At 48.7% G+C, this 245,880-nt stretch overlaps 3 protein-coding genes and 1 long non-coding RNA gene across 10 annotated transcripts; 1 reads left to right on the top strand and 3 right to left on the bottom strand.

Annotated features, from left to right (window-relative positions):
* Positions 1–18,359: 18,359 nt before the first annotated feature.
* Positions 18,360–49,884, bottom strand: LOC101802277 (gamma-aminobutyric acid receptor subunit gamma-4). 3 transcript variants are annotated; one of them, XM_038184582.2, is made up of 10 exons: positions 49,663–49,884; positions 45,215–45,298; positions 44,905–45,053; positions 44,638–44,705; positions 28,602–28,822; positions 27,909–27,991; positions 26,278–26,415; positions 24,747–24,899; positions 23,106–23,308; positions 18,360–22,457 (listed from the first exon to the last, which is right to left on the bottom strand). In XM_038184582.2, the coding sequence occupies exons 4-10, from the start codon at positions 44,638–44,640 to the stop codon at positions 22,164–22,166; spliced, it is 1,095 nt and encodes a 364-aa protein (XP_038040510.1). In that variant the 5' UTR covers positions 44,641–44,705; positions 44,905–45,053; positions 45,215–45,298; positions 49,663–49,884; the 3' UTR covers positions 18,360–22,163. The 3 variants fall into 3 exon arrangements, with proteins under 3 accessions (XP_038040510.1, XP_038040511.1, XP_027321003.2); XM_038184583.2 differs by lacking the exon at positions 49,663–49,884 and adding an exon at positions 45,571–45,670; XM_027465202.3 differs by lacking the exon at positions 45,215–45,298 and having other exon boundaries at positions 49,663–49,873.
* A 3,773-nt stretch (positions 49,885–53,657) lies between these two features.
* On the bottom strand, positions 53,658–64,622 carry LOC106016456 (uncharacterized). Its single transcript, XR_002401199.4, has 3 exons — positions 64,326–64,622; positions 63,818–63,964; positions 53,658–55,194 (listed from the first exon to the last, which is right to left on the bottom strand). It is a non-coding gene; the product is annotated as an uncharacterized lncRNA (long non-coding RNA).
* Positions 64,623–68,883: 4,261 nt separating this feature from the next.
* Positions 68,884–160,089, bottom strand: LOC101802458 (gamma-aminobutyric acid type A receptor subunit alpha3). 3 transcript variants are annotated; one of them, XM_027465377.3, is made up of 10 exons: positions 160,071–160,089; positions 126,644–126,765; positions 123,193–123,314; positions 103,032–103,099; positions 98,784–99,004; positions 89,473–89,555; positions 86,430–86,573; positions 85,018–85,170; positions 81,984–82,195; positions 68,884–75,699 (listed from the first exon to the last, which is right to left on the bottom strand). In XM_027465377.3, exons 2-10 carry the CDS (start codon positions 126,730–126,732, stop codon positions 75,370–75,372), a joined length of 1,422 nt encoding a protein of 473 aa, XP_027321178.2. In that variant the 5' UTR covers positions 126,733–126,765; positions 160,071–160,089; the 3' UTR covers positions 68,884–75,369. The 3 variants fall into 3 exon arrangements, with proteins under 3 accessions (XP_027321178.2, XP_071899029.1, XP_071899030.1); XM_072042928.1 differs by lacking the exon at positions 160,071–160,089 and adding an exon at positions 134,429–134,682; XM_072042929.1 differs by lacking the exon at positions 160,071–160,089 and adding an exon at positions 134,011–134,167.
* Positions 160,090–171,958: 11,869 nt separating this feature from the next.
* On the top strand, positions 171,959–245,269 carry LOC101802647 (gamma-aminobutyric acid receptor subunit beta-4). Of its 3 annotated transcripts, none has more exons than XM_027465158.2 (9): positions 171,959–172,275; positions 175,934–176,022; positions 195,954–196,021; positions 213,391–213,611; positions 224,732–224,814; positions 229,022–229,159; positions 230,729–230,881; positions 233,105–233,349; positions 233,906–245,269. In XM_027465158.2, the coding sequence occupies exons 1-9, from the start codon at positions 172,196–172,198 to the stop codon at positions 234,281–234,283; spliced, it is 1,455 nt and encodes a 484-aa protein (XP_027320959.1). In that variant the 5' UTR covers positions 171,959–172,195; the 3' UTR covers positions 234,284–245,269. The 3 variants fall into 3 exon arrangements, with proteins under 3 accessions (XP_027320959.1, XP_027320958.1, XP_027320960.1); XM_027465157.3 differs by having other exon boundaries at positions 233,105–233,361; XM_027465159.3 differs by lacking the exons at positions 171,959–172,275; positions 175,934–176,022 and adding an exon at positions 187,290–187,444 and having other exon boundaries at positions 233,105–233,361.
* Positions 245,270–245,880: the final 611 nt, after the last annotated feature.

Genomic DNA, 245,880 nt, shown 5'->3' with positions numbered 1-245,880 from the left:
GAGCTGCAGATGCTGTGGTTGCTGTGGCTTGCAGCTGGGTTAGGACATGTGCCTGGGTTTCACTGTGAGACCCTTGTAGGATGTGGAGAAAATCACTTGATGCTGAATTTTACATCTGGACAGGGACAGGCAAAGGGCGCCCTGGGCAGCTGAGTGCCACGTGTCTGTGCCACTGCTCACAGCAGGAACAGGAAAGTCACACTGGCTGCTGCTGGGAAAGGGGTTGGCAAACACATCTCTTCTTCTGGTGTGGAGAAAAAGAGCTGAACAAATGGAGATGTGCAGGTGATCTGCAGTTCAGGGACTTGCTTTCTGTCTTTTTTTTTTTTTTTTTTTTTTTTGGCTTGTTTTGTTTTTATTTTTTATTGGTGAGCTCTGAAGGGATTTGGATGGTTGACTCTCCCCAGCCTGCTGGCCTTGGCAAGAAAGAAGGCTTTAGCTTCTCAGGGCTGAATAAGATAACTGCGCAAGCTCGAGTGTTTCAGCCAGCTTGGACGCCGAGCTGATTTATTGCTCAATAGAGCCATTGAGGAACTGGAAATTGGATGTGATTTGTACTCAGGGCCAGCAGTGGCTTGCTGGGATGAATTCTGCTCAGGGAGTCACCTCTGTGACTGCTGCCTTCCCTCCCCTTCACTTCGAGAGTAATGGTACGGAAGGATTTCACAGCAGACCCTCCCCTTCCCCATGGTGGGTACAGCTGAGAGTGGGGTCCCCACTGCTGCCCCCATTTCCTGCCCACACAGGATTAGCCAGCCCAGATATAATCTCTTCATCCCCACTGAACTGCTGAGAGATCCTGCTCTGGCTGCTTTTGGGCAAAGAAAGTTCTTTGCAAATTCACAACGTTGTGAAAAAATAACAAAACAAAAAAAAAAAAAAGAAAAAAAGAAAAGAAACTAGGCAGAATAATTGGCTGATTCCCGGCATCCTCAATGGCTGCTCTTAAGCAATTACAGGGACTCAGCAACACCCGTACCACAGCACGTTCTCAGAGATTAACCGTCTGCTCAGCTGGCAATTAGAGCTGGTTAAATGGGAAGCTGCCACTTAGTTTTGACTTTGCAGCGGCTGTTTTCACTTCTCCAAGTCAGGCTCCAGGCTCTGAGGGGAGGGGTGTGAATACATGTGGGGAGGATTAAGTGTGAGCAGCCTTTCCTGTGCTGGGAGAGAAAGGCTTGTGGACGTGGTGGCTGGCAGGGAATTAAAGCAAGGCTCTGGTTGCTTTGTTAGCCCCTCCGCCCCTTTTCCACCAACCTGGGAAGCACAACCTGCTCCCCGCTCCCTTGTTTCTTCCCTAACTTCCCCTCATCTTTGTCTGGAACCTTGCAAAACGACCTAGCTTGCCGATGCCATCGGTGAAAGTGCCAGTGCTCTGTGTTTATGAGCAAAACTCACTCGGACAGGGAAACCACTGAGCTGAGATGTGGGCTCACCTCCCTGCCCAGGCCCCGGCCCTCCTGTGGGATCCTAGGGAGCACTGACACGGCTGCCTCGGCACCACAGCCTCTGGTGCCTGCCTCTGGTGCCGTGGTGCATCAGGGGGCCTGAGCGATAATAAATCCTCTAGCCCAAATTGTTTGGGTGACTGCTGGTGAATTGCTTCAATGCTTCACGCAGCCACACTGACCCTGGTGAGGGTGGTAAGCCTTCATCTCTGGCCTCTCTGGGGCTTTGTGGGGCTTAGTGCTGCACTGAGGTAGTACCAAGACACCACCCTACCTCCTTTGGAGGAGCCGAGTGTCTCAGATAATGACACTGCAAGGAAAGGGCTGGAGTACAGAAGCCACAAGACCCTGAAGCCCAATTTCGCCTTATTTGCTGGCATGCAGAGGCTTGGTACAGCCCAGATCCCTGAGCGTGCCCTGGGAGCACGTTGCCTGTCCAGCAGCCACCTCTGTCCCGCAGAGAAGGTCCCCTGCTCGTGAGGAAGGCCGTGCAGCCACCTGCTTCCCTTGGCTGCAAACCATGCTGACGTGAGGGGCTTCGGCAGCTGCCAGCCATGGCCAGGCACAGGCCATGGTTCCGCTGGGCAGCAGGGAGGCACAGCGGGAGCCTCTCTCCTGTGGGCTCAGCAGGAGCCTCGCACTACGGAATTAGCTTCGTTTTTTTTTTTTTTTTTTTTTTTTTTCTTGCCGATTTCTCTTTTGAGCTTTCTAGGCCAGCTGTCCTCCTTTATTATCCTCACAGTACCTATTTATCTCATCTGCCCCCTCTTCTCCCCGCTTTCCTGCCTCTGGTTGCCTGTCCGTTGCTGAGCTCCTGCCCGCCAGCAAAAACAAGGCTCGGCGGTGGAGCGTGACAGACCCCGCTGGAGACACATCGGGCCCGACAGCCGGGACCGAGTCAGCAAAGCCGGTCCCCGCTCACGCTCCCCCAGCACCCGGACGGGGCATGGGAGGGAGCTCCGAGGTGCCCGGCCCCTGCCAGCTCCTCGGACACATCAGATGTCCTGAAGGATTGAGGGGGCAGATCGCAGGGGGGTGCTGGCCGTGCTGGACACCATCAGGCTGCAGATCATCCTCCTGGAAGTCCTCAGTTGTGGCCCATGGGTCTCTAGACACAGCCTTGGTGGTGATGGTACAACCCGTTTGTACACAAACAGGAACATTTTGCATTTTTGTCTTCTGTGGTGGGCATCAGGGCTTTTGCCAGAGACTGGCCAAGGGGATGAGCTGGAGGAGTCTGAGGCCATGTGCAGATGAAATAGTCTTGGTTGTCAGACCCAGAGGGGCTGCGGATACAAGGCAGAGCCCAGGGGCCCATCATCTGGCCAGCCAAAAATAAGAATCACCTGTGGATGTAGCTGCCACAAACACAGCCTTTGCAGCTGTCTGCGTTGACTCGCCCCTTGCTTCCACATCTGCTGCACTCCAGCCACAATGCCCAGGCATGAGCTAAACTGCAGGGGCCATTAAGTCAAAGGATTTGTGGAAGTAGAAAGATTAAACCCTGCCCCAAAATATACTGCATTTAACTTTGCTCCCTTGTGTCCTGCAAGCCAGCGGTACCCCACAGCAGCTCTCATCTGTAATCAAAGATGCTCATCAGAAGTAGTCTGGTGCTTCTGCGATGTGCTTCCACTGAGGCTGGAGAGGAAAACAAGCCTTCATTGCCCACAGCTGTAGGACACAGCTGCTGATGCCTGGCCCTTTCCAAAGGCATTGTGCCTGTGTCAGAGCTCTGCTTCGGGGAAGCTTTGGGCTTGCTTATAGGTTGTCTGCAAAGAGAAACTTCAGCACCTACGGGATCTCAGGGGAAGGCCAGAGGGCTGACTCAGGTGAGACCTTGTATTACAGCTGACTTACAAGCTCCAGCCCTCTGGGACGAGGCTGTGTAAACACATAACCATGACGATGCCTCTGGATGTGCAGAACACCATCAACCCCTCTGGCGAGGGGAAAAACAATGAAATTGAGATTGAACTGAACTTTCCTGGTCACACTCCCTCCTTTATCTCTTTCTGTCACCGTCAGACTTTGTCAGGAACTTCCTGACAAGGTACTGGGGTGAAGGGAAGAGAAAGCAAGTAGTCAAATTCCTCTTAACTCCTGAAGGCAACAGGAAGGTGGCAGAGCCTTCAACGTCTTGGTCAGCTCAGCAGCCAGAGCTGTTCTGCACGGCTCTGACTGAACACAGCTGGAGCAGAGTATGGGCCACACCTGTAGTGCTCAGTGCAGCCCATGATGAAAAGCAAAAAGGTGTGCAACATCCTACCTGCATGGGGTTTTAGAGAAGTAGCTGAGGCTAAAACAGCATGTAACCCATTGGAAAAATAAATAAATAAATAAAATCATCAAAACCTGTGTGGCAAAGACCCTTCCTGGTGGCTTGAAAATGTGGGTGACTGCCTTGGACGGGGAGGGAGGGCTGGGAAGAACTCCCAAGGAATTTGGAGATATGAAGATATCTGGCAGGAAAAGGTTGGACCACACCAAAAACAGATGAAGGGAAACAGACCTCATTCTGCTGTACTTAAATTTGAAGGGCTACTAGAAGAAGAGGACACGGTAACTATCTTCCAACCTCCCAAACTGGAATTAAATTTGGGGTGTGGGTGTTCCTCTGGGGAAGGTTAGGGCTTAGGAAGGAGGATTTCCTGGCCCATGTAGGCTGGGCCTAGGAGCCCTCACCATTCCAGCCCTGAGAGCTCATCAGAGGCTTTGTCTTCTTAATGCTTGGGCTGGGAACCGCTCCAGTCCCCCAGCAAACACAACCAAAGCGCACGTGTGACTATAGGTATAGTAGGGTGCTTTTTGTAGAGACACTGATCAGACGTAGCTTTGTGGAAGTCATTATCAGCAAGTCTTTAGCTAAAAGGTTAGACTTGATGATCTTAGAGGTCTTTTCCAACCTACTTGATTTTATGAGTCTAAAATTGCTGTGTACCATTGCACTGGGCAAACTACACTGGGCAAACTGTCTGGCGCTCTGGTGGGATCTGCTCTTACCTTGGATGCTGCACAGCTAGGACTAAAGCTCAGGGGAAGAAAGTCAATAAAAGGTGCCTGATGCTATACAGAAGACAGGAGCTGGATCTTTCTTTTTCTTTCCTTTTTTTTTTTTTTTCTTTCCCTTTTCCTTTTTCCTTTTTTCTTTTTTCTTTTTTCTTTTTTCTTTTTTCTTTCTTTCCTTTTCCTTTTTTTTTTTTTCTTTTTTCTTCTTTTTTCCTTTTCCTTTTCCTTTTTTTTTCTTTTCTTTTTGTTGATGGAGGTGGTGCATTCATCTCTTTGCCCTCAGTGCCTTATCCCGTCACCAGAATGTGCGCTGAGTGCACCAACACACACATCTTTTTGCAGGCCACTTGTCCATGATGAGCTGGGGTACTTACGTGCCATTTTTTAAGACAGCTGAACTTCTGCAGAGATGGAGGGCAGATTTTACTGTAGCATGGGACTGTGGAGGCTGGGGATACTTGGGCTGCTTGGTGCCATTGAGCTGGGTTGGGAGCTGCAAGGGGGTGGTAACCTCCAGCAGGATCAAAGAGAACATGGAAATGAGAACCCCGAGTTTGGATTAAAGACATTTGAAAATCTCTTGTATCAGCAAGCTCTTTTCTCTGGAAGAGATTAGGCGTGCGGTTTCTCTCGCCGTGCTGTTAATCTGGTCCCCATGGAAACACGGTGATGTTAGCGGTGACGCGCTCCCCTGCACGGCTGCTTGGCAGCCCTCTGAGAGGGGGGAGCCTTGCTTTAGATTTTCACCCAAATCTGATTAGCTTGTCCCCTGTCAGCCCCTGACGGCTGCTGCCAGGGGAGCTTTTGCTGCCTGTTCTGTGCCGGTGACACCTGCACCAAGCTCCTGTGCTGCAGGTATTTTCCTGGTGAGTTCACAGAATCGGGTCTTCACACCTCGCTCAGGCAGCCCAGAAAAAAACTGCAGATGTTTACACAATCCCAGCTTTACTGAAAGGCACAGGCTGTGGCTCTCCAGAGCTGTGTGTCTCTCACCCTCCTACAGTTCCCAGGGTGACAGAGGTACCTTCTTATCCTGAGACCATATTCAGGAGATGCACTGGGTCTGCAGCAGTGGCCACTCTTGAATGAGTATTGCAATGCAGCCTATGGACAGTGCAGCCAGAAGTCACAACACTTGCTTTGTCTGGAGGCAAATCCAACCTTGCAATGCCCAGCAAACGCAGTTTGTGTGTCTTTGCTCTGTGCCAGCCTGGGCTGGGGAGAGGGGAAATGCCTGTCCCAGGGTCTCATCCCAAATGCTGGCCAGCCTGGCCTCTAAATGCAAACTGGAGGTGCTAATGTGGCCATCCAGGTTAAGGGTGAGGTAGTGGGTGGCTTGTAAACGTTCCCTGCGTTTTTCTAAATCCCTTTTCATCCTGATTCACACATGGAAGGCGTGTGGGTGAGTGTGAGTAGGCAGAGAGAGAGGGATGGGAGGGCTGCATGAATTTGGGTAAGCACATCAGCTATCAAACATTGTGCAAAATTGCTGTGAAAGCAAGGAGAAAAGATAAGTTTCATGTCACATTTTTTCAGATGATGAGCTACTGCTGTTAATATTTTCTCTGTTAGTGGAGTTGAAGTTATTGGCTTGGATATTGAGATGAACAAGGGGTCTTCTGCACCTTATATCTCCCTATCCTAACCCTTTCTTCTTTATTTCTTCCCACTGCTCCACAGTTATGTTTCCCTGGAACAAGTCCATGGGTTTTTCCTAAAGAACCCATTTCTTTTTCAGCCCTCAAGAAAGTTCTTATGGAAAACATGCCTAGTCCGAATATTCAGTTTTATTACATGAGAGAAGGCAGACAAACACCAGCTACAGCAGCACGTCCCAGCCAACCCCAGGGAGCTGATCAGAGAGGCCAGACCTGGTTTGGGAGATGGGGCTCCGCACACCCTGCCCCGGTGGCCCTGCCCCAGCTCTCAACCCTACAGAGGGGTCCTGCAGCCTCCTGTGTGGTTCAGAGTCATTCTGCTCTGAGAAGCAGGCACCAGCCTGCTAGTGTGGGCTATCCCTCAGCAATCTCTGTTCACCCCAGTTTACAAATAAGATATTTTTCCTTGACTGCTATGTCCCAGTGACATCTCCAAGTCAAGCTGTGATCTCCATGTCCTGTGAATCATCACCGATCACGGCGATCCTGTTGGCTGACTCCGACTTTTGCCAGCTGTACAGCACCAGAGATGGTGGATACACCTCACACCTACTTCTCCTCTAACTGGGGTCTGGATAACAGTTCTGGGGCTGTGGCAGGCGTCTGGAGAGCATTTACCTTCCTCTTTTAATATATGTAGGGCAGGCAAATAGTGGGAATATGGGCGTATGCTGCTACCAGCAGGAGCTGGGGATCCACCCATGCTTGTGCTGGGGGCACAGCTTCTGAAGAAGATGAGGCTGTTTTTACATGGATGCTGTGCTCCCTGTATGCTCAAGGCTGCAAGAACAGCCTGAGGAAGAGTGAGGCAGGGAGAGCTCCCTGGTGCTCAGGCAATGGAAAAGGTCTCTTCCTTGTGGAGCACAGATTGCTGGAGGGATGCTCTTATGGACAGCAGGGTGGTACAACTCCCTTTCCCTTCTTAAACATTCATGCTTTCTCCTGGTGCCAAGACCAGCTGATTTTTCTCCCCTCTTGCCTTCAGAAGTGTTCACTGCCTGGCCTAAGTGCAATTGTCTCAAGCAAAAAGTAGAAAACTTTGGCTGTTTTGGGGCTTCAGTATCTCCTTCTGCTTGTTCTTCTGCATCATCAACATCTTGGTCTCCATTCCTGTGGTTTTTCTCTGCTTGGTTCAGAGCTCATGTAAGTTCTCTGCTTGTTCTGTGTCCTCTTTTCCCTTGCTGCAAATACATTGCTCTTCATCAGAATGAAATTAATTTTAAAAACTGTGGGGCTTAGCTGCAGGAACTGGCACCAGCTAAATCTTGTGGTGTGAGAGACCAGAGCACAAGCATTTGCTGTGCATCACTCAGATGATGCTGCAAGGATTGGCTGGTCTGTCCTGGGTCTGCTGCCTGCCTCTGCTACACCTGTCTGATGTCTGACGGCGTGCCATTTAGTCGCACTGCATCTCTCTTACAGCCAGGATCACAACACCTTGTGGGGGTGAAAGTAGATGTTCATTGGCATTTGTCATCTACTCCGCTGCAAGCACCCAGGGGAGACCTATAAATAAGTGAGGGGCTGTGATTCAGCAGCCGCTGGAGAAGCAGCAGCTGCCACCATGTCCGTTTCATGATTACTTCAAAACCCTAAATGCTTTTTTTGATGTGGGGCAGGGAAGGCGGTCTGCTGTGGCTCCAGGGAGGATGGTGTGGAGGTAACCACAGACATAACGACGCAGCCCATGGGACTGATTGCAGGCTCACCACAGCACCCTCATTCCTTATTGATGTGCACCTGCTTTCATGTTTCTTTCTTCTTGTTTGCCAAGATGGGTTTTCCTGATGCCTCTGATCGCTGGGCAGAGAGAGGCACTAAAAGAAATTGTTTAGGTCAGGCTTGGGGAGAAGCAAACAGGTATCTGGATGGGCTTTGGAGGTAGCAGCACTGTTGTGTCTGCAATGACAAGGATGGGTTTAGTGCAAAAGCGAGTGATCTGAGCAAAAAGCAGAACTGTGTACACCTCAAGGCTCCAAGCAGCAAAATTGCAGCTTGGATTTAAGTTCAGATTGCTGAGTTCAGCTTTGCTTATCTAATTCACTCAGTGCTTTGGGACATTATTGACAGTCACGCTTTTGTAAAGCTGTACGGGCCTGTGTCTGCTGGGATGTGCTGAAGAAAAGGTCCTTTTCTGTGCTCACACTGGGGAGAAAAAGTGTCTGTGTGTGTATGACCTTCCGTCAGCTATAGCATCTCCATTTGGGAGGGAGGATATGTGTCCCTTCCTTATGTCAGAGTGTAAATACCCCCAGAGTCTGATGAGGTAAAGCTTGCCCAGCAGAGTTGTCTCTTTCCCCACTGATGAAGGTGGGAAGGTGTCTCATGGGACAGCAGGAAGGTAAATCAGTTGGTCCAGAGGGAACTGAACAGTAACCTTGAGAGCAGGCAAGAGACCTGCAATGCCCTAGATGATCCTGGTGATCTTCCACACGGATCCAACCGCAGCAGCACCAAGCTCCACCAGTGGCTCAGAAGAACCCTGGCCATCAGTCCCACGATGTTTGCACCTTGGTGAACGAAGATCTGCTCTGCACCCTAGGTGAGAACGTGGGGAAACAGCCACAGAAGCATCACACAGACTGCTTGCTGGAGCACAGCCAGCAGGGAGGGAAAAGCTCTCAGCCAGGTCATCCTGTGGCTCTCACCCTTACTAATGAACCCTTGTTCCTAATGGCCACTCAGCCCTTCTGCTTTCAATCCAACAAATTACAAAAGAGGTAAAAAGCAAAGAGGAGGAGAAAAAGACAGAATGATGTATTTTTGTGCACACTCTCCCTCTCCCTCTTCATTCCTTTGAGCCATTTTTAACCTAAGCTAATTCAGCTGGAAATATTAATAACCCTATAAGGACGCCACCTCCTTGTAATGAAGTGTAAAGGTCACTTCTGCTCAAATCACACAACTCTTTCATTTTGTTCTCTGCGAGGAACAGCTCCTCTCTTTAATTATTCAGTTTGCTTTTATATTGCAGTCGCTGCTCTCTTGTCTCTAATCTCTGACACTTTCCCATTACGCAAGTCCCGGGGAGGCTGGGCGAGGAGGCCTGTGGGCTCGCTCCGAGCACTGCGGGTGCTCTGAGCAGCAGCTGGGACCTGTCCTGGGGGAGGATGGAGAGGCTGGATGTGGAGAAAGAGAGGGGATTCTTGGTTTTCAGAGCTCTTTCTTTGATGCTGTGGGCCCACCAGTGTTTCTTCAGGGTGTGGGCGTTGTGAATTTTTTTAATTTTGTGTGGAGTTAAATCCGTACTTGTAGGGGCCAGTTAATGGAAGCTGGGCTGGAGGGAAGTTGGGGCATGAGGGGTTCACCCTCTGGGTGGGAGGTCTGGGGCTGGGACATGACCTCTGGCCCTTGGCTGCCCGCTGAGGAATACAGCTGCTGACAAGGCCCTGAGATGGTGCATAAACTCTCATCAGCACAATGCCCACAGGCGTTCCCTGGCCCATGGCTAGGGGGGGACAGAGCGAGAGCTCACAGCAACATGCTACTGATGTGAGCCCTCCTAGGACAGGCCATGGGAGCCACCAGCATAAAAATGGATGGTGGATTTGGGGAGAGCCACTCTCCAGGGATGATTTTGGGATCACAGGCAAGATCTTCTGGACAGGTGCCCAACAGAGGGCTGGGGGACAGGGCTGGCAGGACCAGGCTGCAGCTCCCCATTGCTCCCAGAGGGGCTTTGGTTTCGCAGTCCCTCAGGGTCCCTCTGTCCTGCATGGGAAATCTGTGAGTCCCTGTGAGATCTTCAGAGGCTATTTCAGTGGCTGAGAAGATTATTTTGTGCTTATTATTACTGTAGCATCCTAAATAATTAATGGCCATAGTTAATTGCATGGACACAAGAGGGGTGGAAACAATTTTTGTGGTGGCTGTCAGTCCTCCCTCCCCCAAGCACTGCTCCCTCCCTTCAGAACTTCTCCACGGTGTTTTATCTCCGTGAATGTCTAAATGATTTGAGCAATGTCGGGTTTCATCCATTTTCCTGTGGGACCCTTCATTCCCTGGTCTAATTGTAGCACCACGGCAGCTATTAATGCCCACAAACACACACAGGCCCTCGGTAGCTGGATGAGTTAAGGTTTATATAACCATGTGAAGAACTGAGAGCTGAAAAGCTTTCCTCTGTGCACCACATTAATCATTTAACAGGAGCTCAACTGATGGTTTTTACATGTGTGTGTGGTTATTTTCTTTTCTCCCCACTCCCCACGGAGCCCAGCTGTTGCTGGCTGTGTATGGCGCACTTAGCACCAGCCAAGTCATTGCTAAAGCCCAAACGATTTCTGCAGATTCGTGTTCACATTAAGCTGGTGAGTGCTGGCTAGAGAGCCAAATCATAGTCTGTGCTGGTAGTAAAGGAGCATACCGAGACCTCTGATGAGAACATGTAAAGGTTTTGCTTGCTGATGGTAAGATGTATTTCACAGCCTAAGAAGTTTGATACTGAAATGACAGAACTGGCATGGTTAACTCAAGCTGCCATTCCAAACTTTCTTCTCTCTTCTGTCAATCTGTCCTCTCAGATGTTGCCTGAACGCTAGGCTTCAGCAGCTCCCATCCTTGACACAACTAGTTGCAGAGAATAAATTTTGTACCAGCACCATCCCTCCCTCCACTTCTGTGATTGCTCCTGCAGGCCGTTAACAGCAGCATGACGTGCAGCAGCACAGACCAGACTGGGGCACAGTTTGCTCTGTTCGGGGTCCTACAAATGTAGCTTGGTTCCACCTGCATCTCTATAAAACCTGATCTTAAGCACCCTCCATTCATTCATTCAAAATCCCACAATGACATAAAATCCAGAGTTCAAGAGCCGTGACTTCCCAGAGACAGGAGAGGAAAAAACAGCTGTGATTTTGTAGGTGAAAAGCCAAAAACGTTTGACTGTGGTTTTGCAGGTGTGATTTCTGTGCTGCATCCAGGATGAGCACTGGAGGTTACAATGTGAAGTTTGACACCAAACTTGCAAGCATGGCTTGTGGTAACAACATTTGGGGATAGCAAAAAGTCCCAGAAGAGGTAAGGAAAGATAATTGTGGACAGTGTGCTGACACTCAGGGATGAGGCTGAAGGAGTGTGCAGGGACTATGCCCAGGATGGAGGAAGTGCCGCTTCCAGAGTCATCAATAAAGCAAATCCAGTCTTCCGACTGAAGATGTGAGCTGTTTTATAATGAAGACATTGGGATTAGAAACAGAAGCTGGGAAAGCAAGAGGACTTGCTCATGACTATAAGTAGCAATGCTCTGGGTAATTCGTGTCCTAAACCTGTTTGTTGGAAAGCAACTCTGCTGAAATTGATACGGCAGGTATTCCTACGGTAACCATATGTTATGGTGCCTTCTGGCCCCAGCCAGAGGCATTGCAATTAAGGAAACAAATGCTGTCTTTTTCTCCTGGTCTTCCTTAATGCTCCAGATGTCTGGTGCAGCCGTGTCTTGCTCTTTGGTAGATGGTCTGTGCTGCACAGTGACAGCCTTCGCCCCAGTGGAACTGCTAAGCTCCGGCATGCAGGGGCTGGTGTAGCTGTCTGTAACCTGAGGGAACAGATGGCATGGCCTGACAAATGCAGACTGTCCCCCCCTCTTCCCTGCTCCTTTCTGCTGCAAATTGAGGCCTTAAAAAGGATTGATGGGGCTAACAACAACCTCATCTAGGATGACTCTTTGGGGGATTAATGACTAGTCGCTGGGGAAAGGTTTAATGGTCCAAAGAGATCAGCAGTCTCAAGCCAGTTTATTAATCAGCTGGGGCTAAGGCCATTATAGCTTAATGGCTCAGCTTGCAAAGGGGCAGAGGGGCAGCAGTGATCCATCTCCACACAGAAACAAACCAAACAAAGCAAGGAGATCCCTGCAATCCACTGAAGACTCACGGGTGGGAAGGCTGGCTACCCAGCCAGCTTTGCCCCTAGCCATAGCCACTAACAGTGGCTAGTGAGGCAGCACCCCGTGCAGTGGCCTGGGCAGTTGGGAACTACTACTGGGAGAGGAATTTTCTTTAATTTCTTTCTAACATGTTGTTCAGAGATCAGGTTTTTGCCCTGCAGCATGAACACTGAGGTTCTTATTATTTTTATCACAGCAAGTCAAAGTACAGAAGCTATTCTTATTCATACAAATGTCTAATCCTACTCTGATTCCTCCTGAGCTGTTGCATTTGCTTTGATTACTTTTTCCCAGTTATAGCTAAAATAAATTTTGCAATATAATAATCTGCCTTTACGATGCAGCAGTCACTGGGATGAGGAGAGAAGGCACTGAGCAAGTCCTGCTAAGGACCATGTCCCACCTCTGGCTGCCCCGCAGAAGTTAGATGCTATTTGTATGGAGGAGGGGGAAGTACTATGCCTGGATGACCTAACGCAGGGTCTCAAAGCCCAAATCTAATATTTTCTCTTCGATCTAGACCCTTTGCAGACAATCTAATTGTTTTGGGTCAGGTTGCCTGAATACAGTGTACAGATTAAGAGATTTGCCCTGGAGCACAGTGTGGACCTGTGCTACTATTGCTGGGGAAAAAAAAAACAAAACAAAACACCTGCTCTGAGGTGCTTGTGGTCTCTGGAACAAATTTAAATTGCCTGTGTGCAGTGGGATGGGGTAGGATTTGCTGCCTTCTTCTGGCCAGGTGTCCAGGAACTATCACAGCATGCTAGTATGTGCAACCTAGGGTCAGCAGGCTCTTTACTTGCTTGAAAGTGAGTAACTTTCTTCACACTCACAAGTCTGTTTTAAGAAGCCTACAAAGAGTTTGATCTTCCAAAGAGAGGCCTGAATTTGCCCTAGAATCTGATCACAGTGAGAAATTGCTTCTCTTCTGACATGTTTTTAGATGGTTAAAATTTACATTATTTTGGGGTATTTTTTTTTCTCCATGGGCTTCACCCAAAGTCATAAACTACCTGCAAGAGCAGATTCTTTAACTGCTTTTACCAGAGGCCTTTTGGGGTAAAACTTCTGCTCATATTTTGCTCTTCCTGTAAATTATTGTATAACTTATATACATTTCTGCTCCCTTGAGAAAGAAGACAGGCACTAGGGTCAGGCTGAATTTATGGGCTTCCTTATCTGGAATGCTGTGCGTGGAACCTGTTGCTTTTTCCTATCTTTTCACTAGAGGGACAGTGTATGTGGACCCAGTTTTCTGTACATTTGGAAGCCAAGACTTTCAAACTAGTTGTGTCTATTGCTTGAGCTAATGAAGAAAAGGGATCACTGTGTGTCACACCTGGAGCTGTGATCCTACAAAGTCAATAAAAGTTTGGTTATGAGACTTTATAACATAAAGTGGCAGGGCTTTATACCGCTAGCTCAGCTTACAAGGTGACAGTTCATGATCTTGCTTTTTATGGCTGTGGAAACTCATGCTATTGAGTCTGATAATGATGTTGGCACACAGACCTATCACTGAAATTAATCCAATATAAAATCTGTTTTTTTTTTCTGATTCTTGAATACCAACACCTATAATGACTTGGGGAGCTGTAGGAGCCACCAAGTAATTCCTTAACATGGGCCTGAAGTCTCTGTGCACTCAGTGGAAGTGGAATAGCAGAACTTCCTCAGATGAGGTACATTCATCCTGCCCTTAGACCAAAGTCGGAGGTTTCCTGGGAGACAACAAACCTAGTGAGGAAACCATGTCAGAAATATGCTGAACTGTATTTCAGCTTGCCAAGTTTTCCCCTAATATAAACACATGGACAGGTGCTGAATTTAAATTCAACTCCTAAGCACTGAAAAAATATTGGCTATGTATAGTCCACATAGAATGGTGACTCTGTAACCCCTGAAACCAGCAACATGAATTAATGACTTATCTGCAGTCTCCGTGGCAAACAATTCAGTCTCTTCAGCCAGAGAGAAGTGGGCTACTTTGTGAATATCAATGCAGATCAAATAAAACTTACCTCAAGGACAAATGTGTTTGTTCCAAAAACTTGGCTAAAGAAATCAGAAATATTTCTTTAAAATGTATCAGCCCAGAGTAAGTTTTTATCTTCCTTTTTGATCAGTAAAACATGGTGACCAAGCCAAAATTTGAAATATATTATAGGGTATAGTAAAATCAATGCTGCAGAAAATGCCTTGCAGTTTAGACACATGGATCTGAAGTTCTGACAAAAGCATGCTGTCTGTTCTGCAGATATTGCACTGTTCTTCATTTGACTTCTTATATATGTAGCCACCCTGGCTTGCTTTGCACTGCTGACAACTGCTTTTGTATTCTCTTTGCTGTATTAACTTGTGTGGTGTCTGTTTAACACTGGGCACAACAGCAAATGTTTAGGGAAAGGGATAGTTATTTTAATTCATGCACTTGGCATAAGTGGGCCATCAAACTCAGAAGAGCATATACAAGGTGGATAAGTAGAGAGATACAAGTATGCAATTGCTCTTTTCTTCTGTTACTTACAGAAAATGAAAGTAAATTCTAACTGTTTTTTGGTTTGTTTTTTTTTTTTTTTTTTTAAATCTCTTTTCTCCTCTGGAATGAAATGGCTTGTGCCTGCAGCAGAAATAGGTACCTTCTGGCTCTAGGCTGCACACAAGAGTCCTGGGGCTATCAGCAGTGTTGGAATGGGAGAGGGAAAGGAAAGCTGATGACTCACAAAGGTTTCCCTGTCTAATTTTGTTTTGTTGTTTTGTGTTCTCTGGATGGTTTAGGGAGAGATGCTTTTCCCTCATCTATAATTTGTTGCTAGATGAATATATTGAAAACAGAATATCGAGAGATCTTGGGAAACTAATGGGAAATACCTGAATAAACTTAGCATGTTTTTCCACTGGGCTGTAGGCTTTTGTATCACAATGTCAGAGGGAGCACGCAGGGACTTTGAGATGGTTCCACAAGAGCTATGTGGTTTGTTTTGCTTTGTGGTTTAGTACCTGCTTGGCCAAAGCACTCACACCTGGTCTGACTCACAGATATAGTCACCTAGCATTGTACATGTTCCTTTTTTAAGGTGTGATAGTTCTAGCTCACAAAATTCCTCCTGCAGCTTTTTGTTCTTACACCTTGCCTTGGCTTTCTTCCCTGAGCTGTTGATCTCTGTTGGATGCTGCTGGGGGCTGGCTGGAACTGTGATAAAATGATTGGTGAAGGACATTTACATGAGAGGAACAACAGAAGATCTCCATTATGGCAAGGACAGGTTGCAGTGTTAATGCCTGACTTGGTGCCATGGGTATGTCTTTGACCAGACCTCATGTATTTCTCTGGGAAGAGTGACGTATGCAGGGCAGCTGGTACTGCTCTCCCGATTGGGAAGTTTTGTCTCCAGCTAAGCTCTGACTTAGGTAGTGATTTACCCTGCAGGGGATGTAAACACCAAGAAAAGCAGAATAATGTGAGGGAAATGTCTGTGTTTCACCTTGCATCTGGAAAGAGGAAGTGTCAGAACAGAATGCCTTAGGATGTTTGTCAGGGCCAGTAACACATAAGAGGCACAAACCAGCCCAGCGACAGCCTGAGAATGGCTCGCTTTCCCCACAACCTGTTTTACTCGTGTGTGTGATGTGTGACAGAAGCTATTGCAAAGCTGGCTTTCTGTGTTATCGTTGCACATAAGGCACGTATCACCTTCCTTGGGCCTTTCCTGGTGCAGATTGATGAAGAGCAGGAAGCTTATGGAAAAAAAAAAAAAAAAGACATTTTCCAGCAGTTGTGAAACACAAGTCACTACCTGGTTTCTCCCTGGAGTCTGTGCCTGGGCTTGAAAGAGCATGCTGACAACCATGGGTGCACTCTCTTGTCCACAGTGGTTGCTTTCTCTTGGAGCCCTACAGACCTGTTATGACATATGCATCATCTAGAAACTTCATTTGGGGTTACCCACCATATGCCCTGTGGATTTCACACCATGTGCAATATGCATTGATAAGAGCCCGTGCTTTTTCCCCTGCCCCTGTACAGCTAGCTGGAACATCTTAGACCTGATGGCCTTCAGCAAAATTATCTGATTGCAGATGTGCTGCAGTGTCATTCAGGAGCCAAGGTAGGAACCTTCTGCTGTGGTTAACCAGATGGCTCTGCCATTTCATGCCAAAGTTGTCTGCCTTGACACGTGGTGTCCTGTGCCTTGATTTAGAAGGCACTCAAGAGGCCTTAGTCCTCTCAGATAAATGGCTCAGCTTGGAGCACTGTGGCTTGATGTTCCTGAAGCTGCTAATCCTAATTAACAGCTTTTCTGAGTCCATTTTATACCACTCTAGCAGCCCAAGTGGGCTTTAAAGTGAATGGAAATGACCCCATGGAGAGCTCTCTCTGGAGATGTTGCTATGCCGACCTGCTTACAGCGACTATTAAGGTTTCGGTTGCTCTCTCCCATCCTGGAGTGTTGTTACTGTCATATGGGCTCAGATGATGCCAGAAGTGTGGCTGGGATGGATGAGACCTGGCCTTTGTTATTTACTTTTTTTTTTTGGAAGATGTGGGGAGAAAGTGGGACAAAAAAAGTAAGAGGGGTAAAGTCATGGCAGACAATGAGATAAAGAATCTGCAACAGGAGGAGAAAAAAAAAAGAAAAAAGAAAAAAGAAAAAAGAAAAAAAAGCTGCATAGAACTGAGATTCCTCTGGAAAAAAATGGGTCAATTTTCTCATGCACAAGTTTTTCAAAAAAAAGGTTTGTTTTTTTTTTTTCCTAAATGCACATCTTCACTGAAGGTATGCAGGCAATAAAGCGTTCCTCCTGGTTTCTTCACCCAGTGTGATGGGAACACTGGGAGCTTAGACATGTTCCCTGCAACTTCAGAGTGCACCTCCTGCTCCTAATGGGCTGGTGTAGGTTGTGCGGTGCTGTCAGGCAATGAATGCCATTTCTCCAAGAGGAGTTCCTCTTGCTGGGAAGAAGAGGTCATGCCACCTCTCTCCACTGACACATAGCAGCAGAGAAAACCAATATAATGCTGTGGTGTAACAGTCATCTGGACACAGGTCTGGGTTGGCAGCACCCATCCCAAACCCTGCTGGGATTGCAGAGGTGGAATTGTTTCTGTCTGCCTTCTTGCCCTGCAGTACAGAGCTTGAAAAATTTTGGCTGTGCTCATTCTCCTAAATCCAATCTTCCCAGAGCCCATAAATCTGAGATATTAAGAGGAAGACATTACGAATATATTTTAGCAATATAAAAAGTAACGACTTAATATAGATTCCCCCCCATAATCTCATGTTTTTAACATTTAAAGAACTGTCAAAGCTTGAAGTTCTGAAGTCATGTAATGTGTACCAGAGTGAGAGAAAGGAGGTTTTCCCCTTCTGGGATGGTGAGAACTGAGGTTGCAGAGAGTTTCTCCCCTTCTTCTCAGTCCTGCTAGATCATGAACAGACGTAACTAAAGACCACTGGCAAGTAAGGACCATGTGCTCTGCCTACTCTACTTTTTCTAGGGTTGGGCAGAGAAATGGTGTATTTCAGCAGAAAGGGAAGAACATCTTGTTTTATCATTGACCTCCCTTTGTATGAGGCACCGTCTGTGCAGCCCTGCCATGCTGGCCTGGCATTAAGGAGAAAAAGAAATTCACTTGAGAAGTGGCCAAGAGCTGTGGGACCCTTTGTCCTACGTGAGCCTGGCTGGGGCAAGCAGGCCGCTGGCAAGTGCCAGGGCATGTGGGCAGCCCGGCCTTGCTCAGAGACTCAGCACTCCCTTGCTGCAATTCAAGTAAAAATAACAACACCTCCTGTTAGCACTCAAAAGGTGGAAAAAAAAAAAGAATGAAAAAAACCACGTTAGAAACACAATGATTTTATAGTTTGAGCACTGGCAGCAGCTCCTGGGCCTAATGGTTTCCATGACGATGGGGAGGCCCTGCCGCGGCCCTGCTCCGCGCGTGGGAGAAATTGTCCTGGGGATGGCAAAATGCACACTGACGTACCGGGAAAACTCCGGGCAGCCCGGGAGCGGTGTGGGGCAGGAAGGAAGCCAGAAAACAAGACTCATCCCTAGAAAGGCCCCATGTGATGCTTTCTGTATTAGGATGATTTTACTGTAGTGTTTTGGGGGGAGAGCTTTTCGATTAGCATCAACACTCCCTTTCTTTCAAAATTCCCCCAACAACCAACATTTTTCCCCAATTTAGAGTAAGAACTTTTTTCTTTAATTATTATTTTTTTATCCCCCACACCCCCACACCCGGGGAAATTAAAATATTAATCAGCTCCTGTAATCACAATGGGAGGGAATGGGGAACAACCTGTAGTCTTCTTGCACCATGTGGATAGACAGTATTCTTGGAGACAGATAGTCCATACTGTTGTTTATTATCTATAATAAATATCATCCCAAAAACTCAGTTAAGGATCAAGCCCTAGAGTACTAGGCCCTGTACAAACATACAATAAGAGAGTCCCTGCCCTGAAGAGCTTACAGTCTAAAAATGGTCCCTTATCTGGTATAATTTGGAGGGAAGGATAGGAATTGAAGACAGAGATGTGAGAAATCAACTTTTTTTTTTTTTTTTTTTTTTTTTTCCTGACTTATTTCTTCTTCTAAACAAAAGCCATAAAACATAAATGCTGAGATAATCATTTCCAGTTCCCCTCATCCCCTCATTAGCCAGATGTTCTCAGGCTGTGTCCCCTGGAGCGAGCTAGTCAGACTCTGGTAAAAAGGCAACATCTGTCCCGGTCTGAAAGATGCTACAATACCACAACCCACCCCACTGTGATGGCAGAAGCTACAGCATGCAGGGAAAGGCAGGTGGCTGATGCAGTTTTGGGAAGGGAGCAGTGGAGCTCGGCTCCCCCTGCCTGGCTGAGCAGGGTCATGTGTGGCTGCTGAGTGTCTCTGTGCCCTGAATTCCCTACACCTGTTTTCAGAAGACTGGAGCTTTGCAAAGTAATTTCAAAAAATGGTGGATTTTTCTTTCTGTCTTTTCTTGGCTTTCCTTTTTTGAGATATTGTTAAAACTTAACAACATGCCTGAATTCGTGCATGCCTTTATTTATTGAGCTATTTATGATGGGCACAGATTTCCCTAAGCCAAAAAGCCCCCTCCCTCCTCCTTCCCCAGCCTTAGTAATCAGCTTCCTTGTGCTTCAGCCCACGCTAGGCTATTTTCCTCTGTCAAAGCCTCCATCATTGGTTAAATTACCTAGGTGTGTGTTGGCTTTATCTTTTTTTTGGGTGAAATCTTATAATCTTTCAAGTCTACTTTGCCCAAGTCCCTGTCATCCTCTTAGGCTGCTTGTACACTGTGCTTCTCTCCTGACTCATTTTGTTAAAGGTCTAATTTCAACGTGCTGCTGCTCTCAAGGCTGAAGTCTTTCCTCTGGTGTCCATGATGATCATCTCTATCCATCAAGGCTCCCAAGTGCTCTGAGGCTCCAACGAATTGGAGATGTTTGGACTCTTTTGGACATGTACATTGAATTTCCCCTACAGCAGTCCCTTCTTGCATGTTACCTTTCCAGATTTTGCTGTCTGCGTTCACTGCAGCCTACATTGCCTGCACACCTTTAATGCCATAGTACTGTTAATGAGCATACTTGGCACAGGCCCTGGTTTACCGCCAGGGCGTCCCCTCCCACACACACACCAGCAGCTGCCTTCTGACATGCGGAGACACGCTTCACTCAGAGGCTGTCACGTGAGCCAATTTTAATCTAGGATGCTCTTTCCTTTTGGCTCCCCATAGAGATCACAGGTCCCTGTCTAATCCAGCTCCCTGTCAGTGTACAGTTGAGTCATAGGAGGCTTTTCTATTGCCACATCTAATAGCACTTTGCTATCAGGAGCAGAACATCAACCCGCCTGGCTGGGAGTCGGCACTGTCACCCAGCAGCCCTCCTTGTCTGGAAGTTGTTTTGATTCTTTTCTTAGACTTCTCCCTCTCTGTGTCTCTCTCTCTAAAACATTAATTTCCTCTAATTAGAACCTCCTTAACAATTCTTTTTCCCCCTCTCCTCAGTTAATTTCCTGTAATTAGAACCTCCTTAATAATTCTTTTGCTAAATCAATTTCCTCAGTTAGAACCACCCGCCATAATTTCTTTCCATCCTTTCAAAAGCTGTCGGAGTAGCTAAGCAAATTATGCTTCTGGGTAACCTTTATCTCTTACTTGGTATTTTAAAAGAACTGTAACAGGTTAGACAGGCACAATTTCCCTTTCCAGAGCTATGCTGGTCTGACCCCATTAGGTTATACTTAGCTGAGTGTTGTACTATTGTATACTTAATTAGGCGCTCTAGCTGTTCCTCTGCAACCAAGGTAAGGCTGTATTTATGAATGAATTAAACATGACACTTCATTATTCAGATCAGATTTAACAGTGTCAAAATCCATCTTTAAAACAGATCAAATTGCTGTCTAAGAATACATAAAACCTCCTGCCCCTGTTAGATGTCCTGCAAGCGAGCCACTCCTAACTTTTCTCTGCAGCCATGCCTGCTTTCTTCTCACGACAAGCTTTTTAAGTAGCAATTGTTTCTAATACGTGTGTTTTAAAAAGAATGTTTTTGTTTGCAATTTACACAGTAAGTAAATATTAATGTCACATTGCTTTTCACAATCATGCTGCGGGCCACATCAGCAGTTGGTATCAATAGGGAGGCAGCTGATGTACACATTATGGACCTTGGACCTTGATTTGCCTTTCCACATTATACAGCTTCAAAATACAGTTGAGTCAGTATTTTGCATTTTTCTAGCCCTTTTCCTCAGGGTTGCTGATGAATCCTATTGCAGTGGACAGGGTCCTGACAAGCAAACGAGACCACTAGGAACCATCTCTTTCTGTCTGACCTTCCTGAGAACTACACACTTGCTCCCCTTCCTGACGTTGGGAAAAAAAGGTGTAGGAATTGGTAACCCTCCAAGTGGAAGGAGCCATACAGTTTTATTGAAGTCTATCTTTTCTTTTAAATATATATATATTAAAAAAAAAAAGAGAGAGAGAGAGAAAAAAGAAGAAATCTGAGCTGCAGGAACTCTCTCTCCCCACCACTAGTAGGTGCAGCACTGCTGATACCGTTCCCTTCTCTAGTACCACTTTCTCAGGTTAGCACCTATTATCATGCACAGATCTGATGGTTTCAACAAGTGTCCTTGTGAAAGAGAGCACTGCCTCTCTGTGATGCATGGTAGAATAGGGCCCTGCTCACACGAGACAGGCCAAAGACAGCTACCACTCAATGGACTTATGAGACTGCTTCTGGTCTTCATAGCATAAGGAATTTTCTACATGTTTTGGCTACGCTGAACGTAAGTGGCACACCCCATGCTCAAAGTCCTGATCACAAAGCAGAATACCACCACGGACCCTGTAAAAGTCTGCTCCAGTATGGCAGATAGGCACTCCAAACTTACGAGGTGCTTTTCACCACTGTCTAAAGAAAAATGCCTCACCGAGTGGATGCCTTGGTTGCCACTTGGCACAAATGAAGCAATCCACAAGCAGTGCTCCACAGATATCCTCTGGGGAGCTGGTGGAGGCTTTCAGCTACTCCATTCTTGTCTGTGCCACTGGCAGCTTTATGGGCAGGTTCAAAACATTTTCACCAAGCCCAGCTACTGTGGGAAAGCTGTATTGCCACCCTTGTTCACCCTGCTCTCCTTCTGACCTAGAAGCCCCCAGGCAAGCCTCTAACACAAAGTCTATTCTGGTCGAGATGGTTCAGAAGTTGTAAAATCTGCTTTATTTCCTTTGCAGACTTAGCTATGCAGAAAACTCCATTTATAATCATTTCCCATGAATTTTTGCAGTGGGAGTGGATGAAAAAAATAAACATTAAGGATTTAGTTCTTGACAAAATCCCTAATGTTTTGGAGAATAGAACTTTCTGGGCAATCCTACAAGGAGTAAAATGCTGGTGGTGCTGGAGAGAGGGTTTTGGGGAAGGGAAGATTATCTAAAAAGATAGAATCGGGGGCTAAAAAAAAAAGCCATCTGGTTCTTCTCAGAAGAGATGAGAGAGCAGGATGAAGGAATTCACCAGGCTGGATTGTTCAGAATGACAATCGACTAAATGGAAGAGACACTGTCCTCTATGCTCCTTGAAAAGCCTGTCTTCTGGCTTCCAGTCCGTTCCAGCTGAGAAGAAAGGACAGCTAGAGATAGAGATACGCAATCCAGTAGACAATGTTGAAGAGCAGGAAGGCGGTGGGGAAGAAGACACGGGAATAGGAGTCCAGGCGGGAGATATGGATGCGGACCCTCCCCTCCCGCCACATCCCTGTCTGACAGTCCTCAATGCAGCAGAAGAACCTCTCACATTCCTTCCCTTCCAGGCACGGGGAGCCAGGGTCTTCATCTTCATCATCCTCTATCTCCGGGGGCCAGTGCATGATGTTGTTGATGTTGATGGCAGTGAAGGATGGCATCACCTGTGCTCCAGCAGGTGGCTGTAATGAAGAGAAATAAGTGGGTTAAAGAAAAAGGCAAGAGATCACATTTTAGACACCCAAATTTATCCAACTGGCAATTAGGCAGTTCATAACATAGGCACAGTTCAATGGAGGGAGGTGACTGATTACCCCCTATCTCTGCACCTGGTTGCAGAGAACCACCTTGGCATGCTGTGAAGACTTGGCAGCTCCCTGCATGAACAGGAGTTTCTTTTCTGGCATCCTAGAGCATGGCTTTAGACAGCAAAGAGCTACTTGCTCTGATTCCCCAGCTCTGCCACTGCTAGTCAGCAAAGGGGCTGTTTGTTTTCAGCTGTGCTAGCCTCCTCCTTCATTCCTCTGATCTCAGCGATCTCTGAAGGCAGAGCACACAGTGCAGATGTCTTCTGGTTGCTCTCACCTGCTTGGGGGCACCTCCTTGTTTTCTGGGAGCCTCGGTGTTGTTTTGGTGTTGCTTTTTGTTGTTGTTGTGTCTCACTTTCAGGGGCTCTGACCCCACACACAGCTTGGTCTGAGGACTCTATGAACACAGCAGAGCCCACGCACTAAACAACTTCAGCAGTTTCCAGCACAGGCTCAGGAGGGATATTGCTAAATGGCTTGGGGTTGTAACAATAAGCAGCTCTGCTAGCCCCTTCAACCTACCAGCCTGGCTTTCCTGCTGTTGTGCTCCAGTGGTTTCTTGTTTCCCACCAAGTAGTTGAGTGTAGCGTACTCCATGAGAGCTGCGAAGACGAAGATGAAGCACACAGAGACAAAGAGGTCCATGGCTGTGATGTAGGAAACACGGGGAAGGTGCTTGCGGGAGATGGTGCTCAGAGTGGTCATCGTTAGCACAGTGGTAATACCTAAGAGGAAAAACGAGCTGGTTTGGGTAATGAAGAAGGGCACTTCTGTCTTCTGCATGCACCCAGTCCCCAGGACACCTCTGTTTCCCTTCTCCTGGGGGAGAGAAATGCTTCTGGTTATCTTGTCCCCTTTTTTTTGCTCTGCTTAGCCAGACTGTGGTCCTGCAGTGACCTCTGACCATGCTCCTGTGTTTTTAGGATGTGGAGGAGCAGCAGTAACTCTTCCTGCACTCTAGCACTCCTCTAAATCCATCTGCCACCCATTTCTGTGCTCACCCCAATGGCTCTGGGTCGGAGCACAGCAAGAGCTTTCTGTGTTTTCCTGAGGTATTTGCATTAGCAGCTGCGATGTGACTTCCCATACATTTGAAATGCCAATGGAACTGGTCCGGTTTATGTCTCCCTAATGCAGGCTGACGGGCTTCAAATGTGCTGGGGATCATTTATATAAAGTACAACAGGGGCTGCTGAGAGAATACATTACTCTTGATGTGTGGAGGTCACTTCCCACTGAGAGGGCCTGCCTTCTGGGGGAGCCTGCCTCTGATTTTTGAGACGGGCACCACAGTGGTGTCTTTTTGCCTCTTGCTGTTCATTCCTTCCCCAGCCAAGCACCATGGCATACCCTCACCTCCATTGGAAACAACACCCCAGATCGTCTCCTGCCCTATTCATGGACACAAAATGAATTGGTTTTGATGGGGAGGTGGGGAGGGCTGGTCAGAATGGATGGACTCTGAATAGCCCTGCCTGATGCTGACAGCCCCTCTGCCTCCCTGCAGAAGCCTGCAGGCGGGATGGGAATACAACCTCCAATTAAAGGGAAAGTCAGCAGGGCTGGTGGGAAGGGCAGCGCTGGGAAGCAGAGCTTGCTGCAAAATTCAGATACAGCCAAAGAGCTTTAAAGATTTGTAAAGCCCTCTCTAGCTCCTATCAGAGCAGGATTCAATCAACTTTATTCTACCTCAAAGAGCAGATTGCAGAGCAGATTTAAGCAATAGGTAGATCTTCCTACCAGGCTTGCAGCTCATGCCAGAGCTTGGGACTCTGTGGATATGGCAGAGCAGCTTTGCTCATTACCCTACAACCTTCATGTCACTGGACCTACTGAGCCCTGGGGAAGTCACGAGGAGACACAGAACACATGCATGTGTCAGGGGCCAGCATTGTAATGCCACAGCGCACTCCTTCCCTCTCCCTTTTGGAGCATGAGAACACCACATTGTCAGCTTGGAAAAAGCTGTGTTCAGGTCTCAGATCAAGAAATGGGAGTCGTTATTTAATATATAATTAGAGGACATTGCTACAAACAGAAAGATGCAGGAGCGGTACCCTTTATTAAGCTGAATAACGCTCAAGTGTTTTAGGAGTTTCCGTACTCCAACACTGTCAGTCTGCTGGCCTTGCAGCAGTCAGCATGCAAAAGTCTGTCTCTTACCCAGAGATGTCCTGGCTGGTGTAGAGTCTCTCTTGATCCAGAAGGAAACCCAGGAGAGAACAACAGTCAGGATGCAGGGAATATAGGTCTGAATGGCAAAATAACCCATACGTCTACTTAGGTCAAAAGAAACTGTCATCACCATGTACTCCCCTAGGAAAAAAGTGACAGAGACATTGGAGTCACACCACGTGGCTTCCTAAAACACAGGAATAAGAACACTTCAGAATTTGCAGTGTTTCTGTGGCCACCTGTCTGGCAGGCTGGCTCTGTGCCTGCCTGACTTTCTGGCTTTGTGACCAGTTTAAGACTGGATTTTGTACTTGCCTAACTGGCTGGTTAAGTGGCCACAAGGCTGCATTTGTACTGGCCTTGCTGTGTATCCAAGCACACTGAACAGCACACCGTCTGGGAAAGTTTCAGGGAAGAAATTGAAGAGAGTACTCAACCTCAGCTGATCGCTGCAAGGGCTTCTTTTTTTATAGAAAGCTATTTAGCTGTAGCAGACTACATGGCCTGACTTGTCAACTAACTACCTGAGCCGCGACAAAGGAGACGTCCTTCAATCACTTCCACTGACTCTGGTTCTACCCTTGGAAAAGACATATGGTGCTACACATCCTAATTGCTCATTTGGCAACTTACAGCTGAGGTTCTTCCTCTTTTTCAGAGGCTCATAGTGTGTATTGAAAGAAAGCAACCCGACAGCTCTGGAGTTAAGATGGAGCTTGCAAGCAATTACCAAGAAAGAGAATTACAAACATCAGACAAACACTAATGCATTCAAGACACTTTCACTGCACCACTCCTATTCTCAGTTTGTGCTGCCCAAGTTAAATTCTGGCTGCCAGTGTTGGCAATAGCAACATTCTCTGGATGGGAGAAGCACTGCTTGAAGTTGCTCCTTCAGAAGGCTGAAAAATGTAAGCCAAAATACGACCCCACCTGAAGGAACCCAAAGAGGCTTTCCTCAGTTGTCTGTGGGAAGGAAAGGGGATGTGAGCTACTGTGAGGAGGAGCTGAAGAGCCCCCATCCCCTCATTTCTTAACCCACACAACACTGTTTCTGGCTCTTAAATTAAAATTCAGGTATTCATCAGCCCCACACCACTTTACATAAGGAAAGACTGAGACAGGATTAAGGCCTGCAAGTTCTGATTTCTCCATCCATGTTCCAGTTACAGTCACCCAGGGATCTACACAGCATGCCCATACTCCAGCTAGAGGGGACCTGAACTCCATCTCCTCTCCATTCTGACCCTTTGATTAGGGATTCATTCACATCAGCATTGCCACCCTACAGTTCACAGATGTCTGTAGTTCCGACCTACACTTGCTTCAGCTTCCCCTCACCTTTCATCTCCATTACTTCTGCTCCTTCTAGCAAAGGTCCATCTTTTCATTCCCACGTTCCTCTAACTGTGCTCTTGTGACCTCTCTTCCCACCCACGGAGCTGTCTGGTGACTCCTCTGCATCCCGCGAGGTCCCCGACACACTGCTGTTTCTGTGGGCTGTCTCCCTTTGCCTCACCTGCCCCAGTCCGGAGAACTTCCGAGGTGTTCCTCAGCCCCGTGAAGTCAAACTGGTAGAGCCTCCAGGTGCGCTGGTCAGAGACCTCAATGGAATAGCGCCGCCAGCGATAGACAATCTCCTCTCGTGGGTAGCCGTCTGGGAAAAGGGGCAAGGACACAGAGTGCATTATAGAACCATAGAATTGAATCACGTAGGTTGGAAAAGACCTCTGAGATCTTCGAGTCCAACCATAGAAGTTCAAAATTCGAGTCAAACCCTGATTACACAAGCACTTGCATCTCATTCCAGGTGCTTTGCTAACATGAAGTTTTCATACAGGTGTTTCTTTGGTGAGATTACCTTAGGCATCCCCATGTGCAATGGGAGCAGGGACTGCAGCTCCCTTTGGGGGCCACTTCGAGTCCTAGGTTACTTCTAAGAGTAAAGCAATGCTAGAAACTGAGCCTTTCTAAGGACTGCAGTGGTGGGAAGTAGACTCGGGCTGTGTAAAAGGACTCCCAGCCTGAGATCTTTTAGGGTTTCAGCATCCTGAGGCAGCAATGGGCTGCCAGTCCTCATGGCTAGCCTTTCTTCCCAGGCATGAGCACACCAAGCATGGCTGGGTCTGCTCCAATAGTTTCTGCACCTCTCACCCTGGGAGCTGATCTTTGTAAGGTGAAGAAGAGGTAATGCACCCTGGGTTTGCTCCATGGGGAAAGAGACCTGGCTCCTGTGGGCTGGAGCTTGGCTTCTCCTAGCTTTGGCTTTCTTGGCAAAGACACGAGCCTACTGTCAGGCAGGGACCTCAACACCTACAAGCAAGCTCCTCCGAGGAGGGAAGGAGCAAAGCTTGGCAGCTAACTAAAAGTGTGCTTCTAATTATCAAGAATGGATGGCATGCACTGTTAATTAGCAAAGGATGAGGGGTGGCGGGAGATGCGGTGGTGTTATCTCCTCAGCATGCTGCCTCCCTCTGAAGCACCTCAGTGCCATGTGAGCTACATCGCTTCGGTGGCAGGGGAAGTGGGAGCGGCCAAAACAGGGCCACCGTGACTAAATCAGATTTCCAGCCAACGCACGAAGGCAGGAATCTCTTGGTGCAGAAAGGCAAAATTACCAGTGGAGATGCGCCAACATCAGCAGCCCTGTCTACTGATGAGAACGTACAAATGGGGACTGAGGGGGTGTGTGTGTGTGTGTGAGCTCTCCTCCTTTTAATTGCCTTTGGTACAGCAAGTGGGCTTCTCTCTGAGGGTGGTGTCTCCCTTGGTCTGGAAAGCCAAGCTGTTCCCTTAGGGAGCAGAGGAGTGATGATGCAATGTAGCACTTGTGTTGTTGGTCTGCCAGCTGAAGGGATACATCATGTCTAGGAGGTCAGAGTGACCAGAAGGTCAGTGAAATAAACACCTCCAACTGTCTGCCCTAATTAAGAAGAAACTCAGAGGTCTGTGAATCTGCACCTGAATAACTGCTGGCCCAGGACTGTGGGGATGCTCCAGGGAAAGGTGGGCAATGGCCTAGGAAGAGGGACATAGAGATCAGGTGAAAACGTAGCTAAAAGGGAAGATGGTTTCCTCTGACAAGAGTTTTACTCTACTCAAATTTCTCTACTTGCCTTCTAAAACTATTTCTGAAATATGGATACTCACAACTAGAGAAAACCAAAGGGCAGGAGTGAGTGTCCATTGGGAAATTCTGCAGCTGCAGCAGGCATTCAGCCTCGATCGTCAGCCTGAGAGGGAAAAGAAGGAGAGAGAGGGAGAGGAAGGCTGAGATTTCGTGCTGGTGAAGGTGGTTTGATTTCAACACCATAATGTGACAAAGGGATTCTCGCTTCCTTGAAAGAGAGACACTAATTTGTTGAAGATCAGTCTGTTTGCAGGAACATTTCAAAACAGCAGCAAAACCAAGCATATGTTTGGATATTTTCAAAGTGAGGAAAAACATCCAATTTTCACATTCAAAAAGGCTTTTTGTTTAGTGAGCTTTTCAGATTCATTTACGAGAGTGGAAAATTATGGGAACTAAAGCCAAAAGTTTATCATCAAACCAAAATAGCTGGAGTGACCAACACAAACATTTAAAAGATTTTGGTTTGGGAAACCTGTAATACTTTTGACCTCTTTATTAGTACGATACAGAAAAATAGTTTGTTTTTTGGGGGGAGATCCTTTGTCTTGGAAGAGGAGGCCCATTCTGTGAGCAGTGCTAAATGTATGAGAACATCAGCCCTGGGAGGCATCTCCACTACTCTGCCCCAGGACAGCTGGATCTCTCCTCTGCCCTGATCATGTCCCTGGTCCCTCATCTCCGCAGGCAGATGAGGTGCCTGCTGCACCTACCTGAGTGTGTAGAGCACTTTGCCATCATTCCAAATGCGGAGGAGCTGATTAGGAGTGGTTATCCAGTGGGAATCAGCCCGCTTGGAGTTCCTAAAAAAGGTGTCTGGGATCCAGATGCGGCTCACCATGTTGGTGTTCAGCGTGAGGGCCTTCAAGGTGCTGTTGAAACGGAGACGCCGGTCGTACCACGTCTGAGCAAAGAATATATCAATGGTGTATTCCTGTGGAAGAGAAGGAAAAAAACACATTTCTGAGAGGGATGCAGGCAAAGCTGAGCCCTGTCCCCTGGTCTGGAGGCCACCGGTTTGGAGTCACAGCCAGAGCATTTGCCTCTTGAATTTGGGAGCTGGTGTTGGCAACCACCGACAGCTTTCCTAGCTCACCTCTACCTCAGGGTTAGGACACGCACAGCACACTTAGGCAGGCCCAAGCACTCTGTTGGCTGGTGGGCTGAGCTGTAACGTGTTTGGTCTGACCCACGGATAGCCCAGACAATATGAGCAAGGGTTTGGGTTTCCTCTTGCTAGATAACACAAGGAGAACACTCCTGAGCACAGGCACGGAGGGGCAGGGTGCACAGTGGCTGAACCCAGTCCTAAATTAGGCTACACATCTCACGCATAGGCAAGGAAAGCTGCTTGCCAGCTTATCCAAGATAAGATACAAAAATTATTTGTTAGTAGCTCAGCAGTTCTCCGTACATGTAGCAATAGTACTGGTGTACATAAACCTGCTGAAAATCAAACCTTTGAATACAGAACTTATAGTGTAAATCATTTATATAAAAACTTACAGAGTTTATAGTGTAAATCATTTTTATATAAATCTGAAGCACTAAGGGTTCCTGGGCAGATACCCCTTGCTGAAGATTAGAAAAGAAAGGTGGGGAGGAGCTGCTATGGACCCAGCTCTTTTTTTTTTTTTGGTGCAACCAGTTTAAAATTTGCTTGAGTATTTTGCAGGCAGAAAAGAGAGTTTCCACCAGACTGAGAACCTTTGGTTTTGGTGAGAGGCAGGGTGTCCGAGCTCACCTAGCTAGCACTGGCTCACTAGTTCCCGTCTGGATTGGACTGGCACTGGTCCACATCATTAGCCCACTGTTCTGCTGCTTGCGGCCGCTGCGAGTCAATTTGCTCCTTCCCCTCTTTTCCAGCCTGCCTGAGAAGGTGCTAATTAGTGCCGTGCAGGAGCACGTCTGGCACTCAGTGGCTGTCTGAACCAGACCCCCAAATCCAGGTCCACCAGCCCATACTGAAGGTTTTCACCTGCTTCTGCCAGCTCCTCTCTGACTTGGACTTTGCTCCCTTTCACCCCTGTTAAACAACCACGACCACAGAGGCATCATTTCCCCCTCTCCTGTGTGCAAAGACGAACAAAGCCTGACTTGCCATCTCCCTCCCACTCTCCTCGACCCTCTATTGATTTCTCTCCGTGGAATTTTTATGACCGCAGCATGTCCTCCCTCTGCTGCCCTCACTGCTGGTTCGGAGCTGGCTTTCTCAAACCGTGCCATTAAAATAGATGTGGTGCTCTTAGGACGCTCCCCTGGACATCGTGTCCTGCTTGGGGGAGGCAGAGCAGGGCAGCGCACGACTCCTGCTTCATTTTCCTTGCCCTCGTTCCACTGTCAGCCAACCGGTGATGAGTGATTGCTACCAAAAACGTCCCTTGCATAGAAATGAGATCATGAGAAAATAATATTTGCCATCAGGCGGTCAATTCACTCTCTAGGGTGATACTTCACCCTGGTTAGACATAGGGATGAGCCAAGGTGATGGGGATGAGGTCCTAATGTAGCTCTAAACAGGGACAGATGCTGCGCATTAAGCTAAAGCATAATAAAAGTGACGGCATTGTCTCCACAAATGATTCAAAACAGACGTGAGGAGGCACAGCACTCCCTTTCTGAGGCACAGAACTAGGATAACGGCAGCCCTCAAAGCCAGGCACACATCCACCCTCCGAACACAGGAGGTGGGGAGAGCCCACTCCTGCTTTTGAGTGCTCTGGCTTGTCCTGGGTGCTACTTGGAGGCACGTCTTAAGATGTGAAACAGTGAGATAGAGCCCAAAGGTGGGCAAAGAAACACTGGAACAGCAGGGACAAGATCGCATAGTAGGAGCCCAAGAGCATGACACTGAAGGTGAAACCTGACTTCATTCTGCTTATGGGCGTTTTCTTTTTCTTGCCAGCTGTTGGGGCCAAAATAACACAACACCTGACATATTCTCCCCTACCTTGGCAAACCCTGCTTGAGCCAGTATAAGCTTACACCGCTCCTCCTCAGGAACACCTCTGGTGTAGGAGAAAGCATCGAAAACTGCAACGATAAATCCAGGTTAGACGCCACCATCATTTTCACCTCTTAACTGGAACAACCTGTGAGAGCTCAATTCAGAGCTGGCTGCTCAGGTCAGAGGCCCTGCTGTGAAATTCAGTAGTCAGGTCCAGGATAACCAGTGCTAAAGTCCTGGGAGAGCTGAGGGTCAGATATCCCAGGGTTTTAGCACTTGCTGTCAAGCCCAGGCTTTCAGAAGGGATCAGCATTAAAGAGCTCCTCTTGTGCCATTGATAGCCCGCCTTTGCAAAAAGCACAGCACACAAGTCATTCAGCTCCTCTGTAAAATCTGAGCTGTTATTGTCACTGTCCTGTCGTTTGATCTAATTTTGGTGGCTATTATAAGCACAGTTATACACGAGGAAGAAGTTATTGGCTGAGGTAGGTGCCTTGCCTTTATGCGAGGAATCCTTTGGGAGATGTTGGTATTTAGAAATGGATTTTCATTCAGAATTAGCCGAGGCAAAATTTATACATGCATGCCCTGGCTTTTGGCAGTAATTCCTTCTAGCTATTATTATTCATAATTCATTGCCTTCCCTGGATGGCCAGATCTCTGACCCACGGATAACATGCTTACCATATTCCTCCTCCTTCCGAGGAGGCCTCCGTGGACACCTTGGCTAGTGAGGGGGGCACTCTGCGGTCGTGTGAGGACCTTCTGACTTTATCTCCGTGTTATCAGAAGGCTATCACTTACATGGCTGGCTGCAAACTGCCCAAAGCACCAGCCCTGGGCAACAAAAACAGTTTGGAGAGATGCTTTTCCTTTGCACAGATCCTGCCTCAGAGATCTCGCACACTGTTTCGGTGAGATGCACTCCACAGAGCTATGCACCCAGAAAGCAACCTGCTGCTCTTCTAGGGACTCGAGGGCAGGATGAGCTCAGCCCTAAAACTTACAGAGGTGCTGTTTGTTGAACTCCTGCACCTGTGTGTTCTCTGTGGCACTGCTTCATGCTCAGGCATCAGAAGGACACTTCTCTATGCCTCAATTTCCCCATGTGGAAAAAGGTTATTGTCAAATACGCCCCCAACATTACCATACCATCTGCTGTGTGGCACACGGAGGCTGTTAACTTCTCTGTAACAGCACGGGCTTTTTAGTTCTTTCAACAGAAGGAACTAGAGAAAGAAGAGGGATCATTTTTGGAGTTAGGCTGTGCCATATGGATCACGTGTTTAGTAGCATGCACATGTTGGCATGCACGCCATCTTACACCAAACTTCAGTCATAAAATAACACAAATTGCCAGTAAGGCAAACACTGAAGACTGTCTACCCTGAATACTATCACGTGAGTTTATCTGAAGCCAAGGAACACCCTGCAGCATCAGCATTGCTGGCTGTGCGGGCCTGGATCCAGCTCAGCCTTACAGCATGTCCCTGCTGGCTCTTGGGCACCCTCATCACCTGGCACTGCCACACATCACTGATCAGTCCTCGTTTTCCTCATGTGGATGGCACAGATGCTGATGGAAGCCCAGTTTCAAAACTAAAAGGTAAAATTTCAAAAACATTCAACAGAAAAAATCAGTCCTGAAAAAGAGCATTTGGGGACATAAGGGGGTGTCACATAAATACAGGAATATTTAATCTGGGAAAGAAAAAAAAAGTCTAAGTGAAAAGCTATGGAATTTAATTGTGAAAAGCCATTTTAGAGAAAAACCTGACATTTTCATTCCCAGCAGTTCTACTTAGTCCCACCCTGCGTTCAGGGATGATGTGAGTTAAGGCCATCCAGTTTCAGACTAAGAGCTTCAACTCACAGGGTTAGCATGACACAACCTGAAATCCGTGTTTTGTTTTTTGAGGTTACCTCGTACACCAAATAAACAGAGCTGCACAGTGCCAGAAGATCCCTGTGTTGTGTAATTTGCAAATGGCTCAAAGGAAGTTTGTGTGTGTACTCCAGCTGCCACCCCTCAAGGGTGCAATTAATGGGGTACAGAGAAATTGGCACCCCAAAGTCCCCCTGTATTCATTTATGAGATTCTTCTGTTTTCTTTAAGAGCTCAACTTTATGACAAATGCCAAAGAGAACAGGAAAGCCACAAGATGAAGATGTCTTCCTAAATAAGGATAAAGTTAAGGATTTAAAGATTTATTTTTTTTCTACTGCACTTTCATTTAATAGCAACAAGAAAACCTCCAAATAGAGGAGACAGAAATCTGGAAACAGGTTCTTTCATTTTCCTCTACTTGAGAGAAACCTTGAAAAAATCCTAAATAACAGCCAGGATGAGAGATTAATACCCTAGCCAGTCTCACTCTAGCTTTTATTGTTCTGATATTTTTCTCTGTTCGTGGCACCCAGTTCCCTCTGCACCTCCAAGCAAATCCCTGGTTGCAGTGCAATAAAGCAGGCTGCTTGCCTGGGAAGCACAGCGAGTGTTTCGGTGGGCTGATGTGAACCTGGTGGGTCCGTGCTGTCACTTGATAAAACACTTGCTAAACAAAGCAACTATTTCATGTAAACCCCTCGGGATGCTGCAGTTCAGTGATATCTCAGGAGTTCCTGGAGGAGACCCAGGAACGGGATATATTTCCCTCAAGGGCTGGTGGGTGTCCCTGAGCAGCTCAAGGCAAGCGAGGAAGCTTCTCTTTTGGGCCGAACCGCACTGAGCAGCTCCCCACCCACACAGCCTTGTGCAGGCGAGCGTTTTCCTCTCCACGACATCCCACGCATCCCTCCCTGCCTGCAAACAGATCTAACGGCACCTGGGCTGCTCGCCGCAGCCAGCTCCACGTCACGGGGAACACTCAAATGGTCTAGAGAAACTCTCCACGCCTTGAGAACTAAATAAAATAACCTTATTTCAGAAAACTCTTCGAATCTGGTGCACAACTTCTTGTCCATGCAGGGTGTGGGCAGACATGTGCTTCTGGCATGACACATGCAAGCACTGGTAAAAGGCAGTGAGCACAAAGTACATCTGCTAACAGCACAGGGAATGCCTGCCAGTGAGCTCTTCAGCAAGAGGCAGTGTCAGGCTTCTCTCAGTCCTGCCACGGACCCACCAGAGATGTAGGACACTGCTCCTCAATGCAGGGTGTGCTGGGAAGGAAGGAATCAGCCTCCGGGGCAACAGGGCTGTACAAACCTCAGCGTGCAGGGAGGCTGAGTTTTGTCTTCCCAACACAAAGAGCAAAAGAACGAGAGTCGAAGTTCCATTATGCCTGCAAGATCCTCCTCCCTCCAAGTGACACCCTAGAGAGCTTTCTGACCGTGACGCCGTGGTGACTGGGGGAGCTCACAAGGACAAAAGGAGCAGAGCTCTGCCGGTCTGTGTTTTCAAGGTGACACGCTGAACTTCCCATCTGTTTCACTTCTGCAGCAACACCGGCAGTGCTGTCCTTGTCTGAATGTCTTTCGCCTCTGCCCAGGGAATCTCAGTTGAGACACTGTTCTTTTTATAATACCAACTTGCTGTTAAAAAAACATCACCATGTCCTGCGCTCTTGCCAGGAGCCTTCAAACAGGGCTTGCTGCACATGCTATGCTGCCGACTGCATACTCCCTGGTCATGGCTTGCTCACCCTTGGAGTCTCTGCAGATGGGAACCGGACCGGGCTCTCACATCCAAGGGCTGCCCTCTGAGATTTCTGCCTGCCAGGCCCCCCACACCTCTGCTCGTGCTGCTCCCACACACGTGCAGGCAGGGACAGCATTCCCAGTCACTGCTTGATACAGAGAGATCTACACGTTGAGACACCCTTTCCATGGCACAGCTCCCTGTCTTGTTAAAGCTTCCTTCACATAAAACTGGCAAAGAAGGTGAGGATGAACCACAGAGGTACCAACTCCACAATGCGTAACTGGGGTTCTGACATTCCCAGGTGCTATAGGGCATCCAGGGCTGGCAGATTAATCGTTTCCCTGGCACAGAGTGCTCTGAGCATGTTTGAACGCTAGCTGCTTGCTGGCCATCCCGCTTTGGAGTGCTAACCAGCAAAAGCAGGCTTTTGTACCGATAACAGCCAACGACCCCAGAGTTTTTCTTTCCCCTAAACCCTTCCTCCTGAGCTGTTCCCCTGTAACACCATTTACTGTCCTTCAGCGATGCTGTCTCCTCATGTGAAACCCCCGAGACAGCTGCTGATCTCCGTGGTGCCTGTTCCTCTTTTTGTGGGAGCACAGCCTGGCACATGGAGCCCGGCACCGTGAGCCCCAGGGGCGTGTGACCTAGACGTGTGCGTTTTAGCATCTGATTAACAGTCATTACCCAAAGGATCAAGGAAAGTCCTTGAGTCGAGACATGACATCAGCCAGACTCGGGTTTATAGAAGCACGGTCTGTCTGCACTGTCCCTGACGAGGTTATTATTGAAAAGGCAGAGGCACAGACACGGGATGCTGTATGCAGATGGGGCAGAATTAATTACAGGGGAAGATACTGAACACTTCAGTGAAGTATTATGCAAAGCACCACAGGGAAGGAGCTGCCTCCTTTCAATTTTTTCCCACCACCCTCAGGACAGAACATGGTCTGGGTGAACACCTCCTGATGCACACCAGGATGCAGTCCAGTTACTGTGATCTCCAGAAAATGCCTGGGCTGCTTGCAAAGCAATGCCACACATACCCAAAGTCTTGTCTGCCCGTCAAACCTTGCTGATAAACGCTGAAATGCTCCCCACAATGCAGGGCTTGAGGCAACTGCGTGCCAGAGAAGAAAGCAGGTGTGGAGGGAGAGGAGGTGAGGACAGAAGCAGGCAGGATAATGGGAAGAGAATACCTAGCACTTTGAGCAAGTGCTCCTGGTTATTTGTCCTTTATGCTGATGAGGTGTTTGACAAGACAAAAACGTTTCCTTTGAAAGGGCTAGAAGAGAAACCTCACTGCATGCTATCGACACCCCAAGGCTGCTCCTTCAGCACAGCTTGGCAAAATTCAGCGGAGAAGCTGGAATTCCTTTAACAGCACCTCCCATCCTCAGGCTACCTACCATGATAAAAAAGAAACACCCAACCAGTTGCCTGGTACTGCCCAGGACGGGGGAGCAGCTGCTGCAGCGCTGCCTCCCCAAGCCGAGGAAGGAGGGAGGTCCTGTGAATCCCCAGGGGTGTCCTGTCTTAAAAATTTATAGAGGTAGAGAAGTCCACTATAGACCTCTGTAAAGGTCCAAGCACCTTTCCCACGTCTGGTCAGAGACTTAGCAGCCCAAACCTGCTGCCCAGTTCCCTTTGCTGTTATTTCATCTTCCCAGGGCTTCTTTGACTTTCTCTCTTTTCCCTTTATGCCCCATCCTACTCTTCCTCCTTCCTCCTCTCCAGGCTCCCCTCAGCCTGTAGCTCACCACCCTGCCTCAGCAAGAGGCATTTCCACCCTGCCCGTGCTCCACCATGAACAGAAACAGCACACATTATAACGGTCCTATTCAAGCATCACACAGTTTCCCACCCCCTTCCTATCTTCTTATAGGACTTTGCTTCATCTCGTAAGGCTGCAGGCTCTCCAGAGCAGGGACAGCTCTCTCTGTGGACTGAAACGTGCCTAATGATCTCAGCTGGATGCCAATTGTCATGCAAAGAGAGCAGTCCCTCCCACTCCAGGCTTAGTGATGAGAAATCCCTTCAGAAGCCCTGCTTTGAGGCCAAGACAGAAGGAAAGGGTGGCAGGGAAAGGGAGCTGTAAGGGCTTTGTGGATCAGAGCTGGGATCAAGCTCTGTGGATCAGAGCTGGGAGCGTTCTCCCAGCACAGGAGTCGCATGGCACGGCACAGTAGGGTGCAAAACCAGAGGGGGTAAGGATGGGTGGGCAATGTCAGGCACCCAAGAGAGAGGTGCATGTCCCAAACCCTGATGCTGCACTGTCCTCTCACCAGAAGAGGTCTTGGAGAGCACCGTGCACCCCTGCTGCCCACGTCCCTGGGATGCTGCTCTTTGTACAGAAACGCCTGTGCTGGCCAGGAGGAAAAACAGTGTTGGCCTGTAAAAATCCCTTCCTACCCCTCACCCTCCAGGTAAAAATAAATAAATCAAAAAAAATATCTGTGGAAGTTCTGCTTTCACAAAACGGGAGGGGTTGTGCCCTCTGCACAGAGCGTCACTCCTGGCGCTGTTCTCTGCTGGCCCAGGATGAAGAGGCAGCGTGTTCTGCTCCACTGACTCTTTCAAGGAAACCTGTTTCATGTTGTCTCTCATGCCCCCTTGCTGTGCTTGCCAGCTTTCTCTTCTGGCCCTGCCAGTTCCTCGATTTAGCTCCTTCTCCCTGCTTCATTTAGTTTGTCCTTTCTCAGTTCTTCTTTTCAAGCTACCGCAGAATCACGGCCCTTCCTGCGCATGGAGATGGGATGTAACAGGCACAATATTCAGAGTTTGGCACCAAGGCACAGAGAGGTTCTTGATGCGTGTTGCCTCTGGTCACCCACAGACACTGAATCCTGAGGAACAGCCTCTCCTGCACGTTTCTTGCAGGCAGATTTCACACCAGCCTTTTAGGGGAGATGGTAGGACGGCTTCATCTACTGAAAAAAGTTTTGCTGAAAATAAACTAAAAGTGTCAAAACCTAAAATGAATTACCTCAACCGTACCATTTCATTTAGAAGCTTTTTTTTTTTTCCCTTACTTAAACTAATATTTTGCCCTTACCTGGTTCATGTCAACTTCTATTTTCGAACACTCATTTAGATGCTTTAGTTAGAGGACACCATTTATCAATATATGGAGATCAAATCAGAATAATCTGAGGATACGACGTAAATGTTTTGATTGTCCATAAACCCATTTTCCCTCAGAAATGCTGAGGAACTTTGGTCATTTGTCCCAACTGGGGGAAGAAAGCAAGTGATGCTCCCCAGATGGTGGCTGTGCATCCCCGACCAGAAACCCCGGCCTCTCAGCAGCACACTGACTTTGCTCTTACCTCCTACACCTTAAATATCCAGAGCTCTCCTGTGCGGAGATCTAAAGCCTTCAGCTCAGATAAATCAACCCTGCCTTAAAAATAATTCAGCCCACCAAGTGACAACTATCGGTACAGCTCAGAGCCTATATCTTTCAGATTTGACGCAGTAGCACTTTCCCTTTGACTTGGAGGAATCAATTTAATGAGGTTCAGAGCACAGACCAGTACCAGAATCAAACACATCCTTCCTGGCCTGGCCACAAATACACGTCTCGGTGCTGAGATGCTGAAGAGCAACTCCATCAGCTGACACTGATGTGTTTGCAATGATGACGGCTGCATCCGTGCTCTCCTCCACGAGCTGCGGCTGCGTGGCTGCCCTGAGCCCATGTCCCCCAGGCACATGCAGGTGGCATTCCCACCTCCCAGACATGGGGGCCATTGCCATTGCCTGTGCAGCCTGGCAAAGCCTCTTCTGATGTTCTGGCAGAGGGCAAAGCTCCTACAGAACCGAGAGACAGGTCACACTGCAGCTCAGGTGCCAGCACAGGGGATGTCCCTGCAGCCCCCTGCCCCGGCTACGGTAAGAAGAGAAACCAAAGTGCGGGTGGGGACCTCTGGAAAAGAAGACCCAGATGCAGCTGCTGCAGTCACAACCTCAGTTAGGAAGGTTTTCTGGGGGAAAGGGTGAGGAATCACACATCACAACACTCCCAGGTCATGCCTGCGAGCACTCAGGCTGACCGCAGCGAGCATCCTTGAGGGCTCCAGGCAAAAAAAAACTTATATTAAGACTGGCTGAAGAAATGGGAGTTTCATCCAGAGGCTGGCACTGAATAAATGTGGAATTGAGCCATTGCTGCCAGCAGAAGGCCAAAAATAATATCTGTGGAAGACTTTACAGAAGCCACTCACTTAATTACATGTGTTGAGTTACCCCACATTGCCCGAGGTCCAGAGGCCACTGGAGAGAGGGGCTGTGCGAGGCACCTTTTGCCAGGGCTGATGCTGCAGTGCAAGGAACCTGGCTGAGAACAGCCACCATCCCCATTTAGCACCTGCCTGGGGAGCACAGATGTTAATTAACTTTAGGGCTTTGCTCTCCAGAAACGCCTCTGAAGAACAGCACTTTTCCCCCCAGGAGCAAGCGGTCCACATTTTCTTATTTTATTTTGCTCCAAATTTTAGAAGGGAAAAAAAATAGCTTTTTGTTCATCTTCCCTGATAACAGACTCCTTGTGTCTTCTGCACAATAAACAGCCTATAAATAAAATACCAACATGGATGTCACACAGAAAATATCTGGAGGGGATTAGTGTATGTTCTGGATAATAAATGGAGCCAGTTGAATTATTCATAGTGAATAAATCAGCCCTTCTCTGGTTTGGGAGCAGACCCTGAAACTTGTGGAAGCTCTTGGGGTACATTCAGGATGGGAGAAACTCATTTATTTCATTAGACCTTCTGTATGGCTCTCGGTTTGTCCCACAAGTCATACATGATCAGTGCTATTCCTCACTGGCCTCATGGTTGTTGTTTTTTTTTCTGAAGGCTATGCCAAACGCTGGCTACAGGAGGGATGCTGCCCTTCTCTGCATGCCTGGCCTCACCACGTGAATACGAGCAGCTACATGGGCAATGGTCCCTTCTCCTGACACCTGGGCATGCAGGACTGGGCTCAGGTGACCATTCCCAAATGTCAAGGAGTCAAGAGAGACGAGCCCTCTCCAAGCACACGAGTATTTGTGGAGCTGCTATAAATGTTCCTCCAGCTCTGGCTGGGAGCTGCGCGGGGCCATCACTCAGGCGTGGAAACCAATGGCCAGAAAAAGCCCCGGGGCCCTTCACAGCCATTTCCCACCACTTTAAATTTCCGTGATATACATCTTCATCACGGACCAAAACCCGACCTTGCTCATTACACGAGTGCACATCCCGTGCGACTCCGGGGGATTTATGCTGACACCCGGCCCTCGCTGTGTGCTGGGCAGGCTGAGGGGAGCGCACAGCCTTCACCACAACACTGCTGCGTGCTTCAGGCATTGCCATCCATCCCAGACGTGGGCGCTTCTGGGCTATTGCCTCCTAAACAGATGAATTGCGAAGCGTGTTTAAGTCCTTTCAGTTGAGAAGTGCTGTGCAACTGCTGGAGTCTATTATTATCGAGGAAGGAGGGGGGAGGTAACAAATTTCCTTTACCTATAGGCTTATCTCGTGCTCCAGAGCAACACATTCAAGCATCTTAAAAAGTGAGCCATTTTCATTTCATTTCCTCCCTACTTATTCCAAAGCAGCCGAAGCTAAGTATAATCAAGACTTAAGTGTTCCTCAGAGCCAGACAATTATTACCGGTCTCGGTTTCCCCATCTATTAAGAAGAAATGAAGATATTAACCCAAGCCTTGCAGCGGGACAGCAGGGCTGTAACCCGGGGCTTCCCACAGCAGCTCCAACCCTCACTGCCTTCCAACAAAGCCCGGCTGCCACTCCTCGGGATGCGGCTCTGCTTTGGCGTGGAGCTGCTGCTAAGTGCCTAAAGGCTCTCAGCGAGGGTGGCTTAGCCCTGCAGAGCCCAGCTCCCCTCTCGGAGATCTTTGCTGGGACAGCTCAGCCGCTCACAGGCAGCTGCCAACGTGCCGCACGCTCCGATAACGCGGCACCGCCGGGGATTTTGCTCAAAGAGCCGCGAGCCAGCCTCTCAACCACCCGCAGCTCCAAGCGGGGAGGGAGCCGTCCTTGGAAGGGGTTGTGTGGACAGCCCCAGCCTTCCCACTCCACTAAGGCAGCCCTGCACGGAAAGCACCTCAACAAAGAGCCCCGGGTCCCCAGGGAGGCGCGGTGGCAGCAGCCCCCCGCACAGCGCTGCCCCTCGCCGGCTCCTCGGGATTTACATGAAAGCAGTCAGTGGGGAGCTCTCCTCATTCACGCTGTGCTTACACTTCTAAATTATAAAGTGTGTCAAACGAGGGTTTAATTTATATTTAACAAGACAACGTTTGTAAATTAATTATTCATCAGCTGATAACGAATAAACATTCCCCCCTTTCCTCGCCCCCTCCTCGCCCTTATTTCCCAGGGTTTTCACAACTGCACCACACATGCACATCTATTAAATCTACCCTGTGATACTTCAGTCACAGGAAAATACGTTCTTCGTTCTCGATTTCGTTAGCGTGTTGCATGGTAACTACTGCAGCCAGGCTCAGCAGCATGAATTTAGCAGTGCGCAGCTTCTCCTTCCCGGGGAAGGAAGGGGGGGGGATGTTCAACACGTGCACTTGGACGTCTCGCCCTCCTTGGGCTCCAGGCACCCCCTCGAAGGGGGGGCTGTGAAGGTCGTTTGCTGCAGTAGTGGGGACAGGAGCTTAGTCTAACCCCGTGGAAATCACAGGGCAACAGAACCTGGCCCTTGGTGAATGCCAGAGACCTTTCTGTCTTTGGGTCACAAAGTAATGGGATTGGGGTGGTGCACAACCCCAGCAGAGGGGCTGTCATCAAGTCTGGCTACAGGATTTGGCACACTAGGGCATCTCCTCTGCTTCTAACACCCTCACACGTACCACGGAGGAGTCTCCAGCCCCAAAACTACCTCTGATCCTGGACACTTGAAGCAGTGACAAAGGCCAGTCCCTAGCTGAGAAGCACGTGTCCCTTCACGTGGACCAGGAGGCACCACGCTATCTTGCAGTCCTTGAGCCTCACGCTTGGATTTATGCAAGAAAGGAAGAAAAGGACAACTGCAGTCAGGGCTCCGGGAGGAATGGGAGAAGCTCCGAGCAGGACTTGCTGCATCCTCAAGCTAGGAACAGAGGCACTTCTTCAATCCCACCCATGCTGACTCTCATGGACACTTCACGGACGTCCTCGGGACCGAAAGACACAGCCCCAGCATTTGGCAACTGCCCTGTTTCTACAGAGTCATTTCCTGAGAGTCATCCCCAGAGGAAGAACTCGAGGTGCCCTTGACATGGCCATAATGCCATCACAAAACAAAACCAGGAGTAAATCCCTCCAGCAAACAACCAGTCAGCGAAAAATCTGAACCCAGAGCCTCCTCCCTCGGTCCCTGCTACCGCAGCCCTCCCTGGCGCCTCTTCCCGCAAACACGCTCGGAGAACCACGGCGGGTTTTTGTACCAGGCTTAGCGATACACCAAGGACACCTAAAACCTGCCTGCATTAATGGGAATCTAATTGGGCATCCAAACCCGCGGCACAGCTTGGAAAGCTGCGGCACTGTGGGGGATAACTCATTTGGCTTGAGGTGCTGCTGGCTGGCGCCCAGAAGCTGCAGGCAGCCCTGGAAGAGCTTGTGGCCACGCACCTCCTTTCCCCAAGGGCACAAGAACAGCTCCCCATCGCCCCAAGTATCCCCAGGTGCCCCAGTGCCACCCAACCACAGCGGGTTCAAGGGCACAGGAAAGCTGTGTATGCCCCTTTGCAAGCCCCAGCCCATGCGGTGACTGGGACCTGGAGGAAACATCAGCTTTTCTACAGCCCTTTGCTCTCAGCCCATCCTCTCTGCTCAGCCAAGCCCTGTCCTTCCACAGACCACAAGCTCCTAAACCACTCTCCTGCCATTAACCATCTCCGTGCCTTCTATCTGATAACTGCCCCGGGGCTGGCACAGAAAGTCCTTTACACAGGGAGGAGGGAACGTAAAATGTACTTGGCTACCTAAATGTGGAACAAGACTACTGTTCTCATCTACAACAGACACCAGGAAATCACTTTACGTTTCTCCCCCCTCCAAACCTGCCCGTGTTCTGCTGACTCCTGAATGTTAATGTTATTTATGACAAGTGATTGATGATGGGGATGCAGAATCCACACCCGGCACAGGACATTTTCAAATCACCTATTCATTTTTAAGGACTGGAATCAGTTTTGCATCCTGACGTGATTTATCATGGGGAGGTTGAGCAGTGGCTACGCAGGACCAGCTTCCATGCACTGACAGAGCATCACCAGCACGAAGGCAGCCACGAGTGGTTAACCCTTTGAGGGGTGAGCAGAAGATGACAGGACACCAATATCTAAACTACACAGCTTGGATTGGAGCCTTCCCTTCACCTGGGCATCAGGACTCTCCCACAGCATTCAGCTTTGGACTACACTAACCTAAAATAGTAGCCACAGCCATGGTGACGTATTTCTTAAAGGGAGAACTGGATTTTTATCTTCTTCGTGGCCTGGCTAAGTGTGACCTGAAAAAGATCAATGGGACACATGTCCTCCAATGGACCTGCAGCTTTCCCAAGGCTCTGTACCTGGGGCAGGCACCATAAATGCTTATAGGGCAGAGCACCTAAAAGAAATCTCACCGTGGGCTCTGGAGAGATACAGCTCCGAGTCAAATTCGGGTTCCCTTCCCATGGAAATGTGCATTGCCACAACTGCCAGTTGTGACCAGCAACACGGGACCCCACAAGCCCTCAACGCCTGTGTCCAGCAGCTCCTCGCTATGCTGGGTGCACTGACACCTTCCCCAGGTGGGGAGGATGCGGCTGGGTAAATTGGGTAAATCTGGGCAGCAGCACTCTGCCTGCGATTCTCTGGTGTCTAGTAAGGGTTGAGTCCTCAGAGGGAATGGCTGCTCTCTCCACCTGTTTTCACAAAATACTGGAGAAACTGAATATGCCTGAAAACCCCGCTGCCACATACGGCCGGTATTAGCCCAGCGGATCAAAAACCACTGAAGGGCTGGGATGGATGTACATACGTTCTCACATATGCATCACCATGGCATAAGCTTTGTTTCTTAGGAAACCAGCATAGCAGCAGTGTCTGGTAGCCCTGCTTAGGGAGAAGGGATAAGCTCCGGATGCAAGGATGGGTTTTCTAAGCCACTTTCTGCCCCCTGCACAGCCGTGAGGAGCTCCAGGAGGAGCGGAGTTTCCAGGAGGGGTGGAAGAGGGGAAGGGAAACAGATGAGGAGGAAAGAGGAGGCATGAGGACGTGCACTGTGCTTTGGCTTGGTTTTCTCAGCACATCCTTGGGCAACGCAAAGCAGGTGTCTGCGGGTACCAGGGATGGCACCCACCCAGCCTGGGCTACACCCGCATGCTGTGGGTCTTCTCTCAGAGACCAGGCCCCCAGGAACAAAGACAAAAAGGGCTGCTTCGAATGCTTTTTGGAGCAAAAGTGGCACTACGTCTACAGCACCATTCCTCCGTCCCCAGAGAACTTTGCTCAGTGGAAATTTTCTACTTGGGAAAGTAAACTAAACAAACATACCTATCAGATTTTCACTTTTTTTTTTTTTTTTTTTTGGCTTAACAGAGGCTGGTTTTGTTTCTGCTCCATTTTGCACGGAAGGAGAGCCTCCCTACCCCACTGTCCTGTGAGCCAAAGCTGACAGAAGTCAGCTTTGTTTCCTGCTAGAAAACATGAAAAATGACTTCACACTGAAAACAATAATGGAAGTTTCCTGGGCTGGCCTGGACACCCAAATATTGCACCTTCTGACCATTGCCACAGCAACCACTGCTCCCTCTCTCCCAATTATCACAGCATCGCCCAGTGCACTCCCTGGGCAATACAGAGCCAGCAGGCAGAGGTGTCCCTCCATGTGTTGCTGGGGGAGGACACAGAGCATCTCTTCTCCAGGTCTGTGATGATATCAGGGTCACTGAGCTCACCAAGGGCACTCAGGGACCTTGCTCCTAACCTGGGACGTCCACCAAGCCTTCCTAGCTCCAGCTATCAGCCAGTCAGAGCACCTCTTCCCGAGGGAAGCAAATAAATCCACCTTTCCTTGTGATGCCACCACCAGGACATGGCACCAGCAGCGGGCCAGCTGCCCCCACAGCCCGCGCTCCGACCCTGCATCAGGGGTGCCACCACTCACCATCTGGATGACAGACACCGGCCCGATGCTGTTCACGTAGATATCCACATCGATGAATGTGGGCTTGACTGCAGAGAAAATAAAAAAGATGTGGATGAGCTCAGGGCCAGGATCACTGGCTAGTGAAGGGCAGAGGGCCAGGGGAGATGGAGGTGAGCATCAGGGAGCAGAGGGGCTCCACCTGACCAAAAATCCCAATTACAGCAGCCACAAAAGTATGGAAAATGTGGGACAGAGCCTGGCCAGGCCATCAGTGGGGTCACTTACTGCCAATGTCAGGCCTCAGCTTGTTGTCATAGTTCTTCAGCAGTGAGTTGAGGATCTGCGTGGCATCAGTCTCCTGTGTCTTGGGGGTGAGGACCCAGGTTTTATTGATGCTGAGGTAATCGTAATCATACTCCTCTGTGCTCTCACACCTGGAGCAGAGAGACAAAAGGAGAGAGACATCACCGTGACATCTCTGCGGTGCGCTGTGGGAGTGGGGGCACAGCTGGCTTTCAGAGATCCTGAAGGGGGGAGGAGGAGCTGAGCGTGAGGAGCTCAGGGATCTCCTCGCAGCGATGCTCTAAGACCTTACCTGGCACCTTTGCTCACTTCACAGCCCCCAGACGGGGGCTGCCTGTTAGCTCCAAAACCTCAGCTGCTCTCACTGCTGCTGCACCTGAAGCGGGATTCACGTCAGTGACCAAACAGCATTTTGGGGGAGCAAAGCATTTATAATAGAGGCACTTCAGAGAAAAGGGGTCCTAAAACTACCAAGCAGACAGCAGGCACGTCTGGCTCGCCAGGCACCCAGCCATCTGCCCTGCACAGATCCTGGGAAATTAAAGCCTTATGCAAACTCCTCTGCCCTTGGGCCATGATCTGCCACAACCCATTCCTGTGCTCACCAACCCTTCCACCCCAGCCAGCTCCCAATTAAAGATGCTCCACCTTTCTGATGGTCCAGTTCCAGGCCAGAAAAATTGCGTCCTCCTTCGGATGCAACGTACTGAGCAACAGCTTCTCCCACTGTCTTTCAAACACACCCTCTCCAAGCCGTTTGTGCCTCCAGGTTTCCTAAAGAAGTCTTCCTACACCCCCTAATTAAATTAGGTCCACATGGTCACAGGGGAAACTCCAACCACCTGCCGCCGATCTGGGCAGCTCGTTCGCAGAATCATCCCTGGAAAGACACAGCCATATGGGGCAGAGGATGCCGAGCAATCCTGCACCCGGCACCCCCCTCAACGTCTGCTGTGCCGACGTGTCACCTGCTGCAGTGCCTGCAAGGGGCTGGCAGCGGGAGCTGCCACGTCCCAGCTGGAGCCTCGCAGCACCGAGCAGGCACCGCGGGTGCACGGCTCCCTTCGGCACCAGGGGAGGCAGAGCCTGGCAAAGGCGCTGGGAGAGAGGAAGCGAGCATTAAATTGACACGTTGCAGTTAATTTATCAGAAGCTCCTCTTCTAAACTCCCAGATGGAAGTTGCTTTCACAGCCACTTTAAGACTCTTTGCATCTCCCCAGCTTTCAGGCGCTGGGACGCGGCTCCTGGCAAGGGCCGGGCGGTGCGCAGCTGCCCGCCTGCCGCTGCATGTTAGGTGTTGGTACATCAGCCTCTTGTTTCCCCTCTGATTGCGTGCTGCACTTCCTAACGAGGCTTAAGGAGTCTTAAGCAAGGCTGTCAGGATGCGCTTCCCTATCCGAGTGGCAGCACGGGCTCGCTGCCTTCAGGATGCAGCCGAGCCAGCAGCTCCGATGTGCCCAGGGGCAGCAGGAGGCACAGGGACCACTGCTGCGCCCACCCCAAACCTGGCCAGAGCTGGCTTCCAGGGACAGGAGGGACAAGGAGGGACACGTCTCTGCCCCCAGCCCAGCAGGGGAAAGCCAGCCCAGCTCCTTTTCTTCGCTGCCTCTAGAAGAGTGGGAACAATTACGACTAAACCTCATTTTAATGGTTGCTTGACCCTACTGGAAGCCAGCCCAGGGCAGGTTACCTGCCAGCACTGAACTCTGCCTGTCCTGCCGTCCCACCAAAATCCAGCTCCTGCAGCCCTAAGGCGGTACATCAGAAGATGTCCCAGGGGGATATTTAGGCAGAGCTCTAAATATCCCCCTGGGACTGAAAAAAAATGCACTGGTTACTCCGACCTCAGCCTTCTGGATTTCCTCCAATTTCTCGTTGCTGCTGAACACCCTGAGGTTGGAAGTAGCATTTTCAGGGAGTCACATTCCCATTACAGATGCAGTGACACTACCAAATATATGCTTTTTTTTTTTTTTTTTTTTTTTTGCTAATGCAGCTAATCCTGGGCTACTAAACCACACTAAGCCATTTTAGCATAAGCAAGCCAGCTTTTGCTGGAGAAAATATGTTTTTGCTGGGTGTATGCACAGACACACAGAGAGCAACTCTTGATGGTCAGGAGTGATAACTCGTGTCACCCTACACAGTCCCCTGCCTCCTCCCCAGTTCAAATCAGGAAGGGAAGAGTCCAGGAGCTGTTGCAGAGAAGAGAAGTGAGGGGCAGAGGGCTGTGCATGCCTCTCCAGCTGCATCTGGGAATGTCACACTGCAAACCCACAGCGATGCCCCGTGAACACTTGCTGTCTGGGTGGCTCTGTCCCCTTGCACAAAGCGACTGGCTGGGTGACAGGGGAAAGCCAGCTTCCGTATGTCTCCGTGCAGGCAGGAGGAGAGGCAGAGCAGTGTTTCCTCACCTCTGCTTGTGGAAATGTCAAAACAGACACCTTGCATCGCAAGCCTCGGGGCTGGGATGCGGCTGGGAGGAGAGCAGGCACGGGAGGGCTGGGGCACCGCAGGGCAGGGCTGGGGACTGCCTCTGGCCGAGGCAGTGTGGCACAAAGGTGTCCTTTTGGATGTGCCCAGGCACGCAGATGGGGTTGGACAACCCTCCTTGGGCAGCCCTGGGATTTTCTACAAGACATCACTGTTTGCCTTGCCTCCTGAACTGTTTCACTCGAGCAGGCACCTGTTTTACTGAGGGCTCCGAGCACACCGACGGGCAGATTAAAAGCAGGGCCAGAGAAGTTGTCCCTGCTGGCAGCCTCCTCCTGGCAGGAAGGTCTGGGAGGAGATGCTGACCTCGGGCTGTGACTGTGCCGCCCCTCTGCAAACAGCTCAAAGCCTCACCTGCTCCACAGGAACAGACAGCGACAAAAAGCAAGGACATTTCACCTGGGTGAAAAGCACGGTGCTCAATCCCAATTACCGCATGCTAATGTGTCCTTGTCACCCATACCAATGCCTCCGAGGGCTTGCAGACACAGGAACGCTCAGGCAAATTAATCTAAATTAGAAGCAGGCAGAAAAATTAGGGACAGAGGGCTCACTAAACAGTACCCTACCTGTTTCACATGTCAGCGTACCTCTCCTTCAACTTGCTCAGTGAAGCCCTGTTGGTTAATTCTGCACAGCCCCAGCCATCCATCAAGCCCAGCTTTTTGGTGGTGTGATGCTGTGCAGGATCCTGCCTTCAGGGCTCTGAGCTGGGTGCCCGGGTCCCAGCTGAGGCAGAGCTCTGGGAAACACTGGTGAATTAGCCTCTGTGGTGGGGAAATCGTCTGGGGAGTGCTGAGTCACCCAGCACAGAGTGTGCAGCCCACCCCAGCACCAGGGACAGGTCTTGCAGCACATGCTGGAGAAGAGCTTGCACACACTGCTTCGGTGTGGCACCTGCACCGTGCTCCTCATCCAGGCACCCACCCAAGTGCAGAGCAGCCTGCACTCAGGAAAAAGCAGGAAATGCAGGACAGGACCCTGGTACAACTTGCTCCTTTTCTCCTTTTTCTCCCCCAGGCTTCCTCTGCTGCTCCATCACCCCCACACCATGCACAGACGCTGCTCCTGGCACAAGGGACAGGGCAGAAGGGAACCTGGACCAGTTATGGGGCAAAGCTTCCCACTCAAAGGCATATGAACCCAGGACTTAAGGGCACCTCCAGGTGATTTTACCGCTTACAACTCACCCCATCAAAACACAGTGCAGGTGGCACTGTGCTGCAGGGACAGCAGGGCACAGGAGCCGGGACCACCACAAGCCCCTCGCAGCCCTCAGTCCCCCAAATCCTGCATGCTGGAGAGGCTGGGGACCAGAGCACAAGCCACAGAGCAGCTCTTGCTGCCTCCACGCTGGCGAGGCTGTGCCCTGGAGGACAGTGGCAGGGACGGGGCTGCTCGCACCCGAGTTCGGGGAAGCCTTGGCAGAGCAGACCGTTAGTAGCAGGATTCATGCTCCCTGCCCCTGCCTGCATTTGTAATGGGATTTGATCGGCTTTAAGGCGGCTTATTCTGCCAATTAGCTTCAGCCAGTGAAATCCCTCTTCCCCGGAGCCCCGGGGGCAACAATCTGCTGACAACATGTTCTTTCCCCGATCCAGCCATTAAACTCACCAGCAGGGCTGGCAATTGTTAAAAAAAAAATAAAAAAAATAAAAATAAAACAACACCGAAACTTGAAAAACCCCCTTGTGCATGGGGCCCTTCATCACCGGTTGCATTACAGCGCTCCGAGCCGCTGGCCCTGGGCGAGCACCGTAAGGTGCCAGCCCCACGCCGCCGCTCGCCCCGGGGCCAACCTGTGGAGCAGGGCAGGAGCCTGGGCTTTGGGGTGGGCTTTTGGGGTGCCGAGGGCCGGGGTACCGCGAGGAGGGGCTACGGGCTTCTTCCCACCCAGCGCAGCTCCGCGTGGGGATGCCCCGGCGGTGCGCGGGGCCGCGGTGCCGAGCCGCCCCCGGCCGTGTCCCGGCTGTCCCCAGACGGGGCTCAGCCCCCGGCAGCATTGGGCCGGCGAGGGGGCGGCGGGGTGCTGGAAACGGGGTGCTGGAAACGGGGCGTCCCCTCGCTTCTGGGCACGCAAAGCGGGGACCCGAAGTGTAAAGCATCCCCCGAGCGAAGCGCAGAGCCTCGGGGGCGGGCAGGATGGAGCGGCCGGGGGCACGGAGCCCGGCGACCCCCCCCAAAATCTCCGCGACGGGGAAACTGAGGCAGGGAGCGGGGCGCACCGCGGCCGGCGGGGTGCTCACCTGGAGGGGCGCAGGGCTGGCCCGAGGGCCAGGCAGAGCAGCAGCACCGTCCCGGACATCTCGGCGAGGAAAGAGCCGGTCCCGGGCGGGGGGGGGAGCGGCGGAGGCGGCGGCGGGGTCCCCCCTGTGCCCGCTGCGCCGCGCTCCAGCCCCGCCGCCTCCCGCCCGGCTCCGCGCTCGGCGCCGCCGGGGAGGCAGGGGAAAGTTGGGCATCTCTTCGGCGAGGGGAGGAGGGGCTCCGTGCAGGGTCCTAGCTCCACGCTCGGGGGCCCGTGCCCGCCCCCGGAGGGCCGGGCAGCAGCTTAGAGGGGGGGGGCGCAGCGCTGAGCCTCCCCCTCCCAAAAAATCTGCCAGCGTTGCGCCCCCGGGAGCGAGCAGCGGCGGGTGGCACGGTGCTCGCCCTGCCCCTCTGCGGAGCCAGGAGTCGTCGCTTGCCATCGATACGTACGAAAGAAGGCTAATTAAAGAAATAATTGAAGGTAATTATTGTTACAGCACGCAAGGCAGCGGGCCCCGCTGAGTTGCCGAGGAGATGCAGCCGGCAGCGGGTCCTCTCCCACCTGTAGGGCCGCTGGCCCGTGGAAAAAGGGTGGGAGCGTGTGGGTAGGAGCAGGGGGCTGAGGGTGGGTTGTGAGTTTTTGAGCTCTCTGCTGCTGCTTTCCCCGGTTTGCCAAGCAGCCTTGGGCAGTTCTTTTCACTGCTGGCATCCAGCTTGTAAACATAGATAGCAGATTCCTCCTTGGCATGTTTTAGATGAGAGTTACTGGGACCCAACTTTGTTACAGCTACATGCAGGAGCAATAATTGCCCTTCACCATTTGGTTACAGCCCGTGCTTTGCAGAAGCCTGTCCCCCGAGGGGCACGGTCCTGCCTCTCCCAGAGGACCTGGTACCATTGATCACAGCTTGGGACTTGATGCCATCGGATGTATTGCAGTGGCACCATGGACAAGTGGCACCAGTGACAAGTGGCTCTCCCGGCCCTGCCACAGCCTTTCCCACACAAGCACAAGCAAATCGCTTCCTTTTCTCTGCATCGTGCCTGTAACCACTGCTCAGCAGGACAGGGAGATGTCCCTTCCCCACACGCATTCAGTGCCTAATAGCTAGGGCCAGTCTCAGTGGGGACGAGGGGGCTACAGCAGCACAAACAGTAAATAACAGCAGCACACCTGGGTGATTTTTCAAGGCTCTTCCTACACAGGCTCTCCCTTGCCGATTCTAGCAATGATCACCTCAAGCCCTCGAGCATGAGATCTGAGCAGCATCAAAGCCGTAGGAGCCAGCTGCAGGCAGCGCCGCTCCGAGATGGAATTTCCTCGTAGCGGAGCAGCTGCAGATGATGTTTCTTTTTAGTGCAAGCACAGGAGCCGCTCTGGGATGGTGGGTTTATAGGAAGCACATGTCAAAAGAGTAAATAACGAAATCAAAGCAACGGCGAAGGTGAAAGAACCCTTTAAACTTCAAAGCGAGGCACCCGATTGCCCCAGAAGTTCTGCAGGGATCTGGATGAAGCTGAAGTTGGGAGAGATGCACTGGTAGCTGCGGGGAGGATGTAGCTGTTGGAAGGTTGTGGTCCTGAACGGATCACAGAAAACCCAGGGGTTGGTACATGTGCTCTCAGCTCCCCCTCAAGACGCAGGATGTGAAGTGGCACGTGGGGAAATTCACTGCACCACTTCGGTTTTCACTTGCACCAAAGGGAGGAAGGAAACACGTCGATGGCGCGTGGAGGAGAGCAAGAGGAGGGCGCTGCTTTTCAGACAAACACCTTATTTACCAACAGCACAGGCTGAGGCAGGAAGAAAGCCTTTTCAAATTCAGCAAATTATTTTGAACAGGAACGAACCACCCTCAGTCTGAACACTGAGAAGCACAAGATGTCCTACACCAGTGTTTGGGAAGGAAAGGGTCCCTGTTTTCCACTTTGAAGAGATGTTTGTTTCAAGGTCTTGTCACAGGATTCTCCAGACTTAAACAGGAGATGAAATATTTCATTCAAAATACTTTTTGTTCCTTCTGGTGCTGTTGGACAGTCCCAGCCACTGTCCTTGGTGCTCGCTCTCCTCACAGTAACAAAACGGGGCTGTGCTGTGACCTGGCCATCATGTGCTCTCCTCTGGGAACCACGCAGGTTCCCACACCAGGGCTTCCAGTGGGTTTCCTCCCTCTGTAATGGGAGAAATCCCAGGAGAAGCTGGCTACAGGGCCTCTTTGGAAAACTTCTATGATAAAACCCCATGCATAAGCCTAAACTCTCTTCTCTGAACTGGGGCACATCCTGTACACCAGAAACATTTGTTTACTCTATCAGGGCATTTGTTTGACACCACCGAGGCTTTGTCTGTTCAGGCTCACCGGGCACAGCAGCAGATGCTCATCGGGGCTCACACGACATCAATAACGGCTCCAGCTGGGCTCTGGCTTCCCACCGACACGGACAGTGATGATGTATGAAGCAGACAGGACACGGTTTGATTTTTGGGTGCAGGAGTGAACTGGCAGTGCTTGCGGATAAAAAAGAAGTGCTTGGATCCTGAACAAATGTGACGTGAATGTTTTCCAAGGAGAATGAAAGGAGTGGGAGGACAGCCCAGGTCATAGCAAGAGCTGCTGCACGCTGTCCTGGAGGGCGATGGGAGCACTGATGGGAGCAAGAGCTTTGCTTTCAGCCTTGGCTGCTACATCAGGCCAGGCCTGAAGGAGCCTCCAACATCCCCTTCCACCACGGACAGTCCCTCATTCAAGCTACTTTGTTAGAAGAGATCACCAAATGGATATGTGATCTGATCCTGGGTCTCAAATCGGTTCTCGCTGTCATCCCTGGATGGGAAAGATGCCATTGCCTGCTTTTTCTTTATGGCTCTGCTCTTTTGGCAGGCTCCCCAGCTCAGGGCTTAAAATGTTACATTCCTCCTCGGGATCAATACGTGAGAAGAGAAAATGTACATAGGAGAGGGTGGGGAGGGGGAGAGAGTTGGCAGTACTTAGCAAAAAAATAAAAAAGGAAAAAATCTCAGCAAATTGAGCATGAGGTGCCTCAATGCAGCTTCAAACAGGAATTTGCAGCTATGCCATCCATCCATCAGATGTCCAGCACAGGACCACGAGCTGGTAGTTTGGTGAGCAATCACCAGCATCACTCCCAGGAAGGATATTCCAAACGGTCTGCAACTCCTGACACAAACCTTGGGGACAAGCAGCTGCATGGAACAGGAGTGATTGCTCCTCATCACTGCAGAAACACTTCTGCCTCTGGATCAAGACAAGCTAGCTCCTTGTCAACATCAGTTCAGGGGAGGGGAAAAGGAACCAGGAGGGTCAAGGACAGAAGATGGTACTCAGGACCAAATCCCATGCAGTCCCTAACCCTACCTGACTCTCTCCATGCCTGCTGGGAAGCTGAGGCACACCACCATCCACCAGCCTGGCAGGCTTTGAGAAAGGCAGAGGGAATCACAGTTACGTTTTTTGTTAATACCTTCAGGGCATTTCTGCCTGGAGATGTGGGAATTTCTTTCCACACTGCCTCGGGAACGTTTATCCAGTAGTAAATAATGCTCACTTGTGGCAGGGTTCAGCTGCCCGCAGCGAGCCCACGTTCTCACACCTCTTTTCCTCTTGGAAGCTCCGAGGGATTGCAGGGTCTCTTTGCTTCCCTTCCCTGCGAAGCTCTGGTATCACACCAGCAGGAGGGAAATGTCCCGATGCCCTTTTCTCTCAAGTGCCTGAACCTGAGGGATGCTTTTAGGAGGGGCTGGATTTTGTCATGCCTTAAGGCAGTGTTTGGGTTGGTGGCGTTCACAGAGCCACCCCAACAGGGGTTAGTGAGAGCTCTCCGGGGAGGTGGCTGCCCTTTGCTGCCAGGCTGCTGGACCTGGTAATTGCCAGCACGTCAGCAATGAGAGATCTTCCCCTAATACTCGCTAAGCTCCAATCTTAATCTTGTTCGTCGCTGTTAAGTCTCAGGGAAACCGGGCCGATGCGCTGAAAGGAGGTGAAGTTAAAAGATTTGAGAGGAAACTGAAGTCTCTTCAAAAAAAAAATGAAGAGAAATAATCTTCAAAGGTTCCCACGAGCCCGCACACCCTGACCTGCATGAGCTGCACAGATAAACACTGCGAAAGCAGCCGGAGCCTTGCAGGGCTTGTTTCTTAGCCTGATATTTTGTGAGAGAGACGATTTGAGGCTGGAATGGGAAAGCAGCACTGGGAACCAAGCATGCCGGGCTGGGCAGTGGGGTTATGGGGTGGAGAAGTAGGTGTGGGAGCACACGGCAGGCTCCCCATGGGGTGCGGTACTGGGGTGCCTCCCCTCTGGGTATTTCCAAACAGCCAGTGCCCTACAGCACAGGTGGATTCCAGAGCCAGCTACTCATCACCTGCCATGGGTACTTTGGGAAACCTGGGAAGGGAAACCATCAGCTCCTGGGGGAGCTTGGCAGCAAATTTCCCCCTTGTCTTCATCCATGGGTTTGGTGGACAGGGGACTCCTGCCTTCCAGGAGGCTGTTAGAGAACGCCTTTCAACAGCAGTCAAATCCACCAAAAAAAAAAAAAAAAAAGCAAGCCATAATTACACCCACACAGCTCTCCACACACTGCGCTAAGCTTCACCCCCCTGTCAGAAATGCACCCGCACTGATGGAGTGGATATGTTGATTAAAAATCCCCAAAAATGAATAGATCAAGAGAAATCTGCCATATCCCTGCAGCAAGGGTGAAGCGCTTTTTAATTAAGGACAAAGAGATGCAAATGTCCTGAATCATCACAAGCAAATAGCAAAATAGCACCTGTCAGAATATTAAAAAACAAGCACTCAGCGTTCCCTTGTGATCAGCTCGAAGGAGGCCTTGAGTTTAAAAAAAAATTAAAAAAAATAAATCCCACCGAGAGTTGAAAAATGTAACAGGCTGAGATAGAGGGAAGGGCTCAATGAAAACAAGCGGGTGCTGCTCGCTGCTGGTTCTGGTGCCAGAACAGAAAGGTCAGAGCCGTGCTCCCATGTGAGACCTGCCCGTGCCAAAGCAGAGGGGATTTCAGGTTTTTCAGGAAATGAGAGCAATAGAGATGGGGTTAAGAGCTTTGCAATGCGACCCCTGCAAACCCTTCTCATCTTTGTTGAATTGAAGTCCCAGGCCCCAGGGCCAAGGGGGACACAGGGACAGGAAAGGCAATGAAAGGAGCAAGTGTAGGAACGCACTGCAAGGGCTGGCACAGCCCAGAAGCAGCGACAAAGGGCTGTGAAAGGAAGGCAGAGCGAAAGGGAAATGCCTGGAATAATAAGTGACGGACGGATGCCTTTGAAGGGGACTCGGGTATCTCGGGTCTCCAGCCTGACCTACTTAAAACTGTCGTAATCTGATGAAGGAGCATCCTCCGGCTCTAAATATAAACTCCATTCCTCTCCATTTAAATCCCTTCCCTCTGCCACCGAGGGTGGGACGGTGCTCAGCAGCTGGGCACAAGGTGCTGTGTGTGTCCCATAGGTCCTGGGGTCATGCAGAAGGGTCTCCCACCAGCTGGGGATTGCCTGTAGGGGAATTAAAGGTTGCAGTACTGTCAGGTAATGATTCTTGGTGCAAGCAACACAAGGGACCCAAAAATAAGGAGGCTCCTCTTAGATCCTTGCATCCGTGTGGTTTGCAGTCAGACATTTCCGTGGTTTTAAATGAACCACAGCTCTGGTGCACAACAGAGGCTTGCAGCATTTGAACAATTAGCAAACTTAAGCAGAATTTGGCAATTAGTTTAAGCTAAAAGCAAAACAAACAGAACCACAATCCAAGAGAAAAGAGCAGCAAAACATTTTTTTTCCAATCTGTTTCGAAATGAAACATTCTAAGAATACCAAAACGTTTCACCAATCCTTTTTCTAAATGAATTGCTTCAAGTTTTTCCACCTCAGCACACCATCATTCATTTAAAACGTGACCTTCTTTAAATAAAAAGGGGAGAAAAGGAAACACTGTTTAGGTTTGAACAAAATATCAAGATGACAAGATGAATTTTTTTCATTTTTCCTATTTCACTGGAAAGCCATATAGGGGGGAAAAAAAGGAAAGAAAGAAAGAAAAAGCTTTTGAATCAATCTGAACCAAATTCACTCCATCCCTCACTCTGCTCTGGAGCAATTTCCACATCCGTAATGGGTATTCCCCAGGGAGCCGCTCACTGCAGCCCCTTGGTGTGAGAATGAAGGGGACAGCTGAGCGACTCGGCAGAGTGCCTGGGGCAATCTGGTCCCTGGCATGAGCTCGGGGAGAGCTGGCAGATCAGAGCAAGACTCATAATACTCTTTTATCAAGGGCTTTCATCAAGCCTTGCGCCTCCCAACTCCCCGAGAATACCAAGTTTCCAGCTCATAGACTCTGGGACTGTACGAGCTATTTGGGAACCTCCGCATGCTCTAACCAGCTTCTTCAGTTTGGTGGTGAAAATGCGTGTAGAATTAGTAAGGAAAAACAATTACGTTAAAAAAATGTCATTACAGAAAACTAGCAGGCTGCACATCTCAGTACCACCAACAGACCAAGATGGGCTTATTCCCTTTGTGGAGACAGGCCCCGTTAATTTCCTTGGCAGGATCTCCCATGCTAAGACAAGGAAAATGTTTGGTTTGACTTTTTTTTTTTTCCCCCCCCCAGTGTTTATGAACACTGGGAAGCTTGGGGTTAAAAAAAGCTCTTAATCTGAAATGCTACATACATTAATTTTTGCAAAGCTCAAGTTTAGGGTAAAATCTGAACTGACACATTCTCCTTGAAGGAGGAGGGGGGGGGCTGAAGATAATATTTACAAAAGAAAAAAGATCAAACAGGCAAAGTGGATTTTTTTTTAAGCTTGCAGGAAGATACTAAGCTCAATAATCAGACAAGAAAGGCAATGAGCAGTTATCAAAGCAGCAGCCGTTTTAAGAGCTGCGCTCATCTGAAAGCGACTTTTAGTTCTCGGGAAAACTGCCGCCTCAACAGCTGTCCCAATTAGAGCCAGCCGGAAATTTCCCAATAAACCAACATTTTGTCAGAAAATAATTCGCTGAGTCTGAAGCGCTCGGAGCTGGCTGAACTTTTGTTGGATGCCAACGCGGGGCTGCGGCGGGGGCCGGCGCTCAGCTGGCAGCTCTGCGCCACCAGCAGGAATGGGGACAGGAAAGTCAATTTTGGGGAGCAGCTGCAGGTGCCAGGAAGCGCCTAGTCCACGTCATTTATGCCTGGGATTTGGTTTGAAAAAAGATGAAAAGGCAACTGAGTTTCTTATGAACTTGAACTCGAGCCAGGCGGATTCGTTCCTGCCACGATCCCATATGCCTGACCCCATTTTAGGAGCTGGCGACTGGATCTGCCAGGAAAGGAAAAAAAAAGGAAAAAAAAAGGAAAAAAATACTGTGGAGAGGCCAATGCTGGAAGTGTCTCCTGGCAGGAGGGGATGTTCATGGCCGTACCCAAGTCTGCCTGGCTCTGAGGCCAGCAGGTCTCCTGGGGGCTCCCCATCCTTGCAGTGGCCTCACCAGGAACCTCCTGATGCCTCCTTCCACCTCTTCTTCATTTTTGTAAGCGTAGCAAAGGCAATAGCTACAGGTGTTAGGCTTCTCAGCTGCATCTTTGAAAACTGATGCGTTACCACCGGACACCTCACTGGGCTTGTTCCAGCTGCCTCACTGCATGAGAAACTTGCAAAAAGGAGAAAACCCACAAGACTTAGTCTAGAAGATCCTGCACAAAGCTTCACACGAGTATGGAGAGATGTTAGCTAGCTGTATTTAGATTATAAATTTTAAAAGACACCACACAGGACTGTTCAGACCCCCACCACAATCCAAGGCACCTGCTGGGCCCAGAGAAGTCCCTGAGTAAAAAGCTGTGAACGCCTCGTGTGCACCCTGACCAGCAGGGAAAAGCCTTTCTGAGAGCGGTAATCACTGATTGCTCACAATAATTAACCTATAACAACAGCGAGGACTGAGGCACACACCCCATCACATGCATCTCCAAATGAAAACAAAGCCCCTTCCTTAAAAGGGATTTCTTGTTAAAAACACCTAGAAATGTTAATTTGCAACACAAGCAGAGTTTTTCCCAGCACAAGGGAACCAACCAGGGCAGTTATCAGGGCACAGAGCCCCTCTGCAGGCACTGGTCCCGCTGCCCACAAGGCCAACTGCTGTTCACAGCGGGACCCAGTGTCCCTGCTCGTGTCCCCCTGCACCCAGCCTGCCCTCTTGGAGCTGCTGCCCTCCCTGAAGCCAGAAAAACCTGCATCTACTGCCTTCCCCATCTCATCTCGCAAGCTGTGAGATCCCACCCCTCTCGCCGCCTGTCCCTGCTGACAGCCGTGCTTCCTACAGAGCAAATGGGCTTGCAACTCAGCAAGCAGAGTCATTTGCATTGATTTCCATGGCCTGGATTCTCCGCCTGGATTCTCCCGGTCCCCACAACCGCCCCGTGCCTCTGGAGCGGGAGCACCACAACCCCATCCTAGAGCTCTGCTGTGCTCCTGTTTGCTCCCAGAAAAGAGCGGTGACAGTGGCTCACACTCCCAAAAAGGATCCCTACAACAGTCAGAAGAGCACCAGCACAACAGGAAGACTGTGCAAGAAACTTGAGCGTTATTTTTTTTTTTTCCTTAGAGAAAATGCTTCTATTTTTGACAAAAGGACTTTCTGAGGTATGAAACCTCTTATGAAATTTCTCCCACGTCGGTGCTTTACATAAACTATTTTGCTGCAGTTGTGTTATTCATTGCACGCACTTTACACCCGTGTGAACCAGTTTATCGCAGGAGAGTGGAAAGTGAAGGCTGGCTGTAGGATGTCCTGCAGGTCCCAGATCTTCATCCTCTGTAGTCATGCTACAGAGCGAGAAAAGGGTCTCACCAGCACAAACATCACCACTAGCCCTGCAGGAGCAGGGTGTAAATGGGCCAGGAAACACCACTTGGATGCACTGAGCCACAGCCCCTGCCAGTGGAAGCTGCAAGGGCAAGCAACATCGCACCAATGTGCTCCTGAAGAGCCCGTGGCTGCCGAGCACGGTGAGAAGACATCCTCGGAGGGATTAGCAGGGTGAAGAGTCCATCCACCGCATTAGTATCGCAGCCTTAGTTTTTTTTCTCTGGGCCTGAGATGTCAGGGCTGATAGCGGCGCAGTTTGTTTCACACCAAATGTACAGCGATAGGTCAGGAGAACAAGTGAAAATGCCACCTTTGAGGGGAATTGGATCATTAAAATGTCACAGCAGTATCTTGGGAAGCCAACCGGAGATTCCAGCTGCAACTCCTTGCTCCCTCTGCTAGGAAAAATAAATAACACCTGCCAAGCGAGACCAGGCATTTCTTTTCTAAAGAGATTACTGTTTTTTTATATCACTATTTTTTTCACACCATCCTGCCAGCCAGAGAGTCGTGAGCTCATTTTCCATTGTCACAAAGTTCGGTTTGGGGGGAATAAAACCTCTTCTCCAATCTGGGACTAATAGGTGAAGGCTACGTCCTGGGGATAGTGCAGAAGGGAAACGTGCACACCACTCTGTCTCCCATCACATCAGAGAAAAATTAATGGCAGAGCTATGATGGGATTTATTCCCTTTTCTAGCTTTTCATCATCACTGCTTTTTTTTCAAGCAACAAATTGCCTCCTTCTTTCTGCTCCCCCCCATGCCACGTTTCCCACCACGGCTCAGGTCACCCAGGATGGAGGTACAGAGCCAAAAATATCTCAGGGCAGCACCCAGCTCAGTCAGGCTGCCCTCAGGCTCCCTGATCCATCCATCTGGTCATAGGACAGCTGATGGCAGCTGCTGCCACCTCTCCAGACCTTCCTCTGCTTCCCTCTCCTGCTTTCCCTCTGGAGGAGCAGCTCCAAACCTTCCCAGATCTCAAAAGACTCAGGCTCTTACAGTGGCCACCCCTCTGCCCTCCCTCCGTGCTGTGCTTTGGTGCCTAATTGTTCTAATAGTTTCCCAAAGCCCCCATTCATCTTCTGCCGTAATTCAGGTCTTTGTTCTGCACTGTGGAGCAGAGAGAGTAAAGCAGTGTGAGGACAATGACAAATCAGACTCCGAAGGGCAGATGACTCCTTCCCTTTGACCATGCACACAAGGAAAAATCAGAGCTACCTGGTCTATTGTTTGTCAACACCCATCTGGTCCAGGCGAGATAATAACCACAAAAGTACAGAGCTGGGGCACAAAGAATGGGGAGGGAGCACGCTATTGTGGCTGCCTGAGTGGTTCCACCACTGGCACAACAAAGCCTTTTGTCCACTGATTTTTTTTTTCCTTGCAGATTACTTTATTGGTTACCTTCTGTGTTTTCCCTTCTCTTCCCAAGCATCTCATTACTAAGTTTTGAGGAGGTTTCCAGAATTTTAGGGCTGGCCTGGAGAGGGCCATTCAAAGCCAGGGCTTTCTGGAGCTGAACCCCCACTTCTCTTTGCCCTGGAGCTGGACCACATCCCTGGAATTCATTGGGACAAATTTTTAACTCTTTTCCCAGTACTCGGGATAACCGATGTTCAGCCATAGATTAGCCACTGGGTTCAACCATCTGCAAGGTGATCTCTGTGCTGCAGGATGGGCCAGTGAAGCCCCAGCTCATCCTTTCCTGTCCTTGATTAGATGACGCTATGATTTTCTAATCAGGAGAATCACAGATGGCAAATAAATGAAATGGTGAAAAAAAACAAATTAATATTTATTTATGCTAAAATGCATCATCACTTTTATTTGCAACATAACCATGCATCAGAGAGATTGAACTTTGCTGACTGGCTCAAGCCCTTTGTGCAGGAAATAAGCTAGGAAGATTTGGAGACAGGCCATACAAGCAGGTTCAAGGCGGAGAGACACCTTAAGAGCTGAATATATTCACATCTGAGGCTTTGATTTTCCAATCCTACTCCTGGTGATTACAAGGAGGAGAGAGAGGGATTGTTTAACTTTGAAACTCCAAAATGGCCTCGGTGTCCACAAAGGTTTTAGAGAGCGCTTGCAACACAGCAAGAGCCAGGGATTAAGCTCTAAATCCATGTTTTGTCCCTGAAAAGCTGTCCTGATCACTAATAAAGTGAATTCTCTGCTCTCAAGAAATATTTATCTACATCATTAAAACTCCCTGCTATTGTTGGGCACGACTGGCAGCCAGCAGCCGGGAGCAAAACCGTAAAAACCCTTTGGTGTGAGATGGAAGTGCCCCCGCTGAGCAGAGCAAGGGCAAGGGAGGATGGAAAGAGCTGGGTGTTGATGGGGTTGGAGGGGCCTGACAGCACCATTAGCAGCCCCAGCCAGGACAGCAGGGAAGCTGGGGTCAGGGCAGAGCTGCAGAGGGAGGCTCAGAGATGGCAGCTCCGAGCACCCTGCTGCCCCCATGGAGCTTTCATCAGTCCCTCCTTTATGTAAATCTCATTTACTTCAAGTGCTGCTAACTGAGAGCTGCAGCCTGACAGCACTCTCAGTCGGCTTTTGCGAAAAGCAGCACTCTGCAGAACAGGCTCCTACAGATCCTTCTGGGGTGGAGAGCACCGAGGTGCTACAGGCACCGCTCCTGCAGCCTGTGGACTGAGCTCGTGTGCCACATGAGATGTCTCAGTACACTCTGGAGTCATCCAGTCTGATTTTTGGAAATGTTGCCGCTCACAGAACCCATGCTCAAGTGCACTGCACACCCCACTGGTCACAAGAGGGTCCTGGCATGGCAGCACCCAGGTGCTCTGCGTGGAGCAAACATCACCAAAGGCACTCCAGGAAGCCCTAAGTCAGACACTGAGCAACAGGCACACATCTGAAGGGCACAGAACTGGTACCACATTAACCCCACCTTTCTGGGCACATGTACATCATGTTGCTGCTCCACACCTCTCAGCTTCTGCTCAGGAGCAGCTGTACTTGGAGGTATGAAGAGAAGAAAGCACATCGTGCCTTTGTCCGCCGTGCTCAGCACAGCTTGTCCATGCCAGGTCACATCCTGCAGCCGTGGCTTCGCAGCTCCCTCAGCCCCCAGAGCCATGACTCCTCCAGCTGGAAGAGCTCTTACGTGGGGATGAAGGGCCCCAAGTCCAAGTGTATAATTGCATGAGGTAGGGAAAGGATGGACAAGGATCCAGGGCTCACCTTCTCTTCTAACGCAAGCTCACCAGTGGACATGCAATGAAAGAGGGAAAAACAGACCCAAAGCCTAGCTGAAAGTTCTTCATGCCACAAAGCAGCAGGAAAACTCCTTTCTGCAGGACATGGACATGGCTGTTATGAGTTTACAAAGCTACTGGACCAACTCACAGCACAGCAGCAGGAAATCCAGTGAGAACTATTAAGCACAAGGGCACATCTTTTACTGGCAAATCCCTGAGCCACAGATTGCTGGAAGCTGAGAAAGAACCCCAGGGAAGCTCTGCAAGATGCTTCCTATAATCTTAGGCTTTCACTGTCATGCATCTGCTGTTTGACTGCTATCAGAAACTGGATACTCTTGCGACAAGCATTTTGGCTCTCCCAGTATATCAGCTCTTCTGTGCCCATAAATTGTGAGCACAGGAATCACCTGCACTAAAGCTGGGCTAAGTTTTTGAATACCTGCCTTCTCCCCACACAGAGCTGGGCAATAACTTCTCAGCAAATTACTTATTTACTTTATATACATGCAATTTCCAGGCACCCAAAGTGATGCAAAAATTCAGGTCAAATTCCCTGAATAGCTTCCACCACCAAAAAAAAGCAACCACCGCTCTGAAGGGTTGGGCAGATCACATGGAAAAGGGTTGGAGTCCTTCCGAAATGCCTTTTTTTTTTTCCTTGCTGTTTCCAAAAAAGCTTCTATTTCAGGCACTGTCTATATACGCCAGCAAGAGGCTCCCTGCAAGCATGAGAAGTGCAGACCCAGTTCCCTGCCCTCCCTGGGGTTACGTGCCCCCACAGCTCCCTCCTCACCACTGCCGCAGGACCTGCTCTCATCCTGCTGTGGCCAGTGCAGTTCTCCAGAGCTGCCCTGAGCATCAATCTGGTTGGGAAAGGGTCTTGAACAGGCAGGAGCTGATGCCAGCTCTGACATTGTATTCAGTGGCTTCTGCTCCCTGGGGATGCCAGCTGAAATAGCACCTTGTGCCTTTGCCCTGTGCCTTAAAGGCTGACTTTCTGTGCCTGAGTTTAGGTGCCAATTGATTCTTTCACCTCTGAAGGAAAGTCAACCCCAAATGACCACCTCATTCCAGGCAAAGAAAGAGATGCAGGATTTCAGGCAGGTGTCAGGGTCCAGATAAGTGTTCAACCCACATCCTGGTGGTGGCAGTGCACCAGCTTCTCCTTACACAAACAACTCCACTCGCAGACCTTTGGGTGCCCCCATAGACAATATTTAGGAGGCTGCAGAATCAAAGCCCCCAACCAAATTGCCAACATGATTTTCACTTTGAAATGAAGTCAGCACAACACAGCTTTCACAGATGGCACATGGCATCTCCAAACTGGGAGTCTCTCACCAGAAGCCCAGCCCTTCCCAGGCTGAAATGTCTCTCTAAAACCCCAGTTCAGGCTTTCTGATATCCACAGGAGCTAACATTGTCCAGGTCTGATTTTCACAGAAACCATGAGCACTTATGATGAGAATACTGTGTAATAAGCACAGATATCTAGCTATGAGGGAGCCTTCCAAAGTATTTTGGCTAAGGTAACACACTTTGATCCAATTTTTGGGAACAAATTGTTTCTTTGATCCAGATAATATAATGCACAACAAACATGGGGTTGCTTTTGAAAGCAATTAAAGATTTCTCTCATCAGATCATGCATCCATCCCTCTCCATGACCTCTGCAGGTGCTGCCCCCCACAGCACACAGGGTAAATCCCTTTCCCTGGGCAGCTGTAGGGGGGACCGTCACCCCTTGCAGGGAAAGGGCATCTCTACCAAGCTGTTTTGGGGAGCAAAGCAGCATTAGCACACCCTGACTGCATTAAACTCCCGTTAGTTGGCAGAATGCTTCATGAAACCTTCATTTTTAGAAAAGTGTTTTCTCCAACTAAATTCCGCCCCATTTTCCTCAGGCAATAAATGAATTTTGTTTACAAAGTATTTCAACACGACTTGAAATTTCATTTATGGAAAACCGGTCTTAGACTTCTGAGGCATTTGAAACCATGCTGAAATATGGCAATTTCAAGCACTTACCTGTCTCCTTCCCGCAAGTCTCCGAATCAAAGGTTGCCATGACAACGAAGCCCACTCTCAGTCCAGCAAAATGAATTGTTTTTAAGTGACGTCATTATTAGCCAGGACCCAACAAAATTACGCAAACGAGCTCCCCAGACAGCAGGGCTGCAAAAAGCCCAAACAAGCAGCAGAACAATTACACTCCAAACTTAGCACAGGAAGGGAAATGTCACCCAAATCCTACTCATTAATTCTTTAAAAACCCTATGGAGGATGCCAACCTCCTCCCAGCACCCCTGATGGGGTGCAGAAGAGGAGCAGTGTTGCTCTGCCACAGGCTTGCTTTCCACCCTGGGACATGGCACAGCCACCTGCACATCCCAGCAGACAGCCACTGGTGTTCCCAGTACTCAGGAGTTGGTTTGTGTTTTGCTTCTCCTCACCACCCTGAGCTCCTGTGACCATCACATAACCCACCCAATGTTCCTACCCCAGTACCCAGACTTTGTACATCTCTGCTCCTCACCTAGGCCACCACACTGCCTCCATGAGATAACAAACCTCCAGGAATTCCCCTGCCCAGGACCATTTACAAACCCCACACCTCTGGAGCAGAGCTCTCCCAAGCCAGCTGCTTAGAGAGATGCCTCCCTTTATAACCACAGTCACCTGAATCCAATCCTCTCCTCCTCAAGTGAAGCCTTCCAACACCAGTTGCTTGAGGGGTCACACTCGGTAACGAGTATATTCTGGCAGCAGCTGTTCTCTGGGAGAGGGAGAAGAAAAAGGAATTGGAGTCACTCAGTGCTGCATCGCTATAGATGGTCACTCAAGCTTAATAAATCCTCCTTATCAACCCTGTCTCAATGCCCCTCATAATTTAAGCTGGATGTAATAAGGCAGTGTGAAGGTAAAGGCCAGCTTTACAGTCAAACTGGGGATTACAGTCTGGCGCAGATACTTAAAGATTCACAACAGCAAGGAGGAATTGTAAGAGGAGCGATCGCCAACCGCATGAAGTTCAATAAGAGCAAGTGCCGGGTCCTGCACCTGGGACGGGGAAACCCTGGCTGCACGTACAGACTGGGCGATGAGACGCTGGAGAGCAGCCTAGAAGAGAGGGATCTGGGGGTCGTGGTAGACAGCAAGTTGAATATGAGCCAGCAGTGTGCCCTGGCAGCCAGGAGGGCCAACCGTGTCCTGGGGTGCATCAAGCACGGCATCGCTAGTAGGTCGAGGGAGGTGATTGTCCCGCTCTACTCTGCGCTGGTGCGGCCTCACCTCGAGTACTGTGTGCAGTTCTGGGCACCACAGTATAAAAAGGACATGAAACTGTTGGAGAGTGTCCAGAGGAGGGCTACGAAGATGGTGAAAGGCCTGGAGGGGAAGACGTACGAGGAACGGCTGAGGGCACTGGGCCTGTTCAGCCTGGAGAAGAGGAGGCTGAGGGGAGACCTCATCGCAGTCTACAACTTCCTCGTAAGGGGGTGTCGAGAGGCAGGAGACCTTTTCTCCATTAACACCAGCGACAGGACCCGCGGGAATGGAGTTAAGCTGAGGCAGGGGAAGTTTAGGCTGGACATCAGGAAGGGGTTCTTCACAGAGAGAGTGGTTGCACACTGGAACAGGCTCCCCAGGGAAGTGGTCACTGCACCGAGCCTGACTGAATTTAAGAAGAGATTGGACTGTGCACTTAGTCACATGGTCTGAACTTGGGTAGACCTGTGCGGTGTCAAGAGTTGGACTTGATGATCCTTAAGGGTCCCTTCCAACTCAGGATATTCTATGATTCTATGATTCTATGAGCCTAAACAACCACCCTCGAGTGCCAGAGATAGGCTGATGAGTTACAGACCTTTCCAGCACAGGGCTGTGCTGATGTATAGCTGAGCTGGGATCCGACCAGAGACTTACTGCTCCTTGTGCAAATGCAAAACCCATGTGTGCTGAAAAAAATTGCATGTTAACTTTAGAGGAGGTTTCTGTCTGTACCCTATGTATTTTTATCTCCCTCTTTTATTTATTTTTTTAAATCATGAACATTGCACGATTTTTTTCTTTTTCTGAATAAACTCAGCAGTGCTATTATGTCTCCTGTTCTCCCCCATTCCTCACAAAAGCCTAAGAAATACCTTTTCCCCTGTAAGCGGCTCGCTAGGCAGCATGGAGCAAGGAGCTTTTTCTCCCCGATTGCCTCATTACCAAGCCAGCCCAGCCCAGCCCTTCACAGGCCTAAGCCTGAAGTTTATGGCACCAGATCAGAAGAGGAGTTTGTGGTCTTGAAAGCCTGGCTTCTTTTCCCTGGCTGTGCTATCTGGGTAATAAAAAAAATATTTCTTCCTACCAGCCTTGCCTCACTTACGTCCTTAGACTATCACGGCTGCAATACCACCTCTGCTGAAACCACTGCTGTCAATTCCTAGATTGCTATTTATCAGGGATCCCAAAGTGCTTTTATAAAATGCCTAATGCTCAGCTAGCTCCAACGCCTCTCCCCTTCGAAAGGAAACCACCCAGTGCTGTTTTTCAAACGTTTTTTCTCTGGGAGCTGAAAGGGTGGCTCTCCCACTACCAGGAGCTTTCGTGTGGTCGAAACCCATGCCCACAGCTCCGGGCACATCGTCTGACAAAGGAATGTGAGCATCCACAAATGGACCTGAGCAGGTCTGTGCTGGGAAGCAGCCTGTCCTGCTGCTTGGGCTGCTGCACCTGTACCCCTGACATGAAAAGGGAAGGTGCTGGGGGCAGGCAGGAGAGAAGCCGCAGCCACTTTTTGCCACCTCCAGTTCGCAGGAGCGAGTGCTTCAGGTGCCAAAGCCTGGGACCCCCCACGGGGCCCCCGCGGCCTGCCAACGTGTGAAAGCTTAAGGGAGAGTGAATCCCAGCAAGCCACAAATCCATCAAGCGCAAACGTTCTCCGTGGAGTGGGGCGACCGCAAAGTCTCAAATCATGTTCCTGCTGACAAGCTGCTGATGGATGAGCTCGGTCAGGAGGAACCGGGCTTTGCAGGCAGAAGTGCCATTCACTCGCAGGCAGCAGCACAGTGATGGGAGAGCCCCACGAGTGGGAATCCTGCGGTGTCAGACCTACTCACATTATGGGGAGAGGGAAGCAGAGCTGAGAGCTCCTTCCACAGGGGGAACCCCAAGCTGATGTTGGGGTTTTTGATCCCATCACCCAAATGCATGAATGCTAACTCTGGCCGGCTTTGGGGCTCTTACCCCATGCCAGGGGGAGGCTTCTGGAATAGCTACAGAGGCTGAGGACCCTTGAAGGGCAGAGGAAGAGCACTGCATCCCAGGGGACATTTTCCTTCATCCGGCTGAGTGGGGCTCTGGGCTGTGTGGCTGTCCGGGCACAGGGGACACATTTATCTGCTCCCAAATGTCCTTCACTGCAGGAGCCGTACATCAACAGTTCCCCCTCTGAGCGCTGCTGTGGTATAAGCACCTAATAATAAAAGCTGGCTATTGCTTCCCTAAGACACCTGTCAGCCGGAGTGTTAAGTGCCAGGGTAATAAATACTTGCTCTGCTATGCCTCTTCTTTGCGAATTCTCCTGGCTCTGCCTGTTTTCATTAGTATTTCTTTTCTGTGGACACTGCAATTACACTCTGTTCCTCTTCAGGGCCCTTGTTCCAGGTTCAAATAGAGAAGTGATAATGCAGGGAAGCTTTTTACATCGCTGTTTATTTTTGTCTCCTGAGTCAGGAAGATCTTTTCAGGCTGGGTCCAACCCTGTGCAGTTCTGTTGGAGGGAGGACTCGGGGAAAGGGGTGAAGGCTTCAGGTCCCAGCTTTTGTCATTGAAAACATAGCAGGATTCTTCCTCGCATGCTCTCGACGAGGTCACAGGATATGCCCCTTCCTCGGGAAGACATAAGTATGCAGCCTGTACCGCCAAGACCCGTGATAACCATCCATCTGCCACGGCAGCTGCGAGCTGCTGCTCCCAAGCCTCCTCTGTCTTCCGAGTCTCTAAGCGAGAGGGAGGATTCAGCTGAAAGCAGCAAATTCAAGCGTGCAACTTTCCTGCTCAAGGTTGCAGTATGTTTGGAGTTATTGTCCCACAGGCAAGTCCCTGGTTCAGCTTCCATCTGGTGCTCAGGGAACCCAGGGAAGAGGGGAAGGAATTTCACTCCTTCAGGAGTGAAAAACAGCTGGCTATGGCACTGACATTATTTCCTTCTCCTGCTTTTTCCCACTGGTAATTGGAGGTCCAAATGAAGTCCCCACACCTTAAACTTCCTCACTAGCAAACAGCACAGCCCCCTGGCCACACACGGCTGCTGGCTGAGTGCCATGGCACGGTCAGCTAGGTGCTATTAAATCTCCAGAACCAGGATTGCCACAACCAAAACTCCCTGCTGCAAAGGTGTCTGGACCAGGGTGAATCCTAAGTCATGCCTGGAAGCTGTGTGGGTGACCAAAGCGATGCTGGCAGTCGTTGTAGCAGCTGAGCAGCGCAGCAGTGTGGGTCGAGCTGCCCCCAACCTGTCCTTGGTATGTGTTTCCTCTACCACATGGCCACTGACATTTGGGTTGAGGGCCTCCCATGTCCTTCTTCCCACCAGGGTCTCTGTAAGGGATGATTCAGCTGAAGAAGTGTACATGGTGGGTGGCATAAGCCCGGGTTTTGGGCAAGGCCTCTTCTGGTCACCCCTAGAGTGGCAGAAAGCTTTGTTCATGTTGTACACGGAGAAACGCCAGAGAATTTTACTAAAAAAACCCACAAAGTCTAACCACAGGCAGCACTGGGGGGAAGAAGCACACCCCCAGCTCTCCCCCTGTCCACCTCTCACACCATCATCCGAGCTTTGGGGCAGACCCCCAGCTCCCCATCCAACCGGCCTCAACCATATCTTGTGCCCACCGCTCCCCTACCATTGGAAAGGAAATATTTTAAACACGATATGATGGAAATTAGGGAATGTTTTCTCCAGGAATACTTATTTTTTCCCAGGTAGCTTTCCTGCTCACCACTGGGACAAACTCTCCAGCTGTGCAGGTACCTGATGCCCAGAGAGCTTGCTCCCCATCACTTGCCTTTGAGAAACAGACCCTGGAAAAAAAACAATAGTGCAGTGCTTTTTTAAAATATGATTTTTTTATTTGTTTTGATCAGAGTTCAAGAGAGTGGGTAGAGTGGAAAAGCGGAGTGATTTAGTTCAGTGAAAAGGTCTAGTCCTGCCTGGTGTGTTAGGCCAGGAGGCTGGTAGGTGGTCAGAAGAGTCCTCCTCATCCACTCAGCTTGTCGATGTTGTTCATGTTGTTCTGGTTTCTGATGTTTTCTAATCTCTCTTCAGAACTTCACTGTAAATTTTTGAGACATTTTTCTGTTGCTTTAACTCACTGAAAAAGCTAAAAGCTGAAAAAAATTGCAGGACTCAAAATCCTGCCAGTTAGAATGGGCTTTTTTTTTTTTTTTTCCAGCAAAGGTTGAAAAATACGATTCAAAAATACAAACAGGCATTGAACAGTGCACCAAAAAGCATTTGAAACACAAATCTCAGAAAGAGAGAGAGGGAAAGAAAGGGAAAACACTGAGAGAGAAAGAGAGAAAGAGGAAGGTCACAGTTTCCATGAGAAATCCCTTAAGAAAGTGGCTACCAGCTAGTCAATAGAGAAAATAAAGTCAACAAAAAATTAAAAACTGTATTTTTTTTCTAGTCGTTAATTATTTACAGCTGTAATAACAGGATTGTCATGCATCAAATTGCTGCCAGCTAGATTCTTTCTCATAGTGAAGTGAAGAGAGTCTCACAAGATGGCAAACAAAACAGAAGACGTACCAGGGGCACGGATTCAACCTGAGGCAGTGAAAATGAGCGTATTTTCTGGCATTTTGTTGCAACGTGTTCTTTCTTTCGATGGGCTGCCCTAGTGTGATGTTAATGCAATTCTCCCCAGTGGTGGATGCCAGGGCTCCAGCAAGAGAAGCAGCAGGCACCTTCACTGACCCAGAGCCAGCTGACAGGGAAATTCTTGACATGGGGGTACTTGTGAGGAGCCCTTCGACTCCAAACACACCCTCACAAAGGCAATGTGACAGATGCTCAGGTTTCCCAGCTCTGCTCTTTTTTGCGGTTGCAAAAAACCAAATTGTTCTATATATGATTGCCTTTATGTTTGCTGGGTTCCCTGCAAAGAGACAGGAGGAACTGACAGACTTTTCAGAGGAAACAGAGAGCTGCCAGCAGTGTAACGTGAGCCAATGGACTTATAAAGTTGACAGGACCTTCAAGAAGCAGGGGAGAAAAGAGCCAAGAGCCGTCGAAGACAGCGAGAGCATCCTGACTCACATAGCAACCTGAGGACCGGGTTTCCCTCTCCAGGCAGACAGGATCTTAAAAGTTGCTCTGCAGAAGAGGCTCCTACCTGCGTCTTTCCTCTGGCCATCAGGATCCAGGCAGGTTTTGTGTTCCCTCTTGAAGCATGCTCAGGGTGGGGACCTCAAAACTCCTCATGATGCTCAGCCACACACCCCCTGGTTGCACTGTTGTGTGGGGCTAATGGCTCGTGGGATTCAGCTGTTGAAAAAACAAAGCTGCCTCCCTGGGAACATCCTAGTGTCTGGGGCAGGCATAAAAGGGCTGAACTGGAGAATTTGTGATGTGTGGCACTAAGTTTTCCCAAAAGGTGCTGGGTGGTGCTGCCAGCAGTGACCTTGGTCCCAGGTCCCAAGAGAGAAACTCTTCTCCTTTGTTCCCCTTGTTCCCTGTGCCCCCCAGACCTCCCAGAGCCACCTGAGCACCAGCAGAGATGGATGAACCTCTTCGCAGAAGATTTAGCAAAGAGAATGAGAGGGAAGTGAAACAATTTAAAGCTGCCATTTTCTCTTTCAAAGAGAAAAAGCTTGACTTTTAGATATACTTTGTGAGCATAAATATACACACACTCCCACATATATATGTAAAAACCTTGGCTGACTGAACAATTACAAGGTCAAACCGTAAATATTTATACCTTGAAGCTATCAATCTCATCTGCGCCGTGGCATCTAGCCAAAAATGCCTTCAGGGGTAGTTTAGCTTGATACAGAGAGAGGCTTGGTGAACCGTTCAAAGTTTTTCCCCCTACTTCAGCATCAATAGAGCATTTACACTGCATGAGTGTGCTTCTCGCCCTGGCTGAGCCCTCCCCACCACCAAGGAGGTCTGCAAAGCCCAGGTGGATACTTGGCGGGGTGGGTTAATGTGTGCTAGATTGCTCTGTTCCCCCAGCTGTTGCAAAGGAGCACTGCAAAGAGGCTGTTTTTATAGCAGTCTCTGGGAGAGGCAACAGCTCCGGGTTTTAGAAGGTCTCAGAGAGCTTCTCAGCAGAACAGAGGGTCCTCCCAGACAAGATGACCTGCAGCAAGAGAAATACCTTCCTGACCTGTGATGCAGCCCTATAACTCTCCCCCAGGGGGCAGCTGAGAGGAATCTAAGATGTGGATAAAAGAAATCAAGGCAGCAGATGAGAAATGGATGTACCTTGTGTCCACAGGATGGCTGCTTGCACAAACAGGCTCGTCGGGCCCTTTTTGGCATGCTGGGCTTGTGTCTGGGGTCAGCAAGCACGGGGGCTGCTCACACGGGGTGGTCCTACAGAAAATGAACCGGGTCCCCACCAGTGCCACTGAGCTAGTGGAGATCAGGAGGGGATGAGCTGTGTTGGCTTCAACAACTTGTTGTAGAAGTTAGGGAGCAGTGAAGCTGCCTTTGCTCACAGAGAGCCTGGTGCGTGGAGAAGAGCCGGGCAGCTGTGCCCCGGGTGTCACGGCCCTGGCTGGTGATGTTCAAGGAGCGTTTTCAGAGAAGTCATATGGGGGTAGCCCCATCAGCCCTTTAGAAGCACAGGTGGCACCCAGCCCAGTGACCCCTTCTCCCTGTCCCTCACACTGCAGCACTGACCTGGTGCTTGCAGCCACCACGAGCTGCCTCCCCTGACCACCTGGAGGACCTCGACTCAACCATCCCCTGCCTTCCCAAGCATGAAGAGCACCCCAAAAACACACCGATTTGGCCCATGTGTGGTCTCAGAGGAGAGCGGGGGCAGGGTGCCAGTGCCAAAACACCCACCTGGCATTGTCAGGAGGAATGCAACCGCAGGTTGGGACTACAAAGCAGGAGCACAGGCTAACAGATCGTTCTGGTCTAATTCCTTCCTGGGAGACTCTCATCAAGTCAGGGGGCTTTGGGCCTTGCAAAAAGAAAAGAAATATTGAAGCATCGAGGTTCACAGTGAAATGCAGAGCCCACTCTGTGCACAACTGGCTTTCTGTGGAGTAAACCGTCGATGGTTGTGTACAGACCAGTTATAAAAGAAGGGCCCCATAGAAGAAGGGCCCATGAGCAGCCTCGTGTTAGCTGGGAGGGAAATGTCCCAGTTTGAGCCTCTGACAGATTTTAAAAAAAGAACATTATCTTCTCTGTGATGTCTGCTGGCAGGAGATGCTAAACCACTTATTTATAACTATCTTCCCGAAATGCTTCCCTGATTGGAAGCCAAACTACAAATCCTGTTTGGTTTGTTGTCTTTAACCAAAGGATGCCGGTATTTCTGCTTCCAGCTGGCAAAAAGACTCGGGGCCAGTGCCAGGCTTTGGTGGGAATAGACTTGGCTTTCAAGGCGTGCTAACACTGATCCAGGGAGGGAGCCTTTTATCCGGCAGGGAGCAAAGTTTTCAGAGCTGGGGAGAGCAAAGATGGGCCAGCAGGTGGGTGCCACCGGCAAGCCAGCCTGGCGGACTGTGTCCTGCAGAGGAACAAGGGTCTGGGGGCAGCAGGAGGGAAGGAGAAGTGGAGAAGACAGGCAGGAGGCTCACCCTGACTGTGCAGCAGGTAGGGCTGCCCTCAGGCAGAGGGGATTTTGGGGAATGCCCAGGCTAGTGGAGGGGGCTGAGGAGGAGACTCAAGTCAGCGAAGTCACTGGATCCCATATTTAAGCTTGGCTTTGACATAATTCCGTTAGTAAACACAATATCCTCTTTGTTACCATTTTATTGTGTTTGTTTTGCTTTTTATAGGGTTTCTATTTCATTCACTTAGGCCTGAGTATTATAGTGACATGAATGTTTTATGAGATACACTTCATCTAGCTTATTTAAGAAAATGACATCCAAGTAGTCTCCCAAACAAGCAGCCTGACGGCCGGTTAGCTCAGCGGTTACAGCTGGGGAGCTGGGGGGTGGCAGCAGGGGCACCCACTGCTGGAGGGGACAGTGCTGGCATGGGGGGAGCAAAAAGGGCACAGGGGTGCAGGGCAGTGCTGGGGCAATGCAAAAGTGGCAGGGATGTCCCCCCTGCCCAGCAGATTTGGGGACAGTGCATCCTCCCTCCGCTCCTCCAGCACAATGCTGGGGTTTTCCCCTCCTCGCTGCCTGGCGGGGAGCCCTTGGGTGAAAGGCACTGTAGAAATGTCGCAGGTGGTTTGGGGTGCGGATGGCATGGCTACAGCTGGTTTCCTTCCCATCTGCTTGGGGGATGTGCCACGTCTCGCCCCACGCTGCCTGCTGGTGGACGGGACACGCCGGGGGCTGAGCTGAATGTCTCCGAGCTCCTCTCCTTGTGCGCTGCTGCTGAGCTAGCAAGAGAGGTGAGGGACGGGCAGGACATGCACCAACAACACGCACGCTGCAGGATGAAGCATCCTGCCCTGCCCCGCTCCTTCCTGCCGTCCCCATGGATATTCCAGGTGGGGCGAGTCCTGCGCCTCGTGCTCAGCCCCGCTCCTGCGCTGGCAGGGGGTGCCAAGCTCGGCGCAGAGGCTCAAAGCAATGCTGAAGACATCAAGCTGGGGGTGCTGGGGCCCCGAGCTGGCTGCGTGCACCCAAAATGTGCAGGGGGCAGGTGGAGGGGGCAGCCAGTGACCAAGGAAAGAGGTGGCGCATCCCGCCCCAGGAGCAGGGCTGCTGGCAGGATCAGTGCCACTTGTGGGATGGGGATGAGCACTCAGACAGAGGACATTGCTCCTTGCAGCAGGACAGTGTGTCCAGGGGTCCAGGCACCAGGGAGGGGTAGGAGGGACAGGGTTTGGATGCCACCAACTTGTGCTGCTGCTGGGAAGGGGGCAGCTGCTGGTTTGGGACCCTGACTGAAGGGCCATGAAGAGAGAAAAAGCCTCTCTCCGAGGCGCTGGAGGGCTTTCTTGGATGAGTTTGCAGGTATTAGAGCTGTGTCTCATCTCAGCGGGTTTGTGAGATGATATCTGGTCACACATCTCCCTAGGACAGCAGTATCACCACCACTACCCCATTTCAAAGATCCCCTTCTGCTGTTTTCCCCTGGTGATGAGGATGCTCAGCTGCATTCACAGGGGACAGGGGGGTTCTTGGGGACTGACTGGAGCCCCAGGCACCCCCACAGGTGTCAGAATAGTTCCCGATGTGCTGGGGCAGGAAAGGGCCTGAACCAGCACTGCTGCTGCTCAGGTGCACGAGAGCAGGAACGCACCATGAGCTGGATGTCCTGGGGTTGTGCTCCTCCCTGGCAGCGTGGCTCCCCTGGGAGGCAGGGGCTTCTCTGCCTAAATCCACCCACAAGCAGCGAGATATTTGTTACTGGGGGCTGCACAGTAGCCAAAGGAAGATGAATTGGGGAGCAGAGAAGTCAAGAAGGAGAAGTGGATGGGGCCAAGAGAAAGTGATAAACCATCTGTCTGAGCTCTATGGCTTCCTGATGCTGAATGCATGTGGCCTCACAGCTCCTATCTCCTCCTAGGCATTAGAAAGCTTCAGTCTTGACCTCAGTCACTCACTGACCCTGGGAAAAATGATTTCTCTGGTAGGAAATATCCCATCCTCTAACACAAATTGCCCCAAGAGCGCAGGATGTCAGACAGACAAGACCTTTCTCACCTGTTCTCATCTGGGGAGAAGCATGGAGGAAACCAGCAGCTGGGCTTGGTTGAAGCAGCTGGTGAAGACAGAGGAGGAAGCCTGGTAGATACCTACAAGGTGCTGTCACCCTGTTCCACACCTGCCATGGTTCTACCAGCCCCTGGCAGCTAGGGACTCACCCCAGCAGGCAGTGGGCTAGGAGCTGGCCCATGCAGCACCACTCCCTCTCCAGAGCAGCTCCCTGCCCCTAGGGGAGCACAGCCTAGCACAAAGCACCGGGCACTGAAAACCAGCCCAGAGACTGACTCTGGAGGCCTCCACATCCTTGAGCCCATGCCACCAGGAGTATCCACCACGCTAGGGCAGTCCATTGCAGAGGAGGAGGAGGGAGGCAGCCCCCAGCAGAGAGGAGCGTGAGATGGCAGTGGCATGCAGACCGTGGAGGAGGAGAGATGGAAGCACAGGGTGACTTGGGTGGGTGGGGACATCAGATTCACGATGTTAGAGGCACAACTTGTTATGATCCTTTTTTTTTTTTTCCTTTCATCATCAAAGAAAAACCAAACCAAAATAAAACAAAACTAAATGCATACGGGATTAAATTAAAATCACAGTTTTGTGTACATTATAAAAGAATTATCTAATAGTAATTTCAAATGAACAATAATTAAACAAAACAGGAAAGAAGAAAGCCCTGGAGAATTCCTGCCTGGGTGGTGCTCACTGATGGAAGGTTTATTGGACTGGTTTTATTGTTTGGGGATCATTCCTTTGATAGCTGACTCCCGGTTTACATAGGTAGCCCAGTAGACTAAGTTGAAAATGGCAAAGAGGACTGGAAAGACGATGCGGGACATCTTGTCTACCTTGCTGACGCTGTTGTATGTCTTCTTACTCTCTGGGAGCTTCTCCTCTAAGCGGGGCATCTTGGGGGGCACGTTGGTGGCCGTCGCAGTGGCAGCAGCACTCTTGGAGATGGTGGGCAGGCCGGGGTCCTTGGCAATGTTGAGGGCATATGTGGTGCCAACTATGTTGTAGGTGTTGTTGGTTTTCTTCGCTAGTGCCACCGGTTCTTTTTTCTAGGGAAGGTGGAAGAAAAACACAAGAGAGATGAAGTGACTGTAGAATTGCACAGAGAATATTTTGTCCTCTGAGTTTACCTGCCTGTCTGGATGAGAAGATGGAAAAGGGTGCGAGGAGCAAGAGACCGAGAAGGCAGCATTGTGGAAGGGAAGGAAGATGTGGTGAGAAGATGGCCAGAACCCATGACATCTGCCACATGAGGGCAGCTGGAGCAGCGGGATGTTCAGGTCTAGGGTCTCCTTCAATTACACCGGCTGCTCCGTGTAAGCTTGGCACAGAGCACAGAGGTCCTGGACTGGCAGCTAGTTGTTAGGCATGGCTGCAGGTCAAATAACTGAAGCCACGCAGCTGGGTTTACAGTCTCCATGCAACCTCTTAGATGAGAGCAGAGGTATAAAACGGTGTGTGCAGCTGCACTTGAGCAGTAGCTGCCCAAGATGGGTGACTCCTTGACTGGCTGAATGCTGCCAAGTTTGTGCTGTATACTGATAGGCCAGTACAAGCGAATGCAAGCTCAAACTACACACGGACTCCTTGACTTCTTGCTCAGCTCGTTCTGTTTTCTGTTGTATGTAAGGTTCAGCCACAGAGAGACGAAGCAGGAACGCATTCTTTAGAAAAGCATGAGACCCAGTGTGGTCATCTTAGGGGAAGAACTTGATTTTATGCTTAGCCGGTCCAATTCCTGAATCAGGTGAGAGGAGGAGACATCACAGATGATTTTTTTAACATTTTTTTTTAGTCAGAAAACCAGTGGCCTTAAGAATGTGGGTGACAGCACTGCAATGCTTTTGAACCATGATACTGAAAGGCCATATCTTACACTGCCTCAGTGCCCTGAACGTCTCACGTGGAATACCTCAGAATTTAACGTCACGACGTCCACAACGCCTCTGGGATGTTTTAGTTCATCTCATGACCTACCCAGATAAGATACAGAACAGACAGAACAGATTTGCAGTAGCTCTGGTTTTCAGAACTCCAGATGCTATAAGGGCAGAGGGGAGCCTTTCATCTTGCCTTCATATCTAAGGGTTGCTGCAAATCAAGGGAGAAAAGTGCAGCCCTCCCCCAGGGCTCCAGGGAGAGCAGAGCTGTCCTTGCTGAGGGTGGAGAGCTTGCACAGGAAATGGAAAAGACACACTTGCGTTTGACATGGTGCACTAAAGGATGAAGGAGGATGCTTAAGACAGACAGTTCCGATGTTAATGAAGATGAGTGGATGGGAAGACAGAGCTAGAGAGTCATGATGGATGTTTCCCCACCCCGGGGATCTTCCTGTTGTTGTCAGGGACTTGAGACCAGCTGCACCATAGGCCATGTTGTATGAAGCAATCTAGGTCTACCAGGAGATGCCTGTTGAATTAAATCTCTTCCTGTGCAGCTATCAGACACCCGACACAGCCCAGCACCTGTGTGTGTCTGTGTGATGTCCGCTGTAATTACACCAGGAGTCAGAGCTAGACACAGCAATCACTCACAGTGGGAATCTAAAATCTAAACTCAGAACAAGGTGTGACTTCTTATCTCATTTTCCATTCAAAAGCAACTGAAACACAAAATAACGTTCATTCAGTCATTTCCCAATGGTGCTTGGCACTGTCTTCTATGTACGTAGGCATGCAGACACCACGTGCAAAGTAAGGGCTGGGAGAAAGGGAGAGTGCACAGCCAGCAGGATGTGTTCATCTCTGCATCCTAGCCTGAGAACCAGAAAGGCTGGATTGACCATCTGACCTGCAGAGATACTCCAAGGGCTTTAGATTTCAGGCTGTACTTCCGTTGTAAATGTGTCCACAATCACCAGGGATATTTCTGGTTACCTTAGGAAATGCATTTTCCACAGCAATTTTCAGTGGGATGTTAAAAAAACAGACTTCTGCACAATCTTTCAGCCCCTCTCCAGTAACATCAGAGCTCTGAATGCAGCCTCGTAGCAACTCCAGCAATTACAGAAATTAACCTGCTCTTAGAAGGAGGCCTAAATGTCTAGAAGAGTCCGGATCTGACTAAACCACTGATCAGACCATATTCATAGTCCTCTATGGATAATATGGGAGAGGTTGTTATGATCTTTAATGATTAACTGTGTGACTGATTTCTGCAATCATTAGAGCCATGTTAGCTGGTACCCCCTGCACAGGTGAACTTTTCCTGCTAAAGAGCTGATAAGAAGCAAACAAAGGACTAAAGATGTTTCACCTAAAACATTCAAATGTGCTTTAGCATGATTAGTTATTAACATAGCTACAGGAGGTAATAAAATAATTAATAGTACGCAATGAAATGAAAAACATTGTTTGTTGTTTGCAGAATGTAATTTGAAGTGCACTGTGATTATTTGAGTATTAATCAGCCATGTTACGTGAATAAGATGACTATTAGTGACATGACATTTTCAACCTGGCTAGCTTTTCTGCCCCAGAGCTTGCAAAGTGGATCTGTCTTGTCTAGCCAATGGCACTTGAAAACAGAAGGCTGAAATTGAGGAAATTCAGGCTAACGTGAATGCTGTGGGTGTTGACAGCAAGCAATTGCTCTTATTAATGTGATCCAGAGGCCCCCAAGATTCTGCTCGGCTTCTCTGGACCTCCGATCAGGCTGTTCAGGTAGTGCTGAGGCTTGGGAGCCTACAACCAGAGACATTTTTTAGCTGTCCACAGTTGCCCTGGTCAGTGCTGGGAGCCTGGGCAGTCTTTGCTAAACAAGCAAAATACATGCTTCCCATCAGAGCACACACGTGCAAGAAAACAGGCTCCTGAGATGTCAGAAAAAATGGTTCAGCCTGAAGATACTAGACTGTGCTTTATAAATAAATGTTTTAGGCAAGGTTTTGACAATCAAATAAAGCAGAACTTGCTTATTGCTGTCAGCTGCAAAGTAGCCCTCAGCTTTAATAACCCGGCACGCTTATCTATGAGGAGTTCCATGTTGTATTGAATCAGAAAGAAGGAGCAGAAAAACAAGAGGAAACCCCATATTTACACTGAAAAAAATGGCCTAGTTAAAATGTCTATGTTGAAAAGCTATTCTTGTTTTTATGTCCCAGTTTAGGCTCAGGGAAACTGAAGCTGCTGCAGAAAGTTATCTTCCTGAGCTGCTCTCCCGAGGGAATAGCTATGAAATCTGGTCTGAAGATAAATATGGTCCCTGGATAGATACTGGAGTCTGACAAGTTCTTCCACAAACACACACAGTGGAGTACAATAGCATTTCATTACATATTCTTGTGCCCCAGACTCTCTGTTGAGGTGCTAAAGGCTGAACATCTGAAATTAGGGGACCTACTGGTTCTGCTGATGGTTTGTTGGAGACTGAGCTCTCTGCACATCCTCCTTGGCAGCTCAGTATCTTTCTTGTAGTGAGAGGCCCAAACCGAACCCAGTATTCCAGGTGCATCACTCACCCCTCCCATCTCTTCTTCATTCTGCTTATGTGGAGCTGACCTCAATGATTTTACACTCTCTGTATCTCCAGACAAAAACTCAGAGGTTTTATCACCCCCAGACACCATTTGGACAGTCTGGAGAGAAAGAGGGTGAAATGGAGTCAATGAATGTTACACGGAACTAGTGAAGATGTTGAAAGCATAAATCCTTTGAAGTGCTACGGGGAGCCACAGGTGAATGTGAATGCAGCAGGACAAAGAAGACTGGGCTGCAGAGCATGGTCAGCAAAGGAAAGAGTCACATTAAAACATATTTACCATAGTGAGGCAGAAAAAAAGGGTCTGAATCACCCTGTGAGTCTTTGATTGAAAATTGTGGTCTATGAAGGTTGGTTCTAGCTCCTCTCTGTTGGAAGGAGGGGACTGAAACTAAGATGCTATACATTACCTGGTGCAAACGGCAAGCATGTCAGACACCTCCAAAAAACAAGAAAGAAAACTCAAGGATGATAGTATCAACACAGAGGTTTGAAGGATGCTCTTTGGTGACTTTTCCTTGGTAAAAAGACATATGAAAAGCATATAGAAAGTTGGTAAATTCTAAATTGGTAGAATGGATGAAGGGGACAAAGGAAGAATAGAACCTGCCATGAGAGAGTGAACAGGCTGGGAGTGCCTGTCAGCAACCCGCAGCTTTTGCAAAATAGGGATTTCTTTTAAATAGGATGGGAAGCATTGCTGCTGCCTGAATTTGAGGTGAGGGCAGGGCTGACACTTATTGATTTATTTTTTTTTTTCTTGTTCATGCAAGGAAACAATCAAACCTGGAATGAGGGTCCTTGCCATCACATCAATAAAGAACATTCTTTTTGGCTTGGGGGAAGGCTCTCCAGAGACCAAGGCTCAGCCTGGGCTTGTCACTGGCAGTTTTACTCCTGGTATCAACACTTTAAAATGCTGATAGTTATTCTTTTGCCTCCTCTTTCTTTAGTGGTTTCAACCACCTGGCTTGTCAATTGTTTCAAGAAGAGCTAATTAAAGGCTGGAACTGAGCCAATGTGGCACCTTCCTTGCGTAGCAAATTCACTGCTTGGAAATATTCGGTGGAATAGAGATGAAAGCAAATATGGTGACGCATCATATTCACAAGCTCCCTGAAAGTCCATGACTGTTCAGGACGTTATCCTTGAATACGTGATTTCAGATGTGATTGTTTGCAGCATATATAAAAGCAAAATAGAGAGAATGAGGTAGAGCGAGAGCTTCTGAGCTGCAGAGACCAGGGTGGGTTAGCCTTTTGAGTTTGCATCAGATAAGGAAGAGGGTTGGCTTGAAAAAGAATCCACAAATTTGGAGTCCATTGCAATTCTTCAGGCTAACACCAATTGCAGCAAACTCTCCCAAGGAGCGCTTTCTCTGAAACATTTCCAGTCCTGCTTTGTTTTCTTGTTCAATTACCATGTGTGCAAACGTTCTGCCTGTTTTTACCCTATTGCTTCAGCATGGTTGGTTTTGCAGTGCTGGGTCAATAAATAAATCGAGGAAATTGCTTCTTTTATCATAAATTGAAGCTTTTAAGCCTTTGTTGCTTCTTTGGCTGTGCTCAGTTCACATAACTGCCCAAGGCTTTGTGAATCCTGACTTTGTGCTGATTTACCCATCCCTGAAAGGGATAGGGTTGCTCTGAGGACCTGCTTTGATTTTTTGTTCATGCCAATGACCTGAGAAAGATTCCTCTCATCTCTAGAGGCCCAGCTAGTGCTATTGCTAATGATGGATGTGGAAGACAACCAACAGTCCTCCTCTGGAGCCCTTCTGCCATGAGCCTGGTGCTCAGACCACAGCTGCAAAAGCAAATGGATAGAAGGAGTCCAAGAATCACAAGACAGAGGCATTCAGCACCCAGTGATGGCTATAGTTTTCCACAAGGCCTCCGTTCTTCTGCTGTGACCTCCATACCAGAGAAATGGCTGGCTGTCGTCCTCCTAAAAGTTACTGCAGTTCTGCCAGGTATTTGCATAGAGCCCCACAACAATTTTAAACAACACATTGAAATGCAAAGGAGAAAAATATAGAAGCTCCAGAACCGAGAACAAGGACAAATGTGATTTTCAAATTGATTCAATAAATATAAACAAGGAGCAGCATGCTACCGTAAGCGATTTCTCTGCGCAGCCCAGATTAAATCAGTCAGGAGGGAGGGGGCACAGGCAGGGCTAGTGATGGCTGTCAGGAAGGATGCTGCCAGAGAGGCTGATCCTGAGTAGAAGGAGAAATGTGGGTGATGCCAGGCACTAATTTACTGCCAGGTGCCGTTTCTGTTTGCTTGCTTCCCACCCATCCTCTTTGCCCGAGCATACAAAGCAGCAGCTGCCAGCAGCCGTGGGCAACAGCACCAGCCCTAGGGCCTGCCCCTCGCTGCACCATGCTTGCCCGTGCTGGGGGAGGTACTTGCTGCAGTGGACACAGCACGGTGGAACCATCTCCATTGGTGAGGCTGGCATCCCATGGTGTATTTGGGCTTGGGTGGCATGCAGGAGAGATGGAGCGGGGCATTTATGGGTTTGAGGGAGAAGAAGAAAGGAGACCACCACCAGAGTAAGAGCAAAACATGCACGCATTCTCATTCCCACCTGCAAACAGTCATGCAGAAAGGCACAGGAAAGGGTGAGCAGTCTGATCTGGGTGTTTTTCTCCAGCTGAGCACAGTGACCAGCCCTCCTCCCTCGTTCCCCAAGAACCGCTGCAGTCGAGACCTGAGCTGGGAACCCCAGTAAGTAGCACCCAGCCTCCTGGAGTGCTGTGGGGCTGCATGCTACCCACTCCTGGTCCCAGCGCAGCTCTCTCGTGCAGCGTTTCTTCACCATCCCCGGCCTTGGCCGTGGGGCTCACCTTCATCTCTTGGGCCTCCAGCACCTTCTTGCCATCCCAAGCCCAGCTGCGCTTGGTGAAGTAGTTGACGGTGGCAAATTCGATCAGCGCAGAAAACACAAAGGCGTAACAGACGGCTATGAACCAGTCCATGGCCGTCGCGTACGCCACTTTAGGCAACGAGTTTCTTGCGCTGATGCTTAGTGTGGTCATGGTGAGGACGGTGGTGACACCTGTGGGAACACAGCAGGAGGCAAGGATGCTGTCAGACCGTACATTTGCACTCACCCACCCCCAGCATCTTTGTGCCCTGCCCTTTGAGGGGAAAAGCCTGCAAGAAACCTTGTCACGGGTCACACCAGCCTGGCCCACAGATGTACTGGCCCCTTGAGAAAGGGGGGCAACTTGTCCACCACACACATGGACAGGGATACAAGAATTGAAGAAAGCAGGCTCCTGCCCGAGGTGCTTCCGTCGCATATGGATCTACCAAAAGTGATTTGGCCACAAAAGGGATATATCAGAAAAATATCCCCACTGCCCAGAGGGCAGGGAGCAGACCAGGCTTAAGAAGTGAAATTTGCTCCCCTCTCTGCCACTGACATTAAACCAGGCTTTGGTGAACCACTTCACATCTTTGTGCTTCACTTCCCCCACAAAACGCACAGCCGGCATTTCCGTCACATACTTTTGGGAGCTGTCCTCTAAGCTATGTGGCCCAGGTTCCCACTGCAATTAAGGGACCCCTAGCCAGCACAACATGCTGTAATTAAGGGACCCCTAGCCACACCAGTCCATGGTGCAATTTGCAGAATAACAAACAAGTTTGGGTTGAAAGGGAACTCAAATAGTCCAACCCCTGCTTGAGTTGGGCCAATTGCAAGGCCTTCTGTGGGCCAGTTCCAAATATCTGCAATTCATATAAACAATGGCACACACATTAGGGTAAGAGGAATCTGACCCAAACTCCACTGAATATATTTCTGCTCACTATAAAAGAGTCCTAGCTCAAAGCTGGGCACCCACATTAATTCAGGGAGTTTAATTCCTCATTTGTGAATTCCCTGACTCTAAGCCTAGCTCCCTCACATGGAGGCTGGTGTGGAGAAGCCTCTTGTTGCTACTGCAATAAAATAAAACAATAACAATAATAAGGTACAGCTAAATAGTTAGGATTTAATGGAGGAGCAGAAACTGGCCACTCTCACAATGCAGATCTCAGAATATTCTGGAAGAAGTGTTTTGTGGGCTACATGGATGAACTGTGGGACTGCAGGCCCTGCCTGCATGGCCAGGCACCCATCAGTGGCCCATGCTGCCAGAAAAAGTGTCACAAGGATTTATCTTTTAAAATAATCTGTAGCAAAATGCCTATTAAAGCTTTTTTTCATTAAGCCAAGCAACCCTTGCTATCCATTTTCCTCAATAATATGCTTTTCAATTAAAAATGCATTAAAAACATTATAAAAATATTGACTAATTTTCACTTCCCTTAAGCTATACTCCTGGTAATTGAAGAGTTTCAGTAATATCGTTGGTAATACTTTCTGAGAGGGAAAAAAAAAAAAGAATAAACAATTGGAGTTCTCATTATTCTCTTAATAGCAAAGCAAAGCAATTTGGGAGTGAAGACATTTTTCACAAAGGTAGCTTTTAATTTTTCAATCAGCTTTTTCCTGACAAATCTGTGCTGCTACTTGAGGAAACCTGTCTAATTGCAAATATCAGGGTAACATGAGAGGGAATCAAATAACCTCATAGAAGGGCTCAGCCCAGGCATCGGGAAAGCAGAGGTGCTCCAGAGCTGGTGCAGGAGTTTCTTTTGAGAAACGCTCTTTGAGGTGGTGCAGAGCTTCACATCCTTCACTTTATGATGTGCAGGTCTGCATCCTCCCCTCCAGCCTTTCCCTGTTGCAGTGCCAAGGCTCTCTCTGCCCCCCGGCAGTGGGGTATGGTGGGGTGATGGTTTGGGAATATAGATCCTGAACTCCAGGTCTTGGCAGGAAAGGACAGAGAAATTCTGTTATTATGTGTTTGCTGAAGCTATTAATACATGTGCAACGCCAGCCTGACACTTTGCTTCGGAGAGGGGGTCTGAAACCAGCTGAAGAAGATAATAACAAAATATTTACTGTGCAGCTAAACTGCTGCAGCTCAGGATCCTGTTCCGTGGAGTCTGACCAGGGGCACATTAGCAACTTCAAAGGTAGAGCATTAAATGCCTCCCCATGTGCCCACCCTCTCCTCAACTCAAAAGCTCATACAGATAAGCAGACACAGCCAAATGCATATAATTAGATGATCAATACCTTGATTACTGTTAATATTTATGGCTTGGCTTGTAGCAGAAACATGGACAGAAGTATTTTTACAGAGATTCTGTGGAAACTGGAGCACTGGAAAGACACTGAGAGCTATTATGGGAAATGGCCAGCGGCTTCACTGATGCCAGTCAAGGCTGGAGAAGACCAGCTCTGATGGCTGGTCCTTCCTCCCCTTGTTTCCCAGCCAGCCCTGAAGCCTGCCTCTTTCTGTAGCCTTTCTCTTCCCAAAGAATCATTTTCCCCTCTGAGCCGTGCTCCAAGCAGGACACGCTGACTCAACTTGTGGCAGCCTATGTGTGCTGCAGCAGGATTCTTGATAATTTAGCTTTTTCTGCCAGCTATGTATTAATAACGCATCCCAGGAAAGGAGAAACTGTCCACTGGGGTCACGAGCCAGAATCTCTCTGTAAGGCAGCAGCCTACACTGCCTCAGCTCGTCTCCTTGCATGGGGCATGGACATCGGTGTTTGGAAACCCAGACCTCACCAGCCCCATCAGCCTGGTGCCAGCTGCCTTGCAAACCCCCAGGCCACCAGGGCAAGGGGAGCTGGCTCTGGAGCATGGTGAACTTGTCCACCAAAGGGATGGTGGAGGCATGGATGGGATGGGGAGGTGAAGAGCTCGTTGCATGCATCAAATTGCTCTGTGCTGTGAATCTGGACAAAGCAATTTCCCATTGCTTGCCTTTCTCCCCTGACCTGACCACAAACCCCACATGCTCCCAGACTCACCAAAAACCGTTCGGGCAGGGACGGACTCCCTGTTGAGCCAGAAGGAGACCTGGGACAGGATGACAGTCATAATGCAGGGCAGGTAGGTCTGGATGACGAAGTACCCGATCTTCCTCTTGAGGTGGAAGTGTGTGGTCATGACGACGTACTCCCCTGCAGAGACAGCCGGTTAGAGACACAGAGCCACCACTGTGCTCCAGGATGGCACCGACTGAGCACCAGTCCCTCTCCAAAACACCAACAGTCTGTCCTGAGCAAACTTGCAAACTCCAAGATGAAATTCCAGTCTGTGAGTTGTATTGGTGCTGGATGGCACGATTTTGTTTTTTCTGACAATCCTGACAATATTTTGCCTCTCCTCACTTTAACTATCTCAAAAAAAAATCAGGGCAAGTTCTGTTATTAAAGGTCTGGGCTGTAGACCAAAGGAGCAGCCGTCTCTATTTTCCTCCAGTACCCTATTCCTTCACTCAAAGCAATGCACCAAAGCTTTGGATATTTCGCTGGGTTATTGTGCCTTTTTGTTGTGAGCGTTGCTCTGCTAAGTCATTACACGCAGGAGCCTTTAGCAGCTTTCTTGCCATTTCAGGTTATTCATCTGTACATTTTACTACAACTTAAGTAGAGAGATGGGCCAGATATTATGACATTTAGTCCTCTGGACTCCCTACATTTCCCCAAGGGAGGTGATATGAGTTGTTACAGACAGACACTATTAAAATCAAGTGCACCAGAGAGGAAATATTCTCAAATGAGAGAATTACTGGTGCATACAGAAGAAAAAAAAAAAAAAAAAAAAAAAGCAAAGAAGAAAAGAAAGATGAGAGAAACACACGAGATAACAGAAACTATCAGTACCTGAATTCAAAAAGAAAGGGAGGAGCAGCAGATGGGAGAGAAAGATGATTAATATTGGTCATTAATCAGAGGAAACATTTGTTTGGAAGAATCTTCTATTAGCTGTGATAATATTTGTGTAAGCAGATGCAGTGAAAATCACACAACATCATGTTGCATTCACCTCTCCTGCCCGCAATGCTCTCCTGACAGGCTGAAAAGGGATCCAAGACAAATGAGTCTACAGTACCAAGGACCAGCTGGGCAAGATGGGGCAAATTTTCTGCATATCGGGTCATTTTAGATGCTTGAAATCAGTTTTCTAGAAGGTACAGGTAATAAGGCTCTCTCTGTAGAACCCACTGAAAGCTAAACATCTCAGTGCCTGAAGGTCACAGCCCCAGATGTCCTCAGCCATATTCTTCAACATCACAGGGCTAGAGAAGCACCATGGTCCTCATTGCCTCCATGTACTGCCTGCATAATTACGCAAAATCATGGCACTCAAAGCCCATGGGTCTGTCTTGCCTGACAGTGTGCTCAGCCCATACATCTCGTCATGGTCCCACACGTACCTGTGCTGGATCGAACCATCTCTGTCCCAACAACATGGCCCAGCAGGTCATACTGGTTCAGGCGAGATCCACCCTTTGCTACCTCCACTGATTTATCCTTCCCCAGAGTCCAGGTGTAGATCACCTCTGTCTTTGTGTAGGCATCTGCAGAGGAGAAAGAAAAATGAGGTTCGTGCTTCTGGCTGACCTAAAATATACCAAAATTAGCCTGTAGCCTGCAGCCTCCTTGCTGTACATTCCTCAGAGCCACATGGCTGAGCACAGCCAAGCATGGCCAGAGACAAAGGCAGCTCAGCAACTGCTAATTGAATGAGCAAAAGGGAACAAGGGTTTTGGGAAGGGAGCTGGAAGGAAGATAGGGGCAGAGCAATGTTTCTGAAAAATGCTGTCGCCTTCACAAAGTGGCTCTGCAAGGGCTGGCTCCAAGCAGAGGCAAAATAGGAAGGCATCCAGGCCAGCATGGTGCTGGGGCAGCAGGACAAACACCACCCTGCCATACCAGGGGCTGGGACAGTTACGCTGTCAGCGGCTGGCAAGAGGGGTTACACACAAATGGGGTTGAATTTCAGGTTGTTTAGTTTAAAATAAATAAATGTAAAACTTTACCTTCAGGTGCAGCTGTCCCGGCCTCACAGCCCTGGAGGTGGTGTGCCCTCCCACCAGTGTGTTCTGTGCACTGTGTGACCCCATACCTGCAGGGCAGTGCTGGGAAGAGCCTGCCTGCACATTGCAGAAGACAGCAGGCAAGTGCTGCTGAGCTGCTGCAAGGGGCAGTGCTGGGCTCGCAGCCAGGGCAGCCTTCCAGCGACTTGCAAGCTCCCCTCTCCATCCTTGCCCAACACCTCCCTAAAACACACATGGTCACCATCACCTTCACAAGCCTTTGTGACCAAAACCCTGCTTGTTCCCATAACTGCTCTCTTTCCCACTTGTTCTCTCAGTGTTGCCAGTCCTCCAGTATCTAGAAATTAAGTTTCTCCAGGTTCTACTAGGGGCTACAACTCTCCATAATGCTCAAGCTTCCTGTCCAGGCCCACTCTGCAGTAATTTTCTAGGCAAAAACAAAGTTCACTACCTGCAAAGCCATTTTAACAAGTGTTTTTCATTCATTTTTACCACCAGCTTCTTGTATTAAGATATTAAGACATCTCTGGCTAGGGTCAGGCCAAGCATTGGGTCAAGTCTACTATGGAAATTTCTCAGCTCATGCTTTGTGGATGATTGTGTCCTAAAACAGCTAGATTTCTCTGATCCTTTAAAAACAACCATTGTTATCCCTGCACTGTGGGTTTTGGCAAACCTGCTAAACACTAAGCAGGCACTGTGTGAAGCAGGGGGAGTGGTTTTGATGATCAGCCAATGTTGCTCAGCATGCCACGGTGCTGCTTAAGCACTTCAGATGCAGACTGGCACTTCTCATCTGATGTGCAACACTGCTTTTCCAGCTCCTCCTTCCATCTCTCCACATGCTTCTGGAGAGCACCTTCCTCCTTCAGGCTTAGGTCTGTACAGCTCTGCCAGTGCTCCTCTGCCCTGGTGGACGGCACCTTCTGCTCTGGCAGTCACGGTTCTCCCACCACCACTCTCAGTCTGCAGAGGAAACCTGTCCACATCTTCAGCACCATCCACTTTGCTTCATACGTGAAAGTGCAGGTTTCTTCTCACCTAGTTGTCCTGTTATACCTGCTGTCATGTAGCCACAGCACGGATAATTGGAACCTATTTAATGCCAGGAATCTGTTTTAGTTCTGTTCAATGACCCACTTGCAATGCAGTCTAGTCCAATCCAAGGACAGTTCTGTAACACTTAGTGGAGCTGATTAGTCTAGCAACATCTTCTGCTTTCCTATTCTCAGCTGCTATACAAATCTCCTATGACTGGCTTAGAAACAGTTGTTCTCTGCTGTGTTCATCTATCTCTAGAGATAGTGGGGAGAGGTAAAGCCATCACCTTCACTACACTTCTGGCCCAAGGAATGAAGTGAGCACATGGTGTGCACTTGGGCAACTGTGGCTCTCTGAAGTAGCTGATCACCCTACTTCTCCTGCAAGCTCTCTGCTTTCCCACTCGGGGTGCATGCCATGGTGGCACAGGGACAGGAGGCCTCTGATAAGCCATTCAGCTTGTGGGGATCACTTGTCACCAAGGCAAATTTAGCTATCCTTTGAACAGCACGTCTGGCACTAGCACTGCCCTTGTACTTACAGAATCTGAACCACATTAAGCTTCTTGCAAATGAGCAGCTTCCAGCTATGGGCAGCTTTTTGGTGCAAACAGTGATTTAATCCTACTCCAACATAAGAGAGGTGAACTCACATGCTATGCAAATGGGTGCTTTAGAAATATTCATAGTAACATTAATCAAGGGCAGCTTTCTGAGCTGCTTGTGTCAAAACTCCCATCATTTAAAGGGCAAATCAGTAAAAAAATGCCCAGAAGAACCCCAAAGGGTGTTCCAGCAGGAATATGCACATTAGTCTCTTTTCCTCACCAAGAAAGTAATTAGATATAGAGTAATCTGCCTTCCTGAAAGTCTTGTAATAATCCCAAAGTTTAGGCCTGAGGTATGAGATTTTATATCCCTCCTCACAAGGTCAATTAACATTAATAATTCATCCTTCTCTAAGGCTTGCTAATTTACTGGCCTTAGTTATGTCTTGTGGCAATGAGTTCTACATTTAATAGAAGAAATTAAAATTGAGAAAATACTTCTTTTTAGAAGTTTTGAACAATCCAGCTTCATGGATGTATTTTGTCAGAAGACAGAGGGGCAGATGCACATGATAAACATGATTTCTTCTGGTGTCAATCAAATTCTTCCACTTTCCACAGATTTAACCACAGATTTGCTCCCTGCTCATTTGTGATGATGGCAGGAATTGTGTTTGAGATACCAGAAACAAATTTTTAGTCATGTTACCATTAGCAACTATGCTACAATTAATAACACCATTAATAAAATCATGGAAGACACTGGCCACGCGAAGGACTGTTCTTTATCTCTGAAGCTACCACCTTACAGGGGCTGATCGAGGTACTTACAGCTCCCAAATTTCAGTGGGCAAGCATGCACATCCATTGGGAAGTCCTCCAGGTGCATGGGGCACTCGGCATGAATTGTTAGCCTACAAGACAAAACACAGGGCATGATCAGAAACACACGGCTGCAGAGGCTCCCACCTGGCCCTTCTGCCATGACATCTTTACACCGCATCCATCAAAGGCCTCAACGTGGTCCCTAACTCCTAGGTCTTCAGGCAGAAGGCCATCAGCTGTGGAGAGAGCAGAAGGCATGCAGATCTGGCTGCCTTTCCCATTTTTTGAACTCAGCACTATTGACTGAGTTCATCTTTATCCACTCAGTGCAATCAGAAAATCTGCCAAAGGCCAGGACGTGTGTTTGCTTCTGCGCTGTGCAGAGAGCTCATTAACGCCAGGTGCCAGGGGACACCTCACGGATGGTGCTGGACAGCAGAAGGAAGGGCTTCCAGGGACACCTAACACGGCCATTTCTTCCCGATGGGCTGGGAGGAGCCAAGGGCTGGCAGATTATTCACCAAAGCCAAAGAATTAAGGGGCATGCTGAGCAAAGTGAGAGCCAGGAGGTCGCAGGTGGCACTGCAGGGCACAAGGCCGCAGTGCGTGTGGGGCACCACAGCCCACCTCCTGTGGCGGTGGCATTGCAGAGGACGCACACAGGCAGATGTAGAAGTGCCCATCCCGGGGATGCTGGCAGGAGTGCTGGACTGCTTTTGTGCTCAGTGCATCCACCAAATCCCAGCAGGATGCCTCATCACTAAGTGGTTTCATCAGGGAGGCGCAAGCATAATCACAGCACGCTGCAGAACATGGGGCCAGGCATGAAAGGATCCGTTATAAAAGGCTCTAAAAAAGGAAGCTCTGAGCTCTTCTTCTTCCTCCTTGAAGTACCGAAAAGCCTGCGGACTAGGAGGGAGAGCCAGAACAGATGGCTTCCCCGGAGACTTCTAATATGATCTCCTCTGGAGGAGCAGTTTTGTCAAAATGGACCCGCTTCTGATGGCTCAGAAAAATAACAAGGAACAAATAATATGTGATGGGAGCAAGGGCTGAGTGCAAAGGGCAAGTGCACAGACTGAAGGCTGAAGGTGGTTTGTGGAAAACACAGGTCAAGAGGCACGGTGGAAACCTTCTATCAAGACATTTTCCTTTAGCTGGAAAATGGCCTTTTAACCAATGGGATATGTTCAGGTCAGTTATTCTCCACAGGAAATATTAAGGCTTTGTCAAATGCAAGACAAACCTCAAAAATAATAGAGGGTTCAGATTTTTCCTAGCAAAAAAAGAAAAAAAGAAAAAAAGACAAGAGAGGAAAAACAAATGAGAGAGAGAAAAAAGAAAGTTAAAATAAAAAAAAAAAAAAGGATTTTGTTTTCATAGGAGCAAGCCTTAAATGACTCTAGGGGAAAAAAAAAAAAAAAAAAAAAAAAAGGGGAAAAAAAAAAGAAGGACTTTTTTAAAGTTATCATCAAAGAGTCCTGCTGGATGACAGCAAACACTTCCCAAATCACTCCAAGTACCTCTGTAAGGAAGCATAAGAGTGGCAGCATGGCTTGGGGCCTCCAGAGAGGATGGAGGCGGCGGTGATGGTGGCCGCAGGCAGCAGATGGTGCTGCGGCAGGCAGGACACGAGCTTTGTGCCAGGGAGGGCAGCAGCAGCAGATTCCTGCAGAGCTGCTCCGCGTCAGCTGCTGTATCCTGGAAACTCCCCTCCAGCGATGAAGTTTGCTCTGCCACTGTGAGGGAACGAACCTCATGATTTTGGAGCCACATCCAGTATCATCAGTTCAGTTCCTTTTCGAGGAGCTGCAAAAGCTGGCATCCTCAGCCAGGCAGAGGTGTTAAATCAAGAAGCAGAGGAGCAGAGCTGGAAGCTGGCATAACCTCAGTGAGGTAGGGCTGGGTGGACCAAACCCTCCTATGTGACCAGAAGCCCCCACAGCAGGGGTTTCAAACCCTGCAAACCCAGCCTTTGAGTTTTCTTGTGTGAGATTGCAAAGGAAACAGGTGAGGAAAGTGGTTTCCTGCAGGTCTTCTGCATCCATCCCCACCGTGTTTCAGTGATACCTCCCTGCTCTATAATGCGACAGCAGCAAATATTTTTTTCTGATGTTTTCCAGAGCCAGGTACAACTGCCCCATCTCCACCAGGCACATCCAGCCAGGGGCAACTATAAAAACAGCAGCTCCCACAGGCAGGACGGGCTCAGTTCTGGTAAACAGGTCTCAGCAGGATGTGGCCCCATACACCCCGTGTGGATTGTTAAGGTCACATTTGCTGCTGGGTCTCAAGGGCTCTCAGCCCAGCCATGACTGATACGATGCTCCATACTCTGGCCACGTTAGTCAGAAGGGGTTTAACGTGTCTGCACAGACAGACTCCACGTCTAGTAGAGGAGGCCAGGAGGTGCTTATGGGGAAGTACAGAACCCGTGCATGTTCTGAGCAAGTCTCTCCTTGCTGTCCTCTCCCAGAGCTGGTGGTTTACAGCTAGCATGCTTCAGAGGCTGCATTTAGCCTTTTGAGCGCACAAGAGACCAAGGACCTTACCTTGTCTGTGAATCCTTGCTGAGTAGGGGCTGGTGAACACCATGTCTGTGGTAATTGTTCTACTGAAAGAGCTGATAATGACATTCCTACTTTCATTTTGTCTGGCCCCAGCTTGGCTTTCTCAGCCTACCCCACAACCACTGTGTGGACAACATTACTTCCTTGAAAGCAAATCTTCCTCTGACCTGCTGATCTCATTTTCACCTCTGTGCTGAACATACATGCCCTTACATGAGAGAAAAGCAGGGCTGAGCTTTAGGATGTCAGCCAAGACTCACTAATTTCAACAAGCCTATGAGCACATTGCTGCAATGACTTTCTGCTGGGGACCAAATGCCACCACCAACTGCTCTTTCACTTTGATGTTGCTTTTTTATAATGTGGATGAAGATTAAGATTTCAAGAAGCGGGTGTAAAAACATGGTAGCAAGGCATAAGTTAAACAGTCTTGCTCCTTCTGTTCTGTTTCTTGAGTGATGCTTTCTTTTTTCCAGCTTGGAATTTACCTGGGGAGCTTTGTTGTTTGTAAGCATGTCAAGCATATCCTCACTGATTTTACCACTCAATTATTTCTGTTTCCTTTCCAACTGCAGTGGACTTTTTGCTTCTAGTATTTGTCACTGTCACTTGCATAAAGGAAATGTTGATGCCTCTGCATGCAAAATTTAGCATTCCACCTGTTTCCCTCAGGAGGCCACACAAGACTCTTCCTTTTAACCTTCCCATTGCTGCCATGGCTTCACTAACTGCTTTATCACTTCAAAAAGCTCTTAGCTGGGTGTTCACAAAGTCGGCTTTTCCAAAAGCCTTCTTCTAGTCAGTGCTTTCCTTCTGATTTATCCTGAACTGCCCCAAAACAGAATGGCCTTTTTCATCCACTGTTCTGGCTGCAAATTTTGGCTGTGATTAACAACTACTAGGGATAAAGCTGAACATGGACAGCTCAAGGGACCACAGATTGTGGGTCCGGTTGCTGAGTGCCATTTAGAGCAGCCAGAAAGAGTCTCAGAGGGGGCCAGGACAGCAGCAGAGACCAGCTGGGCACAAGCTGGCTTTGGCCATACCCAACTGCCCACTCCAGGCCATGGCCAACAAGAGCAACTGTCATCAAGAGAAGGACACAACTTTATAACAATGCCAGATGACTCCGTGGCTGTGTGGGAAAGCAGCAGTCACAATTTAAATCTGAAGTGTGTCTTATTAGCTGAGCCAGTAAGCAACAACAGAACACAATAAATATATCAACAAACTACTGAAAAAAGCAACCTAATCCACCACCTCCTCCACCCACAACTGAAGAAGCTGGGTCTTTTTTTATCTTTTTTTTTTTTCTAAGTCTCCTGAAATTAAATAAAAGCAAAATGCCGTATCATCCCGGCGAGATGAGTGTGGTTCAGCAATTTCAACCAGCCTGAAGTCAGCACATTCACGGATAACACGTGAAGGCAGTCAGCTTCCTTGCTGAAAAGAAATGGAGCACGGGCATTCCCCCTCACAGCTATTCTCCTTGGCCTGAAACCTCTTTGCCTTTGCCCCGTGTGTGCTGGCCCCAAGGTGCTCTGTCCCACGCACTATTGCTCCTCCTTACCCCCCATGTCCCTCAGCTATCCTTCACTCCCCTTAGCTGTGCCCTCTTCTCCTGCAGCCTCTCTCGCACACACTCATCGTTCAGAGCACTAATTAGCAGCAGCATTAGGTGAGCTGTGGCATCAATCACCGCTGAGGAAGTGCCTGTATTCCTCTTTCATCCCCCCAGCTCTCCCCACAGCCTCCTGTTGCTGGAAGAGGGCTCCTCAGCACCATATGCTTTGCCTAATGAAACGTCAAAATGTCAGGCTAAGAGGAATGTACCTCGCTTCCCAGACAATTACCACTGCCTCTGCGGCGTTCGTGCTAAAGAGCCTGTTACAGAAATTCTCATCTTTGCCCCTGACCCCGTACAAGAGAGCTCATGGCCAGATAGCCACAGAGGTTTGCTTCATTGCCCTGGTGTCCTGTTCAGGTCTGGACATCTGAGCCCTGAAATGCCACTGCAAAGCCTCATCAGAATGTGAAAAAATAGCCAAACTGCCAGCAAACACATCATCCAGCTGCTGTATCCTTTGGCTCGTCCATCCCAGTCACTAACAACTTCTGCAGACCTGTCTTGGGATCAAATCACCAACTCCTTGTGCTTTCCTCTGCTTTGCTGCCACGGCAGCACCAAAAGTAGAACATCCAGTGGAGAAGCCATGTTTTTCCTCTTTAAAGTCACGGGGAGCCCTTTGAACTGCTCAACACAATGGCAAGAAGCGTGAATCAGGCTAAACATACCTCTCCCAGAGCTGGCGGTACAACAAACCTCTTCAGCTGCGTTCTCATGGTTACCGGCAGCTTAGCAGAGCCTTTGATGTGTCATTAGAGCCCCCGTCGCTACCTGCCTCTGCCTCGTGCTGCAGGATGAGGGAGAGCCTCGGTCCAATTTCTGGGACGCAAAAGGCAATAATCCCTCGGTGTACGTGTGCTCCAAAAACATGACAGCACCCTGCACAGCGGAGCCAACTTTGTTTATGCCGGGGAGATTGCTTGAGTTTTGTCCTGATTTCTCCTCCAGGAGGTTTGTTAATAACCACAGTCAGGATGAATAGGTAGTGTTTGCGGTTTGGGCTGTGTGCAAATCTAGGTTAGGTTTAATTGCTGGGGTTTGAGTTTGAAAGCCAAGTTTTTTTCTAGGATCCTTGTGCTGGATCTGAAAACACAGAACTCACTTTGCAGCCAACCCCCAGAGATTTCAGCCCATGATGGCAGAAATGCAGGGAGATAAGGCAATCCCTGAAGATTTCTCCCTCCTGGGACAGCTTCCTTACGAAAGTGTGCCTGCATAAAAGCAAACCTGGAAAATAGGTCGTTTCTGCCTTTGGATCCACTCAGGAAACTGTATGGAAGGGAGAAGCTTCAAACTGACTCATAACATCTCACCTCATCTATTCAGGGGCTTGTGTGCTCAGCAGTGTAACTTGGTCTGCTTAGGTCCCTTTATGCTGTTGCCTACACCAAGCACAAGGTAGGATGAAGCCAAATAGCTGCAGCTCTGTACTATGCAGAGGAGCTGGTTCTGGGATGCCTGAGCTGCTCCTCTTGCAGAAGGGAGAAATATGGTTGCACCTCCACTGTACAGGAGGGTTTTGCAAGATGCAGCCTCCAGTTATCACAAATTACCCAGGGGTTAAAACAAAAAACAGGCGGTAAAGCAACCCAAAGCTTTTGCTGGGAGAGATCCTGCAAGACTGCAATTTCAAACAGCAGCCTGGGAGTCACAACCCCCTAAGCATGCTGCAGCAGGTATGGGGCTTGTTATCTAGGGCTCAACCACCTCGTTGGGGCTCCATGTGCCCCGGGTGCCTTTGTGCCCATCTTTCCCTAACACCCTGCCTCCACCTCAGGCGGGGCTGCATTTGTCCTTTCCAGGTGCTCGTGCACTGCAGCTGAAGACTTTACATTGTCTTCAGCAATACTGGTTCTTGAGGCAAAGTCTTTGGGCATGCAGTTGAATGTGTCAGCCTGGCAGTTAAAGAAAACATCCTCTGAGTGCATAACTTGAGCACATATTGTCTGGGAAACACTCTGACAATAACCACAAAGCCTCAACACGCCACTCTGACAGTGCCTGTGAAAAGTAGAAGAGCTCTTTAAAACCTGGATTCACAAAGTTGAATCCCATCGGCACAGCATCAAGCTTTTGCTATTTTCATGTTTCAAGGCCAGGAAGAACCAGAACACTATCGATGTGCCCCACACAATTTGAGCCAGAGATTACATCCAGAGATTGCTGCAGCAGCTGAGTTTTTGTCTGTACCTTATGTAAATCCACGTGCAATCCCCGGTTTGTTGTGTTCAGCTCAGACACCAGAGCTTTGAGACCTTAACTGGGCTTTTGTGAGCTACTTAGATCTTGTAGGAGCTCCAAAAACAAGACAGCAGAGGCAGGGCTACATGACAAAGCTGTGTTCCCCGCACTCTCTACGGCAGCCAGAGCAGCAGGGAAGAGGCAGGAGGATCAGTAATCCTGTCCGTTGCTCAGCAGCCAGAAGGAAGGGAAGAGAGAAATACAATTTTGTGCTGCGGTCACAAAGGCCATCTTGTCACCCAGGTGCCAAGGCCTGAGTCAGGGATCAGATGTCTGAACCATGGTGCCTAAGGGATCTGCGCTGTGATGTGACTAAGGGAAATCTCTGGACGCCCAGCTACAGCTGGTGTGCAGCTCCTCAAAGCTCAGGTCAGTGATAAAGAGGCTCTCTCCAGGAGCCATAAATATTGTCACACTGGTGTAATTTTGCTGGATGCATGTGTCAGAGTTGCTGTTCCACCAGAGCAACTTCATCTATAAATGTAAGCCTTGACTAAGAGAAGTGGGCTTTCACGGCAGGATAAATAGCAAGAGACATGCCTCTAATTGCACATCAGCAGAGCTGATCCCTCAAGGATATTGGCTGGTACAAGGTAAAGGAGGAAGATACGTCTCAGGAGTCAAACTGCATGGCAAAGCACCAGCCTTGACTGAGCCTGCAAGCGACTGCATGGGACAGGCAGCACGCAGCCCTGACAGTGCTGGGAAAAGCTGATGGAGGTCAAAACTCACTCCCCAGTCAGCAGCACAATGTGGGCCTTGGGGATTTGCACCTGGCTGGATGGCAGCTCTGTGTGGCTGAGACTGCCTTCCTGCTCCCTCCTTTCAGAAGGACACGCATGTGTGCCACTTGGAGCTAGTCTGGGATGAAGGAAGCACAACATAAAATGAGACTTCTTCCAGCCCTTTACTGGGAGGAGGTTTCAAAGCACCTAACGAGGGAGGGCAATGCCATCACCATCATTTTTACAGAGGAACTGAGGTGCCTATGAGTATCTACAAACCCGTGGCAGAGCCAGGTCTGGTCTCTGAGCCTCAGCCTGATCACAGGCTGCACAGCCTGTGCCCTTACATCTTCTTTCTGAGCTCCCACCCAAAAGACCCTGCGTGGCCCTGAGTGAGCTTTTTCTCCAGCAGCAGGGAGAAGAACAATCATCAGCTGTGCTGTGACAGAGATCCTGTCCTGCATGTATCAAACAGCAAACCAAAAAATGGTATACATGTAAAACCTCTTTCATCCCTAAGACACTGTCCTGTGCAGAGCTGTGCTTGCCAGATGCCTTTCTGGCCAGCTCTGACCACATCTCCAGCACCAGGCTGGTCCAACACTGCTTGGGGCCGCACTGGAATAGTTTCACACATGCTATCGGGAAAGTTTGCAAGTAACAAGCTCTGCTGGACAAGCAAAAAGTCCACGTGCACTACGGCTCCTGGTACTGAGCAATACAATGTGACATATCCAGTCCTCACCTTTGGGTATCTCTGAGTGGGATCTTCACCTCCTGCAAAGACTTGGAAGTACATTTAAGGGGGGGGCAAAAGCAAAAACAAAGGTAGGTCTCTTTGTGGTCTCCTTTGTCCCCCCTCCTTCCCTGGGAGACGGCTACACTGAATGATGTGTTGAATTTATGTAAAATGCCCTGTGACTCCACTCCCTCTGAGAAGCTCATTCCCAAGAGCCTCGTGATGCTGGCACCCTGGCACCTTCCCAGCTCTAAACGAAAGAGCAAATTCAATACTTCCCCAGTCACACAAAACTTGCTGAAGGTAATGGTTATTTGCTAAATAAAGAACAAGTGAAATGATATAAACTCCCTGAAATTGGGTCCTTTTTTGCTGCTTTATGCCAGTAGCTCCTATAATGCTTTGCAGTCAGACAGGGATACAAACTGGGGGAGTGTTAGTCATCTGACATGCAGGTCAGACAGCCAGGAGCAGAGCTGAGCCCTTAAGTCAAATTGGGCTTCTCCCTTCATTTACCCCATCTGCCTCAGTAACGTGAGATCACTGATGTTCAGAGACCTCCACCCCCAGGGCACTGGCAGGATTAGCTCATATTTGAGAAGTGCTGCACAAGAGCAGAGCATTGTTTATCAATGTAGGCTGTAAAACTTGCTGACACTGTGTAGATTCACAGCCAGCTCAGCTATGAAGAGATGAAATCCTGTCTGGTCCTCGAACAGCAGAGGTGAAAGTGCAGCATCTCGGCACACAGCATCCACAATGAAGCGTGTTATTAGTTTGGGTTGGCTTGAAGATGGAGGCACAGAAAATAATTTTTGAAAACAAGGATTTACACCTTGCCATAAACAACTCAGTACCATTCTTCTGCATCTCTGAGTATCTTGCTGTTTCATTTATAGGTCCATTTACCTTGGAAGGCAGATTAGTACATCAACCCCAGGTGGCAAACTTTAGTTACATGGGTGAATAGCTTCCAAGCATACAGGAACAACTCAGTAATTCCTGAATTAACATACAATTAACCCAAAGTTATTCCTCCACGTTCTCTGCCTGTTGCAGTTTAGTGGCAAGTGTATGTACCAGGGCTGTTCTTGAAAAATCCATGACCCCCCAGGCATGGTTCCCCAACAGCAACCTGTGCCTGGAAGGAAGACCCCAGCTTGTTAGATCTTGTTAGATCTTTCAGAGGGTTCTAGAGTAATATGCCAACAAATTCAGAGCTGCTCTCAAGCTGCTGGAGAATGCCAAATTCTCCCATCCTAAAGTTTTACCAAAAACCTGACTTCATATCCCATCAGAGATCAGGAACAAAAATCACTTTGGTAGCAAAGAAATTGCTTTAAGTACAGATCCAAACCTGCCTGCATGGGACTGTCATGTGTGCAGGGACCTGGAAGGCCATGACACGAGCTTACCTCATGGTGTACAGGAGGGTGCCGTTGTCCACCAGGCGCAGCAGCTTGTTGGGTGTTGTCATGTTGTGGGCAACAGATTTTTTCCCGTTGTGGAAGAAGGTGTCAGGGGTCCAGATCTTACTGGCCAGCAGGTTGTTCAGGGGGAGTATCTTCATGGGACCGTCGAACTTCAGCCTCTCGTCTCTCCAGGACTGCCGGAAAAATACATCAATGGTGTATTCCTTTGTGGAGAAAGGAGAGAAAAATAAGTCTCGTATTACTTAACTCCTCATCGAAGTGCTTCAAGAAACGGTGAACATCTTCAATCATTGAGCAGATTCTGTTTGGGCAGTCCTTGGTTGATAAGAAGCCTGATGCAATGAGAAGGGGAGAAAACTGTGAAGGATCACAAGCGCTTGCTGCGTTTTGGAAAGTGTTTTACATGTGATGCCAAAACCTGTGTCTCAGTGTTTGTGACAGACTGCAGACAAGCTGCAATTCAGCCTGCAGTGCAAAGCAGTTAGTCCTGGGGACGCACTGCTGCACCTCTATCCAGACGTCACAGCAGAGGGGACCATTGTGTGCTGCTGTGTGGGAGTTTGAACAGGCAAAAATGAAGTTCCATGATGTGCAATTGGGCAAGGATGCCTATAATTCTACTCCTATTCCTAAAACAAACATACAAATAAAGTTTCAGGACATCATTTTAATGTTCTTTTGTTCACCAGAACATCTCCAGCAAAACATTGAATCAAAGACCACATAAACTTGTCATTATACAAGATTCAGTGACTTCTGTTTTCTTTCTTTCCTTTTTTTTTTCTTTTCTTTTTTTTTTTTTTTCTTTTTTCTTTTTTTCTTTCTAATGTAGAAACCCATTTCCTAGGCTTATTTCCAGCTGGGGCAATTAGAAGCTATTTCTTTGAAATCCTGAAGCTAGAGACAGCTCACAGTTTCTCAGTGTTACTGACAAAATGGATTTTTGCCATCCAAGGAGAAAGCCAGAAAAATAAACACCAAACACACCTCAGCCTTCAGTAACAATGTAATGTTGAAGGGGGTGCTGGAGAAATATAACTTAATATAAGCAGTTACCTCCATGCCTCAGCCCCTCTCCCAGTGGCGGGGCATTCACTTATCTGCAGCTCTTGTACTGTGGAAGCGGTGACAAGGTGGAATCAAGTGTGCAGGGGCTGAAGGGTCAGCCCTGCCCCTGAGCACAAGACAAGGACTGTCTTCAAGTCCTTCTGAGAGGAGAGGGGAAAAACTGGGGAGATATTTTCAAGTTGGGTGCAGAAGGACAGGAAGAGGTGCAAAGCCATACAAAGCCAGAGCAGGGCGCTTTGTGCAGGAGGCAGGGCTCCGTGGTGATGAGCAGGTTTCACCTCACAAGGATGCTCCTCGTGAGCATTTTATTAGCAGTTATGCAAGGTAGCGGGATGCACCCCAGCAAATATCACCTCACCGAGGTGGCAGACTCACATCCCCAAGGCCAGGCTCACAGTGTCCTCAGCCTCGGCAGCCACCTGACAGAGCAGCAAAGGCACTGCGGCTCCACAGCCACCCCGAGGTAAAATTAAATTAGTCTCAGGTGCCTGGCACGTGGGGCTGCCATTGCCTCTGACCCAAGCCACTCGGCGTGCTCTTGGGGCTCACGGCCCTTGAGGGAACCGCCTGACCCCGTCAGCATGAGCTGCTCCACTGCTCACCTCTGTGCACACACCTTATCTGGCTAACAAAGGATCTCATTAGCTCCCAAGGTTTGTGGAGAGAGACAGGGACTTTGGAAAAGCTGTCCCAGCTGTTCTTCCCCTGCCATTGCAGTTTCACAGTCTTTATTTATGGGCTCCTGGAGGCTGCAGAACCAACTAAACTTATCATTGTGAGTGATTTCTTTCCTGCAGCTCTTCTCAGCAGCATTTAAAAGCTGCTGCACATCAGTTTCCTATAGGTCATAGAAATTCCTGCAGGTTTTGCAGCAGATGGCAGCTAAGCGAAAGCATCTTGGTAAAGAAATTCCTCCCTGCTCCCTGACCACAGAGCCACTTCTGCCCAAATGTGGGGTTTCTGGAGCCTGGTTTGGGGAAGGAAAGAGAAAAGACCCTGTGGTCACACAGGCTCTGCCCTGTGAGGATATTCTGTCCCTTCACAGAAGGCGATTATCCCTTAGTGGTTTTAAACTCAGTGAAAAAATAAACCCAAAGGAATGAGGCTGTGTCTAGTTCCAGGAGGTAGGTTTGGGAAAAGCCCTGATCAGGAGAACAGCTATCTTATTCAGAACTCTCTGTTCCTACTTATAAAAATAAATAAATTACTTTTCTGATACATTCTTGCAGGTCTTCTTTTATGCTAAGGAAAGATTCCTAAAGAAAAGAGAAACTGTGTACAGATTCTTCCCCTCTTTTCTATCCTTATTTCCATGAGAGCATCATTTCCAGGTCACCCCTTCCAAGGAACACGCTTACTTCTAGGCTGTGCTCTCCTCCACCTTCTAGAAGTGGCTGAAAACATGAAGACTGAGCGCATCCATCAAAGCTTAAAACTCCTGGGATTTATTTATTTTTATTTCCTGGGGACTAAGACAAAACTGCAAGAGCTCACTACTGCAGATTCAGGCACATGTCAGGTCCCATCAGGCTCTTTCCTAACCAAACTGAGTCTAGAAGGCCCTTGGAGCATCTCAGGGAGAAGGCGCTCATGTCCTCCTCCGTGCTCTGTAAGCAGCTGCTCTCCTCCGCACTGCACAGCAGCTTTACCTCTGCTCCATCACCATCATCACAGCCTCTGCCTGCACCAGGACGCACTGAGCAGCTCTCCATGGCAGTGAGGAAGGGCTGTGGGAGGAACAGGAGCCAGATCAGCAGGCAGATGCGAGCAGGGAGGGAGGGACTTCCCCACGCCGAGATGAAAGGAACCACCACAGAGGAGCAGGCTCTCCCCACGCTTCCCTAGGAGATGGGGTTTCTCTCTCACACATCCGAGTGCATTTAACACCGGAATGGCACGCTAAAACACATTCGCTATGCATTTGCAAAATACACGGAACTAAAGCATGCAAGGGGGAAATAATTTATTATTCTTTAACTGTCTTCCTAATTTTAAATTCATTTTGTCAAATCACATTGCAGAGAATACCTTCCTCTTTCCAATACCTCATATTTCTTCTTCACAGTTCATTATACACGCTCCCTTAATCAAATATGCTCCACCTTGGAAGTAATTATCAGATACTCCCCAAGGGCTGAGATTGCTGAATATATTATGGGTCTCCGCTGCAGTGGGAAAGCAAGCGAGATAGAGAGAGAACTCAGATGAGATTAATACTCTCGGCTACACTGACATTAACTCCTCACCCTGGAAGGAGTGCTCTTTCCAAAGCCACATGAGGCTGTGCGGTGGGGCTAGCACCGCAACGAGATGTAATCCTCCACTAGCTCCTCCACTTCCTAGCACCGGACAGTCGGTGAGGGAAGCCCCAGGTTCACAACCTTGTGGGCGTGGAAAATGAAACCCTCCTGGCTTCCCAGGGGCTTCAAGAGCTGCAGGACGTTGCTTCTACTTGCCCCAGCTGTTGAGAGCACTGTCTGCTCCCCCTCCTGTGGTGGGCTCCCCCCAATCTCAGCGCTACCCACCTCCCACCTGGGTCACCCCAACACCAGGTCCCTCTGGGACCAGCACGCAGAAGGGGCTCAGCACCAAGCCTGTGACCGTCCTCGTGGGGAAGCCCCAAAATGTTGGGCAGCCACCAACAGCCAGCTCCTCCCTGAGCGGCTGGGCGCGTGTGGTGTACGAGCTGCAAGAAACACTGTGGAGAAAGCTCACTATTAATTATGCTCCACAGTCCTGTTTTAATTAGAAGACAAACTGTTGTGGGAATACAAGCCTAGATTCAGACCTCAGGCCTTTTCATTAATAATTTTCCCTGAACATGTCAAAATACTGCAATCAGTTCGCTCTTTTTCTGTTTCCTATTTTGCCTCCTTTCTGGTTCAAGCACTAAGGACCATTTCTTGGTGGAACATGTTCTCTCCTGGCATTGCCATCAAAACAAGCAGGGTTCTGGCATCCTCCCTTCTTCACATGGAGCACCTTCCTTCCTCCGCACACCGTCAGGCTGAAGAAAGCTGTGCTTACAGGAGATAAAAAGACCCTTGCAGTGTTCTTGAGTAGTGCAACGATATCAGCTCTTCAAATTTGCTTTTGCCATTATCAACATCTGATGGGACAAACCATCCATGCCCCGTGAGGCAACCAGCCAGCAGCACTTACCATGTCTGTGTCCGAGACGGGGCCAAAACTCGTCACATAAATGTCTGTCTTGACTTCAGTTACGCTGTCTGGAATGAAAAAAAAAAAAAAAAGGGGTTGGGGGGAAGAGGGGGGAGGGCATGTTTAAAAAGCAATTAGAGAACAGAATTCATTTATCCGGGAAAGGTTTTGACATGGTGCACTTTCATGGCAAATGCCACCCTAGCAAAGCCCTTGGTGAGCTGGCATCACACTTTCTGCTGTACCCTGAAGAAGGGCTGATTTATCACTTGTAATCGGGCAAATTCATCTCTGAGCAGCTCTGCTGCTTTCCACTTTTACACCAAGGATGAGTAGGTCCCACGCAGCCAGACGACGTGCATTTGCAAAATGCATACAGCTATGCAGTACATAACGTGGTGCAGATCCACACATTTTTAATGTAGAGGTAAAGCCCTGATGTTCTGAAACTCCTTTTAATCTGCAATCCCTTTGTGTCTCCCAGCCTGATAAATAGCCTAGCAATGTTCCACTGGTTTTAGGAAACCCTGGTTTTGTTACAGCTCCAGGCTTATCCGTACATAAAAAGAATCAATATTCTGATTGCCTTTTACTCCCATCGCGCTTGTTTTCCTGATGAGCAGCTGCTGTTGCAAAGCTGCTGCTCCCATGCATCACTCAAACACCCACATGCCGACACACACTGCCCCCGTGGGTGCTGACCTCCAGACACTGCCCAGCAAGAGCCCTGAGCCCCAGTTCCTGCCCAGAGCCCTAAAACTCAGGGCAATCTTACTCATATGCCTTCAGGTAGAGACGGGCCAAAGTGCTGCCCAGAACATGGCCAAAACAGCACACACAGCTCTCATTCTGGCTTCCTTCATTATGATCTCGGTGTGTTTCCCCAAAAAAATATCTCTGTTTGCAGGGAAATGAAGGCACAGAGTGGGTCATTTTCCAGATTCACAGCCCTATGCTCTCTGCCCACTGGGTTATGCTGAAAAAATGATGAATGAGATGAGCTTAGCACTATGCTACCATAAATCCCCATTGCTTTAGGGATAGATCATGCAATTGTGCTCCTTTTGTGTGGCATTAGCTGGCTCGGAGCTGCTTTTTGAATAATCAAATTAGAGCCACAAGTAAGAGCTCATGTTTTATCTGTAGTATCCCATTCTGGCCACTGCAGCAGTTCGCAGGTAGCCTGGATGGCCCATTGCTCAATTCAGTTATGGAAATCCTTCCATCCCCTGACAGTTATTTTGCAGTATTACGAAGCTTAGTCTTATGCTTCAAAGTTTTGTATCCAAAAATAAGATAATGCATTCTGGCAGAGTTTTCTCCTTAATGGCTAAAATATACATATACATGTCCTTAGTTATTATGGCTGGAAAGCATCTGATGCAGCCTGTGGCTGATATTGCTGTGCTATATAAGTAACCCTTGATCTTGTCTCGATGTGATAAAAAGAAGGTTAAAGAGAAATATGTATGTGGTACACTTTCTGAAACACTCAGAAAGCAACGAGACAGCATCCTGAGCAAAATGAGCTACTTCTGTAAGACTCAGGGTATTCTCTCCATCTCCCACCAAGCAAGTCCTCAAATGAGATACACAGAAGAAAACTCTAGTGAAGCAAGGCTCTTTAACACATGCAGCGAGAAAACTAATTATATTTTAGAGAAAACTCGATCTCTCTCCCCTCCTGTCCCCTCCTCCCTTCCTAGCATTCAGCTTACCTACAATAAATAATTTGTAGTCACGGCTCTCAGAGCAGACCCGTGGCTGCCCATGTACCCAAGGGGAACTGAGCTGGGCAGAGGGGTGAAAGGACCCCCACTCTACAAAGGGACCCTCAGGATCCAAGCTCCATGGAAGGGATTTGGGGAGCAACGGTGAGGTGAAAAGGCAGGACTAGTTTGGGGCACCTTTACATACGATGATGATGTCCTTATCATACTGTAACCTGGCTGTCACAGAGCCCACAGACCCTTTCCCACCCCATCAATCTGGCAAACCCAATCTAAGATGATATTTATTAAGATCCTGTGTTAAAAAAAAAAAAAAAAAAAAAAAAAAAAAAAAAAAAAAAAACATTACCTAGGACTGACAGACAGACAGACTGCTCACCCAGACTGTCACGGATGTTCTCCTGCCCAGCAGGATGCCTGCACCCTTCGTGGCAAAAGCCTCGCAGAACTTCCCCATTAATATGTGCTCCTAAAGCAGGGCATGGACTGGCCGGGATCCAGAGGGATTTCTGAAATTAAATCGTTCCTGAGCAAGCAGGGATTTCAACAGAGCAGGGAAATCCTGAGATCGGTAAAACACCAGCAGAGCTCCCCTTCCTGCGTGGTGCTGCAACCCAGGAGCTCCCACACTGCTCTGAGCACCTCAGCCCATGATGGTGACACCTTCTGCTGCAGCGATGGGGAGCTGCTCAGCCAGCCTCTCCTCCTTGCCCTCACGTGTTCCCCCCTCAGCCCCAACAAGGGGAAATCTCACTTATTTTGCGGCTACAGAGAGAAGAGCATCACCTGCCTCAGTTCAGGGACACCCTAGTCCCCAGCCTGGCTGCTTTTTGCAACTCCCACCAAAGACGTGATAACTCAGGGCTGTGCTGTATTTAGGTGCATTCCCTGGGCCTGCTGCAGAACGTTAAGTGGTGTTTTTCCTTTCCTAGCACTGCTGTTCCTTACCGCTTGAAGTTTTTTATATGCAGGGTGAATTGAGCCTTCGAGCCCGCTGGGAGGCAGGTGGATGCTGCCAGCCCTATTTTACCGCTGGGGAAACAAAAAAAAAAAGGAGAGGATTGGCTCAGGTGGGAAGCTGGAGCAGAGCACAGAGCAGAACCCTGGGGGCTGCACCACTGCCCAGCACAGGGCGCGCTGTGCCTCTTGGCACTCGCACCCTCAAGCCCCACGGCCAAGCCCCACGATGGCCCTGCAGCTGACACCTGGGGACTGGGAATGAAAGAAAATGCCTCGAAGCAGATATGAAACAAGAAGAACAAGGGATTTTCAGGTTCAGTGTTTGAACATTGGCAGAGTTTAGATACCTGGGTGGTGTATCCTGATCCCAAGCCATTCAAGGCTGGTTCCCTTGTCTGTGCCTTTGCCCACTTATAGGCTCGGTTTATTCCCAAGCCTCAGCACACCTGGGTTTCCAAAAGCGTGTGAGCAGGAGTGAGGCTCTGCAGGTCCCTCGGAGCTGCCCCTTCACTCACAGGGCACAAAGCCTGGCCCCTGCCTGCCAAGCACCGTGCTTCGCTCCTGCTGCAGAAATCCCCCACTGCCAGACAGATCTGCAATGCAAATGTAAAACAAAAGCTGCAACATCCCTTCCCACAGTGTTACCATGGCATTCCCTACACCTGCCTGCTCCTTAAAAGCTGCTCCTCTCCTTCTCCAGGAATTTGCCACACCGCATCTAGCTGCTTGTGCAGGCAATAAATATCCCTATTAGCATTGCACAGAGGGCTGGATTCTGCCACCCCAAGCCAGCAGGGTGGGTTGCCTCCCTTTCACATGCAGGCTGCTGCGGGGGTGCTTCGGGGTTCCCATTTCATAGCACACGCTCCCCCCAATCCCCTGCTGCTGCCCAGAGTCCCCCCGTCCCCTCCTTCCTGCGCTGGCTCCCTGCAGTACTCTGCAAGCGGAGAGGCAGAACCCCCCCCTTCCTGCAATCCCCCTTTTAAGTGCTCATGACTCCCTAGGCCTGCGAGGAGATCGTTATTATTTACAAAACGACCGAGTGCTATTTTTACTCTCTTCTTGGAAGCAGCGGCAGAGCTGGAATACAAATCACGCCGCCTCTCCCAGCCCGGCTGTCGATTGCAGGGCTGCCTCGACAAGTGATTACAGGAGGCAGGGGGGCACGGGGCGGGGGAGACCGAGAAAGCTCTTATTAAACATCCCGCTGCACTCATCAAGCGCTGTTTATTTAAGATTCTGGGCCGGAATATAATCGACTCGGTCGGTTGTGTTTCAGCTCTTGAGGTTTGCGGGTGTGCCGAACGCGGTCACGTTTTCCCAGCCGGGGCTTCCCAGAGGCTGTGCCGCAGGCTCGCAGGAGCGCTGGAGGTTCCCTGCTGCTGCGTGCTGCTGAAACAGGGGCAAAGCAAAGCTGCTGCGGCTCCGTGCCGGGGATTCCTGGCTGCGGCGCTGACGTAGGGGAGGCTCGCAGCCCTGTCTCGCAGCCGAGCTGGGTGAGCGAGGGGACGGGGATCTCCATGGGCTGCGGAGGCTGCGAGGCTGGCCGTAGCCGTGTTTCTGAGCATGATGGCATGGATGGGGCTAAAGAGGAGGATGGTGCTGTCCCTGCTCTGCAGCACCCAGGGGTATGAACCCTAAATCCGCTCCAGAGCAGTGTCTGGATGCTGATGTTTCTGCACCAGGCTCCTACGAACTGCCACAGCCTGAAAAGCACAGCGACAGGCTGGCAATGCCCCTTAATGCTCCCCTAGGCTGCACTTAGCCTTGGCTCAAGACTTTCTCAGCTTCATGAGGTCCCTTATTCAGTGATCTTCCTCCAAATACCTGTGCAGTGTCCCCTCAAACACACAAAATCCTCCAGGAAGGACTCCCACTGCCCTGTGGTGGGGGCAGCATCACCATGCAGAGAAAGGGAACACAGCACAGCTGTCCCACATCAGGCAATCCAGAGTGAGCATGTGGGACAGGATGGGGCATCAGAGCCACCACAACATCCCCAGGAAGGGAACCACAGAAGAGGAGTTCGTACAACCAGCCTCCACCGCCTGCCTTCCCCCAGGCACTTGCCACGCTATCTAATTTTTGCAGCTGCACGCAAGCTTTTTGGGTGTCTCAGTCTTCATTTTCTCAGTCTCCCACTGCAGGGATTTAATTTCCTTTCAGTTTTAGCCTCAGCCCAGGGCAGGTCCCTGGGGGCTCCCTCCCTGCAGAGCACAGCAGACACCAGCACTGGCCAGAGCCATCAATGGGTCACAGAGGGATATGGAGGGGACGGGGCAGGTTTATTATTTCTTACAAGAATATCACAAGAGACATTCAATAGAATCGAGCCATCTGAAATCAGCAAGGTGCTCAGCAGCACAGCACACAGCCTGCACAGCCCATGCACAACAGCAGCCATCACAGCCAAGAGTGTCACCAGCAGGGCTGGCAGCTGGCCTGTGCTTTGCTGACCGGACAGAGCTAACAGCAGTGTCAAGTTTAATTCCCCGAGCTACCTAAAACACCATCCTACCCACAGGAAATCTCACTTGGGTGGAGGAGACAACATCAAGAGACAACAGAGACACTGCTGACTCTGTGTTGTCCATGGAGGGAGGGGGATCCTGAATGCCACCCAGACCTGACACCCTCTGGTGGCATCTGCCCCTCTCTAGTGAGCAGGGGGGGACATGAGGGTGAGTAGGGTCCTGCTGATCAAGGCTGGCCTTAGCCTCATGCTCCCACCTGCAAAAAGCAAGTGGGCATGGGGTTAAAGATAATGGGATGCTTGTCCACTGCAGAGTGGGTCAGCCAAGGACCGAGCATGGGGAAATTTGTACCCTGCAGAATAAACCACAAAGCAAGGAAAGAAACAATATAAATGTCTGAAACAAATGCCTTATCTCAGCAAAAGCAGGGGTGAGTAAGAGCCTGCAGGGGATTGCCAATGAGACCTTTGGATCAGATCCGTATCTGGCTCTGCCTATATGTCATGAACTATTTATTTAATGCGGTTTTGCTCAGCTATTTGCTTGTTTTCAGAAGTGGTCTCCCCGTCTCACCAAGCTGAGATAACTCAGCCTGCGTAACAGATCTGACCCCCCTCCGTTATGCTCCCAGGGTCTTCTGAAGCCTTGTGATCAAAAAGGCACCACAATTGTAGAGAAAACAAGAAAAATTGCTGCTCTCCTTGAAAACATCAGGCCTGTCCCTCTGTCCTGGGGTGCCGAGGCATCTTCTCACAGGGATGCCTTATCACCCACAGCTGGTGCTCAAATCCCCTGGAACCACCAGCAGTTCCTGCACATCTCCTTGCAAAGATGCTGCTCCCCGAGCTGTGGTGACAAATTGTGCCCGGGTGCGAAGGCAACTGCACATCCTCCAGCCAGGCTTGAGACAAACCACTGCATCTGTAAGCACAGATCTGCACATGGAGCCACTGCCAGCAGCGCTCTCTCCTTTCTACCCCCCAGCTTAGATATTTCAGCACAGGAGGGGCAAGAAGTTAAGAAGAATTTCAGGGAACCTCTCAAGAGACAGACAACAATGAAGTCAGTGCAGCCTGCAATTACAAGTGTTCGGTTTTTCAGCCCAGATGAAGCGAGGCGGTGCCTGTCACATCCCTCAAGGAGACAGCCTGCTGCCCTGGCTCTCCTGCTTAGCAGGGCCAGAGGAGAGCTGATGCAACAAAGAGATTTATGTCCTGTCACACACAGCTCACGGTGTATGCAGCTTTGTGACCCAGCTGCACCTAGTGTCCTCTGCAGGAGCTAGACATGGGACCAAGAAGTGACCCAGTCACCCATTGAGCATGGCTTGTCTGGGATTAATGACACCACCATACCTAGGTGGTTGTCTCATTCCCAAGCGACCCCTGCTGCCACCTGGGGATCAAACTCCTCAGGTTATGTGGGGAGGATCAGCTCAGTCTTTGGGACAGAAATCACCAAGTGGTCTCCAAATGCTCGTGGCTCTGAGCTCTCTCTATACCTGTGCAATGTTGGCTGCAGAGTTTGGAGAGGCTCCAACAGCCTCCCCGAACAGATGGGGGCTCCAATCAGCCTAGGAGCGATTCTGCTCTACCAGCAGTGGGACCAACAAACCTTGCTTGCCTGCAGATCAGCTTTTCCTGCCTGTTTTTTCCTGATGCCTAACACCAGTTGATCTCACCCAGCAACCCTCTCTCTACTTTAGATCTTTTCCCACTCATCTGCATAATTTCACAAATCTTGCAGGGACTTAAAATCTTTGATATCTACTTTTCAGTCAGCCTTTGTTCAGATCAGGAAACCAGCTCAAGAGCTTTTAGAATACAAAAGGCAGAAGGAAAGACATAAGCCTCGCCCCATTAGGAGCCCAGGAGAAAAAAAAAATCTACCACACGACTCAACAAAACCATGCTTACAGCTCAGGTAATTTAATTTAGCTTTCCCTCATTGCTCCATGCAGACAAACACATATTCTTATTACTGGGTTAAGTGAGTGACATTAAATACACATCCAGAGGCTAAAAGCAGTATGTGGTGCAAGCTATTGATAAACAAAGTCCAGGCAGAGGAGACGAGAGAGTCAGAAGCAGCAACCGCGCGAGGATGTGCAGTCATGGAGGCTTCACACACACCCCTCGTTCTCACACATCCAGACTACAAACAGAGACTACAAATTAGTTGAGCTATTTTTGCTACAGACAGAGATGAAAAAAAGAATGAACAAAGCTACTGTAGTTACTATTTTAAGTACTTAGGACACCCTCAGATGCTGTAAAGACAGAGGAAGAATACGTATGTGCGAGTGTGCTTTGAGAGCTACAGCTCTTTGAGACCCTGTGGTAATGGAAGAGATGCTACGTAAACATGTTTGTTATATATTATAAATACGATGAGAAGATGTGTGAATATAAATTAGCATACATAATTAAGCATACTCAGTATTGATGTCTGCCCGTGACGGCTAAGCCAGCAGCGCTTGGGGAAGACAACCCCCATGCAGACACAGCTCGGGTTCCTCCATCAGGGAGCGTGCAGACCAGCCCTGGCAGGTTATCACACACTCCCTTCCTAACTCGGTTTCAGTGAATCTTTCTTTAACGCAAACTATCACCTCTGAAGTCCCAACAGGCCACTCACATGCTTGAATAGGAGCTGCAAAGCTACAGATCATTGCCAGCAAAATCCTTCGCTTTGTAAAGCAATTACAGAGCTCTGTAATTCATCAGAGCTCAAGGCAGATCTCCAGGAGAAAAGATAACACTAGGGTGCAATACAAAACTGCTATTTCTAACCTGATAATCATTGATACATAGAAAATCACTGAAACACTGGAAAACAAGCGGGGAAATGCAAGAAAAATCAGAGAGACTTGCTGCATTACATTAATTTTATGTCATTGCAGAGAAAGACAGAATAAACAAGCCCACTAGAGCATGTGGATTGCAGGCTGAGCCCTGAGCTCCAACCTCATCAGTGCCAACCTGCCCTGAGAGCGCAGTGCAGCTCTGCTGTGCCTCAGTTTCCCTGCCTCTCAGCCTCAGCACCGCCTTCCCATGCCTCTGGCTGTACCGTGTCCCAGACTGCTCTGAAGGCTGGGGACTGCCAGGCTGCATGACGGACAGTGGCATGCAAAAAGAAGTTAAAAACATAAAAATAAAGGTGGCTCCTGGGGCTTGCTGTACAGCTGAGAGCAAGAGTCCATTTAATTCTCAAGCCTGTCCCCTGAGGCCAATGCCAGGTAGTGAGACGAAGATACAAGAAAACCATAGCAGGGAGCAACGCAGTAATTTGCACACCGGTTCCCTTATCTTGCCCGCTAGCTCCTGCCTGGCACGTCCATCAGCGGGAGAACTTTATCAGCTCCTGCAGCGGCGTGCTTCTGGTGACACCACTGGCATCCATCACCACCCCCAGGGCAATGGCAGGCGGCGCGCTCCTGTCTGCGCGCACCCCGATGCTTTCTGTGCCATTTGGAAAGCTGGGCTGTGCACACAGCCAAGGCCTCCACCGAGCCGTCTCCCCGCCGTGATGCATGGGTCACTTGGCTGCATGGTCACTGCTCATTTAGTTTGCAGCAACGCCGATATGCAGTGCAAATAATCTCTAATTCGCACTGCTTTGCACTGCTCACTGGAGCTTTTTCCCCGATGCTGGAGTCCAGCCCACTGCCTCCCAGCGCTGCCCATGCCAGGAGCACTGAGGTGCTCCACAGCAGGCTTGTTTGTGTGCTCGGGCTGCTGCTTCATCCCCACATGAAGAAAACCTTCTTGGAGTAAGTTCTATGACGACTGTAAATCTTTCACTCCACAGCAGTTTCCAGCTAATAGCGTTGTTTGTCCCACGGACAGGGAGGCTCTTCGTTTACCACTTACACGAGGCAATAAATAGCAAGTTCTCTGTCCTACCCACTACATGAATTACGACATGCTGCACCGTACTGACACTCCCATCAGAGATGAGCAGAGGGCAGATACCTCCAGATGTGATTTTTAATTTCCTTTACTGGGGGGAATGTTTTCTTGTTTCAGTGACATGCACTCAAAGCGTTCCAGTTCCCATGGCAACTCCCTGCTTCCATTTAGATGTCATCTTTCATCCCATCCCTTCGGAATTAGACATCTCCTAGCAGAAGTTTTGAAGAAATGTCTCTCAAATATATATTTATTAGAGTCAGAGCGTACAAGTGTGCTTTGCTGACACGTTTCTTAGGCAATTCACAGCCTACAGAGGAGAAGCTGTCTCCAGAATATGCTGGCTGCCAAGCTGCCTTTTCTCAGCCTCTGTCTTCAGCCAGAACTCTCCCTTTTTTTCTGCCACATAAATATTAGTTAGAAGATACTCTTTTGCATTTTTTTCCTCCTCTCCCTCAATTCCTTGTTCCCTTTGCTCCTCATGCCCAGGCTCAGCCCAGCTCTCTGTTAGCCTGGGGGGTGCCTGCCCAGTTCCACACACTCTGGAGGTACCTGCAGGGCCTCCGGGGTATCCCTGTCCCACTGGGGTAGGGATAGGAGAGGGGAGAGGAGCTGGTGGCAGTGCTGCTGCCTGGGTACCTCCCTTGTGCCGTGTTGAACCTCTCCCACCAGATCAGAGAGAGGCAGCGCCAGCCCCGGCTGGAAACCACGCTAGCGCTCCCTAATAGAGCTGTAACATCACAGCTTCAAATTGCCTTCCTTCAGGAGACAAATCCAAGCAAGCTAATTGCTGGGAGCCGAGCGGATCCGGAGGCTGATGGAGCTAATCCCAGGCATGTTTAAATGCAAAGGCCCAGGGAGTCTCACTCAAACCCTACGTGATCACTAAAGCTCGCTGCTCTGCCTGGTTCTCAGGTGCAGCCTGCATGGAAAACACAGAATAAGGCAGAGAACTGGGAGTAACAGCTTCAAGGCCAAAACACTGGCCCTCAGTGAAGCTGCACACAAGCCAAAGAGCACCAGAGCTGCACCTCCTGTTCACCCCATTGCAGACACCACGCAGATAAACAGCCCCGTCGTCCCTCAGAGAAGTTTCTACATGTTTTCTTAGCCCAGCTTCCAGAAGGGACACACAGGCCCAGGGGACACTTCTTGCTGACTCCAGACTTCATGTTAATTGTACCATCCCACCAGCCATTAATCAAATGTCTTCCACTGGCGTTTTTATTGGAAATCAATTTAATAAAGTAGGTGGGAGTCCACATGCTTCCATAACACCGGATAAATATTCATGGGGACTTGTGCTGCTTTAGCTAAATGAGTTTTTTAAATTTAACTTGTGCAATTTCCCTGTTCCAAGCTATACAGCTTGGCTTGCCCTTGGTCGACGTTCAGGAATAACGCGAGGTGGGACATGGCCCTGCACTGGCTCACTCTCAAGCACACCAAGGAACAATTCCTTGCTCTCTGGCCAACACCTTTTGGCAAGGATGCTGTCATCTGTAATTGGAAATAGGAGTCTGCTGGGCTCACTGCAACCCCAGCACCACAGCAGAATTCAGATGTCCACCTGGAGTTCAAACCTCACTTCCAGCCCCTAAGAGTATGTGGCAACCTCCGTATGTGCACCATCTGAGTTCTTCTTTTCCCTCACTGTTTAAGAACCTCATGTGCTCCAAAAGCAAATAAATGGACACCGTGGGAAATGCTTTTTCCTGATGCTTATTGAAGGAGATTAAGGAGCTTCCACCAACCAAAACATCTAACAGGCCAGTGAAAGGACTGAAATACACCCACACAAAGCTTTGAAATGCATGGGATGTGAGTCCCAGGAGAATATCTGAGCACCAGGCTCACCCTCACGGAGAGGATCTCCCTTCTGCAGCCTCTGAGGGAAACATCTGCCCTGGAGTTGGCCCTCATTGCCTGCAGAGCCAGGACAGCAGCAGTGACCAAGGCTCTTCTCTGCAGTTCTTTCTCCTCAAAGGCAGCTATTAGTGTCCAGACAGAAGAAAGTAAAGTCTGACACATTGATCAAATTTAGTAGAAAGGCAGGATTCAGACAGCCCTTATCAGCAAGAGATTTTACAGCTTCTAACAGCTTCATTGTTAACTGGAGCAGTGAGGAGCTGCAGCTTCCAAAAAGCAGCAATGCAGGGCAATTCAAGCGCTGCCAGGACTCCTGTCATGTTATCCTAGTGATACCCTTCTCTTGAAAGGCAGTGCTTTAGAAATCAAATGCATCATCATTTTGCCTTTGTTATTAACACAAACTGACTTGTTTTCATCGTTACAGCCTCGACCTAATTCCCTGCGCACACGTTCCCTACAGCAGCTCAGATCTCTGGACAGGATTTGCTTTCCCTGGGCTTTAATGACATGAAGATTGTGACTAGCCCCAGAGATGTGCTCAGAAAGTCTAAGACCAAGAAAAAGGTGCAGAGAGCATTCCTGCCCTGTACACATCCTCACGAGCTAGTGACAGTCACGTTTCCTATGGCCCAGCTCCAGGCTGGAGATGACACAAAGATGAACACAGCCCATGAAGAACCACCACAACTCCTTCCCCTCATCCCAGCAGCTACTGCTGGGGCAGAGGTGGGCATGAGACAGTCTACTCACTTAGTCCCATGAGATAATCTAGTCACTTAGTTCCTCCAAAACCACATCTGCTACATGGACAGCTCTCCTGCAAACCTCCGAGCCCTCCAATCTCTCCGATCTTGCCCCTGTTAAAGCAGCAGTCCTTCTTCTGGGAGATCATCCTTGCTGGAGACAAACTGCCTGTCAGCAAACAGCATTAAATATAGGGTATCATATTCAACAGATAATGGCATGCTTTTAGTTTATTCGCTCTTGGATGCAGGTCACACAACTAATGTCATCTCTAAACACTGAAATCCTGGATGTGAAAAGGTAAAGCTTAATTGCCTTGAACAGCAACTCTTGTATTGACTCCAACAGAAGGCCCATAAATATTAATACAGCTATATTTAGCCCCTTTCAATTATACATACAAAATTAAACATCTTTCTGGGAACAAATCAGTCAGGATAGGGTTCAGGGGTTTTATTCTTTCCCTTTTTAATGCATCGTGCATCAAAATAATAATTCTGATAGAGCTGCAGCTCACAAAAAAAAAAAAAAAAAAAAAAAAGGAACAGTTGGAGGCAGAGGCTTAAAATACCTTCACCTGGCTCAAGCAACTCTCTCCACACATAGTCACAGGCACCTGCAAACCCTTGGTCCCACCTACGCTATGGCCATGCCCAGGCAGTGCCTTCTGCAGTTCAGGCCCATCTCATTTGTACAGAAATCACATCTACCATCCTGATTTGCAAATTAATTATACTTACCTTTCTTTGCCAAAGTGGACTTAATGGTATTAGTGTTACATGACAAAGGGAAGCAATCAGAAAGCCTCTCTCATAATGACAGCAAGATCAATGAGGAAAGAAGAGACAAGGTTTCATGCTTTCGTTCTTTAACCCTTCTACAAGCAGAAAGAACCCTTTCCTAGGAAAAGACTTTACCAAATTCTCAACATGTGAACAGGTGAATCTGTCCGACAGAAAAGGCTCTAATCGTTCAAACAAATACCTGTAATTCAATTCACACATATGCACAGTCCCTTTACAGAAAGGGCAACTTGTGGAAAGAGAAGTTTGCACCTTCATTTTTTGCATGACAGGGGCTTTATCTGGCTAAAGTGACATTCACAGCTCTACAGGCAATGTGTCTGCAAGTAAGTAGGAATTCAGGACTGCAAAAACCTTATCTGGTCTGTATGGATACAAATAACTTACTTGACAAGAGTTCAGATGGGTGCAGTAAGCCTTGTTCAAAGCCTTTGCCTCCTACCCCTTCGCAAATTGCGGTGTCTTCTTTATGGTCATCAGCTCCTTTCCTTGACAAGTTTCTTCTATCAGAATTGCAACTGATCCTCTAGAAAAGAGGCACCTGAAATGACTTTTACAGGGTTGAAATAGTGTCTGCAGAATTCTCAATTTATTTTCCTCCAGTCATGAATCATCCCATCCACTGATTCAGTCTGAACTTTGTCAGAAATAGGATCTTCCAGTAGGCTTGGGAAAAAAATCACTTGTTTTTTCCAAGCCTGTTGTTCTCATCGTTTTGGTTTGAATTATGTTCTCCCCAAAGGTAAAGTGAACAGGCTGTCCCTTTCTCACAATGCAAATTGTAGATTGAAAACTCTCTAGGCTATACTCTGTGCTTGTAATTCCCAGTACTCCACAAAACATGCTTAAAAAAAAAAAAAGAATATTAACTGTATGTCTTTCAGAGACACGCTTTTAAAGTAAACTACAGGTTAGTATGCACAGACAAATCATTACATTTTTGGCCCCACCAGAGTCTGTAAGGCTTGCCATTTACCCTCAACAAGGTGAGAATTTCACTCTGACTTTTAGCAGTGTTTGGCCAAGGGACCCTGTACCATTCAGCCTGCACAGCCTTAACAGCAACGCGCTCCCCAAAGTCCCCTGCATCTTCCAGAGCCTCACGACCATTCCAATACTTTTATTTAATCCAACAATAACCTTTAAATAAATGAAACAGCATTACCACAAACTGGTCTGAATCAGCAGCGTTAATCCCCCCGCCACAGGAGGCCCACATAGATGTGATTTGATCTCTCCTTCCAGATGGAACCAGGCTGAAATCCACCAACACAATCAATGACAAAACATCCTCCAACAGACGCCATCAGTGCCTCTGTATAGGTACATGAATGGCTGCAGACATACTATTTTCTAGCTCAATGAATAAAATACCTGCTGTTTTCTCAATATTTGACCAGTTGTTTCTCCATCAGCTTCCCTGAATAAAACAATTAAAGTTGTTTTTAAACCCAGTAATACCTAATAAAAAACCTTACTTCACACTCTGAATTAAAGACACATTATAAATCCTTTACATTTGACTAAACGGATGGAAATTCAAATAAATGACTTGCTGCCATAGTCCAACAGATCAATAAAGACATCCTTGCAGGCAGTTTATGGCCATCTATAACACCATCTACTAATGTTCTTAGAGCCATCTAACACATGTTCAACATGCTTAAATGTCGGCTCACGCCTTCCGGAGTCATTACAAACAAATAGCATCATCCTGTCTCCAGCACATACCCACCAGCTTCCCTCAGGGCAGGGATGAGCTGCCTGACATTGGCAATGGCTCGGTGCAGGTGCTTGATGTAGGACTGAAGCTCTGAGTTACTCCAGTACAAATTTCTGGCATTAGAAGTCCTCCATGGGGGTTCATCCTCCTATAAACTTCTCACCCTTTGTGGAAATCTTTCTTCTTGCCCACACACATGGATATATGGAGGGGTTAGTGGGATGGACTCCTCGCTGGAAACACACAGCAAGCTAAGGCACTATCTTAAGAGCGGCACACAAAGCAGAGTGATAAACATCTTTCCCTCCCTGGTCCCTGCAGCCCAAGGACTTGGTTATTTCCCCTCTGGAGAAGCCAGGAGCCCAAGGACAGCTTCACTACGATGCTCAGCTTCGGCTGCACAGCTCCTTCAGGGACCTGATGCCGTGCTTGTCCCCTCCACCTGGCCATGGCTCCGATTGCCCTGAGGGACACAGCGCTGCCCAGGTGCCATTTCATGCTAGAAATGATCAATCTTTTCACAACGTATTTCTGACCCCTCTGGAGTGTTTGTGATATCCCTGAAGCTCTGATACAAGCTTGTTGCCCTAAGCAAATTCATAACTTATTTAAGAGAAGACTTTCACCCTTAGGCGTAGCTGTCAAGCCCGTACTCCTCACTCGCCCTCTGATGTGTACATGCCTTTACGCGCGGAGCTCCCTCTCCCTCTGCTCTGTGGATTTAAGCAGCAGCACCAGGGATTTCTACATGAGAAAGGAGAGCATCAGGGGCTGCACAAATCCACGGCAAAGCTGCCTTCAGAGAACTGCACTCGAGGGGAAGACAACCTTTCTTTTTTTTTGTATTTGTTCATAGATCTTAACTTCAGAAGTTCGACAAGACAGAGCAGGGTCCCCATTGCCCAGAAAGGTAAATAGAAGAAATCGCTGTTCAGGCTATGCCTCGGCTTCAAATTAAAACTCATCAAGGAATCTCAGCCAAAGACAAAAATCTGAGATAAGACATGGATTTTGTCTAAGAAAGAGTCAAATTCCTCCCTGGAGTAATCAGTGCAAGGCATGAAGTCAGATCAGAGAGAAAAGATGAGAAGTTCGGAGAGGTGGAACACTCAGAGAAAAACAGGGTAAACACAGTCCTGAAATCCTGGAAATCACAACGAAACACACTGGGTTTGTCATCTGGTGTTTCTCTTGCACAAACAGCAGATCAGGAAACTGTTTATGATGCAAACCGTATGTAGGTTCACAACACAGGTGAAAAGACAGTATCCTGTTGAGCAGAGGAGCCAGAGAGCCTTTGTTACTGGGGATCAGCTCTGCATCAACAAGGAGCAGTTTGGGAATTTTCCTACTCTGTCTCAACCCCTCCTCTTTGATGGTCACACAGCTGACAAGCCCCTACCTGCAGGTCAGGACAAAATAACAGAGGCATGAGGATGCAACACACCGAGCACCAAATGTCACTCAGGTGTCTCTCAACCTAAAGAGAGGCACTCTCAACCCAAGACCAAAACTTTTCGGCTGTCAGCACTTGAATCAGGGAAACACAGGTGGCAAAACATGGATCCAGATGTTTCTTGCTTGCTTAGAGGCCATCATGCAAACTACACCATCATCAAAATAAGAGAAGACACCACACCATGGAAAGAAAACAGGAAAAAAAAAAACTGTTGCAGTGCACTTCAGTTACAGAAGAATAAAGGGAATACATCAGCAGGATAAATATTAACAGGTGGCTACAGATCAAAACCACTCACAGGGCAGAGCTGACGAAACAAACCCAGATAAAAGGCACCAGAGGGCCGTGGTGGGCAGCCCTGATCTGTGTCCTACTGGCAGAGCCCAAACCCTACCTTACCCAAAGGGTGTCTGTGCTGAGCCCAGCAAGGGCAGGGAAATGCTGACACCGTGCCATGAAAAGCAGCCTGGTGGAGGTGAGAAAAAGGAAAAGAAGGCAGCCACGAGCCCAGGCTACTCTCTCATCCTGGTACACCCAGCTGTGAAGACACAAAGTGGGGCTTCCCCTCTGCTGGGGGACCCACTCACTGCCAACCCTGAGGCCAAGGAAGGGGTGCCGTGCCCTGTCCCCAAGAGAGAAGGGACCAAGGGGGCCACATGCCTTGTTCTCCTTGCAGGCGCATTGCTTTAATCCAGTTGCCCATGTTTGCTGGTAAACTCCACGCTCTTCAGAAGGCTCCTAACCCTTGTCACAGCACAGGGACACAGGGCAGCAGGATGCTTGTCCTGCCAGTGCTCCTCCAGCAGGACCAGGCCAGCCATTTGCAGACCCCAGAAAGATGTAGAAGCTTCTTCAGGCAAAGACTGAGAGTTATGCTGCAGGTGATGCTGAATCCAGGAGGAACAACAACCATCAGTAGCAGCCCAGCTGCTACAAAATGCCGTTTAATTGCAGCAAAGAAACTGGCTCATCTAGAAAGTTTGAAGCCTATCTTTTCAAAGAAAATGACCAGCTACTCTCTCCTTGTGGCAGCCCCTGGAAAAGGCCAACAACTTTCTGGAGTCGAGGCTTCCCTGGTCACCAGTATGGAGATTTTGTCCAGCGCTGCTCCACATGTTCTCAGGACCTCAGCCTCACACCAAACACCTCAGACACTGACACCCTCTCCAAAGCAGAGATCCTCTGGCTGAGAGAAGAGAAATCCCTACCCTGCTTTGCAAAGAGCTAGACACACACAAGGTAGGTGTGTTTAGGTTACAACACAACGTACCCAAACTCCACCAGTTCGGAAATAAGGCTGCAGGAGGTGAGAGCTGCACAGGGACCACTGCTGAACCCTGAACCACCCAACCACAGGCACTACATCCCCTCTCATAGTGCCAGGCATCCATCTGGCTGTGTAAGGGTTGCACATCAACCACTCCTCGCAGAAAGCAGCACAGGAGCATAAAGGGTTTTCTGTGCATTGTTCTCAGAGGATCACCCAGTGCCTCATCACTCACATCCCATTCCCTGAGCACCCTTTCTTTTCAGCTATAGGATGCCTCTCCCTTTGTCTGCCATTTCTACGTCCACGTCTTCTGCCTCCAACGCTCACAAGAAAGGCGAGCTCTGGGTTCAAAGCAGAGACCTCTCTGCACGCCGGCTCTGCAGGGAGCCCCAGCAGCAAAGAGAATTTGTGGGCTATAAATAGATGCCCCTCGCCACAGCCCCGCAGGGCCAGGACAGGATCCACATGAACGCACAGATCCGGACCAGGAGGGGAGGCCAAGGCTGCCCACAGAAACTCTCTCAGCAGGAGATTTTCTTCTCCTGCAAGGTTGGCCGTGACAGCAGATGTCTGCATCCCCTCGGGGTCCTTGTCTGTTCCCCTTCTGACTTAATAGCCCATCTGCACCGTGTTTTCTCAGGGGAAAGACAGGTTATCTGCTGAAAGTTCCTTCCTCTCCAAGCCCCATAATGTGACCTGTTTATAAAGCTGCCCCTTTCCCAAACCCAGGCTGTAGTTCAGTGGTTGTGGGACCAAAATCAGCACAGGACTCGGTCCTGATCAGAGCAAGCCACCAGGCAGAAACAGGGAAGAAACTTTCTACCAGACATAAAAGACTTCCTGGTGACACAAGCGGTGGTGTCCCCACTGCTATGGGGTTGTCCAGCAGAAGGAAGGGGCTGACAGATACCTTCTCCCTCCTGGCCAGGAAAAACATCGCTCTTCTTCTAACCTCAGTGTGTGCTCACAAACCTCAGCGTGCCATCAAGACTGCGAGGACTGCTGGCTCGAGAGGATGCCCTGAGCCCCATCCCAGGGCCAGGCACAGCACAGAGGCACGGGGACACCCTCCTGCAGCCCCGGGTGCTCCGAGCAGGCTCAGCGCTGCTGCGCTGCGCTCCGTGCCGGCGGCATCCCGGTAGGCAGGGGAGCGCTGGCATGGCAGCTATTAGAGTGGGTGGCAGCAGATGGTGAGAACAGAGGGGATAGGAAAATAAATACAAAGAGGCTATCTTGAGGGGAGAAGTCACCACATCAACACTCTGTTGCTTACACAGACTTCTCCCAAAGCCTAAACAAACATTGCTCAGTTCCCGGCGCGTGTGGAGGAGGCTCTGCTGGGTGCGGGGGCAGGTGCCTGGGTACACCCAGCCCCACAGCCTGCTCACATCCTGACCAAGGGTTTTCAGAGTGATGTCCGTGACAGAAAGCAGGGAAAATGGGGCCAAGAAGTGAGCCTGCATGTCCTGCTGCCCTGTTACCCACTATTTAGGCCAGTCCATCCTTCCATTAGCCTGTCCCTGGCACAACCCCACCATATCTGCCCTTTTCAAATACCAAAGCAAGACTGCATGGTGTTAAGAGATGCTTCCTCCTGAAGTCCTCACAAAGAAAAGCAAGTGGAAGATATTCCCAAGGGAAACAGCAAGAGCCTGGTGCTGGGTCGACATGGGTTGTCCCCTGCTACCTACAGGCAAGCCAAGGAACCGTGCAAGTCACCGAACCACCCAGCAACACAATGCTTGTCGTGCTAATCTGGAGCAAAGCAGTCCCTTTCCCAGTTTTCACATAACCTTGGACAACAGAAACTCACCTCACGCTAACAATCACCCCAGAACCGCCGATTGACCCCTAAGCCTGCAGCAAGATGGTTTCTGCCCTTCTGGCCTCCGGAGTGCCCCAAGCCTGTAACCTTTGTCAAAACTTCCCACCTGGGTCTGCCAGAGTGCTCCGTGAGGGGAAATCGGAGGTGAAAGCACTCTTTGAGCGTGCAATGTCTGGTTCAGGCAAAGGCAATTTATTATGTTAAGCACATTATTAAAGGATCTAAAGCAACAGAGCAGAGATATTCCAAGAAAGGTTTTAACTTTCCCAGCAAGGGGGCTCCTGGGAGTCCTCTTGTTAATACTTTGCACAGGGTTGTCTGCAACCAAGCCTACAGTGAACATAAATGCCCCCTCAGTCCCCTCTCAGAACTCGTTTGAGTTAAATCAATACAGCCATCGGGGAGACTTGAGGAAGCAAAGCTATTAGTGGGACCGCAGTTAATTCTGGGGGAAAGAAACAAGCAACAAAAGCAATAAAGCTGATGGATGGCCTATGCAGATGCAGTAACCCTTTCCTGGCTGGGCTCTGCAGCATGGCAGCCTGTCAGAGGTGAGGATGCTCACTGGAAAAAACCCTTCTTCACCAGATTATGCATGGTTGCTGCTGGGGGCCATAGCTGTCCTGGAGAGATGTGAGCAGAGGGACAAGGCAAGGGCAGGAGAGGGGACCAGGCAGAGGAGCAGCAGGTGCAATTCCAGCCTGTTACTACATCACCAGAGCCCCCATCAGTATGCAAGGGAGAGAGAAAGCTCATTCCCAACCCCCCTTGGCAGCCTGGCCTTCAGGGAATGGCAAACACATTGCAAGTCCAGCTCTGTGTGGGAATCGCAGTCCAGCAATGCACTGGGAGCAACATCTTCCCATAGCTTCTCGCTCCATATGCTATGCTAGGTGCGTGCCATAAGCATTAGAAGTTGACCACCAATGTTTTTGCTTTCTAAAGCACAGCACACCGAAGAGCTCCCTAGAGAGTGGCTACATAGGAAACAGCTGAAAGGACATCAAGAGAGGCTGTGCAGCAAAGCCTACGATCTAAAACGTAATACCAACATGATTCAAAGGTTCTAGAGACTAGTAGAGTCATAATTTAGGACATCACAATATCTATTAAATTAGTGGAAATAAATAAAATCCTATTTGCTCCATCTACAGGCCTATCAATGTAATGTCATAGCAGGCCACAACACGCATGGAGACTTGCACCACTCTTCTCACAAAACACCGATGAGATAGCACAGACCAAAATTGGGGAAACCAGCAACGGACTGGCTCTAGCACTGAACCAGACTCTTCTCCCAACAGGGGCAGACCCGTTCAAGCCCCCTGGGCAGCCCCTCTGTCCTGAAGCTACGTGGCTGCGGAGCACGGCATCACTCCACCCAACTGACCTCCGAGTCCAGGCCTGAGGCGGTTGTCGTAGCCATCCAGCAGCCTGTCCAGGATGCGGGTGAAAATGGTGATGTTATCTTTGCTGTCATCAATGACGTCGGAAACATGCTTCTGAGAAAGCCTGGTGCATTTGGGGAAAAAAAGAGGAGAGAGAAAAAAGCCATGATCAGAAGAGAAACGTTCTTTATATTCTCCGAGCACTTATAGAAATGAAAAGACACTTATCTGTTCCCCAGCCTGCACTGCAACAGCCCCAAATTGCAGGATGTGGCACATCTGTTGATAGGACCACATGCACAGGACCCTCTGCAGGGCTCCTCAAACCAACCTGCCCAGCCTTAGGCTGCCCCTAAGAAGGATGTTGTAGGAGCAGAGGCTCCAAAACCTCAGGGTTACACAAGTCCTGGTTTCTCCTTGCAGAGTAAGAGGTGCCAGTAATTTACCCTATCAGCCCACTTCCAAGTACTCTGCTCCTGGGAAGAGGGAAGGGAGGCAGAAAAATTGAAATCGGTAAAGCAGGATGGGAGGCTGAGTCCATCATTAAAACTGTGAACCGTTTCTGCAGTTTGTTGAACTTTCCCTGTTTATAAAATCAAATGAGTTCTCATGTACCTATCTCCACTCAGCCCAAGAAGCCCAGGAGCCCAAAATAAGATGATTTCCTTGGGGCATTTTCTGCCCCGGGTGGAATAAAATAAGCAGCAAATTTCTCAAACAAAACTCATATCACCAAACAAAATATCCAATGCAATTTTGCAAGCCCAAAGGGCTCAAATAGTAAATTTGCATTTTGTGTCTCCCTCTCAATCAACAGAAAAGGAGCCCATGGAGCCTAGTGAAAACAGCTGCTTCTAAAAGAGATTTTGGACAGCACAGGGTATCAGTGCTGCAGCTCCAAGCACAGCTTTTCCCAGCAGAAGTAGCTTTTGGGACTAAAACTAATGGAAAGGCAGAAAATTAAGCAACAGAAAACCAAAAGTAGTAAAAATCTATAGAGATGCAGAGATTGCAGGGAAGATGGAAGAGGGAATAAAACAGACACTGATTAATAAAAACAAGAAAAAAAAAGAAATAAAGAAATAAAAAAAGGCAGAAACCCACATGACAATGGAAGAAACCCAGCCAACCCCCAGATATAGATTCTGCTCTCCATTTTTCTGTACGGGAGGCACGAGCAGCCCCCAGAGCACAGAGCTCGCTCCAGCCCACAAGGCTGCCTCAGCATCCCCTAGCAGCTTGTGGGGTGCTGCCACGGGTTTAAAGGAAAAAGCAGGGACCGAGAAGTAATTATGGAGAGAAAAGAAAAGGGGGTGGGGGTGAGAATGTCAGTGAACCAGTTCAGAGCTTAATCCTGCAGCATCCCATCTGGTTAGACCAACCACCCCTGACACTCTGGGTCCATCTGCAAATACTCTGCAGAGGGCTGAGAGGGTGACAAGAAGCAAAGCTGGATTGGAGTTCTCTGTCAAAATGTTCTAACAGAAAACCCAGCTTCTGTTAGATAAGGGACTAAAAAAATGTTTTTAAAAAAGAAAATGGAGGAGGGAAGGGTGTGGGTAATTTTAGAGTCAGGCTGAATTAATGTTATTCAGCACGTTGTCACTAATTGAAATATTTCATTTGGGGCGATTTTGACATTAATCAGTCAATGACCAAACACTGTGGGAAATTGCTTTCCAAGTGTTTGAGGTTTATTTCTCTGGGGACCAGATCCCTCTTCTCCTGAGGCTTCTCGGTCTATAATTTTTGGCAAACCACTCACTCATGTTCTCATGTTGAGAAGTGGCCAAGCCAGGAAGCTCAGCCTCCAGAAGCAGGCGTGAAGTGCTCGAACTGCAGCTCCCATAAGCATGGGGCAGGGTGGGGAAACATCCCCCAGCCCCAGTGCAACCAAATCAGTTCTGAAACATCAAAACACCCCTGCTATTATGAACTGCATCGCAGCCTTTTTAGACTCACTTGAATCAAAACACGGTTTTGGCTTTGCACCTGAACTTGATCATAAAGCAGAATTGAAGGATCTGCACTCCCCGAAGGTAAGGAGGATTTTAAGGAATTTAACAAACGTCTACAGTAATTAGTGAGGTTTCAATTGTGTCAGCTTTCACTAGATGTCATGGTTAAAAGCAATCTGTACCAGAGTATGCTGATGGGTATATAAGCATGTATAACTTATGAATAGCTAGCATGCTCATGAAAGCTCATTCATTAATGTTTTATAAGCTATCTTTAAAAATTACCCATAATATAAAGAGGGAGAGGACAGATTTTTGTGAAGGAACTCCTGGCAGAGGCTCAGCAGCGATGGGAAAAGTGAGTTTACAAATTTCAAAGCCACTTTAGCTTAGCCTGACATTTGAGGCTTTGAGTTGAATGCGAGCAGCGTGGGATCAGCTGGGGAGGCACCGTGGGAGCACGGTGCAGGCAAGGAGAGGATTGAGGGGCTCCGGCAGGGGAGAGCCGCCAGCCCCACTGAAAAACTCAGAGGAGTGGTGCAGAGGTGTGTGGCTCATGGTTTAAAACCAATTAAAAGCCTTTAGGCAGAGAAGACAGTTTTACAGCAAATTTAATTAGGAGAGGCTCGAGGAAAAGTCATTGCCTCACCGCTCATCCCTGTGCACATGCTCTCTGGAGAGCTGGCTGCCACGCTGGCAGGTTAGTGTCTGAAGAAGGGGCCCTTCATATGTGATTTAGGAAATTAATCCTGCAGTGGGGACGGCAGGTAACAAGGGAGCAGCAGCAGCCATCAGACAACTGGAAGCAAAAGGTCAGCAGGAGGGAAGGGGGAGGCAGTGACTGCAGCTGTCCCCCGGCGGCCAGCACCACGATACCAAGGTCAGCATCTGCACGTCCAGGCATACACGGGATGCATTTGTTTATGCAAAATTGGGTGCAAGCAGCTGAAGTGGTAAGAGCCTGCAGCTGGGCAAACAGCTGCATGCAGAGGGGGCACGGGCAGAGCACTGAACCAGGACATTTGTTCCTGCATGAAAGTCCTCGAGTGCTGTTGGATTTGCACACAGCAGACATTTGTGTCTGTACTGAGCACTCTGAAGATAATTTTCTAATTCTTTTATAGAAGCCACATATTATTTGCATCTCTCCCCCCCAGCTGTGCCAGGGAGGGACCTGCCACGCTTCCTCAAAGGGCTCTCCAGGCTCCCCAAGCCTCAGCAGAGGCTCAGGCAGGACAGGAGGAGGGTTGCCAGGCTTGTCACAGTCTAACAGCCTTTCACCCACCCCTAGAGGCCAGGAAGAAAGGCTGGTGGCAGTGTCCAAAGCCAGGAGGACTCGGAGGAACCGGGGCAAGGCTCTGCATTTATACTAGGGCACCCAAAGAAGCAGACTTCTTAGTATTTTACCCTGGACTGCTTCATCCAGGCACCAGCTCAGGTATATTCAAGCATAGCAAGGGGACTGCAGCCTTAGCCAAGGCTCTCACCACCTTACCCAGCGTCAGCAGGGAGAGCAGAGAGCAGGACCAGGACTCCAAGGGCAGTGAGACAGACAGACCCCCTTCCCGGGAGCCTGGGCGCCATGGTCTCGGCACACAGCCACTGGGTCTTCACAACCTGGGCACAGAGGGGAAGGAGAGAAGAGGAAAGATGTTATTTATTGGCAGGAAAACGATCGGGTTAATTCTGTTTTTCCCAGTGGTTCATGCCTGTTGGCCAGAATTCAGTATTTCTGGGGTCTGCAATTTGAAGTCCCAAAGGCCCCACAGGGACCAGCAGCACTGCCTGCAGCACTGCTGGCCCTGGAGAACCTTGTGTGTGGTCAGAGCCAGGGGTGTCCATACACAGAGCTCTCCAGGAGCTTTGACACCTTCCAGTCACTGCACAGTTTCACTTCCAACACCTCTTTTTACACCCATTTCTTCCCCCTCCTCACCCCATACACCCAACCACCATGCCCCCTTGCAGCAGCTCCCTCAGCTCATGCTGCTTGGAGACACATGTACAGCAGAAATAAGTCTTAAGACCCATTTTTTCCCCAAATGTCTTTCTGGACAGTTAGGTCCTCATTTAATTCTGGTAATGACGCCACCAGAAACTATTACAAAGTCTGGTATTGAGGCCCAAGCAGTGGGAGTGTTCAACTGTACCACACGTAGCACGCGCAGGTTTTTCATTAATGCTCAGTTTTCCTTTTATTGTGATGTTATTACACATTTAACCGCCTTTCCCCTTTTATGTACCCCATTATGTTGATGCACCTTGGAGCAGCAGCCTGTATAAATACAGCTTGTTGTGATGCCTGCCCGAAATAACACCTCCACTCGGCACAGGCTGGTCAGTGCCGCAGCAGCCAGGCACGACCATGAGCTCCCAGAGCAGACAAGGTGCCCGAAGGTGAAGGGGACAGCTGAGCTGTGAGAGGTACTGAACACCAGGGGTGTGCAGACATGGGATCCCCCAGCAGACATCCTATACAGACAGAGCAGGGTGGGAGGGATGGTCTTGGAATCCAAGTATTTGCTGACGAAGCACAAATTAGGGATTGAACATCTGCTCTGTGGGAAATTCCAACAGTTTGGGGAAGCGTGTTCCAAGTCAGAACAAGGACAGCTAAAATGTTGATGTTTCTTACGAGGCAAATCCAGAAGTCCTTAAATTAGCAGCTCAACAGATTTCATTTCAATTTTCTTAAACTTGCATATTATACAATAGGATTTAAACACTTCTTTCTGAGACAGCTTCAAGCAGTAGCCAAAAGCAGAAATCCAGTGCTCACTTCCCCCTCCCTTCCCACACCACCGCTGAAAAGACTCATTGAAATCAACACTTGCCCATTCAAATGTGGATTTAAATTAATGGTTTGTTTTGGCAGGATTCGCACTGCCAGCAGTTTTTGACCAGTACTACCCACATGAACCAGGACCCTCCAATTTCTCAGCAGTGCCTCCTGGTTCTGTAGGAACTCTTATTTGGTGAGACCACAGGCTGGGAAGATCATACACCAAGTGTGGGACAGAGCAGCTGAAGAAAAGAGGACCAGAAAATGAGGCACTGAGGTAATGCAGAAAGAGATCCGGCCAGGAACAGTGACAAAAGGCACTTCTTAGTGTCTGAGCCAAGAAGCTCAAGACAGCCATGTTTCCACCAGACCTTGTTCGTGCAGTTTTCCTTCATTATTATGTGAAGATGAATGGCTAATTTTGTATTTTGGATAGTTCTATTGAAGGTGTGAGCCAAGAATAACAGGGCTGCCTGAAAAGAAGTTAAATGCATGCTCTGGTCTCATTTTCAGCATCAGGACCAATTCTGCATACCTGCATTGGGACAAATTCTGTTTTCACCACTTTTCCGAGTGACTACTTTGCCAGACATGCCTGTTTTGCTATGGATGCTCTTATGGACTCAGGAAGGACTGTGCGGCATAAAAAATAGCTTGGCACTGCTTTCTACCTCTTTCCTTTGGTTCTTGTTCCATATTTGCCTGGGGGAGTTGGAGAGAAGAGGCTCTGCTGCATTTTCCTTGCTCTTTGTCTGTTACACTTAGATGGATTGTAAAACAGACCCAGTCCTGAGGATCATGACCGACATTCCTGACTAACACAGGCTCTCTTACTGTTGGTGATGAACCCTGAGACAGAGCCAGGGCTGGCCAGGCAGCGCTAGGACAGCCACAGAAGGAGCAGTTCCCCCCCAGCACTGTTGCTCATCACCCCATTACTAGACAAGCACCATCTCTGGAGGATGCAAGGAAGCCTCTGCAGGGGAGGTTTTCACTCCTTTCCATAAGGCATACAGTTCTGGGGCTCTTTCAAAGCTCCTTTGTACATCCACCTTAGCCAGAGCCCAGTATTGTTGGTTCCCATAGCACTGCAGCTCCCAGCATCACCTCTGTAAGGATGGTGTATGCTCAAAGCTGCTCTTCACTTCCCTATTCCATCTGCCCATGGCTCATTTCTTAATGGCACACTTAGCAAATGCATTCATCACTAATTCTGCAGTTGCTGGTAACCTCCCCAGCTGAATCAAATGCAGATTTTCTAAGGAGCCCTGCTAACATTTTGCAGCTGGGATTAAGCAACACTTGAAGTTTACAATTCAGTACACTCTGGATTTTGGCAGGTTTCTTTACAACCAGATACCTAAAGGCATTGTAAATATACCCACTCCTCTCCAGCACATGCTGTCTGTCCAATCTCCAGAGCACCACAGCGAAACAAGACTCCCAGGAAACAGCTTTCCTCCTGGCTGTGCAGTTTTGGACAGAGGAACTGGAAAAGCTTCCCCAAAACATCCTCCAGCTCCTGTTCCTCCTGAGGTGGGTTTGGGAATCAAAAACACGCTGGTACCTTTTGGATCAGCAAGGTCCCCTATTACTGATGTTAACATCGGGGCTCTCCTGACTTTGCATACCAGGTCTGATCCTTTCAGCAATCCTTACCGTAGGAGCCATTAAATATTCTGAAATGCCTTCCTAGGAAAGAGTGATTAACACAGGCTTAGTGCTGACAAGGAAAAGAAAGCTCTGGAGGTGGAGAAAGAGGTAAAGCTTAAAAAAAAAAAAAAAAAAAAAAAAAAAAAAAAAAAAGAGAGAGAGAGAGAAGGAGAATGCAGGCAAAGGAAAGTAAATGAAGGAAAGGGTCCCAAAAACCCACATGGGTACATTTATGAGAGTCACATTAGTATCTCTCCCAAATTACTGCCTCCTTGAAACACGCGCAGCCAAGGGAGCAATTTGATTCACTTAGCAATAGTCTCATCATGCAGGTGGCACTTGTGAAGCAGCAGCCCAGAGGACACATCTGCCCCTGTTACACACCAGGAGGCAGCATGCCTGCAGCATCACCGCTGGTGTGCCCACGTGCCGCGCCGCGCACCCATAGCGGTGCCATCAGCCAGAGGAGTGCTGAATGCTTACAGCTCCCTGCCAGCCCCCAGGACCTGCAGCTGCTTGGCATCTTTGCCAAATCAGGTATCTCAGGGGCATGTGAGCAAAGAAGGGCTGGTGCTGGGAAGCCAGCTGGGAAGCAGAGGCAGCCGCAGTTCGATGGCTCAGATACAAGCACAGGAGGGAGGGGATGATCCAACCCCAGTTGGTGCTGAACCATCTGCCCACCTGCACAACTGAGCATAGTGCTGTATGCGACCTCAGCACCTGCAGGTTTACCCCCAGATCAGGTGCACAAGCAGCTCCTCAGAGCTGCTCCTTCCCTCATTGCACCGCAGCCTTCACAGACCAGGTCCTGGGTATTCAGGAGAGGTCCTCTGACGTCCTTTATGGACTCCAGAAGCATCCAGCCTGCGCAGGCTGTGCTGTCCCTGATCCTCTGCAGACACCCCAGCCTTGAGATTGTCGCTGCCATGCCTCTTCCAGCACTGTTTTGGGTACAGCTCTGAGCCCTCCTGCAGCGATGGGCAGCCAGCAAGCACTCGGTGCAGCAGAAAAAATGCAGATGATGCACATGCTGCCCTGTGTCCCTGCTGGGGTGGGTTTGCTTCAGTTCTCAATCATTTCAGCTAAAAAGGAGGATCCCTTGGAATAAAACTCTCTCTTTTTTTGGGTGCAGGGCTAGCAGTGAGCAGACATATTTTGTCTTGGAGCCTGGAAACGGTAGAATAACATTGTGGTGTTTCACAAGACCTTGGTCCCACAGGCTCTTCACATCCCTTTGTTGCGAGATGAGCTCGCTGGGATGCACACATGTGCTGCACAGTGCAGACACCAAGCCAGCCTGTACTGGAAGCAGTCCAGCCCCGCTAGCAGCGCGCTCTACCTGCACCAGCTAGTGCAGAGGAAGGCTTGGTTTGTCAGCCTGGACTCTGCTTCCATCCAACTTGGCTCTCAGTTCAGCTCTGTGCTAAATAGATATACCACCAGAAGACCAAAAGCTACCACAGCATTTATAAGAATGTGAGAACAAGAACAAGGCAGCAGTGCCCTTGCCTACCTGAATCAAACTTGCTGTTTGCCATCTTAGAGAGCCAGCGCTGGCACACAGCAGGCAGCTCATGGCAGAGGAACCAGGCTTTGACTCAAACGTGAAAATGCACCCGAGAGGTGCACATTGAGCAGTCCTATAAACACACACTGCACAAGCCATAAATCACCTTCCCATCAATCTGCCACACAAGGTACAAGGCACACGTGATGGTTACCAAACGCATTGTCTGCAGCTCTGCAGGAGACACCAGCTTAAGAGGACACAAATCCAGAGGCACAAGGGAAGGAAATGTAAAGGTCCAAATCGACACAGAAATTTTGAAAGCAAGCCTTAAATTGGGTCTCTCCTGCAGAAGGTTGGTGATGTTGAGCAAGCTCCATGCCCAACTCTCAGCCCAGCTTTAATTTTTTCAAAATGGGAAGCCGCTTGACAATTTCTCAAAACAAAACTAATCCCAGTATTGCAGCTCTCTGCTTGAAAACACATCCAGAGGGACTGTAGAGTGACTCACACCCACAACCGCTACAGGAAACCGCTTGCACTCACAAGTGTAACAAGCCAACACTGATTCACCCACATAATTACAGGCAGACACTGATTCACGGCTACTGCAACTGCAGACAGACTGACTCACAATCAGAGCAACTGCAGACAGACTCCAGCTCCCGAGCACTACTGGAAATACAACCACGCTGACAATATCCACAGTCAGCAATCGTGCTGTATGTACACAAACCCCTGGAGAACTAGCTCGCACCCTAGCCAAAGCAAAGAGCTAGGCAAACCCTTTGCTTTTTACTGGTGCTCTTGACCTTCACCCCACGGCCATCTCTCCTTCCCTAGTGGAAGGATATCCATGGCTCTGTCGTTCCTCCCTGACCTCCTGCTTGCCAAGCAGTATTGTCAAAGGCTGGACCCAGGAGCAGAGCTGTGTGATGCACGCTCACACACACACAATGCATGCGTGCACAGTGCAAGACATCAGTGTATGTCTACTTCGATACCATATGTGTGTGCTAACTGTGCTGACTTTGTGTTTCCATAATATAAGTAAAAGCAAGCCAAGTATAATACATTTAGCCCAGGGGTGAAGGAGATGGCAAAAGACTCACCACTGGGCAAAAGCTTGAAAGGCAGGATTATTTACTACACTCTCTGGCTGGGTATGCAATTATGTCAGCATTCAGCCTGGGTATTGTGCTACTTTTTGTAAACAGTTGGCAGGAATGCTCCTACTGAGATGAGGAGCTGGGCTTCTTCTCTAGTGTTGAGAGGGAGCAAAGTGAAGAGGACGAGGTCTACTTCAAGAAAAAGAAATGTAGGTGAAAGAATGGATTAAGCAGAAAAAGGCGAAGGGGAAGCTGACAGCGAAGTGGGACAGGTGGCAGTCTACAGACAAAGAAGAAAGGAGAGGAGAGGAGAGAACAGAAGGAGGAAAGCTGCGTGATGCAGACTGATAAAGCTCCAGAAACGAGGAAAGGCAGCAGCCTCCCAGTGCTGAGCAGGTCTCGCAGTGGTGCAGCAAATGCGTGTGTGCATACCCCTAACACAGAGCTCTGCTGTGAACCGGGAGGAGGTTCAAGGGAAAAGGTTGCAGCCCCCAGCCAAGCGTGTGCCATTGGCCCAGGTGCAGCCACAACTGCTCCAGCTGCTTGCATCTCTGGAAAAAAAGAGCAGGAGCAGAGCATTTGCGTTCCCTTGCCGCTGCACTTGTGTGCGCACGCGTTGCAGGGCACCCAGCCACCACAGACCCAGGCTGAAGGACAGGCAGACAAACTCCACCAGAACAACAACATCACCTCAAAACAGCCGGAGATCCTTTCTCCGCCAGGGTAAAGAGAAAGTTAAGAAAGACTAAACAAAACAGATGACTTGCCTGAACCACACGCAGCATCTCCTAGTTGTAGGCTGGACCTGCCTCTCCACCTGTTATTTTTCTTCTTCACACCTCCCCCAAGGATCAAGAGGTGAGGGAACAAGCGTGCCCTGCTGCCACTGTCAGAACACCTCAGGTGAGCAGGGATGAGAGCTGCTCTCGCCAGTTGGCCCACGACAGCGGCAGTCTCACCAGAGGGTCCCGGATCCCCTGTTCTGCCCGAGGATGCTGCTGTGTATGCAAGCAGCCAGCAGCTTCAGGAGAGAGACTATGGATGCAATTGGCCAGGGAAATGAACTATTTGCTCAATTATGCTTCCCTCATCCAGACTAGAATCATTCTGGCAGAAGGCAAAGCGAAGAACAATGGATAAACGTTGCAGTGGGGACTGTCTAATGCTTAATTGCATTACGCTACTCCCTTTAAATGATCCGTATCTCAGTCCCAGTAACTCGGGGGGGAGGGGGAAGGATCTGGAGCTCTTTTCCCTTTCCTCCCGTACCAGCCTTAGAGACCGCAGCCCCACAAAACTCCTTTCGCCCTCCCACCTTCCCTCCCCACCCCAAGACAGCATCAGTACCCATTAGGCCTGGCTGCAGGATTCAGGGGGAAATTTGACTTTGCTTTTACTACACCGTCCTCCCCGATCAGCCCTTCCCCTACATCTGCCGTCCGGCTCTCCGAACCGAGCTCGACACCGTCCTTTTGCAGACATTCCCCCCGCTGCCTCTTGCCCCTCTCCCCGCTCCCCAGGCGGGTGCCGAGGCACGGCTCGCCCCGGACCACCACCCTCCGGACTTGCTGCGGGAGCAGAGCGGCTCCGACCCCCCAGCCACCCCCCCGAGCCCCCCCCATCGCTCTCCCCCCACCCCTTAAACCAAAACCCGATGGGGAGGAGGGTGCAGCTCCGAGGGTCTCCCCCAGCCGGGGGGCTCCGCACCGCCCCCAGCATCCCGATGCCTGCCGGGGGGTTGCCACCCAGCTCAAGGGGGGAGCCCCGGGATTTTTTTAGGGGGGGAGCCGCCGCGCCCCGCACGCACTCACCGCCGCCGCCGGCTGCCCCAGCGGGGGGGGACGGAGCCCGCACGGCTCCGCACCGCTCCGCACCCCCGAGCCCCCCGGGCCGGGGCTGCCAGCCGCCGCCTGCGCGCTCCTCCGGCCGCGGCGAGGGAGGGAGAGACGGATGGAGGGAGGGAAGCAGCATCCCCCCGCCTTCCTCCTCCTTCTTCTCCTCCTCCTCCTCCCCGCGCCCCGGAGGAGGGTTTAACCACCCGCTTTGTGCCGAGCTGCCCACCCCGCGGCGCGGGCGGCGGATTCCCCCACCCCAGCCCATCCCTGCCGCCCTCCCTGCTCCGAGCGGTGCCCCGGAGCTCTCGGCCGAAGCCCGGCACGGCCCCGGTCCCCGCCATCCTTTCTGCACCGGAGGATGAGCAGAGCACGGCTGGCTGCTCGCAGCATCTACCTGTTGAAGGGTGGGAGCTCCCCAAGGCGCTGCTGCTCTGCGAGGAGGGGGCCGGCACCCTAAAAGGCACCGCACCCCAAAGGGCACTGCAACCCAAACCCTGCCAAAATGCCTGTTCGCTGCCAGGCCCGGCCAAAAAGCCCCGGTCTGCCGGCGGGGCAGGGAAGTTTAGAGCACAAGTTGGGATTGCGGAGGTTTAAATCGCAATAAAACAGCATGCAGAGGAAAACAAATGCAGAGGAAGGGAAGAGGAGGAGGAAGAGAGGTTAAAATGCTGCAAGGAGCAGGCAGAAAAAAAAAAAAAAAAAAAAAAAAAAGAAAAAAAGAAAAAAAAAAGAAAATCAAGAATAGGGTGGCAGTGCGGGAGTCCCCGAGGAAGCTCGGTACAAGACGCACTGGCCAGGGCTGGCTGGGCTCAGGAGGTTTTGTGGAGCCCCGCGACTGAAGCTGGGCAGACAAGAGCTGACAGTAAGGCGCACTCAAAATATATTGTCCCTGCAGAGCTCTCCTTGCGAAGCACTCTGCAGGACTCAGCCGCAGCTGTGCCTGGTACATAACCTCCACCCAGCGCGGAGGAGCTGGGATGAGATAAAGGTTCATAACTGCAAGCACCACTGACAACCTCAGAAATACCTCTAGCACTTATTTTTGAATATCAAAAGTAACGTGCAAACATCCTTCACAGCAAGAGCCCTGAAAGAGGGCACAAGAACAATTAAATCCAGTCTAGGAGTCAGTTCTCTGCATTTCTGTATCAGAAAGTGACCCAGCCCTTGCTACCCAGAAGTTAGACACAATCACTGTTTTACCCTGTTCCTAAAGACCATCCCGACTTTAGTGAGATAGCAGTATTTGTTCTTATGTGCTCCTGAGCAGGAAGAAAACAGACTCTTTTAAAGCAAAGAGTCAGTTCCCTGTGATCTGAGCAGTTTTTGCTAGTCCATATATCCCTGTACCTATCTATACATCTGTTAGCAGCAGTTCAAATGCCATCAGAGTTCAGCTTTCCTCTACTAGATAGGGGCCATAAGCAAGATTTGACAAGCCTCATGACACAGATCTGAAGACCAAAATCTTGACCAAGGACTTAAGGTTGCACCAGCACAGTGCCCCCACAATCAAGTGTGACACCTCTCGGAGCAGAGGATGGAGAGCCCTTAGTGTTATTGCAACACTTGGATCTCTTACAGGGCCTTTCAGCTACCACAAGCCATAAGAAATCAAGTTTCTCCAGCCCTCAACACCACACCCAGCCCTAGCCAACAGAAGCAGACAATTTTGAAGCAAATAGGCCTCCAAGTTATGTTCTGGTCTGATAGGTATTTTGTCTGAGCTGCAGGGACCTTTGCCTTTGAGATCCCATGCAGACAGGTAACATTTCATTGTCCTTAGACTACTTCTGCATGAATGACAGCAACCAGTGTATGGTGCGGGGCTGTTCCCATTTTAAAAAAATCTTTTTTCTGCATTGGAGTCCTCCTACAATTATCTAAAGCATCACTCCAGAGGAGAGTGAGCTATGCGTGCATGCCAGCAGAGGCGCTTTTGCTGTTCTCCACAATTGTGGCAAATCATAGGATCACAGGAAAATTCACATCGGAAGAGATCTCAAGAGATCATCCAGTCTAATCTGCTACTCAAAGCACACTCAGCGAAGGAAGAGCCCGGGGAGCAACACAAGCTGGCCATACTTATTCACACCAAGTTTCTGTTTACTTCAAGGCTTTTTCAAAGGCACATCTCCTTCTGTTCCTGATTTATAGGCTTGCAAACAAGCGTTGGCAAGGGAACAGGGAAAGCTCAGAGGAAGACCCAAGGCACAGCGATTCACTCAATAAAAAACCCCAAGGACCTGGTCAACCACTTTCCTACTGGCTCCATTGGAGAACAATTGGAGAACGCTGCTGTGCTAACCATGCCCAGAAGTAGGACCATGCATAGGACCTGGCTAACTCAAGAACACTGATTGCCTAGGGGATCAGAGCAGAGGAGGCCCTAATACTCGCTCTCCCTCCTTTCCAAACTGACTCAGCTGCTGGCATGAGCTGCCTTGGGTAGGAGAACAGGCATGAAACAGAATCAGCGAGACAAGCATATCCGGAGACAAGTGACTCAGGATTTTAAATGGCTCGTATTGAAGAACATTCCAAGATTTACAGGTTTAAGTAGTGCTAACAATAGTCACAGGCAATGGAAACCATGGTTCTCTTGAGGCCTGTTCATCCACAACCAACAGCAATACAGACTGCCCCAGGAACACCATAGCTCACACCACTCTGACATGCCTCCTCAGCTCACTCAGAGGTCTCCTCTGACACTGCCAGCAGCCTGAAATAGTCTTGAGCATGAGGCCCTTTAGTGAAAGTTGTTGCGTTTTTTTTTTTTTTTTTTTTTTTTTTTTTCTATCAGTCCAAAATCAATTGAAGTCCCTCCCCTTGGAGCCATACCATGCAGCAAGTTCTCCTTGCGAAGGCAGAGAGAAGTGGCTGTGACTGGGTCAGGCAAAAGTACAAGCTAAAAAATTACAGGGATGTAGCCATACGAACAGTGAGCTGCTGCCAGCAGAGCAAGAGGTACCATACCTAAAAGCACCCTAAATTAGAAGGTCAGTGGATTGGCACACTGCAGCCCTCCCTGCTCCCCCAGATGTGCTGGATTCAGGCCATATTGGCTCACACAAATCCTTGGCAGAGCAGGCACTTGTGCTCCACAGCAAGCCCTGCTTCTAGCCAGCCAAACAGCAATAATCAAAATTTCACCAGCCAAATCCCAGCCATCACCCTTCCTGGGCAGGCTCCAGAGCTTTGTATGACCCGTGCCCCTTCTGGTTTGGCTGCAGCGATAAGGGCTGGCCAGTCCTTCCTGCCAGCTAGCCCTGCAGGGACATCACAGGAGGCCCTGGACAGGGAAGAAGTCATTAGCTAGCTTAGGAAGTCCGGCTACAGGAGACCTTTTCTGGGAGGCAGAGGGAAAGCAGCCTTATCAATAGCTGGCCTTAGCTAGCCAGAATTGTCTTGATCTTCACCCTGTTTGGAAGATATGTAACCCTGACCTGAGAGCATCAGTCTCTGTGGGGAGCATCCATCAATGTAAGAGTTATAAAAACATCCTGTGAAACCAGTAAGCAGTCATCTTTTAATGCATGCCTCAATCACCAGTATTTGGTTTATTTATTTCCTTAAAATATTATACACACCCCCAAATCCTCCTTTACTTGTTGGAATGTCTACCTGAACTCTGGCACACTCCAGGAGGAGACTGCTTTGAGGCAAAACCCTTCTTAAAGTGATCAAGGTTAAACCTTAAGGCTGTCACCATATTGCTGAAGAGTAATCTCTCAAAATGGGAGTACAGCAGCCTGGGAATATCTTGCTAATAATTAGCTAAGCCTTCTCCTCCTGCCACCCTGCTCAACCAGCCAGAATAAAAGTGTGCTTAGTTTTAGGTCCATGCTACAGTGCCCTTGAACTGAATGGAGCTGCAGATTTAATAACTGCCAGCCCAGTGAAGCTGTTAGACTGGACAGGTCTTTCTGTAGGTGCAGGCTGGAGCAAGGGATTCGAGATGTCCTCAGCTCCTTGGAGGCAATCTTGTGCCATCCCCATTGATCCCAGCTCACACCCAGGCCCAGCACCCATGGGAGCTGTCACATTGCGGCAGCCAGGGCAGGTGGCTGATCCAGGGAAAGGGTGATGTTCCCCAGCACTATGAGGCAGAAGCAGCAGTGTGTGATGGAGACATGGCCCAGTGACACACAGCTCCACACATAACCCCACACGTAACCCAACCCTGATCACGGCTATGGGTCCTGTGTGCCAGCCCTGCACCAGGCAGCCTCTACCAGCTGACATTCCCAGCCACCTTGAGGCCCACTCGTGCTGTGGGGGAAGCACCCAGCCCTAGGCACTAAGGGAGCAGGCTGCTGATGCAGGCAGGAGGCCAGAACAGAGTGCCCGAGCTGCACATGGGGCCAGCTCCTCCACCGAAGGCTGCCAGTCCCACACACCCCTAAGGAGCACCATGTTGAAATCCCCCTCCCCAAAGGGCTGCAAGAGGGAGGATCTTCCTCCCTTCACCTCCTTCCCTCTCAAAGCACCCAGAGCCCTCTCCAAAACCCTCCTGGTGTCCTGCTGTCCCGGTGCTCGCCTCCTTCCCCACCAAATCAGCTGCCCCTTCTCCCCACCCACCCGCTCGCCCGCTCCTTGCACCCGTAGCAGGGCCGCCATCGGAGCCAGCTGCTGCCTGGTGCTTTATTAGCTTGTCTCCATGGCAACTCGCCTACAGCTTAACTCCGAGAGACCCCTATCTCACCACAGCCATAAATCAGCCACCCGCCTGCAGCCTCGGTCGGGGACGGGGGTCACCGCTCACCCCGCACACTGCCCGGCCCCGCTGCTGCCCTCGCAGCCTCCCCGCTGGGGCTGCCCCACGCAGGCAGCGGGCACGGCAGAGCTGCTCTGCACCACGTTTGCAGCCCTCAGGCAGAGTCTAGCCGTGAGACAAAGCAGCACCAAGAAGATGGTGGCTTTCCCAGCTTGCAAGCAAATTGGAAGCTCCCATGCAAACCAGCACTGATCTGGTACTCGTCCTCCTTTGGACAGGAGGAAGAGCCTTGGGTTAGGGCCAGGTGCAGTCATGCAGAACTGGGGTCCAGTTCCTACAGCATGCAGGAAGGCCAGTCCCTAAGAAGCAAGCACAGCACTGGGCTGAGGCAGAAAGGCAGCATCTCCTTCCCTCAGTGTAAGGAAGCCTCCTACCTCTTCCACGCCAGCAAGGGCACAGAACTCCCCATATCCAGGGTAAAGCCCCCAAAGGGGACAAAAAGCCACCTGAAATGCTGTGCTCACTCTGGTCTCCAGAAACAGAGCAAAAGCAGCCTATGCAAAGCGGAGGCTCCCCTTCAAAGCATGCTCTCATCAGCACTGCCCTTAGGGTACCACTTTTCCCGCAAACCCACTGCCTGACATCTTGTTTCTGCTGGGCAGTTAGGAGTTGGTGGCAGGCAGGAATTTGCCTGTCCCTGCCAGAAGCAGACTTTCCCACACACTTGTTCCCTGTGGCCCTAAGAAGGGATTGCAGGACACACTGATCTTTCCATCCTCTCAAGCAGAGAAAACACATCCCTGCTGCTGAAACTCTCCAACCCTAAATATCAGACCTTAGGAAAGGAGACAGCTATCTCTACACCCCACATAATATATTATGCAGTCTGTGACTTCACCCATACATCTCAAGCACCTGATGTTGGGAATAAATCTTGGAAATAAACACAAAGGTAGTTTCCACCACCAGGAGTTTAGTTTACAGAAAACTGGCAAAGCAGACAAGAAAGGAAGCATCATCTGTAGATGTTGGTGCATTGCAGCACTGCTGGTGGGAAAAAGGAGGGCAATGGGCCAGGGCAGAGTTTTCTAGCGATTCACTTGAGATTGAAGATAATCCATGACAAAATAGATAGGTTTAGCAAGAAGATGGTTGTTTTTCCCCTCACTTTTCCATAATCCCAAGGGATGCTTGAGGTACAACACAATGTTTATACACAGCATCACAATCCTTGCTCCTTTAGATAAGATCTGGGGTTTTACCCAAGTTCAGACATGCCTAGAAGTGGCCAGACATCCAAAGAGGCCATTGGGATGGCCATATACCTTCAGTTTATATAGATGCTCAGCTTGTATATCCACCCAACAAATCAAAGACCCCAAAAAACTTTATAGCACTTTGTTGAACTCCATGTCTGTGTCCTAGCAGATGCTGACAGAACAAAAGAGCTAGACTCTTGTCTCTATGACAAAGTGTGCCCATCCATATCTCCAGAAGGCAGACCCAACTCCATGGAGAAGTACCAGAGCTCTTTTAGCAGGGCTAGCTCACCGTCTTGAATTTCAAGAACTATAAGCTGGCAGTGGAACAAATTCATAAAAACTAATGGGCCTGAAAGAGACTGTATTTGTCCTGCAGTCCCTTGGCAAGGGCAAAGCTAAACCTGGAGAGAGACCTAGTCACAGACTTTCATCTCTCTTGCAGTTACAATAGCAGCATCAGTTCAAAAATCCCCCTGTGGAGTCATGAGGTTTTAGATGCTTCAGCATTTCTATTTCTAACACCACACATGCTTGTGAAATCCAAATTACTTAAGCATTTTAGGTACCTAAATACTCATCTAAATCATCTCTATGGGAAGGCTAGCTTTAGGGAGGGGCTGGCTTTTTTGTTTTTCTCATCTGGATCCTTCTGGATTCCTGTTTCTCTCTGCACCTACAAAACTGAACTCATTTTTTGTTTCAAAAAACTTGGAGACTGGTATGAAGACAAAACCTGGAGCTTGAAGCAGGGCCAAACAACAGAAGATTCACACCAAATTGCAGGAGCTGATAGCATCAGCTAAGGTCTTTGGAAAATGCCCTATGTTTGTATTACATAGAATATTATTCCAGGTCTCCCCTTCCCTTCATAGGTACCTTCCTCAGCCTTGTATATCAGCTTGAGCCTCTCCTTTGAAGGAAATCCTGATCTCATTACAGCTTGATAGAAATAAGCTATTTCACAGCTGGACACCAAACAGCAAAGCTCCTGGCTGAAAGACATGGCTGGGCTTTGGGTGCAAAGGCCATTACATCAATAAATTCCGAGGGAAGTATGAACTCTGTGTACACCAGAACTTACTGCATTTGGAGAATGGCTGTACTTTCATTGAAACAGCAATTTTAGGATCCTCTCCATCAAGCAAGATAGTTAGCCACACGATATGGTTGTAGATAAAGCCTGTCAGCAGGAGAGGAGAAGTTTCCTAAAGACATCAGCTGAATCTGCTATTTTAACAAGGGCTCTAAATGTCACCACATTGCCTGTGCTATGGTCCCTGAAAGGATTAATATCTTGCCATGTTTGGTAAACTTTACAAGGACTGCAGGAAGCCGAGGGACGGGAGACCGCCTAGCACCGAGTGGATCTCATCAGTGCTAATTAGCTGAAACAAAACAGCAGAGACCCAGGTAATAAGAGCTCTTCACGATATTAAGGTGAGTGGTGGCTGCAGGAGACAGGACATTCCAATCTCTGCCTCCTGGAGGCAGCCACATGGGAAGCCGATGTTGAGCCAGAAGCTCAGCACTTAGTGAAAGAAAGAACTGCTCAGAAAGGCTTGCATGATAGCCTTCTCCTGGCATGGGATGAAGCAACCAAAAAAGGGACAGTCAAAGCATGCTCAAGGGCTGTCTCCCTGTCACTCACGCAGCTTCTCACGCATACACTATCTGCACTGCTGCTGCCAGGGGTGGAAGCATGCAGGAGCACTGGCTTGGCCACCAGTTCAAGTCTCCTCTGTCCATAACTACATCACCATTGACAGTGAACATTCACTCTCAGAAACACCTTCACGTATATACATGATAGAAACCACTGCAGCAGATGCCCAAAAGAACTGGGGCAACACCAAGGCTTAGATAATCCTGATGGGCTGCAAGAACAGGGTCCTGTCAATCAGAGCCCTCTGGGACCCCTTCACCCTGACCCCCTGCCAGTCTGCCATGCCAGCAGACAGCATCAGGCTGCATGTTCCAGGGCAGGCAGCTGGGACTCCTCCTGGCACAGTGCTTTGGAGTACCCAGCTGCCTGTGGCTCTCCCAAACGTACCACCAACAGGCAGTGCTCTCCCACGGCCTGTCTCCTTCAGGTTTTTTAGTGTGAACAGATCAGAGACAAGCAGCAAAAGGAGTCGTGCATTTGATGACAGGAAGACATGGCAGAGCAAAGCAGCTATGCACAGGAGGAAGAGCCACAGGGCACTGAGGCAGGCAGATGTTGTGCTGCTGCTATCAGCTGTCTGGCAGTGGGATGCAGAGCCTCTGGAAATGCCTGTCAGCCTGAGCCAAATAGGAACACATGGACCCAGGGATTCAAAGGACACTCGATATGAGAAAAGGGATGCTCTAACTGCCCCAAAGCAGTGGTACTGAGATGAGGTTGCATGACCCTACAGAGGGAAGCCCTGAGGTTGGTGGGACTGCAATGTGGGTCACTGCTTCCACTCAGCCCCACACCCCACCCTTCAATTCTGGGAAATTTGAAAGAGCAAGTTTTAAGTCTTCTCCCTCCTACAACAGCTGGAAACAGAACTAAATGGTCCTATATTAGCTTGGTCAAACACCTAACAAGGATCTAGGGTAGTCATTTCCTTCATACGCCCCCTAGTCCCAGGTCCTTGGCTATTAAGGGGACTAAATAGCATTAAGATGACTTCAAAAAAAAAGCTGATAGCTTGAGCGAGAATCCTGGCTCTGAGCTGTCCCCAGTTCTGATACACTTCATCTACAGTGCTGACTTGGATCCCAGCTGTTAGGAGCCAGCTGCAGCATCTGAGCACCAAATTTCTCAGGATTTACCAGAGCAAGCTTTATTTTGTTTCAACTGATTGCATAGAATGGGAAAGGATAACAGAATTAGCAGGATCCATTCTGCTTTTCCCAACCTGCCCCCATTAAGGATGAAAGCTCCTCTTGTCTGGGAGCCACTGCACACAACACCCTCTTGATTTGTAATTAGTGGAATAGGAATGCTCAGTCAGCTGGGAAATCTGCCTGAGTAAATGACATCCTCAAGTGTTTTCTAATCCAAGGCATGCAGCCTCTCACTTTGCTGCTAATGGGCTGCAGTGGGGAGTACCAAAATTTCTGCTGTGGACCCACAGGCATCCAGAAACACCTCTTTAGCTAATTCTCTCCAGGATTCATGCCAGCAGCCCCAGTCTGTCACCTGGGAGAACCTGCTAGGTCCTGCCAAGAGATCGTGTCAGTAATTAAACCACCTCAGTCTCAGCTCTTACTACCCCAAGGCATCATGAGCGTGCACAGTTTAAGGAAAGATCTTTGTCAAGGAATATGGGAGCTACAGAAAACCTGGGGGCGGGTTCAAGGATGGCCTGTAGTGCTATTAGCACGGACAGGACTTCAGATTTGGAAGAACAGAGGTTACGAATCAAGACAGAAGCTGTACAGCACCTGGAAAAATCACACACCAGAATATTAACTAAAATAACCTTCTGCCTCATCTCTTTTAAATTCAGATGCACAGGGGAATCCATCAAGGTAATTTATGGTGTGTAGCTGCTGATATGCCAATCAAAGGAAGCCCAGAGTAACAAGTGTGCTAAGAGACCTCATTGATCGTTATCTCCACAAACACAGGCTTAATTCCCTCAATCCTAGTTAATCAGGCTACTTTGTTACATTTCTTGTACAAATGGGTAAGTGATCAGTGGGAAGCATTAGACATTAGATACACAGCCCCCAGATAACTTCAGTCGTCTGGAGGCAGGATGTGGAGGTGGTGTTTAGGAGGAAGCCTGAAAGGTCTCCACCCAGAGGTTTTCAATAGGACATCCTTTCATAAGCAGAAATTTCTTCACATATGAAACGCCAAGATTTTGATGAAAACCTGATAATTTGCAGATGTGGAGATTATTAGAAAGGCAGGAAAGAAAGCTTTGCTAAATTCTAAGAGCCCACAATCAACTTACATAGAAGGAGCAGGTTCACATTTTTCCAGAAGCCCAACAGATCTTGCTCAGTGGATTGCAGATCTGAAGATGCCAGAAGCTGCAGTGGGAAGAGTAATCACTACAGCAGCTTTTCTCCACCTGCTGTTTAGCAGTACAAGCAAAGGCCTCCTTGTCTAGGTCCAATATCTTTTTGTTCTCTACTTGAAAAGAAAGCAATTCTGACCAAATTGGTAGGGACATCCTCACAAGGAAAGATGAGCTATTGCATCACTATAAGCTGTAACGTAACAGCACACTGAGAACTGGGAAATATTGAGAGGAGGTAATGCACAGATCATGACCAGATCTAGCCTTATGAAATATCATAATTACTGATCTGGAAGAGGAAATTAGCAGCATATTAAATCTGATGAGGATCTGAAAGGAGTTGCCCATAACAGACTAGGAAAGGCTTCAAGAAAAAAAAACAATCGGGTGACAAGAAAGTAGAACAACCTATCAGCAAAGGAAAAGACACTTAGGAGAGGCTGTGGAGGAGGTGGGTTCAACCTGACTTCACTCTAATAGTCTCCAGAAGCCCCTTGCTCATCTTCACCTTCTTCCCAAAGCCTAAGCAGCTCCCTGTCAGAAAGAGCTTGCACTCACCCCTGTAGTAACGTAGGCCTCCCAAGGTGGTGTGTTTTTTTAGCATCAGCACAATCAGGAGGGAATGACAGAAGCACTGTCCAAAATAAGACAGGAAACCACTGTCCACTTTGACTAAATTGCCCTTTTAGAAAGCCATGAAAGTTAATGCCACCTTCCTACCTTCTTTTACATTCCTCTCCCACTTCTTGCTCATATGCACGCTCCATAGCTCTGATGCTGTGCCAACCCAACCATCTATCCACAGGAAAAGTAATCCCATGGTATTGAAGTCCATGTCTGTCTTGCACATCCTTATTGCTGATGGAGCATTGGCCAATATCTGTATTAGCAGAAGTGAAAAGGTGAAGGACAAACACTTCCCATGTTGCTGCAAAGAACCGGACTCCACTCATCCCCCAAGCAACATTCCTGAGTCCCCCATAAAAAACAAAGGCTTAAGCACATCCTGAACATGCCTAATTTCAGATTAAAGGGAACAAGAGGGAGGTCAAGTAGGCCAACAGCTCTACCCATGAAGTCAGGGATAGGGAGCTAGGAACAACTGTGACAAGAATACATAGAAAAAAATGCTTGGCAGAAGACGTAAGACCCTAGACTGTAAAAAGCAGCCAGGGCATGCAGGGAAGAGATCAGATTCCATGAACTGCTGTGGCCACAAGTGCCTGATGCCAACAGTCTGTGAAGTCTCTCCAGAAACAATACCCACAAAGGTGCAGAGTCAAGCACTCAATCAGCAGTGCCAGAATTCAGAGCAGCCCTGCTGCCCTCATACAGACATAATTAAACTGTCCATAATTTGCTGCTCTTATGTAATCCTATTTACTTCACTACCGGACCTCCAGCTCTTTCAGCCAGATGCATCTATCCCAGACTGAATTAGCACAATGAAGTACAGCAGTTCCTGTTTACATGGAACTGTTATTTAATACAGATAATGAGGTATAAATAGCAGATAGCCATAAAGCTGCAGAAAAGATAGTAGATGCTCATCTAGTGAAGGGACATTACAGGAACAGGTTCTGCCTTTGCCCATTGTAGAGTACTAGGGGAGCCACTCAAATACAATTACTGTGCTCTGGTCTCCAGAGGCATAAGATCTCCTGGGTCTGCCTTACAGTCACTACCGTAAGTCAGGAGAAGCTTCACTGCAGTATTCACCTTAAGTATTCCAAAGTCATGACCCTACATATCTTCTGTTTGACAGCCAAAAGCATTCACTTTTTTTTTTTTTTTTTGCTCTAAGTTTTGCATGTCAGTTTTCAAATGTAAAAAAAATATCCTGACTTCTAGTCGTAGCAGTGCGAAATTAAGTTCAGTACCATGTGTGATGCAACAGGGATGAGTACTACTGCTCAGCACTTGAATAGGCAAAGAAGCAGATCTTATAACAGGGGAAAGAAGAGAATTAACCACACTGAGCACAAGTACTGGGAATCCTTAGCGAGGCAGAGGTGCTTCAGAGAAAACCTATGGGGAGGTCAGGTAATTGGCCTATATTGATATATATGCACACCGTAGGGTGGGGGTAAGGTAAAAAGAAAGTGGTTTCAACTCCCAAACATTAGGATTCACTCCCTGAACTTCTCAGTAACATCAGCACGCAAAGTATAAAAGGGTTGCTAAAAAGAAGGTTAAAAATGAAGTTAAGGAAAAGGAAAAGTTGGGCGAGAAAGACTATTTCCTAGATTCAGGTGCTCCTAATCCCTTGTAAGGACATTGAGAAAGGATTGGAAGGGTGAGACACTCTGCAAAGGAGCGATATAGCTGAGGAGTCACTGCCAGGAACCAAACAGACTTCACTGCACATCAGCTGCAATGGGCTTCAGCACTGCCCTGCTAGCAAGAACCAGAGTTAAAAGGATGTGTTGCTGGCAGCTTCTTCACACTACGCTAGATTCTGTGGGATATTCTATCCTTTTAAAAAACTGACATCTCAGTGGCTTTAGAAATATAAAATGAAAGTTTCCAAAAAAACATTTTTGTTTAATGCCTTACATTCCTAGTTTAAGCTGTCTCCCAGAGCTACAACAGCAGTAAAACATTTTTCAGAGGAAACAATTTTCTTCCTTTTCATCATTCTGTCTCCACCTGAGCCACAAGGAACTCAGAATATTTTCTGAGTAGCTACTGCCTCAGCCCCTTTCCCCACTCTCACTTTACCAAAAGTAATGTGGTGTTTCCCATCACTGACAAAGTTGAAAGGCCTGATCAGACTGACAATGAGAATAAATAAATAAATCAGAATAAAAAAGTTTTATCAGGTGAAAAGAGATGAGAAAATTCAAAGAAAGCTACCTATTTCTCATCAAGAAGCCACTCACTTAAAACACCTTCAGCTCTTTATCTAAGGCATTCTCCTAAAGAAGAGGGTTTAGTACTTGCTGCTAAAAATACTTTTAACCTGGGCCAATATCAATTAAATCTGTAAAACCTTGTAAAATGAAGCCCTATGATGTACAGAGACAGTAAATCTGTTTTCACCACCTCACAGGAACTCAGAGCCCCAGGAACCAGGCAGTACTACACACTGATGGCTACACTGCAAAGCACAGCTCCAGCCCTTGTCCTGGCCATGAGGACAGGGCTAAAGAGCAACACCAACTGCACAAGGTGTTTCACAGAGGGGTTAAACACCAATAAAAGCTACCAAGAGATTGTGAGAGTATAGCCTGTATGAGAACAGCCTTCCTAAAACAAAAAGGGAAGGAAAGACAACTGGAGTGGCTTTGGGGTGTGCTGATCATGGCTTTTTTCCAAGCAGGACTGCCATCCTTTGGAAGTGACTGGCAGCAGAGTGCCTTGTTTCAGGAGACCTAGAGAGAAGCATCCACGAGAAGGTTACTGAGGGATTCCCTCAGCTATTGAGGCACTGAGATACTTGGCAAGATGCTCTCTGGAAACCGCAGATACAGACGCTGTGCAAGCTCCCTCTGGGGCTTTTAAGTAGTGTCTGACTCAAATGGAAATCAATGCAAGGCTGGAGTCAGCTACTCTGGAGAGGAAAAGCTCTATTCAGAGCCAAGCACAGGACAACCTCTGTGTACCATCTTGGGCTAAGAAGCAGTATCCCAGGGCCCCTGATGGCTTGTGGGGAGGGAGCAGCACACCAAGGGGAACCCAGAGGGGCTGCTCCATGTTTCCCTTCACCACAGCACTGAGTTTTCCCCATTTACCTGCCTTCTGCTCTCTTCCTTCCTTCTCTTAGGCTCTACTCACAGCCCTTCACCCCTATTCTTAGGGACTGGTCTATGTCCTGGTCCGAGTAGCCCATGACCAGAAAGACACAGTGTCATCTGCAAGGAAGCAGCAGACCTCCTCCTGGATATCACAGCATAGGCTGACAGGGTTTAGGAAGTTTGTTTTGCTTGAAAAACAGCCTCTTCCCCCCAGTTCTTAGAGAAGGCTGAAGAGGGGAAGTTGTAGTCATGCAAGGAAAGCCCCCTAAATTACAGCTGTATCAGGAGCCACTGCAGGAACAGCTTCAATGAGCCAGCCAGGCCACTGCCCCGCTGGGGAAGGACGTTACTATGAAGCCAGTTCCTAACACGAGACAGAAGTGCATTCACTCTGGCTAGACGCACGAGCAGAATGCCTCCTGCAGATAGCACCAACCCTTTAAACAAGCACAGAGACCAGGACAAGGGGCATCACCGGTACCAACAGCACCCTCCCACGGGCCTGCAAATGGAAGGAGCCCAGAGGGACACAGGCTAACAGCGGAGGAGCTCAGCAAACAGCCGGGCTCCCCGCAGCAGGCTCTGCCACCAACCGTCTGCCGGCCCCCACCGGGCAAAGCTCCCCAGCACCCGGGCCGGGCGGGCGGCGCGGTCCCCGCCGGGCAGGGCGCAGGGGGCGCGGTGCTGCCCGCCCCGCCCCGACCCCTTCGGGCTCCGCCGCCGTTCCGCGGCTTCTGCTGCCCCCTGCCAGCCACCGCGGGGAAGTGCGCGGCTGCGGCGGGGCCGGGGAGAGCCGGTGCCCTCCGGACACTTTAGGGGGAACAGCCAGCCCTATACCAGAACAGACTCCCAAAGCAGCATCCAGCAGGAAGACCTCCGTCCCTCCCCATCCGCCCCGCAAGGGGCAGAGCTCAGAGAACCACATATCAGCCAGGCCACAAAACACCCATCCAGTGCTCAGAGCAAGGCGCTTGTTTAACAGAAACTTCGACAAGATCCCTGGTGATAGCAGGTTACCAGATGAGCACCAAAGAACAAAAGCAGTAGGGATGTGGGTGTACAAAGGCACAGCTCGTTTTATTTTTATTTATGCATATTTATTCCTGCAGTGAAGTGACCAAAGAACAAGCAGACAGGTTGTTCCCTGGAAATCATTGCCTAACAGGGATGAGATTTGTTTGAGAACTGCTTGCTCTCCAGAATCCAGCAAAGCCCCAGTTCTCCAGTTAGACAGTCCAACTTCACTCTAAGACTACCTCCCCACACACACCCCTCTCTTTTTACATAGTTCCTCTGGCAGCTCTTTATACATGCTTCCCAGAATATCTTGGCACCAGTCACTTGCTCCAAAGCAAAGAAAAACTGTAGAACAATAATAGCATCACCTGCAGACATGTGCCACAGCCATTCAGGTCAGACAGTACATTTCTGGTAACTGGAAATGTCTCTGGGAGACCTCTGCTTTCCTGGATTAAGTTCCACTTTAAAGTGAAGCTTATTCAAACATTTACATGCCAGTGATGCATGCAAGTGTCCCTCTATTGGTAAAATGACCATAAGATGCTATTTTTGTATCCAGGCTTTTAAAAGCTGATCTTGATCAGCTAACTGGTAGCTTGTTAGCATTTTTCAGGGACAGTCAGTGTTTAACTTACAAGCTCCACTAACCTAGACAGGGCAGACCTCAGCCTGTAAATCAACCCAGTAACAAAAATGCTAAAGCCAGCAGAACTGCTGATCGCCCCCCCCAGCCCAGCACATGGGTAGTTCTCCCAACCCACTCTGGCCCTAACCTTTGTCTGTGCCCACCATAAGCCACAGAGGCCCCTCTAAAAGTCTGCTTCTTCTGTGCATATTACCAGGACCTCTCCAGAGTTTGTATAAGACCCTTGGTTTTGCTTTTCTTTCATATTAGGACTTTAACTACTACTCACAACTTGCAGGTAAAACCAGTGGGTTCAATCCCTCAGTTGAAGAACCTTAGTTTGATGTCCAATAGGAAGATCAGTTTTTAAGAACAACTCAGAAAATGGCATAACAGGGCATCTATTTCTTCCGCAGATCTGCTTCCCTGCATTTGTTTGAAGTCTGACCTGATTATTCTTGCAATTGTATTTTTAATGCTCATCAGGTATCCTTTGAGAAATGGATAGTCACTTTTTTTTTAGATCATGCATATGCAATCAGACAAACAATATATAGCTCACCTGCTCTCCACAGCCAAAACCACATCCTTAACAATTAGCTATTACTTTCTTTGGAGCAGTCAGATCGGACAGGGGATCACTTTCTGATCTGCCTTGGGCACACACACCAGAAGTGCCATCTGTCTTCATTGCAGGGAAGAATGCTATGCTCATACTGAAATAAGCCAAAGGAAGTTGTCTCCCTGCCACTGTGTTTGCTCTATTCATATTAGGTCATACAGTGCTTTCCTGTTTCCCTTTTCCCTAAGTAAGGGCCTCGCATTTGTACAAGACCACCTAGATGATTAAATTGGTCCAGCTCCTTTATTCTTTTATTCTTGTTCCATACTGTCTGTTAACCACTGCCTGGACATGGCACAGGGATGGTTAGGATCTCTTGGCACTTTGCAGGGGTAACTTTGCCACTGGTATGCCAGTGAAAGGAGAGGCAGTGTAACTGAGCAGAAGCAGCAGCATTAGACACCAAGTGCTGAACTGGTGAGGTGATGCTTACACATGCTGGGTCACACATCCTCCCCATCAGGCGGTATAACCTTACCACTGGGAAAAAGAAGCAGAGGGCCTGTAAGATCTGCTGAGGAGGCAGCTGCTTACACTCTGCCAGACCAGCCCACAAAGGGAGCCTGAGACATCAGCTCCAGCCCATGAGCATGCCCCAAGCTCTTCTGATCTAAGGCTTGTCAATTTTCACAGTTTGAGGGCATATGAGATTGAAAGGCACCTCCTTGTGGTTGGGAAATACCACCTCACTCAGATGTCACATCAGCTCAGCCCCCAGTGACCCAAGGCCAAGTCTGCACTTCTCTCAGCCTTGCTGTTGAGCGGCTGTCAGATTGATGTCCCATCTCAGTTCTTCCCTCAGCACTCACAGTGCCTTTGTCATTGCTGTCAAGCCTCCCAACGAGGCTGGGAGCAGGGACAATAAGCCCAGGGATGCAGGGGAGCTCCACACACACCTCAGCAGCTAGAGCCACAATAACTTATGCCTGAAGGGGATTTAAGGCAAAAAGTTTGAGATGTTGTAAAGTGCTGCCATAAGCAGAAACCACAGACATAGGCAGCCTCTGCACCTCATAAATCATCAGGAGGGGGCAGACAACTGCCCACCATTTCAGTTAATTACAACTGTTAATCATATTTTCATTAACCTGAAATGAAATTGCCAGCCTTCCCTCCTTCCCACCCCGCCATTTCCACCCCATGCCCCAAATCCCATTTCTCAGATAGCATTCCTTGTCAGCCAGGACACGCGCTGTTGTTTGCAACATGCATCTGGGCAGCATCCCATTTACCAGGGCTTCTAGATCTTGCTACTTTGCCTCCTCCACACCTGCATTCACACCCCTTCCCAGGCCTCAGTACACACACACTGCCTTTGTGGTATAGATGGCGTGTTTATTCCCTACTCACTCCTTTTGCCCTGCTCCAACAAGCTCTAAAAGACTCTGCTCACAGCCACTGCCACTCTAACATAGCTTAGTGTGGAAAGCATATGAAGTCCATGCTTTTTTGGGCTGTTAGACTTCCTAATATATTAAACATGTTGCTATAAGAGAATGCCTGTCTTCCTTTTTTTTTTTTTAAGGGGACTGATGCTACAGGCTTGCTCCTATAAAGGACTGATCTCACCATACACACCTGTACACCAAGCTGCTCATCCCAGATATCCCACAGGACTGAGAGAGGCAGGAGGCATATGAAAGTCTTGGCCCTTTCCACACCCCAGGTCTGCTCATAATTCCCTGTCAACTTCCACTTCTGCTCTCTCCATGAGAAGGGGTGTTGATTAATGTCAAATGAAGACTTGAGACACTACATTTTCCCCCCAGTGTACAGAGAAGTAACTAGCATATTTGAGAACCTCTTTGCCTAATGCTGTTAGAGCAGTGTACCTGAGGGGACAGCTCACCTCTGGGGTGAGGTAGATTCAGCATCTCCCTGCCTTCACTTCTTGCCTTTTCCTGCTCTGGGCCTGGAACAAACCCTCCTGCAAGCCAAGGCATCACACCCCTCTTCTTGCCCTTCTGCTCTCAGAAAAGCAGCCCTTGAGCAGAGCCAGACACTCCTCAGAGGAGCAGCACTGTCTCCAGCCCTGCTATGCTGGGAGCACCATGTCAGCTGAGCAGCACTTAACAGTGCAGGAGAGGGAGGCAACTGCATAAGTAAGAGCTTGCTGCTCTGCTTGCTTCTTTGCTCTTTGTTTGCACAAGGTCACTCCCAAAGTGAACTAGGTGGGTTGAGAGATCAACTGCTTGGCTGAAGCCAAGGGGCAGGACAGCACTTCCTCAGAGTGCTGCCAGATTTCTTATCCAGGGATGTCACACCTCTTCCTCCTCAGTTTCTTAGTCTCTCCACCCACTCTTCAAGTCCAAGAGTGAACTCAACTTTTTGCTGTTACATTACCTGCAGGGCTGAAAGGAGGTCAGAAAGCCAGCAAGGGAGGGGAGGAGAGCTTGGTTGTAAGCCAGGACTAGAGGCTCTAAGTTCCACAGCTGCTTTGTTATCTCCCTCTCCCCCACTCTCCAGGAGCATCAGATGCGCTAAGCAGCCTGTGAAGGTGTTAATGGAGAATGTATCACCTCTGTCACAGCTGCAGTGCAACAGGGCACCCAGCACAGAAATGAGGTATAAAGAGTGTACTTACTCTCAGTGTGAAAACTGCTGGGTTAAATATAACGGAGGCTTGCTGGCTCCAGCAAGCAGAGCTGATCTCTTCATTTGATGGCAGAGTGGTTACTTTGCCAAACATAGCCCTCAGTCCCCACGGAGCTGGCAATTTCTCCTGTGTTAAATGTGTATATACATTACCAGGTATGATAGAGGTGCATAAATTGCCTTCATTATATATATTTCCATGGAAAGTGTCACAACATCTCAGACAAGCCCAGCTTTTTTGTTCACTACAGTTTGATTGGTCTGAGTAACAGCAGTTCCTGCAGAGGCAGGTGGATTGCAAAGAAGGACTAAGAAACCTTTTACACCTGCCTGGCAGCCTTGCACTGAACTTGCCATGAAAACCCATTCAGAGAAGGGTCAGGAATTTAGGGAAAATTGTAGAAGGTCTGTGTTCACCTTGGTGTCCTGTTGAACAGCAAATCAAATTCTTTAGCTGAAAAGAAACAGATTTTGGTCTTTGTTAGTGTGCTCAGTTGAGTAGGAGGGAGGGAAGAAAGCAGAAGTTGGTCTGTTAAAGAAAAGCTTTTTCTGACCCTATTTCCCAGTCTTCTTAGTCTACATTGCTCTCCAGCTCCACAAAATCAGTTCCATGTCCCAGAAGTGCTACATGAGCTTCTGCCCTCATCTCCCAGAGGCACCCTAGAAATATGCAAGGTTCTTAATAGCAGAAACCACAAATCCCATCAATATCTAAGTTCTTCCATCTTAATGCCCTACCATAAACAAGCTACCTGACCTAGGCACATTGGTAATATACAGCAAAAGTGGGTTTTGTTTTGATTCTGTAGTGAGATAAACCCCCTATTCTTCAAGTTGATAGAGCCTGTACCTCCTCCAGGCAACTGCCAGGGCCTCCATCCCTCAGCCACACACAGCACAACTTTGCTGCAGAGGAACAGTGCCTGGGGAAGGTGTCTCCTATGACCCTACTGATCCAAGACCCTTATCTTAGGATAAGAGAACACCCAGCTGTTGAACTGGAGAGGCTTTTGTCCAATTTGCACTGCTGGCAAAGCATAATTAGGTCAGAACACACCTAACCAGTGCAACAACCAGTGCTTTCAGTTTCATGACTGGCTTAAACTGTCCAGAAAGATTGAAGATTTAAGTTAATGATTCAAAGGAAGACACCAGGCATGCAACACCCCAACTTGCCCTCACACAGAACAGACAGTATAAGATGAGTTGAAGCTATATTTTAGGTGACCTTTCAAAACCAAAAGCTGGCACAAGACATGAAGGGAAGTACATTGCCTCACAAATATAACCACTGCATTCAAGCAGAGGCAACACAGCAGCAGACAAGCCTTGAGTGCACATACGTTTATTAATAACATACAGAGGAGATGCTCTAGTGTTCAAAGAGCAAGCCCAGTGCTTGGTTCAGAAAAGCGTTAGCAGCAGCAGCTGTGCAGTGACACAGAGCCCAAGGGCCCAGGGAGCTCTGCTGCACCCCAGCAGGCAGAGCTGCTCTGCTAACAGACAGGACAGTTTTCTGCAGCTTTATTTCACAGCCCTGAGAGGCTCTGGCTGCACAAAACCAGCCCAGGTAGGGCAAGGACACCACAAAGAGACCCCAGGATTGCTGTAGGTCAGGGTCTGCTTCTGTGGCAGCCTTGACAGTTAGCACCTGCCTTCTGGTTAGAGCTTTAGCTACAGATTTCCTCAGCCCCTTTATGCTTACCTGACCCATCATGCCCCAGACAGTCAGAGTGAGGATAAGCTGCATTTGTAATATCCCATCACTCTGACAGCACAGACTACTTGGCATTCACCCTAGGTCTCCCACAGGATCATTTGTAATCCCTTGGACTTCAAGTCCAACACAGGACATCCTTATCAGCTACCACTGAGGAGAGCTTAAGTGCCAAATAAACACTCCATGAGTTACAGACCTGCTCTCCCAGCTAAGCTGCTCCCACACCTTGCACCTGTGCTAGACCACAGGTACTCACCATCATGTAAAGCTAACCTTCAAATTCAAAGCCCTCTAAATTTAGCAGTGAACTGAGTTAGTTTGTTCCTCTAGTTCCCCACAGAGAAACAATACTTGCTTGCCTCATTTCTGAAGTCAAAACTAGCCTTCATAGTTTGAAATTAGACAAGGAAAAAAAAAAAAAAAGCCAGCATTTTCAATGGCAAGGATAATTAAGTGTTGCATTCACTGCAACTGCATTCCCTATTTACCTGATTGCATGAGTTTGTGTTTATGAGAGGTCTGCAGATCTAAACTGTCCTTGCCAAACATACTCTATCTTCATCCACATGAAGTTATTGGGCTCAGCTGATGAGTGTTAATCTGAAATTTAAGGACCCACTAAATAGAACTTATCCAATCACCTCTGGCTTCAAGCTCCAAGAGCTCAAGCCTTGCACTCTTACCAGGAGTTGAGCTGCTAAGCAATTCCTTTTACCAGACTAACTACCAACAACATAGGAAGACACTTACCTTAAAAGTGCATTAATATTTACTAACTGAAGGCAAACTGCATAACAGCTCTTATCTGTGCTGCTTATCTGTGCCAGGTTTAAGAGCAACCCAATAAAGGCACAGCAGCAAGACTTTTTGTAGAGATACATTACATCTGACCCAGGGATGTGCCAAGAGAGCTTGTTTTAAGTGAGGATCTTTGGGAAAGCAAGGAGATTCATTGCCTTAAATGCGTGGTATAAAACTGGGTTAGACAGGACTGCTCTCCCTAAGGAGCTGGCTCTGCCAGTCACCTGGGGGAAGTATCTTTTAGATATAACTCAATAATTCTCAGTTACTGTCGCGTTAAAGGGGTGTAGCTGATTAACCGTTACGGGCCCGGTTGGATTCAGAGTACTGAACCAGTCAGACATTCACCAAAACTGGGGGTCCGTTCGGACATTCACCAAAAACGTAATAACCGCCTGGGGGTCCGCTCAGACATTCACCAAAAACGTATTAACCACCTGGGGGTCCGTTCAGACATTCACCAACAATGCATTAACCGTCTGGGGGTCTGGTTAGATTGAGAACACTGAACTATCACGGATAACCACCCTCACCCTAGTTGCATTAATGAGAGCTATCACAATGCAATCAAGTATGGTTTATTACAGCAACAGATAATCAGGTTCTGTTGGATTGCCGGTGATAGTGACTATCTGCAAAAGCAAGCTAGTATGCATGAAATACACAGGTGTTACAGGTGTTCTAGGTGTCGGTTCTAGGTGTCGGTTCTAGGTGTCGGTTCTAGGTGTCGGTTCTAGGTGTCGGTTCTAGGTGTCGGTTCTAGGTGTCGGTTCTAGGTGTCGGTTCTAGGTGTCGGTTCTAGGTGTCGGTTCTAGGTGTCGGTTCTAGGTGTCGGTTCTAGGTGTCGGTTCTAGGTGTCGGTTCTAGGTGTCGGTTCTAGGTGTCGGTTCTAGGTGTCGGTTCTAGGTGTCGGTTCTAGGTGTCGGTTCTAGGTGTCGGTTCTAGGTGTCGGTTCTAGGTGTCGGTTCTAGGTGTCGGTTCTAGGTGTCGGTTCTAGGTGTCGGTTCTAGGTGTCGGTTCTAGGTGTCGGTTCTAGGTGTCGGTTCTAGGTGTCGGTTCTAGGTGTCGGTTCTAGGTGTCGGTTCTAGGTGTCGGTTCTAGGTGTCGGTTCTAGGTGTCGGTTCTAGGTGTCGGTTCTAGGTGTCGGTTCTAGGTGTCGGTTCTAGGTGTCGGTTCTAGGTGTCGGTTCTAGGTGTCGGTTCTAGGTGTCGGTTCTAGGTGTCGGTTCTAGGTGTCGGTTCTAGGTGTCGGTTCTAGGTGTCGGTTCTAGGTGTCGGTTCTAGGTGTCGGTTCTAGGTGTCGGTTCTAGGTGTCGGTTCTAGGTGTCGGTTCTAGGTGTCGGTTCTAGGTGTCGGTTCTAGGTGTCGGTTCTAGGTGTCGGTTCTAGGTGTCGGTTCTAGGTGTCGGTTCTAGGTGTCTAGAAATAAACGCGTTAAAAGGATCAAAGACTTAGAGATTTATAAGCAAATATTCAGATCTCACCCAATGGGGGGGGAAGAGAGGCTCAGCCCGTCGACTGATCCCAGGAGTCAGGAGGTCCTAAGGATGTTGTATGTCCTTGGGATGGTATCTCCCCTGACGATGGTATCTTCCCTAACATCCCCTCTCTCTTGGGCCAATTTATATTATTTTCTATCTTTTAGGTGGAGCTTGAGTGGCTCTAGTCAAGCATATCTTAGTTATGATTGGTGTAAAGTTTTCCCGTTTCCGTTTAAAGTAATAGGCTCTGAGAAATTCAGAGCGCATGCTCCGTGAGGGGTGGTCGCACCTTGGAGGCGGGTAGCTTTTGGGATGGAGGTGTGTTTTGGTATTATAATGATATTATAATGAGCAAAAAGTACACTAGGGTACAGCATTTGTCAAAACATGACAGGTCTTTGGCTTAGGGTGGCAAAAAGTGCAGCTTTGTGCACAAGAACAATCGAGGCCCCACCTGATTACAGAGCCTAGCCGTGGTGTCTCCACTCCACTCTACGCTCCGTGGTGTTCCTTAGAGCTAGCACACCAAGTTTCCCCAGCGCGATAGCATCTAAGGTTGGGAGCCTAGGGAATGCTCAGATAATGCAGTTATGCCCTACCCTGAAAGCCTCTTCAATGTTGTACCTTTTCCTTAAAAGTGTGAATGTTAATTTTCCTAGTTACTTCAGGCATTTACACCACAGTTACCCACTGCATTTTTAAAATCACAGCCCTCTACTAACCCAGCTTCCCTCCTTGGCCAGGAGCACCAGCTTGGCAGATGCCACCCTCAGACCCATGTTTTTTCCTAGGGTGAGTGGGGACACACCACAAGAAAAGGCTACTGCCCTCCTTGCTCCCCTGCCACAGCCCACACCTCCACAGCAGCTACAGCTTCAGTATCCCCTTGCTTCGCAATATGTCAAACTAATCCAGGTCACTCTCCATAGAAACCCCAAGGAACAGCTGCTAGCACATCCCAGCCTGTTTTCAAGGAAAGGCCACGTACAGGGTTTGCCAGCTTTCTTATATCCATGATAATTTCCTCTTCATTTTAGTACCTAGCATCGTGACACAAAGCAACACAGCCTGTAGCTGGAACACCGTGCTCAAATTTTCAGCTGCATCTCAGACAGCAGACTCGCTGCCAGGAGAACTGAAAAGCAAGATGCATATTAGCCTTGTTTCTCCAGGCTGAAAGTAGTGCTTTGAAGACACAAAGGGGAAGGTTTCAACTCACCTGAAGCATTTTGCTAAAAATAGCTTCCCTAACCCCATCAGATACTTAGGTTAGACTGTTGGAGAATTTTAAAAGAAAGGCTATACATACAGCTTCCTTCCCTCACCTCACCAAATTCCTGATCAGCAGCTGCTGTGCATACACAACACCATAGCAATTCTGCCTTTAGGGCTCAGTCAAAATTTAGGTCTAGCTCAGACATAATACAGCTGCTATGGGGCAGTAATAGCTCAGGTCCCCTCAGCACTTCGCAGGGGAACCACAAAGCTTGATTCACTGGAGAAAGAAGTCTAAAATGAAAAGCAGAAGCAAGGAACAGCACCTAGCTAGAGCAAAGGCTAAAATCAGGCTCTGCAGTGCAGACACCTGCCTCTGAGGATATGTAGCTGCACTGCTGACACAGGGTCCCTCAATCCAGGTCTAGGTTTACTCCTCCTTATTCCACAGACCCACCACAAAGAAACTAAATCCAGCCTGACACCTCCCACAAAAAAAAAAATAACATAGCACCACCATACAATCAAGATATCTGATTGTGGTCAGCAGGTGATTGACTGCAGATTTACTGCAGTCTGTGGGGTGGATCCAGGGGCTCCCTACAGTACCACAGGTGGGCATGCTGCTGGGGGCTTGCACCTCCCTGTGGCTGGAGAGGAGATGGATGCTGGCAGTCAGAGCTGCTGCTCCCAGGATCACATTTGTTCCTGCTCGGACTGGGAGAGCCCCAGGTGAACAAAGCACTTTCCTAAGATGACCAATGCTTAGAATAATTCATTAACAAACACCCCACCTGGAGAGCAAAGCCTTCCTCTCCTATGTCCTGTTTTTGCAACAAGATGTTTTTGCACTAGGCTTTAAAGTCATCTTGTCTGCTCCAGATCACCAGTGAGAGATGATGTTTGTGCTAATGCTCAGCTACATATCCCAGGGCAAAGGCCAGGGAGAAATACTGCAGGAGAGTGGAGAGGGAGAGAGAGGAATTCCCTGAGCAGAAATTATTTTGAGCAGAGAAAGCTGCAGAGCAGTGTGGAGTGAGGCAGAAGAAATGCAGGAGAGGGAGGTGGCTGTGCTGGGGGAGATGGAAAAGAACAGAAGAGGGGAAGCTCACAGGGCTCCTCCGGAGAGGAGGGGTGGGTAGGATGCTGCACACAGGGGCTCTGTAGAGGCTCCCTGTCAGGAGCAGGCTGGGCTTAGCCGTGCTTTCCCCTGCAAGGGGATTCCCTCTGCCACCTACTATTGGTCCTGGCGCAGTGACAAGCTGCTGGAGTGGATTTCTTTCCCTGCATACATGGTGGAGGTATAGAAAAACAGCAGCCTCCCTCCTCCCATGCAGAGGAGCGGGATTCCCTCCCCTGCCAGGAGGGATACTCCATGCTAGGGCTGGGCACTCACAGAAATCCAGGGAACGGTCCTCAAGAAAAACACTGAGGGTTGTGCTCAGCCTGTCTGCAGGATGCAGGGGGAAGGGTCCTGTGCCAGCAGGCTGCTAGGAAAGGGATTCAAAAGCTCAGTCCCTGGTGACAGCCAACATCTCAGCCTGCTGACACTGAGATGGTCCCCACCTCACAGCCATGCTGGGATCCTGCCTGTCCATGCTGAAGACAACACCCAGACATCAACTGGCCTCACAAAGCTATCAAGCATGCAGAAGTGGCAAGCAAAGCTGCCCAGGAGATGCAAGGCACATGCTTCATGCTTTGCACAGACCAGTCCTTAGGGCGTCCCACATTTGTGAAAAGGGGCTATGATTTTCCATCTACATATTCAAAGTAGTGCCCCATCATAAGAGTGCAAGAATTTTACAGCCTAAAACCCTACCTTAAGTTCAAGCTGCATCTTAACAGCTAACCACTGATTTTCTCTGACATAGACTTCCTGAGTGACCTCAGGACACTCACTTCTCTTCTAGCTTCTGTTTTTGAAGGAAAGATCTTCATGTATTACCTTAAGGTTTGCTTAGGAGCAGGCCCCTGCTCTGCCCAACCCCACTGCAGGCTCTGTTCAACTATGAAGCATTGCAAGAAAAAGTGCAGTGAAGGGGACTCAACAAATGTCTCCTTCCCAGAAGGACACTGGGTACCTGCCTTTCTTTGGGGATAGGAGCTACAGAAGAGTCCTCAGAAGGCTGCTCCAACCAAGCACCAAGGAAGCAGCAAGAGCAGAAGAGGGGCAAACCAGAAACCAAGTGACCACAGTGCAAGCAGAACCCTCACCAGCCAGGGTGCAGCCCCAGCATACCTGAACAGGGTGAGCAAAGTCCCACACAAGGCAGTAACTCAGGCCTAGGATATCCAGCCAGAGACAAGGTTGCAAAGTGCACCTGAAGGCCCTCTGAAAGAGAGATCCAAAAGCAGCTACAGCATGGCCCCAAAAAAGGAGGAGGTCCAGGAGGCTGAGCTTAAATGGAGCCGTGGCCATGGGTGGGTGTGAATGGGTGGTGGATGTCCCAGATGGGGCTTGTTAGGGCACTCAGGACTCTGTCACAGCTGCCACGTTGAAGCTAAACTCTCCAGAGGCAGCTGTGTCCTGACAGCTGTGCATTTTTCACTGTCACAGATGACTTTTCCTCTTGTCACTTCTTGCTTTATGCTGTTGTGGTTCAGGAAAGAGCAGCACACATGGAGCTGGTGTAAAGTGAAGGCCTTGCAGAGCTGTTGCAGAAAGCTGGGTGGTGCTCACAGGCTGGGAGGGAAACCTCACCGAGCCCTTGCAAGAGACCCAAAATGCAACCTGCACCAACCTGTGGACCCAGCTGGGAGAAACCAGAGCTAGGTCAAAGCATCCCTTTGAAATACCTGGACAAAAAGCAGCCAAATATTTAGCCTGGCACCAGGAAGTACGTAAAACTACCCCAAGTTATGTGCTTGAGGGTAACGCGTGCCTGCCTGCTGCAGGTGCACGTGCAAATTTCTTGGGGTCAGTAGAAAGTCACAGGCAGCATGGAAGCAGGGACACTTTCAGTTGCCATTTGTGCCAAAGGTCCTGGTGTCCTCACCAGCATTTCAGAGATGCTGTGTGGAAGCAGTGAAGGTTTTGGCCATGCAGATAGACCTGTTTTTTTACTGCCTCTACTTCTTCACTCTACTGTTTCTTGGGGAACACCCTGAATGATTTCTAAGTGAACAAGTATTACCTAAAGCTTGAAAAACCCAGGATCTTGAACCATTTTTTTTTAATACAATTTAGGGTCCACCCTGTAATGGGGAAAGGAAACCAGTCCAGGGTGGTGATGAGATTCGTGGGATGCCATAGCCCAAACAGAGCCTGGGACTCATGCCTGCACCCCAGATCCTTGTCCACTGATTGACTTTGCCTCCCCAGGGAGAGTTGCTGGGAAGAGAACAGGGGGATATCAGGAAGAAAGTGGTGCAACCCTCTCTTCCCTCTCCCCGACAGCTTGGGCACAGATTATGCTGTTTTTCTCCCACCACAATAACATCGTTATTCAACTTGGCAGCACAAGGTGGAGTGAGTGAGTGAGAGAGGGAGAGTGTGTGCGGCTGTGGTGTTTTTTTTTTTAATCTCCCAAACACTTCCCAGTTCTGCCGATTGCGAACTCCTGCCCGGCCATCCCCGCCGCAGCATCCCGCGTTGCCATGCCGACAGGGGCTGACATCCCCGGGTAGCAAAGGGAGTGCTCCGCTTTGCTGGGGGCTGCAGGATGGGAGGGATGTGCATGTGCCCGACTGGTGCTGACATCTAACCAGGGCATTTTTATTTTATTTTTTTCCCCAGATATCCCAGCACTAGGCAATGATTTACCCCTCATCAGCCCCTTTAAGGTGTCTTCAGCAGCGCTTGACTTAATCAGGATGTCTTGGCATGATAAACAGCCTTCCCCTGACCCCGGTGCTCCCACTGCGAATTAGATACAGCAAAGCAAATGGTTCCTCGCTCCCTGCAATGCCTCACCACCTCCCTGCCCTTGTGGCTGCTGTAGGGGGTAGCAAGGCTGGAGGGAGCCCACAGCTCAGGGCAGCAGAGCCCGACTGCCCGGCCTGCTGCCAGCATGGTTTCTTTTAAAGCATGTTTAAAGCTCCAGCTTCCCCGGGAGATGTCCTACAGCGCTGTCCAGGAAATAAAGAAGAGAAAGTTTGATGGTTTTTCATTTCTTTCCACCAGGGCAAAGACACCAGCAGGAGAACTACAGCTGTAGATCTGAGTGCTGCCGCCAGGAGACAACAGCCTGCCCAGGGCGCCGGTGGGATCTGGGGAGAGGGAAGCAGTAGATCTGCTGCCTGGTCCCATGCACACACCAGGCTGTCCTTTCTGGAGGAAAAAATATCCTCGTGGCCATCTGGGGAAGGGACACAGGGCTCATAATGGAAGAGAAAGCAAGCACACTGCTAACCAGCACTCGCCTGAGACTGGGAAAAGAGGAATCCCCTTGGATCAGGAGTGCCCCTTGTTGTGCCTGCTGGTCACAAGGCATGGACAGCTTGCAAGGGGAGGGGAGGCTGGATTGGACTAGGTGATCTCCAGAACCCCCTTGCAGCCAGTATTTCTGTGGTTGAATCTCTGGGAATCACTGGCTTGTTGGTTCAGGTTTCTCTGCAGAATGGGGCAGATATTGCTGGAAGGATCGTGCGCTGATGATGAAGGGAAGAGATGAAGGTCTGGACTCAGCTTGAGCTGTGGGTCACTTAGGCTTTGCAATATGCTTCCACTGGTGGTCCCAGGGGAGGAAGCAGTGGGATTTGCTTTTATTCAATAAAAGAAACAAAACAGAACGCATCGCTAATATCTGCAAAACCAACATGGCCAGCTGCTGGCTTTAGAAAATCACAACCAGGCAGACATGCAACCACACCATGTCCATTCTCTTTGTGCCTATTAGGATTTCTGAGCCTAGCATCAGGCCACTTACTACAGCCTTTTACTTTACAAATGAGGGCAGAAACTCAAAAGAAACAAATGAGGAAGGTGAAGTTTCCAGGAACTGGGAGCTCAGGATCACACTTTGCCTGTGGGATCCAGACCAGCCAGCCCCTGGTGTGGGTACCCACTGCCCACCCAGCCCAGCACAGCCTGGGGTCCTGCTCACCTGGGCTGCTCCTGCCTGCGAGCCCCTACCTGCACATCCCGCAGGGCTGCTGAGTGCTGTGGCCACTGCTATTCCCATTCATAAAGGAAAGTGCTTTTCCATCCCAGAGGAGTTTTGTACTTAAACTGCATTGCAGGAACACATTACAGCTCCCTTTCCAGTCGCTTTGTTCTCCTGCTTCCCTGCAGTTTCCTTGGAAAAGTTCATTTTCCCTGTGGACTTCCTTTAGATTTAAACATTTCCCCTCAACGGATTTGGTGAGCAAAGAAAGCTTCAATTTGGAATCTGAATAGAAACAATTTGTAGCACCTTGGTGTACAAATTATGGGCATACATTGAGAAAGCTTGTACACCTCTACCCATGTCTTGGTTCACAATATGTATGAGACACAGCCTCAATTTCAGTCAATAGTTTTCCAAGAGCTCTTGTGCTAGCTTCAACTCACTTTCTACTACTTTCTGCAGCAGCTGGCACCAGCATAAAACAAATGTAACATGCTACTAAAGTGTTATGCACTCACTTTAGGCTGGTGCTAGCTGCAGCAGGAGGTGTTGGCTGGTGGAAAATCAGATGTTTCTGCTATTGCTTCAATTATAGATAGCTCTTCCTGTGAAAAGACTTTTGTGCCTGAGAAAAGGGCAGTGGAGTGAGAGGACAGTGACCTGGCACGAGGAAGGCTGGGAGAAGCTTCACAGCTCCTCTCTGCCCTGCATGGGGAACATGCTGTAACCTTCTTCTTCAGACAAGTTTTCTGGCTATTGCACTTTAAAAATATATATATATACATATTTCCCTAACAAAGCTCACAATATGGCAAGGACAGGCATGTTTAGTGACACAGCTGGCACAGGCAGGCTCAGTGTGGCCACCACACATCCTGGTCTCCCAACTGCTTCGTCCTGTGAGTGCCAGCTTCAGCCCAGAGGAAAGTTCCCATTTGGCTCTTGGGCTCTGTGCTCAACCCTATTTGTAAAGAGAAAACAATGGATTCATTTTCTCAGGAAACACTTGTAATACTAGATGGAAATGATCCACAGAGAAAGATTGATTTTTTTCCTAGATGCTCATGATAAAAGATTATAATGCATTCTGTTCTGATAAGCATTTTAGTCCATATCAGTTTAAATTTAGTATTGCATGATATTAGAAATTACAAGAAAGGTACAGATAAAACAAAACTTTATCCCAAACATCTTAGAAGTAGCTGCAGTTAGGAAAAGTTTTTGCTTTTCTTTCCAAGTTGTGATAAATCAAGTCCTGAACTTGGAATTTCCTGCCAGCAGTCCTGTTATAATGCTGTTTTCAGTCAGGCTGGATGGAAAAGCATCAAGATGGAAAGAACCGAGCTAAAAGGTTTATCTTAATTATTAAGACTGTGGAGCAGAGCACAGGGAAACCACAGTCTATTGCAACCCTGCTACTGCATTGCTGTGTGAGTGCGAACAAGATACCTTGTTTTATGTGTCCCAGAGGCAACATGGATGGATGCCTTCTCCTGAGAACACTGCGAGATGGTGTGCTTATGCTAAAAAAGCAAAAAGGGAAGCAAGAGAATGGCCAAAGGGACAGCTGACATCAGTTATGCAACATATTTTGTGCAGGGACAGTCTTGTGCAGGGTTTAGTGCTGAAAGTGTGCTGAAATGTAAGCAGAAAGAGGTGGGGAAACCTTGTACACAGGACAAAACCACATCCCCAAATATTTCTTTGGGATGCCTGTGGCAGAAGTCTGCAGCCAGCGCTTGTGGTGCTGTGCTCCAAGGGGGAGAATTTCAGGCATGAGGTGCAGCGAGACCTGAGGCTCTGAGTGGGGTTACCCAGTCCAGGAGCATTTCTTGTGGATGGAAAGCAGTTGCTCTTGCCTGTTTGCCCATGCCTTATATTATTTTATCTTTTTTTTTTTTTTTTTTTTTTCCTTCCAATTTTAATTTCCAAACAATTAAAGTAAAGAAAATGGAGAATAGACTCACACCTTCTGTGCTGACTGAGCCAGACCTGTCAGCCTGAGCATCGTCCTTTAGGACAGCCTGACTGGGGCTGGGTTCCTTTTGGGACTGGCCAGAGAGGTGCTGTTACTCCCAGTGAAGTCTTGTGTGGACGCTCGTTGTTCAGGAAAAAAGTCCCTCAGCCCAAATCAGTGCAATCAACCTTGAAACTTGGGTGAGGTCTCCAGTGACTGTGAGAGCATCAGGAGTTTATGAATTCCTAGGAGGAGAAGAAATACAATTCAGAGGAAACCTGCATTTTCCTGCAGTTCCTTGGGGCAAAGAGAGACCAGAGCTCTCCCTGGGAGGTGACAGCCATGAGTCCTTGCAGCTCAGCCAGTGCCCAGGTGCCTTTCCTGGATCCTTCTTCCACATCCCCTTCTCTGGCTTCTCTCTTTTCCTCCGTCTTCACTGGAATTTCTCTCCATCATGCTCCCTGTCACGTTTCTGTGTCTCCCTTTGCTCCAAGACACATCCCTCTCTGCCGGGGTGTGCTCCCCTTCCCTGTGCCACGTGCATGTAGCCGGAGGTGCTCCTCTCAGCACAGCCCTGCAGAAGGCTTGCCCTGTGCTCCATCCCTCCCAGCCTGTTACCAGGCAACACAGCATCACGCAGATCTCACTCCCAACCTCCAAAACAAAATGTCTATACGGGGGATTTTCCTCCTGCTCCTCCAGAGAGGAACCTCACGGACACATTGGCTGCTGGCTGTGCCTGAGCACTGCTCTGCCTGGGGCAGAGGGGAGACACCTGTAACTCCTGGCACCAGCTGGGACCATTTCCTTTCCCCTTCCCTGCGTGGTGTGCCCATGCTTGACATCTTCTTCCAACTCTGCATGCAGAAGGGATTGGCAGGAAGGCTTCTGCCAAACTGGGGGACCAGTGCTGTGTTTGCCATTACACTGGTGCAAATACAGAGTAATTCAGTTCGGGTCAAGGCAGTTTCTCACCAGCCTAAGGAGGAACACAGAACTCATCTCAGTTGTTTTCTCTTCCCTGGCATGAGCACATGAATTTGGGGCTTTGCACACTTACACGGGAGTTTTGTTTTCATGTCTACAGAGTGCATGTTCAAACGACTTCATAAGTTGAGGCTTGACCAGAGCTTACTAGCTGTCAGCAGGCTGATGGACTGTCAGACCTATTTCAGGAGCAAGACACATGTCACACTGTCTTCTATCCTATAATGTACAAATTGCATTTCATGACAGCAATATAACACTCCTGAGAGCAAATTTTGGCACAATTATCATCCTTCTCAGGTCGTAAAAGTCACTCAGCTCTTGGCCACCTGTTTTAGAGCTGTCAGCCAAAGCCCCTTGCAACCTCCACAGTGGCTGAACACCATGGGAAAGCACACATGAATATTAGCTCACAGAAAATACCGAGTTAACGAGGAGAACACATCATGTGCCCGGTGAGAACGTTTTACAAATTCCCTGTCCCAGACAGGAGCAGTTGTAGAGGAAACATGTATCTGCCTCAATTTCCCACTTGAAAAATAAAACCGGGAATTTATGATAAACAAAGGAGTAGGGTTGTTCCTTCTGCATTCAGCCTTGGAAAACTTGAAAGCAGTTTTGTGTTCTCTCTTTCATCTCTGATCAGAGTAGAAAGCCCTGATGGGCACCTCGATGTGTGCCATACCAGTGTCCTTCACCTTCCAGTGGCCAGACTTCGTGCGTTTGCTTCTCACCCTGGAGCTCTCAGCCTTTGGGATGCTCCCTTCAGTAACATGTCTGTGTGGTCCTCCCGTGACATTGCCACTTGTTACTGCCCCATGGCATCACAGGTCATCTTTCTTTGTCATGTCCAGAGCAAACACTGCTTGGGTCCTCCCGAGTAGGAAAGGCGTGGGAAAGAGCCCCTCTGTCTCCAACCACTGGGTCACTGCCCATGGAGGAGACCATCAGGATCTTTGGGATAAATACAGAAGAAAACTTGCTCACTCCTACATGCCTGTGTAGATGGGGACTTGACCATCATCAGGCTAATGGGGCAATTGGGTCCCCTGCAGGCTGCAGGCACAATTTCTTTTACTGTGTTTGCTGCAGCTCACAATGTATGAAGTGAATGCAGTAAAGCTTTGGGAGGAGACATCTTCAGGTAGAACCTGCAAAGTTTGCTCAGGAAACTCCCTGTCCCTGTGGCCAGCGAATCCCAGATGCCAATTTTTGGCTCCTCCTGCCTCCTGGGTGGTGGTGTTGAGAGGGCCTCAAAGCACAAGAGCTGCATGGGTAGAGGGAAACAGAGGGGCTGAAGCCATCCACCCCTCCATGTGGTGTTCAGGAACATTTTTTTTACTTAGATCCTTGCAGCCCACTTCACTACAACTTCCAGCACATTTTTTTTTTTTTCCTGGGTCTGGGACTGCACCCAGGAGATCTGGCTGTGAAGGAGGCTGATCTGCTGATGCAGAGGGGAGGGAGCATCCCCAGCACTGAGGAGTGCCACAGCCTCTGAAACTGGGGAATGCCCAACAGACACGCTCCGTGTCAGAGCAGATCCCCACCATTAGCAGTAAGGAGCGGGGAGGCGTTTTTTGTCACTTCTTAATGGTCTGCAGGGGCTGGAGCTCCTTGTCCTTGCCTTGGGCCCTTCGCACTGCCAGTGGTAACATGATCGGAAATGCCAGTCCCAAAGGGCACTGCTGCTGTTCTGAATCGCAGTCACGGAAATTAAACTCGGGGCATTTGATGTGCTAAGCTCCAACCCAAGGAAACCTTTCCCACATTCCAGGGGTTCACAGCCCCGAGGTGGGATGTGCAGGTGGGATAAGCTGAGGACACGTCGCTGCAGTAAGCAGGAGCGGGCAGGCTCACGTGGCTGAGGAGCTGGCCCCGATGCCCACGCAGAAGCCAGCAGCCAGAGGACATAGAGCCATGCATGCACTCGTGAGAGGACTGAGGGTCTGAGCCCTACGCCCCCTGGCACAAATGTAGGAACAAACTCAGGCCTCCCCGGGTACCCCAGCTAGGTTTCCCTGTGGACCCAGCTCCCTCGTCTCCCTCGTCACCAGCTTACAGGGCAGCTGCAGGTACGGCTGGAGCAGGTTGTCCCTGTGCCACAGGCCCGGAATGGTGGCACTGCCACTCTACAGGCTGTCCGCATGGCTTGTGCGGTTGTGGCATGGGGACACCACCATGCAGAGAGCTGTTCTTTCACTGTAGACCCAGGAGCTAAAGCTTCTCAATAACCACAGCTGTCACAGCACTTCCACACCCATAATTGAAGGGCCTTCGCTTGGCCGTACCATTTTTCAGATGAAAGAAAGCTCAAACCAGACAGGGCCTGCAGACTTGTAATGAAAGATGGCTGAAATGGGAGGTGGTGCATGAGCCCATCTCTGCTGAGAATCCTTCCTGCCACACTTTCCATCCTCTGGCTAAAGAGATTTGAGCACAGGCGAGATGCGCGGCTGCGTGCAAAGCTCTGCTCACCAGTTCACCCATTCACAGCTCCTAAAAATAGCGAACATTTCCGCTCACTCCAGAGAATTCTGCACTATCTTGCAAAGTGATGAAAGATCTTTAACTCAGCAAAGATGGAGAACCCCGGCTATAGACTATGCCTTTGGGATATTTCTTTGGAAATATACAGCTTCTAGCATGTGGTGTGTCCAGGCACAGCGGCTCACGGGGCTGATAAGTTTGGGAGTGATTTGTGACTTAAAGGGCACAGATTTGCCAAAAATGATGGTCCCAGCTGTCCGAGCAGTTGCTGGTTGCTGCCTACCACATCAGTACATGGGGGTAGTGCCTTGTGGTCTTCTCTTCCAGGGCCAAAGCCTGAGGGTGATTACGTGGCACTATAATTGCTGGTGGAGCCTTTGTCCAGTGGGATGGCTTGAGGAAAAACCTTTCCTGCTGGGAATCCAAGTCCAGGAACCACAGAAGGAACGGCACCGCCTTGCTGCACTACTTGTGCAGCCCCTCAGGGCAGCGCTGATTTCTCTCTCCCATGGCACGAACCCAAAGATGGAGGGGGCACATGGACAGACATGCAGCAAGTGCTGGACAGTTGAACACTAATGAGAAAATTAAAAATAATAATAATTAAAAAAAAAAAAGTGGGGGACAAACTGCACTGTGGTGGCTGTAGACCAGAAGCCATGATCTGCCACGATCTGTAGAGGCTTTTGGCACAACGCTGTCACACTGCCTGTGACCCAGTGACTTGGAGCCAGGGGTGGCCACAGGATGAGAAGGAGGTCATGGTGTGGAGCTTGGAGCAGAGCAACAAGTAGGGGGGGAGTTCACGTGAGTGATTTAATAGTGGAGGACAGCAAAAGGCCATGAACAAAGTCCTCCATGGCCTCTTTGGGATGATTACAGCCACAGCATGTCATCTCCAGCAGCCTTTCATGGCTCTATTTGGATTCAGAATATGAACTTCAGGAAAAAAGAAACACTGCTGGGCTTCCTCTGGAGAGAAGAAGGGGAGGGAGACACAGCCCTTGGGGTTTTGGGGGGAGGCTTGAGGCTGCCAATCTTCTGGAGGGAGAGAAACAAACACCTCAGTGAGCATCTTCACGTATCAAATGTGCATCAGCCCTAATGAGACTCAGCAGAGATGGGTGACTAATTCCAGAGCAGTCATTTATTCGTGAACATGGCTTCAGGTAGATTATTCAAGAGCACACAATGGTTTCTTTGAATGCATTTGCTGCTAAGCAATTGGCTTCCCAAAGTTTCACGTTGTGGCTGAGTGGTCAGATAATTCATGTGACACGGTTTCTGCTCCCGACTGGGTGAACTTGCAAGCACAAATGTCACCATTTGTGAGCATAATTTTCCCCTTCATGTATACCTCTGACATTTGCTTTCCACTTACCTTTTTGCCAGTAACATGCAATCACAGCTGGTGGGATGGAGCAGTGCTAACGGGCCACAGAAGGAAGGAGGGGAGCGGCCCGGGGGGGCTAAATGGGGCCTCTGGTGCCCAGAGAGAGGCAAATGCTGCTCGGCTCCCCCAGGAGCTTCTCTCTGGTACCCAGCAGCTTAATTCAGAATAAGTGTTTCAGAAACATGCTGCTGCCAGGAGACCTGCGCACCACAGCAGCAGTCGGTGAGGTTAATACCACACTGTGCAGGGCCGGCAGTGAGGGGAGCTGGGGCTGCTCGTGTCGGGCTCAGGGCTCCCAGGGGCACATGTGCACGTGGGGGAACACGACAGGGTCCCCACGGATCAGTGCCAGGGCTGGCTGTGTCCTGCAGCACGGGGCTGGGCACTCTGGATGAGCCATGAGCAACCAAAAAGGAGACAACCTGCCATGTGGAAATGGTGGAATTGTCTGGTTTGGGGGTTGGGGTTGAGCCTGGACAAGCACAGCTCAGATCTGCTGGGCTGGTTCCTTTTCTGCAGGAAAATATCTGCAGGAAAATTCTGCAGCAATTTTCCAATTGATTTGGAAGAGCCCCTTAGATAAGGTGAACCCCTCCAGCCACAGGTATGCTGGGAGATGAGCAGGGCTCATTTTCCACCATCAGGGGCTTTCGGGCCTCATCCTGCCCAGCTGCAGCCACACATCTGCTCTGCCCTCTTGACCCAGAGGACTTGGAGAGCTTCCACACACAGGTGTCAGCCACTGTTGGCAGGGTACAGGAGGAGGGGAGCCCCCTCTCTGAGGGTCTGCTCCCAGCTGCCCAGACCTGTGGACAGGAGAGCTGGCGTGGTTCCTCCTGGGGCTGCAGCTTCTGCTCTGCACCCACAGTGCTGCTGGGTCTCTTCCCAGGAAGAATTCCTCCATGGAAATCCGTCACCACATGCCTGATCTAGAGATGTCAAACTCCTTAATTATGTTACTTTTTAAAGATAAAAATCAGAAGCTGATACAAGGAGATTGACTGTGAAGGTTTCCGTAAGGTTACCATTTCAGGAGGCAAAACTATAGCACCGGGAGCTGATCCTCAGCAGCATTCCTGGAAGTTTAGGATCCCTTTTCCCAAACGTTGTACCTGTAATGTAGCGCTCCCTGGGGAAAGCTGAGTATCCCTGCTGAGATGGGCTTCCCTGGCCTGGAGAAACTCCAGAAGCTTCATTAGATCTTCCCCAGCTCCCCAGGAGTCCACCAGGCCCCTCTGCCCTGGGGCATGGAGGGACTTTCAGTAAATCATCTTCTCCTTTATGTCTGTGGCTGAAGGAAGAAGCCCAGCCTTTGCTGATCACACCATTTTAGACAACCCCAGCACCCAGCAGCTCCTGCAGCTCAGCCACTCTTGTCCAGGAGCATCCCACTGCCTGCCAAAACGCTCCCACCTTTCTCTCCCAACCTCTCCCTTGCTCCCACCTCCCCAGGAAAGAGCACAAATTCCCCTCTGCAAGCCAGCAGGGGTTAATGCTGTCAGCCATGACGTCAGGATCCCAATTTGCCCGGAGAGTCCCCCTCCCCATCCCCAAACTCCCTCTCTCCTCCCCTCCTCTTGTGACTTTGCAATGAGCAGCAAAACTCCACAGGAGCTGCGGCAACAGCACTAGGGAGAGATCCAGTCCTCCCTCGGAGAGCAGCCCTTCCCGCAGACAGGGATTTATTTATTTTCTACACATGCATATATGCATTTCTTCATTTACCGGGTTGCGTTTGATTTTCCCTTTTCCCCCCTTTTTTAACCCTTACAGAAAAGCCCCAGGCCATCCAAGCGATGAGCCCCAGCTTCCCGTAAAATAAAACAACAGCACGGTGGGGTTGCCTTGCCTCCCCTTCCCCCCTGGAAAATAGAGGGAGGGGGGAGCAGGTAGGTAAAATCCAGAATAAAATTGTGTTGCTAGATAACTCACAGCTCCCCCCTCGCGCGCGCACACACACACACACACACCACTCTCTTTCTCCTCCTCCTCTTCTCTGAAGGTGGGTAGCAGGAGCCATGCAACATCTGCAGAACCGGATGGCAAAAGAGCAGGAGGAAAAATAATCCAAGTGGAGTGCTCAGGGGACGTTGAGTTCTTTTTTTTTTTTTTTTTTCCTTTTTTTTTTTTTCTTCTTCTTCTGCGTACCTGTGAGATTCAATTTCACATTTTGCTAAGCCCATTTTGGGGCATTTTATTTTTCTTTCTCTTGGGATTTTCTCCATTGCCAGAGGATGTCTCTTGTTGAGAGGATGCTGAAAGGAAGAAGAAACGAATTCTTTGACTGGCACTGAAGGAGGGGGGGGGATATTTTTCCCCCACATTTTTTATTTTTTCTCATTATTCTCTTTCTCTAGGAAATCACTAACTGGGGGGGGTTGGTTTCTTTCTTTCCCTCCCCCCCTTTTCTTGGAGGGGGATTTCAGGAGATCCATCCTTCTTTCCCCTCCCCTCCAAAGATTTTTTTTTCATCCTTCGTCTTTGTGGAAATGTGGACATTTCAGGCAGACAGATTGAGTGGAATTGTCTCTGCTTTAGCAGCTCTTTGTCTCGCCTGCTGTGCGCAAAGGTAAGGATTGCGATCCCAGCCTGCAGGGGCAGGGGGGCTGACACAGGATTTGTTTGTTTTGTTTGGGGGGGGTTCTCCATCGATGTGCGTGTGGGAAAGGGGAGGGGGTCCTTTCCCCAGATCGCTTTCCCTGCTGCCTGCTGCTGTTATTTCCCAATCCGTGACATTTTAGGGGGAGGAGGGATGCTCATACATGAGACGTGGAGCAGGCTCGCTGCAGACTGAGCCCACCTCACAGCCCACTTGCAGCACGTCCCCCCCCCCCCCTCCTTGCTTGACCTGGGGGAAAATGGCAAAAGGAGCTGTTTTGCTGGGGAACATGGTGTCCATGGAAGCTGAGAGAGTGCATGGCACTGAGCTGTGTGCATACGCAGCTGGGCACAGGGCTGCCTTGGCCATGCCTGTGTGTGTGCACACACGGTCCACACGCAGCCACACTCACATCCAAACGTGCTGTGCCTTTACCAGAGCCCCGGCTCTGCGGTGCACAGGAGGCGATGCCTACGTCTGTGACTACACGCAGATTTATGGCATGCCACATAATCATCCGGGGGGGGCAAACCACTCAGATACATCCCTGCATGTGCGCATTGATCGGTGCCTGTTGGGGTGCACACGCATGTGTATCATGACACGCCGACAGCACAACACGGGTTACCTGCTCTGTGTGTAGCCATGCAAATGCTCTAATTCCCTGCATACTCGAGCTGCAGCTGTTCCTGATGCATGCCTTGAGCTCTCCAAGCAATCCCAGCAGCCGGAGGCGTAGGCACCCATCCAGCCTGGACAAGGTGTACGGAGCACACCTGTTTGCTCCGGCACAGGCAATTACCTGCCGCCTTCACACGCCAGAGCAGCGCTGCCTACTCCTCACCCTCCCTTCTCACGCGTGTGGGCAGGTGCCTTTGTACCTGTGTGCACCAAGTCTGCTGGGGTGGGAGCTGGGGCATTGCCTTGCCCAGCCACGCACGCTGAGCAGCGCGCTCCCGAGGCACATATGCAGGTCGCTGCCCAGGCTTGCAGATCTGTATATACAACGATTTATGTTCCCATAGTTATAAACACGCACATGCGCAGTCATGGCCACCTTCTCCACACCATTTGGGCATGGTTCTGCTGGGTACGGACGCACACATAGGCATGCTTAGAGGCGGTGTCCAAGCAATCATGTAAAGAGCAGTGCCCACATCAGCAGCCTGTGCTCAGACACGTCCTTGCATGTGCGTTTGTATCTGCTTGTATCCTGGACCGAGAGTCCCCTGTAGTCCCCATGTACATCCCTGCACATCCTGGGGACAAACCACCCTGCCATGTGCACATGCCTCCAGCTACTCCCACACACCCCCGCCAGCAGCACGGTGTGCATGTATGTGGCTGTTTGGCTGCAAGTGTACGTGTGTATGTAAAGCACATGCACACCCACTCAGCCAGGGACACGGTATTCAAAAATTCAGTTCACAGGCTGGATGTACGTGCTCCCTCGGCGGATGCAGACCCACATTTGCCAGGAATAGCACTTGGATGCAGCTGCTCGCCCACAGCTGGGCAAATGCACAACTTGCCTGTGCAGTGGGAGGGAAGTGGCTTTTTGGATCAAAAAGAGCACTGAGAGACATGAGACCTTGCTCATAAACATGATGCCAGCTTATACCCTCACAGGGCCAGCTGGTAGCTGAGGAGGAGGAAGGAGCCCTGCCTCCCTCTTCCCACTCTGCCCCTTTCTGCAGGGCCCCTGGCATGTTGCTTGCTGTCCCTGCCTCGGTTTCTTTGCCTCTATGAAAGAGGCAACCCAGCTTCTGAGCTTGTGGCCTGTGAGGGGCTGAAGGGAATTGTCTAAACCCCCCTGAGAAACACTGAATATGGAAATCCATGAATATGGAAATGTGTACCCAGGAGTGACTATCTAGAGATAAATAAATGCTGGTGCACACTATCAATCCACAGTGAGTGCATACACAAAAACACAGTGCAAAAACTCACCTACCTGCATAGAAATCCACAGGTGCAGCCAGACCTTGCAAGTACAGGCACTGTGCTGTGAAAATGTCCACCTGTGTGCACCTCTCTAGCCTTTTTTTCAGTGAACGAAGTGATGCAATCAAGAGCTATCTCTTTGTAAGCTGCCCAGTTGGGAGGGCAGCTCAGACACAACCCCAGCACAAGTGCTGAGTGGTTTGTCCACTCTCAAAGCTGGGCCTGAGAGGTGTGCTGCCTCACATTCACACATCACTGCTCAGCTGAGAAACCCCCTGCACATCCACAGCCTGGGCATCCAGAACCTCAACGCATGCCCAGCCTCCCTGGTGGTCCCATTGCCTCCACCCACACCTGTACAGGGAGCCTGGCCACCCGGGAGCCCAGCCTCTGGCACCCACAAACGCCTGTTTACATGCACCTGCACAAATCTCCTCCACACCCCAGTGTGGACATCCTGACCTAACCCGACAGAGCAGGTTCTGCACCTGTAACCCCCTCCACGCAGACCTGGAGGTGGTCACGCACATGCACACATGCTTGAGCACATCTGCCACAGCTGCAGCCCTGACATTTGGTGCTTTCCTGTGTCTGCGTGTTTGCGTGCCCACGCAGGAGCCCGTGCATTCCCTGCAGAGTCAGCAGAGGGTGCAGACCTGGCTGTGTGTGTGCAGATGCACAGACGTGTCAGCACAAACCCTGGTGTCCGGAGAGGTGCAGGTCTGCCTGGCAGAGGTAGTGCTATGGTGGGCCTTGCTTTTGCCTTGGATGGATGTGGGAGGCAGTGTTGACAAGGAGACATGCTGTTTTGGTGGGTGACTGCAAAGAGCAGTGCCTGTCAGCGGCAGGGCCCCTATTCTTATGCAAAACAAGGGATGGAGGTTGGCACAGGGGCTGGGTTTCAGATGAGAGAACCTATATACCCCGCAGCATTGAATAGCTTCAATATTTTTAGCATCCTCTGCATTCTGGTTTCCCACCTTCAGCTTTGCATTGGCTCGTGGGCTGCTTTTACAGAGAGCCCCCTTCTTGCTGGAGGGGCTGGAGCAGAGCTGGGGAGGGCAGCAGCCCCCTGCCCTGCTGTCACAGGGCTCGAGGGACAGGAGCCGGGCCCTGGCACACAGAGCGAAAGATGGACTCTCCTTCCCTTCCCTGCCTCTCGAGTCGCGTTGCTAAGAAGCCATGGTGATGCTGAGTGGCAGAAAATGAATGTTCACATGCCAAAGTCTGTCTGTGTGCTACGGCCAGAGGAGCGTTGCTTTTTCCCGTGCCTCAAGAACACGAAGGCACAGCTGGACGTGCAAGACAGCAGCGCTTGCATGGGGATGTGCCGGTGCAGGCTGCGTGCTGGGGGCAGGTGTGCAGCAGGGACATCAGGGCATGATTGCTCCACGTTGTGTTGGGTGAAATGAGAAGAAAGTGGCCATTGAGGTGGGCTGGTGGCCAGCAGCACAGGGCGAGCAATGCCCACACAGGGGTCCTGCAGGATGGCCAGGACACAGACCTGCACCATGAGGCAGCATGGGGTGCGTGGTGCTGGGGGGTGCGGGACATTCTAGGGGGTCCTGGGGGATGCTGTGGGACATGAAGGGTGCTGAGGTGGTGCTGCCTGGCTGGGACCTCCACTCACGGGGCTGGGAGCACAAGGGATGACGAGCAACATCTCTGTCCTTTTTTGTTTCAGCCCCTCCACTGGGAATATTTCTGTGGTGAAAGAGATCGTGGACAAACTGCTGAAGGGCTATGACGTCCGCCTCAGGCCTGACTTTGGAGGTATGGTGACTGACCAGCAGCGTTCTCCCTCCTGCCTCACCTTGCCTTCTTGCCTCCTGGTTTTCCTCCTCCTCTCCATCACCCCTCTCCTCCCACCCTGCCCTTTCCCATCCCTGGCTCCCTGGTCTCCCCAGTGGAGGTCCTCCAGCTCCCGTGCTGGGTGCTGAGCTCCGTAGTGCTTGGGTCAGCCAAACTCACTTGGGCCAGGTTCAACCTTGCTGAGAGCCACTGGAGAGCAGAATTGTGGGGGGAAAAGAAAAAAAAAAAAAAGAAAAAAAAAATATTCCAAATTCACAGTTTCTGTATGCAGATGGGGGATTGTCCATGGTGGGATGTTTCTGGGGACTTTTGGCTGGGACAGATGCTCTGGATTTTCTCTGCTCTGATATTACCTCCATCAAGGACCACAGGTTACACTTCTACCACTTCTGCTGCTCCCAAGGCCAGAATTTTTGGCTGTTTTTCCTGCAGAGGGTTGGGGTGTCCACTGGCAGGGCTGTCAGTCAGTCTGCCAGGCTGCACCCCCTCAATAATGATATGGGATAAAATAACCTGTTATTTGCCACCCTGGTGGAAATAAAATATGAAATAAACCTCGGGTATCATCATACTGCTGGGTACTGCTAAGGTTCATTATTGGAGAGAAGCAGGCAGGGGAGAGCTACCTTGGTGGGGGGATTTGGAGCACTTCTGGCTTCACCTCCCAGACTTGGCTTTTTCCTGGGCAATGCGAGTTCCTCCTCGGGAGGATGAGTGTGGAGCTGGGGGAGCTTCAGCCTGCAGGAGGACACGAGCCACGGCCAGGTGTTCTCCAGGCAGCTGCTGGGAAGGGGATTTCATTTGTGGGATTTTGAGGGGATGCCAGGGCCAGGTCAATGGTGGGCAAGGAAGGAATTTTATCCCAAAGGATAAAAGGATCCAAAGCTCTGTGCATCTGGGGGCAGGGGAATATCCCCACTGATTTCATCAGGTTTTGAAGTCACCCTGGTGCCAGGAGGGCAGTGTGAGGTGCTGCTGGCCCTGGCCTGGTGGGGGCTGTGGGGTGGGGGTGATGCCCATTCCTCTGTGGGGCAGCTGGGTGGTCACCTCAGTGCACGGGGTACGGCTTTGGGGGGCTTGAAAGAAAATTGGATTCCTCCCTCTTCCTCTTCTCCTTTGAATGTGGGATATGGCTGGATTTGATTTAAAGGGTCTGTCCAGAAAACATAAAATGCCCTCTTAACTGACCAGCCCCAGTCACGAGAATTGGTGCAGTCACATTTTATGAGGGGGAAAACTGCAGAGGTGACATAAAAACTGCAAGGGAAACCACCTCATAAGCCGCCGAGGTGATTACAATACAGGAAAACAGCAGGTGACCCGGCTCCATGGGGACACGGAGCAGAGGGGCTCTGGGGGAGCTGTGGGGAGCCCTGGGGGTCCCGGCACAGCCTGCACACCCTGCCCATGCCCCCAGGACAGCCAGCTCACCCCGGGACACAGCGCCCCAGCCATCAGCTCAGGTGCTGGCCATGCTGCTGGGTCTGTGCAATGCATGGGCTGGGCATGCATCGCATTTCTGGCTGTAAGATGGTTGGTTTGGGGAAACCATCTCAGTTTATATGATTTTACCGTGAATACCCAAAGTACAAACTGCATTCTCCTCAGACGAGCAGAGAAAGGGAAAGACAGCAGTAGCTCTCTTTCCCTGTATGCATCTCACCATCGCCTTTCACCCTCTCTTGGCCTTCCCTCAGCTCAGGAGCGCAAAGTCCTGGCTGGCAGCACCCGCAGTCGTGCCGCTGGTGCTCAGTGTGCAGGGACACCCTAGCTCTCAGCGTGTCTGGCCCTCTGCCCTTGAGGACGAGCTTCTGTGTATAAAAATTGCCCCTGCAACATTCATAAACAAGGGAAGGATGGGCTGAGAGGTGGGTCTGAACGCTGCAGGTCGTTTGTGTTGCACACTCCTGGAAAAGGTGTAGAGGTCTCCTCGCACCATCGCTGTCCCCAGAGCTCACCAGTTCCCTGAGATTTGGGGCCAAATCCATTGCCAGGATAAATCCAGAGGGATCACACCAGGGGCTGTCTCGGGGCTGGCCCCCAGTGACTGAGGTCTCTGGCTGAACAGGCAGCTGCCTGCAGGAGCGGGCAGGCTGGAGCAAAGCGGCTCCTCTCCCCTGCTGGCACTGAGGAACACGCTCCCCTCTTTCACTCTCCCACCCTGGGTTCTTTGCCTTCTCCACAACCATGATCTGACCCCAGTCCACCTGCAGTGCCAGGCTCAGATGGGTGCAGAAATCAGCCCACTGGCCTCAAAGCAGAGAATGCTGCTCCCCTCCTCTCCCTGCGGAAGAAAGGATTCCCAACAGCACCTTCTTGTCCTGCTGTCTCCATCCACGGGCCCTCCTCATCCCAACACCCCCACTAACCCCTGGGATGCGGTGCTTCAACAGCTCCAAAGGCAACTCACAGTTCCCCAGTCCTCTTTTATTTTTTTTTTATTTTTTTTTTGAGAGAGAGAAAGAGAACTCCGACTAATGCCAAAAGGAGGACAGGCCTGCTGGGGATTGCAGTTCACTTTTTAATTTTGAGATGCCTCGTTAGCTCTGGGCCGAGCTGAGTGGCTGAGAAGCGTCAGCCACTCACTCGCCTCCCCATTCCCCCACCCCCTGGAAACCCATCAGGGCACGGAGCAGGTCGGCTATCAGGGGCCTGGGAGCTGAGCTGAACAGGGGGAAACATGGGAGAAAAGGGGAAAGTTGGAGCCAGGTAGGGATGACGCAAAAATCTGGGAACACCTCCTCCAGAAAGTGTCCCTGGATCAGCAGAGGCAGCCCAAGGGAGTCCCAAGCCAGGAGAAGTGGAGTGAAGAGGGTGCTGTTGAAGTGGATGCTGTGGGACCAGCAGGTACTCGAGTCTTTGGGACACAGGTGATAAATCCTTCTAGCCCATGGAGCCCTGGACATTCCCCTCTTACCTCCCAGTCACTGTCCCCCAGACCCCAGAGGAGCACACCAGGCCAGGGAGATGTAGGACACCGGCAGGGTGGGATATATAGTGACCACAGCTCCCAGTTTTCAGGGGCTGGGCAGGGACAAAGGGCAGGGTGTCACTGCACCACGGGTCCAAGGAGCTTGGCCAGGACTGTGGTGGGGCACTGGGATGCCCAGTTCACAGGAGGGATCTGCAGGGTAGGAGGAAGACCCAGCCAACCATCTGCTGGAGATCTTTGCCCTGGTACTGCAAGAATGTGGCAGTGGTGGGGAACGAGTTTTTTTAGCAGGATGAGCTGGGGAGCCGGGGAGCCTGCCTCACTGGGACACCAAAGGGCAGGTGGGTGGGATCCAGCTGGCCCAAGGGATGGGCAGCACAGGGGGCATTGCCGCCTTGCAATGGGTAGGTTGCAAGCCAGGCCACGGTGCCGCAAGCAGGATGCTCGTGATTTAGGACTGGAAGAGCAGAGGATGCTGCAGATCAGGTCTGGGAAGCATTGCAGAGCTACGGGTAGGGGAGAGGGGGAGCTTTCAGCACCCTGTTTCCTGTAAATGCTCTTAAGTACTCACTTCCAGAAGCATTAGTTCCATAGGAGGGGAAAAAAAAGGAAAAGAAAAGAAACAAGAAAAAAAAAAAAAAGAGTAAAAAAAAAGGAGAAAGTAAATGAAGACTGTCTTGCCCCAGGGTAGAGAAGGCAATGAAGGACTGGCAGGAGGATCCCGCTTGAGCTCAGTGACTCAGCTGCTCTCTGTTGGTGCAACATCTCCAGCCCAAAACTTTGCAAGAGTTTCAAGCAGATCTTGTCTCTCCGTCTTTCCCAGGAGCTGATGGATAGGGGACCCTGCATGGCTTCCCAGCATCATTTACTGATCTTAGCCAAAAAAGTAAGGGGAGAATATTCTCTGCTCCTTGCCCCCAGCCCACCTAGAAGTTATAGGGTTCCTAGTGTTTCTCCTGGGTGACGTGCACAGTGCCTGAAAATGTGTGGTGAAAAGGGCATGATGGGGAAACCTTCAGGATTACGCTGTAATTCCTGTGTTTCCACGCCTGTGGGTCCAGCAGCCTCCCTGCTCATTTTTATTCAAACCTCCCTAAGGAGAATTAGAGCTTGGTAGGGGGTCTGGGATCAAAATGAACCTGTGCTCTGCTCCTCGTCTGCTCTGCAGCAGGGACCTGGCTTTCCAGCTTTCTTCACTCTGGCCCAGTATCACCACTCTCCTCTGAGACACGAACCCGTCCTCAGCTGCAATACCTTGCCCTCCCTGCTCTGCTCCTCCTGCTCTCGCCCCTCTCTGCTCCATCACTCCTGCACCCTCTCGTGGTCCCAGCCCCAAGTTCAGCAGACTTGGCAGTGAAATCCTTAGCCACTGTCTGCGTAACACTATCCCTTGAAGCCCAGAATTGTAAAAATAAATGATTGCTGATGCATAAAGTGTTGCAGTGAAGCTCCGTCGGTGGTTCAGGGCTGGGGAACCAGCGGGGCTGGCAGCAGAGCGGCTGTGTTGGCTGGCACGACTGCGGCAGGAGGCGGCGGGGGCCCAAGCCCTGGCCCACCAGCCCTGCATGCCTGGGAAACAACTGGTCTTACTTGTGCTGTACTGGAAGGGAAGGTACAGCCTTACGTAGTCAAGGCTGGCAGTGTTGCATATCGCTAAGGCTCCCTGAAAAGGTCCCTGTTTTCCACTGCGTATACAGCTTGGCCACTGAGCTTGTGGGTTTTTTGTTTTGTTTTGGTTTTTGCTTTTTTTTTTTTTTTTTTTCCATGTAGCTAGCTTGCTTTGACTTTTCCGAGGGGAAGGGGGAAAATTTAGGCAAAATGATTCAGACATTTCTGAGAAGAAGCCAAGGCACATACGTGCTGGGTTTTTTTCCTCCTTCAAAATGTTGGGGGGTGAAGCTGGCAGCAGGGCTGGCCCTGGTGCATGCTCAGCCAAGTGCCCAGCACCACCACCAACCCAGCTGGCACCAGCATCTCAGCCCCACCACCTCCACCCCATCACAAAAGCCTGGCTAGACAGGAAATATCCCCTTCCTTCCCTGTACCCAGCTCTGGGTCCGAAAGCAGAGGGGTAAATATATAAATCAGAAGGGAAAAGGGAATAAATTAAGGAAGGAGAAGCCAGAGCTGTCTGGAGAAGTCAGCAAACCCCTGTGCCACCCAGGGCCAAAGCAAAGGTGGCTATGCCAGCAGGGCCACCAGTAGCCCCACTCTCCTTCCTAGGGAAAGGTGCTAAGCAAAGGGTGCTCTTGGTCAGTGAAACTGGCTGCAGCTGTGCAGCCCCCACTGCCTCCCCCATTTACATGACTTCTGGCTCCAGACCATGGGTCACATCCTCTCTAGGGCTAATCCAGAAGGAAGATGACAACCTCCTGCTGTTGTGTCTTACTTCATTAGCTGAAGTGGCAGGAAATGAAAGGATCCAGTCCTTCTTGGGACATATGTGGATGTTAACACATTGCCACATGATGGGATTTCTATTTTTTTCACTTTGCTCTTTTTATAGGAAATACATACTGTGATAAGGGCTTTGAGGCTGTAAAGTCTCAGGACTTCAGAAAAGCCAGAACTGAGGTTGCTCCCTGTCTCTGTGTTTGGTCCCCTTGTGAGGGTGCATCCGGAGGTGAGATCCAGCAACATCTTCCTCCTGCACGCCTCTCCAGAGGACCCAAGAGATACCTTTTATACATAGAGCTTCTCCTTCATGTTCCCCTCATTTAAAACCAGCCCAGGCTGGGAGCATGACTGTGGGGACTAGCTGAGGTGGTCACAGAAGATGATTAGGACAGGTTGAGACAACAAAAAACTGGAGTGATCTGCAAGTCTGGTGCAAAGCCTAGGACTGAGCAGGCGTGAATGTGTTTACACTTCCCCACTGGGACAAATCCAGTCTTGGAGAACAGGACCCAGCTACACAAACAGCTCCTGGCCTTTCCTGGAGGCCTCCCCCTCACTCGCTGCACAGCTATCAGGTTCTTCAGCAAATCAGGCAGGGACCCCACTGACAACGCTGTCCTTTGGTACATAATCCTGCGTCATCCTCGGAGTAAATCCATCCTCTATTGAACAAGGAAGAGGAATGAACAAGGATCCTGTGGATTGTTTAATTAAAAACTGCCTCCGTAAGATCCATGCAGCAGCGGGCATCATTCTACCTAAATTTTATCCCCTTTGTTTTTTTTGGGGGGTGCAGTAATATTTAATATATTACAGCAGTCCCTTCCTCCAGTGTAACAGAGCTTGCGACTCCTTTTTTTTGTGCGTTGAGCATATTTATGTGTCCTTCTGTGGCCCCACGAGATCCTTATTTTCTTCCTTTGGAGATAGGAAGCTCTGGGTGGTATGACAAAGAGAGCAGTGAAGGTGGGTTCCCCCAGCTCTCAGCACAGAGTAAAATTGGATTTGGGTGTCTGAGCAATCTGGATGCCTGCCCTAGATCAGTGCTCGATAGCACCAAGTGTTGTTTGCTGGGTTTGGTAACCAGTGAAGGACATGGAGCCCTGCTGTCATCCATAGAGCCACTATATTTTCACAGCAACAGGAGCTGGTGATTCTCTTGTCTGTGACAAATCCGACATAGGATTATTGCATTCAGTTGCCTTCCTCCCTCCTTTTCTTCCTTTCCCTACTTTCCTATCCCTGACACAGCCACTTCCAGTGCCGCTGGAGCACATCTTTGGCAGTGCACTGTGGCTGGTGGAGGGCTCTGAGATCTTTCTCCCTAAAAGAAAGATGTCAACATTGTTTTTGCAAAGCATTTATTCCGTGATTTTTGCCTCTTTGCTTAGTCTCAGATTTTTTTATTACCAAAATAAAATGTATTCAAGTTATTGATTAGCAGAAAAAATCCAATAATTCTTAATTAATTAACTGATCAAAAGCAGGCTGTTGTTTATAGCCAGACTGGAGGATGCTTGCCTTCTCACCTGGGCACATCTTTCTCCTTGATTAATATCTACATAACATTCAACCATTTCTGAGTCTATTCTGCCAGTAAACTTGCCTTCTAGGGACTGTCACTGCAAGCAAAATGTGAAAAGAGTGCAAAACCCATTAGTACAAGTCTTTTTGATTACTCAAAATATATTCCCACAGCCCTAGAGCTGTTCATCAGAGCAGCTTTACATATCTGCATTGTTCATTTCCTAAGACTCCCAATACCCCAGCTAGGCAGAAAAATATTTTTAACCCATAGAGCATGAAATGTAAAAGACCAGGGATAAGCTGTAGCTTTACTCTTACATGAAACACAGACTACGTGTGCATGTCAGTTTTCTCACCTATGTCTGGTTCAAAGAAAAAAAAAAGGCAGGAGGCTATTAAAGTGTCAGGCTGAACTGATGTAATACGGTTCTTCAGCCATAGTGACAGCATTTGGTGTGGAAGACTCTAAGATTCATTCTTGCAGATAGCCCTTGGTGGGGTTTGTTAAGTGTCTATTTATATCTTGATATTTCATGTGAAATATCATGCACTTGTTAAAACATCACTAGAAACACGGGCAAGACAAATGAAGTGCTTAATGATGGCATAAAGCCCATTAAAGGGATTCACATCATATACGTGAGAGAGGGAGAAATGCTGGTTGGTGCAGCCCTATAGCATGAATAGATCTGTCAGATAAACAGGTATTCTGTTGATCCAGTGATTGATCCTGTTCCCATTAAATGGAAAGCAACAAAGCTCTGCTCAGCCAGCCCTTCCTCCCAGGCTGTAGGAGCACTGCTGTTTGCTTTGAGCAGGGTATGAATTTCAGGCTGGTTTGGAGAACACTGATCATGCAATTCCTATAGGCTATTCTTCTGATTTGGGCATTTATTCTTGGTTCTGTGTCAGAGCTAAAAACTCTTTTTCTTCTCTGATCTTCCCTCCCTCCCCTTTCTGTTCCTTTCTGTTTCTTCCGCTCTTTGTACTCCTGCAGGAATAGTGCTGTTAAGTAATTGTGCACTTACAGACGTCTGTGCTTGTGACAGGGGTGAGCCTCAGCCAAACCTACCAGGGCTTGAATTTCCCTCCCCAGACCTCAGGACCTCTTAGTTCAAGTCTGGGATGGCTCGGAGTACAGTTATGGTTGGAAAAGAGCCTCTGTAAAAATTACATCTTGTTGTTCCATATTTATTCTCCCTCAGTGGTTTCCATGTCAAATTTGCTCAGTTTACCAGTCAAAACAAGATATTTCTACCTGCCAGCTCTGCCAGCTCAGCCTGGGCTCTGGAAATCAAGCTGTGCTCTCTCTGCTCTGGACATCATCACCAGCCAAAAAGGATTCTCGAACCGGGGCTGAGCTGGATGTGATTTTGATTATGCATGAATATAATTTGTTCTCAGGTAGTATTATGGGCTCTGTGTGACAGCGGTGAGGCCTCTGTGCTGTACAAATATTGACTAACAAATCTTCCACACAACCGGTGGGCTGATGGGCTTCTGCTAGCTCCATTTTACATCGAGTGGACACCAGGAGCTTGCAGCCTGTTGGGAATGATACAGAAAAACCTGGGGCAGAGCAAGGAATAGAATTGGGAGGTTCTGCTTCCTGCTATTGCTATTTATTCACAAGAACACACCTGAGGGCTGTCAGTGCTCTGGTCCACTGCTTGGTCACCAAACCATGACCTTCCCTTTGACTGTAGTGGCCTGTGAAATCCCCGGAGGGAATGGGTACAAGTGCCCATTTCTTGCTGCAGGGCTTTCTTTAGGCAGCTTTGCCTCAGTGAGACCACAGTAGAAGACGTCTTCAGATTGGGGAAAGTTGTGTTTTGGGAAAGGCCAGTTTCAGAGGAGGCACTGTGGCTCTGAGCAGTTCAGCAAGGAACGCACACAGGAGACTCTTGATTATGGTTTCCAAAGCTCTGAGTGTAAGATTAGAGGCTTCACTCCATGACCAGAGGCCACCCAGGTAATTTACGTGTGGGATCTCACAGCTAGAACAGTGTTAGGTGAGGAAGGAAACCTCCTCCAAATGGGGAGAGGAAGCTCTGCTAGGCAGAAAGGCTGTGTAGCAGGTCTGCAGGAGAGCCCAGTTTGCTGGCCTCTAGGGAAGGGTCTCAGCTTGGCAAGAAATTTTTGGAAGAAAGGGAGAGGGTAGACTATGATCTGATTTTCTCTTCTTATTCTCCTTTCATAGCAAAAATAGAACATTCATCACAAGTTCCCCTACATGTTTTTCTTCTCTACTGCACACTAGCTCCTTGCTAGTATTTGAAGCTAGAGAAAAAAAATTGATGAGTACTCAAGTTAATAATGCATGATTATTATGTTGATGAATTGCTGGAGATGAATATATATGTAAAAGCTCTGCAAGATTCGCTCATCCATGCATCCTGAGTGAAAGCAATTATTTTGGTGAACAAATTGCAGTTAGTCGTATCTCTTAACAAGAGGTGCTGGGGTAAAAGGTGGCCTGGGAACTCGTCCTGCTGAATCTCCAGGGCGTTTTTGCAAACTGATCACTACCTGATGCAAACACCAGCGTGAGGGTCAGTCTTTCAGAAGTGACCAATGTACAAATCTGAATTCTTCTTCCTACAATGGTCTTGCAATTTTCAGTTATCACTGAATTTAGTGAGATTTTTTCTGTCTTGTAACTGGGAAAGAAAAAAAAAAAAAAAAAAAAAGCAGAACCTGAACAAAACACATCCAAGAAATTAAGAAACTGGGAGATGAAAAAGTATAATCCCATATATAACATTTGGAAAGGGGGAGGCTTGTTTGTGTGTGTGCTTTGCTTCTCATGATTTCTAACTCAGGCTCATGATTTTAATGTGAATGTCATGATATTTTCAGACCTGACTCACTGCTTTTTTCACTGGCAATACTTGCACTGTAAATTGTCCTGACTGTCACAAGCCTTGGGCACTACAGGACCCCAGAGCTCTGCTTTTGAGCTGAGCCACATGCTTGGGAAGGTAGGGGTACGGGAAGGAGCAGGTGTGTGATACAGAGAGGTTGTGGGGGGAGGCATCCAAAAGCAGCATTAGCAAAAGCCCTAATAGCAGTGCCTATTGGGAAGGACAAGGTGGACACTGAGAAAAGCTATAGGACTTGACACTAAGGACTTGACAGAGGTAATGATAAAGGAATGACCGTTTCTCCCATGGGGACCCCAGCCATCAACTCTGAGCTGTGTTGGAGGATGAAGGACTGTGCCCAGCAACAGCAGGAAATCACCTTGTGGGAGGGATGGCAGGGTGGCCACAGCAGGGCTGTCCGCTGTTCCCCTGGGATGTCCCAGCCCTGATTTCACTATTGTCACAAGTTTGATGTGTCCTGACCTGGTCATTGTGTTTCCTTCAACTGGATTCAACCCAGGAATTAGAGATAGTGGCATCATTTAAAGACATGTCCACAAGCAGTGATGAGGACATGTGACTAACTCACTAAAAATTGAAAACAGGGTAAAAAGGAAAACACCTTATAGTTGTCACTTTGATAAAAATGATAAGTCTAGATATATTGTTGTTGTTGTTGTTACAAATACTTCCAAGACAGAGTAATAGATTGGATATGAACAGAGAAGCTTGTGTTAACCCATTTAAATTAATTTGGTTCGGCTCATTTTCAGCTAAGGGGATTAGATGGCTCGGGATTTGGTAATGTATGAAAAAGTGTTTTCCCAGAGAGGTCACATACTCAAGTACAGCCTTGGTCTGCAGTTGTTTGGGAGGTATTTCCAGGGTATCACAAAAGAGAGCCTCCTCCACAAAGCAGACATTTACAAGTAACACGCCAGAAAAGCCCAGTGCTGAAGAGGTGAGGCAGGACACCTCTGTGCTCTGAGCCCTCTGATGAGATGGGAAGCAGACTGGTGGGCAATGTGGGATAAGTTTCACCAGTTGTCAGCTGGTATGGGGGAAAAAGGACTAAATGGCCTCACCTTTGTGCCACCTGGAAGCCTCACCCAATAGGCCGAGGTGGGGTGGGATGCCCCACATATACAGTACCACCTCTGGGCCTGGGGGCTGTTTGGCTGCGGGCAGGAGGGTAGCAGTGGCTGCTTCTGTGGTTTTCCCAAATATTTATTTATTTATTTATTTTTGTTTTATTTTACTTATTTTTGAATTCCCACCTGCTGGGCAGCTGCAGATGTCCCAGCACTGGGCTTGGACCTAGTGGATAAATGCCTAGCTCTGTCTTGTGGAGTTCAAAATATCTAATGTCTCTGCAATTCTTTCTAAATTTGTGCCCCTGTCCGCATGTCCTACAAAGACAAGGAAATGGCAGCAGCAGGGTGTAAAAGGCTTCCCAGCCTGCCCGAGCTGGGGTCAGGTGGCTCTGGGAACACAAAAGGTGATGAGGAGATGCAGAAAACCTGAGCACTGAGGGCCTAAGTAAAAGCAGAAGGGATGGGTTCCTCCTGAGTTCTTCATAGCTTCCCTGGGTGGGCAGAGATGTGCCCTGCTGCTGTGCTGGCAGGACTTGCAGGGGAAGAGGCTTGCCAGGATCCTGGTGAAGGTAGGAGGGAGCAAGCCTTCTTGGGTGGAGAACTGTGGAGGTCAGTGTGGGTCTGATGGTTCATGTTGCTGATGAAGGAAAAATGCCTGACCTGGGTTGATCTGCTGTTGGTCTACAACGTGTGCTTGCTCCCTGTTGCGCTCCTGCTACCGGTTTTGATGGGGATTGAGAGCTGAAGGAATCTGGGGCACTTGGTGCCTCTGTTTTTCCCAGGCCCAGCTCTGCAGGAAAGGGTATAAAAGAAAAAAAAAAAAAAAACTTGCTCTGTAGACTGCAAAACCAGAGATCTGGTCTGTGTGTGTGCCCTGGAGGACATATGGAGGAATGTCCCCAGAAGGGAAGAGTGGGTGACTGATCATTGCTCTAGCAACACGGTGCACCAGGGTGTTGTCCTCACCTCCTGATGGCTGGATGTGGATCTACCTTCTGCAACAGCCCTGCTCTAACAAAGAAACCAATGGTGGTGGCAGCCCTGCAAAGTAAACTTGCTGTGGTCTGGCCTGGGCATTGCCTACATCAAGAGATGGACTGTACTTGGAAATTGGTGGCTTTGGTGAGGTTGTTCTTTAAAAGTTGATTGCTCAGGACCCACTGGTGATGCCAGGTTGATAACTACCAGACTAGGTAAGGTGATACAGCTGGGTATGTCTGTAAATGAGAACAAATATCCAGTTTCTTTTCCCCTCAATTTGCTGTAACCTTGACAAATATATATCAGCCAGGCAAAAGATAAGCCTACAGAAGGCTTTGGAAGGCTGTCTCATCACTGAGGGTGAAATTGCTTTAAAAGTCTGTCTCCTGAATACTGACCTACAGTCTGTTCTACCGAGAACTCTGGGAACTCAGGATTTTTTCTTCATACTGAAAGTCCTGTGCATGTACAAGTGCTTTGCTGAACTGAGCTCGCCAATAGTACAAATGTTGTAAGGGTTGGTGTCTACTTTCTTGTTCCATTTTTAAGCCTGTACATTAAGATCTTGTTTTTATTCAGCCTGGGTAGCTGTCTACCAGCAATCTTTTAAAAATCAACCTTGATTTAGCTTCCTCTGTAATCCTTCAATACCTCTGGGACAACCTTTACACTGTTCTTGCAGCCAGTTGATTGTTGTCTCTCACTTCCAAATTTTCATGGGATATTTGCAATATCCCACTCTAATACCTACTAATCCATTAAAAATACCTATGAGATAGATTAGGTAATCCACTGTGCCTTGCAGATTGTGCTCCTTAGCTCTCTGCTTTCCCTGGAACAGTTGCAGAACGAGCATTACATCTGCATTGGGAGAGCATTGTTCCTCCAGAAGGATCCCTCAGCACTGGTTCCCAAGCAGGTACAGCTTGCTTGAGAAAATCTTCTGTATTCACATCTACAGGGACAGACAACGTAGTGAAACTGTGGCTATTATTTATCAGCATTAGCCCTATGTTTGCAGAGGGCATCATGGGGTAGTACTTGAGTGGTCAGTTCTGCCTGCTCTGCACGTGCTGCATCTCTTGGCTCTGCTGGAGAGTCAGCTTGATTGCTTGCTTCGAGATAAGCCTGTTTCTTACTGAAGTCCCCAACTTCCTCAGTGTTTGGATATTCCAAAGATCTGCTCAAGAAATATTCTAGTCCAGCCCTCCTGGCTTGTGAGTTGCCAGGGCCAGGAGATAGTATGACTCAGAAAAATATATCGCTTGATTATCCCTTAGCTGTTCCATCAAACTTGCGTGCCATCCTTGATGTCACTGTCTTGGCGAGAGCTTGTTCTACCTTCCCATTTGTCTTGGGAAGTCGCTAGTATTCCCTCTTGTTCAATGAGTAGTGCAAGTTCAGCCATCTGACTGGGTGAGTGAAAAACCAGGCTGCCCGGAGAGCAGACTGGTGCAGGCTGGAAATCCTCATTAGCCTCCTCATCCAGGGTTACCCTGTGTCTGGCCTGATGCGGATGGATGGCGAGCCTGGCAAGGTTAGGCACAATCTTGTTTAGTGTTAGAGGCTCAGTGGCTTAAAAGGTGCCAAGCTATGTCCCTAAGAAAGCATGGCAAAAGGCAGCAAACCTGTCAGGAAGAAGAAACTGTTTTCTGTCAGATCCACCTGGAGACCATCTGAATCGGTGGTGGTGGATATCCCTTTGCCCCTGCTTAACAGTGGGGAAGCAGCAGGCGTGGCCAGACCTATATATTCTGGAGATCAGAGCCCTGTCTATTAACTCAGAAACACACTTTCTTCATACGAAGTAAGCAGATTCCTTAGTAGCAAGAGCTCATTCAGCCCCAGTGTTCCCCCACAGCCCTGAAGGCAGTGTAGTAGTTGTTGATTTGCCATGAGACCATCTCTGGTAATGTACTGCAGTGGCTAAAGCCCCCTTTTGCTCTTGTAAATTCAGCAGATGTTGTGGAGTGACCTGGTAGGGGTAGTGGGAGATCTCTGATGGATGTGTGCGACAACTCTGGCTGTTGTGCTGAGGCTGGCAAGCTTACTGCACAGCTATCGGCTGCGGGTGGGGGAAGAGGTCAGCAGTGAGTCATAGAAGTAAGAATGAAATAGAGGAAGAAAAAGGTTTGGAGGATGTTTAATGGATATTTAAACCTAGATTATGTTGAAAAAGTTTACGTAGGTGCTTAAGAGACCCTGCTGAACTTGGCACTTCCAGATGTCACCACAAATCAGAGATGCTGGATGAAAGCTGCTCCCAAAACATTTGTGCTCTCATGATATGTGGTCAACTCTTCTTGCTCATCCAGCAGTGCTAATGCTTACTGAGTTTGTGGTTAATGCTGTACCTAAGCTAGAAGGAAAAGAATGGGGAAGTTATTATTGGAAACTTCATGATTTGACTTGTGTTGCCTGCTGGGATGACATCTTTTAGAAGTTTTCCTATTAACTGCTGTAGCAGAGCCTTGGTATTTCTTGAGATCTATGAGCACAGCAATTATGCAGATAGCAATCTGCAAACTCCTCTTACAGTGTTCTGTTGTGAAAAAACAGGAGCATTTTCATTCTCATGGTGCTGGGCGATAGGTGTGGGCTCCTCCACAGTGAAGGAGTGCCCAGACAGTAAGCTGGGCTCAGAGTTATCTTCTGGGAAGATTTAAAAGAAACTATGGCCCAGGAATAATTAGTCTGTGAGCTGAATGCTATCTGAGAGCATATGTTTTGGGAAGGGCAGTGGGATTTCTTAGGAGGTTGTATGGCGGCATCCCTGCAGCAGCCCCTCTGCTGGCAAGCTGAACATGGCCTGTCGTGCACCTCTGATACCTGGCAGACCTTGCCTCCTAACTAACTGTGTCTGTCAGCCCTTGTATAACCAACTCTTCACTGCACGTAGCAGTGACGTGGGCTGTGGTTTTAAGTTGTAAACAAAGCCAGGCTGCCCTGAGGTTCAGTGCTGTGAACAAAGCAAGGGCAGTGGCTTGGGCCAACCTTTTTCTGCAGAAAGAGCAAGTAGGTACTGAACAGTTCCGCCTCCTGCAGGAAAGCAGGAATAACACTGAAGGAAAAAGTCCTGGGAGTGAAATTAGTCTGTGTGCTGGTCATGCCTTTGGCAAGCCTCAGAGTATCTTAATGGGGGGTAGATGGGGATGGTGACTAGGGGAAGGGGAGGGGAATCAGTGAAAATACAAGTAAGACACTGCAGTCCCATAGCAGATATGTACCAGGAAACCTTGCCCTCTCCATGTCTGTCTGTTCTGCCCTGTTTTTGCAGAAACATTTTTACTAGCCAATGCAGGGCAACCTTGTCTAGGACTTGCTGTTTCTGGGCTCTAGTGCCACAGCTGTCCTCTGTTTTTTTGGAGAGCTGGGGAAGAGGAACATGCATGGGCATTGTGCCCCTTTGTAGGGTGAGACACAGCCATGCTCTATATGTAGATTTAGTGAGTTAAAATTCATTTTTCTCTGACTGGCTTTGTTTATTCACCAGAAGACTTTAAGGCAGCTTTGGTGTTGCAGGGATCTTGGAGATCAGTGATGCCATAGGCAGGCTCCAAACAGGGAACACTGGGGCTCATGCATAGAGTGGTGTTGAGTGATCTTCACTCTTAGCCAAAAGACAGTGCTGCACTCCTTCTTTCTTCATGTATTGCACTCAAATGGCAAGAGTGGGGCTGTCCCATTGACATCTCTAATCTCCTGCACAAATTAAGTAGGTCTCAGAATGGGTGTAGTGGATTTGGGTGTATTCATGCCCAGAAGCCTCTCCAAAGTGGTTTTAGGAAAATATACATTGGAGGCTTTTTTATTTCTGTGCTGGTGACATGTCATCTTTGCTTCAGTGTCTGGTTTCTGGCTACCATGCTTTAAAATAGAGATGTAGACAGATTGGCAAAAGGCCAGAGGAGAACAGCACTAATTGTTAAAGCTTTAGAAAACATGACCTCTGAGGAGAGGTTGAAGAACTCAGGTGCATTTAATCTAGGAAAGACAGTATTAGTGGGGGAGGGAGAAGGATGTCATGGTTTCTCTGTACATAAAAGCTGTTGTCAAAGAAGGATGATTGATTTATTCTCTCACTATCATTGGGGGAATGATGAGAAAAAAATCAACTATACTTGCACTGCAGAGAAGGTTTAGTTTAGATATTCAAGCAAAGCTTTGAGTGCAGTGAAATGCAGGAGGAGATTGTCCAGGAGAGCTAGGGAATTTCTGGTATTGGTGGTCTTAAGTCTGTAGTCTGCTCCCGGGAAGGTTATGGTCTGTGTGACCTCCCAAAGTCCTTGTCAGCCCTTTGTTCCTGCATTTTGGGCTAATAAGTAGGTTTTAGGCTGATGCCTGCCCCTTAACAACTGTAAGCTTTTGCTGTGCCAGCATTGCCAAGTTCACGTGGTCAGAAACGCATGAGCCAGGCTCCTCAAAGCATTGGCTGTAGTTCATAAAAATGAGTGTCTTAGTAGGTGATAATATAATGTAAGTTCTGTTTACCTGCCCGCTATTTTAGAGTCTTGTCTGTGTCTGTATTGCAGTTGGGCATTTGATGGCAGAGAAACCTAAGCTCACTCTAGTTTAACTTTCTGGGTTGGGAGTGAAGAGAGGGCAGTGTGGACTTTAATGCAGACCAGTCGTACAAGTAAGCAGTGAGCGTCTGGAGACCTATTACACAGAATTTTGTGCTGTAGTCTTTGCTTCTTCCTGCAGCTGAACTACCAAGCTGAGATCTGCAAGAGATGTCTTGATCCAGGTTGCCATCACCTTTGGCTGTAGTGCGGACAGACCCAGACTTGGAAGCATGACCCTTCCTCTGCGGTTGTGCTACAAGGATGGCTTCTGTAGCAACACGATTCTAGGTTCTGGGGCTTTAAAGCATTATAAAATAAAATGTGAAAGTAATAACTAGTTGCTGGAAAAATATTGCAGATTAGCACAACTTGTTCTCTACCTTGGCTGTTTTTGTATGTGACAAGTATCACTTGCAGAAAAAGGGCTGATTTTATTATAACTCCTTTGTCTGCTTCCCTTCCAACTTCCCCTGAGTACATTTTTCAGACGTCAAACTGTTTTGAGGACAAAATGTTGGTGACTTTTCCAGTGGTGATGAGAAGCGGAGATGTGTGATGGTGCTATTCACCGGTGGAAGCGGCAGAATTTCTCAGACTCCCTCACTTGTGGGCTTGCCTACAAAACTCTTCTACACATTTTCTTTAAGAGGGGAAAAGGTCTAGTTTGCATACATTGGTAAGGTACAGATAAAAAACATGGATCTTTAATGTCAGGATTTCTTTTGCATCTTTTCAGATCCACAAATGCAGAGCTCTGCCTTTTGGACAAAGTCACAGATGACGTTATCCTGTATTTTAAATACCCTAGTTTTTGTATCCCTCTTGCCTGAAGCTATTAACATTGGCAGAATTGATGTCCTTTGTTTATTTTGTGTACTACTTACAGCCTGAATGTTGGGCACCAGTTGGTCTAGTTTTTCTATGGTCTGCGGAAAGAGGTAGGGCAAGCTTGTTTCTGCTGGCTGTGTACGTACATGCGCATGCATCCCTCTTCTGAGGAGACAGACTGCAAGTTGGTCTTCATGACAGGGATGGAGAAGGTGAAATGACTTTCCTGCAATCAAGCTAAGAGCAAATCCAGTAAAGGCAGGACTTTTGCATACCTTTATCTTGAGTGCTAAATGACAATCTTGTGCTTGTGCCTGCAGGTTGACGGATCCATGCTTGAGGGGCTGCAGGCAGGTGATAGAGCTTCCCATGTGCTGTGATAGATGGGGCACAGAGGTGTTGGCAGTGTCCAGAGGGGCCATTGAGAATATTGTTGACAGTGTGGGGGAGCTGGGTGCAGGTGAGCCCAGACTGATGGGGAGCTGTGCGGCCGATCTCTGCTCCAGCACTTGTCTTGGAGCTGGGAGGTCTGGATCTTATCCACAGCTCTGACACTGAGTCACTGCATGACCTCAGGCGCTCAGATACCATGGTGATGAACACAGCACAAATGTCTAGACAGATAGATTAGATTGGATAGACTCTGAATTTGACAAATATTTGTATATCACCACTGTCAAGGCTCCCCTGTTATTGCCACCCAGTCCAGTTGTTCAGTGGGTTTCTTGCACAGCAGGGGGAAGAGACACTAATTTTTTGCACCAAGGAAGGGACACCTAACCACAGTACCACAAGTCAGTGTTGACAAACTGGAAATAAAGCAGGTGGTAGGGCAGCTCTTGGAGGAAATGCTGCATGGCAGAAGGGCTCAGGAGTGAGCTTTTCTTCAGCTCTGTGGCAGTCCTGATGTGGCCCTTCTCTCCTGTAGCCAATTAGTCTTTAAGGTCCTCAGGGTAGTGGTGACTTCTTCCTCCTGCAATGGCTTCCATCACAACAGGGCCCTGGCTTCAGAAAAGAAGACAAACTACCAGAAGTGAGACTTCCTGAAGAGCTTCAGTGGTGCCACTGTCAGCTTCTGGCACAAAGGAAGATGTAAGATGATCGGCTCTCCTGGGGTGTCTTGTGGTTACTTTCCCACCTAGTTTCCTGGTCACAGATGAGCAGAGGAATACAGCAAATAGATGGCCAGGAACCTGCCCTGCATGGGGATTTCTGAAGGCTCTGCAAAGTTTCCTGAGCACCCCTCTCTGGTACCACTGACAATGAGCCAGAAGTGCTGGAGAAGAGCACTGCCTCTTTAAGGGGATTTACATAGCAGGGCCTAATTACAGTTGTTGATTCTGATGTTTTCAGTGTTGTTCATATTCCATTAAAGGATAATGCTGCTTAATTTGCAGCAGAGGGTCTCGGTTAACAGTGCACCCAATCACAAGGCAGCCCTAATGACACTACTTCCCTACTTCTGGTAACACATAATTAAAAAATCACTTCATTTCCAGTTGTGTGGTTCTCCCCTCTCCCCCAATCTCCTAATTACTTTCTAAGCCATTTCATGATTATCTGCAAATATTTCAGCACTTAGATCTACTAATGAGTCCATGGAAGAGTTAATACCTTGAGTGGCATCGTTGTTTGCCATTCTCTCTCTACTTCTGCATTGCAAGGAATCATTTTCCCCCTGGCACGTGTGGGAAGAGGGGACTTGTTTTGTGGTGGGATTGTTTGTGCTTTGGTTTTGGAACTGTGGGGATAACTAGAGATGGGTGGCATTCAGAAACCCCATCTCAAGCTGCAGGAGGTCTTTTGCTGTTTTTAGTAGTTGCTGAGTATCTTTGCAAATAGTTTTACACAACTTAAATCCCGCTAAAGGGGCTGTCCTGTTGCCTGTCTGTGGGAGCTGCATTTGGACAAGAGGGCAATAGGTTTGGCTGTGACAAACCTTGGGTGGTATCTCTTCAAGCTCATCTTGCATGCTGCAGTCAGTGGCATTTACTGCAGTGTGAGAGTAGCTTGGTCGCTGGGTAAGGGAATATCTGCATTTCCCAGAGAAGTTGTATACAGATATCTATAAGAGTCCAGTGGCTGTGGGCAACAGGATGTGGGGTGGGATGTCCTGATACCAACGGTGAAATGGGGAATTTGTTCTCTAATCCCAGCTCTGCTCTGAAAATCCACCGTGCAAATGCTGCTTTCTCACTTCATGGGTCTGGTTCCTGTACTTGTCTGGTATCTTGGGTATTAAAACTCACTTGGGCATTTCAAACGGTGTGCTGCAGAGCTGGCAGGGTGATGGAGGAGTGATTTGGAGTATCTTTCCTGCCCACGTGTTACATGGGCTTGATTGCTGTGTTCTTTGTATGGTCAATCAGCAACACCTTATGCAAGTCCTCTGGGAGCTTTCTGATGTCTCTGAAGGCGTTATTTGGAATAACCAGAGATAATTGTATAACTAGGGGGTAATTAACTTCCAGGAATTAAAGAATCAAGCTTAGTGTGCGCTACCCCTAGGGGTGAGTCTATAAAGCTGGGAGTTAGAGAAATCTATTCCTCTTTCGTCATTTGAGCACATGTGACTTTGAAATTCTTGAGACTTGGGGAATGTGAGGCTGCTTCAAATCATATCGCAGCATTTCTAGTCGATGCTGTAATAGCAGACGAGAGGAGAGCTTGAATATGATTCTAATCCAGTCCATTTGTGTTTCAGGTAACCCTGTCACAGTGGGAATGAGCATCCATATCTCCAGCATTGACCAGATCTCTGAAGTCAACATGGTGAGTCTGGGAGGAATTTAAAAAAAATAAAAAATAAATAAAGCCTAATAAACTATTCTTCCTCTCTCTGGTTGAGAGGCACACCCAAGACAATGGCTCCTTGGAGTCACCTGAGATCTTAGGATGCCCTTCTAAAAAGAATAGTTATCCCCTGTTTCCATAAACTCCTTCTGCAGGTCTTCCCTGCGGCTGGGAAGCTTTTGGAGGAAGAGTGGCACTTGTCTGGTATTGAATAAGTGTTTTTTCTTCTGATTTGGACACAGGATTCTGAGGGATGATGGGAGCTCTGATTTAAGACAGATCTTCCTCACTAAAACATATGGAATTCAAGCATGGTTTCTCCATGTGCAGTGGGATGAGAAGTTAAACATCACCAGGCTGTTCTAAATGAGTTTTCCAAATTTCTCAGCATACTGGTTTTAGTCTGAGCCTTCCTCTTTCTGTCCATTGATTGGCCTTTGTCACTGGGACTGCCTGTCAATTGGCACCACAGCCCAGCTCCAGGCTCAAAAAAAAAAAGCTAAAGTTTTGCAAGACAAGGTTGGCATGATGGACCTCTCTAGTACACTCCTACCTTTGCTGGCAGTATTTGTGATGTGATTGAAAGACTGTAGTTTGCTTCCAAAGGTGAAATAAATTCTAGTAGGGTTAGTGAATGTCTCCACCAGAGATGCTCCTGTGAGCTAGTGTCTGGTGTTGTGGATGGAGAGTCTCAGCTGGCCTCTCTGGAGCTAGTTGTATCTTATGCAGGGCAGATTCTCATCCCTTATCTTTCTGTGCTAGTTGCACGGATCTCTCCAAAATATTAATGCTTATTCCTTAAAGTAGGTTCTTATATTTTTCCAGTGACACAAAGGCGGTAGTGGTTTTACAGTCAGCCTGTGACTCCTGAGTTGAAAAGCAGGCAGTGGCTTTGTATCCTTTCTGGTGGTAAGATGGCCTTTTCCAGATCTGTACTGGAAAGGAAGGAGTCTAATTGTGATCTGCTTGTTTGGGGTGTCATTGATAGGCTGGAGCTTTTCATACCACTGACAAAAAATGTCCTCTGCTCAGATAACAGATTTTACCCCAAAACATTGCTAAGGATTTTGGTTATGGATGGGATCCACATCTGGGTTTATGCTATCTCTCAGAAGCCCTCAGCACCCAGCAGAGGACATGCATTGCACTGATCTGTCACCTAGCACTGCCTTCCTCTCTCCTGTGCTCAGAGGCTTTTCTACCAAGTTGCTTTGCTTTCCAGGAGGCTGGGTAAGGGAGGAAAGCTGACAGGGACCATCGGGAGCAGCTGTCCTGTTCCTCAGTTCCAGACCCATGTAGGAGAATCCTAGGCCAGTTTACAGCTCTTGCTCATTGAGCCAATTAAAACCTTGGTCTCCCAGTGCTCCTGTCCTATTTATCTGATTCTGTACTCTCCTGACCTGTTTCTCTGTCCCACCAGCTATTTTGCTGTCGCACTGGGGGAGGAGGGGAGATGAGACAGTCATCTGACTTGTCAATTTGTTTTCCAAACTGCTCAAAACTCCTGAATGTATCTGTTGATACATTTCAAGCTGAAGGGATGACCACGAGTCTTCAGGTTCTCATATAAAACAGTTTCTTTTATATTTTCTTATACAGAAGAGGCTTGGAAAGTGGAGATCAAACAAACTTCTGGGCCTTACTGGGAAAATAAAGATGAGCAGTGGTGATCTATGGGTTAAATCACTACCAAATATTTGCTGTTTCTTCTTATTCTAAACTATGGAACATGCAGCAAATTGCAGACTCTCCATTCACCTAACCTTTACCATCATCTATATGGCATGTTACACTTCAGCGTTAACATACAGAAATTTGGGTATGGACCTATGACCCCATTGCATTGTTTAGCTGTGCTTGAGGTTAGGCTCAGCTTAGAGGAGACAGATGGCTTAACCCGATTCCATCTATCTTGCCTGTCAGGACAGAGCTCATCTCTAAGTCACCTCCTCCCGCGGTCTCAAATTGGATCTGAATTTTCCTGTGTGGTGAACGAGCTGTCACCCTTCTTGCTAGAGTCAGGCTGAACAATTTGGGGTCTGGGAGCATGGTCTAAGACCCTAGCTTGCACAGACCTTACTGGAGACTATTTGCCTGCTATAATTGCCCTTATCTTTCGCTACAGACCTGAGAAGAGAGCTAGGTGCTGCAGAGGCAGGTTCAGAATGAAGCTCCAAGTGAAGATATGTGTGGGCTAATAAAGGCTGCTCAAGCTCTTTGCCATACACCTGTTGTCAGGCATGCTGTGTCCTGGGCTAGTAGCCATTCTCTTAGCAATGCTTTCAACCCTTTCCTCATGAAAGCCATGTTCTCCCCTTTCTGGTGAACACCTTGTTTTCCTCTACCCCAAATTCCTGGGGCAAGAGGGTGTTTGGAGCTGGGGAGAAATCCACATCATTGCGGTATGCAGAGGAGAACATTTCCCAACATGGCCCTTCAATGACATGCTGTTCTGGGTATTACAGGGTTCAGGCAGCACTGTTGATGGACACTTTTTTTGGTAGTCATGGCTGCATTATAATCAGGCTGGGCTCTAGGTACTCTGAGTTTATGCCATGTTCCTGTTGATGCTGCTAAGGCACATCACTTCTATGCTTTTCTCATCTCTCCTGGCCTTCTGTACAAGTTGACAAGCACAATCTCCCAGCCATCCTTCATGTGTAAGTTTGGGAGGCTACTCAAGGTCAAGATCTATGGGTATCATGGTGAGACATCTTCAAAAGGGGTTAAAAAATCAGAATCATCTTAAAGAACAAACAGGGAGTGGAAGAGTTCTTGTGTGATGCAAGTTTCCAGGCTGCAGAGATTTATGTGCATTGTTCTTTTGTGTGACAGATGCCCTGGGGAAAGGGCTGTCTTACCCCTGCTCTGGACATGGTTACGGGCAAGAAAAACAAGACATTTTTTGGCATTGTGTGTGATTGGGGAAGGGACTGTGCAATGAATAAATTAAAGGCACACAAGTGGAGCTGGGTTGTCACGGCAACCAAATAGCTTCTATTGTTCCACAAGGAGTGTTATTACTTACTGCCCCTTGTAGGATAATTAATTAATCCTCAGACATCCTTTCTGGAACAATGGCCCTGGGGCTGGGCAGGCTGAGGAGAGCCCCCACCTCTCCCATCGCTGGGCTTCCTGGCACCTACTGGCTGCGTGATGGTGGGGAACAAGTGCTGCCAGGGACTTGCCACTGCATGATTCAAAAAGTTGTTTTCCATGGGAGTCCAGCTGGACACGGTGCTGTGGAGGAATACAGCTCCATCCGTGATCTAAGCAGCACTCTTTGCCTCCACTCCCATGGGAACTGTACTGCCAAAATGATGTGGTGACATTTCAGTCCCGGAGGCTACAGGGCTCTCTGCTAAGGCAACGCAGCTATGTCTTTATACTGGAGGTTCCCAGACACTGATACACGGAATGCATTGCAATTGTCTGTACAAGCTCAGTGTGTCCTGGTGCCTTGCTGTTACAAAGGCAATGCCTCTCCACCGCCTTGAGGGCCATGCCCCAGTGCCATGCCATGGTATAGTGCAAGTGGAGACGTGTCAGGTTAAAGGAGGTTCCTAGGTGTACTGTAATGATCTCCCAATGATGAGGAACCAGAGTTACTGCTTTTATTTAATAAAAAGACCCCTTGTTCGCTGCAGCTGCTGCCTGTGTGGTCAGCCATATTTCCAAGCTCACTTGCTCAAGTAATGTTTTATTGCTGTGTACTCCTCTTAGCCCTGCTAAGCAATGCTGAGCTGCAGCCTCTGTTCTTGTCAGTGATTAGCAGGATTATTTGCTGAGCCAAGATCAGTGACATCAATTGAAATGCCTGGGAAAGAATGCCAGGGGCCAGGCCGAACAGGTATTGGGGAGGGCACGTTTGACTGGCAGACCCTCTGGGAAGTGCTGCTCCACAAAGATGAAAGGCCTAGCTGGAGACTTTTCAGATCCTGTACAAATTTGCAAGCTGAGGATTTAAAGGCAGACTGAAAGGAGAAATATCGTCACAGTGATGTTCTGTAGCTTAGATGATATGCTAAGCAAGGAAAAATGGTATCTCCCAGTTCTCATTTAAGGAAATAGGCTGGATAATTTATCTGGCAAATGCCATTTTGCTACAGGTGGTTGAGTTGTTGTAAGTGTGCAACAATGTGCAGCTATTTACAGATGCTTGGTCACATATATTGGTGCTCAGTACTATGTTCAGACCTCTTACTATGGTGTCCAGTTACTGAGGAGTCTAGCAGTACTTCTGAACCAGGAGAATGAGAAGTGCTGTCAGTCTGGAGCTCAAGTCACTCTGCAGCTGGAGAAATATGTAAATTTTGGTCCTTGTGGTATGTGGCCTTAATGCTGTCTGAACTCACCAGCAGCTTGGTGCTCTGGGTCAAGCAACCTGCTTTGCTGGATCCAGCTCTGATGGTATCTACTCCCAACTGCTTCAGAAGGAGCTGGAAGTCTTCCCCTGTATGCCCCTTCAATGGACAGCTGAGGACTGGCCTGTTCAGGGTGGACTGCACTGGCTGCACGGTGGGTGTAGAGGTTGGTGCTTCCAGCCGCAGCCTTGTCTCTCTAATCTTTGCGGACATATTTTTCCAGGATCAGACCGTTCAGACTCCCTTCAAGCTATAATGAACTATTTCAATAAAGAAAACAACCAGAAGTTTTTTATGCATTTAAAATAAGAGATGGTTACCCTTCATAACGCTTCAATTTTCCTGCCCTATGATCTGTGCAGTCCTAAACCTGCTCCCCCCTGCGTTTCTGCACGCCATAAACAGCTTGGAGCACGCAGCCTTTGTCGTCGTGATTTCTTTGTGGCTCCTATAATTTATTCATCCCAAGATGCTCTCCTACATCTGCAATAACATTGTTTCAGTTTGTTATAGCACTAGCTTTAAAGTTTTATAAACCTGGTGACAAGTTGAAAAGTTACAAGAGAATTATTGTAGAGGGCTAGTGTAAGAAACAAGGCTTCCAAATAGAAATGTCTGCTGCAATATACAACATGCTAAATGAACGATACCTGCAGGATGGGTGATACCTTTTGCTGGGGGACAGCCTGCAGTACAGATGGGTTAGTGTTTGGTGCAGAATACTTGGCAAAGTGCACCTTGATGTTTTGCTTCATTACCTCCTATTCCTGTATCATCACCTCTTGCCACGTTGCTGTCTTGTGGGAGTGACTGTGCTCATGCTGGTGTGCTGTACTTGGTCACTTGGGGGCTTACAGAAGGAAGCATGTCTGCTATTTACCAACTTCCCAAAGCTTGTTTGAAAACACAGTTGTCATGTTAAGAAAATAAGTTATCCCTGCTCAGGAGAGATGTAAACTATGCCCAAGAAGTCTGAAGGCTGAGCACTGGGTGTTTTAAATTGCCTTTTAACACAGGACAAGGTGGATTGGGTGTGTAAAGATGTTCTTGACCAGGAAAGATCATGGTACAACTGGTTATGCCATCATCACTTGGGCACTACTCTTCACTATGTCAAATTATCCCTCCATCAGCAATGTTTGAAATAGCCTTTGTAAAGGAATCTGTCCTGATAAGGCATTGCTGTTCTGTTTTCCCTGGAGTATGAATATGCACTGCCTAGCTGAATCTCACTTCACTATAACCAATGCACACTAATAACTTATTGTCTGCTGTCTGGTAGGCATAGCTGGTGAAAGAAGTCAGTGTGAATGGACAGACACAGTATGAGAGTCTTTGCACTACACAGTGGTTTCTTAAGCTACTTACTCATGGACACAGCTCTTGGCCTTTGATCCATTTCAGGTAGACCCTCTGTGTCTGCAATAGCAGGCAGGAAACACCTTTGCAATATGTTTCTGAAAAGGATTTTCCATTGATATGGATGTCTTGAGTTTTTAAAAACAAGATTTATTTATTTTTTTAAGGAGAGATTTCTGCTACCAACATTTATGCTACCATGTGTTCTCTTCAAATATATTGATAGTTTTTACTTAACTAAAATTGGCATATTTTTTTCAATGGAAAAATTACATACAGATATTTTCTAGTCAGTCTGTTCTATGTTTCTGGACATCAAAAGGTCTTAAAACAAAGGTTAAAGCATTTACACCCTACAGTTAGAGGCTTCTGCAGTTATATGTTATGAAATACAGCAATGAGTGTCCTGTCATGCTTGTAACTGTTTCTCTGTAGCCTCAGGTGTCTCCAGGCCCATGACGCTACAGTCTGAAGTGTGTGTGTGTGTATACACTGTATGTAAGGTTGCTGAATATCGAAGACTGCCAAGATATTTGAAAGTTGAGACACTCTTAGTGCTGAGCTTAATGGGTGGTGTGCTGTCATGGTACTGCAGGGGCTGTAGGATTGCTGTAGGCTCCTGAGGTACTGCACATAGCAGAGGATGCAGTGGTGCCTTGGTGCTGAAGAAGGGCCAGGCGCTCGTACTGTGGCATAATGAGAATGGTACAGCTCTGATTTACAGTGAGATCCCTAGATTTTGTGCTGGTATGGGTGGATAGTGTTGTTTTTCTTCATATGCTGGGGGCTTGTGTGTGCTGTGAGTTAAGATATTGCAAGCATGTGGCTGAGATAGGTTTCTTCAGAGCTGGCAATGGTCTGTGCCTTCTGCTGCCAATCATGGCTTCAGTGCTACTTAGGTCATGAGGCTATTGTCGCTTCAAGTCCTCAAGTGCAGCTCTGTAATGCACTGGGTGGCTGCTTGGAAAATCAAATGGTGGCAGTTCTGGACACAAGGCTTGGGACTCAGCACTAATACAGTCTAAAAAGCCAAGATGTGTATATCTGTTCATACCACATTATATTTTAACAGATATCCCCCTGATTGTGCTGAAAAGATCCCTTGTACTAACATAGTACATGAGGACAAGCAAAGTACCAGACCTCAGGGCAGCTGTACTCTGTGATGGGATGTGGGAACAAGTACTGAAATTCAAACAATCAGTGGTCTCCTTTCTGCCCCAAAGACAGGGATAGTCCTTCCACAAGAGGGTGGGGTTCTTGTACAAAACAACTGAGAAAAAAGCAAACTACTGTGAATGAGTCCAAAGTACTCCACATTTATAGATCCCAAAATTGGTTATGAAGAGATTGGCCTGGCTTAAACTAGAAAATAGGTCAGTGTGACTCATGTCAATATTTACTGCATTTCTGGCAACTTGTAGAAGGGAAAAATCTTGCGCCTTCCATAATATTTTGGAGATTATCCTATTCCAGTGACAAAATTCTCCCTGTGTCCTTGGTCTTGATGCTGGTTAACTGCAGAGGCAGCCCAGTAAATTCACTACATCTTAGAGTTAAGTTGCTAAGTAACAACCCAAAGATCACCACACAGTCTCTTCAAATACAGTGGCCAGCAGAAAGCCAGCATCTTCACAAAGAGCCAGCAGTTTCTTCTGAGATGGAGGTATCAGATTTGGTGTGTAGCAGAGGGCAGTCAGGTAAAGCAGCAGTCCTGCGGGGAGGTGGCTCTGTGTGACAGGGGACAGCTTTAGAGCTTCTCCTGCAGAGGAGTCCCCTATGTTTGTGCTGAAGGGTGCTGATGTCTTGGTTCTTAATGATGTCCTTGAATGAAATATTTTTGTTGGTTGGATTGTACTGTTTTGATATGGACATAGATCAGCCGATAATGAGCTGTGGAAACCTTGCTGAAACAAGCTCTCAGCTAAAGACAGACTAGGAACTGCTGGACTGGAGTATGACTCTTTCCCCCTGAGGCTTTCTATTCTACCATGCTGATTTCCTCCTAGAAATCCTGTAGCATTCACAGGATAGCTTAATGGGAGGGTTTGCAGGAAGCCTTTTATCTGCATAACTGGAAATCCTTGGCTATGGGCAAGCTGTTGGATGGACTGGCTGATTTCTAGCCTAAACCCAGGGTTTTTCAGCACTATTAAAACATGGTGGCAATGCTTATTGAGAATAAGCATTTATGTGCTTATTTAAGTAAGCATCCCCCCTGCACATCTTTCCATGATGTTGTTTTCCCTAAGGAGCAGCTCTGCAAGTGCCCCAGTATCACAAGTTTGAGCCTCAGGAGGGCTGAGTCAACCCTGCTTCCAGTACTGAGAGAGTTCAAATGCCTGGCTCGCTAGGTGATTTCCTCAGTGAGAATATTTCTGTGCTTTCACTGAAGAGACTTAAGTTCACTCTGCATGTCGTAGATGACTCCACCCCACAGCAGGAAAGAAGTCATATTGGAGAGGATGAGAATCCATGGCTATATGGCTTGCAGCACGCTTTCAGCTGAACAGTGCTATGTATTGCAGTGCTCCATCTGTTCCTGTATCAGCCAAGTTATCTTTAGATCTGAACATGTCAGTGTATGGTGGTGGAATGAACCTCTTCGGTTTGCACTCCAGCATTCTTGTAGTAGTTAGAATTGTTACTGCAGAAAACTTTGTCCAGGATAAAAATGACTTTTTCTCCTGCTTAGGTTTTTATTCAGGTTTTTACACAGGCGGAACTCCCACAGCCTTTATATATATATTTATATATATATTTAAAAGCTGCATGTATTTGAGAGCAGTGTTCCAAATGGCCACCTGTTTCAATAGCAGTGCTGCAGCATTGGAGAGGATTACTGCAGAATGCTAAAGTATCTTCCCCCAAGTGAGAGCTTTGTCTGGTTTGATTGAAAACCGAATTAGACCTTGAGGATCTGACCTGCTGACATCTTGTCAAATATACATTTAAAGCGTGCAGCAATAGTGTACGTGCGCAAGAGTGCCAGCACCTCAATATAGAACCTAGATTGGAATACAAGTGCGTGCGTGTCGTGTTGCTATTTGAATATGTAAATAAATGGGGCTATATATAGCTCTATGCTATGTACATGTTGAGTGAAGGTGGCAGATACGGCAGCTGAATAGCTTTGCTGTTTCTGAATGCTGGTAGAGGCTCCCTGCTTGCTCCCTCCATCTCTCCTGCTTGCTCCTACCCCTATCTGCCTTTCTGCTATCACAATTTTCAGGCCTCTGGAGAAGATCGTGTGTGGGGACAGGAGCTGTTAATATTCTGAGTCTGTGCTGAGTTGCTAGGCTACAGAGAAAAATGAACATTCAAGGAAAAAGGATGGTGAAAGGGAGAGGATCTGCTGAGCTGTTTGGAGACCCAGAAAGGCCCTCTAGTCAAATGAAAGGGATCGTTTTGGGGAAGGAGTCAGCGCACGCACGTGGGATGAAATGTGGGCAGTCCCTGCTGGCCTGGCACTAGCAGACTCAGGACAGCTCCAGACAGAAAAAGGGCAGAGGAAGAAGTAAAAGGATCCTCCAGTCCCTGTTCCCTTCTACATCACTGCATGCAGGGCATGTGCAGCTGGCTGCCAGGGTGCAATAGGTGACCGGGCTGGAGTATACACTTTTATTCAAGGTTGGACGAGGCCCTAGGCAACTTGATTCAGTGGGTGGCAGGGATTTGGAGCTGAGTAGGCTTTCATGTCCCTTCCAACCTAAGCTGTTCTATGATTCTATGGTTCTGTGATGCATCCCTCACCCCTTCTTTGTAGGGTGCTTCACATGAGGCTCTAGTGAAGAGGGAAGCAAACCCAAAGCATGTTCACATCTTGCAGGTTGGACTTCATCTCCCTCTCACTGCAGCAACCTACCACCAGAAGATCTCCTTTAACCTCAGTGTGAGTGCAGGGGAAGGCAACTCATGGCTTTTATCTCCCTGATAAAACCTTTGCATTCCTAGGTCATGGATACACAAAGTACTGACCCTTTTATCCATCAAGAGTTTTCAACTGAGGTTTAAGCAGACTTGAGGGTTTGTAACACATCATCTGCAGTCTGATCCTGGTTTTCCTGGAGCCCAATCTGGTTCCTAAGCACTGACCCTCTTCAGCTGTTCCCCTCTGTAAATGAGTGTCAGGTATGTAGCTGTAGAGGCTGTGAACCATCAGACCTACGAGGTGTCTTGTCTTCCTCTCTTCTGGAAGGCTGGCTTTGCTCTGTGCTCCCATTCCTGTCTGCAAGATTTGTTCCCTCTCAATATTGCTGGCTGTATCAGAACCCTCAGAAAAATTAAACAGTGCCTTCGGGTATTTTTATTATCTGGATACTTTATTTACCGAGCTCACATGGGCTCCCTGCCAATAACTTTCAGCCAGCTCTGCAAATAGAGCTCCTTGGCTCCAGGACTGTTGGTCCTGGTACTGCAGAGAGCACTCACTCAGCATGGACAAGGACTGCAGCTTGTTCTCCGCCATCCAGTTGGCCGTGAAGTCAAAGTCTGCTTGCTTGTGGACCTCCACAGCCTGCTGAAATCTGTTCTTTAACTCCTGCGTCCTGTAATAAACTTGACTTATTCAGCAGGATTGGGAGTGTTTCATACAGCTGTATTTTGAATGCTATTGTCAGCTGCACTGCACCTGTCCATCAGGTTCATTCTCCCCCAGCCAAGACCTGAACAAATAAAGTGGCATAATGATGGCATAGGCCAAAATGTGTGTAGTGCTGCTGGTGGCACTCTGCTTCCCTTGGCTTTACCCTGGCTCAGCCAAAAGCAGACTAACCCAGGACTACTGGGGCTCTCTATTTCCTGTACCATTTCCACACCATCTTACCTGCTTACTCCTGGTCATCCTTTACAAGATCAAATGCTTGGGCTTTTTAAAGGAAACTAACACCATTTTCTAACCTGTTGATCAAGCTACTCTGTGCCAAATTAACATTGAGTTGGAACAGATGCACAGGGGTGTTATTTTAGAGTACCTAATACCAGTGGGTTTCTAAGCCCCTTAAAGGATTTTGAAGTCTCCTTTTCTCCTTCCCATTCCTCTAGCCTCACTTCATACAGTCTCTGGCAATCAGTGTCTATGTGAAGGGCTGCAGGACCTCTCCTGTCTGGAGTAGCGTGTGATTAGATTGGTGTCCAGTAAAACCATTGGCAAGATGGTGAAAAGAATGTTTCATTTAAAAAAAAAAAATAGTTCTGGGAATATTCTAGTGAAATCACATTTTTCTGTTACCATGTTGCCGCTGATAGAAGCCTATAAAGTGTTGACCACTTGAAGTGAGCGTTTCTCAGCAGGCAAGATGTAAGAAAGTCACTACAAAATTCTCTGAAGGTATGTGCAGAGGCCTTTGAAAGGGTTTAGGGAGCATCACTGGTCTTCCAGAGTCACTTTTCACTTGGCATAATCCAGTTTTCTTCCCCCAGCCTTTTGAGGGCTTTAGAAACTGATATCTTCACTAGTCACTGCTTAAACATCTCACTCAAATTTAATTTAGCTTAATAGGCTAGTTGTTGCATGTTTAATTAAATACAAATGATTATTAAAAACATATTTTTGAGCTTTAATGGCTGTATATTAGATACGCCCATATGTGTATGCAGCGGGGCACTGGAAACAGATGCTGTAAGGCAGAAAGGGTAGTGCCTGATAAGCACAAAAAGATGGGCTGGGGAAAGCTGGGTGGGAGATGGAAGAAGGGATGGGGTACAGGCACCAGCACAATTCCATGGTTTGTGGGTGTGCTGAAGGTAAATATGTAGCATATCACAATAGTGCAGACAAACAGCAGCTTGCTGCCCTCCCTACAGTATCCTAAGCTAGTTACCTCTCTAATGTGCCTCTTCCCTGCAAGGAATTGCTCAGGTAGGGACTTGTCTGAGCTCCCTTCTGGTTTAAGTGAGCATCTTACCTGCTTTTAGCTCCCCCATGTACTACAAGGAGTCCTTACCAGCTTCCAGACCATCTATCAATGTAATTTTGGTTGTGCAAGCAATATCCTTTTGATTTTCTGCCTGAAAATTAGTCAAACTCATGCATCAGATACTGAACTTTGAAGGTGTGACCTTGCTTCTCTGGCATTAGTTAGCCATCTGGACAAAGCACGCCCTTCTGCGCTGGCTTGGCGTGGGAAGGCATAGGCACCAAGCATGAATCTGACCACCTCTCGTTCGGTGACTCCTCACTGTGAAAGAGGACAACTTCTCAATTTATGATGAGGTTTGGAGTGAAAGCTGGCTGGTGACTCGGAAATGGGGAGGCCAAACCATCCTGCTTTTGGGAGTAGAACAGGCTCTGAGTTTTGCCCAGCCACTAGCTCATGTGGAACTGAGCACAGAGACCAGACCAGCCGAAATAATATGAAATAGCTCAGAGATTCTGGGGCTTAAGAATAGAAACTGCCTGGCAATGATTTTAAGGTCTTGCCCAAGGAAGATGGCATGCTGCAGGTGGTGACTTTGGGGTTGCTGCCTGAACAACTGAATGAGGTTGCTGTTTGTTTTTAGTTTTTTTTTTTTTTTTTTTGGTTGTTGTTCTCCCAGCAGGTGCTATGCTGTAGTCTTCTGACTTTCTCCTTTCAACCTCTGCATCCAGCTCGAATGGGGCTGTTAAACAGACAACATACAGTGCTATTCTGTGCTCAGATGGGGCTTTGGTACACAGGCTGTGAAGTCTGAAAGCCTTGTCATGGGTAGGCCAACCCCCTTTAGGCAAAGGACCCAGCTAGGTATGTCCTGTCTGACATCTGTGGGACCAGCACCAGTCCAGGTGCTGCAGAGATGGGGCATGGCAGGAGAGAAATAGGGCAACAAGATAACACTTCACTTTCACACCCCTAGTTGTGGAGGATACAGCTGATATGTCCCAGTTTCTGGACATGCATTCAGCAATTAAACACATGCAAATTACTACAAAAGTAGATCAGATCAGTGAGGAGAAACATCTCCATGCAAAGTTCTTCTGAGGTCCTAAAGAAAATGAGTTCAAGAGCACAAAGACCTGCTGTGCAGGAGGGCACAGCGTATCATATTTCTGTCCCCTTGCATTGTGGACAGGTTGTGGGTGCAAGGTGGTTTTCCTGCTCCCCAGGTCAGGTGGACAATTGGGTATTTGAAATTAAGGGATGTGGAAGGAGATTCTGGTTTTCTCACCTGCTAAGCTGAAGCATAAGGAGAAGGTCAGTATCTAAAATAGTTGTCGCTTTATGTATAACAGTTGTCAAGCAGAACTTCAGACTTGTAAATCAGGCACTGGCTTGCACCAGGAGATAAATTAAAAGCAGAATAAAAGCAGAATGTTGGCAGAATACTCTCCCTATGAAAAGCACAGTAAGTACAAGAGCTGCTGCCTCCTGCCCTAGGCAAAGGTGAGGATCTAAAGCAGACTTTGTGCTGTCTTGGAGCTGGAAAGATTGCTATCGTGTGTTTGTCAGATTAACTGGTGCTTGTTAAGGTCTAGAACCCATTGATTTGTCTTATCTACGTGGAAATGGACAATCCATTAGGAGGGCAAAGTAGCTTTCTAAAACAAGCTTGCTAAGTAAGGACTGTGGACATCTTGCTCTGTCCTTCCCGTATTGTCCTGTACGTTTTACACAGCTCTGATTCCTTGCAACTGATTGCAGGCACATTGTTTAAGGCTCCCCTTAAAAATAATTCTTATTTCCCCTAACACCTCCTTAAAATGAAACATACTCGAGGACTGCTTTGTCCTTTAATTTCTCTCCCAAGAATGACGGGAACAGGAGCTGGTGTTTAATCATCAAAGAAGTCGAAGCCAACAAACTGTTCATTAGTCTCTGGCAGTGGCAGCTTGGTTTTTACTAAGTCAGATGTTTCATTTTTCTCCCTCTTTCTGGAGCATCTTGGCTTTCCTAATGTTCTTTTATGATCTTGGACAAGGAGACCATATGTCATTTTCTTATATGGGGTAGGACTTTTATTTGGTCACTTCTCCAAAAGGAGGTGATTTATCAAAGTCAGGGGTGGAGGGGAAATGGGGGACAAAGTGAAGCGGCATGGCTAGTGCCAGAGGTAAGCTGTAAAGCCTCCTTTATCCCCCTCATTGCCTAAGGTACCTTACGAGTGCTTGGTGTGGAATGCTAGCAGCCTGCAGTAGTCACCTTCACTTTTAAAACTCCCCCCAGAAAGGTACCAGCTGTTTGTCGTACACAAAGATGGACTAGGCACAGGAGACATTCATATTGCTGGAAATACTGTGTTCTGAGCAAAGATTTGGTCCTTTCTCACATAGTATTTCACACCATTTCTAGATCTCTGAGTCCACTGTAGCCTGTAACAAGGATGCAGACTTCTGCTTCTGGTAATATTTAGTACTGGGGGCTGTAGAGGTCACAGGACAGAAAACCAATCTGCCCTAACCTGCCAGTGACCCACATCTCCCAGCAGCTGTGCTGAGGGTTCATGAAGCAGCCTGCTCAGGAGGGATGCTTTAGGTGACTTTCTGTTGGAAGCTGGAGCTCCTGCCATGCAGCAGGAGCATCTGCATCCTTGGGTGGTTCTCCTTTCCTGCTAGTCCCTCCCCTTTTACGACTCGGAGGACTGTGTTTTCCACATTATGCCTACACCTTTCACAGTACTGCTAAGTACCTGACCTCATGCTTTTTCCATAGGCTCTGTGGAAAGTTTTTTCCATTACCTTGCCCTCAATCTGTTCTTATATAGCAACCCGCTGCTGAAAGTCAGATACTCTCATTGTACAGCTGTTTTGTTTTTAACCTGTGCAAAAATTATTTCCCCTTTGCTGCCTCCCACTTCTGTCAGAACCTTCATACTATTTTTGAATATTTACTTATTTGTATACTGCTCAGTAACCCTCAACTATCGAAAAGTGTGAGACTCTGTAAGCTTAAGTAGCACAGGGTTATGATTACTTACTGACTTAATACAGCCACTACAGGGAATCAGATAAGAATAAGTCTGGTCTGTACCTATTTTTAAGTGATGTAAATACAGTGGAGAGCTAAACTGTAGAATTTACTACCTACCACAAGGCTGCAGGTACCAAAGGCTGAGATATTCTGAGATGAGATAAACTCTCAGAAGAGAAACCGAGCATCTCCAATTAAGAATGTATCAGCTCTGGCTAAGGAGATCATTAAGCCTGAAACAGCTGCAGAATAAAGTATCGCAATACAAAGACCCCATTTTTTCTTATATTTTTTCCCTTCTGTTCTCTTGACTGGTGCTGGAGACAGGACACTAATGTGTGATGACTTTTGGTCCGACACAGTACCACTGTCTCCAAAACGAGCACAAGCACACTTGTAAGAGTATCACTTTGGGCATAATGTGTGCCCTGTACGCTGATGTATCACTGCGTTTATTGTCTTTGGGGTTCTACAGGAAACGTCTTCCTCCATCCACACCTCTCTTGTGCCAACATTTCAGCTGATTATTGTTGAGTCCTCTTGCATCTTTTTTGTTTTGGGGTCTCTGCTGGGTTTCAGAAAATACTGTAGTTATCAGTCTCTTCCTCTTGCCTAGAGATGTATGCCAACAGCCCTGTCCTCAGTAGCTGGTAGGATGCACTGTTACTTTAGCATGTGAGGCCCCCAGGTAAGCTCCCCGTTGTTCTCTGGGGCTTTTCCTAGCCTCTGAGAGAGCTGTCCTCTCTCCTCATGGGGAAGCAGCTCTGGAGTGTGAGTGCCTGCTGCTCCACATGTTGCTCTCACCTCTGCTTTGTGGATGCATCATGCAGCGAGGAGGAGAGAGGGAGCAAAGCCTCTGCAAAACCTGAGATGGAGGAGGTGCAGGGAGGGGAAGCTGGGGCTCACAGCTCTCTGCTGCTGGGCAGAACAGGGTGAGTGGAGGCATGTGAAGGGGTGTCCCATGGGGATGGTCACGCTGAGCAGATTTCTAGCAGGCTCAGGTGCTATCTCAGCTTTGTGAGGGGCTGAATGGGAGCTGCAGTGCTGAGCACAGCCCTGCATGCAGCTGGGCCATGAGGCGTGCCTTGCAAGGCAGCATGGAAGTCTTGTAAATAAATAGAATGGAAATGGTGCATCGCTGGCTGCCTGTCCCACAGAGGAGAGCTGGGTACCAAGTGGGGTTAGAGGCTCCAGAAACTCAGGTGCTCTGCTCATACTGCAATGCAGGTCCAAAGTCACTGGGAGGGGTAACCAGAGAGAATATTTTCCTTAGCAGGGTCTTGACCAAAGTGAGAATGTTGGTGTCCCTGAGAGATGGACTGTGCTTCTGAAGCAAGAGCTTAGCAATCCTTTAAAAAGCAAAGTAACACAATTTCTTGGCCAGAAACCTGTCACTGTTTTTGCTCTTTTCAATATAATACAGAAGGTGACAGATATAGCTTTTGTATCCAGACTACACCACAGATTCGCTCCATGACCTTTCAGATACGCATGTGGGTCTGGATTTCTGAATCATAGTTAGATACCCGAAAGCTGGCATACCCATACTGTGGGATTATTTGAGCTTGTTTTCAGAGGTGCTAACTCAAACCTGGCTTTGAGTAAAGTCAGTGGGAGAAGACGGGCAGGCAGGATGCCTCTCTGCTCAGCCCAGATGTTAGTGCATGAGCATGGTCCTTGCCAGCCCCTGGCACAGAGCTGGCAATGCAGAGCAGAAATGCCCCTCATGCATGGTCAGGAGGATTCCTTTGGCACTTTAAGTATCTGCTTAGGAAGAAACAATGTGTCTCTGGCCCCAGCAGTTCATTTGCATGCATTTGCAGAAAGCTTTTTATTTAAGGACTTGTGAAAAGTTACTGGCTTCTGTAAGGCTGCTATCAGCAAGACTTGTGAGCGCTGCTTACCCTGCCCACTTCCTAATCTACATCTTGTTAGCTGTCTTACCCAAAAAAAAATCTTGGCTCCTAGCCTATTTAAGACCTGTTGTGAGAAGATTTTTTCATTGATGTGTACAAGACCCCTTCCTGTACTACTCATTTATCTGAGAGGAAACGATTGTACTTTTAGCACAGTGCTACAACACAGTCTGTGGCTTTGTGGAAAAGCTGATTTGGGGCCTCTGGGTCTCCCCAGGATGTGCAGTTACTGTGTAGCATCTAGAATTCTTTCTGCAAAGCTGCAGCTGTAGGCTACAAAGCAGCTCTCCCTGCCCTTTGGAAAAGTGTTGACTCAGCAGAACTTTTAAGCTTCAGCTTTGTGCTGTGGAACAGGAAAGGAAGAGGAGACATGTATGGCATTTTGGTCGCTGGGGATGGTGAAGGAACTGCCCTTTACCCAGTGGATCATGCTCTACTGGTGACAGATTTCCTCCACATATGTCCCTCTCTGAGAATTGCACTGAACTCCCAACTTAGCTCATACGCCAGGGCAAGTGCTAATAGTTTGTCATGGTTGGCCGGGGTTGACTCTGAATCCTTGGCCTAGAGGTGAGATTTTCCATGTGCCTTTGGGAATGTCCTGAATTTCTGCTCAGAATGAAAGTGGACTTTACCAAGCGTATTGTTTCCACTTTTGCAGAACAAATCATAGTCCCTCCAGCTGGTGGAGGTGCAGATGCAAGCATTTGGGTGCCAACAAATGTGGAGACCCACCAAAGGTCTCAGCAGTGGCAGGAGGGACTGGACTGCTTTATGTCTCTGCCCTGAGGCCAGGCTGTGACACTAGCATGTTTCTCTCCTAGGACTACACCATCACCATGTACTTCCAGCAGAGCTGGCGGGACAAACGCCTGGCATACAATGACCTTCCTCTCAACCTAACCCTGGACAACCGGGTGGCTGACCAGTTGTGGCTGCCTGACACCTATTTCCTGAATGACAAGAAGTCCTTTCTGCATGGAGTGACCGTGAAGAATCGCATGATCCGGCTCCATCCTGATGGGACTGTCCTATATGGCCTGAGGTAAGTTGGAGGGGAATCCTTGTTGGTTGTGGCTATGAAAGGTGCCTCAAAATTTCCTCAATTTTGAAAGAGGTTCTGGTATTTTCTTCATGCACACTGTGACTACACAGATTCTGAAGTGTTGTGCAGGTTTAAGCACCTGCTCTTTCTCCAAGCTAGACGTGGTTGTTTCCTTCAGGTCTCTGAAGTTCCCTGTAGTGCTGTAGACAAATATTGGAGATGGGAATAGTTGGTTCTGTGTGTTTCAGGTCACTGTCATTCGTGTTGCATAACACTTCCATTTGAAACACTCATTTTCAGTTCCTTATAATTTTCTGCAAGTTTGGCCTATGGAGATGAGACTTCATTACTCTGGTATCTAATGCTGAATACCTGTAGCACTTGAGTAAAATCACTTTAGTTATTTTTGAGTATGAGATCGTAGACGTTTTTTTACCATTTAAAGGAAAAAAAAGTCTCTTTACCAGAGCAATTTTGATAACTGAGCTTTGAAAGTTGGTATCTAGTAGGGGAATGGTCCTCAGCGAGGAGGCTTTTTATGGTGTCTGGAGTAAATTTACTGGCAAGTACAAAGGCTTTTTGAAAGTGTGTTTGTGTGTAGGGGAGGTGACAGAGTTTGGCCTTGCTGTGTTATTTGGACCTGTAGAGGTACCAGGGCAGGTAGGAACATCAAGCGGGAGGAAGAAGGGGGCTAAAAGGGAAGTTTACAGCTGTAGATAAGTGTGCTCTTTTGGATGTTGTAGGTAAAATCTGAGCAATGATTTCCCCAATCCTGTATTTGTCTGCTTTGAGCTGTTTTCCTAGTGTGTTTTCTTTGTTTTTGTTGTTGTTGTTTTTTTCCTCCTTTTTGACTACCAAAATTCACAGCTGGCTTTCAGACCTGCCTCCACATTCACAAATGATTGTGATAGCAGCTCTGGGCTTACGTCCCAGTGCAGCAAAGGGGGAGGAAAGACCTTTCTCTTTCAAAGAGGGTACACCCACCATTCCCATTTACAGTATCAGCTCCTCTGCTGCTTCGTGTTTTGTGGCAAGGACTGACTTTCTATGATGATTTCTTCCTTTTTAAGTAGCAGGGCTGTTTGGGGGAGGGTGGGGCTGGATGTAGGCACACCAAAGTAGGAGGCTGCACAGGACATCATCCTGCTAGGACAGCAAGGTGGCTGTGCCCAGTGTTTCCCTATGGCAGAGCTCTGGGGAGCTGTAAGAAGCAGTGAATGCTTGTGCTAAGGGACAGGCAGGGGTATGCTCCAGCCTGTCGTGAAGGAGGGGGCACAGAGTGCCGTGAGGCTCAGGCTGCTGAGCCAGCCCACCTGAGCACGGAGCTGCCTCCCCCAGGCTGGTGGGCACCCTTAGCGTGTACCTGCGCAGCGCGTGGCGCAGAAATACTCGTGTATTTTTATCAGCTGCCATTTAGTCAGCTCCGACAATGAGCAGTGTGGATCCAGCTGCCAAGCAGTGGAAGTCCACGGAGGGTTTGCAGGGCCAGGCTGCTGTCTGAGCACCTCCTGCACCGTCCCTGCCCTTGCCCTCCTGTGGGGCCCTGCAGTGCGGGTGGGGGAGCTCGGCTCCCTCCCAGACAGGGCCTGGGTGAGATGAGGAAAATTGCATCCAGGCCAAAAGAAAGAAAATGACAGCTGTTTGCCCCTGTTATTTCCAGGGCCATAGTAAGAGCCGCCTGTGTTGTTTTAACTTTTGGCTGGTTTTCCTGGAAGCTGCTCTCTTGCCCCTGGAGAAAAAGGCAACTGCAAAAACAAAGCAGTGAGCAATTGCAACTGCTCTTCCCAGGCTGTGCCTCCAGCCAGGGTGGCTGGCTTTCACTGCCCTGAAAGCACTGGGGCACTAGGGAACAAGCCAGGTGCCCTGAATGCTTGAAGTCCCTCTAGATTTACCCATAGTGGTATGGGCAGTGCTTTCCTTAAGGCTTGCTGTCTGGACTGACTCCTGCACCTGTGATTTTGCTGACAGCAAAGTGCTAGGTGCAGTTTTGCAGGTGCAAATAATTGTGGTCGTATTCAAAAATACATAGACATATGCACAGCAGGTGCAAGTAGGTAAGAAAATGGTCTGGATATTCACCTGTGCTCCCTTCATCTTGGTACAAATATACCCATGCTTGCTCTGCAAACAGGAAAGAAAGTGCAGGTCCTTCTCCTGCATTATGAAGCCTTGTCTTCTCTTGCATTTTTGGAAGGATCTTTAAAATGGAGTTGCCTTGATAGAAGAAGGCCAAAGGAGGCATTTTGAGGTTTTTTTTTTTTTCCTTTGTTTACCTGCTTATTTGTTTTTCCTCAGGCAAGATGCCACAGCTCTGTTCCTTCTCCTGCTACCTTCTCACCAGTCGCTTCCCCCTCCTTTGAGCTGATCCTGTAGCAAAGTGACTCAATCGTGCTATTTGTGGCACAACAGTCATTTTTCTTTCCAGCAGCCTCTGATGTCAGAGACCGGGGAGGATGACACCCTGGCAGGCCCCAGCTTTCAGCGAGTGTTCAGGCAGGATCAGGCTCAAACCCCGGATCAGACCACAAGGTCCGAGTTAGCTCACATGGAGTCAATGGGTATTTCGTTTGACTTCAGTGAAGACAAGATCAAGCTTCAGATAACTTGTTTCCACGAGTAAATGAAGCTCTTTATTCTGCCGTTCTGCTCCATTGTGGAAGTTGCGTGTCAGAAAAGCATATGCTTGTTTTTGATAGAATTAACGAATTAGTGGATGAAGGGAGTGCAGCAGATGTAATACAGCTACATCTTAGGAAAAGCGTTCGATACAAAAGCTTACTCCAAAATTAATTCACACTGGGCTGGGATTAAAAGCCGGTTGCCAGATCTCCGACAAAAGGAATGCATAAACAGCCACGGGCTGCGATGGGGAGGCGACGCTGGGCTGCGGGACCAGCGCTGGTGTTTCCCAGCTCCGTCCCTTCCAAGCTAGCAGATGGCCCAAATCCCGGGGTCTGGAGCCCAGATCCAGCCCCGGGGATACTCCAAGCAGCTGAGGATGTGTGGTCTGCTGTGGGAGGATGCAAACCCAGCAGAGCCAGCGGGGTTTTAGGATGTGGAAGGTGGTGAGGTGCGGTTGTGTCCACACTCCTCTGACCCCCAGATACCTTGAAGGGATTAAAGGTACCTGCAAAGTATGGGAGAGGTGGTCTCCTGGAGCACACAGCAAGGAATGTGCTAAAGAAACAAGGAAAGGCTGCAACAGGAAGGGAGGCTTAAAGGAGCTGCCCACAAAGATGAAAAGCAGTCAACTGTTGGTGTAGGGGAGGGAGGTGGATAAGATAGTGAGGAAGAACTGTGTAGAACCAGCTGGATTTAATGTATTTTTCCTCCTAATGGCTTTTTGTCAGAAATTGCATTGGTTTCATCAAATTTTAAACAAAAAAAAATTAGGGAGAATTTTTTCATTTAAGAAAAAAAAAATGTTTCAAAGTGTTGATGTTTCACTCCTAATTTTATGCAGGGAATTTTTCACTTATGTCAATAATTCCCTCTCTATTTCATGCCGCTTGCACTACCACTGCTGGAATTTGAGAGTTATAGGGAGAAACATCGAAGCCTTTCTCTGAACCCCCAGAGACTGTGTAGCCTACCTCTGCCATAATATTCAATAAGCTTTACATTAGCACACATATAAGCTATACATTATGGTCTGATATCTGTATTTCCTTTTCTAGACTATGCAGTTTCCATTTGGTAGTGAAGCAAGTTAACACTCATCAAATGTTGATGTCGTCAGTATTTTCCTATGTTTCCAGAGACCTAAAAATAGAAAGAGCTGTAACAATGCTGAAATCCTCATATGGTAATTTGAAATCGCATTTGAAACCGGCTTAAAAACACCCTTCGGGGAAATCTCAAAGCTATTTGATTTCGTTCCAATTAAGGACCAAACTGAATTCCAGCAGAACAGGTGCCTCGAGGAGCTCAGCATCCCTGCGCTCACGGGGGAGCGGAGGGCTGGGGCACGGGGCAGCAGGCGCGGAGCTGAGTGGACAGCGAGTGAGATGCAGCGCCTGGCTGGCAAGGAGCCCAGGCGATGTGAGCTGAGCAACTGAAAAACTGCAGAGGAATTTGATGACGGAGACTAAATCCTGTGCAGGGAGAATGAGGGATCTCCTCCTGCGAAGGTGGTGTAGCGGTGGGGGTGTGCGTGTGTTTTGCTTTCTTTTTTTTTTTTTTTTTTAATTCCTGCCCATGATAGTCACCGCAGTGAGGTGTGGTTTGGAGACGAGGCAGTTTGTGTAGATGCAAAGGAGCCAAGGCACAGCAGGGCACTGAGCCCATGGGGAACCCAGACCCCTGCTTTCCCCATCAGTGTAAATGCCTGTTCAGGGCTTGAAGCAAGGCGGAGAGAGCTGTTATAGATCAGACATCTCAACACTTGCAGTTTAAACCCGAGTGAAGCTGGATGTATTTGCTTTGGCAGCACATGGTTTCTGCTTTTCACAGGGTTAAGTTCCCAACAGCCAGCTGCTCCCTGCAGTGTAGCTGCTCCTGGGGGGTGTCAGCCTTTGCACTACAGCAAACTGACCCACTCCTGGGCCAGGCAGCAGCCCGAGCACCACTTGTAGCTCACCTTATGCAGGGCAGAGACCCAGGTGAGCTGAGGCATGTCCAGCATCCCTCCCACCCGCTCACCCACCTGCAGGTTGCTGCGTCGTGCCTCTGGGGCTGCCCTCCCTGCTCAACATGGTTTGGGCTCTGCTGGAGCTCATCTTTATAGCACCCATTTCCAGCCTGTTTCTTGACCAGGACCTAGCTATGTCTGAATTACATTCCCCAAATTCAGGCCTGGGATTATTGGTTCTCCAGTTGGTATAAAGGGTTCTCTCTCTCCTGTCTCGCTCGGAGCCTGCTGTTTGCAGCCATGTCCTTGCTCTCCTTATGGGTGTTCTCTGATTTTTATGGAGTAGGGACCTGGCAGGTTATAACTGAGCAGTATTCTCTACGCTGAGACCCCTGAGCAGCAATTTTCTCCTTCCATCTTGCAGGCCAGAAGAGAAGAAATCTGCAGTTTTTCTCTTTGCTTCCCCCTCCCTCCCCAAGAGAGGTTTCTCTGGAAATGTGCGAGATGATTCAGTCTCTACCCTGCCTCTAGCAGCTCTGCCTGCTCCCTCCGCAGGTTAGGCAAAGGCAACAGAAATCTTTCCTTTGGCAGCCTGGGTGTAAGCAGCCGGGCTCGTGTCCACCCAGCTGGGCTCCAAAGCTAGTGCTGCAGCCTTGCACTGCTCACGCCACTCAGCTCCAGTGCAGAGATCTGGGTGTGGGAGAAAGGTTTGTTCAGTGGGTGAGGGGAAATGAGAGTTCAGTTGGGAACCTGACAAATCCCCATGTGCGTTTTGGCCTTCTAGGGCCAGAATGAGGGACTTAGCTGGAAGCACTAGTCGGGCACAGAAGAGCCTGCGTCTACACTTCAATTCCTATCCCCTGAAAACATGTGCTTTTTCCTCTCCCAGGGTGGAAAACAGGTTGATTTCGATTACTGGTACCTTGAGTACTAGTTTATAAGAGCTTTTTTTCTCCCCGTCTAATTTGAGTGCAGAGCATACTGCTGTTTAGCAAAGGATGCCTATGCAAGCACAGATGCTTTTGGAAACAGAGTGACCTTAGCAGGATTGTGCCAGGACTTAGGGAGTCGGTTTTAGGCCAGCAGACACAAGGGGAAAATATTCCATATCCTTGCCTTGCTCTTGGTTCTAACATGACCTCCAGGAGTCTGCAAAGATCAGACTGTGTTAAAAGAATGGCAAAATCCACCATGGGTTTATAAATCCCTCCAGGCCCTTCAAAGTTTGTGCTTACTGCCAGGCAGAAGGTGACATTTGCCAGCATGATTTTTATGACTGACTCTGAGAATGTACAGAGTAAAAATTCGATTTCATTTTTTCCCACATTCAGCAAAAGAGCAATTTTGCCTCTCCTTCTACTCTCGGTTATCAGAATCCCAGTACAAGTCTAACTTATCCCTTGAGGGGAGTCTGCACATGTCCTGTGAAACTCAAGCTGCTTGTGTGCTTTCTCCTCATTGCTACAAATTGAGCTCTGGGTGTCTGTATCACTGGGGACAGGAGCATCTTCAGCTTCTCAGGTAATCTGAAATCCAAAAGGTTTCAACCAGCAACTTAAACTTCTTTTTTTTTTTAATCTTTAGCTGTGAGGGTGTTTGAATATTTGTGTTAGTCCCTGGATGATGAAACTTACTCTGTACCTGCAAAACAGACAAAACTGTAAGTGTAGGCACATGCTGTTCCAGTACCACTTAACATTGACCCCAGAAACCAGTTTCAGGCACATTTAGTTCACTGATATACACATAGTTATGATGCAAACAGTGAAGTATGTCATTTTGTAAGGATGAGTTTAAGGAGAAAGGGACCCTAGTTGCTTTAGGAACCCCTCAAAGGTGAATGTCTTTGCTTCTCTCCAACCCAGCCCTCCTTAGAGAGGCTGGACCTGCTCCTTTATGAATCAAATAATGTTTTGGGGAGGTCATATTTTGTCCTTTACACTCATAGCTGATGAATTTGGTTCTCTCAACACACTGAAGATGATACAGAGGATGAACTAGTGGCTGAGGGCCTCCAGAGCTGAAGTTTGGTACAGGGAGATCAGACCTGGGGAGCTGAAGGGACAGCTCCTTTGGAGGAGGCAAGCAACAGGGTAGGAGGGAGATGGAGAGGAGACATTCAGCCAGGGTAGGTTTTAATAGGTGGGAGCTCCACACTGCTCTGTCTTTGAACTTATATAATCATTCTAAATAAGACAGAAGAAGCCATTAATAAGTAAACAGTGATGAGGAGGATCGGAAAGGGAATGAAAAGGGTGGTGGTGTTCAGGTCAGAGAGCTCACGGAGGGCTGGTAGTGTGCAGGAGTCTGAGCTCTCCCCTTGGAGCTGCAGCTGTGGTGGGATGGTCCCATGGTGATGCTCACGGAGCAGGCAGCAGGCTGAGGCTGCATTGGTTTTCCATGCCTGCCTCTGCCTTGGTGGTACCAGTGCCAGGTGGGCATTGCCACCTCCTTGTAACAGAAACCTAGCACTTGCCTGGTGGGACTCGGAGTTTTGTGGCTGTCCTTCTTGAAATGATCCCTACCTCCCACGGGGCTGAAGGACTCTCTCCATGGTAAGGTATCTGTGTTGCCTCAGCTTCTGCTTGGATCTGCTAGGTGCTGGCAGAGCAGGGGGATATCCATCAGCACACAGCCTGCCAGAGCTGCTTGACAACTCATGAATGCACGTCCCTTCTTTTTCTTTTTGGAAATGTACAGTGGTTTCTCCCTAGCCCTGTCTCCCCTTGATGGACTGCCTGCCAGCTGTGCAGCAGAGTAGCAGGGAGGGCACTGAGGACTTGGCTGCTTTGAAAGCCTGCAGACCTGAAGAGCAATGATTAGGGCAAGGGCACAAAGACGTCTTTTTTGTGGGGAGGGAAGTGTGAAGGTTGTGATGCGAGGGGGATGACCTGGAGGCCTGCAGAGGGGACAGAAATGGAGGGAGGAGAGGGGCACTGGAGGTGGCGGGTGGTGGTGGCCAGGCTTGGATGCTTCAATGAGAGCATCGTGTGAAGGGCAGGCGAGCCTCTCCCCTCTGATAGGCAGCGTCTCTGTGAATCGCCATCAGAGCAGATGGAATTCACACCACACACATTTTTGGATTTAAAAGGGGAGGGATGGTGGGTAAAGAAGCAAGAGAGGGGGTAGGGAGAGGGAAGATGTGGGCTGGCCAGGAGCCAGCACCTCTTGCCAGTGCCACGGGGAAGGTGGCACCCTTCCCTGGCATCCCCTCCGGCCTCACACTCCCTGCTCTGCTCCGCTTGGGTCACGTCTCCTCTGGGCACTGCACTCTGTCTAGAGCTGTTTACAGGGTGATGGTTTGTTCTGTCTCCTCATCTTCTTTCGCACAGAATGAGTATCCACTCTGCTTTCTGTCTTTTAACCTCTCCTTCTTCTCTGGCTTTCCTTCCCCAGGCTCCTTCACCTCCTGCTTCCCCTGATCCCACCCCTCCGCTCCCTTACCCCGGTGGCCTCCTGTCCTGCACTATCTGCTCTCCTGCCCCTCAGCCCTGCCCCTGCCTCTCCCATCACCACTCGTGCCATCATCACTCTTCTGTCTTCTGGGAATAGTCAAACAGAGCAGTGATGCTGTGGGTCACCCATGAGCAGGGTATAGCAAAGGGCTGTTGGGGTACAGGATGTTTTTCGAGGTCCGATATATAAATAATTAAACATCCTTCATTCCTCTCTGTGATGCCACTTTTCTCATCCCAAGAAGGGTGGTTTGTTAAGGTTTAGGAAGCCCAGAGTCAGAACCCAGCACCTCAGGCCAGCTGCTCCCCACCTAGTTGTGCTGCAGGAGCCAAACACCCAGGTGGTCCCACGGTGCCAGTGCCCATGGCCTTGCTGGCCGCCCCTTGCTGTGGGTGCAACACTGCAGCTGAAATACTCCAGACAAGCAGGTGGCTGCAGTCCAGTGTTTCTCTGCTAGAAAAATAGAAAAAAAAATCTGTGTGCTTACTTGATCCCAGTCCTCACCTGTCCCAGCACTGTTACGTGGGCAGGTCAGCATGAACCTGGGGCCTCAAGCCAGCTGGGGTATCTCTGTTGGATGCTGAGCTGTGCAGTGTGGATGTGCCCACCCTTTAATTTGAAGGAAAGAGAAATTTTTATCTGATTTTTAAGGACTGATGCCCTCTTAATCTCATTTTTCTCCTTTCTGTCCTATCTGTCCTGAAGTTCTCTCCTTTTTGAATCAACAGGGATAAATCCTGCTCTGATGTAAATCTCTGCTGATGTAAATTGGTGTGATCTTGCAAAAATCATTGGAGTGGCTCTGGATTTATGTTGGCTGTTAGTGTGAGCGGGATTTGGCGCATGGAGTGTGGTAGCCATAGCTCACTGTGTCGTGCTCTGCATTTCCAACCAGCACTGCAGGTGACGAACAAATCCTGCCGAGAGGCACGAGGGTCCCTCTCCATCCAGAACAGGCTTCCCCTGGATGTCCTTAGCGCAGCCACGTTCGCCAGCCAGGCTGCGACTCGGGGATGGACACCGCGGAAAGGTTTTAGCCTGCAGGGTCCCACAAATGGGGTGGAAAATTTTCATTTAATCCGTTTTTGCATCGCACACTTTAGGGAAAATGGGAGAGCGCGTTTGTCGCCGCTGTTTCCCAGGGGTGCGGTATAATGCATACAGTACAGCCGTGTGCGGCACAGGGGATGACTCACACCCGGCCGTGACTCCCTGGTCTCTGCGCCCGGCCGGGATGGACCATGCACCTGCCACCGTGGGCTCTCCAGGCAAAGTTTGGCTCCCCCAGGTGTGCTTGGGGCTCTCCCCCGTGCCCAGGTGGGTCGGGGTGGGAGAGGCGTTGGGTTGCCCGCAGTCCTCCCCAAGGTGCCGAACCCGGCGGCTGTGAGATCAATGCGTGCAGTCCCAACGCCGCGGTGATAATTTGTATGTGGCTCCTGCCCTGTCATCCTTCTCCCCCCCTGTGCTTTCTCCTCCACCCCAACTGCATTACGGATAAAAGGGTTAAGAGCTCGCCCGGGCCCCCTGCTCGGAGAGAGGGCAGTTGCAGTGTTGTATCTAGACCCAGCGAGGATATATATAAATTCCCTCCGTCTCTTCGGATCTATTTATAGCACGGCAGGCAGTGGCAAAGGCTCTCCTCAAGGCTTCATCTCCTACAAACAGTCTTCACAGACAGCAGAGAGATAAATTTAGCACACGAGATTTCTTAAAGAGCCAGCAGCTCCGCGGGGCCGCTCGCCCGCCCTGCTCTGGCCCCCACCCCAGCACCCCCCGGGCTGTGCTCTCCTACGGGTGCTCGCACCCCCGTTCTGCCACCACCCCCCCTCCAATTTTCCATCCAGCTTCACCCTTCCTGCCCCTCCTTCCCCTTTCTGCTCTCTTTTTTTCTTTCATTGATGCTTTTTCTCTTTTGCTGGTTCGCCATCTCATCCTCTCCGCTTTCTTGTCTTTTTTTCCCCCCCCCCCTTTTCTCTGTCTCCCTGGCCACAGGGCTCAGAAGATAAAGCTTTCTTGTTAACAGTTCACTGGTTATGCCTACATAGTAAAAAATGTGTAGCTTGATTAATGCCTTCCAGATGGTTAATTGAAAAAAAGAGGGGGGGGAATGCACCAATCTCTCCCCTCTCTTCAGCACTCTGCACACATACACTGCATAGGAAGAAAACTGCATTGAAGGGTGAGGGGAGCAATATATTTGAGAAATGGGGGCAGCCTGCTAACTGTAGGGCTGGTAAATTAGCGGCTGTTCTGCTCTGTGCCTGCTTCCTACCCGTTCCCTCATCTACCCCACTGCAAAATGCCCCATCCCAGAGAGCGACGCTTCTCTGTAACACACAAGCACCCTCCTTGCACACACATGTGAGCGCTCCATGGGCACTGAGTGGCTCTGACACCCCCAAAGCAACACCAACCCTCTTCCTCTCCCCGTACTTATTTTTATAGGAGATGTGCACACGTGCATTCATGTGTCAGGCAAATCTTGCTCACGAAATCACTCACACAAGAGTGAATCTGTGAGCGGAGCCGCCAGCCCATAGTGCAGGAGCGGGAGGGCAGTAGGTACAATGGAAGGATTGGGACTGCAGTGGGGTTCTTGAAGCAATTTGGGAAGAAGGACGGGGGAAAAACATGGTCAGTCATTCTTCCCCCTAGGTCATGGCCAGGCAATTTAATTGATGCATTTTCAGTTTATGGACATGTGTCCTCTGCCTCTCTCTAATAACCTGACATGTCTCTCCCCCTCTGCCCATAGCTCTGCCTACTCCCAGTTTCTTTGTCTTTCTCCTGGAGAGACAGAGGAGGAACACAAATCCCTCCCCACCTCGCTAATAGAGACACTGCCTTGCTGACGTGAGTCACGAAGGGTTTAAGCCATGCAGTTGAGGGTGAGCCGCATCCAGCCCCCCGCACACCTCCCTCCCGCCCTCCCACCGCGGCTCTCCCTGGTTTCCAGGGAAACAGCGGCCCCAAATGCTGCCTGACTTTCACGTCTGCCTTTCATTTCTCCTTTTTTATTTTTTTTTGGTAAAAATAATAATAATAATAATAATAATAATAAATATATATCCTATTTTTTTTCCCCTTCTTTCAGGATCACTACCACGGCTGCTTGCATGATGGACCTGCGGAGGTACCCCCTGGACCAGCAGAACTGCACGCTGGAGATCGAGAGCTGTGCGTATACCACGCGATGCCATGCGCCAACCTGCCCCAGCCAAGCCTTCCCACCCCTGGGCTGCCTCCCCCGGGTGTTAACCCCCATCCAAGGGTGTGCCCTGGGTGGGACCAGGCTTTCCCATCCAAACTCTATTCCCTGGGGACCTCATGGGTGAAATGCCCAGGAAAATAGAGATCTAGCAGCAGGCTGGGCACTAAAAGCACCATTGCTTTTGGTAGAAAAGCCTCCCTTAGACCTAAGCAAGTCCTCACTGGTGGCTGAGCCTGCTCTTCATGGGAGGTGGGACCAGAGCTCTCCACAGCCCCTCCCTGCTTGGATTTTCCTTGGACTCCCATGAAAAGCCTCCCCTGACCGCGCTGGCGAAGGGAGGTTGGTCTCTCCCTCATAAAAATGCACTGCAGTATCCCCGCAGGAGCGGTCCAGAGCAGCAGATCTCACAGTAATGATGATGCAGCTTCAGTGGTGATTATCAGAGAATTGCTTTTTTCATAAAAGAGGTCCCACGGCATCGGTAGCCGGCAGGCACGGTGCTGCCTCCCCAGCCCTGCCCGCGCCTGGCAGCCCTGCTCCCGCTCGGGATGCACAGCGATAGCAGTGCTTGGCGTGGTGGGTAATGGGATGTAAATGAGGTCCTCCTGGAGGCACTAATGGCATGTCATTTCTGGCACTCCTTCGTATTTTGAGAATAGTTTACGGTACAACCAAGAAAACAGAAGGCAGAGAATTACCCACAGTTCCCCATGTTGCGATTTTGTTCTTAATGGGACATGTCAAGCCAATTTGTTAGTTGAAGTTACACTTCCTTACAATATTTCTAAGATCTACGCAGAGATGAAGAGACTCATGGTTCCCTTCCTAAGAGCTTTTGTCTCTCACACTCCTGCACATCACAAATCCACAGGGCTCCATTTTGTTTGCTTCCACATCCACACAACTTTGGAACAACACTCCTTTCATGCCTGGCTTAAAAAAACACACTGAAAACAAATAAGCAAGAAAAACAAACACCAAAATAACCCTTTTGTGTTGCGGGAGCTTTGGGTTTGTGAAGCAGCAGCATGCAGCTGGGGTCTCCTTCCCCACAGCAGCCTGTGGCACTTGCCTGCAGGAGGTAAGCCCAGGCTGGCAGTGCCTGTTGATCCAACCCCCTGTCCCGAAAACAGCCCTCACCCCATAAACCCTCTCCTAGCTGTGTGCCAGGACTGAACAAAAAAGCGATGAGGCAGGCAACAAACAGGCCATTAATCTGACATTTCAAGACATTGTATCAATACTTTATGATATTTCAGGTTGAAATGACTTATCTTTGTGAAAGTTCTTTTGCTTTTTAACATTAAAATGGAAACTTCGTTTTCCTTTCTAAAGCTGCAAATCAAAGTGGAACGTTTATTTTTAGACTGAACAACCTTTCCCTTTAGAATCACTTTAAAAAATGGCTTCTCGGAAAAAAAAAACGTGTTTGATTTCACATTGCATAATAACCAAAAAAAAAAAAAAAAAGATTGGTACCCAATATCAGCAGGTCGTAGAATAAATGGAATAGAGCTAGTTAACTGTGAGATATCCTAAAATTAGTTACTGTAATTTGACATTTTCATTGCTGATCAGGAAGTAAATTTGAAGTCACTGCTGTTAAATTTGTGGATGATGAAGATAGCAGCCTGCGTGGCTTGCTTGCTGCACGTTTGAATACATCCCGCATACATCTGAACACAGCTAAATGCAGAGGTCTGGGCACGGGACTGAGGGACAGTCCCTGCCCGAGCATTGGCTGGGGGAAATGATGGAGGGATCGCAGCCCCGAGCATCACTGCTGGAGGTTTTGTGGCAGGGCTCTGACAGAAAAGGCTGGAGTGAGCCTCAGTTATATAAACCAGGGGAGCAGTGAGTCAGAGCAGGGAATCGATTGGCCTCTGAATATGTTGCTGGTGAGCCTGGGAAAGGGGCTCTGTCTAATTTTGGTTTCCATAATTTAGAAAGGAAGTTGAGAAATCAGAAGAGGTTGAGAAAAGATGCTAAAAACCGTGCACGAGCTGGAGCAGATGTTTTGCAGTAAGAAACTTAAATAGCTCAGCCTGGCTTGTTTACTGCAAAGGAGGTGGAGAGGTGACTTGTTTACAGGCTGGGTGCACCTCTGCAGAGGGCGAGCGCCGGGTGGAAAGAGCTTGGTAACCTCAGAAAAACACAGAGCAACCACCAGTGTCTGAGAGTCTGAATTCAGGTGGAAACTCACACACGATGTTTGTAGCTGCGAGCATGTTTGAGCCACCGGAATCAAGTATCGGGAGCAGTGAGGGCTTTGCTTTTTCATGACTCTTTCCACACTTAGTGCCTTGCTCTGGGAGATGCTGCAACCAGATGCAAACACCAGGTCCTGTGCACAAAGCCAGGGTAACTGAGGCAGGGCAGCAAGCTGTGACACCTCGGTGTCTGCAGCAGGAGAGATGACCTAAGGGTGCCTCTGAATCCCTGTGGGCTCGTGAGTCTGGGTGCTGTACCACTTAGGGCCATGGAGCAGAAGCAGCTGTCAGGGAGGAGGTGGAGGCCTGGCTTGACTGATTTTCACCAGCAGCAGATCTGGCACAGCGTTTGGAAAATGCTTATTACTTTTTTAGCACCTGTGAATAAGCGCAGTAATGACCGTGAGCACAGGACGTGGGCTTGGACGCTACAGAGTCATCAAATAACTCAGTTTGGAAGGGACCTCAGGGTATCTCCAGTCCAGCCCCCAGCTCCGAGCAGGGTCAGCCATGAGATCAGAGCAGGTTACTCAGGAGCTGCAGCGTGACACCATCCTCAGAGGTTCAGATCTGAGCTGGGGGAACCCTTGGCACTTAAGTTGAGGTAGAATGATTCCTCCTCCTCTATTCAGCAGCTCTTCGTTCCCCTGCTGTCACTAACAATCTGGTGCTGGCTCTGGTGGCCACTCTCTGTAGTGGATGTTGGCCTCGCTGGGTGCTGCAAGCCACCTGCCTCTGCTGCCAGGGCTTCTGGCCGAGGCTGGCTGTCGTGCTGCAGCTCAGGTGGTGAATAAAAGCTGTCTGTGGGTACAGGTGAAGTTTCTGCTCTGAACAAAGCATTCCACAGTGCTGTACTACAGCCTGTGTACGTGTTGGTGCTTCTCTGAGCACAGAGGTGCTCCCGTGCAGCTCTACCCTTTGCTTAGAATAAGCGGACACCCCTTGTCCAGTACCAGCCACGGTGCTGCAAAGCCTAGCTTGCCAAAAGCAATGTTAATTTTCAAGTGGAGATGACTCCTCGCCCACAAGGGCAGTAGGCAGGGCTGTGACTATCGCACTAATGGGAGCAGAGCTGCATGACTTTGTCCCCTGCGCCTTGCTCCCAGTGAGGCCAAAGCACCTGGGCAGTCTTTCTCCTGGGACTGTGCCTGTGGGCTCCTCAGCATTTCCAGCCCATGCAGCCCTGCTATCTAGAGTTCAGGGTCAAAGCACGAGGCTGTACCCTCAGCTGTGTTAACCTCTGAACAATTCCATTACGCTGAAGCATAAGGGATGAGCATTCCTCACCATGCTGCCTTCCCTTCCTTTCTTCTCTTGTTAGTGCTCTTTCAGCCAGTGCCTGGCAAAGGCAGTCTCCAATCCCAGAGGCTCTGTCCACTTCCCAACTCCAAATTTTGACTGAGAGTATTTAAAAGAGGGAGGTGTTCTGATGCTCAAATTCCTTTTCAATCACTGTTGTAAATATTTTATTTATTTTTTAATCTCTTGGAGTTTTTTATACTTGGAGGCTCTGTTTACCTAGTCCACATCAGAATGTATTGTGTGATCTCCCCCTTCTGGTAAAAGGAGGCAGTTTATAAAAAGCAAATTGTAGTGTTTGGTGCATCTGATAGAGGCTTCAGATGCTCAAGTCCCTGTCACATTAGCCATGGAGATTATGTAGCACAAGTCAAGACTTGGTGGACCATTTCCCACGTTTTTTTCCTGAATCCTAGCCAGAAGGGGGAGTTCTGACATTTTTTTTTATTATTATTATTTATTTTTTTTCTTCCCTCTTCTTTGGGGGACTGTACTGCCAAGCTCAGCTGAAGAAAAGTACGTCAGCAGGGAGGAGGTCTGCTTGCTGTCTGATGGTGTGGGCTTTCTTTTGGATCCTCTTCCAGATCACCTTAGAGAAAATGGGGGTGTCATCTGCTGCAGCTTGTCAGCTTAGTTTTCTCTCTGTGCTTTTCCACCTCTGCAGATGGTTACACGGTTGATGACATTGTCTTCTTCTGGCAAGGAAATGATTCTGCTGTCACGGGGATGGAGGTGCTAGAACTGCCCCAGTTCACCATTATCGAGCAGAGGCTGGTCAGCAGGGAAGTGGTCTTCACCACCGGTAAGTTTCTGCCCCAGGGGTGTGATCGACCCTCTGCTGATCTAGGTCAGTGTGGTTGCTCCTCTGATCTAGATGCTGAGGCTTTTAACTTAGGATCTAGGCTTTAGTTTAGGGTCCTGTTCCTTTGAAAGAGAGGCATCTGCTATATCAACCACGTTTGATTTTTTTTGGTTGCAGTTGTTTTAATTTCTTAATGAAAACTCCAGCTGAGCTCAAAACAGAACCTCCTTAGAAGATTCTCAGACTTTACCTTATTTTAACATGGTTTGCAACTGGCTCCTAAAGGCAATGTAGGTGTAGCAGCAGACAGAAGAATATTTCACTTAAGAAGCAGGTGGTCTGTGGAATGAAAGAAACCCATCTGCACACTGCAATAAAAAGATCTGTAAGGAACGCTTGGGACAATTCAAATACTGCCAGTTGGAAAGTTGGAGGGGTTTGGATTTTGGTTTCTCTGTTCACTCTGGCATGGAGCTCACTGCCAAAGCAGCGAGCCACACACCTGTTACATGGTTTTTGGAAAGCAGTGAAATCAAAGCCAAAGTCCATCCGTGGTGGTGGCAGATGGTGATGTTGCAACGGTACCTCAATAGGCATGCCAGGGGCAGGGTCCCATTGCAGTGGTAATCTAGAGGTCTATAAGAGGCAGTGTTTCTCCAAAAGGAGTTTGCAATCTAGATAAGACCTTCAAAAAAAAGGACTGGTGAAGTACTGTATTCAAGCTGTACAAATGGCACACGTTGGTAAGAGAACATAACCTCCTTTTTCCGAGTCTACCTCCTTGATCATTAAAGAATGTTGTTCTCCTTTTAGCTTAGCTGCCAACCCACAATTATACTCATATTTCAGGCTGCTGTGTTGCCTAGGGAAGGAGGTGAGAAGGAAGAATGGCTTGGACATTGTTTCAATGAGAGGCACGGCTTCATACCTGTAAAAATGACCATGCTCCAGTGGAAGGACAGTAAAAGTCCTTATTGTTGTCACTGTCCCCATTAGGTTCACTAAAAGATTAGGAGGAAGTTGCAAGAACTTAAAAAAAAAAAAAAAAAAAGAAAAAGACCTACAGATTAACTAACAGTACTCTATTTGCATATGAATTTGCCCAGTCTGACCATAACCCATTTTTAGAACAGCATGGGAAAAATACAATTCAGATCTTCATTGTTGTTTGGAGGAAAAGCTAGCACATGAAACAAAGGAAAATCATCTCACTGAATCCAGATATAGGGTTAAAATCTCCTGTGTACATCTATGTCTTATTGGAAGGTACCATAACGGCAGTTTCTGCTGAGTACTGAACAGACATTATCCCATGATGTCTGATATAATAATGTAACTTATGTAGAACTTCCTTTCTTCTTAATATTCTGAGCCAACTGAGCAGACTCTGAAGAGCCCCTCCCTAAAGCTGATGAGTCTGCAAAACCTAATGAAAGAGAGATTCCTCATTATCACTGGCTCTTGAGAACATTTTCCAAATAAAATTTCAATTTCTAACCCAAGCTCCTACCATAAATACAGCCTCACCCACCTCTCAGACAACATCTCCCTGTAATATCTCATTGACAGGTTCATATCTGCGCTTATCCTTGAGTTTCCGGATCAAGAGGAACATTGGTTACTTCATTCTGCAGACCTACATGCCATCTATCCTCATCACCATCCTGTCCTGGGTCTCCTTCTGGATCAATTATGATGCTTCTGCTGCACGAGTGGCGCTGGGTAGGTATCTTTATATTTTACATTGAAGGTGTTTTTTTGAGGGAGATCAGACAGTGCAGCTCTAAGAAAAAAAGTGTTTTCTAAGAAAGAAAACACTTTTTTCTTGATGAGATAGCAGCGAAACAAGCTGGTATCCCAAATGAAGAACATTTTTTCTGAGAACAAACTGAAAGTTTTCATCCTGAAGTGTGACTTTTTTTGTTCAGAAATATTATCTCCTAAGTCTGAGTCGGTAAAAGTTACATTATAGATTTCTGTAGGTACAGGTTCAGACTCTGTAACAAAGGCATAAATGGTCACAGCTTCTCAGACATGTGAGATTGTGACATGCCATGAACCCACCAGTTCCCTCACTCTAGTTTGTACTTGTTTTCTGAAGCAGAGAAATCTGGGCACCTCTTGGCCAACAGGTGTGCTGGGAGCAGTTTAGTTAGATGGTACATGTTGAGAGTGGATGGCCAAAAAGCAGTAAGTATAGTGAGTGAATGGCTAAACATTTAAGAAAATAAAGAAAGTAGCATTACACATTTTCATGATATTTTAGGCCCTATACAGACACTTTCTTGTAGCTGAAGACCTTCATAACCAAGTCAAATGTGGGACAGTAAAGTCCAAGTTTTTCTTAAGCATATGTTCCCCTAAATAGAGATGTTTTCCTACGAGAGGAAGAAAAAAAGAGATCTTTTAAGCAACAGAAGGGAAGTGGGGGTGGATTGCAGATGAGGATTTTGAAGAAGGAACAGGAGAAAAGGGGGTTGGCTGGCATATGAGAATGGGGCTGTGCAACATGATAGAAAGTTCAGAGGAAATAGGAGAGCCAAAGAGGGAGAAGAATTTCAGCTGGGGGGAGGGGAGGAGGGTTAGGACTCAGAGAAGCAATGAGGCACAGATAGAGGCTGGGTCTTACAGAGCAATTTGAGGGTTTAAATTAGCTCTAGAAGAAGAGAGAGTTCGTGAAGGCTCGGAGGAAGCGTGGTTTGTACAGAGACACATAAAGAGATGATTTGGCTGTACTTGTCTGGAAAGTCTGGAGCAGGAAGGGGACAGGAAGAACGTGGTAAATTAAAAAGGTAAGTTGCAATGACAGGAGTATAATCAGTGAGAGAAGAAAAAGAGATCATGGCAGACATTGCTGGCACAGTGAGAGTATAAGCAGAAGGGTGGACACGAGATGCACAGCTGTTGAATTTCTGCTGACATCTGGATTCAAAGGAGAAGACAGAAGCAAAACATCATAGGTCAGAACTGCAAAAGCTCTTGCCAAGCCATTCCTGACAGCTCTCTATCTAACTTGTCCTAAAAAAGCTCCAAAGAAGTAGACTCTGCAAACACCTCTGGGCACTGTACCTTCAGATTTGCCTCTTCATACAGTCAAAAATCTCTTCTTTGCATCTATCCTAGGTCTCCAATGCAATTTGTCTGGTTTTGGTAGACACAGAGAACATTCTATTCCACCTCCCTCCTTCCTCCCCCCCCTCCTTTTTTTTGCACAAAGCTTCTGGATATTGAAAGACTGTTGTCATATATCCCTTCTGTTTAGTCTTCCATAGACTGAAGACTATGTTTGTTTAAGATGCAGGAAATATAACTAGGCCTAAAAAGGAAAACATGAGAGGAGTTTGTACAGATAACTGAAGTAGTGAGGGGTAAAGCTGGTGAGAGGAAGGTGCAAATGTATAGGGCCAAGGATGTGGACAGAAGCCTATGAGACAGGTAAAAGGAGAGCCATGAAGTAGGAATCCCTTCTCTCTTTGTCATATTCATGGCACTGGAAAGACAAAGCAGATTAAAAATTCATGTCAAGGATACTGAGGCATTCAGTAGTGCCCAGGGAAACCTAATGAGTTCATGAAGTAGAAAACAGGGAGAAGAGTGAGAGACTAAGAGAAAAAATGTGTATTTCCTATCACAGTCAGTAAAAGAAGGACAATCAGAGAGCACTTGGAAAGCTGAGGTCCAGAGAATGTTGATCCACGTTGTTCTGATGATACTCAGCTTCAACATTTTCTCCCACTATCGATGTGTTTGTTGTTTGTTTGTTTGTTTGTTTGTTTTGTTTTTCTACATTAGGCAGCTGGGCTTAGAATAATGACAGTTTTCTGCCCAATTACTTCCAACCTTTCTGAGGTTCAGTCCAGCTGGGAGGAGTGATGGGGAAACTGAGATGGGCATTTAAGGAAACCACCCCACCTTGGTAACAGAACACCTACCCTCTCCTTACAGGGGTCACCACGGTGCTTACAATGACTACCATCAACACCCACCTGCGAGAGACTCTCCCCAAGATTCCTTATGTCAAGGCTATTGATGTTTATCTCATGGGTTGCTTTGTCTTCGTGTTCCTGGCACTCCTGGAGTACGCTTTTGTCAACTACATATTCTTTGGGCGAGGCCCTCGGCAGCAGAAAAAACAGAGCGAACGGATCAGCAAGGCTAACAATGAGCGCCACCGTTATGAAGAGAAGAGGGTGAGAGAGCAGGTTTGTCCCCTTCTTTCATTGTGGGAGGAGAATTCAGTCTCTCCACTGCTCATTCAGTCCTGGGTGAGCTGTAGTGCAGCCTTTCTCCTCATCATGAGAGAGAAACTTCCGTTCCCTTGTGTTGTTAACACAGATCCACTGAAGTTTGCAGACAGATGCCCAGAAAGACCTCTCCCCGGTGATTACTGGGACTTTTTTCTCCTTGATCATTTGGTCATCATCCTCAAGCTAATCTCATCAGGACCATCCTCTTACAAGGACAAATCTAGCCCAGAGTACCCCTGTGGCTTTTGGTGTAATCTGCTGGCAAAGTCACGTTGCCCCACTCACAAGTTTGCTGCAAGCACAGGCTCCAGCCTGTGGGCAACCAGCATTGATAGACAACCCTTGCAAATGCAGAAGTCCAGCTTCAGAGCCCACTGATAATCCAACCAGCATTACTGGTACACAGAAAACAGTTCAAAATCATCCCTGGTGGCATAGCCACGTGCACACTGTGCACAGGACAACCTTGCTACCTTTCTCTCTGTCTTCCCTGTTCTAGGTTGACCCCTATGGTAACATCCTCCTCAGCACTCTGGAGATGAACAACGAGCTGCTGGCCACGGACATGATGAGCAGCGTCGGCGACTCTCGAAACTCTGTCATGTCCTTTGAAGGCTCAGGAATCCAGTTCCGGAAGCAGCTGGCCTCTCGGGATGGATTTGGTCACCACCCAACCCTGGACCGCCACGTCCCGCTGACCCACCATGCCGCAGCCCGCAACCGTGCCAATTGCCGTCTCCGCCGGCGGTCATCTAAGCTGAAGCTCAAAATCCCAGACCTGACAGATGTCAGCACCATTGACAAGTGGTCACGAATCATTTTTCCAATCACCTTTGGATTCTTCAACCTTGTTTACTGGTTGTACTATGTAAATTGATGCCTGCAGCCTCCAAGAGAGATAGGGACAGACACTCAGACAATGACAACACAGGAGTGTTGTGGTCTTTTGGGTTTGGGTTTTACTCTTTACTATCATTATCATTTATTCCTTTGATTCATTAGATTTATTCTAAGCTTACTCTTCTCTTTTCAGCACATGTAGAACCACGGAGTGTTGGGGGGGATAAGGGAGAGAAGGGTATATGGGAGGGGATTTGGTTTCAGGGAGGGATGTGTTTGTCTTGATTTTGGTTTCCTGCTGAAGGACTTAAATCATTGTAAAAAAGAAAAAAAAGAAAAAAAGAAAAAAAAAAGAAAAAAAGGAAAAGAAAAAAAAAAAGAAAAAAAAAGAAAAAGAAAAAAGACATAAAAAGAAAAAAAAGAAAAAACGACAACAAAAAAAGAAAAAGTTTTAAATAGGGGGGGAGGGAGATTTAAAGAAATTGAGTCAAAAACTGGTGGGGGGGATAGGTTATCTTTGGCTGTGCTCACTAATGCGCTATCCTCACTTCCATTTCACTACTGAATTTCATCTTTCTCTTCTCAGTATTATTATATTTTTTTAATCTCTCTTCTGTCGCTGTTCTTAACCCCTTCATGTTTATTCTTTCATAGATTCATGAGATAGTGGGTTTTCATTCTCATGCTATGAGATTTCTCTTTTCTTTTTCTCTCTCCCTCTCTCTTGCTTACAAGCCTAAAAGAATCTTTTAAACCAACAAATAAAAAGAATATTTATTTTGGAAGAGCTGGGAAGGGGGGAGGACAGGGCAATTATTTGGGAGGGAAGGGGCAATGTGGGGAATAGGGGGGTGGGAGGAGGGAGCTTATCAAAAGCAAAGGCACATTTGCAAGTTGCCTTTTTCCACCTTCAGGAGTCTGCAAGATGTTTTTCCTGTGTGAATGGGTGTGGGGGTGTGTGTGGCGCATCTGTGTGTGTGTGCGTGTGGATGTGGATATGGATGTGTGTGTGCAAGCATGTTTTCTGGGGTGGGGAGCTGGGGAGGGGGGTTTTGTAATGTCTTTTGTAGAAAGAGAACTCAGATGACATTTAACCGGCAGTGTTTTGGGGGGAATAGCAGGGTTTTGTTTGCTCATTGCAACTTAGTGAGGTTGGAGGTTGGAATCCCAGCTTGTACTAGAGAAATAGGGCTGGGGACAGTAGATTGTGCAAATATACTTGCTGAGGAGAGAGAGGGCTTTGTGGATCAGCACTGGGATGGTGCCATTGTCCACTGCTGGCATCTGATCTAAACTGGTTTAGTCCTGAAATGAGGGCTTGTTCCTAATCATTTCCACCCTGCATATTTCTTACTGAGTTTTTGGGAGAAAAGCAGGACTCTGAAAACTCAGCCATTTCCCCCCACTACCTGCTCTTTTTGCCAGACAAGGGACTTCACACTCCAGTCCACCAAGTAACCATAGCCTACAGCAAGGTGCAGGAAGGGGTGGACGTTGTTTAACTTGTTGTGCTTCAGGATGAAAAAAAATCCAGAAATGATAACTATTCCCTTTCCTAAGAACTTCAGAAGCAAATAGTGGGCTGGCACCCTCTGATGTGTACTGCTTCTATCTGGCCTTGCTTTGTGTCTGTTAAAACATGCGGAGTGTAGAGAAGAGGACTCTGTGTTCCTTCCTGCAGAAGATGCAACTAAGGATACAGTAGAGTTCTGTGGAGCATCATCCCTCTGGAAGACAATGGTCTTCAAAAACTGGGCAGGCTGAAGGTTGCAATGAAAATGCTGAGCTTGTCTGTGCTTGTGGAAGCCCCTAAGTCTGTAGCAGCTTACATCCACAGGCACATTATTAAGGTACAGAAGGGTAACTTGGCCTTGGATGGCAAGGTCAACTTTTTTCCAAAGGAGCCAGTGACTTTCAGAAAATCACTGAATTATTGGCCACTTTGGCAATCACTTATGATTGATAATCTCCCTTATAATGTTAATAAAAGCCATGAATATAATAAATTCACAAGTGCAAAACTTTAACCTTAGGGTCATTCTGCCATTCCTGGAGTAATGATGAGAACCTTTTTCTTACCTGATAGAGGTTTTTACATGCCAGACACACAGACACAAACACATGGCCTTGAATCCAAACATCCCTTTATTTTCCTGCAAGCATTCTCTTCCTTTTTTCTTAGATCCCATTGTTTGGGAGAGCAGAGTGATCCGCTGAGACCAGGGAAACTCCTGTTTTTGAGATGCCAGATGCATCTAATGCACAGTTTCTCATTTACTAATTTATGTCTGTACAGTGCTATGAAAATGTGAATCACTATAGGCCTGACCTAGTAACACTGAAGTCACGAAAAGTTTTGTCTTGACTTGGATGAAGTAGGATCAGGGCTCATCAGAGTAATAAGTATTGTTATTTTTATATCAGTAATGTGTTTTATGCATTTTCTACTGGTAGAATCCTAAACATAAATGTAGAGCATTCATTCTTCTTGGTCATCCCCAATCTCTGTCTCCCTCTCATGTTCATGCATGCACGCATTTAGTCCAGGCCTCCCTGGACTCACCAAGGTTTTAGCACAACTCTTAAATCAGGATTAGATTCCTAGCTGCCCTGCAGAACAGTCTCTTGCTGGTTTCCACGTTTGAGTGATACTGTTGAAACTGGGTTTTCCCAATGTGGTTGCAGTTTATTGTTGACATGGGTCTGTATAGGAATAAGAGTGAAAAGTGAATAGAGCTGGATCGTAGGACTAGTGCTGAATCAGATAGTTTTGTCTGCCTGATATGTAGGAAGTTAAAGGTTGGCCAGAGAAGAAAGTTACACTTTCAAGTGGGGTTTAATTTGGAAATGGCTTTTAAAACCTTTAATGGAAGTCATAAAGTTGTATTTTATGACATCAACAGTATAACGTAGGTGGATATACGCATGCCAGATGGAGGCTGTCTAGCAGCAGGTTTGGTTTTTAAGGGGAATCTAACTAGCTGATTGGTCATTAAATAAAATATCTAAACACTTATCCTTTATATATGTGATTGCAGTGTAAAGGGTGGTCAGAACGACAGAAGGAAGAAAAAAAAAGGCAGTTGTAAGAAGCCTGTTAAAGACTGGAGGGAGAACAAATGGCCACATGGTAAGAAATGATGAAGCTGAGGGAGATGACTCAGGAACTCCGGTAATATGGTAGCTGTAGTAGAAACCTGACAAATCTGTGCCAGGAGTTAGGCACCTGAGAGCTCTCTCAGCTGGTCCCAAAGGCCAGCAGTGGCACACAGATGTGAAGCAAAGCTCAACTATGCTCTTTGCTGCTTGGGCACAGAGCCCTACAGGGAGGGGGCTCCTGCCAGCCACTTACAGACCCATCCAGCCCTGCAGGTATAGCCCAAGGCCTCCAGCAGCTGGAGATCAGGCATGGGGGCGTCTGTGTTTACTCTTTGAGGCTTCAATCAGAGATTGAGCCCAGAATTTCATAGTGACAATCCAAAAGCTTTCCAGGGAAAAAGCACTGCTCAGCTGATTTCTTCACCTGCTGGGATTCAAAGCCAGGCTCCTTTGCTATTGCCTCGGTTCTCTGTTGGCTGGGTTCTCTTTCTTATCAGGAGTCATCCTAGTTTCTCTCTTTGAATGTTTCTGACCTGTCATTGCCAGGCCAGTTTTACTTCATAGAGTCAGTCTTAGTATATCCAGACATCTGGACTATTCGGTCCTACACAATAATCTTTGCCAAAGAGTGTGCGGTCAGGACTTTTCACAGTTCAGGAACTGCCTTATAATTTCTGGTGACAGAGCAGGATGCTTGGAGAACAACTGAGTCCTGTAAGTCAGATGAGTAATAGAAAATGTGGTCCTGGATGAGGGAGGATTGCTGAAGGCCTTTAGACATGCTCTCCTCCAGGACCTAGGTGGCACCTCCATTTTCCCCCTCCATAGCTATGTGTCCACCCCTAAGACAGGCAACAAACCCATGTGTTGCTGTAAGGTCCAGTGATCCAGAAAGGAGACAGTGGATTAAAAAAAAAAAAATGAGTTTTAATCAAAGAAGGCTGAGAGGTTTCAAGCCATCAAAAGCATGAGGAAAGGAAAGGCATGAGCCTCTAATGCAGTGGGTACAAAGCTCGTGTTATTGGAAAGTTGGAGGAGATTTCCACTCTGCACTTATGTGCCCATTGCTGTCCACCCTTGCTTCATGAAGGGGGAGCAGTGGGAAGGAAAGAGTGTGAGCGCTGTTCTGAAAAGGAGCTGCTTCTGGCTTTCGCTGGAGTGGAGCAAGAGGCAATTCTGAGTGGAGCTGGGTTTGCCTGCAGCCTGGGAAAGGGCTGCTGCTTGCAGGGTCTTGGTGTTTGGGCAGACTTTAACACGAGCATGATGGAAGCACCAGGCTGCCTGAGGGAGCTGGTCTGGAGAAGGTTTTGCACCTTTCCCATGCATAACAGCCTAAGGCAGGCATGTGGAGGAGGAGAAGGAAGGGGAGAAACAGAAATGAAATCTCTCTCAGGATATACATGGCCAACATAACTCTATCGCTTCATTTTCTGATACTGTATAGTGCTGTCACTCAGGGACCTTTAGGAACTAGGACCTTGGGACTGTAATCCTACCTGTCCCTCTCCTATCCCCCCTTCACCTTGAGAATTAAGAACTGAAGAGAGAATGAGAGAAAGAGCAGAAGAGGAAAATAAGAGCCCTGGTAGCAAACCCCTGCTATTCCATGGGTGAAAGTAAAGCTTTGGTTACTAAGGTAAAAGGAAAATGTATACCTTTATATTCATGTCTTCAAGCATAAACCAGCCCGTAGTGTATATAGGATAAGTTCACAGTGCATGAAACAAACAGGACTATAGGTCTTAACTGGCATCCAGCTTTCTTGCATGCACATCTGACACCATGCCAGCAGCTTATGTCTTGCAAATAAGTAGGGAACCTGCCAAGGCTTGGCACTTCCTCTGTCCAATGGACAGCACATCCACTTCCCAGAAATAGAGCCATGCGGGGAACTGATTGGGCCAGTCTGTTTGACCAGATCTGCTCCAGAGGCCCTGGTACGAGGAGATAAGGGGTGGGGGAGGGAGTTGGTTTTGTTTGCCTTTTTGTGGGGAGGGGGAAGAGGTGTTAAATCTCTGAGCTGTATCAGGCAGAAGCAAAACCTCTGGAGCTGCAGACCAAAGGACAGTGGCTTTAGGAAAGGTGTTTGCTGAAATCCTGAAGGAATGGATGGGATGAGGAAGAGGTGGTTGGAGGGAGAGAGCTGTAATCTTAGAAGCAGAGCTGAATAGAGAGAAGTAGTGAAAATACATGTGCAATACAAAAGGTTTGAAAAGATTAGAGCACTGGAAACCGGGGACATGCAGTGAGCCAGACAGGCTGGGTGCAGCTGCAGGCAGCACTCAAGGAAACCCAGCCATGGCAGCAGTCCCTGGTGGGCACGGACCGCAGACTCTGGGAGATGGTGAGGGCAGGTACTGGGAAAGGAGCTGGAGACTCATGGTGCTCTGCTGTCAGAAAGAGCTCAGTCCCTTTAGGCAGGGACAATCATTTGCATCTGGACAATGTTGCAGGAGCTGGGCTGGGATATGCAGGAGAGCCACCGCCGTCCCAAGCTGGGACAGCGGCCGAGCTCTGCCCTGGTGTCAGAGATAAGGGAGAACCGGGTGAGAAATGCCATGCAGGTTACCAAATGCTTTGTTGGAGATGAGACTGGGCTTACCAAGCAGGGTGGGATGTCTTTACAATAGGCATGGAAATTGGGTCGGGGCATGGGTCAGGCAAGAGATGTGAAATCTATGTGTTGGAAGCAGGACCTAACGCAGATGCTGGGAGGGAGGGAGGAAGGGTGGGAACGAGGGAGGAAGGGAGGGAGGGAGGGAGAGGAGCGGAGACTGGGAAGGAGAAGATGTATATAGTGTTGGGGCTTGGTTTTTATTTTGTTTGTTTTTTGTTTGTTTGTTTGTTTGGGGGTGTCTTTTTTATTTTAAAGAAAATACATGTTTTATTTCTAATGTCTTGATGTAAACCAAATAAAAATGGTTCTGTACATTCAGAAGTAAAGAACAGCTGAAAGGTGACAAGTGTAATAAAGAAGCACTGTCCTCCAGGCTGGTACGATAACGCATTTCCCCAGACTTTTCCCACAGGGGTTGGAGGGCAAACCTGTGCCTGTGCCTGCACAGAGGTGCAGCCTGCCGGGATGGTGACCTTACGGCTGGCGCCCTGATCCACCTCCGAGTGTAGTAAAGAAGAGGTGGGCAGTAGAGGTGGAAGTGATGGTATGTAAGTAACTTTTCAGTGTTTGATCCCACCACCCCTGAGGCCAATGGGAGAAGGCTGTGTATTAGACTGTAATCTCTTGCACATATGGTCTCTTCCTGGAGAGCCAAACTGCACTATGCCTTACTGTATCCTGGGATGTAGTAGCGAAGGGGTGAGGATGATATCAGGTATCACTTGCATAATGAAGTAATGCAGGTGGAGTGAAGGCAGTATGAGCCTGAACAGTCTTGGAGAAAATGCTGCTGCTGCTTTCTGCCTTGTGACTTAGTGTAGGGTGACAAGAGCTGGGAAATGCCCAGCTGCTCAGAAAGTTACCAAGGAAGCCCTTGAAGTTGAAAGATTTATCTTAAGACCCTTTACAATTCAATAGACCTTTGCCTGTGGGTTCCCAGCTGTTTGGGAAGAGATGGTGAAGGATGGGTTTGGAAGAGATAATACAAAGCAGCGACCTTGCATTAAGCTTAGCTATCTGTTTTAGTGGCCATTGGTCTTGCAGAGACAAATTCTTCAGCAGAAGTACAGAAGGTCAGAAGCACAAATGAGTGGGCATTTGTGTAGGGCATTGATTGAATTTGGTACACCTGGTTTCCATGCGGTTTCCATTTAGCAGAAATGAATGATAGGGAAATGCAATGGATGATAATGGTGGTGGGTCTGAGACCTACTGATAAACCTCTGTGTTATAGTCCATCTTTGCCTGGACTGGGAGGAGTGTCAAAGGTGTTAAAAAAAAAAAAAAAAAAAAAAAAAGACAAAAAAAAGACAAACTGCTTATCTGTTTTATCTTAAGCTTAGTGCTTTGGAAAAGCAGAGAACAGTCTTGCCTCCATGGGGCAGAAGTGTGGTTTCTGCAGCCAGTAAATGTTGTATTGTTTGTATTATTGCAGCAAGGATAAAAGAAAAATCTTTGCATGGAAGTCAGACCAGAGGGAAGTCTCAATCTTCTTAGGAACGGCCATTCTTCAGCAGTAAGGCTTCTCTCCACTGTAGCTGCCACTCCAGCTAGAGTGCATCAGTACGGGGCCGGCTGCACAGCCCTGACTCAGCCTTGAGCAGCCCAGGCAGGACTGGTGGGTACACAATGACAAAATAGGAAGGGGATGTGTGAGCATGAGTTTCTGCACCCCATTGTGCTCTGGAAGGCCCTGGGGGAAAAAAAATAAAAATAAAAAAAAAATTGCTCCATCCAATAAGATTATGCTGTCATCATCCCATCTAGAGACACTGAATCTGCCATTCCACAGCCGTTCTCAGCTCTGTGCTGTGGGCTGCCCACTCCCATCTAAAATACCCAAAACTTGTCAATGCCACAGGTAGAATGAACTTACTATTATTGAATATGTCTGACAAAATGGAGAGATGAGAGGTGGTAGCCCCATTTATGATACAGGGGTACACATTTTATCATTTGCACGTGCTGAGCTTGGCATTTATAACAGCATATTTTTTCCCTAGAAAGGGTGAGATAACACAGAGGAAAGCAATATTATTATACGAAGAGGATGATATTTCTCCTCCAATGTTTCTTAAACAGAGATGGTATTGTTTTGCCTTCTGTAAAGGCTAATTGCCACACTCAGATGCTGGGTCCAGGTTTTATTTGGGGACCTCAATGGTCGTCCAGTGGATAGAGTGTTCAGGCAGGAGTATTGGATATTTTTTTCCCTGACCTTCCCACCCCTCTGAATGTGTCTTTGACCTCAGTGTGCGTCTCTGGGCAGGCTGTCATATGGCTCACGTTGCTCAGCTGCACACAAAGGCCAGGTACTGCTGAGCCCAGAGGGGAGGACTTGGGGACAAACAGCCTGGGAGAAGCCAGGCCAGCAAGGAAGAAAAACGTGGTTGCCTTTGGTGTCATGTAGACACCTTGTGGGGATTGAGATGCTCAATGTCCTGCTTTTTCAGCATGAGGAACGCACTTGCTCAGGCTGGCAGGGGCATTTCTTTCCATGGCTAACTTCCACTGGTCTGCAGAGGAAGGAACTGCCCTGACAGATGCCCTGCTCCACTCTGGGAAGGACTCACTTGACCCCACTCAGTCCTTAAATGGGTTGTTTTTGTTTGCTGACAGGGGATGGTGGATTTGGTTGATCTCTCCTTTCTCACCACTACCCTCTGGCTGTGCACAGGGCTGTGAGGCCTGTGGTGCTGCAGCACCAAGCCTTGCTGAGGCAAAATGGCCGTTCCCAACGAAACCTGAGGGGCTCAGCAGTGGCTCCTTGCTGCAATGTGACTGTCACACAATATCATGACATGTTAGGCAGGAGTCCAAAGCGGAGGCACACCTTGTGAGAGAGACTGTGCTGGTGTAGGCGGCGATGGTTAACTTTGTTTCTCCAAAGTTGGTGGCCTACAGGACCCAAAGTTCTGGGGATCATTGTACCACCTGCCTCAGGGACACCTGGGGACCCATTATGGATGCTTTAAACAGAAATTTGTCCTTTGCTAATGCAGCTTCTAGGTCATTAGAGATCTCAACAGCCTTGTGCCCCACAAATTTGGAAGCAGAGAGAGGGGAGACATGTCCCAGGGCCTCTTAAAGGGGGAGACTGGGCAGAAAGAGTTTCAGGTTAAGACTAGGTGATGTTAAGAAAGTGTCTGGGCATGGGGGGTGAGGTTGCCCCAGCCTTTTCCCTCTCCCATTTTGATTGTACTGAGGCAAAAAAGAAATGGGCAAAGCAGAGGAACGGGGTAGGGCACAACCCACACCATGCCCCGTTCCAGCAAAGCCCAATCCTGTGCTCACTTCTGAGCAGAAGAGCAGTTCTGATGACTGCTCGTCTGCTTAAAACCATGCCTGGATCCAACATATTCACAGGGCTGGGGCCTATGTGCTTGACAGACTAAAAGAGATGATCTTTAGTGAGAAACCCCATAGAAAGGTTCAGCAGATGTCACAGAGAAGAGTTTTGAACACCTGGGAAGATGAATAGCTAGATGCTCGAGAAGAAAATGGAAAAAAATGGAAATAAAGGAGAGCCTCGAGAATTACCAGGAAAGTATCACCGTTTGGCAAGTATATGTAACCTTGGTGGCATGACCATTGTCTGGTCTATGGTATTTTTTCTTTCCATTGCCTGGCATGTCATAATATTGTGTCCTTGTGTGAAATCACATCCCCTTCCAGAAGTGAAACTTGTTTCTGAAGGACAAATGCCCACTTGCAATGTGCTCACCCAAAGGGATGTTATGCTAAGAGGTATGAAAGCAAACAAGATTAGACCTCTAAGTCTGGGGCATCCTTCCCAGGAAAATGTAGACCATTAATGCCAATGTATCATCCTCTCAAACTCCACTCATCCATCTTCCCTTCAGAGATGAAGAAGCGGCAATGTCTTCTCTAACTGGGGACATCTTATGTGGCCAGAATTTCAAACAAAACCTAACTGAACAACAATGACAACAGAACAGGGAGATCAATGGCAATGTCGATATATTATTAAAGGGACTGCTGTGAACCATCTTGACATACTCTGAGTGGCTGCGTTGCATCCTGTACAGCGTTACAAAAAAAAAAAAAAAAAAAAAAAAGGCAACAATGAAAAAAAACAGAACACCCATTTTTATGATCTTTAATTTGCATTTTCTGCATGAAATAAGACCTTGATCCTTGTCTTTTTTCACAAAAGCAGATTCTGCTTTAAGTAATGTAAAAAAGGGAAAGAAAATAATGTTTCTAGCAAAGTGATTTAGATGTAGAAATTTTTGTAAAAAAAAAGGGGGGGAAAAAGAAAAAAAAGGGAAAAACAACAAAGAAATAAAATAAAATGACCTAAAGAGCCATCTTTGTCTACTCTAGAGGTGGGAAGGTGTGATTGGTGGGTGGCACTCTGCTCTCAGAGCTGTCCTGTGTCAGTCAGAGGGGAGCTGGAGGGCTCCCAGGATGGGCGTGCTTACCAGTTACTGCCGGGTGCTTTCAAAAACTGTCTCCTTCCATCTTCTTGCAGAGAAAGTGGGCAGGAGGGCAGGGAGAAGGATAGGCAGGGGCAAGGAGAGTTGCCTTGCTTTTATTTTGGGGTTTAGTTTGGGTTATTCCTGTTCCTGCAATGACAGTTTTTGAAAGGCAATGATGAACAAAGTAAAAACAAACTTGAAAATAGTTTACAATTTTGTACAAACCATTATAAATATTAACAACAAATGTTTTTAAAAATGGTCCATACCAGTGCCAAACTAATGTAACGTGTACATTAATTTCTTCTTTCTTTCTTTCTCTTTCATTTTTTATTTTTTTTTTGACAAAAAGTGTTAAAACACTAAAGATATTTCATTTTTTAACAAATGATGTATGTGGACATAAATGTACTTGAAAGCTGTTAATTATCAATTGGTTAGGAATCTTTCTTGGGCTTTTGGGTTTGCTTTCTTTTTTCCTACCCAGAACAAAAGTAACATATATAAAATACAATCTTTAAAGGAGAAACAGTCAACTTTTTTTCTGCTGATTTGAATGTAAGAGATGTCCATTTTCAAGGCACTCTCTTTAGGCCAAGTCTGCCGTACTGATCTCTGAAAAGCAAAGAACGTTACCATCCAGAGATCTCAAACTTGTCCTGAACTGTGCAACATAACTGTTACGATGTCATTTAATATGTGTGTCCAAAGGTGTGTGTATCTTGCTAAGAACTGAGCAAAGTTTTCTGCATACCTATGTGTGCTGCTGGGTTGCACCGAGAACTGGGATGCACACAAGCTCTATGATATTGCCTAGAGCAGAGGGGAAAATTAAAATAAAACCTCAGTCTTATTTTTCCACCATGAGGTGAGTAACTTCCCATGACTTTGAGGAGCAAAAATCATAGATTACAATTTCAAAGGCTCTTAAGTCCTATCTCCATGAGCAAAGGAAATACTCAAGTATTTCTGGACCTTGCCACTGCGGAGGGGGGATGCGTGGTCAGCTGTGACCATGGGTGAAAGAAGGTAACTGGCTTTGAATGCCTGCTTCCTTGTGGTGCACAATGGTTTTACCACCCCACATTCCCTTGCCACAGCTGCACCAGGTGTCCATGCTCCATCCAGGCTGTGTTCTTCACAGGTCGGTCTGCTCTGCACCTCTGTGGCTTTGCACCGCAAGCATAGAGCTGAGGAGTAAAAATACAGGGAAATGAGTACTGCAGGGATGCTGGTGGTTCTGCTGGTGCTGCAAGTGTCCTTCCTGCTGGTAGAAACATCCTTGATTCCCTGAGGCAGAGAGACAGTGCTTTTCCACTGTCAAGTAGGGAGGAAAAATGAAAAAATTACATTCTCCAGCTGGGCATTCAGGTGCCTGTACTTCTTCTCAGCCAAGACCTACTGCCAGTGGGATCAGAGTGATGAGAATTCAGAGGATGAGAAGTCAGAAAAAAAAAGTCATGTTAGGAGCTGGAT

The sequence above is a fragment of the Anas platyrhynchos genome, chromosome 10 (assembly GCF_047663525.1).
Source record: "Anas platyrhynchos isolate ZD024472 breed Pekin duck chromosome 10, IASCAAS_PekinDuck_T2T, whole genome shotgun sequence".
Classification (NCBI taxonomy): Eukaryota; Metazoa; Chordata; class Aves; order Anseriformes; family Anatidae; genus Anas; species Anas platyrhynchos.
This window is presented reverse-complemented; position numbering and strand designations above follow the sequence as displayed.

What these genes read in the sequence shown, in the direction of transcription:
- LOC101802277 (XM_027465202.3), bottom strand. Translation starts at nt 49,721, where the DNA reads ATGTCCGGGACGGTGCTGCTGCTCTGCCTGGCCCTCGGGCCAGCCCTG. An exon ending in CCAGCCCTGCGCCCCTCCAG is followed by an intron (nt 45,054 to 49,662) that starts GTGAGCACCCCG and finishes TCTCTGCTCCAG; the next exon opens with GTGTGAGAGCACAGAGGAGT. An exon ending in ACCAGCCAGGACATCTCTGG is followed by an intron (nt 23,309 to 24,746) that starts GTAAGAGACAGA and finishes TTTTCCTCTTAG; the next exon opens with GTATTACCACTGTGCTAACG.
- LOC101802458 (XM_027465377.3), bottom strand. Translation starts at nt 126,732, where the DNA reads ATGGCGCCCAGGCTCCCGGGAAGGGGGTCTGTCTGTCTCACTGCCCTT. An exon ending in ACCCTCCTGTACACCATGAG is followed by an intron (nt 89,556 to 98,783) that starts GTAAGCTCGTGT and finishes TTTGTCTTGTAG; the next exon opens with GCTAACAATTCATGCCGAGT. An exon ending in TGGAGGCCCAAGAGATGAAG is followed by an intron (nt 75,700 to 81,983) that starts GTGAGCCCCACG and finishes CACCTTCCCTAG; the next exon opens with AAAAAAGAACCGGTGGCACT.
- LOC101802647 (XM_027465157.3), top strand. Translation starts at nt 172,196, where the DNA reads ATGTGGACATTTCAGGCAGACAGATTGAGTGGAATTGTCTCTGCTTTA. An exon ending in CCTCAGGCCTGACTTTGGAG is followed by an intron (nt 176,023 to 195,953) that starts GTATGGTGACTG and finishes TTTGTGTTTCAG; the next exon opens with GTAACCCTGTCACAGTGGGA. An exon ending in ACTGTCCTATATGGCCTGAG is followed by an intron (nt 213,612 to 224,731) that starts GTAAGTTGGAGG and finishes CCCTTCTTTCAG; the next exon opens with GATCACTACCACGGCTGCTT.